General features: G+C 45.9%; 1 protein-coding gene across 1 annotated transcript; it reads left to right on the forward strand.

The window, feature by feature from the left end:
• Positions 1–107334: 107334 nt before the first annotated feature.
• On the forward strand, positions 107335–239379 carry GFRA4 (GDNF family receptor alpha 4). The gene is made up of 8 exons (XM_020812893.3): positions 107335–108254; positions 188304–188570; positions 208389–208469; positions 212751–213096; positions 216414–216523; positions 219963–220097; positions 226657–226814; positions 232432–239379. The coding sequence occupies exons 1-8, from the start codon at positions 108212–108214 to the stop codon at positions 232576–232578; spliced, it is 1287 nt and encodes a 428-aa protein (XP_020668552.1). The 5' UTR covers positions 107335–108211; the 3' UTR covers positions 232579–239379.
• Positions 239380–243793: the final 4414 nt, after the last annotated feature.

The following is a 243793-nucleotide window of genomic DNA, read 5'->3' on the forward strand; positions in this document are numbered from 1 at the left end:
TCACAGCAATTAAGGAAGGCCATAAACAGCCCCTTACATATGAAACCATTCAGTGGAAGTGACAAATGGCTTTTTCTCCCTTATTCCTCAGCCCCCTCCCCTCCACTGGTTCCCAACACAATGGTGTCTCTTTCACTCTTAAGAAATATCTCATCCACACGCTCACGTTCATGCACACCCCCACGGCCGTTCCCACCAAAAAGAACTGGTCATGCAGATCAATGCCTTTTGGGTCCCCTCCTCCCCCCCCAAGTCTGAACGGTCCTGCAGCCTGAATGCACCCTTTTTAATTCTCTTCCTTGCCTCCCCCTTGGAAAGTCTCTCGAGACAGCCGTTAAAGCTAATTGGATGTGTCACAGTCGACCAATGACACGGACTGGGATTGTGAGACCACAATTGAGTTGGCACCCAGCCAGCTGTCAGAGGCAATAGAAAGCATCGCATGGCTGCATCCCCTGCGGCCTCCAGCCCCCACTGGTCCACACGAAGTGCGTGCCCTGCGTTGGTGCTCTCCAACCAGTCCATTGTACATGATTGATGAAGATGGGTTTTGTTGTTTTTTTAGTTGTTGTGTCCAACACTTTGTGGCCCCATGGACCAGAGCACGCCAGGCCCTCCTGTCTTGCACAGCCTCCCAGAGTTAGGTCAAATTCATGTTGGTCGCTTCGATGACCCTGTCCAGCCATCCCGTCCTCTCTCGTCCCCTTCTCTCCTCTTGCCTTCACACTTTCCCAACATCAGGGTCTTTTCCAGGGACTCTTCTCTTCTCATGAGATGGCCAGAGTAATAATAATCTGTTCACGCAACAGAGCGACCAGAACAGTGGGGCTTCCTCAGGCATCTTCCGGAGACCCAGTGCATTTTATAACTTGGTCGGAAATTATTGGGAGTTAGGGAGCCAGAACTGTAGATTAAATAGCCAAGACCAAAGGGAGATGAGGCTGAAACCTTATCTGATCCCTGAAGTCCCTGGTGGGGCAGTTTGGCCATTATTTCCGAGGCCATCTTTCTGCACAGGGTTGTTGTGAGTTTTACATGGAAGCAGGAGAAATATGTGTTACCGCTCAAGGTCCTTAGAAGCACGATAGCGTCTGAAGGGTGCAGGAAGGCACCCCACCTATTTGGGGTGTGTGAAGTATCCTGCCACCCCACTTTACAATGAAGGGAGGGAGGGAGTAAAAGAAGGGAGGGAGGGAGGAAGGAAGGCAGGAAAGGAAGGGAATGGTATGTTAAAAAAAATTGTTTTTAAATACTCTAACACAATCAAAATCTCATTTACTCACTTTTCAGCCAAGAAAGATTTCAGACCACAGCAGGATTTGAACTCTCCGTTTTCCTGCTCTCCAACTCCTTCCCTTGACTACAGTATTAATTCTAATGGCCTCTCTTTACGTCAGTTTCTAGCAGCCACACTGGAAGAGCTTTTCTATGAAACAAGACCCTGCCATAAAAAGATATGAATCACCAAAAAAAAAAAAAAAAAAAAACATAAATAAGGGATGTTTCCCAGACAAAGCCCACCTACGTAAATTAGGCCCAAAGGCTTTTTGACCTTCGGAAACCATGGCGACGGCCTAACCCTTCCCCGGATCAGGGCTCGCCCATTCTTCTGCATCCTAGTCAATGTCATGTCCAGCCTTCTTAATCAACTTATAGGCAGACCATCTGTGGGGGTACAAATTGGATTTGTCTGGATCCCCTTGACCTTTCTTGTGTGGGGACTCAGCAGGACGTTCAATTAATCTCCCAATGGACATGTACTGCCTGCGTGTGTGAGTGCGTGCGTGGCCGTGCACACACACACACACACACACAACACTGTAAGTTACTTTGCATTCTTTGTCTCTGAATATATTTATTTATTTTAAATATTTTAGATGCCCGTCACTCTCCGCAGCCACCTTCAGATCTTTCTGTTTGTCATCCCCGAGAACGGTTAATGGGGCTTTACAGCCTCTAACAGACCATCAATGCACATGACTGCTTGCACGTCCATCCTATTCCACCACCCTCCATCATCTTCAACCCCCTTCTCAACTGTATAAAGGTCTGCCTGCCGAGGTTATGTCCCATGGCCTCCGCAGAAATGGGTTACAGCCTAGAATGGCTTAAGACAAATATAATGGGTTAGTCTGAGTAGTGACACTGGACTGCTTGGTGTTTTGGCTGCATCCATTCCCACCCAAGAACAACACTCTTTGATGGTAGTGACCCAAACATCCTGCCATTAACAGCCCTGTTCAGATCTTGCACTCTCAAGGTCCATGGCTTCTTTTATAGAGGCAATCCATCGAACGTCTGGTGTCCCTCTTTTCCTGCTGCTTTTCCCCTTTTCACTGCATGATCAGCTTTTCCACTGAGTTGAGTCTTGTCTTCTCGTGATACACCTATCTCCTCGAACCATATTCTTCCTCTCTACCATTGTCCTCCATACAGAACAATCTTCTTGTTTAAAACCATAAAGGGATAAAGTTGCTTCTGTGGCTTCCCCAGGATTTGCAGCCCTGAAGCTTCATCTTCATCAGTTTCATGGTAGATTTCCCCCTGCATTCTGTTGACTTTGAGCTACTCAGCCTAGCCAGAGAGGGGAAACTTTACTTTTTGATGATCCTTTTCAGAATATTCCGGCCAGCAATACTCTCAGAGTTGCAATCTCCAAAAGTAACTTTCCCGATTCTCAGGATGTGTCCAACAAAGTTTTGTACGTGTGTGTTTGTTGTTTTGTTTTGTTTTTTGCAAGAATGACACTGGGGGAGATCATGTCACATCCCCTTCCCACTCAAGTACTCAGAAGAAAGACTGCCCTGAAGACACGCTCCTCAGCATCATGATTGGTAGGTTGCTTATTTTCTTATCTCTGAATTGACGGATGGATTTGATTTATATCCCACTTTTCTCCCAGAACTGGGACTCCAAAGTGTCTTAGAACAACATTGCAACAGGTACAAAGGAAAACAGAAAACAATCAGCTTCAGGTAAGTGGGCCACTGCGCTGAAATTCAATTAAAGAGACTGTAATATTAAAAGCACTGTTGAATTAAAAAAAACAATGCATCTTCTTTAAAAACAACGACAATAAACCAGCACTAATCCATTACTCCTAATACCCAGTCAATTTGGCAGAACTTTGCTAAGGAGAAAAATCACCACAGGGAAGCGGTCAGTCATGGGTTGATATGCCACCTTTTGCCACAAATGGAGAGAAAGCAGCTTGTGGAGGATAAAGCAGGAGCATAAATACCATTAAACATTAACACTGCGAATCGGTAGCAGAGGAACGAAAATAAAAACAGCAGGGCCCACATAGGAAACAGCTGCTAAAAAGCCATTAAATGGCTATCAGACGCCAGAGATGTGAATGGAATTAAGGAAAAGCCTGAACTTGAGCAAAATCAGACAAACCTGGGCTCAATGTGCGGGCGGGAGGCCTCCCATCATGCAGAACCAACACCGGATGGTGGACAGAGTTTTCATGTGTGATTTGGAAAGACAGACAGACACGGATCTTAAGATTTCATTGCCATGAAAATGTCCAGGGTGGGAGAAAGGAGTGGGAAAGAGAAGAGTAGAGCGATGGACAGATCCACCTTCTAATCCTTGAGCACGTTTTATTACTGTTTCTCCAACGGCAATCTTTTGAGAGTGCCACAGACCTATGGCAGCTTCCGCCTTCGTTTTCGTTTGCTAAGTTATTCCATAACAATTGAGAAGTAGCTCCAACTGTATTCATGACTGTGTGCGTTGTGAAGGGTGGCTTCAAACTGTGTTTGTTCAAACTTCTTTCTCTTCATCTTCATGCATCAGTTGCTCCTCTCAAATGGGTTAGATTACTTTTAGACTGTTTCCCTGCAGTGAAAATATATATACTTTAAAAATTCACGATCAGCATGCCATTTTTTTGTTTCTTTCTGTAGCATCTGGGAGATGAGGGGGTATAGAATTTATGTAGGGAACCCACCCTGCCTTTCTTTAGTTAGGAAAACAATATTCCAAGTTAAGCAGAGTACATGTGAGGAATTGTTGCTTACCTGGACTACAACTCCCAGAATTACCTAGATACAACTGGGGGATATTTTTGAAGATGAATTCCAAAAAGCAAGGGTCCCAAGGGTTGATCTCTCTAACTTCCTGTTTGTCTCTGTGTTTGTGTGTGTTTATTGTAAACTACAGAATTTAGCCATGAATCCATCCTCCTACTAAAACAAAGGAAATATGTATATTTATATCAAATTTCTCTTGAATATTATATATATGTTATACGTTTCATTAAATAACATTTATTACACTACTATTATAGGATTCTTTGCCAGGGTGTGTCCAGTTTTGCTTTTGATTGCATAGTGCACTTAAATCAAATTGCACATCTTTTCCACTTCACGAATTTCAGAAAAGAGTATTTTTATTTCCATTGTGTTTCGACTTGGATCCATTCTGCCGCTTTTCCTTGTGGCCCTCCATTTTATATTTTATTACTGTTGCTGTAACTTCTCAACTTCTGAAAATCCTGTTCTTTTGTCATTTCAGTTAAATGAGTTTCAGTGCAGGGCTCCCTCATGTGCTCTTCATGTCTCGGGTTTTCTCTTGTGCACTGGCCGGACAAACCTCCTGCAATCTGTTCTGTCTTTCTCTGCCTTATGAAGTATATTCAGGAACATGGCCATAGCAGTTTGTTTCACTTTGAACAGTCCTGGATCCATCTTGTGGAATCATGGGATGTGTAGTTTGGGAAGGTTACCATATTTTTCCATGTATAAGACGTCCCCATGTATAAGACGCCCCCCACTTTTTTAATGCAAAATTAGGAAATCTAAGTGGATTTAGAAAGTGTACGGGGAAAGGGATCAAAGTGTTGCAGGATTGCTTTGATCCCTGCTTTCCCCTCCACTTGTTTTTGTTCTCCCCCCAGCTTACTTCCATGTATAAGACGACCCTCAATTTTTAGTCTAAAGATTTTAGACAAAAGTATAAACTTATACATGGAAAAATACGGTATTTGAATGCTCTCCTATAGCACTGTACTGCTATAGTTCAGGCACACAAACCAAACTCTCAAGCAGAGATTTTCAAGTACACAAAGAAACTACAAATGCAACAATCTGTAGACATTTAAAGTGGGATGAAACCACTATATCTTTGTAGGAGAGATACATTTTTGCTTTCTCTGAGCCAATGGTTCGATGCAGCAATTTCTCCATTATGAGAGCAGAAATTCTTTAAGACCATACATAGAAAGACACTGCTTTTGTTCTGTCGATGTGGCTGTTGCCACAGCTACATATCCATGGTGTCAAGAGGTAACCCACATATTTCATGAGAAGGCCACTGTAGTGCTCTGCTTCACTAGAAGCCAGAAGCTATTGTGCTTTGTATACATCCAACCAAGACAACACAAGATTCTTGAGGAGAAGGGGAGAGTAACGCTAAGACAACTGGAGAGCTGGTTGGAGAGCTCAGTGGTTTATGTCTCTGGCTGCAGAGCCAGAAGTTCAGAGTTTGATTCCTCCACTTGGGCTTCCAGAGAGACGAGCCAGCCTGGGTGGCCTTGGGCCAGCCTGCACAATAATCCCAGGGTGCCCCCAGAAAAAGGGAAAAGCAAAACTACTTCTGAGTTGTCTCTACGTGGAAAACCCTGAAAAAAGGGTTACCATAAATCAAAATTGACTTGACCGCACATTATTATTCAGAAATACCAGACACAGCCCATCAAAATTATAAAAACATTGGAATTATATACAAATTTCAACAAAAACCCCAAGTATTTGTTAAATATTGGCATAGTAGGTATGCTGTTCTTCATATTGCTGGGGGGGGGGTGTTTTGAAACGCTGATGGCGTTATTTCTGAGATCTGCAACTGCTTATATTTCATTTGAATATCTTTACTAAATATTTGTACAGTGTTTAGCAGTGATTCTATCTCTCTCAAACTGTTTGCATATAGTTTCAAGTCATCCATGTATAACAGATGATTGTTTTTTCCTACTTCTTCTGAAATATGGTCAACCAGTCCAGCTTTATTTAAGATTATTCACATGGGGATTAGTGGGAGATGTAACAGCAGTGGTGACAAAGAATCTCCCTAAACTATTCCTCCATTGATGCTAATTTCCTCACCATTGGTCATTAAGACAGGTTTCAATTTTTCCATGTTTTTTGAGGAATTTCTGAATATTTTTTACTAATCCCCCCAAATTTTAGGCAGATGTTAATCCAGCTGTGTGGCAATGAGTCAAAGGGTAGTTTGTCCTGGTTCGTGGTCTGTCAAAGTTGACGAACCATTAATTTCCTCCCTGTGAACCAAGGAACTGGTTCATCTTGTTTTTTAAGACAGATCGAAGGATCTTTTAAAAAAACCCACCCCTGCCCCACCGCACACCCACAGCTTCCTGCGGTGGCCCCCACCGCCATGACTTGTCTTAAGGGAATCCAGGCTGCCCTTTGCAAAGATGGCAGCTGTGGCCTCCCTCCTCTAACAGAAGCCACAGCTGCCATCTTTGCAAAGGGCAGCCAGTGTCCCTCACGGCAGGCCGTGGCTGTGGAGGCCACCACAGTGGGCGGTGATGGATGGTGGCGGCAACAAGCGGCAATGGATGGCAGTGGCACCAAGCAGCAGCAGATGGTGGCTAGGGAGGGGAAGGGGGCAGGGGACAGGCTGTGGGGGTGGGGTGGGAGTGGGGCTGGCTACCTGCCTGCCTATGGGGCTTCTGTTCAGCTGGCCCATAGGCAGAGTGGGAAGGCCATAGGAAGAGAGAGAAGGTTAGCTTTCCCCCTCTTCATATGGGGGACAAATAAAAATGGACAAATATTCATCCCTTCATATTCGTTGAGGTCTCTGGAACTGACAAATTGAAGGGACGAATATTTACTGAATCAACAATTTTTAATGAATATCACATTTTTTTTAGTTCGTCCCCTTGTCCAGTCAAGAATCTTATCACCAACAGTGATGACCATTGAGCAAATGTAAATAACTGATAGAACAGCGAGACAGTTCAGTGGATTTGGTCTCCGACTGCAGAACCAGAGATTGGGAGTAGGGAGAGGGGACATGAGATTGGATAGAGGTTGTCAATCACACACATGTTAACTTCTCTGGTGGAATATGGATGTGCCTCTGAATGATGTCTAAGGTGTTTGCTGTGTAAGAATTTCCGGAGAGAGACTGCCTGGTGGATGGAGTTAAATCCAGCCAGGGTAGCTTCTGTCTCACACAGACCCTTTTTTTGGTTATGTGCAAGCTGATAAGGAAATGAAGGTGGGGGAGCCGGCAAGGCCTAGTTTTTCTCTGTGTGTGTACGACCCAGTGTGCTGTAAATTGTCCATAGATCAAAGATATTGCCTACATCCAGCATTTAATGCTATCAGTAAAAATATAAGGGCAGGCAAAGAGGTAATAGCTCACAAAGAAGAATGAATAATCTGTGTGAAATATTGAGCTTGTAAAAGCGCCATTTCTCCTCCTGACTGGAATGCTGGTATTTCTTGCTGTTTAATTTACATAAATCAATTTTGTTGTGTTTTTTAAAAGAAGTAATAATGACAGATTGGCTTCTGAAGGACGGTTCCCAGACGGCAAAAAGTTGCAAAGCTGAGATCCTTTTCCTGGCCAGGGAAATGTCGCAAATGGGGCCCCGGGACTGAGCCAAAAGCTGGTGGGTGAGGCTTGTGGGCTAAATGCAATGGCAGTCATAGCTCAAGCTGAACCACTGAAACAAATGTTACAGCAGTATGATGATGAAACCCATGACCTCGGGTGATGGTGAGCCTTCCAAGACTGGAGGCCTTCAAGAGAAAACTGGACCACCGTCTGCATTCCTGCCTTGAGCAAGGGAGTTGGACATGAGGGCCTTACAGACTGCTTCCACCACCATTATTCTAGGACTCTATGAAATGGAATGTGTTCTTTAAAAATAGCATCTGGTCCCATCAAATTCTCGAAAGTTCTCCTTTTGTCAGTTCAGCCAAAGAAGATCTGGAATCTGAGGGGTTAATTACAGCTGAGGAAAATGCTGGGCAATCAGAATCACAGACAGCTGAATCACCACCAGATTCTCCTCCCCCAGTAGCCAGAGTGAGGGAGAAGCTTCTTGCAAGGACTCATGACATGAAGATCATAGGCTTGCATGAATGCTTTCCACAGGAACATCAGGTTGACCAGTCCTGAGTGTTAGCAGAATGGAATGGTTTCTAGGAATCAGATGACTGTTGCTGCTATATAATCTGCACCCAAAGGCTTGGAAGCAACAAGTTAATACTCTGGCTTGCATACATGCTCCTGCTTATCTCGGACCTTGCTTTCTTGACCCTTGGCTTTGGGCTCTGACTTCGGACTATGGTTTGTGTTTTTGGCTTTGGCAATTTGTCATCTATTTGTATCTTCTGGACTTCTGATATTGGACTGGCTTGTTGCACTTTTGCCTTCTGGAACCCCTAGGAACGTGACACCTTTCCAGTTCCACCCAATCAAAATCTGTTGCCAGAGCATGGACATTGACAAGTCTTTGGATGTGAGTCCCAAGTCTGTGTCTTTGGTACCCAAGTCCTGACGGCCAAGCCCCAAGTCTGAGTCCCCTCTTGAAAACAAGTTTTTTTCCCCAGAAAAAAGGGAGGGGTGGGTACGTTCCAAGACATAAGTTAATGTCGTCATCATCATCTTAGAATTGCAGAGCAGGAAGGGACCCTATGGGCCATCCAGTCCAGCCCCTGTCAAGGAGACCCAGTTGGGGAATCAAACTCCCAACCTTGAGATCTGCAGCCAGAGAGCTTAAACCATTGGGAAAAAAAAACCAGATTCAAGTCCAGGTTGCACCACCAGTGCAACTGAAGTCTGACTTGACTGCGAGTCATTCAACTCCAGTCCCCATCCCTGCACCGGAGAATCACCAAAATTTTATCACAATGTTATGTTTGCACTGGGATGTGGAAGTTCTGCTTTCATGCAAACTTAGACAAATACTCCCACCTTGTTTGTCCGGTTCTTTTTTAAAAAAACACATTTTCTTAAAAATGCTTGTTTAAGTGGCTGCCTCTGATCCAAGGGCGGTTATTGCTAATTGTTCTGCTTTTACCCGATATACTCCTTCTGCAACAGGAGGTTTCATTGCGTGGCAATAGCTGATGGTCTGGGGCTATGTTGGCAGTATTCTGCATCATTTCTACCCCTTCCCTTGGCCCTCCCCGGCGTCATCATTTGTTTACATTGATTTTGCCATTTTGAGAAAAGGAGATTTTCTTTTTTAAAAAAAAAACAGAAGTAAAAAATGGGCAGTCAGCTCAAACCGCAATGACAAAAAAATGGTTGATCAATTTTATATATTTTGGGGAGTTAAAAAAAAAAGGAGAGAAAAGTGAAGCCTGCACTTTAATTTAGCCTTTCTGCGCTATCAATCGATTTGACAGTGTCTGGTGCTTTTGTATTACCAATTGCCACAGCCCCCGTTTCAAAGTTGCCATTTAATTGTGCCAGGCTCTTAATTTAGACAGGGTTTGGATGCATGAAACACCGGTGCAATTTGTATCCAAAAATAGCAGGCATGTTTTTCTGTTTTGCTAAGCACCTTTTGATTTTAATTGACTTCCCATTTCCTCTATTTAATTTCTTTTTCCTCTGCTTATTTAAACCCAACGGCTGCCAAGGGATAGAGACAAGGTTTTTGGAAATGACGTATGGAGAAAATGTATGCTTGCTTGCAACTCACCTTGAAACCTAAAGTCTCACTCTAAAACCTTGCTTCTTCCTTCCACCTGCTTACATCTCTTCGTCTTAAAAGCTTTCTACAGAATTTGGGACTTCGGACATGAACCATGGGGTCAGAGGTGCTTCCGTCTTGATGTTGCCAGCTCTTGTCTATAACAACGTGACTAGACATGGGGACACATATAAAAACAAATCAGGATATTCAATGAATATCTCTGAGTTGTCAGATATTCGTTGCTTCATATTCTTGGAATCTAGAGACCCTGATAAATAGGAAGCAATGAATATAACTGTTTTATATTCGCCCCTATCTGCTTACGCCCTCGTGGAGCAGCTGTTCCTCAGGGGCATAAGCAAAGAGGGATTTTCTCTTCCAGTTGCTTGCTAAAGTTTGCCAGAAGGAAAACCCACCTATGGGGCTGGGGGGCTGGCTTGGATCGCGCTTTCCCCCTCTTTCTATGCCCCAGTGGTGACATAGGCAGAGGGGGAAAGGGATCAAAGCGACCTTTGCAAAGGCCGTGGGGCTGGAGAATGGCTTTGGTCAAACTTGACAACCCACGAACAACCCCCCATTTTGACACTTCGTCTCCATCTCTAAACATGACTTTCCAGGGTGCAAGCTCAGCCAAAGCTACCTTGCTGCCCGAAGCCAACGAGAGCATGATTATGTCTTCACCTCCTTTCCTATCAAAAACTAGACAGTCTGGAGGTCTAAACATCTCTCAAGCAAGGCTTGGGGGAAAAAACTACACAGTACATAGGTCGGATAACAATTCCCAGAATCCCCTGTTTAGCTTTGGCAAGTCTTTGGGGATTGCAACTTCCCAAATCGCCTCACGCAACCTCATTCAGCAATGCTGAAGCTCTACTACAACGATGGCTAGCTAGAGATGGGCACGAAACGAACCACGAACCCCCAAGACCCAACAGACCTGGCTTGTTCAGGGGTCATTCCTTGACATGGGAACAAACAAACAAACAGATTGCGATATTTGTCAGAAGTCGCTGATTTGTTAAATATTCGTCCCTTCATATTCGTGGGTTCCAGAGACCCCGACAAATACAAAGGGCCAACTAGTTCCCCATTTTTATTCATCCCCCATAGGAAGAGAGGAAGGCTAGCCTTCCTTCTCTTCCTAAGGCTTTCCCATTCTGTCTACCAGCCAAGAGGCACCCACCCACCCCCACAGCCTATCCCCTGCCCTCTTCCTCTCCCTACCTTAGCCAGGCATAGGGTCGCAGTCCAAGAGATCCCAGGAAGCCTCTCACCAGGGGTGAGGCCATCAGGAGCCCATCCACCACACAAGATATCAAGTCCAAAGCCACTCACTACATGGCTGGCTGTGACGAAGCAGAGGTGGGAGCACCAGGCTGGGAGCCGGATTGCAGGACCAGGAGCACAGAGCCGGAACAAGGTGCCAAGATGCAGGAGACCAGCAAAAGCAAGCAGGGACCAAGGCAGGAGCAGGACCACTGCCACTCAAGAACAACAAAGACTTTTCTTGCTGAAGCCCGTTCTGGAAAGGAGAAGCACTCCTTAAATAGGGCTTCCCTCCAGGTTTCCAGGTGAGCCTCATGAGTGGCCCACCAGCTGCTACCCAGAGCCTGCAAACATCCAGCCATTCCTGGGTCAGGCTGGCCCTGATCCTGCAGCTGCCAGGGTGGTGTGGGCCAAATCCTGACACAAACCCATAGGAGATCTCCGTCGCCTCTCTCCAGGGAGCTCAGAATTCTGGCCCTTGCAACTCCCACACGTCCCAAATTAAATGAAACTGGCATGTCTCTGTTCCCGGAGGCGTCTGGGAGCAGTAATTTTTGCACGGGATGATTTCAAGGGCACCAGGTCCAGAAAACGTCAGAGCCTGTGGGTCAGCTGTCCACTTTGCCTGCCAAAGCTAGCAGCCCCTGCCGCTGGAGATCTGGAACGCCCCTCAGACTCTCCTGCCATTCCGTCAAGTCACAACAGACTTGTAGCGACCCTGACAGGCAAGTATGGTATTTAAGGAGTGGCTTCACCCGTTTCCCACACATCCCAGTTGAGTTTCCATGGCCAAGTGGGGAATTGAGTCTCGTTCTCTAGAATCCTGGTCCCTCACGCTCTCCACGACACCACACTGGGTACACATCCACGCCACGCCTGCTGAGCATCAAAATGGCTGCTGCCCTGCTCTTCCTCAGAGCTGTTTCCCTTCAGGCACTCCCTCCCAGAAAACACTAGTTCCTAAGTTTTACAGCATCATCCCACTCTTTTGAGCAGACTTGTGACCAATGGCTAAACGAAGGAATTTTTCAACGGTTTCCGATCTCCTGAGGTGGAGATTTTCTATACCTCGGTTCAATCGCCAGTCCAAAGAGTGACCGCAGCCAAGAAATCGGAAGAAGGCTGAAACTCAGCAATGAAGGAATTAGAAAAGATTGTCAAGTGTAAGGATGCATTACTGGAGACTAAGACAGAGAGCATTGACACCGTGGTATTTCCCATTACTGTCTATGGATAAGAAAGCAGGACAGTGGACACTGGACAGTTGGTGTAATGTCATGTAATCATCTTAGAACTGCAGAGCTGGATTGGGCCCTATAGATGATCCAGTCCAGCCCCTGTCAAGGAGGCCCACTGGGGAATCGAACTCTCAACTTCTTGCTCCCCAGCCAAAGACCTAAACCACTCAGCAGTCCAGCAGTCACGAGTGAAAGTCTACAAGAGGAAATTGATGGACTCAAAATGTGTTGCTGTAAGACAGCTTTATGGACACCACGTACCACCAGAAATAAAGAGAAATAAATGGGTGCTAAATTGCATTAAGCCTAGACCAGGGATCGTAAACATGCGGCCCGGGGGCCATTTGCAGCCCGCCGGATGATAGTTTGTGGCCCGCACCTTGCCTGCCCCCCGAAGCGCCCATGCGTCCTCTGCTGTCAAGAGTCAAAAAAAGCCTCACCTTGCTCACCGGCTCTCTCCCAAGACAGCGCCTCTTGCACCCTCTTATCCAGAACTGCCTTTTTTTGAGGGGGGGGCTTCAGAGGAAGGTTGCCGGACCTCCATGTGTGTGTGTGTTTGAGGGCTCGCGCTCCCCTCCTCGAAGCCCCAGCTGGGTTAAGGGAACTCCTGGGCAGCTTCATCAGGCTCTTGCTCCACTTGGCAGGAAATCTGACGCAGCCCGGCCTCACCCAGACTCTGCCTCCAGCGGCCCCCAGGTAAATTGAGTTTGAGACCCCTGGCCTAGACTCTCTCTAGAAGACCTTTGGTCTAGATGGGTGGGGTATACATCTAATTAAATAAATAAATAATAGAAGCAAAAAATGATTAAGGTTATCATACTTTGGTCAAATCAAGAGAAGATAAAACTCGCTTGGAAAGACGATAATGGTAGGAAAAGTGGAAGGCGTCAGGAAGAGAGGAGGAACAACTATGAAACGGATTGACTCCCTAAACGAAGCCGTGGCTTTGACTTTGCAAGAGCTGCACAGAGCTGTGAATTACAGGATCCTTTGGAAATTGCTCATCCACAGGGCCTGCCTATGTTGGATGCAACCCGAGAGCGCGTAAAAAACAACACTGCATCCTGAAAACGCAACTGCAACACGGCCATTTTCCTTCCTGCTTATTAGGCTGAAGCAAACGCAGACCCACATTTTTCATCCATTTTCAGGCAAATTTTCTCTTTTTTCTCTCTCTTCATCTCCTGCCTCCCTTCGACCCCATCTCGATATGTCTAGTTTCTTTTCCTTGGAAACAAGGCTGAGTATAATTACAGTGCATGTTGAAATGGCGGGGCAACAGAGCACAGCTTTCTCTGTTTGTGCTTTGTCAAATAAAAATGACACAAATTATGATTTCTTCTCCTTCCCGGTTGATAATGCAGGGCGTACTTGCAGATCAGAATGCCGCAGGGTTTTAGGGCACAGACACTCAGCCAGAGGAAAGAAAATGCTTCTGTTTTTGAGTGATATTGCCTCAAGATTAGGGTTGTGTAAAACCCTAAGCAGGGTTGTCTTCAGGAGATAAAGGAGGAAAAAAAATATTTCCACTCAATTTTTCTCTCTCATCTTAGAGAAATCTTGCCCATTTTTAAAAAGGCTTTTGTGGTGATTTCCATAAAAGGCACGTTATGGGAAAATGCAATTACTGGGACTTTTTGGCATGCACTAATAGATGCAGTAGCACTGAATGGGTTGCTTGTATCTTTGCAGGCAATCAGCTTGTCCTTTTCTGCTTGCTGTTACATGCGTTTGCTTAGCATCACAGAGGGAAAGGGCATTACTTTTGTCCTAAACGATTTTGTGTAAAATATTGTTCGAGGCAGCCTAATATTTAAGTTACAACCTTGCAATATGCACACCTAGAAAAGTTAGAAAGAGCTAACTCCAGGAGAGATGCATAGTGTGATCCCCCTTATCCACAAGATTAGGCCCCTCTAATTCATTATCCATGGTTTGAATATATTAAACATATTCAAAGAAAAATCCCCAAAATATATATTTTTAACAATGAAGGTACCAGATCTTGCCGCTAGAGGGAAACAGAGACCATGTCATGGTGTATAGCACTGGCTAGAGAAATATATTTCCATGATGTCATTACCAGAACTGCCCATGAGAGGGGGCCAAAAACGATTTGCTAATAGCAAATTAATGCTGTAATCCATGTTTTTCAGCATCCGTGGGGAGGGGAGAACTTGGAACTGATCCTCAGTGGATAGGTGGGTTTTAGTGTAGTTTGTAATGCCCGTGGGTGAAGCTACTGATGACTTAACAAGTATTAGCTGCTCAGGTTAATCAAGGAATTTTAAATAATCAGCAAGGAACTTCTTTGTCTTTCCACTTTCTAGCTGGCCCAGAGAGACAACTGATCCCCGGACAATAGTTGCAAAGGGTTGCAAAAGGTTGCAAAAGGTTGCAAAGGACTGCAAAATGGTTGCAAAAGATTGCAAAACTGCTAGGAATCATGGGACTTATAGTCAAAACAATCTAGACAGCATGACTGTACACTTACTTTCACCAATACATTGATTCCCGTAAAATGCCTGCCTTACCACATTTTCCGACAGAACCCGCCAGGACGACTTTCTGCCCAGGTGTTCCAATGCATCTATCCCATTGAAATGAATGGTGCAATAAGTCCATGGCACTCTTAGAAAACAGCTGATCATTCTCACAGCTGCTTCACAGGATACCTTTCTAGCAGATTTTTTTTCCCATGGGTGAGACCTCTCTGTCTTCCCTTCGGTCAAATGAAAGATGCATGACCCCAAATTAAAACATGAAATCAGGATCTTCCCAAGTTTATTCCCACTGCATTTTCAAAAAAAAAAAAACTTTTTGTAGAAAAGGCCTGCCTGTTGTTTGAGGAAATAAAACAACCCGTTTCCTTTTTTGGTAGACTTTCTGAAATCTGACAATAATTTCAGTCGGATTTCCTCCCAGAAGACAACATAAATCAGACTGGTGTCAGAAACTTCCCCTCTCCATAGATTGATATAAACATGATAACGAAGCCAATTGAATACCCGGAAACCTTCCCGAGAGGAATACAGAGAATGCATTTGATCCAGCTAATGTTGAAACACACCTACCTCTAAGGAACTGTAACATTATTCAGTGCTTTGCCTCTTTAAGCAAGCTCAGAGGAAAAGACGGTTGAAGAATTGTGCTTAATAAGATAAATGGACCAAGCATCTGCAATGGAGACCAATAATAATATCCATAAATATGTATGAAGGAAGGTTAAAGGTAAAGGTTCCCCTTAACATTTTTAGTCCAGTCGTGTCCGACTCTAGGAGACGGTGCTCATCCCGTTTTCAAGCCGTAGAGCCAGCGCTTGTCCGAAGACAGTTTTCCATTGCCACGTGGCCAGCATTTGCCTGGTTTCGAACTGCTAGGTTGGTGAGGAGATGGGACAAAGTGATGGGAGCTCACTCCGTCACATGGATTTGATCTTATGACTGCTGATCTTCTGCCCCTGCAGCACAGGCTTCTGCAGTTTAGCCCACAGCACCACCATGAATGCCAGGTGTATGGGAAACAGACAAGAAGAACTGGAACTCTTAGTTCAGGAGGGTAAATATGACTTGATAGGGATAACTATCTGTTCTTTTCGAGCATTGCAATGCTGCAGGGATTCAAGAGAAAATTAGACAAGCATCTGTCAGATATACCTTGCTTTGGATTCCTGCTTTTAGCAGGGAGTTAGACCCAATAGCCTTATAAGCCCCTTCCAACTTCATTAGTCTGAGATTCTACGATTCCATTTAAGCATGGTGGGTCCTAGATCAAATCCAGTCTGAACTATCCCCAGAGGCAAAAATGTTGAAACTGGGGGTGTCCTACTTTGGATAAGAAGGCAAGCTTCTCTGGAAAAGACAATCATGCTAGGAAAAGTTGAAGCCAGCAGGAAAAGAGGAAAACCAAATATGAGATGGACATCCTCTCTCCAGGAAGCCACAAGCGTAAGTGTCCAAGAGCCGAACATGGCAACTGAGGACAAGACACTTTGGAGGTGACTCATTCCTTGGGTTGCCGTAAATGGGAGGTGACTTGACAGCATATAACAACTACAACTTGATGTAATCCCATAACTGGGATTGATTCCCAGAAATGAGGAGAGTCACATTTCATGTGCTCGATAGCCAATATCTGGGAGGTCTAAATCATCTGTTCTCACTGACAATACATATATTTTAGCCTGTCTAGCTCCTATCATTATCAAAACCATAGGTGGGAAGCCTAGTATATGTACGCATCATCTTCTAAAGCAGTGCCATCCATGCAGAAACATAGGTATTTTGTTGCTGATCAGAAACCCTGTGGCTTTTGAACAGAGAGGGAGCTGCATTAGACTGGTTCATCAGCAATAAAATGTGAGTGATGAAATGGGCTGAAATCCAGGAAAGCTCACGCTGAAATCAATTTGCTTGTCTCCAAGATGTCACAATACTTCTGCTTTTGATTCGGGCTTTGCTGTAGCTTTTCTGCATCGTAACGAATCCCAAGAGGTTCAAGGGGGCTCAATCAGATCCTGGATCTGATTGGTTCCCATCAAAGGGAGTGATCACACACAAGGAAACAGATCATGCTTTCGAGAGCTTGTGGAACGGTCCAGTGCAGTCTGTTTCCCGGTGATCACACGATGCACAGGAAATGCATCATTCTAGACCTTCTACCGATGTGGACCTTTGCAGTCCAGCTGTAAGGGTTCTCCTTTCTTGGGGCCATGATGGAGCAGCTCCCTAGCAGACGGAAGGGTTCTTTATGGGAGAACGCTCCCATTTGTTTGTTCAGTCGTTTAGTCGTGTCCGACTCTTCGTGACCCCATGGACCAGAGCACGCCAGGCCCTCCTATCCTCCACCGCCTCCTGGAGTTGTGTCAAATTCATGTTGGTTGCTTCGATGACACTGTCCAACCGATGACACTGCTCCCATTGAAGGATCCTTTTTCGTGCGATCAGGTGTGCATCTTCCCCCCTTGTCTGATCGCACCCAAACTGCAAGATAATGAGCTGAATGCTCAGCACAACAACATGCCAGCGTCGGAGCACCAAGTGTGGCGCAGCGGATCCATTAATGGACTAGAAATCAGGAGTCCTGGCTTCGAATCCTTACACAGCCATGGAAATTCATTGCGGGTATAGAACTGGTAAAGCCACTCCTTAAATATCTCATTTACTTTGAAGGTCCTGCTAGGGTCACTGTAAGTTGGTTCCAATGGGAAGACACACGATGAATGAATGCCTAAAGAACCTTCCCAGATGGTCTAATCATGGGTGACTAATTGACCTGGGGGGGAACTTATCTCAAAATGCCAGGCAGGCTTCCCCCCCCCCTCTGCCCCATTATAGGGTCTAATCCCTTTGGTCCAGACTCCAGACTTCATCGGCAAAGAACAGATAGATAAGAGTCTTTGCCAAACCTATTTTTAGTACTAAAAAGTAGATGGAGAATTGAAAACCATTTTTAATGTAATCGCGGCAGTCAATGGGATACAGCGAGTTCTTTGCTACAGCTTTAGCTCCATGGTTTTGCAACGACCGGTCAAGAGAAGATTTGAATAAAATATTTGTCGCTCGACCCCTGTTTGATCCAATCATTCTTTTCCCGTCTAAGGTTCTCCTGGGCAGTGGCTGAGCTTTCCCTGCATGTCTCTCACAGCTTTCTCATGCGTGGGGAACGGTGACCTTTGTGCAACTGTCCGCATTTGCGTTCCTTTGACATGATCAGATGAACCTGCAAAGCCGGGCTTGAAAAAATGCCTTGGGGAAGAATGTGCTCAGATGAACCCCCTTCCTTTCCAGCCCCCACACAGGAAAGTAAACAGTTTTCGAGACAAGAAGCAGGGTTTGCTGGCGAGTTTGCTTGGATTTAGCCTTAATGATTTTGCCTCCCCTGTTTCTTAAGAATTAGAAAGTGGCTCTTTTTTATTAATAGCAGGAAGGAAGGAAGGAAGGAAGGAAGGAAGGAAGGAAGGAAGGAAGGAAGGAAGGAAGGAAGGAAGGAAGGAAGGAAGGAAGGAAAGGAAGGAAAGGAAGGAAAGGAAGGGGTAGGATATGGGACAGAAAACAGTGTATTGTAGAACTACATCTGTGGATAAGAGTAAAAGAGGATGTGTCTCAAATGGAGATTTGGACCCTGAAGCTAAATCCATGACATTCTTTAGTTCTCACATAGCAATAATGCGTCAACTCTCTAGCACAATGGTTCCCAGCTACAGGTGGCATGGATTGGAAAAATGCCAATTTATTTCAATTTGCGATTCGTCAAGGTCTACAAATAATGAATTACAAATTTATGAAATTTTTTTTTGATGAATTGACAAATCAATTTGCTGATTTGGTTTGACTTTAAAACCCAGTAAAATAGGCCCCAGGCACCTAGAGACACCGAAATCACGGGGAAGCTTCCCTTGAAGCTCCTCTACAAGCCCTGCAAGTTTGGTGGCAATGGGGATTCGGACATTCAAATTATATAACCACAAAGTGTGTTCCCCCAGAAAAGTCGCCTTCGGCAGTTGGCTTGAGGAAAACCCAATCTTCATCAAACATGGAGGGATTGTAGGGGAGAATCAAGTGAAGTTTCTTTGTGATTTTAGTGTCTTTAGCGGCCCGTACCTATTTATCTACTCGCATTTTTACATGCTTTCGAACGGCTAGGTTGGCAGGAGCTGGGACAAGCGATGGGAGCTCACTTCATTGCGTGGATTCGATCTTACGGCTCCTGGTCTTCCGACCTTTGCAGCACAGAGGCTTCTGCGGTTTAACCTGCGGTGCCACCACGTCCCGTTTTATATACAGATTGCCTCATTTCCATGGCAGATCATGGAGTGGATCCCCTGCAGATATGCCTTTGATTTTGAGATGAGTAGCCATTCCTGACACTTTAAAATCAATGAGGCATCGCAAGAGGTGCAATATTAGTCTGTTTCTTCATGTATAACTTTAACAAACAAGCAAGCAAGTTTTTTTTAAAAAAATGTTCTGGCACTTTAATGAAAGCCGATTTATTTCCGTAAGAGACATTGTGGGTCACAATTTGCTTTCTGAAACATATGGAGTGAAACACTGAACGATAACTTGTTATATATACATTGTGGGTGTGAAGAGGGATAGAGGCACAGAAATTTCTGAATAAATGCATGTCTTCCTTGGATTCCCTCCCCCCCCCCCCCACGTTGTATAGTTGTGTATAAAGCTCTGGTTAAATATTGTAGAATCATAGAATCGTCGTAGGGTTGGATGGGACCTTGGAGGTCTTCTAGTCCAACCCCCTGCCCAAGGCAGGAGACCTTATATCATCTCCGACCTCATACGATCCTGGATAGATGGCTATCCAATCTTTTCTTGAAAATCTCCAGCGATGGGGCACCCACCACATCGGGACGTCCACCACGTCCCCAAATGTGGGATAAATTGACTTAATAAAGGAAGCCACCACCTTTGCAAGACCTCAGCAGCATTGTTCATGACAGGACCTTGTGGCGATCACTGATTTCAAGGGCTGCTGTAAGTTAGGAGTGGCGTGGTGGCACAAAACGACCATGTGCGTCTGAAGAAGTGGATTCTAGTCCACAGAAGCGTACACTGACATAAATCCGTTAGCCTTTAAAATGCTGCAATCCTATTGTTCTTGATTTTTATCTTTGCTTTATTTTAGTTTATCTTTGCTTTATTTTAGTTGTATGTGAAGTTTTTTTTCTGTGTTTTTGAAGGAGGAGGAGAATGAAAACATGGTCTATTCTTAGCTACAGAAAGACTGTAGCGTTAGTTACAGTAAGAAAGGCACGTAGGTATTCCAAAGGAATCATGATGACTTAGCGTTCTGAGACAAGGGGCCCCGAATAGTACGCAGAAGGGGCCCACTCGGTGATCAGAGAAGCCAATTTGAACCTGCAGACAGGCTGTCATCTAACTGTCGTTGGCAGAAAGACTCGTATTTCAGTTCTTGGCTGCATTCTGGCGATGTGATGGAATGTTCATGAACATTTCTGACAGCAGTGCGACAGCAAGGGAACACGGGCAAAGCAAATTCTGTGAGTGCAGAGAATGGGGACCGTGTTTTATCAAGGGAGTGCTAGTTTGGCAAGAATGGCAGAATCTAAATCTAAGCAAAGGAAGAGGGTTAAAGAGATCCTGAATACTATGTGGCGGGGGGGGTGTAACCTTTGCAGGAGCTCAAGGGATGCTGGTTGATAGCATACCCTAAAGGTCCGACTCTTTGTGGCCCCATGGACAAGAGCATGCCAGGCCCTCCTGTCTTCCACTGCCTCCAAGAATTGGGTCAGATTCATGTTGGTCGCTTCGGTGACCCTGTCCAGCCATCTCGTCCTCCGTCGTCCCCTTCTCCTCTTTCCTTCACACTTTCCCAACATCAGGTTCTTTTCCGGAGAGTCTTCTCTTCTCATGAGATGGCCAAAGTCTTGGAGCCTCAGCTTCAGGATTTGTCCTTCCAGTGAGCACCCAGGGTTGATTTCTGTGTTGTAGTCCTTGTCAAATAATATCCTTCTGGTACTTTCGGAGCGGGATATTAAAGTGAGGGTGTTTGTGTATGTAAGAGAGTCAGGCTATTTTGGGCAGAAAGAAGCCTCTGCTTTCTGAGATGGGATGACATGACCCCATTAAAATGCCTTTTAATGCAAATACAGGGGTAGGGCGGGGTCCACAAGTTACTTGGCTATAATTAAAGGGGGTCATGACTTGAAAAAAGTTGGGAACTTAAGGGATGAAAACCCTCCTGATGGTGTAGGACTGTCATCTGATGGTGTAGGACTGTCATCCCATCAGCTCTAGCCTGTGTGTCTAAAGGAGAGGGACAGCAGGAGATGTTCTCCAGCATTTCCAAGGCTGCTGTTTACCCACCTCTGGTCTAGACCTGGATAGGGTCCGATGCTTTGAGCCCAGGTTCAGGAGGAAAAGCTTGGTAGGAGGCACTTCTACACCGTTGTCTCCTCGGCAGCAACAGGCCAGAAACATCATGTGGGGATACATTGAACGTAACATGTGAATTTGAAATTGCAGGCTTGTCCCATCAAGTTGCCTCCGATTCACGGCAACCCTATGAATGAGCAATCCCCAAAATGTCCTGTCCTCAACTGCCCAGCAGGCTTCTGCTTGTCCTTGAATATGGCTGAATGTTCAAGTTAGCTTAAGAATTAAGAATAACACTATATGGTCATTGCACATGCAACGAAAAATCCAGAGTGCTATCCAGACAGGGCAGCACTCGTTCAGCTTGATCGCAAGGATGATGCACAGAACCCTTCGATTTCTGCAAACGAATTTGCTGTTCACCTAGCCCTTCCGTGTGTGCTGTGGGTGCTTGCTCTACGTTGCAAGGGAAAAGGAGATGAATGTGGAACAGCACAGAGAGCCTTCGTTCAAGACAGCCAAAGCCGGCTTGAGAAGAGGCGAGGAGCTTTGTAGGGCTGCCGGAGTTCACCGCTCTGAGATTAGGCCCAAAATCCTTGTCTTGGACGCTCAGGTTCAGAATGTTGGAGTCTTGACAACCTCGCATGCTGCCTGTAGTTTGTTTGAGTGGGAGGGACCTTTCTGAGCTGGGGTGAACTGTCAATCTACCCAACGCTAACCAATCATTCCTCCTCATGAGGCCAGGACCACCAGCCCTGATCCAGCTGCAGAGTCTTCTGAGTCTTCTTCACATCTGGAGCTCCAGTACAAACATTTCACCTGTTTGAAGACCGCTTGGCGGGTAGACAATGTCTGGAGAATATCTGACATCAACAGCCCTAGAGAAGAATTTTGTGGAGGGCGCGAGGTGGTGGTACGGGGAGAGAGGATACATTTGCTCCCTCCAAAAGGCCCATTCGAGGCTGATGAGTCAGCCTCCACCCTAAGTTCAACAAGGAAGAGAAGAAGCAGCAGCTGCCAAAGGAGGAGGAGGAAGGGGGGGCAGGTGTGACTCAAAATACTGGGAAAACATTCTCCCCAACGAGAGGGAATTAAATGAAATTCTAGCCACTCAGAATATATTATCCCAGCAGCACATCCTCAAAATTGCTCAGTGAATTGGCCGAGTAATTTGCTCTTCACCTACAATGCCGCCTTCTCTCCCCCCCTTCCCAGCCCACCCCCTTCTCAATAGCAATCACGGGAGAGTTTCTTTCTTGCTCTGTTTCGTTCCCCCAAAGAAATATTTGACGAAGCGGGACAAAGGCGGGCTGTCGTCATGCTGTCACGGGTCACCGGTTTGATGCCAGTAATATTCTGACTTTTTTCCCCCTCTTTCACACAGCGCTAAGCGGCTGGAAGGAAAATCGGGCGGGGGTGCGCGGGAGATGATGGAGATATTTTCTCTTCCGTTTTAACTCTTGCTGGAAACATCACGGATCTCGCCAGCTGCCAAGCCAGCTCTGTTCTGGACCCAGGAAAGCAGAATTGCTCAGTGGGTCTCCGAGATTAGGCCCAGAAACCTTGTCTTGGATGCTCAGGTTCAGAACGTTGGAGTCTTGACAACCTCGCATGCTGCCTGTAGTTTAGTTGACTGGGAGGGACCTTTCTGAGCTGTCAATCTACCTAACACTAACCAATCATTCCTTCCCACCTCTGAATTCAAGGAGAACCCCACCTCTCTGCTGAGGGCTTCTTTTCCCTCTCTTGACTCTGTTGATCTGTTCACAACTGCAAGTGAGGAAATGTGTGTGTTTTGGGTTTTTTTCTCTCTCCTATGCATGTCTCAAAGTGAGTTATTGAAACGGTTAGTGCCATTTGATGAAAAAGGGATGGACTATCTGGGGGGAACTTGAAGCTATTCGCCTCTGTGAGTCTCCCTATGTCTACTGCCTAGCAAAGGAATTTTACCAGAAATGCAAAACTCTGTATCCTGGAAAGGAAATCCATGAAGGAAAGAATCCAGGGTGGCTGTTAGGACATGTAGAGAATGGTGTTATCTGCAGCCATAGGAAGCTGCTTGGCAGGATCAGTCTAGCTTAGTCCTGGCAGAGGTCTATGGCAGTGTGAACAAGTGATTTTTGCCATCGGCTGTTATGCATGAGCGTTGAGATGTCTGAGTATAAGACAGGCGTGAAACCTCCCTTCTTCACCCTGGCTTTCCACCATCTGTTTTTAAACTATGCCCAAGCTAGTGCAAAATACAGCTCCTTTTCCATGCCTGCCCTTTGTTTCTCACTCCCCCCCCCACTCTTTCTCTGTCTTCAGTTGTCTTCTCAGCCCCCCCAAAGTCATAAAAGCCTTCTCTCCCCAGCGCTCTTCTTGTTTTTCTCTGTTGAAGTGTTTTGAATTTCTGGTTCTATTCCTCTTAGCGGTGCAGCAAAAGTGCAGGGACTTACAGAAAAGAATTAGCTTCTTAATTTCCTCAATTTGTTTTGCCCCTTTTTCACATCAACGGGCACTTACAGTTTCACTATCTCGCTCTGAGACATTCGTAGACGAAAAAAATTTAAAGTTTCATTACCGACAATTGAAACAGATTAAGCAGCAAACTGACAAGCAGGACTGCTTTGAGCAACAGGCCACCTGCTTCCAACAGGCAAAAGAGAGGGCAAGAAGCTCAGAGCAGGAAGGCGGGGCTTTCTTTGAACTCAGAGGCAGGGAAGGAATGATTGGTGACTGCTGGATCGATTGACAGTCCCCCCCCCCAGCCCAGAAAGGTCCCTTCCTGCCATTCCCCCTAAAGCCAGCATGCGAGGTTGCAAAGAGTCCAACATTATCATCTAAAGATGCCATGCTTTGGACTGTCTCCAGTCTCCTTCTTAAGGACTAGGGGCTTTGAGTCTTCAAGTTTTGGAGGAGACTGCTTGGCTAATAGTTCCACACAGCAGCTGATAGAATGTCCCCTTGTGACTTCTCTTCAATGACATTCCTCCACCACCACCCCACAGCCTTTCAACTTGCCAATCCTGGAGAAAATTTACTGGATGCTCACTGAAAATAAAAATGCCATCCCCAAATTGATTGAGTAAAAGTTATTAAAATGTATGTGCCTGTAAATGAGGAGGATGGAGAAGGGGGTAATTCTGAGGCACTTCTCTTTATACTCTGACATAAATTGTAGGACTCCCAAATCATCTTTTCTGACTGAGAATGGAAGAGAGTGGCAGGAAGACTTGGGGGGGGGGGATCTGCAGAGATGATTGCTAGAGTGCTGATGAGACAGATTTTCACAAAAAAAAAAGAAAGGATTTTGCGAAATTTTAAGTGAGAGAGCATGTTTAATGCCATGAAGCAGGAATGGGGGAATGTGTGGCCCTCTGTATGTGGTTGGGCTCCTGCTCTCATCATCCTTCTCTCATTGGTTGCCCTGGCGATGATGATAGAAGTTGAAAATTCTGAGGAGTAAGCATGACCGCATAATATCAATCAGACTCGGTGGAGAACCTATCAATGTAATAATCACTCAAGTCTATGCTCCAGCTACTGATGAAACTGAAATTTTTTTATATGCAGGCACCCAGGAGGAAATTGATCACAAACCTCAGCAAGACGTGCTTACAACCACAGGTGACTGGAATGCAGAAGGAAGGAACAAAGCAGAACCAGATGTTGTTGGAAAATTTTACTTAGGGGACAGACGTGAGGCAGGAGAACAACTCATAGAAATGAAGTGAAGTCAACAGTCTGCCTCTTGCAAAGGCATGCTTCAAGCAACCAACCAGATGGCTGTACACGTGGACATCACCAAATGGACAATACAGAAAACAAACAGACCATGTAATTGGATAAACATGGAGAAGCTATATTCTTTCTGCCAAAACAAGACTAGGAGCAGATTGTAGTGCTGATCATGAACTGTTAATATCCAACATTTTCATACAGCTGAAAATCAATCCTAAAAGAGACATGATGCCAAAATGTAATTTCAACAACATTCCTGATGAATTGGAAGTCCACATAAAGATTTGCATTTAAATTCAATTGACCGGGAACCAGAAGAACTGTAGATTGAAACCAGAGATATTATTAGAGAAGAATAAAAAATACAATTCCTGTAGTAAAAAAAAAAATTAGATAAGGAGGAGGGGGAACACTTAATATTGTTGAGGATAGATGAGAAGCAAAAGTAAATACGTGACAGAATTAGAGTAAGAACCCAGCAACTGTCACATAGAGATAAAGAGAACTATTACAACAATCACTGCAAAAAAAAAAAAAAAAAAAGATGAGATCAACAAAGGGAAAAAAACAAGATATCTCTTTCAGAAGAGCCAAGAAATCAGAGGGAAGTGTATACCTAGATTATGAATGCCGAAAGAGCAATAGAGAAACACACTATCTGACCAGGAGAAAATACAGAAAGAGAAGGTGGAAACAGTATACTAAAGACCTCTACAGAAGAGATCAAAGGACAACAAACTTCTTTGATGATGAATCTTACGACGAAGAACTTGCAGTAATAGAAAGTGAAGTGAAAACTGGTCTGAAAGCAGTAGGAAGAAATAAATCACCAGAGGTAGATGGAACACTGACAGAACTGTTTGAAGTCACAGAGACTAAATCTGTCATAATCTGAAAAAGAAAAATGAAAAATGAACACTAAATTTCACAAAGGACTCAAGTGCATGCACCCACCAGCCTCCCTTTACGCCTGTGTTTTTGGTGCACTCACATTATGTAAGCACAACCAATGTAAAAATAATCCCCAGTGATTCCCAGTGCCAGCTGAGAATGGGTGCCCAGGAGTTCAAGTCAGTTTTGATGGGGACAGCAGGCTTTCTTCTCCTCTAGTGCTGCTCATTCTGAGCTTTGTCGCCCCCACCTGGACACTAGGAGAATCTCTCTGAGACTTCAGACTTGAGACCTCCCTAGATTTGCATTATACTGAAATTTCACTGACGGTACAACTGGGGGGCGGGGGGGAGAACATTTACCATAATTAAAATCCTACAAGGTAGGCTTCAGCTCAAAATCCTACAAGGTAGGCTTCAGCAGTATGGGGACCGAGAACTCCCAGAAGTACAAGCTGGATTTCGAAGGGGCAGAGGAACTAGAGACCAAATTGGTAACATGCGCTGGATTATGGAGAAAGCCAGAGAGATCCAGAAAAACATCCACTTCTGCTTCATTGACTACGCAAAAGCCTTTGACTGTGTGGACTACAGCAAACTATGACAAGTCCTTAAAGAAATGGGAGTGCCTGACCACTTTATCTATCTCCTGAGAAACCTATATGTGGGACAGGAAGCAACAGTTAGAACTGGATATGGAACAACCGATTGGTTCAAAATTGGGAAAGGAGTACGACAAGGCTGTATATTGTCCCCCGGCTTATTTAATTTATATGCAGAATACATCAGGCGAAAGGCGGAACTGGAGGAATCCCAAGCCGGAATTAAGATTGCCAGGAGAAATATCAACAACCTCCAATATGCAGATGATACCACTCTGATGGCAGAAAGTGAGGACAAATTAAGGAACCTCTTAATGAGGGTGAAAGAGGAGAGTGCAAAAAACGGTCTGAAGTTCAACATTAAAAAAAAAAAACTACGATCATGGCCACTGGTCCCATTACCTCCTGGCAAATAGAAGGGGGAGATATGGAGGCAGTGACAGAGTTTACTTTTTTTGGGCTCCATGATTACTGCAGATGGAGACAGCCGCCACAAAATTAAAAGACACCTGCTTCTTGGGAGGAAAGTGATGACAAACCTAGAAAGCATCTTAGAAAGCAGAGACCTCACCTTGCCAACAAATGTCCGCATATCAAAGCTATGTAGTGATGTATGGAAGTGAGAGCTGGATCATAAAGAAGTCTGACCACTGAAGAATTGATGCCTTTGAATTGTGGTGCTGGAGGAGACTCTTGAGAGTCCCCTGGACTGCAAGGAGAACAAACCTATCAATTCTAAAGGAAATCAATCCTGAGTGCTCACTGGAAGGACAGATCCTGAAGCTGAGGCTCCAAACGTTGGCCATCTCATGAGTAGAGAAGACTCCTTGGAAAAGACACTGATGTTGGGAAAGTGTGAAGGCAAGAGGAGAAGGGGACGACAGAGGAAAACGAGATGGTTGGACAGGGTCACCGAAGCGACCAACATGAATTTGACCAAACCCTGGGAGGCAGTGGAAGACAGGAGGGCCTGGCATGCTCTGCTCCATGGGGTCGCAAAGAGTTGAACACAACCTAGCGACTAAACAACAACAAAGAGATGTTATGAGGAATCATTGATGAGGTTCTCCAATTTTCTGGAGGAGAGGGGGAATGGCAGCCGTAAGTCTAAGCAAAATTTTGTGGCCGGAGCTGGTTGTAACTCGAAATGGTCTTATGTCAGGACGTTCATAAGTCGAGGCATTAAAAAAAACAGGTCTTTAAGGGTTTCAACCCCACTTTCAGACAAAACCAGAGACAAACATTTAAAAAAAAGGATTTGCTGGTCTTACAAAGCTTCGAAGCTTGGTTTTTAAAGGTAACATGTTCTTCTTACTCTTTTTAATGCGCAAAGAGGAATTTATTGATTTTACAGGTTGTGGCATGTGTGTGTTTTTGAAGTCACTTGTTATGTTAGGCTTTTGGTCTCCCCGGCACTGCATTCTCTCCTGATTATGCTGTTTCTGTCTCCGCCATCGACGCGAGGTAAGGCTTGCCTTACATAATTCAGTGACTTTCCCTCCTATGATGTTCGTGGCCCTTTCATCACGGCTGGAAGCAGCCTTTCCTGTTAGTTTTGCTTTCTTCAGCGGCAAAGGCAGGGGTGGAGTTTAGCATTATCCCACTTTTCATTGTTTGAAGCTGGCATTCGGTGGGAGCCTCTTAGTCAGAACCTTTCAATTTAACAGTGAACCAGACAAGTTGAAAAGCACCCCGTCAGAAACTCCCGTCAGAGAAAGGGTGGTTTTGACTAGTTTTAAAAGAATTCTGAGAGAGAAAAAAATAATAATATCCTAACGAGAATTTCATTTCAGAAGTGGCTTTTGAAAAGCAGCTTTGGACATGAGTCCTCATAAGCTCTCCGGTCTTTTGTGACCAAGAGAGAGAAAGGTGGGTGGAACTTTGCTCCACGTGGAACAACGTTAAGCCATTGTATCGTTCATCGTTGTGGTGGTGGTTGCATGCGATCAAGTTTCCTTCAACTTATTTATTTAAAATATTTTTAAGCCCCCTTTCTCCTTAAAAAGAGCCCAAGGTGGTTTACAACAATTAAAAGACAGTATTTAAGTTAGAAACAATGGATAGGCAATACTAAAAGGATGAATTCATATGGTGACCCTATAAACGACTCATCTCCAAAAGGTCCAGTCCTCAACAGTGCTGCTCAGCCCTTGAAAACTCAAGCGTGTGGCTTCCTGTAGGCACTCGGTCCATCTCGTATGTGATTTTCCTCTTCTCCTGCTGCTTTCAATTTTTCCCAGCATGATTGTCTTTTCCACAGAATCCTGCCTTCTCATGAGGTACCCATAACAGGACAGCCTCAGTTTCGCAATTTCTGCCTCCAGAAATAGTTCAGGCTTGATTTGATCCAGGATCCACTTGTTGGTCTTTCTGGCAGTCAAGGGCATCCACAAAGCTCTCCTCCAGCATGACATTTCAAATGAATCCTCCCCACCCCAGTCAGCTTTCTTTACTGTCTAGCTTTCTTACCCATACATGGTGATCAAGAATACAAGGTTGTGGATGGTCTTGGCCTCAGTTTCCAGTGACACTTGGTGATCTTTTCTAAACCCTTCATCGCTGCCCTTCCGAGTCTCAGACTTCTTCTGATTTCTTGGCTGCAGTCTCCGTTTGGATTGATGATTGAACCAAGGTAGACAAAATCTCTAACTATTTCAATTTCTTCATTGTCCACGTTGTGTCGTTATTCTGTAGTCATGATTTCCGTCTTCTTCATGCAGGATTATTCAGTGTGGTTCATTTTGTTAATTATATTACCTGAAAAAGAAACTTTAAGAGTAATAGAAAATGGAAGGGAGCTGTTCCTGTTGAAATGCCTGAAAAGTAACTAGAATATGTTACTAACTCCATCAACAGAACACCTCCTTTTTCTCACTGGTAACATCACTTTTCAAATGCAGTTCCGTTCAGCTCTTGTCTCGTCACCAAAAAATAGGAACTCATTACAGGGAACTCTATTGCTCTTATTTATTTCATTTTATTAGATTTCTAACCCGTTCATCTAGACTCTTTATTTTTTTAGTTCCAGGATGAACCATGCCAGGTTCAGCTTTTTGCTTGAACTGTGACTGAGAAATGTCTGTACGAAGCCTATTTGCAGGATGCGAATTTAACGGGCCTCGGAGAACTAGCTTCCCCTCTCTGCTTTGATGAAATATGGGAAGAGAGACCCGATTAAAATCAGATCTCAGACCGATTCCCTCCGTAGCGACTTCTTTAGATCCTGCCCTACCCCATTTCCCGCCCCCACCACCTCTGAAATTTAGGAGAGGAATAATAGCAATCGGTCATTATGACATTTTAGTGTGTGTTTTATAGGACATCATGAGTCACTGATTCAGGAAAGAGCTTCTCAGCTCATGCTGAAATTGCCTCTTTCGATCAAGCTCGTCAGGTGAATTCTATAGAGGGGTTTTATGTTCTGTAACAGATGTAGGGCGGGTGGCTGCCCTGTATTTATGCCCTATAGAAGGAAGCACAGGTAACAGGAAAGAAAAAGACGGTGGTAAAGGGAAACATTTCTAAATGACACCAGGCGTGGGTCGCCTTCCTCAGATCCCATCTCTTGCCATGCTTTAGATCAGCTTCAGGGTTTATATATAAAACTAATGTTCTCTTTTAAACTGTGCTCCCACCTTGCCTTTCCCTGATCTGAAAGCAGTTGGCTCGGAACATCTCCTCAATGAAGGTTTTTGTAAATATTCTCCAACTATTTTCTGCAAATGTGGACAGTGACTGAGTACAGTTGAGACGTAAATTTGACCCGCAGGGGAATCTGTCATCAGTTTTTGATATTTCTGAGAGCTGATTTTTGGCAGGGCATGAGAACAGACTTCAGAACATAGTTGCATTTTTTAAAAAATGGTCGACCACTCCCACGTTCAGAAATTCTAGCTTAAAGAAGCCATTCTTCTAAGCGTTGGCGGGATAGCAATAATATGGATGGTCTCATAACAGGAGAGGGACGTGGTGGCGCTGCGGGCTAAACCGCAGAAGCCTGTGCTGCAGGGTCAGAAGACCAGCAGTCGTAAGATCGAATCCACGCGACGGAGTGAGCGCCCGTCGCTTGTCCCAGCTCCCGCCAATCTAGCGGTTCGAAAGCATGCAAATGAAAGTAGATTAATAGGGACCACCTCGGTGGGAAGGTAACAGCGTTCCGTGTCTAAGTCGCGCTGGCCATGTGGCCACGGAAGATTGTCTTCGGACAAAAACGCTGGCTCTATGGCTTGGAAACGGGAATGAGCACCGCCCCCTGGGAATTCTAGTTTAAAGAAGCCATTCTTCCAAGCGTTGGCAGGATAGCAATAATATGGATGGTGCCATAACAGACACCTCGCCAAATGCTGCAGTTTGTGCGTGTGTGATTACTTTTGTGCATCCAGAACTTCTCCATAGCTCAGTGGTTTGCCTCTGGCTGAGGAACCAGAGGTTGGGAGTTTGAATCCCGCCTCCCCCCCATTGGGCCTCCTTGTCAGGCTCTAGAATCCATAACTCACAGGGTCCCTTCCAGTTCTGGGGTTCTAAGATTATTTTAACAGGAAAGTAGCCTTCCTATATTATGCCCAGCAACGCAATCAAGATACTGATTCCCACCCCCCAATTCAAGATAAAAGTGACTATAAATGAGGCAAATAAATAAATAAATATTCATGTCTGTTTAAATAACTTTCCCTTTCAATTTACAAGAAAACTCTCCCATTTTGCAAATGGAAGCCCAAAGTGTAAACCTGCCATCTTGCTTTCTTTTGAATCATTTCAGCGCTTCCCAGTCTTGGATCCCAAGACGTTCTTGGACTGCAACTCCCCAAAGCCTTCACTACTAGCTATGCTGGCCAGGATTTTTGGGAGTTGTAGTCCAAGATTATCTGGAGACCCAAGGTTGGGAACCAACTATATTCACATGTGACTGCTTCCAATCCACCAGATGTTTCAGGGAAGGAAATATTGCAGAGCAGGGAGATAATGTAAGAGGAGACCTACCAGGCACTTGGGATCATTTACCAACCCAACAGATTTCAGGTTATGCAATTATCTTTCAGAATCCATTGAATTCATCCATTCCAAAAATAAATAGTTGTCAATGAGTACTTGAATTTGTGTAGGATAGAAGTTGGAGGACTGCACCAGCACTCAGGACACCTGGGTTCAAATCCCTGGTTGATGGTGAAGCTGGCTGGCTAGCCTTGGGCCAGTCATAGAATCACAGAATAGAATAATGGAGCTGGAAGGGGCCCACAAGGCCATCCAGCCCAACCCCCTGCTCAAGGCAGGAATCCAAATCAATGCAGATCTGACAGAGGGTGGTCTTAAGATTCTCTCGAATGCCTCCAGCGTTGGAGCGCTCACCACATCCTGAAGTCATTGGTTCCATTGTCATACAACTCTAACAGTTAAGATGTTTTTCCTGGCATTCGGCTTAAATCTGGCTTCCTGCACTCTGAGATGATGGAGAACAGATCCTGCCTCTCTTCTGTATGGCAGCCTTTGAAATATTTGAAAAGTGCTCTCCTCTCTCCCCTCAGTCTTCTTTTCTCAAGGCTAAATATGCCCAGTTCTTTGGATCAACAACAATTCCAAGGTCCTTCTCACTGGTAGCATTAGTGAGCCAAGTATCGCCTGGTCAACTGTTTTAACCTGACGTATTTCCCAGGGCTGCAGTGAAGATAAAGTGGAGAGTACTGGCACCATGTATGCATTGTTGGGAAGGTGGAATATTAGTGGAACAGAACAATAACAATAAACACATAAATGTCTCACATAAGACAAAATCTCTGGAACATTTACTGGTAGTGTGACTAACCATGGTGAAGTTCACAAATATTCGGTTTTTGTGGCGTAGAATTTTTGCAATTCCACAGACAATGTGACAGTATGTAATGTAATGTAATCTGTCTGTCTGTCTGTCTGTCTGTCTGTCTGTCTGTCTGTCTGTCTGTCTGTCTGTGTAAGCTATTTCTATACCATCCATCTAGTGAGAATCCACTATCTCCCCACATCCCCACTTCAAACCAAAAAAGAACCATTTGGAGAACAAAAAAAATCTCTCTCAAATATTACATAATGCTGGGTTCTTAATATAAGTAATGCATTAAGAAGCCTTGGTCTTGATTAAAACCTTCAGAGGTAACACTGGAACTTTGACAATTTCAGGAGCTGGACCAAATGGCGGTCTACAAGAAGAAATGTGATTCCTACCCCCTCAAAAAAAAATTTCTAAGGGTATCTATTATTTTAATGGACTCCGATAGTGTTGTAGTCGTGTCTTCCGCATACAGGAATTATGGTTGTTGTTGTTGTTTAGTTGTTAAGTTGTGTGTGACTCTTTGTGACCCCATGGACCAGAGCACGCCAGGCCCTCCTGTCCTCCACTGCCTCCCAGAGTTGGGTCAAATTCATGTTGGTCGCTTCAATGACCCTGTCCATCCATCTCATCCTCTGTCATCCCCTTCTCCTCTTGCCTTCACATTTTCCCAACATCAGGGTCTTTTCCAGGGAGTCTTCTCTTTTCATGAGATGGCCAAAGTAATGGAGCCTCAGCTTCAGGACCTGTCCTTCCAGGGAGCACTCAGGGTTGATTTCCTTCAGAATGGATCGGTTTGTTCTTCTTTCAATCTCAAGGTTCCTCCAGCAGCACAATTCAAAAACATCAATTCTATGGCAGTCAGCCTTTTTGAATTATAGTAATATCCCAATATATGGCCTTATCATCCTCCACCACCACCCGAGGAATAATTCCTACAGACACTCTTCCAATTCCACCATACCTCACAGTTATTAGTCCCCCCCAAAACCAAATACCTACCATCTCTAAGCCGAAATGCAACCAAGAATCAAGGGTTATTGATCCGGGACGGCAAATATTAAGTTTGCCAAGTTTGACCTCAGCAAGGTCATCTCTATTTATGTCAAAATTTTTCTTCCGTCCGGTAGGTGTGCGTAATGAGCTTAGCAGTCGCCCTCCACTGGGCACAGAAACTGTGATCCAGAGTGGCAGAATCGCATTGAGCACGACAGCTCAATGGCTGGGGTCTCTGGCTGGGGAGCCAAAGGTTGGGAGTTTGATTCCCCCCACGGGGCGTCCTAGACAGGGGCTGGACTGGATGATCCCCAGGGTGCCTTCCAGCTCAGCGGTTCTAACATTATTATCTAAGTCCACACCATCGTCTCTGGCAGAAGAAAAGGCCAGCCTCTCTGCATTTTGCCAAACACCAACGGTGAAGCTTTCTGCATCCTGTAAGAAAAAGAAGGCTTCTGGGCAACATCCCTCTGCAGAGTCACTGACTGTGGATTTTATAAAAGTTATGCCCCCGGCTTTAATTAAAATGTGCAGAAGGAATAACCTAGCCAACAGGCAACATCTGACTCAGTACAAAATAACACGAAAAAGAAGGAATGAAAGGTGTGTGATCAGCATCGCTTCATTGACCCCTGTCCTCTCTACATCCAGCCTGCGAGGAGTCCTTAACATGGACTCCCATGTTGGACGCTAATTCCTAAAATCCTTGACCCAGCATTGCTGGCTTGGGGATTCTCCGTTTGTAGTCCACAAAATAACTTTTCCAGGTTCTGGACGGATCGGATCGGGTCCCCTCTAAGGTGAATGCCCATGGTTTCTTTTTCCAGTCCTCCTCTCTTCTATAGCAAGGGGCTTCAACTTTTTCCTTGCCATTACCATCCTTAGCTTCTAGTACGTTTCCTGATAGGATTCCAAGGGCTGGTTTGTTTCAACCTTCCCCGCCCAACTTGCCTCGAGACCGGACTGGAAAGGGAACTCCCACCTTCTGGAAAAACCGTTTGGCCATTAGGGATTCATGGCAGAAATTCTCATCCAGGTGCTTCCGAGCGTTCAGAGGGAGTGACAGAAAGGAGGACCTTTTGTTGGGGGGAACATCCAATTGTGCAAGGCGTTGTCCTCCTTACACTAGACAGGAGAGCTGTACCGCTGGAACCTCAAACCCCTGGCCCAAGAAGAAAACCCACAGCTTAAGGATCCTTGGGAGATGCCCATTGAACTCCTGTGTGGAAACCTAAAAGGAAGGAAATCCCACCAACCTCTGAGATGGTCGGTTCCGCTGTCAATATAGCTCTTGACCTCTGAATCCATGACTCTGGACCCTACACTGTAGTTTTCAGACCTTTTACCACGCCTGCTGGTTTCCTTTGGATACATTTCCATTCATTGATATCCTTCTTGACCAGCCCCAAACATTCTATAATATTCAAAGTGAAGAGTGACCAAAGCAGATATGATGACTTCCCTTGATCTGGCCACTATCACTTGGTTGATACAACTAAGTATGGCATTTGCTTTTTTTGCCATCACACTGTTGACGCCTGCAAGCTTGTGTCTGCTGAGACCCCAAGATCCTTTTCACATGTGTTGCTGCTGAGCCAGCCATCACCCATCTTATATTTGCGCCTCTGGTTGCTCTGCCAAAATGTGTAACACACACAGAGAGAGACAACTACACAGACACATTAGAACCTTATTATAAGTCTCTAACTACTGAGAAGGCTGACTGCCGAAGAATTGATGCTTTTGAATTGTGGTGCTGGAGGAGGCTCTTGAGAGTCCCCTGGACTGCAAGGAGAACAAACCTATCCATTCTGAAGGAAATCCACCCTGAGCGCTCCCTGGAAGGACAGATCCTGAAGCTGAGGCTCCAATCCTTTGGCCATCTCACGAGAACAGAAGACTCCCTGGAAAAGACCCTGATGTTGGGAAAGTGTGAAGGCAAGAGGAGAAGGGGACAATGGAGGATGAGATGGCTGGACAGTGTAATCGAAGCAACCAACATGAAATTGACAGAACTCCGGGAGGCAGTGGAAGACAGGAGGGCCTGGCGTGCTCTGGTCCATGGGGTCATAAAGAGTCGGACACAACTTAATGACTAAACAACAACAAACTATTGAGAGCTAGGGAAATCTGCTTCAACCTTACATCTCCTGAAGGTGCTGCGGGATTTTTTTTTCAGCCAGAGCAGAAGCTTTGCGAGGGCTTCTGATCTCAGGGAGCCCTGCTTTGTAAATGTGCTTTGTGTTCCCACTCAGACCTTACCTGGCCATACAGGGAGGTCAAGATTTGAGTGAATGAGGCGGTTTCCGCTCTACGGGTGAAGGCTAGAACCCCTGAACAAGGCTTAGGTCAGGAGGTCATGAACTGAGTTGATTTAAACCTATTAGCACAACCCATTTAGTAGCAAAGAGCTAGTAAAAAAGGACAACACAAATTATACCTCTTTGATGTAAATCATTCTTTAAAAATTATTTATACAAACATTTGTATCCTGTTTTTCTCCTCCAAAGAGGAGTTGCTCAGACCTGTTTGGAAAATGCAAACCCTGAGGTAATAATTAAAACTATCCATCATTAAAATTATCCAACTAAATATCAATGTTCCAACTAATTATCAATCCATCACTAAAATGATCAAGCTGACGGCAGCATCACAGACAGAACACAAAGAGCTAAAACTAACAATCAATGCATTAGATCTAGTAAAGGCACCATCTATAAAATGCTGGTTTAAAGAGGAACACCTTCCATGGCTGGGAGAATATAAGTAAAGAGAAGAGCGACCCAACGTCATGGGGCAGTGAGTTCCACATGCAGCATGCAGCTACTGAGCAAACCCTCTCCTTGCACCCCAAGGGTTTTGGGAATGCTCTCATCACAGCTTTTTCCTGGAGAGATCAATTGTGTCATCATTTAGACTCTTAGGCGACAACTTCTTATTTTTCTTGGGTTTAATTCCCAAAGCCTTTAGTCAGCAATTAGCACTTACTGCTTTTTAACAGAAATGTAAACATAGGTGATACCTTTATAGACCACTAGAAAATTATCATACAATACACGAGCTTTTGTGAATTTAAACACCACTTCATCACATCTCTGATGCAGAGGTGTTTTAATCCACGAAAGTTTGTGCATTGTATGATTTTTTTCGTGGTCTATAAAGGTATCGCCTATTTTTACATTTGTATTTTATTTTGTTTGGACTATATGGCTACTCTTTATTCCAGTGCTTTTCAACGCTGGTTTATCAGTTGGCTTCTGTGGTTCAAGGGTATTTTTGAGATTTCAGACCATGTTACCGATCAAACCATTTCCCCCCCCTATTATTAGTGACGTTTGTTTAAATTGTCTGATTGCATTTTTCGCTTGGCTCGGTCGTGTTGTGATCTTCTCTAAATGAGGATGGTTTTGCAGGAAGAAAACATGCCCCGCCCCAGCTCATTGAACGAACAGATCATAGAAGCCGTTTTGAGCCAAAATAATAGCTAGGAAATGGTATGTAAATAAATAAGGCATGATGTAATCCTCCATGGTTCCCTGAGAAGTAAACCCTTTGGTTTCCAACGAAGACTTACAAAGCAGTTCAACGAAGACAAAATGAAAAGTAAGTCCTTTTAACAGGACTTACATTCAGGTCAGGGTGTATAGGATTTCAGCCTAATCCTATGCATGTTTACTCAGACAGAAATGGGGCTTTCACTTCTTGAAGAGAGAGCCCTGTCGTGCACAGTAGGATTTAATCTTTAGCAAACATACCTGGGCTTGCGTTGGGTGTGTCTTAAATGATTGCAGTAGGATTCTGGATCATTATCACGGTTTTTCAGAGAAGAATGGCTCCAGAGTTGTGGAAGGAGTGGCTGTGCTTCGGATTTTAACCTGAACTTCACTGAAGCTCTCCAAGCTACTGAACCCTCTTCCCCTAAATAGACTCTCCTTTAACAATTGTACCAAACTCTAGAGTAGATTCTGTTTCTCTTCTACTCCCGTTCTTAAACACACCGCACATCCAGCTATATATATACAGGTAAACCCCTGGGAGAGATTTATTTTGGCCTTTTGAATGCCCGTACCTGGCTGGTTTAGTGCTGGCAAAACCCTTTTCCACCCAGGCAGGGACGGAATGAATGCAGGGGCCAAAACTGCTACAGGCTACACGAGGCCTATAGGCTGTGAGCCACAGGTTCCCACCAACCAGTTAAACTCCATGAACTACTTGAGGAGGATGTGGAGGTGAGAGACCATCCCCGTATTTGATGCTACTAAAACTGGAGAGGTCCACTCAGAACGGGCCAGTGCCAAGCTCTTTCAGGCTGTATTTGTTTCTGGAGAATTATCTTCTGTTCTTCCTTGAATTTCAATGGAGTTGGTGACTGTTGTTGATTTCTAACTGGTCTGTAACTGTAATTTCATCTGGTTGTACACATCTGTCATAGCCAGCTTGTGTAGGACACAAATGAACAACACAGGTTCGAAGTCCATTGTACATTATTTTGTTGTTGTTGTTTAGTCACTGGGTTGGTAAATCATAATAAATGCCTGGTAGGTCTCCTCTTACATTATCTCTCTGCTCTGTAATATTTCCTTCCCTGAAACTTCTGGTGGATTGGAAGCAGTCACATGTGAATATAGTTGGTTCCCAACCATGGGTCTCTAGATAATCTTGGACTGTTGTTGTCGTTTAGTCATTAAGTCGTGTCCAACTCTTGTGACCCCATGGACCAGAGCACGCCACGCCCTCCTGTCTTCCACTGCCTCCCGGAGTTGGGTCAAAGTCATGCTGGTTGCTTCAATGACCCTGTTCGACCATCTCATCCTCTGTCATCCCCTTCTCCTCTTGCCCTCACACTTTCCCAACATCAGGGTCTTTTCCAGAGAGCCTTCTCTTCTCACGAGATGACATCTCGTCCTCTGTCATCCCCTTCTCCTCTTGCCTTCACACTTTCCCAACATCAGGGTCTTTTCCAGAGAGCCTTCTCTTCTCACGAGATGGCCAAAGGATTGGAGCCTCAGCTTCAGGATCTGTCCTTCCACTGAGCACTCAGGTTTGATATTCTTTGCATTTCTCCAAAAGTGAAGAAATTCATCTTCCCTTTTGCAACCAGCAAATAAACCAAGAAACACCGAGAAGAAATTTTAGAGCAGAATATGAACACACACACACACACACACACACACACACACACACACACACACACACAGAGACGCACGCACGCACGCACACACGCACGCGCGCACACACACACACACACACACACACACACACGAGTTACCATTTTCAGGAAAAGCATTTAACAATGCAAAATGAGAATACCAGAAAGGAGCTTAGCGAGAGACCCCATTCGAGAGAGAATGCCTTTGGTATGATGCCTTTTGACATTTAAATGTTAATTCATAGCAATTTTGCTTGTGATTAGACTGCACTGTACATTTACGAAAGCAAGATGATTTGTTTGAAATTCAGCCCGCATAGGGCCTTTAGCTCCCAGTCTTAATGCACGCCAGTCCCTGTATTCCTGTAAATAGAGAATGGGCCAAATTTATTCCCGGCACAAAGGTACTGTGAGCTGTGTGTGAAATATATATTATTTTAAAAACACTTTCCATTTACAGTAGAGGTCAAATGTTTAACTAGTTCCCATGGTTGGGCTGAAATAGACCAAGGGTTTTTGGTCTGAGACTGGATGGTGAACATGTGGGTCCCTGGAAGCTGACCGGACTAGACGTAAAAAAGCAGCCACAATGAAAAAGTAGGCTTCTCATGTTTATTGCCGATGTTATAAAATTGGGGTATGTGTGTTAATTTATTTATTTATCACACTTATATAGTGCATCAGCTAATGCTGGACTCTAGTCCGGGCAGTTTAAACTCTAAAGTAATATAGATATAGATATATATATATTAAAAAAAAAAAATCTCAAACAGTATCCTAAGAAATAAACCCCACATGAAACAAAGCAATAGTCACCTAATAAATAAATGGAAAGAACCCAAAGGATGGCAAGTGGGAATTATTAAGGGGGTCAGTCCATAAGAGAGGATGTTCTGAAAGTCTTCGGTAAACAGCCTTGTTCTGAGCATCCCTTAAGGGCTGCGAGGGAGGAGGCCAGGTGCAGCTAACCTGGGAGGATATTCCAAAGAACTGGAGCCACCACTGAGAAGGCCGTGCTTCTAGTAGATGACTTCCTGGTCTCCTTCAGTGCTGTAAACTGAAGGAATATGGCCTGAGAGAATCGGGTGGCGCAGGTAGATGTTTTTAGGTAGCAATGTCCCAAACCGTGGAGGGCTTTATAGGTAAAACCCAACATCTTGAACGGAATGCAAAAATATGGGATGTTGCTCTTTCTGACAGTGATCTATTATCATCAATCCATGTATATTCTCCAAGAGCCACTAGTGATGTTGATAATTAAGTCCACCAGTGTGTGTAGGCCTCCTTCAGTCTTGAGAGATGATGGTAACATGCTCTGTATGGAGGACTTGGAACAGCGTCTAGTGTGGCTGAGAAGGCCAATTCGAGAGTGACTGTCCCTTCCACACCAAAGACAAACACAGTATTGTCCCCTGTCCAGCTCCCTGATTTGGCTGCTTTCGGGACAGCCTCTTGGCCTCGGCCTGCTGGACAAGGGTCTCTTCAAATTAGGAGAGGCCATGATGCACTGCCTGCCTCCAGGCTCAATGCTCAGATGTCAGGGTTTCCCATCTGTTGAGGTCCATTCCTAAGGCCTTCAGATCCCACTTGCAGATCTTGTATCGCAGTTGTGATCTCCCTCTAGCAATGTTATTAATGAAAGACATTCCTGCTCTCTTGCTCTCTCACTCGCTCTCTGTGCATGTAAGCACTGCATCCACACCAGAGTTCTTTGAAGTAGCACAGTTACAAAGGCCACACGCCTGAAATTTTCAGATGAGAGTGGCCGGCATCTAGAACATCTTCGGTACAGCTTTCCAGCTTTCTCAAAATTGGTTTGTTGCCTGTTTTTCTACTTTTTTTTAATTTTTGCTTTGAATTGGTCCTGTTCTGTTTGCAGCTCCCTCTTTGCATTCCCGAGGGATTCTCTCGACCCGTCCCTTTCCAGCAGAGAAAACATGTCCAAGCCAATGTTGTTCAATCCGTCTTTCTTCTGTACGCAGCTTCAGCCGAACGGGCACCTCCCACCAACCTTCTGTTGCAAGCCGCTATCGATTGTCGATGGGAAAAAGGGCTAGGGCGGACCGCAGGCTCAGCTGTGATATTTTGCAAACAAAGGATCTTTTAAAAACCCAGAGAGCCGACTTCATTTGAGCTCCGGTCTGGCTTTGAGTCTCTCAGGACCTCCTTCAGCTGGCAGATGACACTTGCAGGGGGAAAGAGCTGCTCACAAACTAGTGGGTATCTCTCTTTCTGCATCCCAGATCCCTACATGGAGAGGACGTTTTGCCATCTCTACGGTGCTCAGAGAAATGGTTCAGATGTTACATCTGTCTGTAAAGTCCCCAGCCAGTTGCCTGCATCCAGTGGTCTGGAACTCAGTCGTACCCAAGGACAAAATAAACATGGCTCACGTCAGCTGTGAAAGGCGAGCACATGGCCCTGTCACTCTTGCATCCCACATGCTTAGAAGAAGAGATAGGAAATCTTTAGTCGGAGAGGAGCAGAAGCCTGATGCTAGCAGAGGGAAAACACAAAGCATTTTTAGATCACATCTATCTAGTACTGATATGCTATATAGGCAGGATATAAATTGAACAATGAATAAATAAAATATTTATCATAGAATTGTTGTAGGGTTGGAAGAGACCTCAGAGGTCTTCTAGACCAACCCCCTGCCCAAGGCAGGAGACCTCAGACCATCCTGGACAGAGGGCTGTCCAATCTGTTCTTGAACACCTCCAGCAATAGGGAACCCACCCCATCAGGAAGCAAGCTGTTTCACTGCTTGGTGGTTCTCGCCATCGGGAAATCCCTCCTTGTTTCCAGGTTGGATCTCCCTCTGACAAGTTTCCACCCCTTGGTTCTTGTCCTACCCCTCAGGAGCAATGGAGAATAAATCGATGCCCTCTTCCCTGTGGCAACCCTTCAGATCTTGGAAGAGGGCTATCAGGTCTCCCCCTCGGTCTTCTCTTCGTTAAGCTCAACAGATAGTTCTTTGAGTTATCCTTCATAGGATTTAGCCTCCAGTCCCCTTATCATCTTTGTAGCTCTGCACCCCTTCCAGGGCCTTGTCTGTCTGTCTGTCTGTCTGTCTGTCTGTCTGTCTGTCTGTCTGTCTGTCTGTCTGTCTTGTTGGCAAGTCATTGGGTCCGAGTTCCAAGTCTGAGTATGATTCCTCAAAAAAAAAGGGAGTGCTGAGTGGCTTCTGAGTCACGAGTTGTTCACATGGCCAGCACGACTAGACACAGAACGCCGTGACCTTCCCACCGAGATGCTGCCTATTTATCTACTTGAATTTTTACATGCTTTCGAACTGAGTCGAGTCACTGATGTGACTTAAGTCTGACTTAACCCTAAGTTCCACAACTCGAGTCCCCATTCTTGAAAAACACACCATGTGATAAACAGAAAATATTCAGTAAAATACAATAAACCCTGTTGCTGGCTACAGCTCCCGTTAAATAGAAATACACAAATTAAAACCCATTTGAGCATCTCGGGACAATATGCACACAGATAGCTTTATGTATAATTGGGTTTTAACTAAATTCTTAAAAACAGAAAATGATGGTGCCTGGCGAACTTCTGCTGGAACCTGATTCCAGAGGGAAAGGGCCATGAAGGATCAAGAAACTCCAGCTCCTAATGTTGTCTTGCTTTGGGCATTCTTGGTGTTACAATTCTTCGCATCAAATACTGGAAGGAGCATGCGGGACAGGAGGTCCTGAACCATATGGAATGCTCAAAACCTTCTACAAGTCTTCTTGATTTGTTTATTGGTTTATCAAGTGGTGTCCACAACCAGCCTTTCCATTAACACCCACAAGGTAAAGGTAAAGGTTCCCCTTGACATTGAGTCCAGTTGTGTCTGACTCTAGGGACGGTGCTCATCCCTGTTTCCAAGCCGTAGAGCCAGCATTTTGTCTGTAGACAGTTTCCGTGGTCACGTGGCCAGCATGACCAGACACGGAACGCTGTGACCTTCCCACCATGGTGGTCCCTATTTATCTACTTGCATTTTTACATGCTTTCAAAAGGCTAAGTTGGCAGGAGCTGGGACAAGCGACGGGAGCTCACTCCGACACATGGATTTGATCTTATGACAGCTGGTCTTCTGACCTTGCAGCACAGAGGCTTCTGCAGTTTAACCCGTAGTGCCACCATGTCCCTAACACCCACAAAGGTATATTCTTATAAAAGAGCAACACAGTTTCATAAGGAAACCACAGAGTGACGTGCTGAGTCCTTCTAAGCAATTAAAGCAGCAGAAAAAGAAAGAGATTCAAAGAACTAGTGTGTTTTTTTCTTTTCATCAATTGCCTCGTAACCGCAATAGAATGAGCCAATATTTGGGGATTTCAATGGGTGGGTGCCATGATGACTGAAAAGGCCCCATCTTATTTCATCAACACATATCTGAAGGTGATGGACAGTTGTGCAAGACCTCAGCTCGTGGAGTTACCAGGATTCAGGGTTCTGGTTGAGTTCTCAGGGAACGGCCATGTCTCCAGGCAAGGAAACAATTCAAGTTTGACTTTCGCTCACATCAGGCACCTGTCTTTCCTTATCCCCAAGTAGCAGTGGGGCTTGACATCTCAACACAAAGGTGTTTGCAGGTGTGTATTGTGCCTGCTTCACTCTCCCAAAACTTGTTTGACCTGCCTCTGTGACAACAGAAGGACCTTACCTGCCCTGACAAGCAGGCTCCTCTGTGACATCACAAGGATCTACTCGCTACCCAGTCTTTAGTCCTTAAACTCAGAGAGTGAAATTCTCCTGACTTGACAGGTCTACTCAGACGGTGACGGCAGGAAGTGACAGGTTCACATGAGAGGAAGTGGTCCTCAACCCATCCTGTTCCAGATGTTCTCTCAACCACCACTGTCACAGCCCTATAGAGCCCTATAAAATGGAACAATATTATTATTAATATTTTAACAGTGGGGAGAGTTAAGGTGAGACTAGGTTTGTCAAGATTTGGAATTTTGTGTGTATCAAATGTTAACATGATTCAGGGGATGTAGAAATAGCAGTCCTGAAAATGAACGTTCTTTTAAAAATCAGGTTTGAACATCAGTTTACTATTGTCATTGCAAAACAATTAGCAGCTCTCCACTGTACCATAGAACATGTTTTACAAAAGGCAACAAGGCATAAATAAAGGATGCAGGTCTTGTAGCTTGCTCTCTTTGTAATTACAATATTCTGGTTTTCCAGCATTCTGATTTCCAAGACCTGATGCAACAGATGCCTTCTGCTACAGGCCTTTATTTCTCTGGAGTTTTCAAATTTTTAGACAAAACAATGATGTTATTGGCATGGTGGCAGCTTGTCAGGGTCTGAGTTACAAGCTCTGGGAGTTACATTGTTGTTGTTGTTGTTTAGTTGTTAAGTCGTGTCTGACTCTTCATGACCCCATGGACCAGAGCACGCCAGGCCCTCCTGTCTTCCACTGCCTCCCAGAGTTGGGTCAAATTCATGTTGGTCACTTTGATGACACTGTCCAACCATCTCATCCTTTGTCATACCCTTCTCTTCTCACCTTCACACTTTTCCAGCATCAAGGTCTTTTCCAGGGAGTCTTCTCTTCTCATGACCAAAGTATTGGAGCCTCAGCTTCAGCATCTGTCGTTCCAGTGAGCACTCAGGGTTGATTTCCATGTTGTTTGTTGTTGTTTAGTCATTAAGTCATGTCCGACTCTTCCTGACCCCATGGACCAACCAGGGCCTCCTGTCTTCCACTGCCTCCCGGAGTTTGGTCAAATTCATGTGACCCTGTCCAACCATCTCGTCCTCTGTCATCCCCTTCTTCTCTTGCCTTCACTCTTTCCCAACATCAGGGTCTTTTCCAGGAGTTACATTAGGTGCAGAATTAACAGACATTCCTATCTTGGTGTTCCAGGCTCCTGGAAAAATATTGTTTGTAGTTAGAAGGGAAAGGAAAACAATTGAAAGGAATATGAGTATAGGAAGATAAGACACACAAACATGCATGCAAGTAATCATCGCAAGGCGATTGCATGCTACATCACACACACTGAATATCAACAACAATCATGTAGCAGTGCACCAACAAACACCCCTTTCAAAAGCCAGTAACACAATCAACATGGATTTTCCTCCATAGATTCAAACTGGTGTGGCTGGGTGAGCATTTATAATTATTTAGAGTGTGTTCTTAATAGGCTTACAGGCTAAGAACGTCATTTTCTTTAGTATCTTTTTATTTTTAAGGACTTAGATGTTTTAGAGTTGTATTCTATGCCTTTTTCTTTTTAAATGTGCCCTAGGCTTTAAGCTCTTGCATTTTTAGAATGTAAGAAAACATTATTTTTGATATTTTATTGCATTTTTAATGCTCCTCTATTTTTGGATTTAATTTTGACTTGAGCATTTGTCTGCGGCTTAAGCTCAGTCTTTATATATTTTAAGCGTTAATGCCTACAGTTTTTTAAATAGCTGTAAAACTTCCGGACCTTTCCAATGTTTGGGATTTCATTTTTTATGCTTATGAAACATAGAAGCAATGTAGAGAAATAAAGCTTGTAGAATTAGGCAATCTGAGGTTGCCTGGAATCATTGCGAAATGTGACAGTAAAACGACTTATACCTCGATACTCAAATGGACGTTTACTTGATTGGAAATAAATGATTGTCTGGTTTTATTCTGGAATTAACCCTTTTTTGGGATAAATGCCAGCTATGACGAACACAGGCTTCTGACTTTTCCTTCGAGGTCAAGAGAATTCATTAGGGTTCTAATGAATGAATTCAGTCAACAGAATCCCTTACCTGACTGGTTGAATCCTAGAGAAAGTCTGAGAGCTTGGAATGTTAGGTTTGGGTGGTTTTTTTTTTTAAAAAAATATTTGTTTATTGTTAATAAGCCCAAAATTAATGGGTTCCTGTTCATATTAGTAGGGCAAACTTTTAATCTGTTGCAGTGTTATTTTGAACATTGTAAGAGACTGGCAAAACTATAGAGCCCTTTGATTCCCACTTGACATTAAAAGCAAGAGTGTTTGATCACGGTGGCATGGGGCAGAGATGTAGTGGTTGGCCAGCCAGCAATTAAACCTAGAGTTGTAGTGGTTGTGATGCTCATTCGGCCCCCTAAAGGGTCATTGGGCATTCGGCCAGAGAGTTCGACTGGCACTTATCTACCACCTCAGTATCTACCAGGCCTCAGTAAGGATTTTTAATAATTAATTTTTTATTAGAAAAATAAAGATTCATTAAAAATCAGTTTATATTGCAAAAGCATTAGCATTCAAGAACGTATTCAAAGATCATTGCAGTTAAATAAGATAACCATTTCCCATTTTAAATAATAAACTCTAAAAGCTAATCTAGGGTAGGCTAAAGTGGGCAACGGTGGGTTAGCCCCACCTCCTTATTTATTTATTTATTTATTTATTTATTTATTTATTTATTTATTTATTTATTTATTTATTTATTTATATATATCCTGCCCATCTGGTCTCTACGACCACTCTAGGCGGCTTCTTTCTCCTTACTTGCCTCCTTTCTCAATCAAGTCCTTTCCCTCCCATCATCATGGAACAGAAATCCATCACTGGAACAACACACAAACCATTGAACACAATTCACATTACCCATTGTGCGTTTTCTACTTTCCCAAACTTCTCCCTTCTTCATGGCCCATCTGGCTGTTAACCAATTAAACTCAAGAGGTTGTACCACCTCCTATAATTCCCATGAGAGTCCAGACGTTGTTTATGTCTTCTGTAACAAGCATCTCCCAGGACCTCTTCATTTGGCCTTCAAGATATCTGGATCTTGGCTGTAACGGTCTTCAGGAAAACACCCTCATGGCGCTTAGAAAAACACATTTCAAAGTCTCAAATCATCTTCACACAGAACCTAACTGACTCCATTTTACATTTCTCTGACTACATATCCCATGATCATGACAGTGGTGCCCCCCCCCTTCTCATTTTCTTCCTCCCCCTCTTCTCTTCTTCACCATATAATGAGAAGGCATAAAATTACAGTGTGAAGACTCACCAAGATGCCAAACGTTCCAACACCCCAAGACCTCAATACGTTCTGGAGCAAAGTTTGACAGTGAGGCATCAGTAGTGAAAAGTGGAACCGATCAGAACTAATGTGTTCAACTGATTCAATAGATCAGCTTCGGTCTAAGCGATCTCAAAGACAGGACCTTCCTTCATGAGCTTGACAGGCCTTTGGCCTGTGGGTGTCCCTCAGGGCACAATTCAAAGTCCTAGTTTTAACTTATAAAGCCCTAAACAGCTTGACTCTGAGCTATATAAAAGATTGCATCTTTCTCTATGAGCCTGTTTGGGCTTTAAGATCATCAGAAGAGGCCTTTCTGTCCCACCACTTTCACAGGTGCGCTCGGTGGAGACACGGGAGAGGGCCTTCTCTGTGGCTGCCCTCAGAGACTCTGGAACTCCCTCCCACTGGAGGCCTGCCTGGCCCCATCTTTGCTGTCCTTCCACAAGCAGGCAAAGGCCTTTCTCTTCCGGCAAGCTTTTCCTGAATGACCAAGTGTCCAGCAGAGGTCTTAAAGTGAAATGGTTTGCATTTTGTTGCTTCTAAATGAGTTTTAGTAATGCTTTACCTAACATTTTTAATATGCTAATTCATTTAATATTTGAATAATTCATTGCTTTTAGCTTTAATGTTGTGTTTCAATCATGTAAGCCACCTTGAGTCCTTTCTTAGGAGAAAGGCAGATAAAAAATATTTTAAACAAACAAACAAACATCTTTCTTATGCAATGGAGGAAGGTCTGATGGTGAATAAGCAGAAAAATCAAAACTATTTTACACCTTTAAAGAGGTCTCATGAATAAGCTGTTCACTATGTCACCTGTTAAGCGCAGAAGAATAATCTAAAATGCTTTTATTAATTTAATGTGTTGGTCCTTATTGACACCAATCAATTGCTTAAGGTGTGAACATACAGACAGGCTAGGGTTTGTGTGTGTGTATGTGTGTGTGTGTGTGTGTGTGTGTGTGTGTGCGTGTGCGTGTGCGTGTGCGTGTGTGTGTGTGCGTGTGCGTGTGTGTGTTTAAGAGTCCAATTAAACCATTTTGTGATTTGGTGGCTTTTGCAGAATTCTCTGCAGTGCTGTCATATAGATACACAGCACTAATAAAACAGAACAAGCCACTTCTTTCTCCTGACTCCTCCTGATTATTTACTCATCACTTGCTCTTAGGCCTGATTCAAGGCCACTTGAGGGCCAAAGTGGAAAGTGTTAGATTTTAAAATAAGTGCTCAACAAGAATAAATTCTCTGTCTCTCATGGCCCAGCAGCCAACTGCCTCGAGAGGTGGTGAGCGCTCTATCACTGGAGGCATTCAAGAGAAACTTAGAAAATCACCTACCAGATGTCCTTTGATTTGTATTCCTGCCTTGACCAGGGGGCTGGACTGGATGGCCTTATGAGGCCCCTTCCAACTTCACTGTTCTATGATTCTATGATTCCCGTAGAGGGCAAGGATATATCAACTGATCTACCTTAGCCTTTGGTGCAATAAGCCCTTCCTCTCTTGGTGGGTCAGTGTCTTCTTATAATTAGAGTTGGGTAGAGATGTTGGCAAGTCTTTGGTCCCAAGGGGGAAGTGGTGGCGCTGCGGGCTAAACTGCAGAAGCCTTTGTGTGCTGCAGGGTCAGAAGACCAGCCGTCGTAAGATCGAATCCACATGACGGAGTGAGCTCCCGTCGCTTGTCCCAGCTCCCGCCAACCTTGCGGTTCGAAAGCATGTAAAAATGCGAGTAGATAAATAGGTACCACCACGGTGAGAAGGTCATGGCATTCCATGTCTAGTTGTGCTGGCCACGTGACCATGGAAGATTGTCTTCGGACAAACGCTGGCTCTATGGGTTGGAAACAGAGATGAGCACTGCCCCCTAGAGTCGCACACGACTGGACAAATTGTCAAGGGGAAACTTTACCTTTATCTTTTGTTCCAAGTCCATATTAAAAACAAGATTTTATCCCTAGAAAAAAGGGAGGAGTGCATGGGTTCCGAGTTGCAAGTTGAGTGCAAGTCAACCGTGGGGGAGGGGGGACAAAAAAACCCGAGGTCAATGACTTAAACTGAGTTGATAGTGAGTCTACAACTTGGATCCCAATCCCTTGACTTGACCAAATCTCTACATTAATTAATTAATTAATTAATTAATTAATCAATTAATCAATCAATTAATTAATTAATTCATTCATTCATTCATTCATTCATTCATTCATTCATTCAACTGATATGCCTCCCACACAACCCAAAGGTCTCTGGGCGGCTTACAACAATGTCGTGTCACTAGACCCAGATTTGCTGTCGCTTTGCGTGCCAGTTACCAAAAATACTTTCTCCTACAGTTATGTTCCACATCTGTACAGTCCAACGGGGGAGCCCTTCTTATGACCCCACCGTACGCTGTGGATTGCAAGGCATTGACTCGAGATTGGGCCTCCTTATGGAATTCCCGCCCGGGGAAGTCCCAATTTTACTGAGTCTTCAGACTGATCCTTTCACAGTTTGGTTTGGGAAAATACCTTGCAGATCGGCAGCAGGTAACACCATATAGAGAGCCGCTGTGAGCACCCAAAAGACAGGATCAGGGTTCAAGAACACTTTAACAGAGAGCTGGGCTGAAAGAAACAAAATAAAATGTAAACAAGAATCCCTGCAAAGGGCTACAAGGGACGAGATGCAGAAGCATCTAGAACTCTTCATAGACGAGAAGGGTTCGGGTTCGGGTTGGTTTGGGGTTGAGGTTGGGGCTAGGACAAGGAATAGGGGCGTGAAGCAGTTACAAGAACAAAATGCATACAGCTCTGTTCAGCATCAACAGAAGTGCCAAGGCAAGGAAAGTAACAATGACATTCTACTTTGGTCAGACCTTACATGGAGTACTGTATCAATTTGTGGGTATCACTAGAGCCCTGTTCAGGCAATAAGGCTGAAAATACATAGAGCTTAATGGATCGTGAAGAGCTATAGCTGCAGGTCTTCCCTGACGTCGGGAAAGTGTGAAGGCAAGAGGAGAAGGGGACGACAGAGGACGAGATGGTTAGACAGTGTCATCGAAGCAACCAACATGAATTTGACCCAACTCCGTGAGGCAGTGGAAGACAGGAGGGCCTGGCGTGCTGTGGTCCATGGGGTCACGAAGAGCCCTAGGTATGTACAGATGTAACATATAAATAGGTCTTAAGGCGGATGTCAACAGAATGGAATCTGTCCAGAGGAGGGAAACAAGATGGTGGAAGGTCTAGAAACCAAGCCCCATGGAAAACAGCCTAGGGAGTTGTCTAGATCAAATACATGACGCTGGAACAAAATCCTCAAAGCACCGCTTGATTTTAAACACTCCTTGATAGTTTGAGGGCCTCTCACAACTGACATTTCCCCCATCCCTCACCTGAGCCTCATGGTGCAATGGTTAAACCGTGCTCACAACCTGCATTCAATCCTAGCAGATTGAGGTAGCCAGCAAAAGCTTGACACAGCCTTCCATCTTTCTGAAATTGGTAAAATGAGTACTGTACTCACTTCTTGGGTGGGGGCAATGTGCCACTTGCATAATTAAATTATAATTTATTTAAGCACTATGGGGCTGTATAAGAGACACACACTTTTTGTTTCTTTTTGCTTTTAGAGGGTCAGTTTCAGTTTGAGATGAAATAATCTTTTCAATCATATCAAAGTTCTGCTGGATATCAAAGTGCAAGTTGATTAAAGGCTCTGTCCCTCTTCGGTATATGGAAAATAAGCTATTTTTTCACTCCTGGCAAGGCACGTCTTTCTAAACACCCCATCGAAGAAGGACTTCCTGGTGGTAAACGCTCTAGGAGCGTGGAATGGATGGTCTCAGAAGCGTGGAATGGATGGTAGACGGTCTTTTGCTGTACATTTTTCAACAAAGGTTGGATAGCCATCTGTCAGGGATGCTTTAGCTGGTAATTTCACACTCTGGCGTGGGGCGTCTTTACTAGAGAAGACTTTGGGTCCTTTCCAGTTCTCCGACTTTCTGATGAAAAAGATATCTATTTGATCACCCAGACCTTTCAGAGGGAATCCGGCCATGGGTCCACAGTGCTTTAAGATTGTGTGCTACATTGCTGATTAAATTTTGTGATAGATTTATTTGATTACACCCTATTTTTGTGTTGAATCAAATAAATCCATGACACCCCTGTAAGATGAATATCATTTTGGCCATGACTGGTTCCCATCTCTGTGGTTTAAAAAAATAAAATAAAAGTGGAGGGCGCCTGGTTTGTGCTGTATGGGTTTGGATGCTCCATTCTTTATTTTGCAAAACACCCTGAAATCAATTTCAGTGAAGGCCAGAACAAGAATACTGTAAATAAGATAAAAACAAGGCATGTCTGCCTGTGGGTTTGGATGGAACGGTGGGAGGCAGGCGGGCACAGCTCTTCTAAGGGGAATCATAATAGAATTTCCACCAGTTGAGGAGACCCACCTGCTTTCTGCTTGATGCTTCCCGAATGTTTCACGTTAAGAAAAAAGAGACGAGAGTTCAGCTCAGTCGCTGGGTGTATTGCTCTGGAAGTCAATTACATCTCACACACTCGTATGTCATGAGCTCAACCTACATAAGCAATGGAGTATGAGCCTCTCCTGCACAAAGATCTATTTTTGGGAAATGGGATTTTAAATGTAGGATTGCTCCCTGCTTCCTTAATTCAACTCTGTTCTTTGAGACGAGGCAGAAAAGCACAAATCCGAGATAGGGTGGATGACTGCCCATTTGGGGAGGGGGTGTCGGGAGAAGAGAAAGGATGCTAGAATCTGTCAGCAGATAAAGAGGGAAGAAGTCCATGGAAGAGAAACCCGTGGGGATGAAGAACAGTAGAAACCGGCATTGCGGCTTGGAAAGATGAACTTCCCGGACAACAGTTCCCCGGATCCACCAGCCAGCCTGCACAGTGACATTACGGGTGTTGGGGGTGGATGGTATTGGGTGTTATAGTCCAACTTTTCTTAGCTCCGAAAGGTGACGGACAATCATGGGACCTGAGTCTTATGCGCAGCGATACAAATGCTCATTTTCCTAATTCTTACAGCCGAGAAGAGGAAACGTCATCCTCTTATGTGAAACAGTCAAGATGTTTGTCCTTGGCCCCGATGAGTGTTTTCACATCTTCAGGATCCTCTTTTATGCAAACTAGGAGAACCGCTGCCTTGCACGGACTATTGAAAGAAGCATGGGATACCCTGTTTGTATCTTTTTTGGAATACTGTACATGTGCTATAATATTATATTTAAATATCTTGAATACATAGAATATTTGCATCCTGCTTCCTAACACATTGTATTTTTCTCAGTCAGGCTGCCCTTCTCTGCTGCCTTTGTGTCTGTTTTTCACTTCACAGAGGAGAAAAGACCTTTGTTTACACAGAAGCAGTTTGTGCAAAATATATATATATATATGTATATTTGCAAGAGGGAGGGAGGGAGGTATCCACTGTGTCTTTGTTATGCTAGAGGTGGGAAATCTCATGAGAATTAGTGAATTCTTTAGAGGCTGTTCCTTTGTGCTGTGGAAACATAGTGAGATTGCTCCATATCTCTATTCACATAGCAGAATACCGCACCAAAGAAATGTGCAGAATTAGGGCTCGCAAAATGTCCGAAATAGACTTACATCTCACCTTGACCTCCCCTCCCAATGAAATCCCAATCAAAAGGGAGAGAGAGCGCCACACACTTGAACCAACAACACAACAAGGGCTTACCCAGGAGCATAAGGCACCCCCTTCCAAAGCCCTAGTCAGGCGGGACCCTTACCTTCTATATGGTGCAATAAAACCAGCTACCCGTATGGCCTCATGGCACCATGGTTAAACTGCAGTACTGCAATCAAGACTCTGCTCACCACCTGGAGTTCAATCCCAAGAGGCTCGGGTAGGCTCAAGATTAACAACAACAGCCTTCGAACTGCAGAGCTAGAAGGGATCCTATAGATCACTGAGTCCATCCCCTCGCAATGAGGCACCGTGGGGAATCAAACTCCCAGCCTCCTCCGGCTTCACACCCAGAGACCTGAGCCACTGAGCAGTCTAGCAGGTTGACTCAGCCTTGCATTCTGCTAAGGTCCGCACTCTGCATGCCTGGTTACCGGTGAGAGAATTCCCTTAAATTGTTCCTCGGTTTTGTCACTTGCTGAAAGCGTTCTCCTGCTACAAACACAGGTCCTTCCCTCATTTGATGCTCACCTTACTGATCACGCTGGACAGCTCCTAGGCCTGACCGCCCCCGGGGCCTGACCCCCGGGTGCTTTTCCTGCCAGGTCATTACAGAACCTTGCTTGTTTGGCTTACACAGGGATCTCATTTCTCATCATCCTCGGTTGACGATTCTAAAGATTAAAAGGCTACTGCAGAGGGCCTGGATGGACACACCTGCGCCAAGGTTGACCACTGTCCAGCCAGAGAGGTCACTTTGTATGAAACTGCAGGTGACTAGGTCTTCTTTGATTATTGAAAAAAAATGTCCCGGAGCAGACTCCAGACGAAGCTTGTGATGCTGGGATTCTCCATGTATTTATTTATTTATTTATTTATTTATTTATTTATTGGTTGGTTGGTTGGTTGGTTGGTTGGTTGGTTGGTTGGTTGGTTGGTTAATTTTCTTTCTCTCTCCAGTGGTCAGAGCAGCATAAAAGTCTGAGTCATGACTGCACTGATTCCACCTTGATCTTAAAGAGAAATAAATGCTTGTTTTACACCCTGACAAGGTGTGTCAGATGTCAGGTGATAACTGAGCAAGTTTTCAGACTGGGAGATGTCGGGGTGGCTGCTGGATCGTCCATGGGATGACTAGCATTTCTCCAAGCACAGAGTGGGCGCTCTCCAAAAAAGAAGAAGAAGCAGCAAACAGGCAGAAAATCTGGAAGCAAGTGGACGGTCCAAAGAGAACGAGCACCAATTCTTAAAGGAAGCAGAAGAATGTATCAAACCGGTATATTCCTCTCAGTGAGTTAAGCAGCATCGGCTGGAGATGCAGGATGTAACTTTTCACTAGTCTATCATAGGTGGCAATGAGAAATACATCATCATCATCATCGTTGCCATCATTCCTTCCCTATGAGATCCCAAGCCTTTTCTGATAGACTTTGAGGCTAATTTGCACAGCTACAGGGATGATGGTTTTGCACTAATAGCACACCTGAGCTCTACTAGAAAAGCTGCTGCTTTGTTGCATGGACTTTGAAAAAGCAGGAGTCTTGGATGGGTTGGTTGTATCTTACTGATCCATTTGCATCTCCTATTATCCTTTCACTGTGTGCACGCTTCACTTCAGGAATAGAAAAGAGATTAGCAGTTATTCTGCAGAAAACATGGGAACTTTGGTGGGAAAAAGTCTTTGTTACCTCATTCTCACACCTGAGGTGAGAAATGTTAAGGGTGTGGCGCATACACATTCTCATTAGACTCAGTTAAATAAGATCAGTTAGATTTCTCCCCAGCCCTTCTAGAGACAAAGTGCTGAAGCTAAGTGTTTTTCTTTTAATAAGGCCTGGTTGAGTGGTCTAGAACTGTGGTTCCGTTGGCTGAGAGAAGCTGAGAGATGCCACTGGGAAACATAGTTTTCACCGAGGTAGAAACACAGCCCCAGCTAAATGTTGGGTTGGGCAGCTAACGTAGGTGAACCAGCATCCTTTTCAGTTCAGGGAATGAAATTCAATATGGGAAGCGTGAGAGTATTGCATTCTGTCAGGTGGTGAGACTATGGGGAGGGGAGAGTCCTATAGAGGAAAAGAGCAGGATAAAAAAATATATACAGTATTTTAAATAAATAATACATAAAAACAAGGTGGGGAAGGTCAATCATTAATCTGAGTAGCTTCCCCAACTGAACTACAACATTACCACTCTTTTTTTTGTTTTTTTGCAAACTGGACCTTGGGTAGCTTCCAGTTTTGCATCTCCCTCAATCAACAGAGATATACTGTAAATGCAAATGCAGTTTCAGGGACCGGATAGGAAACCTCTGTGGACCCCCTTAGAACTGGAGATTCACCTCCTCCGAGTTCTTCAAGTAGCTCATGCATATTCGATATCAACAATAGAGAGAGACTCATACTGGAGTTTGTTTGTTTTTAAACAACCTCGCATGCTGCCTACAGTTTGTTTGACTGGGAGGGACCTTTCTGTGTCAGTCTGCTCAGCATTAACCAATAGTTCTCTCCTGTGTCTGAATTCAAAGAGAGCCCCGCCTCTTTACTGAGAGCTCTTTTTCATCAGAGAGTCAATTAATATCTATTGGGGTTTGTTTGCTTTTAAGTCTGCTGAAGCAGAGTTGTTAAAAACTGTCGTATTGCTAGTTTGGTCGTTGATATATTCACATTTGCAAATAAAGTAAACATTTTTTATTCTTTATACGGCTAATGTCTCAAAGTAAGTTATTGAGATTGTTAAGTGCCGGTTAATGAGAATAAGGGTGGATTATCTGAGGAACTAGTAGCTATTATATTCTGTGAATCCCTGTACTCTGGAAAGCTGAACCACTGCAATAGACCCATGGAATAAACCCTACTGTGAAGTCAAAAGGGCACCCGAACTGCGTTGTTTCGGGAGCAGCTCTAAGCCTTTTTCCTTGTTGTTGCATCTGAGGGGTCTTACTCTATTCAATTTACTGGATCTGCTGGCTTTCTTTGTTTTCTCGTGAAGGCCTCTGCAGACCAGAAGGGCCGTTTCCAAGACAAGCAAGAGGTTTCTCCATCCTTTGGCTTAGCCAAATAAGGAGGCCTTTCCTGTCAACTTATAGATGACAGCAAACTTTTGCCCCAAAAGGCTTGGGGGCCTTTTTTCCTCTTGCTCCTGCACCACTAGCACTATCATCGGTGTGCCTGTTTGCAGGCAGTTGCCAAAGCCCCGTCTGCTGATGGTTAGGCGCTTATTTACTGAAATCTGTGTACTGCAGAAATCTATTGATGCAATGTTCATGAATTTTGTATTGCACAAATTAATTGTGGTTTCTAATTGTTTTTCGCTAGGTATTGAACCGAAATTATACTCCCAAATTACTGTAGTGGTTTTATGGATTTTTTTTTCATCCTATCCACTGGCGATTTTAAAAATATGGAAGTGGAATGAAGTGAAACATTCCTTGGCCTTACCAAATGGCTCTAGCAACTTAAGGGCACATATCTGCCAGAACAGAAGGGACAATATTCTCCTTAAGCAACTACACAGACTCAGCAGACTGCTCCGAGACGGTTCAGATGTATTAGATTAATACAAAAAGCAGGTCAAGGCACTAAAGATGGGTCAATTGGTCAAACAATGTCCACCTCCAGACTTGCTCTGGTGGGGAGTCTCGAGCATGAAATGCCCATCTTTCCATGTCAGTTTCCAAACTGGATGTATTTCTGTGTGCATCTTTGAAAACCATGCATTCCTTCTAACACTGGCTACGACATTTTCGTCTGCATTGCAAATTGTATACTTCTTTCATGTGTATTTTCCCTGCTGTACGCAAGGTTGTTTCTCTCTCTCTCCAGGTATTACTATGTGAATCCCAAGCTTGTAAACAGGCAGCCAGATTGATGACTGGGATCATATAACTTCCCTCTTCCAGCAGCTCCACTGGTGGCTGATCCATTTCTGGGCTGAATCCAAGGTGTTGGTTCGAACCTATAGGGTCCTGAATGGCTTGGCACCAAGCGATCCCAAGGACTGTCAATCCCTTTATGAGCCTGCTCAGGTGTTAAGGTGATCAGCAGAGGCCTTTCTCTCGGTCCCGCCACCTTCACAGATGTGTTCACTGGGGCCACGGGAGATGGCCTTCTCTACGGCTGCTCCTTTAGACTCTGGAACTCCCTCCCACTGGAGCCCGGGCTGGCCCCATCTTTGCTCTCCTTCCTCAAGGAGACAAAGACCTTTATTTTCAGACAGGTTTTCCCTTAATGGCTGCCTGCCTGACTGGGGTTTTTTAATGGATGATTGTGCCTTTACTGCTCTGAATGTCTTTTTAGTGTTGTTTATGCTTTTAAGTAGGGTAGTTGTTTGATCCTTTTTAGTATTTGTGTACTCACTTTTGTTTTCACACTGTCTTTTAATGCTGTAAGCCAACTAGGATCCTTTTTAAGGAAAAGGTGGGGTAAAAAAAATTTAAATAAATAAAAAATGAATAAACAAAGGTGTGGGTTTCCAACTGGAAGTTGCCTTCAGATCTTCCAAAGGGGTATGTTTGCACAAATTTGTGACTCCTGTGAATTCCTTACCTATTCTGACTATCAACCTGACAGCTAGAGGTGGGAGGAACTCCCCAGGGTTTAGATGACAAACTGAAGACATCTGTTTCGGTTGCAGAAAGACAAACACATCTAACAAAATTCTGTTTGTTTTGATTTGTTTGTTAAGGAAGGAAGGAAGGAAGGAAGGAAGGAAGGAAGGAAGGAAGGAAGGAAGGAAGGAAGGAAGGAAGGAAGGAAGGAAGGAAGGAAGGAAGGAAGGAAGGAAGGAAGGAAGGAAGGAAGGAAGGAAGGAGTGGATGGATGGGTGGATGGGTGGAAGGAAGGAAGGAAGGAAGGAAGGAAGGAAGGAAGGAAGGAAGGAAGGAAGGAAGGAAGGAAGGAGTGGATGGATGGGTGGAAGGAAGGAAGGAAGGAAGGAAGGAAGGAAGGAAGGAAGGAAGGAAGGAAGGAAGGAAGGAAGGAAGGAAGGAAGGAAGGAAGGAGTGGATGGATGGGTGGAAGGAAGGAAGGAAGGAAGGAAGGAAGGAAGGAAGGAAGGAAGGAAGGAAGGAAGGAAGGAAGGAAGGAAGGAAGGAGAGAGAGGAAAGGGAATGGAAGGAAGGAAGGAATAGAAGCCACTTCCTGCTGCCTTTCCCCCAAATCAGCTATTTATTTCAATTTGTTTGAAACATTAGTTTATTACCTCTCTGCTCAGCAAAAGGCCCCAGTCTCGTCTCCTCCTAAAACGAAGCCGCAACCCCTCCACCAAATCTGCCAGGCAAACCCCAGGAGACCACCTTAACCCCAAAAAACTGGGCATTTCTGCACAACAGTAGATTGGGTTGTTCATCCAATCTACCCAAAGTTTTCTTGGCTAAAAAGTAAATAAATAAATACACCTGGATCCTGAATTAACCTTTTCGCTTCAGACATTGTTTGGCACCGCAGTCCCTCCCAGTCGTGGCTTGTTGTTGTCAGTTTCAGAAAGACGAAGGAAGCCTGCAGAAAATAACCACCCCCACCCCCGGCAGGAGTCAAGAAAAAGAAAAGAAGGCCAAAAATATCCATTTAATTTTATAACCTCTCCTAGTCTGGTAGATTGGACCCAGTGTGGCTATAAGTTACTGGTGCCTGAGGAAAGCTACATGACATGCCATCCAACAAATTAAATGTTTCCATGCAATTAAAATGAAGCATTCAGGCTTGGCGTAATAAACTTTAGGCGATTAGTATTCCCGGCACTGCTGCCTTCATTGTGCTTTACAGTGCCATAAATACAGTCGCGCGGCGTGATGGCTCAGCAGGCAACGGGCATGGGAAAGATCTGTTGTAATATTTGTTATTAAAACATTAAAAAGTCCTTTACATCAGCGCATACACTCGAAGTAGAGCAGCATGCATGCGCTCAGCCTCTCTCTCTCTCTCTCTCTTTCCCTCTCTCTCTGTCCATGCTATAGAAATGGACAGGTGGCTCAGACTGTCTTCAGGACAATTCCTCCCCTCCCACCGACGAAGATAAATAAATCCTGACGTTTGTTGCGCAGAATTCGGATTATGTCTCCCAGGTCCGGGTGAAAATTCCGTTTCAGTTTATTTTTTGGTAAGAATTTCCCGGGATTCACAGATTGTTTTCGATTTGGAAGGCAAAGAAAGAGAGATTTAAAGATTCTGAACGTGGCAGAAAAAAAAAGTTGGCAGATTACGTTCAATCGCAATGGGCTCAGGAGCCAAATCAAGATGAACTCAGCCTTCCATCCTTCCAAGGCTGGTACATTGAGTACCTGGGGGGAGAGGGGCGAGCAACGTGTAGCCTGCATAATTAAATTGTAAACCACCCTGAGAGTGCTTTGAGCACTATGTCAGGCATCCTTCAGTCTCGAGGGACTATGGGCATGTGCTCTGTATGGAGGTCTTGGAACAACGTCTAGTGTGGCTGAGGAGGTCAATTCGAGAGTGACCATCCCTTCCACACTGGAGACAAATCCAATCTGTACCCTGTCCAGCTCCCCGGTTTTGCTGCTTTTGTGACTTCCTCTTTACCTCGGCCTGCTGGACAAGGATCTCTTCCAATTGGGAGAGGCCGTGATGCAACACCTGCCTCCAGGTTGAAAGCTCAGATGTCAGGGATTCCCATCTGTTGAGATCCATTCCTAAAGCCTTCAGGAGATCTTTTGGAATCCGACCATCAGCCATTCTCACGACATGCCTAAGCCAACGTAGACGTCACTGTTTCATTAATGTATACATGTTAAAAATTCCAGCTTGATCTAGGAGTATATTTGGAACTTTGTCCTGCCAGGTGATACCAAAAATGAGAGCAAACTATTTCTCTGTAGAAACATTAATGTTTCTTGCATGGCTGACTCCAACGGTGAGCAGTTTTTCACACATGTATTCGGTAATCCTGAAAAATATGCATTGAATGGACAGCCATTGGTAGTAACCCTTCTCTGTTTTCATGTTTTTTCTGCTCCTCTCACTCCTTGATGCTTGAACAGAACATAGCTTTTTTGAACTGTCCTTGACCAGAACCAAGGATCTTGTGATTGGGATTCCCGCTGCACTCCACTCTCTCATCCATTACAGTGGTGCCCCGCTAGACACTTATCCCGGTAGACGACAAAATCGCTTCACAATGAGTATTTTGCCATCGCTATTGCGATCGCAAAACAGTGTTTAGATGGGGAAAATCCGCTTGACGACGATCGGTTCCCAGCTTCGGGAACCGATTTTTCGCTTTACGACGATCAAAACAGCTGATTGTCGGGTTTCAAATGGCCTCCCGCTGTTTCAAAATGGCTCCCCGCTGTGTTTCCTCACTTTGCAGGCACCGGAAAATGGCCGCCCTATGGAGGATCTTCGCTTTACGATGAGGCATTTCACCCATTGGAACGCATTGAGAGGTTTTCAATGCATTTCAATTGGCTTTGTACTTTTGCTTGACGATGATTTTGTTCTGCAGCGATTTTGCTGGAACGGATTATCGTTGTCAAGCGGGGCACCACTGTATCGTGATCAGAAAACATTCCTTGGTCTAAGAATTATCTTTTTTTTTTTAAACTATGGCACACATTAAAGACATGCGATTTTGGGATTTTGGAAAACAAATCCCATAATTCTACTTCCTGGGAGCTCAGCCTGTCAAACCCATGCCTGCAGACCTCCAAATTCTGGCTCACCTGGAGAACAGCCCTAACTAGGAGGATGGTTAAGAGGCCTAGCATAGCTCTAGCTCTGACCTCACATCCTGTTCAGAAAGAAAGATCCCCGTTAGCAATGGGGAGACTTCCCTTCTGCACAGGAAGCAAGGATAAAATTAGGCCTATTTATTTATTTATTTGATTTATACCCCACCCATCTGGCCTATAAGACCACTCTAGGTGGTCTAGTCCTCAAAACCTTCCCAGCTAGGCCTTTTCTCCAGGTGTTTCACATCAATGTGTCTGGAAGTGTGGGTCTGTCAGATGGGACTCCCAGAATGCAGAAAGACGGACTCACAACCTTGTACTGTGGACAAGAAGCTACCGGTTAAGTATGGAAAGACAGAATGGTTTCCAGGAGCCAAAGTTTTCACACAGGGGTGTATTTCATCCCCTTATCTGTTCAGTCTATACACAGATCATATGGAAAACGGCACTAGCTTCAGATGAAGGAAGAGTAAAAAATGATGGAAGAAATATCAATAATTTAGGATATGCAGATGTCACTATCTTACTGGTGGAAAGCAGCAATGACTTGAAATGACTTTTAGGGAAAGGGAAAGAAGAAAGTGCCAAAGCAGGACTGCAGTTGAATGCTAAGACAAAAAAACATGATTGCAGAAGAGCTACACAATTTTAGCACTGACCATGAAGAAACTGATATAGAGATTTCATACATCTTGGTTCAGACATCAACCCGTATGGAAGCTGCAGCTAAGAAATCGGAAGCTGAAACTCAGAAGGGCAACAATAAAGGAGTAAGAAAAGGTCATGAAGTAGAAGGATGTGCCACTGTAGACCAAGATACACACTCCCGTATTCCTGATCACCCTGTATAGAAATGAAAGTTGGACAGTAAAGAAAGCTAACAAGGAAAAAAATGGCTCTGTTTGAAATGTCATGCTGGAGGAGCGCTTTGTGGATGCCCTGGACTGCCAGAAAGACCAACAAGTGGATCCTAGATCAAATCAAGCGTGAATTTCTGGAGGCGAAACTGACGAAGTGGAAGCTGTCTTACTTCGTGAGAAGGCAGGATTCTCTGGAAAAGACACTCATGCTGAGAACATTGGAAGGCAGAAGGAAAAGAGGAAGACCAAATATGAGATTGACTGACTCTCAAAAGGATTTTAGGATTGAGTTTGCAAGATCAGAGCAGAGCGTTTTGGAGATGGCTTATTCATGAATCAGAGGCCATTTGACCGCATTAAATAACATGTCCAAAAAAAAAATCTGGAAAAGGCATGCACCCTTATCAATGCCCTGCTGCTCCTTAGTTTCATGCCTGCCCAGTGACTTTTTTTGTGTCTTCTGATGCCAGGAAGGCAATCCTGCCGAAACGTGGAGGAAAGACACAACACGCATGGGTACAACCCTTCTGTTTTGGCCTTCATGGTTCATTTTGGAATAGTTTTATCTCCTGCCTCCACACCATTCCTGGGCCCCCAGAAGTCTCCCTGCTGTGAAATTTCAAAGGCTGAGTTCAAAATAAGGAGAGGTTGCAAGCACTGATTGATGATGAATCACTGTGGATTAATCATGGAAAGCTTTAATTACAGTGCACCAAATTGAGAAACGCAACTAGATGCAAACCGGTAGCATGGTGTTTCTTAGTCAGGACTAGTTGGAGGGTAGCATCTGACTCCTCTGGTTTGGGTGGAGGCAGAGAGAGTACCAACTAAAATCTGTGTATGGAGAATAAAAGCTTGTCTTTTTAAAAAAAACAAGAAAAGGAAGGAGAGTTTACAAAGGACACCCTGTCTGAATATGAGAAGACACATAAAGTACTTTCACCAAGACATTTCTATTAGATCTTGTTGGTTGTTCCAGACCCGATTGTGCATGAAGGAACTTGGGACGATTAGAATCTGCATTATACTCTGGCCTGTCCCTCATCTTGCCTGGCATTGCAAACTCTGACTGGCAGGATCCGTTCTTCTCTAGATCTATCCAGATCTCTGATTTCTTAGCTCGTAGTTTCCCATAGGGACGTGGTGGCGCTGTGGGCTAAACCGCAGAAGCCTGTGCTGCAGGGTCAGAAGACCAAGCAGTCGTAAGATCGAATCCACGCGACAGAGTGAGCGCCCGTTGCTTGTCCCAGCTCCCGCCAACCTAGCGGTTCGAAAGCATGCAAATGCAAGTAGATAAATAGGGACCATCTCGGTGGGAAGGTAAACAGCGTTCCGTGTCTAAATCACAGTGGCCATGTGACCACGGAAAGATTGTCTTCGGACAAACTCTGGCTCTATGGCTTGAAGAGCGGGATGAGCGCCGCCCCCTAGAGTCGGACACGACTGGACAAAAATTGTCAAGGGGAACCTTTACCTTTACCTTTACCTAGTTTCCCATTCAAAAACTAACCAGGCCAAGCCTTTATGGTTGCCGTCATGTGCTGTCAAAGTCTTATCACTAATAACCTGACTCAGCTCTTGCAAATCTGAGCCGGTGGCTTCCTTTGTGAAGTCAAACCCACCTCCTATTTGGTCTTCCTGTTTTCCTGTGGCTTTCAACTTTTCCCAGCATGACTGTCTTTTCCAGTGTGTCTAGTCTTCGCACGGGGTGTCCAAAGAACAACAACTTCAGCTTGGTCATCTTAGCATCTAGGAATTGATTTAATCTCCATTTATTTGTCATTCCGGAGGTCCACGGTATCCCTGCGGAGCGTGTTGGCATTCCTGTTGACTTTATAATATAGGAGTGAAGCTGCAAAGCCAGCCGTAGCTGTGCTGATCCTCTATATAAGCCAAAAAGGTTTGAACAGTTTCTGGGAGTGTTATTTTTTTTCCATCCTAAAAGCCTCCTCCAGAGTCATGGGAAACCCTCCAGCTTCAGGCACTGGGTGTGAAAGTACACCATCGAGTCCTCACTAGAACTTGCAGGCCTGCAGAGGCATTGTTTATGGTGGAAATAACCCTGGTAAGAATCAGAAAGGGACTAAGAAAGTGTTCAGAGCAGTGTTCTCCTCCAGCCCATAATAACAAGTGCTCTGTGTTTAACTCTTTATGACTGCGGTACAATGATTTTTCCAAATTGTTCAGCCGTTCCAAAAATACATGGGTCAAATTCTTGCTTTTCTCGTCCATGACTGATTGGTGGGATTGGCCATTACAGTGACCCTGTGTAGACATCCTTCAGTCGCGAGAGACGATGGTAACGTGCTCTAAATAGAGGTCTTGGAACAGCGTCTAGTGTGGCTGAGAAGGCCAATTCGAGAGTGAACATCCCTTCCACACTAGAGACAAATACAATATGTCCCCTACCCAGCTCCCTGATTTTGCTGGTTTCGGGACGGCCGCCTCAGCCTGCTGGACGAGGGTCTCTTCAAATTGGGAGAGGCCACGATGCACCGCCTGGCTCCAGGCTGAACGCTCAGATGTCAAGGTTTCCCATCTGTTGAGGTCCATTCCTAAGGCCTTCAGATCCCGCTCGCAGATGTCCTTGTATCGCAGCTGTGGTCTCCCTCTGGAGTGATTTTCCTCCACTCATTCTCCATACAGGAGATCTTTCGGAATCTGACCCTCAGTCATTCTCACAACAACAGTGACCAACATGGCTTCTTTTAAGACTTCTGGAGAGCAATCCTCCTTCTGAAGCTTTCCTCTGTTTGCTGCCCTGTCCAAATTAGATTTAAAGGGAAACGACCATAATTGGGGAGCCCTGAGGTTGCCTTGCCACGTGGGACAGCACCTGGATAGCAGACATAGCATTAGCTTCACAGGTAGTTCGGTCATATTTTGCCTCACCCAAGGGCGATCCTCCGGAATTCTGTCTACATTCTAAAAATCTTGTCTAAGCTTGCATCTGTAGACATAAAGTCATCATCAATCATCATCATGGGCCACCAAGTCAGTGCTGACTTCTGGCGACCCTTTTCAGGGTTTTTTCGGAAGATAATACTCAGAAGTAGTTTTCCCTTCCCTTCCTCTAGGGGGCGCCCTGGGATGGTACAGCTGGCCCAAGGCCACCCAGACTGGCTCTCCTCCCAGGAGTCACAGAGGGGGGAATTGAATTCCCAGCTTCTGGCTCCGCAGCCAGAGACCTAAACCACTGAGCTAACGGGCCAACTTACACAACAATTAGCATATGTGAATTAGCCAGGGTCCTCTTTTCTCTTCCCTTCTGGTGATGCATGACCACCCTTTGGGGTGATGTGCAAATGACCACAGATGGATGGATGGATTTTATTTCATTGCACCAACAATAAAGAACTGCGGGTATACTTGTGCCACTGGGCTGCCATGTAAGCGGCATGAAATCTGATGAAAAATAAGGTCTCAGACAGATTTCTCTCTCCCGTCGGCATTCCTCGAGCAGCAGGCAGTTTGCATTTCAGTGAGAAGTTGGCTTGTGGCTCTCCTTTGAATACCTGCGACTCCCGGCAACCGAGACGGACAGAAGCGCATTCGAAATCCACTCCAAGAGGTCTCATGAACTCAACTCTGAACCGCCCCATGACCTGGTGGCCAGGAAGGCAGGAAAGCCCCCTGTTTCTTAAGACGATAACTCAAGTGTGTTTTTGGTTTTTTAATTTTATTTTTAAAAAGAGTAGGGGTGGGGAGAGAAGAGGGATGGATCAGCCTTCTATTCCAAGGGCACTTGATGTGCAAACACCGTGGTTAGTCCTTAATCGAGGAGACTCACTAAATCCATAGGAACGCTGTAAGTAAGTGGACACTCACACAAGTTCCACTAATCCTCTAATAGGGAGCATCGGTTGGATTTAAACCAAACGGGATAGAAAGAGCATTTTAAGTGTTTAAAATTGTTTTAGAATATGAACAGAAAACACCCAAAAATTACTATTATGGAGGATAAATGGAACAGTAAGACTTCTAATTGAAGGGCTGACATTTATATAAGAACAGCTGGACAGCTCATTGGTTAGGTATCCATCTCGCTCTGGAGCCCAAGCCTGGGAGCTCAGTTCCTCATGGTGCTTCTTTCCTTGACTTGATGATTCATAGGGTCCTTTGCTATTCTGTGATGATGATTGATGATGATGATGATGATACCCTATATTTTTTAGAAAGCTATTCATAACCGTATATTCTTTCCCCCACTTCTGTGGCTAGTATTTTAAGTGCTTTCTGGCAGAGCGTGGATGTGAGTTTGGATCTTCTCAACTGTAGTCTAGGACTCTGTCCACTAGGGAAAACTGTCTTGGGGGGGAGTGGGAAAGAACAGTCTGTTTTAACACTTGCTCATATGGCTAGAGTAGGCAGGTGGCTCTGATGGGAGTCAGACATGAATGCATTCTGGGATTTACTCCAAGCTGTCCGGGAGCTCTCCTGGGGGTGGGGGTGGATCCTTCCCCCCCCCCAACAGGTTCGGCAACTGGGAGAGCTGCTGTAATGTTCCAAATGAAACCCGGAGTGGATTTCTGGGCTCACTGCCATCAAGGCCACCAAAGTCCACTGCGTTTGGCTGAATCCACGTGCACCGACGAACACAAAGCATCCCTTTTTGTCCTCCTGTGCCAAAAAAATGCAGCAGCAAAGAGAGAGGAATTCTGAGCAGGTGAAGGACCAAACAGGAAAGGCTGAAACACTCTTCTTTCTCTCCCCCCCCCCCCACCCTTCACCTTCATGTCCATCCTTTGCAAACTGCCGTTTATTGTCTCCGGCTTAATTTTTGTTATAAGAAAAGCTCAAGGAAATGTCACAAGGGGAAGCAAACCAAGGAAACAACACTTAGCCCTTAAATGGCTCATTTGGCCAGAAGAGAGCTGGACAAACCCCTCCGAACCCCTGTGTGTGTACAAAAGGGAGACAAGGGGCCCGCATGGATCAACAACAGCCAGAAACAGACTCACAACGTAATGAACGAAGCACTTTCCCTTTACAGAGCCCATAAATCTAAGGGAGGATGGGTTTTGTTTTTTGTTTTTTTGGGTTGTTGTTATTAAAAATAAATACCGGCTGCCATAAAACAAAGACGAAATAGAGGTCACCGTGCTTCGGTGAAAGCCATAAAACATAACAACAGTTCGCCTCACAAATCCTCTCACTGCCTGCACTAATGTCCTCCATCATTAACAAATAAAAGAAATGACATTTGCGCGCAAATTGGCAGAAGGGGGGAAAAAAAACACAAACCGCTGCTTACATTAGCGGTAGAGCAGAGACAAAGACACTGGGCATAAAACAAGAGGCCGGGTGGCCGGATGCCATTCCAGCTGGCTGCATGGCAGTGGCCACTTCTTCCGTGCTTTGAATGCCTGGCGTCGCTAAGGGTATCCCTTATGAATGCATGATGCGCCTCTCTGTCCGAGCATCGAGGTGGGCTATGGACGCATGGGCGGTTGGGGAGGCGAATCCGAATGGTGGCCTCTCCCTGCCGGCGACCCCCAGCATCCTCTCCTCTTGGCACTCTTTGAAATGGTGGCCTGCCCCATACCTGGGGATGGTGTCGTCCCCCCCCACCTGTGCTGTTTGCCTTTTTTTAAGGACGGCCACTCCCAGGGGTCCCTAAAACAAGACCAACTGGGAAACCGAGGAACGCTGGATACAAATGGCTTTAAAGAAATAGGGATTTTACTTTCTGGTAAATGTGTTTCGAGAAAAGGAAAGATTACACTCCCTAGACATGAATCATTATATTTCTGGAGAGAAATGGGTCCAAAATAAATATGTAAATTAGTCCCAAGGGCAAAAGGGTATGCTCTATTCCTGTTTTCTTTTTCTTAATTTTTTTAAACCTTATGTTAGTTGTGATTTATTTGTTGCTATGTTATTAAATTATTATTTTTTAAAAAAACGAGACCAACTGGCTTACTATGATATAGGCTTACTCATACGTGCAGAGGCAATGTTAGACTTTTTTTTAAAGGGCTGGGCTCTATTTGTGTGGAGTTTTTTTGGGGGGACTATAACTCCCAGAATTCCCCAGGCAGAATTTTGGGAGTGACAGCTCACTGAAACAGATCTTCAAAATTCTAGATCTCTCTCTCACACACACTGAAAAGAGGGCTTTTGGTTTTCTTACTGCTGAGGTATAGGCTGCCTCCTTCGGACTGATTTAAGAGAGAGAGAAAGCTCTAAGTAGATATCTCTATAGAGCCTGATGGGTGCCCAGACTATGCCTCCCGGCATCCTCTGTGCCTCAGAGGGCCTGGACACAGTGCTCAGTCAACCACCTCCACTATCACAAGACAGACCTGCAGGGGGTCTATAGAGGGCACCTCCTGAAGAACTATGTCTTCCAGGATGCACACCTGCAGTTTCCTTCCTTCCTCCCTCCCTTCCTTCCTTTCATCATCAGCTCCTTCCTTCCTTCCTTCCTTCCTTCCTCCCTCCCTCCCTCCCTCCCTCCCTCCCTTCCTTCCTTCTTTCCTTCCTTCCTCCCTCCCTCCCTCCCTCCCTCCCTCCCTCCCTTCCTTCCTTCCTTCCTTCCTCCCTCCCTCCCTCCCTCCCTCCCTCCCTCCCTCCCTTCCTTCCTTCCTTCCTTCCTTCCTCCCTCCCTCCCTCCCTCCCTCCCTCCCTTCCTTCCTTCCTTCCTTCCTTCCTTCCTTTGAAAAAATTATGGCTGGACGAGGCAAGCAGTGTGGTGGGAATGTGGCAGCCACCAATGGTAAATAATCCAATACCCCCCTTGCACTCTCTCTCTCTCTCTCTCTCTCTCTCTGTGTGTGTGTGTGTGTGTGTGTGTGTGTGTGTGTGTGTGTGTGTGTGTAGGTTTGTGGGTTGCCACTCCCAGAATTCAGCCTGAGGAAACCTTGGAGAATTCTGAGCATTACCATCTGAAAAACACAAAAGAGCATTTCTCTCTGTTATTCTTGCAACTGAAAGAGGATTAAAATGCATCTCTCGTTGTGGAGAAGGCCGATGTCAAGTGGCCTGCTGGCGGCTGCGCCTGCAGTCCAGGTGCTGCTAAATTAAGTAGAAGCTAAGTTCCATTGCTCACATTAGTTCAGGATGAACAGAACCATCAGGAACGCTTGCAATTCCGATTTCCTGGTGATGGTGAATCTGCTCTGGTTTTTGGTCTGAACTTTACAGGAGCCAGACAACATGTAGAACCCTGTCCTTAAAATGGGTTCGGTAGCTTGGGTGCCACACAGGTGACATTGGTTGAGCCCCACACACATCCAATGTGTGTGGGAAGGCGACAGCTTTGCAGTCTGAAGCCGTGCTGCCTTAGGAGGCAAATGATATTGCTTTTCCTTTAACGATGTTTTGCTGCTCCCAAATTTCAGGTTTGTTCCTTTTTCATTGGTGATTGGTCATCATGGGAAGTTCAATTGCAGGTTTTGTTTGCATGTTTATAGCACACACACGGCAGCTGCCCAGAATGTGTCTCAGCTCAAAAAAGATCTCCTTGCCCTGGCTGGACAGGGTCACCACGGTGACCAACATGAATCTGACCCAACTCCGGGAGGCAGTGGAAGACCGGAGGGCCTGGCGTGCTCTGGTCCATGGGGTCATGAAGAGTCGGACACGACTTAATGACTAAACAACCACAAGCTTCCGAGCTGGTTTGCTTGCCCGTATTCAGCGGTGAGGGGGCACAATCAGGGGATTCACTGTCTTCCTTTAGAAACCATCACACCAAACTTTTCAGTTTGGCTTTTGAGCATCCAACCCAAGACTTTGTGCGGGCGCCTGTTGCACTTTCTTGGGCTGACTTCTGCAAAATAATTGTCCTCCATCATGAACAAGCACTTTTGTGAAGCTGAATTGATTTTTTTAAAAAACCCATCTGTTTCATGACCGTGGCAGGTGTCAGAGAGGTTACGGGAAGGAGGCTATAACGCAAGATTCCCTTGTCTTGAATTTTTGGATGGGGTAGGGAAGCCAGAAGGATGATGAGGACATTCTGAAGATGAAACGGGCAAGGAGATTCCCCTGCAGGGACTTGATGAAGGCGATACTGTACAAGCTTGGCTGGGCACTCTGCCCTTGTCTTCCCAGTTGACACACATTCAACTTCCTTCGACTGGAGCCGCTGTTTCCCAGCAAGAGAACCTCACCCATAATTCTTGTAGGGCAGGGAGGGAGGGAGGGCAGCTGAAGCCTTCAGAGTCGTGCCCAAGAAGGCAAGGAAAGCCTTCTGCATAGAGTCATTGGGATCATCAACTGCAGTTTTTAATGTCAAATCTCTACCTTGTAAGACACTGAGCTAGGAAAAGCACTCTTGGCATTAAAGACATTAGCTTTAATGAGCTTAAAGAAATTATTTTTTAAAAAAAAAAATACAGTTCCCACTGCCTCCCGGTGAACATGATTCAAAAATCCAAACAAACCAGTGATTCCCAACCTTGGGTCCCCAGATGTTCTTAGACAAAAACTCCCCGAAGCCAGGATTGGTGGGAGTTGGAGTCCAAGAATATTTGAAAGCCCAAGGTTGGAAACAGGGCAGCATAGGACATGGCTTCCAGACTTTTGACCTCTACTCACAAGGAGGCTTCTCCTGCAGCCAAGCCCTCCACCTCGGGGCTTTGAACCAGGCTTACCTCTTCAGTCTTCCTTGCTTCCAAGGGCTGGTGCTCCTCTCTCCTCCTCCACAGACTCAGTGCCCCAGCCCTCGGCATCTACAGGTTCAGGCCCGTGGTTCCCCAGGGGGTCTGGAATCTGCAGGGCCAAGGCAGGCCCTCCAACCCATCAGACACTGGAGTGTCCTGTTCTTGTCCTCACTGGATGGGTCCTCTGCATGACAGAATACCAACTACCCAACTCAGGATTCTGTGAGTTGCAGCTTAAAAACGGGAATGTCCCCCAAGACCTCAAAACACTGTACACCTTTGCTAAAGGAGCTGTTCCAGGCATTTCCAGAAGCTACATCAGATGGCCTAAAGGGTGTTGTCAGGTCAGGACAGGACATCCCATTCCATGAGATTTCAGAGTCCAAATCTGAGAGCACGGGGTGGGTCCTGGTTATTTATTTATTTATTTAATTTATACCCCGCCTATCTGGTCAGTGAGGACCACTCTAGGCGGCTGACAACAGTACAATGATACAATAAAAATGTAAATAAACAATTCTAATTAATAAAAACACTACAATACATTACACGAAACACAAAACAAAGCAGTAAAGAGGAAAGAGGGAGGTCAAGAGGAATGTGATGGAAAGGCCTGCCCAAACATCCACGTCTTCAATTGCTTCTTAAAGATACCCAGCGAGGGAGCCACACGAATCTCAGGAGGTAGGTTGTTCCAGAGGCGAGGAGCCACCGCTGAGAAGGCCCGATTTCTTGTCTTCTCCTTCCGGGCCTCCCTCGGCGTTAGGCTCCTCAGCCTCACCTCCTGGCTCGCACGAGTGACACGGGTAGATCTTGGTGGGAGTAGGCGTTCCGCCAGGTATCGAGGCCCTAAACCATTTAGGGCTTTGTATGTAAGCATCAACACTTTGAAGTAGATGTGGAACCGGATGGGCAGCCAATGCAATGCGGCCAGAGTGGGTGAGATATGCTGGTATTTTTTCACTCCACTAAGTAATCTGGCCGCCGCATTCTGCACCACCTGTAGTTTCCGCAGCAGCCTCAAAGGTAGCCCCACGTAGAGTGCATTACAGTGGTCTAATCTCGAGATTACGAGCGCATGCACCACGGTGGTGAGCGCCCCCACATCAAGTGGGGGCCACAAGAGAGGGGCAGACAAGGCTCAAGAGGAGATGAAACCAGTCTGGAAACAGGCACCAGGAGAGGGAGCCCAGAATCTGTGATAAAAGCCAGCTGACAAGATGATGGTGGAGATCCTCTTACGCACCTCCGCCTGCGCCACAGGAATGATGAAGGCTTCTTTTTTCGGTGATTTCAGGGTGCACGTGACATGTGCAAAATGCAATGATGTTGTGTGCATCCAGACATCACCCAAGGGAGACTTGAATCATCGGCCATTTACCACTGATGAAGACACCACTCCCATTGAACACACGGCACAGCTCAGCAGGATTTCAGCCATTCTGTCAACCCAGTGCTGGGGGGGAGGAATCGTTTTTGCTGTTCGTGACAACATGCCACTCAGCTTATACCGAAAAAGGTGTCTTTCCATGGGAAGAAAAAGGAGAATGGAGGGGAATAGAAGAACCTTCTTGGGTTTCCTAGACCGTCCCGTACCTTTTCTGGTCTATGTCGACCTTCCTCCACCTGGATGGATATTCTTGAGGTTGCTAATGCCACTTCCTTCCTTCCCACGTCACCTCTTCTGACCATCTCTGGCAAAGACCCTGAGGTGTCTTGATGTTCTCCTTGAGATGTGAGGGGTCAGTTGTAACTCCCTGCCTCTCCAACTCAGTCCACTAGGCCTGCCTAAGAGACACGAGCTGTCTTATTTCCGAAGAGCAAACCACGTGGATGTATTTGCTTCTAATAAGCAGAAACGTGCTTTGCTCATTCTGGCTTTCAGGGGCTGAATCGACAAGTTTATTTATTTATTTATTTATTTATTTATTTATTTACAATATTTTTTAGCCGCACCATTGCCAGTGGCTATGGTTATCTTGGCTGCTACTTCCTCTGCGAACGGGGCTGTCGTCCCCTTATAACAGTGGTTCCCAGCCTTGGGTAAGGTGGGCGTTCTTCAATTGCAACTCCCAAAAGCCTTTGCCACTGGCTGTGATGGCCAAAATTTCTGGGAGTCACAGTCCAAGAACACCTGTCAGCCCAGGGGAGTTTTTTGCCCTTCCGGGACTTATGAGAGGCTCCCCACTGGCCCAGGGAGAAGAGTGTTTGTTCCCAGGCCCTGCCAGAACTTGTGCTACAAGAAGGCTCCGAAGCCCTAATGCAGGTACACAATGGCCAGGTCTGAGTCCATGTACCACGCTCCAAACAGTGGCCTCTCCCCCTCCCTCCCTCCTGGATTTTCCTCTGCTGGCATTGCGCTAATGCGATAGAAATGCAGACACCTTTTGGCTGAGCTGAGAACCCTGGATGCCAGCTGGGGATGCATGGAGTTGCACGGAAAGGCTTTAGCGCCACCTCACATGGAAGAAATCAGACATTCACCTCCACCATCCCTGGCATTTATCTCCTGGAAACCCGGAAAGAAGCATCACCCTTTTTTGGAGTCTTCAGCTGGTGCCCAGAGACCTGGAAACCCCAGTCTTAATGGGTATCGAGTCAGGCTGAACATTGTTCCAGATAGAACTTTTCTCAGTTGGCAGCCTGGCCACCCTGAGAGTCTCACACGAGGCTCTCGGTTGGACATCAGCCAGTGGAGCTGGCTGTTCTCACAATCGTAAATCTACCTAACAAACAGTAAATCCTTTCAGGCCTTCAACCTTCCTGTCTTAAGGAGCAGAGTGAGGAAGCAAATGAAAAAGACTGGGCCTCTTTCAGTTGAAATGTTAATGTCCCCCAAAAGATAAGAAGGGCTCCAGATTTCAAGGAGGGAGGACAGAAATTCCATACATTTCCCCCTTGAGATTCGTGTTTTCCGTAACACATCCTTGCTTCCCCGCACTAACGAGTAATCGTTCAAAAGTTGACAGTCCCTGCTGGTTCATGATACCGATCTGTCCTGCTCATAATGTTTGGCTGTTATTGCAACTCAAGCCGTACCCCACCAAAAAAGACTCTTAGCTGAGAATTCTGTGTGTCTGCGATTTGCCCTCAACCAAACCAGTAGGCAGCTGGTCCAACTGGGAAGGAATATCTCTAAACAAAGATGTGGCAGTTGCATGGAAAAGGGAGACACCCACAGTATGCATCCCTGGGAGGCGGTGCAGGTGCTGACTGCAGGCGAGCCACCTGGCCCCAGCATACGAATATGAGCCAGCCAGGAGGAGAGTTCGTTTCCTCCGGATCAGGTTGGCAGGAAGGTAAGTTTTCTCAGGATCAGGCCAGTGGGAGGGTCAGTTTTCTCAGGATCCACAGAGGCAGGCATGCTGAGGAAGGGGAGGAGAAGTAGAGAGGGTGTCCAGGGACTATCATTCAGCCCTGTGAGACAGCGATTCTGAGCCCAGAAGCTGAGCTGGAACTCGTGCAGTTCTTGACGGGGTTCCTAACTCATCTCTCGGGTGCCACAGGAGGGGCTGCTGCCAGTGGGGTGCACCGTCCCGAGAGTGCAGCCACCCCTGTGGGATGCAGGATGGCCGTGGGCCCTCTTGGACAGCCTTCTGTTTGAAGGAGTTTTAGGGAGTCCTCTCTCTCTCTCTCTCTCAGGTATGGCCACTCAAAACCTGACGTAAAGGTTGGAATTGCCTTGCCCCATGCTGACTCGTGTGTGTGTGTGTGTGTGTGTGTGTGTGTGTGTGTGTGTGTGTGTGTGTGTGTGTGTGTGTGTGTGTGTGTGTGTGTGTGTGTGTGTGTGTGTGTGTGTGTGTGTGTGTGTGTGTGTTGTGAATTTACTCTGGCACTTTGCAGGAATTGTCCTATGCACTGGGCCCTCTCTCTCTCTCTCTCAGGTATGGCCACTCAAAACCTGACGTAAAGGTTGGAATTGCCTTGCCCCATGCTGACTCGTGTGTGTGTGTGTGTGTGTGTGTGTGTGTGTGTGTGTGTGTGTGTGTGTGTGTGTGTGTGTGTGTGTGTGTGTGTGTGTGTGTGTGTGTGTGTGTGTGTGTGTGTGTGTTGTGAATTTACTCTGGCACTTTGCAGGAATTGTCCTATGCACTGGGCCCATTTTGGGTGCAGGGTTCAGCATCCTGAATAGCTCCAGTAACGTGCAAACAAAGAAAACAGAGGGGATCAATGACACCCCCGGGAAATGGAGTTATTCCCTGCCACAGAACATTGTGTTGCACTGGTGATGGCATCTTTTAAGTCCTTGCACCAGGAGGTATTGGGTGTTTCTTTGCACCCATGTACATCCTGCTGAGAACCATAGCAAGCGGGAGAGCATAGAATACTGCCGGCAGAGCTTTAATAGGCCACCGACCAGGGATGGGGGGCTCATGAGTTGTGGCAGGTAGGGAGGCCTGCTGTCTCTGCACATGCGCCAGCCTATCCATTGTGTGGCGCATGCACTGTCTGAGTCCAGGGCAAAGGACTCGAGACTCGGACTCAAAGGCTTGTGAGTCGGGCGTGGAGGCTCTCCGACATCGGTGCCACCGACGTTCGTCAAAGACCACTGGCCAAAGTCCTACGAGGAAGGTGATCTGGGACCTCACCATTGTGCATCATCCACAGTGAACATCAGCTGGGCCGCCAGGGACTCGGCTGCTGGTGCACAGGTCACCTGATCACAGTCTTTCCAACGTGGGTAAAATATATGGCAGGTTTTGTTCAAATTATGCAACCCATTTCTAAGGTTAAATCCATACACAGACACTAGCATATGCACTCTGAGCAAGAAGTGGTCCTCTTCGGTTGCCACACTAAATTATTCCAGGATGCGGTTCCCAATGACTACCCAATAACATCTGTGCATGCAGCACTGTCGGCAAAGATGGGCCAGTTTTACAACCTCTTTCCGAAACACTCCATTGCGAAAGCTTGTAAATACGGAGCTGATTCCAAATCAAGCCAAGAGAAGCTCACCTTTCGCTTGCAATAACCAGACGGAATTTATGCATTCATTCATCTCTCTAAAACTACTGGTGCCTTCTTGACCAGATTCCTGTACATTTTACAAGAATTAAACTGCAGAGTAGAAACAAACTTATCTGTGCCTCGTTCCACTATCCATCCAATGAGACCATCTTGCTTTTTAATCAATGTGCTTTTGAACAGCTTTCAGTTCAGTTGTGTTTAAAGATATGTGGCTCAATTTCAGTGCAGCAGGAGTAGGAAGTGGGGTCAGGCCAGGAGTGACCCCTTTGCAGAGACCAAAACCTGCTCTGAGTGGGGCAGGCTCCTCCCTTTGCTGCTAAGCCCTCTGAAACAAGAAGTCTCGTGAGTCATAGAGTTGATGCTCTACTCCCAGGACACAATGATCCCAACATCAGGCTGCCAAGAAGCAGAGGGAGGCAGAGGGGCTAAGGAGAGAAAGCTGGTGGGTTGCATGCATTGAAGCCTTTCCTGCTATTTAGAGCAACACACAGAGTTTGGGTTTCGCATGTTACCTGCTCAGAGATCAGTCTCCACATCTGGAGATGCAAAGAAGCATAGCAACTCAGCCAGTAAGACAAACAAGCACATAAATGCTAAGTGACACCTTGTTTATTATTAATTTGGACCAATAAATAAAAAAGCGTACATTGTTTTATTTTGTTTCATTCATCACACCTATATCCCTCCCGCCCTCTAGTTGGTGTGGCTGGGACAGACTTTCTTGGGCCGAGGTGACTGTCAATCACTAACAGCATTGACTAATGGTTTCCTTCCCTTCCTCTGATTCAAAGAGAGCCCCGCCTCTCTGCTAAGATCTTTTCCCTTCTTGTTTTGTCTGTGGCGGGTAGCAACCCATTCGCAGTTAGAAGATCCTGTTGTTCAAAGTCAGTCAGCCGCAATTGTTCTCAGTTTGCTAAGATCTGTAAGTCAATGAAACTTTTTATTCTTTCTCTTACAAATGTTCAGAGTGAGTTATTGAGACCGTTAATGTGAAGGAAAAGGGGTGGCCCACTCTGGAGAACTTGAAGCTAATTCGGACCTGCATTTCTGCTGAGCAACTAGAGGAATATAACCAAAGTTCAAAACTCTGCAACAGGAGCAGCTGGAGGGCTCTAGAAGGTTTTCAGCAATGCTGATGCCACACATGAAGCTGTGCAAACCATTTTGTCTCTCCCTCCCTCCCTCCCTCCCCGTACCCTGTGATTTCCAAAAAATACAGTGCTTGCCAAGCTGAGTCCTCCTGCTTAACCTTCTGCTCCTTCCTCTAATGATTTCCCAAACACTTGAGATTTCATGGAGGTTGAGAAGAAAGAGAAGCTGGTGCAATTAGCCGGCGGTCTAGCCAAAGAGCAGCGCACTCCCACAGCTGATTTCGCCCGTCTCCTCCTCCGCCGCCGCCGCGTATCTTACAGGGCATCTGTGGGAAATGAACAGACTCGAGGCAGGATGTGATGTTCAAGTAATTTCGCTGCCGTTGTTGTCCTGACCGATAAAAAAAAAATTAATTGGAGTGTTTACACTTCTGCTCTTCTCGAGAGGATGGACCTGCCCTCGTAAAACCTTGAGAAGGCACGATGGAAATACTTGAAGAGAAGCGAATTCAGGTTGTTAGCTGTGAACCGGTGCAAATGAACAGCAGGGACGAACCACAGAAACCGTCGGGACTTTTAAATCAGCTTGATGCGTCGGGATCTGTGTTTTCTCCACTCAGCCGCATGGCCCCACGACCCCAAAAATGATGGGTGGAATCTGGTATGTTCTTTCTGCTCATGCCAGAGCCCACGGGCTGGGCAGCTGCATGTTTTGCAAGCTTTGGGCAGGGAAGTATCCAGTGTGATCATCTAAGGCAGCGGTCCCCAACTGTTTTGGGACTGTGGACTGCCTGAGCCTCTGAAGAAGGCGGAGGGCCCCCTGGAGGTGTACGCGCTGGTGTGCATGCTCTCTCTCGGGGACATATGCATGAAATGATGGGGGATCATCAGCCCACCAGCACTGGCGTGAACACTCCCCCACCCCTTCACACATGCACAGGGGTGCAACCACAAACCCCTTCACGCGGGCACTCAGGTGCATGCGTGAAGGGGTGGGGAGCGCTCACGGCAGCACTGGCACACGCGCATGTATTCAAAGCAGCTGTGGGGAGGGGAGTGCATGCGGTGGGGCGGAAGGTCTGTCTTCGCGGCCTGGTCCCAGCTCAGGCCATGGACCAGCACATGGACATGGACTGGGGTTCTAACTCTCCCTCTCTCTCTCTCTCTCTCTCACATACACACACACACACACATACACACTGATGATGATGATGATCACTAGGTACATGCATCAGTGCTTGGTTCCAACATGGAGAAATGCCTTTAGCTGGGGGTATGTGGGCAGTCTCTGACTTTGCCATGCTCTATCGAAGATATTGGGACTTGCTCTGTCTGTCTGTCTGTCTGTCTGTCATCTCCTACAAATGAGGGGTTTATAAGAGACAAGAGGCTGTGACTCGGGGAGGCTAGTGCCTCATGTGTGAGACCTATCCACTCAAAGCCCTTCCACAATCATCCTTCCACAGCCTCACACACAAATGCACACTTTTGTTAAATCCTGGCGGGATTACTGTAACACCTCTGGCTGCTGGTGAAAAGTGTCAGGAAACGTCAGTGGTTCCGCACTGCAGCAGCCAGGTTGCTAACTGGGGTTGGACACAGGGATCACACAACACACACACAGAGACACACCCCATTACAGCAGCTCCACTGGAAACTGATTCATTTCTGGACACAATTCAAAGTGTTTGTTCTAATCTGGAAAGCCCTAAACAGCTTGGGTCTAAGCTACCTCAAGGACTTGTAGTGTGAGCCTGCCCGAGCGTTAAGATCATCGGGGGAGAGCTTTCTCTGTCTCCTCACCTTCACAAGTCTGTTTGGTGGGCACACAGGAGAGGGCCTTCTCTGTGGCTGCACCCAGACTGTGGAACTCTCTGCCACCAGAGGCCAGCCTGGCTCCATCTTTACTGTCATTCAGTAAGCAGGCAAAGACCTCTCTTTTCAGGCAGGCTTTCCTTCAGTGACTGGCTGCCTGAGATGGGATTTTTAAATGGATTGTCGTGCCTTACTGCTTGTTTCTGGTGTTGCTTTGTTTACTATATTTTATTGAGGCATTTGTTTGATCTTTTTTCATGTTTGTATGCTTACTGTTTTTAACCTTAAATGCTGCTTTTTAATGATATAAGCCACCTTGGATCCTTTCTGAGAAAGGTGGGATAAAAACATTTTAAATAAAATTTTAAAAAATAATAATACTTCAGAGCTGTTTAGTAAACTATGCCAGGTGAAAGAATAATGAAATAGGGATGGACAGTGGTTTTGGGGGAGAAGTGCTTGGGGGGGGTTAGATGGAAAAATGAGGCAGAGCAGTAATATTTGTTCCTTGCTGAAGAAGATACAGAGCTAGGACCCCCCTATCCACTGATTCACTTATCCGCTGGTTCAAAGTACTAAACCACTCCCCCCCCCCACCGAAATACCTATTTATATGTACTTCCATAGTATATTTACCTCAACTGGCTACTAGAAGGGGCCAGAGACCATGCAATATGTAGTGTTCCATACTTCCACATTTTTCAGTATCTGCGGGAACTTGGAACCGGTCTCCTTCAGATACTACTGTATCCTACTGTATTCACACAATCCCCAGTTGTACCCAAATAGAACAAATGAATGAAACATTTGGGACTGGGCAGTGGGGTCTTCAAAATCTGGGAAGGGTTAGCAGAATTGGTTCTAAACTTCAGGGAAAAGCAAACTAGAGAGATTTTCCCATTCCCTGACCAACTTGCAGCTGGAATAAATTATAAAAGTGAAATTATAAGCTGCAGGAAAAAGCAATTCCTTTGTTCATCTTAAATATATTACCTTTCCCTTCAATTGGCTAACCTTAAAAAAAACCCTGCTTCCCCCCCCCCTCCATGTGCTTGATCAACAACACTCACGTTTTTAATAAACCATGACAGCTGTCCTTTCCCTCGCTCTCTCTCCACTAAAAAGTCCCAGCTGTTTAAGGCTTTCTTTATAAAGAAAATGATCCACCATCATCCTGATGAATTTAGTTACACATTTGGGGTGCCTTTTTCTGCGCCGGCTCTAATCTTCAGTTAATTTAAAACAAAGCATTCGGCTAGAAATTGATAAGAACCCATATAAAATATACTTGAAAGGAGGGAAATAAACCACAGCACAAGAATATCCAGATTAAACTCAGATCTCAAAAGGGAAAATAAGATGATCACATCAGAAAAGGCCTTTTTGTTTGTATGTGTGTGCATCAATGGATAATGGCATTTCCACAGATAATCATTTTTGAACCCAGCATCTGCTGGTTTTAATCAACTTATTATTTACATACCTGCCCATCATGGTCGTATCATTTTTGGGGAGACAAATCAGGTATTTCTGAAGTTTGCCACTGTTGTGAAACAGCCTCATCAGGAGAGGAAAGGGGTTACATGGATGGAGGTGTGTCAGATACAGGATGTCATCAGATAGACAATTGTCCCACAGTTTGGCTTGGGTTGGGACACACTAGTTTCACTTCTTTTCCTGGTGACCACACAACATACAGGCCATCACAAACCGCTTTGTCCGTGACCGGTGCCTACCTGTACCTTTTTTTTAGTGTAAGTAGATCCCTCCATGTAGGATCAAACCAAAGCGGCTGTCTGTCTATCCATTTGCTGAAGCCGCTACCGACCTCGAGAAATGGAAAACTTCCTTTCCGCCAGCCTGCGGAGGAGAAGGGAAAGAGAGTTTTGCATTTCTTTTTAATTGTTGCTAACACGTCAGATTGGGAGGAAAGCAATGACAAATCTAGACAACATCTTAAAAAGCAGAGACCTCACCTTGCCGACAAAGGTCCACATAGTCCAAGCTATGGTTTTTCCAGTATTGATGTATGGAAGTGAGATCTGGACCGTAAAGAAAGCTGACCGCCGAAGAATGGATGCTTCTGAATTGTGGTGCTGGAGGAGACTCTTGAGAGTCCCCCTGGACTGCAAGGAGAACAAACCTATCTGTTCTGAAGGAAATCAACCCTGAGTGCTCCCTGGAAGGACAGATCCTGAAGCTGAGGCTCCAATACTTTGGCCATCTCATGAGAAGAGAAGACTCCCTGGAAAAGACCTTGATGTTAGGAAAGTGTGAAGGCAAGAGGAGAAGGGGACGACAGAGGATGAAATGGCTGGACAGGGTAATCGAAGCGACCAACATGAATCTGACCCAACTCTGGGAGGCAGTGGAAGAAAGAAGGGCCTGGCATGCTCTGGTCCATGGGGTCAAGAAGAGTTGGGCATGACTTTACAACTAAACAACAACAGCACATCAGAACCTTGTCTCCTCTTCCATGTTCTGCCTAAGCCACTAAATCATCGTGAGGAATGAGTAACTTCTTTTCCCTTTAAAGGATAAGCAGATCAGCCAAGATCATGCTAAAGAGTGTCACTTGAGGTGCTGTGTGGCTGATCCTTGCATGCACATGCTTGGATTGGTTCCAATGATATACTGCACCTCAAGGTGACCCTCTTTAGCGTGATCTACACCAATCCAGCCCAGGATTTATTTATTTATTTATAGTATTTTTTTTTAGGCGCACCATTACCAATGGTCTCTGAGTGGCGTACAACAATATTTAAACTTTTAAAAATGTTAAAACCATTAAAAGAGGCAATATTATAATAATACCCTATATTAAAAACAGTCATTAAAACATGAATATTAATAAATCCTGCTGCTCATACAGCCAGCTAAAGGATACTATTTAATTTAAATGCTGGTTGAACAGAAAGGTCTTTTCCTGGCACCGAAAAGCCTAAAGTGCCAGAGCCAGGCGGATCTCTATAGGGAGGGCATTCCAAAGTTGGGGGGGGCAACAACCGAGAAGGCCCTATTTTGGCATGCCATTCCCCTCACCTCTTTCAGGGATGGCACCTTCAGAAGGGCCTCCTGGCCTGATCTTAAGAGGGCGGGGAGGTTCGTATGAAAGAAGGCGGTCTTTTAGGTAACAAGGTCCTAAGCCGTTAAGGATAATTTGGTTGTCTTCTCATTTCCTCAGCCAGACCGTACATACAAGCTCAAGATTTTAGACTCCATTTTCATTCTCATCACCCGCAGGCATCAGCCTTTCAGGTCCGGTCGGGGCTGGGTGGTGACTAGAGATGGGCATAAAACCTGAAAAATGGCATTTCATGACAGTTCATGGTTCGCCACAAACCAGCCAGAGAACCGAACCAGTTTGTGGTTCATTTTTTGGTTTGCGCCCAACTCTGTGTCTGTGTGTGTGTGTGTGTGTGTGTGTGTGTGTGTGTTGGGAGGGGAGCTACCTGCTCCTGTTGTGCCACCGTCACCATCATGCCCCAAAGAACGACACACTAGATAGTTGAGAGCAGAAAAAAGAAGCAGATTGGCAAATTAGTGCAAAATGGCCTTATGTTAGCTAAAATTAATAAGCTAAAAGAATCTAATTAAATTATATTTGTGTAAAAAAAAATCTTCTTTAGATTTACTTTGCAATACTGCAGTAAAGGCTTTACCAGAAGGAAGGTAGTTTCATTTCCTTAATCTTTACCCTTACTTTAAGACTCTTAAATCAGGCAGGGCGATAGAGGTCTTGCAATGGGAAGAGACTTTGGGGGTTGGATCGTTTAGCTGTGGATGCTCCTGTCACTTGGAAACAGCTTTCTTTCCCTGAACTCTCGCCTAATTTGACGCACTTATCACGGGTAAAAGGTTGATGCAAAACCACTGAGTCAAACACCCATTGAATTGCTCCATTATGCTTGAAAATGCCCAGCTTCGTTGATCTTACTGTGTAGTGTCGGCTCTTGGAAGGAATACAGCTGTTGTGCTAGACTTACCAGTAACTTTAGATCATAACATCTGTCCTTGGGTTTAGGTCCCTGTTTTCTTTTTTAAAATCACAGACTTGCTTGCTGTGTTATTGTTATCTCTTGCCTTTCCTTATATCGTGTGGACCAGGTTTGTGATTCTGTGTGCCCCACTCCAGCTTTGTCCTGAAAATAGGTGGCCCCTACCACTCAGAGGAACAGCCCTGCAAATAGGGGACCACGAAAGGCATCTCCCCATACTTCCTGAGAGTGCCTAGAAAAAAAGATTGTTTCTCTCTGTGAGAGAATGAGATGTTTCAGGCACTCCTGCAAACCGTTTGCCCCCACTTCTCGGCCTCTATGGTTGTTGGTGAAGGAAGAGTGTGGGAAATGGTCTCATGCAATGCCAAGTGGTTAGCCATCCTTACTTCCCTGTTCGGTGAAAAGGGGAGGCACAACATCTCCTGTCTGCTTTGGATAATGTCAAGGCAATGCAGTGTAATGGTAATGTGGCAGTTCAGTTCTGAACATTGGTCAGGTGGGCAGTATAAATATCAAATGCATGAATGAATGCATGAATGAATGAGAAACCCAGGTGGCCATAACAGTAACAAGCTGCTTGTCAAGGCGAGTAATGCGAAACAGAGTGAATTATTTGGGGATCAGATAAACAAAATGGTGTTCTATAAGCTGGAAAACCAGGAGAGATACTGATGGGCTGTCCCCTCACCTCTAACAGTCACCCGGTTGCAAAAGATGAGGAAACATTAGCACCTATTTGTGCCTCTGAAAAAGGCCCATAATTCTTCTTTTTTTAATTTTCAGCCCAAACTTACTATGAACACATGAGGCACTTTGTGAAATTCCGACACTGGTTTCTTCTGGATCCGAGATTGAGCACCGACGCTTCCTTCATCTCTCCCTAGAGTCAGTCATCTCTTGTGTTTTGCGTTTGCAATGGTAAGCTGTCTGGGGCAGGGGTTGTGGTCCGTCTGATGTTACACAGAAAAGTATCCTGGCCCTGTGAATAACCTGGATCGGACGCTCCTCTGGGCGCTGCATCTTGGATCCATCAGAGATTTTACAGGTACAGGAAGAGGTCAAGGGATACCACCTGACTGCCCTGCTTATGTGGGTGACGGTAGGAGTCAAGTGTCATCTGTCTTAAGTGGTGGACTTTGGGCAGGATAAAATACAGCTACAAATCTCTCCCGCGCCACAAGGACCTGGGAAATCTGAGAAGGATCACATTCATCTGTGCAGGGGAGACAGGAGAGCACTTTTCAAATGCTTGAAAGGTTGGCCTACAGAGGAGAGGCAGGATCTGTTCTTAATCATCCCAGAGTGCAGGACACGAAATAGTGGGTTCAAGCTACAAGAAGCCAGATTTACATTGAATATCGGGAAAAACTTCTCAACTGTTAGAGCAGTACGACAATGAAACCAGTGACACTGGAGGCATTCAAGATAAAATTGGACAAGCCCTCTGTCGGATCTGCTTTGATCTGGATTCTTGCCTCGAGCAAGGGGTTCAACGAAACGGCCATAGAGGCCCCTTCCAACTCAACTGTTCTGTGGTGATTCTGTGACATTAAGGCATGCACAACAGAAGACCTGAACAGAAGCTTGTAAACAAGAAGCATAGCATCCCTTATTTATTTATTTTTACCATAATCCTCCACGCTTCTCTTTACAAGAGTAGCTGATGCTGCTCCCTTCCCCTCCCCTTCCCTCTCTATTACTTGGAATTACAATGCACTTACAAAAAAAAAGAAGTACAGAAAACCTAAAGAGTAATGGCCAGTTTGCAACCGTGGGATTTATTTGCCTCCAGATGGTTATCTGGCGTAAAATACAGCATCTGCGAGTGATTGGAAAAGGCAGATTTAAGGCTGTGGCGCCTTACGGCAGGCTCCTAATAACGGAAGGCTCCGTAACTCTTTCCTTGCTCAGGATACAGAGAGGCAGCGTGGCGCAGTGGATGGAATCGCAGGAACATAAACCCAAAGGAATGGAGAGCGGAGCGCAATGTGAATGGCTTTCATGGCCAGACCAGACCTCTTGCACATGGAGCCAATCCACAGCGCGAGCATCCTTGACAGATGGCCATCCACCCTCTGGTTGGAAGCCTCCAACCAGAGCCCACCATTTCCCTAGATAGCCCCCCTTCACAGTTGACGCCTCCTAGTTGGCTAAATGTCATTTTAAAATACTGTTTGGCTTGGTTTACAACCTAAGCCTCACTTTCTCTCTAAGACAGTGATTCGTGACCTTGGATAATCCAGATGCTTGTTTGTTTAACTTTTATGCCGCCCATACTACCCAAAAGTCTCTGGGTGGCTTGCAACAATTAAAATACAGTTAAAAAGATAAAACAATTAAAATATACACTCTAAAAATTGCCATCAGGACCCACAGTTGCTATTATTTCAATTAAAAGCCTTCTGGAACAGGAAGGTTTTGACCTGGCGCCGAAATGTCATCAATGTCGGCACCAGACAAATCTCAGTCGGGAGGGCATTCCATAGTCTGGGGGCAGCTGCCGAAAAGGCCCTTTGTCTGCAAGCCGTCCCTCTTACCTCCTTGAGGGACGGCTCTTTCAAAAGGGCCCCCTGGCTAGATCTTAACTGCCCAGTAGGTTCATATGGAAGGAGGTGGTCCTTCAAGTATCCAGGGCCCAAGCCGTTTAGGGCTTTATAGGTCAAAACAAGCACTTTGAATTGGGCCCGGGCAGCAATCAGTAATTTAAACAGAATTGGCTTGATGTGTCCCCTAGCGGCCCCACCACAGCATCAGCCGCGCAGCTCGATTCTGGACCAGTTGCAGTTCCCAGACCGTCTTCAAAGACAGCCCCATGTAGAGCGCATTGCAGTAATCTATACGAGATGTTACCAGTGCTCGTGTAACTGTCATGAGACTCCGCTTGTCCAGGTAGGGCCGTAGCTGGTATAATTTCCGCAGCTGAAGGAAGGCGCCTCTGGCCACCAAGTCCACCTGAGCTTCCAGAGTTAGACCGGGGTCCAGGAGCACCCCCAAGCTGTGGACCCTGTCCCTTAGGGGGAGTGTAACCCCCTTCAGGGCAGGGAAATGGCCCTCCAGCCTGTCCGGCAAAGCACCCACTAACAGCACTTCCATCTTGTCTGGACTGAGTTTCAATTTATTATCCCTCATCCAGTCCGTTATCAGGTCCTGACACAAGTTCAGCACAGAACCTGGACTACAACTCCCAGAAATCATGGCTAGCATAGCTAGTGGCATATCATCAGAAGGCAAGATTCTCTGGAAAAGACAGTCATGCTAGGAAACGTTGAAAGCAGCAGGAAAAGAGGAAGACCCAATGCAAGATGGATTGACTCTCAAAAGGAAGTCACAGGCATGAGTTTACAAGAGCTGAGCAAAGGCAGTGGAGGACACGGGACCTTTTGGAGATCATTCATTGGGTCACTGTAAGTCAAAAGCAACTTTACAGCACATAATAACAACAACAGCATTCAAATCGACTTACAGATTGATCTCCAGAAAGGAGCATCTTTTCTGTTGAGTTTTAGCAAATCGGGGGGGGGGGGGGCAATTAAAATCCCTTCCAAAGCTATGCTAGGAAACATCTTGAGAACATGGAGGGCCACTGCCAGCCAGCGACATCAGACCCACTTTCCCAAACTTAATGGTCATGTTGCCTGGAGATGATGGGATTTGTGGTGGGTGCCATTTAGGACAGACGAGATCTGATGGATTATGGATCTGACTTGTGGAAGGCATCCTCCTCTTTCCACAAACACAAGAGACTCTGAACAACCTTTCTCGGGTTTCCAGAGCTGCGCTGTCCGCAGGAAGGCTCCAGCTGGTGGAATCAACACATGGCAGAAACCGTGTGTGCTTAATTGAGACAGAGCCAGGTTGAGTTCTTGAGAGATTGCAGAGGACGTGTGCCAGGATTTCTGGCTCTCTTAAAGAGTCAGGTGTGTGATTTAGAGGGTTTTAACAGGCACACACCCCAATTCCAAAGACAGAGAACGCATGGATAAGCAGGAGAACTTGAATCAGAATCAGCATTCTGATATCCCACTGTTCCCCTGAAGGACGATAGATGTTCTGTGCCATCATAGCTTACACCATTAGGTCCACTCTTTGCTGCCGGGCTCTCTCGTTTCAAATCACAAGCAACAGCTAGACTAGAAAGCTTGCGCACATACAAAAGAAACCGCTTGGCAGAGAAGAATCCCAGATTAGCTTTTTTTTCCCTAGAGTTGCTTGCCAGCTTTTGAACGGACTCGTGTAAGTACACTTTCAGCGGCAATTTGTCCCTGCAACAATGATGTTTATCTTCAAGCCGTGGAGAGCTTCACCGGGTGATTTCCACAGTTCAGGCGGCCCTGGAAGAGACACGAGCAAGTCAGGCTGTGTTGCTGTTGTTTTCGTGGCCTGCGTTGGCACTCCGTGGCTCCCGGTGGGGCTCACGGCTCAGAAAGCAGAACGATTTCACCCCAAACTCAGAAAATGAGGGCATGGCTTCCAAGCTGTCCCTCCTTCCTCTTTCCAGGTGCTTCCTCCAACCTGGAAGGTGGAGCGAAAGGTCCCTAGATGTACCCTCCATGTCCCCATGCCCTTCTAGCCATGCCTCTTGAGATCTGGGCATTCCATGGCATGGAGGAACTGTGTGTGCAACTGTGCAACTGGGGTGTGCCTGCAGTTTGGGGTGCTCAACAGAAGGGTCTCCCAAACTCGTTTTCCACCCCTCCCCACACCATTTTTAGCCACTGCTGACAAACCGAGCCACCCCAAAATTGGTAGTAAAGCCCCTGTGGAAAAACATTCAGAAATCATCTTCTCCAGAAACAAGACTCTTGTCGAATCGGACCAGAGGTCCTTCTTATACTCCATCTCCGAGAACCCTGAGCATTGCTTTGGCTCGCTAGGAGGAGCCGATCGAGACCAGGAGCCCCAATTTTGAGAATCACAGAATCGTAGAATAATTGAGTTGGAAGGAGACAATACGATCATCAAGTCCAGCCCCCTGCTCAGTACAGGAATCCAAACTGAAGCAGTTTTGACAGAGGGTGGTCCAATTTTCTCTTGAAGGCCTCCAGGGTTGGAGGGCTCACCACCTCCCCCTGAGGTCGTGGCTTCCACTGTTGTACTGCTCTAACACTTAGGAAAATTTTAATGGTATTCAACTGAAAGCTGGCTTCCTGTCCCTTGACCCCCTACTGTTGCGTGTCCTGCACCCTGGGATGATCGAGGACAGATCCTGTCTTTCCTCTGCATGACAGCCTTTCCGGTCTTTGAAAAGTACTATCCTATCACCCCTCAGTCTTCTTTTCTCAAGGCTAAACCTGCCCAGTTCTTTCAGCCTTTCCTCATAGGGCTTGGTTTCTAGTCCCCTGACCACCCTTGTAGCCCTTCTCTGAACTTTTTTTGGCCTCCTTCTTAAAGCGCGGCATCTAGAACTGGACACAGGACTCAAGAAGAGGCCTAACCAGTACTGAATAGAGAGCAACAGGTGCATTCCAGGATTTGGAGACTATGCTTCTCTTAATGCAGACTAAAACAGCAGTTGCCTAGCAATCTAGATCAGCATTCTAGATCTGTCACCTGGGGTGGGGTTGGCTACATCAGTTGCCTATAGGAAGCTGCCACACTGGCCATGCAATAAAGGGAATTCTGGGATTTAAAGGTTACAAAATGAATGTTTCCAATGGAAGGAAACATGAATTTCCAACGCCTCTTGGCTCAGAGCAGAGTTTGTGGCATGTGGCCATGCCTTCCTCATATTCAAGGTGAAATGTTGCTGCAGCCCGGAGTGATTTGTGGCTCCACTTAGCAGTTATGAAACCTCGCTCAACCCTGACATTCTGACTCTAGTTGTGGAAGAGAACCATACACTCTGCGGGGTGGTCTTTGGGAGGATCGGCAAAACACAATCAGATTTCCGATCATCTGTTCAGCGGGCACATAGGCAGAGAGGGAAGGCTAGGCTAGCCTTCCCTCTCTGCCTGTGGGAACAAATTAAAATAACCATGTATACTCATCTCTTCGTATTCGTCAGGGTTTCCAAAACTGACGAATATTGAAGCAACAAATATTGAACAAATCAGCAATTTCTTCCAAATCTCACGATTCTTTTTTTAAAATGTGTCCCCATGTCTAAGGGGTGAGTGTTCCAACACTGGTGCCATTTAAGACAAATTTTGACAACCACCTGGCCTCCCCTCCCCTCCCCCACCATACAGAAAGGGGGAGAGCTACTGTAAAATGTAGGGTTTGGGGTTTTATGTTTGGTGCAGGCAACGCTAGCCTTGCCAGCAACTTCCATCCCCACCTCCCCTCTTCTTTAGAAGCTAGAAGCATGGCTCTTTAAATGTCATGGGGATGGGGAGGGGAGGGGGAGAATATTGCCCGGGATGCCATAAGTCTGCCTAGGAGCAGAAGAAAAATCTGTTCTGTCAGAACTTCATTTCTATTCCATCTCTCCCCGTGTTATCATCTACATCTTTGCTGACTTTAGCTGGAATTCCCCCCTTCCTTTCAGCCTAAATCAAATTTCCTTCTTCAACAGAAGAGCTGGTTTGGTGACTCAAGGTTGTGCCTCGGAGAGCACCCACAACAAATTGGATCCTTTTTTTTCACTGCCGTGCTGGAACGCTGCTTCTTCTTCTTTTTAAGTGTCCAGGAACGAGGCACGAGAAGGCAAGGGGGTTACATGAGGGCCCTCTGTTTCAAGTGGAAACATAAGAAGCCGCCTTATGTGGGATAATCCTAGGTAGCTCTGTTTTCCCAACTCTAACTGGCAGCCGGAGAAGCAGGGCGCAGCTAGAAGTTTGATTTTTTTTTTTTTCGAAATTCCTCTCGAGGTACAGAAGTGCAGGGATTCACGAAGCAGAATAGCTTCAAACTCCCCGGAATCGACCACCCCTTTTTCTCATTAAGTGGCACTTATCGTCTCAGTAACCCAAATGGCGGCATTAGCAGGAGACAGAATTTTTTAAAAAATTATCTTTACTTACGGTTGTGAACAGATTAAACAGCAAACTGAACCACCGCGACTGCTCTGAGCAACAGACTCACAAGGAGGAAGGAGCTCTGAGCAGAGAGGCAGAGCTCTCTTTGAATTTTGAGACAGGAAGGCACTAATAGTTAGGGCAAGATAGATTGACGGTCAACCCAGACCAGAAAGGTGCCTTGGAGGCAGACCTACGAAAGGCGGCCCATAAGCTTGCAAAAACTGCAACAGATTTTTGCCCTGAAATACCTGGAACCGCCTGCTATTCCCTGGTGGTCTTGCATCTGAGTAGCAGCCAGGCCTGACCCTGCTCCGGTGAGATCAGAGCGCCCACGGTTGGTGGTCTTAAAACACACAGCTAATGTAATCATCAGGTTACTTTTTTATTCCTCACCTCAGAGCCCATGACCCCAAGGTGTTCTGTGTAGCCTTCTCCCTCCCCCATACCATCCTCACAACAGGTCAGGATAAAAGAGAGCTACAGGTCCATGATAACGTTCCTTAAGAGAGTTTGGTGGTTCCATGAAGACTCCAGATTAGGCCTCTCAGGTTGTGATCCAACACTCCAACCCTTGCACCACACACGGTCCCGTCTTGTGGCGCCAGACCAACGTGAAACCTTCTACTGAATCTCACCAGACTGCCCTTTGTCCCCTTCAAAATATTCAGACTTTTACCCCAACGGGGCAAACTGCCTGCCTCAAATGTCAGCTCGGGGGGCAAACCAAGCGGCGCCAACAAAATTCAGTGCAACAAATTTTGTTAATTTTTAAAAAAATGTTGTGTTGTGTTCTATTGCACTGTGTGGCACTGGCATCAGATGTCAAACTAATTTGATTCTTTCTTTATCCATATCAGAGTGATGCACAATTTATAATTATGAAATAGAGGTATAAATAAAACAAATCAAAATGTTAAGTTAATTAGACTAATTTAGACCTGAAACAGGCTACTTCCATAGCATTGTCTCAGCCATTTGCTTGATATTCTTTTGTATACTTGGTGGGGCATCAAGGGTAGCTGCTGGTCTGTGGAATGCCCTGCTCAGGAAAAGCATGCCAGGAGGCCCCTGCCCTCCTGCCGTTCAGGCAACATATAAAAACCTTGCTGCTCAGAGAAGTATTTGCAGAAATTGTTCCTTTGTAACTGTTATTTTTCTGCTTTACTTGGTGGTGGTTTTTTTTTTTACATTTGTGGTTATCGGTGGCCACCATCTTCTGCTTTTTGTGAGTTGCTTTCTTATATTATTCTGAGATGTTTGCGTGCAGGGTGTGTGTGTGATGGTTGTTTTCATGGTTTTTTAAATTAGATTTATACCGTGCCCATCTAGACCAAAGATCTACTCTGGGCGGCATTACAAATTTAAAAACAGTTGTTGTTATTTAGTCGTTAAGTCCTGTCTGACGCTTCATGACCCCATGGACCAGAGCACGCCAGGCCCTCCTGTCTTCCACTGCCCCCCCAGAGTTTGGTCAAATTCATGTTGGTCGCTTTGATGACCCTGTCCAACCATCTCGTCCTCTGTCGTCCCCTTCTCCTCTTGCCTTCACACTTTCCCAACATCAGGGTCTTTTCCAGGGAGTCTTCTCTTCTCATGAGATGGCAAAAGTATTGGAGCCTCAGCTTCAGGATCTGTCCTTCCAGTGAGCACTCAGGGTTGATTTCCTTCAGAATGCATAGGTTTGTTCTCCTTGCAGTCCAGGAGACTCTCAATAAATATGCAATTTTTAAAAAATCTTTCTGATGGAAACCGTCCAGAGGAGTGCTATGGCACTCCACGGTGTGGTACAATCAATCAATCAGTCCCCACCCCCTACATTCCCTCTTCCTGGCTTTTACTCCTGTAGTTGATCAGAGTTTCCAGGCAGGAGCCTTATCTAGAAAAGCTTCCCTTGAGATGACAGGAGTTTAACCTCTTGAACTGCCTGCCTGCAAAGCCCACGCTCAGTTCCCCCCCCCCCGAGCGACTGCTTCCAAGCGACGCACAGGGCAGGCGTTGATCCGCACTGACACGTCTCTCCCCAGGCATGGCTGTGGGTGACGGTGGCAGTGGCTGTCCCAGCCAGCCGGCCGCCCTCCTTTCCTCTGCTGCCCACTGTAATCCCCTTCTCATGGTGTTGTTCATGCATAAAAGCCTGGATTTTAAGTAAGAACCCTGCGCAGCCTCTAATAGATGTGAACAGAACTGCAGACGCAGCCACCGTTCAATCTCCAACTCGCTTTATGGGTTGGACCAGAAAGTCAATAAAATTATTTTTCAAAGCAACAGCCATTGCTACGGTTTGCTAACTTCTGCCCAGTCCTTTTCTTCTTCATTTCACACACACACACCCCAAAGTGGCCAGGGCATCATCATTTCTGCGCTTTGCCTTTGCTCGGACGCCCATCGCAGCCAGTGTGATCTACTCACAGGGGGTGAGAGCCGGAGCCAGGCTGATTAAAGCCATTCTCTAATTGCTGTAATCGCTTGCCCATTAGATCTGATCCCTCCTTTATCGGCATTCATAACTGCTAATTAGAGAGGCAATGGAGAGGGTACATTTCTCAGGAGATAATATTAATAATCTTAGAACTTCACAGCTGGAAGGGACCCTATGTGGATCAGGGAGTCCAGCCCCCGTCAAGGAGGCCCAACAGGGGAATCAAACTCCCAGCCTCTGGCTCCGCGGTCAAAGACCTAGACCCTTGAGCTACCCAGCAGTTCAAAGTTGCTTTTTGGACTACAATCCCAGAAACCCCCAGAGAACATGGCTAGTGGGGATGCAGTGAATTGTAGTGTGAAAGAAATACTGTTTCCATGCTCTAAATCCAACAATTTCACCCCATCTCCCTTCCCACCATTCCTTGAGTATTTTAGACTTAATTCCACATCCTAGGTATTTTGAATGATAGCTCCTTCCTTCCTTCCTTCCTTCCTTCCTTCCTTCCTTCCTTCCTTCCTTCCTTCCTTCCTTCCTTCCTTCCTTCCTTCCTTCCTTCCTTCCTTCCTTCCATCATCAGTTCCTTCCTCCCTCCCTCTCTCCCTCCTTCCTTCTATCCATCATCAGTTCCTTCCTTCCTTCCTTCCTTCCTTCCTTCCTTCCTTCCTTCCTTCCTTCCTTCCTTCCTTCCTTCCTTCCTTCCTTCCTTCCTTCCTTCCTTCCTTCCTTCCTTCCTTCCTTCCTTCCATCCATCATCAGTTCCTTCCTCCCTCCCTCTCTCCCTCCTTCCTTCTATCCATCATCAGTTCCTTCCTTCCTTCCTTCCTTCCTTCCTTCCTTCCTTCCTTCCTTCCTTCCTTCCTTCCTTCCTTCCTTCCTTCCTTCTATCCATCATCAGTTCCTCCCTCCCTCCCTCCCTCCCTCCCTCCCTCCCTCCCTTCCTCCCTTCCTTCCTTCCTTCCTTCCTTTCTTCCTTCCTTCCTTCCTTCCTTCCTTCCATCCTTCCTTCCTTCCTTCCTTCCTTCTATCCATCATCAGTTCCTTCCTTCCTTCCTTCCTTCCTTCCTTCCTTCCTTCCTCCCTCTCTCCCTCCTTCCTTCCTTCCTTCTATCCACCATCAGTTCCTTCCTTCCTTCCTTCCTTCCTTCCTTCCTTCCTTCCTTCCTTCCTTCCTTCCTTCCTTCCTTCCTTCCTTCCTTCCTTCCTTCCTTCCTTGACTAGAATTCCCCACACACCCAAGCCGGCTGACATGTTGCCTGGGAGATATGAGGATTTTTCTTTCCCTAGCTTTCATTGAACCCCCATCTTCAGGAGCAGTTGACCTCTGGATACAGAGTACCTGTGAGACACCATAGGCGTCGGCCACCCCCTTGACACTTTGCCTAAGAGGGTGCCGGGAGCCTCCTCTGACTAGCTGCTCGCGAGAGAGCCTCGAGTGTTATCCAGCACTGCAGTCCTTCTTATGACTGGGGAAGGGGGAGGCCGGCCAGCTTGTGCCGGTTGGGGGCCGGGGTGGGGGGCTAGAGAGAAACCAAGACACCCTGGAGTCATCCCTGCCTTTTTCACAAAGCAGTCTCGGGCCCACCTGCGGTGTTCCAAATTCTTCATCTCATTTTGCCCAGAGGGAGACGGTGCTTCTGACCGTAATATTATCCCGTTGTTCCCCCTGCTGATTTCCAAAAGGTTCGGGCCCCAGGAGAGCTGTCTCCCTCCATGGGGTGGTGGATATGTGTTTGTGGATTCTCTTTTGATTTCGTTCAGCTGGCTCTTAATTAAGTTATCCCTTGACAGCATCTCACTCCCTTCTCCCCCCCCCCCCAACCTCCATCCCACCAGCTTCTTTTCTGAACAAAACTACCAGGGCAAGCTGCCAAGTCCGTTCTGTTTTCTCCATTAATACCATTATTGACTTCTCCATCCACATCACGCCACCCCTCTCCAAATGATGAGGAAAGGACACAGTCCTCCTCTCTGGTCCAAAGCTTGACTGGGCAGAGCCATCTCCTGCAAAGCAGACAGAGGCAGAGATGGGGAAACACTACCTCTTGGGGACTACATCACCCATATTCCCCAACCAACAAGGCCAAGGGCCATGAGGCCTGGGGGATTCTGGGAGTTGTGGTCCAAACACAAAAAGACCTTTGTGGACACAATGTCTTGCAAATAAGTGGGTACTGAATCACATCAAGCTTGAGATCTCCCTGAGAAAGAAAAATGAGGAAACTGAGACTCTGGTTTTCGCATTCCAGTTTTTGCAGCCTGTTGATATATATGGATGCCTTGGAGAGGTGAAGGCTATCACATAGCTGCTGGACCCTTGCTCTTCCTGGCGCCTCAAAGCTGCCAGAAAGCAACTAGTATGTATATGGTACACTTACAGTCATGTACACCATGTATTTTATTTGTTTCTTTAATTTGTATACGTACCGCCCCCTTAGCGCAAAGCACTATTCTGCACAGTTTACAACATAATAAAAAAGAACCCAAATGAAGACCAATCATTTGATCAATAAACCCATCAAATAAAGTTAACAGTAAGACAAAGAGGTAGGGTGGTAAATCATGTCAAGCTTGAGCAATCCCTAGGAGCAAAAATGAAGAAACTGAGGCTATTGTTGTTTGGAAACAACATGAGAAGACAACACTTCTGGGAAAAGACAGTAATGCAGGGAAAAGTGGAAGGCAGAAGAAATGCAAAATTGATATCAAACTGGGGGGAGTTTGCAGAGTAGCCCAGATGTGTAAGAAGAACCATAAAAGTACAGAGACTGTTCTGCCTCTCCCCGCAGGAAGCCAGTCAAGGGCATCGCTTTCCAGTAGGTTCAGGACAAACAGAATCGAAAATGCATGACTATTTGTATTTGGGGCTCATCTTTCTTGCTCTCACACATTTGGATCTGGCTTTTCAGCATTCCGAGCAGAGATGCTACCAGCTGTGCAGAGAGATCCCCAGGAAACTTTGGCAAGACTTGCAGAAGAGCTGTCAGCGGGATCTGCGGCCACCCTCGCTCATCAGCAAATGTCAAGCTCACTGATCTTAGGTGCCGAGGCGCATCATCCACATTCCACGGCGGGTTGAAATTTGACAGGATCTGGGTGAATTCCCTGCAGATCCCATCGGGCCAGCTGTGCAGGAGACGCGCAACAGACAGAGCATCGGAATCGCATAACAAGTGGAGAAAAGCCCAAGAGTGTGAATACAAAAATCTCAGGCTCCTAATTTTGTTGTGATTTTTTTGAAGCTCAGCTGCGTTCTTGACCCATCCTTGACGCATATCAGATTGTAAGACATCCTTCTCACAGAATGTGCACAATTCCCTCCGATACTGTTCATTTTTCTGAAAATAAGCATTTTTGCAGGCATCCTCATTGACTGAACCATATTTCTCCTTCTGTTTCCATTCTGTACATTTTTAACTGTTCCCATTTTTCAATCCATGCACTGTTTGCCTGCATTTTATTTCTGTGCAATGTACCATAAGCCTTGCAAAAGTGCAGCTCTTGGAGGCTGGGTAAATTTGATCTTGCAGGAAGTTCCCAGAGGTGCAAAGTGGATACTTTGGTCAAAAATTGGAACCAATTTTGTTTTTCCCCCTCATTTCTGCCAAAGGTTGGCCTTTAACAGATGGCTTGGCGAGACGGAATCATGCAGAGACTGAAGTTGTGACATCATGGGCAAATACTTTGGGATTTGCTCTGCTTATAAAACAGGTGAATTCAAAATATTTTTTAACTTATTGCATGATGCAGTGTCTGATTCGAATCAGTGCAGCCCTTTTTGCTTCCAAAGCAGTTTTTCCCCCCTGCTGATGACAGAAAAAAAAAACTGTTCTACTTTTTCACACCCAAATTATTCAAATGGGCTTTTCCCCATGTGGCTAGTTGTGGTACATTGTTGTAAAGACAGGGAGGCATGTCTGTAGATGGTTGTCAGTGATGTAGGCTGTTAGGGTGTGATGTTCGGCCTATATTTCTTTCACATTGTGTCTATGGCCATGGTCAACGAAAAGGTTGAGAACGTCTGCCTAGACCATTCTATTTATTACATTATCACTGGGCCGTTGTTATTAATATTTACATCCTCATCTGTTCCCTGTCAGATCAACAGAGGTGGGACCAAAGGAAGGAAGGAAGGAGGGAAGGAAGGAAAGAAGGCGAGAGATAGGGGGAAGTAAAAAAAAAATAGGAAAAGAGAGAAGGAAGGAAGGAAGGAAGGAAGGAAGGAAGGAAGGAAGGAAGGAAGGAAGGAAGGAAGGAAGGAAGGAAGGAAGGAAGGAAGGAAGGAAGGAAGGAAGGAAGGAAGGAAGGAAGGAAGGAAGGAAGGAAGGAAGTGGGGCTGGTATGCAAATTGCATCACATCCAGTATAAACAATGAGCTCCCAAATCAATCCACAACCCTTGTAAACAATGACTACAATTTCAACCACAGGAACACGAATCAAATCGTAGCAAAGCTGAATTGGAGCAAATTGCAGGTAGTCGCATCCTGAATCATGCCATTGAAAACTGGCCACTGAGATTGATGGAAACTAATTTTTTTGCCCAGACAATTCCCTCTGTTATGCATATTATATATACAGTATATCAGTTTATATATAAAGCCATGTCCTTGCTATGCCCAACCATTAAGGCTCCTAAAACTGATGACGCATGAGGAGTAAATTCGTTCTGGGATTTAATGTGATTTTTACAGGAGCTAATCAAGGTACTGAATACCATCCCCAAAATAGGTTCTTCTGAGCCTTGCCTAGCTCTTTTTGAAATTCAAAATAAAACCTGGAATGGATTCAGCTCCCACCCACCCACACCATCAGTCCTCAGCCTCCATTGAGCCCAGCCGCATCCACCTGGAAGTTGGGAGAAGAATCGGATTAGGAAAAGCAACGAGCGCCCTGTAGTCTGAGGGACGGGAGGGTTACTTCACCCCCTGCCCTCAGCAGCCTCTTTATCTCTCAGATGCTCGCCACGCACATGCCGTTTTGAGCGACGCTTTTTGAAAAAAAAATCCATTTTATAGGTTCCGCTAACTAGCATTTAAAAGCAATAATTGCTAGGTATTAAATCTTGGGGGATTCAGCATTTTACATCCTGGTTTGTACTAAAAAAAAAAAAATTCCAAGCCGAGTGACATTCATAATTGCAGGAATGATGTTTTTTTCCTTTCTTTTATTTCTTTCCTTTAAAAAATAAATAAACCTAATCAGATTAATGAAGATGGTTTCTTTCACTGGCTTGTATTCATGCATTTCAGAGAACTGATGCTCACCATCCACCGCCATAGTTCCTTTTCCCAGGGACGCTTCCCCCCTCCCCGAGAAGAGTTATATTTTATGCTGCCAATGTGTTAAAAAAAAACACCAAACAGGTGCACACACACAGATGATGGTAGGTGTGCTACTGATGTGAAATTTCCATTCTCAGCCATTAGCTCAATTGTCTCCACATGCAGAAGAGATGAGCCAGACCTGCTGGCATTCTCTACTGCTTCTTTTAATTTTTATTTTTTATTCTGAATTCCAGCATGCGCTCCTGTGGGAGGACGACAAAAACGAATCATGTAGAAACCACCCCGGTTGGCCTGTGTTGCTCTGATGTGCTGTGCACACAATCGGTCTACACCAGAGGTGGGCAACAAGGCGACATTCCTACGTTCCTGGTTTACTCGTCCTTTGACCTCGTTGGGTTTGCTACCCTGATCATGGAAACCACCAGTTACAAACAACACAGTTGCCTGTAATTAGGTTTGCCTATAACGAGTTACTTTATATGAGAGTAACAGTAGTCACAAAGTTATTCTCTAATTGCCATGAGTAACCCCAAGTTAACTTTAAAGTTACTTTTAAAGGGCATTTCAGAGGAAGCTTGACACATTCTTTTTTTCCCCCAGATTTGATGCCATTCTCTTACCAATCCTCCCATGGCAAGGAAAATAGCCTTTAGTTCTGTCATTTGTAGTTTTATACATATTTCCAGGGTGCAATATCAGAATTGGCCACTACAGGGAACCAGAGAGTATCTCCCTGCATTTTTCCAGCCCATTGGTAATGACAACACAAGACCACAAAGGATTTTCTTTCATCCAGTCAGTGCGGTAAAAGTAATGGCAAGCCGCTTTCTGGAATTCAACGCCTCTTTTCCTGCTCCTTTCCATTTTTCCTATTGTTATTCTCTTTTCCAGTGAGTCTTATGGTCTCAGGATATGTCCAAAACAGCGATAGCCTCAGTTGACTTACTATTGTTTGTAGTGTATGGTCTGACTTGGTTTGATTTAGAAACCGTTTTTTGGTCTTCCTTGCAGTACACGGGAGCACCAAGAGTTTTCTTCAATGCCATATTTGAAATGATTTTTACCTTGTCCACTCATTTCATTGTCCAGCATCCACTTCTGTACACAATCATTGAGATTATCACAGTACAGATGATCTTGGTCTCTAGCAACACATCCTTACACTTGTGGACCTTATGGAGGATACATCTTGCTTTTCCTTTTCTTTGATGTTCTCTTCTGTTTCTTTGAAATCATTACTGTAACGGTCCTCATTGTATCGATGTGACAACTATGGAAAAGTTGACTTTGCAATTCTGACTCGATTCTTTTCACTTTTCACTTTTTCTCCTTGTCTGGTTATTAATTCTTTTAAGAGTGTACTCAGTGATCCATCAAGGTTTTTCTTTTCTTTTGGCTACAGGGTTAGTTGTTTTGCATTGTTCCTTGACAATATTTCTGGTTTTGATCCACCACTTGTCAATTGAGTTAGTACAGTAAATGTATCCTGCAACAAATCAATGAAGTGAACTACTGTGTGGCCCATCTAATTCAACTTCTTCTCTGGATCTGAATCAAACTGTAAATTTACTTCACTTTGACCAAAAACGAAATCAAGCTATCACATTTATATTTGAACTTTGAATGTGATAAACACTGAGATAGATAGATAGATAGATAGATAGATAGATAGATAGATAGATAGATAGATAGATAGATAGATAGATAGATAGATAGATAGATAGATAGATAGATAGATAGATAGATAGATAGATAGATAGATAGATAGATAGATAGATAGATAGATAGATAGATAGATAGATAGATAGATAGATAGATAGATAGATAGATAGATAGATGGGTGGTTTTAAGGCAGAATTCCTGTGGGAGGTGGGTCTCTCTGTGTCTAAAGTTTCCGGTAAGGTCAAATTGTTGATACTTTTGTTTTTAAAGGGAGAAGAAAAGGCTAAGCGTTTCTGCCTTTTTTTCCCAATAACACGGAACAAGTGTAACCAGCAGTGATTCCTATTGAAATCAATAGCTGCTAAAGCAATCTGTGGAAACACAAGAGAAAATGCCAGCCGCATGCTTACACGGGCATCCAATTTAGTTTACAAGCATGAAGACAGCCTTGAGGCCAGGGCAAAGAGCAAGCAGCAAGTTCTGGAGGACTCTTTAAAGAAAAAGAAACCTGTATTCAAAGTGCAAGGAGCAGCTACAGCTTGAACAGACTCTTTAATGTGAGCTAAGTATATTACTGAAACATTTTTACAGGAAACTCGGACAAAGGTTGGCACAAGGGGTTCAGTACATGCTTCTGCAACCAGATGTGCAAATTAAGCCAATCTTTATATAGCTGGCTGGATAGCTCAGTGGTTTGGGTATCTGGCTGAAGAGCCAGAGGTTGGCAGTTCGATTCCCCCATGGGGCCTTCTGTGAGTAGAGCCAGCCTGGGTGACCTTGGGCCAGCTGCACAGTCCCAGGATTTATCCCCCAGAAGATGGGAATGGGAAGCCACTTCTGAATATTCCATATACAGCAAATCCTGGAAAGATTGACACACAGTCATTATCATTATTCAGAAACAACAGACACAGTCAAAATTATAAAAACATTGGCCGGTATTATATAAGGTAAAGGTAAAGGTTCCCCGTGACAATTTTTGTCCAGTCGTGTTCAACTCTAGGAGGCGGTGCTCATCCTTGTTTCCAAGCCATAGAAGACAATCTTCCGTGGTCACATGGCCAGTGCGACTTAGACACGGAACGCTGTTACCTTCCCACCGAGGTGGTCCCTATTTATCTACTTGCATTTGCATGCTTTCGAACCGCTAGGTTGGCGGGAGCTGGGACAAGCGACGGGTGCTCATTCCGTTGCGTGGATTCGATCTTACAACTGCTTGGTCTTCTGACCCTGCAGCACAGGCTTCTGCGGTTTAGCCCACAGCGCCACCACGTCCCCTGGTATTATATAACATATACAAATTTTAACCAAAAACCTAAGTGTCTGTTAAACTGTATTCTCAAAGGCTTTGATGGCTGGGATCCGATGGTTGTTGCAGGTTTTTCAGGCTGTTTGGCCATGTTCACAACAAAAAAACATGCTGGTCCCCATAATCACCTGATCTCCTGAAAAGGACAAAAAGCTGATCCCACAGCTATAAATACTCAACTATCCCACAAACTGCACCAGAGCACAGACAGAGTTCTGACTCCTGTCCTCCGAAGTTGCCGGCCACAGAGTTGAGCAAAATGTTAGGAAGAAAAACCTTCAGCACAGCCAAACAGCCCAAAAAACATACAGCAACTATCTGTTAAACATTGGCACAGTATGTATGGTGTTCCTAATAATGCTGGTTTTTGGAGCTCTGATTTCTGAGATCTGCAACTGCTTATAGTGCTGTGTAAAATTTCTTGATATTATTCCCAAAGCCCCGATGACTATGGGGACCACTGAAGTGTATTTCCTCCTTCTCAAATTTTATCTGGTAGAGGCAGATTTTCAGTCCCTCTTCCTCATAATGTATTAAAACATTAATATTGGTATATTAGGTTAGATTTATATCCTGAAAAAAAAAATCTATTTTTAATGTATTTTATTTACCCTATTGCAAATATGGTGGGGAGGGGGTCACAGGTTATTTGGCTATTATAAAAGGGGGTCCTGGCTCAACAAAAGATAGGAAACACTGCTCCAGTTTCCTCCACTGGATCTCATTAAAGCAGTTCCCCTGTGGTGGTTCGACGCTTGTATAAATCTCATTGATTCAAGGGATTGCTTTAGTCAAGGGAACTGCTTCGATTCAACACAGTATAATTATTCCTACCCATGATATTCACCAGGTTGACCTCACGGTGCTTTCTCCCCTCTCTTCTTCTCTGTTTCTCAGTCTGAACTGAGAAAGGTTGTTCTTGGGTAAAGTCGGGATGAGATAATCTATACGAGTTCACCGGAAGAATAACTGGACCAAAGTTTTCTCATTAACCAGCACTTAAAGTCTCAATAACTTAGTCTGAGACATCTGTAGGAGCAAGAATAAAAATGTTTCATTACTTATAGTTACGAACAAATCAACAGCAAACAAACAACCAGATTGACTTCCAACAGATGAAAGAGAGGGAAAGGGCACAGAGCAGAAGGGCGGGGCTGTCTCTGAACTGAAAGGCAGGGAAGGAATGATTAGTTAGTGCTGGATAGATTGACAGTCACTCCCGTCCACACCTACCACAGGCAGCATGCGAGATTATAAAAAATGGCAACAGTTCTCTTAGCTCGCAATGTCACATCAACTGTTTTGGGAAAGTGACTTTTTGGACGACAGCTCCCAGAAAGCTTAGAAAAACATGCCAGCAAGCAGCCATGCCAGCTGGGTAGGGCAAAGTGTTCTGGGAGCTGTAGTTGGGGAAAAAAATCATTATTTTCCACTCTCTCCTCTTGCAAGCTGATTGTGGTTTCCTTATTGTCCTTCCAATGCTCTTAACAGGATTAGTTATGAGGATTCCCATGGAAATAAAGGTTTGCTGCCTCTCCAGGTAAATATATATATATATATATATATATTTATATATTTATTTTATATATATATATTTTATATATATATAGGAATGTATATATATAGGAATATGTACTGTATATATTCCTATATATATAGTATATATATATAGGAATACAGTACATATATTTCCAACCTTGCATGCTTTATGAAAATATACCTCTTGCACTTGTGAAGCTTTTCACAAAGGATTGGCTGGCAGCAAACAAACAAGCACACATTTTAAAGCACTAAAGAGCATATTTTATCTACTTATTCTTCCTTGAATCCCTTGCCTGACTTTCAACTGTTTGGGACTAATAGCTTTCAAATGTTTGAATATAAAACGATAACACATCCAACAATAAACACGGCATTATGAGGAATGCAAGAGAAACAAAAGAAAAGAACAGAAACGCAGAGCAACGAGATAGGATTCATTCCAAAGCCAACTCAGCCCAACATACGATGAAATCAAAGCCCCTGTTTTGTTTTCTTAACAAAAGATCCAATTTATTTTGAGTCCGGCAAGGACTCAAAGAAGAAGAAACAGGGCATGGGAGCCTATCTCTCCATCAAGCTCCGATATGGAGAGTGGCCCATAAAAACAAATTCGTTTATGAGATTCTCTTTATTCCAAAAGTGTACACTCCAGTTGTGTCTTGCTTTGGGACTGTGAATGATCCATCATCTGATTTTTTTTTCTTTTCTTTTTCCTCTTATGATCCTATCCCGTTGAGGAAGAGCACACTTGATGTCCACATTGGAGGGTTCAGTGAGACAACTTATTTAACTTATTTACGAGAGAGAGAGAGAGAGAGAGAGAGATGCTCCATTCAAAGGATGAATGGTCTCTGTCGTGGCATGTGATTTCCTTTACCTATGTATCTTGCATTTACTGTGCTTTGTAATGGGTCACTGGAAGTTGAGCCCAAAACTTGATTTTAAAATTGGATTGCTAAGACACACACACATCCTAGTGTGGAAGGAGGAACAAACACTGGCTCTGTGGTTTGGAGACGGGGATGAGCCCTGCACCCTAGAGTCGGACATGACTGGACTAAATGTCAAGGGGAACCTTTACCTTTACCTTAATATCTAGTATTTTATTTATTATTTATATGACTCTGACAATCCACCCGAATGTTTGATTCTATGATCAGAGCATGGCTGAAATTCAGTAGCAAACTGCAACAAGAGTTGGTTCCAAACTTCACAGCATGTGATATACACACCATTACCTTGGCCTAACTTGGTGCTGCCACCATATCTGTGTCCCCAGATAGGAGATGGTTTGGGCTTCATGGGAACTCGGCACCTCCTTCGCCCTGGTCTTTCTCCGACTCTTGTTGTCTCTTCTTCTGGTTGAACTTGGCCAACGGAGTAGGTCTGCGCCAGTTGGTTCTTCTGCCAGCAGGGGGTGCTGCCAGCAGATGGACAAAAGGATGCCAACACAAAGAAGTCTCTGCCTTTAAAAAACAACAACACAACAGCTGGCATATTTTTGCAGGGTTGCACAAGTTTGTGTCTAGCTTGCTTAGCTCGTTTGCTCGATCTGGAACGGAGCCATCTGGTTGCATGCCATAAAAATGGAATATTGCCCCACTGTGCTTTGCGGCTTTCTGTTGTGGAATTGCGAGAAAGGGCAGGCGCCATCCTTTGTGAGGGCTGTTCCCACTTTTCATTTTTCATCAGACTGCTATTTCTCCCCTCAAAAAAAGAATATTGACATATTTGTGTATTTACCTGTTTGAGCTGATTAGAACCTCAGGTTCCAGACCAGATGCAGAGTTCCTTGAGCATGCAAAGCGTCTGCAGAGTCAGTCAACGGCAAGAAATGATATTTTGCCTTCTGATTAGCCATTAATTGTTATTTGCTTTTATATCCTGCCTCTCTAGCAATGAGCTCAGCATGGTTTATGCTACCAACCTCCTGACCTCTTTATCTTCACACCAATCCTGTGAGGATAAATTGAGAGAGATTAACTGGTCCAAAATCATATATAGTTTTATAGCTAAGTGGGGACTGGGACGCGAACACTTTAGCTGTTATACTACAATCAGTTTGGTAGTGCTGGAAAGTATACAGAAATAATAATAACCCTGTGCTGTCAAGTCAATTTTGACATATAGAGACCCTTTCCAGGGTTTTCCAGGTAGAGAATACACAGAAGTTGTTGTTACCCTTTCCTTTCCACTGGGGGCGCTGTGGGGCGGCACAGCTGGCCCAAGGCTACCCAGGCTGGCTCTTCTCCCAGGAGGCCCCATGGGGGAATCGAACTCCCAACCTCTGGCTCCACAGCCAGAGACCTGAACCACTGGACATTATTATTACATGGAAAGCATCTCAAATAAGAATTGGAGGCCAGAAAGAGTTGTTAGAGACTTGTAATTAGAGCTGAAAGCACGTTAATGTGACAGAAGGGTGATTGAGGCAGTCTTTCCATGTTTGTGAGGTGTTGCTCCAAAGGAATCCTGTGATTAAGTCCTAAAAAAAAAGGTAAAGGTAAAGGTTCCCCTTGACAATTTGTCCAGACGTGTCTGACTCTAGAAGGCAGTGCTCATCCCTGTTTCCAAGCTGTAGAGCCAGCATTTGTCTATAGACAGTTTCCGTGGTCACATGGCCAGCACGACTAGACACGGAACACTGTGACCTTCCCACCGAGGTGGTACCTATTTATCTACTCGCGTTTTTGCATGCTTTCATACTGCTAAGTTGGCAGGAGCTGGGACAAAGCGACAGGAGCTCCCTCCATCACATGGATTCGATCTTATGACTGCTGGTCTTCCGACCCTGCAGCACAGAGGCTTCTGCGGTTTAACCCGCAATACCACCACATCCCTTAAGTCCTAAAAGCTTAACGATGTAAAGGAATGACCAGATAGGCGGGATATAAATAAATAAATAAATAAATAAATAAATAAATAAATAAATAAATAAATAAATAAATAAATAAATAAATAATAAACTATTCTGCATAACCCCTGAAGAGACAAAAATCTTCTGCTGTGACACTCAGAGGCTCAACTCAGTGAAGAAATTCACCCTTCCAATCACAGGCTGTGTTTAACATTGATTTTTTTTATTGCCTGAAATCAGTTTTTTTTTTTAAAAAAAAAAAACACTGGTGAAAATGGACTCATGTTTGGCCCATTTGTGGCATTCTGAAGTCCAGGGTCTCACTAACCACTCACAAAACTATGGCCCCACTTGCTTAACTACTCCGATCTTTAGGCCTGAAGGGTTGGCAGATTCCAGCCGGATGAAACATTATGCAAAAGAGCTTGAGTGCCCAAAGCGTAGGTAAAGGTAAAGGTTCCCCTTGACAATTTGTCCAGTCGTGTCCAACTCTAGGGCGCGGTGCTCAGCTCCATTTCCAACCCATAGAGCCAACATTTGTCTGAGGACAATCTTTTGTGGTCATGTGGCCATCACGATTAGACATAGAACGTCATTACCTTCCCATCGTGGTGATGCCTATTTATCTACTTGCATTTTTGCATTTTTGCATGCTTTTGAACTGCTAGGTTGGCAGGAGCTGAGACAAGTGACGGGGGCTCACTCCGTTGTGTGGATTCGATCTTACGACTGCAGGTCTTCTGACCTTGCAGCACAGAGGCTTCTGCAGTTTAACCCGCAGCGCCACCACGTCCCAGGCATACTGGAGGACAAAAAGCAAGATTTGGCTTTTTGATGCGCTCCCGGGGTGTGATGAAACATAGACACCCTGGGGGGCACTGTTGAGCTGCATCAAAATATAGAGCTCTGTCTGCTACGTCTTTTCCAACTTTCTCCAGAGGCTCCACAGATGTCAAAAAAGCCTCCCTCCAAAAATGGCTGCCACACCTTAAAAATAAAATGTGTGTGAGTTCTAAAAGTGTCCGTGGCATAATCTTCAGGGCTTTTGCTATGATAATGAAGTCAAACACTTGCATCAGTAAACGAAATTCACAGATGGAGTTGGAAGGCAAATGGAGAGAGCAGGAGGGACTCCGCCAAATCAAAATTCAGCAACAAAGGTTAGCATAATACGTCCGTATTATGCTAACCTTTGAAATGTCTGCCCAAGCCTCCGCCAGTTTTACAAATACAGCTAGAAGATGGTCTGTAATTGACTGTTACTTGAGTATGAGTTGAAGGAGGTGAAACACCACGTCACCGTCTCCTGGAATTGTAGAGTGAGAAGGGTCCCTAGAGGTCATCAAGCCTAACCCTGCTCATGGTTGAAGAAAACTCACACGCTGCCTTCCACGCTTGTAGGTTTGACTTGTAGGAGAAAGAACAAGGAAAGGGAGGAAGTGAATTCGAAGAGTGAGAGAGGAAAAGGAGATTCTGGGAAGAACCACCTGTACGGTCATGAGAAATGGCCAGAGAGAGAAAAACACACCGGGAATATTTCCATCCCACCCACCTCGGGTTCAGAGGTTTTATCACATGAACTGGCCATCTTTCCAATGAGGAATGTGAAATCCCACCGTCCAAGAGAAATAAACGGGAGCCCTCTCTTTTCTCTTCCCAGCAAATTCTCTTTGGTGAGATTTCTCTCTCTCTCTCTAGAGAAACCATATGGGAATCCTTAGGAGATCACAGTTGTTAGTCTTTTTTTTTTCTGGGAGGGAAAACAAAATGCCAAACTCTGCAGGATTATTACAAGTCCTGCACAGGAAGTCCCCTTTGCTACACAGGATTCACTTAGGGAGGGCCAATGAACCACCGACCTGTGCAGGACGATGACAAATCCAGTGCAGAATGCGATCTTTCAGGATTCACTACAGAAACACCCTGCGGCGAAGGATTCTGTAGTTTTCTGTACAGACCAAAATAAGGAGAGTTCAGTGACGTTGGTCTGAGTCTTCCTCGGGGACATGGTGGCTGGAGGTTCCAATGACGGTTGTGACTTCCTTTGGGTCATCAGCTGTCAATCTCTCATTCCTTCTGAACCTCCTTCTTTGGTTACAGCCACTGGGACCATCCCCCTCCCTTCACTCTTTTAACCCCCAAAACACCAAGCTCTAGTGATTTTTCGAGCTTCATGAAGCATACAGATGGTGACTGAGAGCTTCTGGAATTGCCTCCTAGCTGATCCAGAAACACATAGCTGTCTGCCCCCCCTGTGCAACATCATTTGCACTTTTCCCTGGAAGTAAGCACAACTCACATCCAGACAGGGTCGAGCCGAGCAATGCATTTGCCCTCCCAGCTTCTTCTGATGTCAGTGCCGTGAATCCGTTCTGGGTTGTGGTCCGAACTTTGCAGAAGCTCCCCAAGGTCTTGCTGAACGCTGACCCCAAAATAGATTCAGCACTTTGGAGAGCACCCTGTGACGTTCTAATTAAAAGATGGAGGGGGTTCATTGCCCCACTCATTCCAATGGCTGTAGCCCCCAAAAGCTAGATTCCCACCTTCTGACCATGCATTTGCTTCTAGCTTTGGGCTTTGCTTGTTTGATCTGGCCCATGACCCAGCAGCTCACTGGGCTTTTGGCCGGCCTCTCCTTGGCAGCATCGCACCTCAGCTGCAGCCCGCCCTAGTGCTAACTGCTCCTCAGCCGGGCCCACAGCTGGCGGGGGGGGCGTCTAGCAAAAACCCGTCTGCCAACTCAGCTGGCTGCCTTCACTGCAGGGGAGACCCGGGGAGGGGGCGGAAGGTCTGTGGCCTTTTCCTCGTCTAATAGACCAACTCCCGAGCAACCTGCCGTGGGTGAACAAACAGAATTGCTCCTCAATGGGATTCCAGCTGTGCGGGCCAAGGGTTCAAATTACAGGGTTCAGGGCAGGGCGCTCAGCTTCTCATGACAGCCTGCTTAGTGACTCTGCAAAAGGCAATGAGCGAGGAAGGATCTGTGCCCAATTGAGAGGGATTCGGCAGAACGCACCGCCGTGGAAGGAACAGACTGCTTCCTGCTCCTAATTCAAGCAACTATTCACCGGAAAAAAAACCCCATGCTGGGGTTTTGGCCACTACTTCAAACAGCCAGAGAGACCAGAAGAGAGGAGGGAGGCAGGGAGGGGGGAGACCCCTGGGTTGAGCATCACAAGCCGGTCTCCCTAGGAAGGGAGTCTCGCTATCAGAAACTGGAAGGGCAGGATTACAAGCTGGGAAACGCTCTCCTCTCTCTGAGAGGGTATTGTTATAGCTTACAAATGTTCTATGGATTCCAGAATCTCATCAGGGACTGGAGGAGTGTGTGTGTGTGTGTGTGTGTGTGTGTGTGTGTGTGTGTGTGTGTGTGTGTGTGTGTGTGTGTGTGTGTGTGTGTGTGTGTGTGTGTGTGTGTGTGTGTGTGTGTGTGTGTGTTTAAGTAACTTTCCCACACCTGGGTAGAACACCCACCATGGAGAAGGAAGAATCTCCAAAGGATGTGCACACTCTGGAAGTTGGTGAGCAGTTTTCTTCATCCTCAGTGTCGCTCTTGAAATGCAGATTTGAGAGACAACTGCATTTTTAAAAAAAACATAGGACAGGGGTGGGAAGCATGAACGATACACCTGAAGCCTTGAGGAATGCAATTTAAGGATAGAATGGAAGTTATCATCGAGCTGGCATTAATTCTTGGCAGCTATTATTTTCAAAATCCAGCAATATCCATCAGAGAAGATGGAGACACATTCAAATCAGCGTAATATAAATGCAAATGCCAGTTAAGTGGACTTTTGCATTGCCATTTATTTGAGGAAAGGGACATGGTGGTGCTGTGGGTTAAACCGCAGAAGCCTCTGTGCTGCAGGGTCAGAAGACCAGCCGTCGTAAGATCGAATCCACGCAATGGAGGGAGCTCCCATCGCTTGTCCCAGCTCCTGCCAACCTAGCAGTTTGAAAGCATGTAAAAATGTGAGTAGATAAATAGGTACCACCACAGTGGGAAGGGCATGGTGTTCCGTGTCTAGTTGCGCTGGCCACGTGACCACGTAAACTGTCTACAGACAAATGCTGGCTCTACGGCTTGGAAATGGGGATGAGCACCGCACCCTCGAGTCGGACACAACTGGACTCAATGTGAAGGGGAACCTTTACCATATTTGAGGAAAGGGGCTCTTTGCGTCACCTTCTCTCTCTCTCTCTCTCTCTCTCTCTCTCTCTCTCTCTCTCTCTCTCCTTTTTGCATTTGACTGAAAAGTGGACTGGCAGGTGTGGACAGCTAGGAGGGGAAGAAAAGGGAAGAGCACAGCCCTGCTAGCATCTCTGTGTTGAACTAAATGGCTAGGAAAGGCATCCGGGGCCATTCCCCAGTCTCTCACGCTCTTCTTTGCAACCAGCCACTGTGCAGAACTGATGAAAATTCAGGTCTGGTGAAGCTGGCCCTCCCTCCCCCTCCAGCAAGCAATAGGGCTCTTGAACTTTTCTGCCATGCTCCGTGCTGCTGATTATTCCATCTTCTATTGTTCCTGAACAAACGCCGGTCCTACGCTTGAACCAAACAGAGGCGGAAAGGTCTGTGGTGTTGGGGAGGGCGAGTGGGAGGGGGAGAGGGAGGGTCTGCTGGCAAAGCCACTGGTCCCTTTGGAAAGCTGGGCTGCTTCTGTCCCTTTAAGAATGCTCCAGCTGTTCCCTGGGAGGCAGAGAGAAGCAGCGTTTAGGAAAAGAGGCACAGAGAGAGACAGAGAGCTACTAGAGACTGGAAGGAGAAAGAAGCCAGTTGCAAGGCTCCTGAAAATATCCTGGCCTTTTTCAGCTCCAAAGCACGCCAAGCCAGGAAGGACTGTGGACACCTCAGAGGTTGACTCCTCTTGACCCGGCAGGAGGCACCTGTTCTCCTCTTTTCATCTTCAGCATCGCTCAGAGCCGCTGTCCTTTCCTTGAAGAAGTTTGCAAAGAAGCAAGGAGGGGAGGACCTTCTTGCAAGAGACTCGGTCTGGAAGTTAGCAAGGGATGAAGCGCTTCACAATTCCGGCTGGTCCTTCTTGAAAAAACAACAAAACCTTCCTGGATCTCCAGCAGTCAAGGCGGCTGGCAGCGATGTTTCCCGGTCAGGAACAAGGCTGGATACCAGAAAGTATTTGGGAATCCTTAAGTGTTTGGGATTGAAGGCAGAGGGGCTGTGAAATCATCTTTTTTTTCCCCTGAACCTTTGGAAGAGTGGGGAATAGGGCCCCGGAATATAACCCCATGATGAAGGGGATCTGGTATATTTTCACCCTGATCCTGACAGGTGAGTGGAAAGCGAGAGCCAGACTTCCTTGGGAGGGATTGTTTCCAGCCATAGATGTCTGGTGCCTCCGTGTGATGGGTGTACGGTTTGTGCTTCATTGATGCATGCTCAGCTGTGGGTCAGGTTCCCAGATTTTCCAAGAGGCAACTTCCTTTTGCGTTTGCCTGGCATAGATCCCGCTGACAAGGGGTGGACCCAGCAGGAAACCTTGTAAGTTTGAACTCTGTTTGGCAGGTCTGAGGTCTGGAAGAGTGGCTTGGCAAGGAGCTATTTGTAAGAGGGTCCTCTTTAATTCTGAATTCATAAAACTCTCCCCGCTTTCTGCTGCTGCTGCTTCTGGATGAACTGAATCCCTCACCCCCACACTATCCGGTGAATCCTGGCTTGAAGTTTGGGTTCAAAGACACTCTCTCTTCACTGTTCAGTCACCCCAATTGTATAGGGAGGTGTTTTTTAAAGGTACTGAGTGGTAGTGAATCAGTGTCAAGTGGTCTTAAGGATTCACCCCCTAGCTATTCCCTCTTTGGGTGAGAGACGTCATACCTGGGTTTGGGGAGAAAGGTCTTTTTTCATATCAACACGAGAAGCCTATGATCCACCATGAAGTTGGCATGCTGGTCTCCCCGAGCTTGACGCATTTCCTGGCAGCAGATAATTGCTATTCGAAAGCAAAGAGCAATGGTCTGGTTGTGTGTTTGCCCTATTTTTCCCAGGGGTGAGTGGGTCACACCATTGGACTGGATGGTGGCATCTCAGATACTAAAAATGCACATGGGGGGAGACAGATGCTCTCCAAATCAGTTCTTCTCCGTATTGAATGCTGCCCGTCGTTTCCTTGGAAGTCAATCCCCTCCAGTTTCAACCCAGCTGGCTCCCAAGTTAGCTGGCTTCAGATCATCACAACCCTTAGCCTGTGTTCCTAGACAAGTTGTCCAGTGTCTTGCCGAGGACTTTTGAACGGGTGCAAGCAAGAATGGGCACACTGTCTCTCGTCCTCCCTTCCTCCTCACCACTGCACAAAGATGGGCAGGCTTGCTAGAAGTTCCAGGGAAAGAATGTGTTCTAGTGACTTAATTGCACATAATTATTTATGTCGTTGACTGAAGTCAGGGCTGGGGTTGCTTTGAAACAGATGCTCTGTCCCCCTCCGCCTCTGAACTCATTCGGATTGCTTGTGCCGAACTCTGCGCGCCGCTTGCCCTTATCGCTCCCCTTCGTTGCCACACAGAGGGACTTCACGTAGGGAAATACAAACCACCTTAGCCAGTGGGGTGGGTTGGCTTGTTCGTAGCCCATTCCGGTTCCCCTAACGGGGTGCCCCCTGATGCAGTCGAGTGTGGCATGAGGCTTTTTGGAAAGGACTTGTGCGCTGGTGTGCGTGCAGGTGCGCCATGCAGTGTAGTCTCCACAGTTGTGTTGAGATGCGGTGAACGGTCTGGGAGCACCAGCAGTGGCGGAAGCTGAAGAGGGGGGGTGGAGGGCTCCGACCTCCCCACCACTGTCAGCCCCATAACCTATTGTGAGTGTTAAACCCCATTAAATATTACACTTCCAGGCTGGAGGAAGCGCAGTGGATGCTGTGAGTAGCCCGACACACGCCTACATTTGCCAGCAAGATTGCCATTTGGGCTGGTAGCCGGCTGGGCAAGGGACCAGGCAGCCTTCATGAAGATGCAAGGGCTAGAAGGGTTCTATAAGAGAAAAAAAATGGGAATACGGCTAGAATCCAAACGAAGCAGGGGTCGTTTTTCTCTGAGATTCCACAGAGCCTGGTGCTCTACCATCTCACTGTAATATACTGTCTTTTTCATTTTAAAAAATAATAATTATCCACATTTCCATCCTGAGCTTCTCACACAGAGAGTGAGACCTCTGGGGGAGGCATGCGTGGGGTTCCCCCTGCTTTGGCTCTGTGACAGCCCTGGGTGAATCTGGAGGAAAATCATTTGCCCAAGGCGACTCAGGGAGTTTCGCCGCCGGTGCAGGATCTGAACTCGGGTCTCACCAAACCCAAGACCGTTATTCACTACATCAGGTTGGAGGTTTTCTCACGTAGACCCACAGGAACTGAGGCACATTTTTCCGGCATGCAAACTAAGGGCCTTGGAAGTCCCCTCAAGGTGGTGCCTTCCAGATGCGGGGCCCATGGCTGGGGCTGGTTGTGGATCATGGGAGTTGTAGTGCAATGTTTTGGGTTGGAGTCGTGGTGAGGCTTCAGCCCTCCAAATAGCCTCGTTGGTGGGCTGAAGGACCACTTCACATTATGTAGCCCATCAGTTGCATCCCGTCACTGTTTTGGATCATGTCCATGGACATCAGCAAAGGGAAGGCCTGGGTGAAGTGTGTATCCGGACCCCAGGATCCGTCAGTGTGAAGGATCAAAATCTGCAGGGAAATGCCGTTTTTCTGCTCCGGGAAGCTCTCCGCCCTGGTGATTGTGCAGTGAAGTGAGATATAAGGTCTCCCAATTCCCCACCCCAGAAAAATGAAATCAGAAATAGCCTTCCAGCAACTTCTGGTTTTGAATGTTCCGACTTATTGCTCCGTTTCAGGACCTCGGGGGGGGGCAGACACTCTGGGGGCATCAAAGTGCCCTCAGGTCCATCTCCTAAGAAAGCAGAAACCCCAAGATTGTTTCTGTGGGCATCTCCTCGGGTTCAGCCAGATGCCTCCTCCGTGCCCATGTCTGAGTTTCATCCCTGAGGCCAGGGAGTACGTCATGTCAGGGGCAAGACTCGGGAGCTTGGAAAAGTTATGGGTTCAGGATACCGTTCCCAGATGCCCACTCAGACCGTGCCATCAGCGTTGCCGCAGGCCATGCCGTCTGGAAATTTGGGGAGTGGAAGTTGGAAAAAGGTGATTTCCTCGAACTCTGGCAAAATGACAAGGTCCAGCCCCTCTCCTCGGGCTTACGTTCATGTCACCCAACTCTGAATGCCTGAAATAAGACGAACGGCATCAAGACACACAAGGTTGCTGGAACATGAAGGGGGAACATGAGCTGTAGTCATGGGGGGGGGTTGTCTCCTTGGTAACATATCATTGTGGTCTACAATGATCCACCATAAGAACTGCTGGATAGCTCAGCGGTGTAGGCGTCTGGCTGTGGAGCCAGAGGTCGGCAGTTCGATTCCCCCACTGGGTCTCCTCGACAGGGGGCTGGTTCCCCAAGGTCCTTTCCACACCTCTGCAGTTCTAGATTGTTGTTGCTGTTAAATATGCTAAAAGAGAGACAGGCATGGCTGTCGGGCATTCTGGTTAAGAGAATCGTGCAGTGATAGTCTGCAAAAGTAACTTTTCCAAACTCTGGCTCTATAACAGATAAGCAAGTGTGTGTGTGTGTGTGTGTGTGTGTGTGTGTGTGTGTGTGTGTGTGTGTGTGTGTGTCTGTGTCTGTGTCTGTGTCTGTGTCTGTGTGTGTCTGTGTCTGTGTAAAATGCCAGCACTGGTATATATGGATATATATATAAGGCAGAGGATAAATGGTGATATGGCAGGGCTCTCCGTTCTGGCACTCACTATGAATTTCTAGATTCAAAATTCTCTCGTTCTATGTCGATGTCTTTTGCAGTTTGCGTAGGTTGGTAGACACACACACACACACACACACACACACACACACACACACACACACACACACACACACACACACACACACACACACACACACACACACCCCTCCAGCTCTGAAATGTACCCCAGGTTGCGACCCCAACGCTCCTTCTCTGCTTTTCCTGTATTGCCTTTTGTGGGTTCCCCTGATACCAGAGCATCATCTAACTGTGAGGCCATTAAAAACAAACACTAGCGTTCATCTTCCCGTATCATCAAGAAGGAGGGAGCCTGAGATGGGTTGCATTTGTTTATTTCTTCGCTTCTTTAGGGTGTTGTTTTCAAAGAAGAAGGACATACAGTTGACTCTGTTGCCGCTTTCCATTCTGCACGGGCTGAAAAGAGAGCCCCCCCCCTCCGATGGGCAAGTGAAGCTTTCTAATCACGGTGGCACATGGCACGCAGAGGCCAGTGCTGGCATTTTTCCTGACAGCTGGTTTTTTCTCCACTTGGGGCTCCTGCAGTACCTGTTGGGCGATGCTTTTGCAAACGTTATAATCTTCCTTTGTTGAGTTGCTCCTTCCCCCAAAGTGGGAACACGAAGGTGACAGACAAAACAGAAGGCAGACAAAAGATCCAAGAACTAAGGAGAGCCCTACGGGAGAGATTTTTTGACGGCTGCCTTTCAGTTTGTACTAACCAGATAAGGACCTGCTGAACTTTACTACAACACAGAAGGAACTTGCAGGCACATAATCTCCTTTCTTCCCCCCCCCTCAAAAAATGGGGGACTGTTTTGTAAAGCGAAAAGCAGGCACAGAAATACAAGAGAAGTATGCATCCCTGGGAGAAGAGACACAAAATTTATTTTCTCTTCCCTTTTCTGTGTGTGCATGCGTGTGTGTATGTGGGTCCAGAAACTTAGTACATTAAGAAAAATGCTTGTGAAACTGCATTTTATTCTAAGCAGAGTATATACAAAAATGCATTTATTACGAAAGTGCAAGAAGGCATATGCATTTTCATGCAGACTGTTTTTTGTGGATTCTTCGGCTTGCTTATTCATTTACAAAACTGAGGTGAGCTCCAGCCAAAACCTAGATTGATAGCCCCACCAAATTCCAGTCTGGAAAAATCACAGATCTAGGTTGTGCTACAGGTATTTTTATTCTATTATTTATGAGCTGCGCTGGTATTCTTACAAAAAAGCCCAGAGCAACATATGTGGTCCTTCTTCCAATTTGCATCTGCACAACAACCCTAAAAGGTAGCTTATGCTGGGGGGGGGATTGACTGGTTTAATTCCTCCAACAACCTTCAGGTCCCAGTCGGAATTTGGACTCGAAATTTCCCAGTCCGAGTCTGACTCTCTAACCAGACAGTCTCTGTAGCTAGAATCCTCTTGAGCACTTAAGCAAATGGCGTAATCTTTGGGAGGCCATGAGTTAAGAAATGTCTGCAAAAATTCTCTGTTGCAAACTGAGTCATGAGACTCAACGTGTCATGGATGATGCCTATGGAGATTTCTCAATTTATGGCAATTTGCATCTAAGAGTTACACCCTTTGCATAGCTGCGCAAAAAGGATTTCAGCCCATGTCTTCTGCACCAAATAGTTTCCAAACGTGTTTGTTTCGATGAATCTTTGTGCACAGGGCAGTTCCCGTTGCTCCACCCAGGAAGCCCTGTGTCTTGCAAAGGATCCTGGGAATCATTCAAGGTCCCGTGTTGGAGTCGTGATGACTGTTTTGGGCCAGACATATTCCACAGTGTTTCCAGGGAGCCAAAAGTGAGCCATCTCTCCTTATTTTTAAAAGGAAACCAAGGTCTAGCATGACGCAGTCTTACCTATATCATTTGAGTCAATGTCTCCAACTTGACCTGGGTTTGCTTTGCCAAAATGACCTTAAAATTAGGTGAGTTCAGAGTTGATTTTCCCCAGGGCTCAAAAGACTCCAGATTTTTGACAGTGCAATGTTTTGCTCCCATGGCAGACATGATGAAAAGAACACAGGGATTTTGCATTTTTAACAGTTCTGTGGAATAAAAAATTCCAACAGGTGTTTCCTTGTTGATTTAGAAGTGCCACTCTCTTCACTCATAGGCACATAGGCAGGATCAGGGCTGCACATAAGGCTGTGGTCAGACAGGAAATCTGGAAAAGGTCACTGGATTGAGTGCGATCTACTTTAAAGCAACTCTTCTGTGCACACAGGAGATGTTACTCACAGGTCCACCCAAGTTTCCTGGGCGTAAACCAGGAAACTGGCACAAACCAGTTTGTGATGACTCACAGTTCGTCACTATTCATGAACCACGAACTTTCCAACAGAGCGAATTGTTTTGTGGTTTGTGTAATTCAGGAATTCCAGGAGTGGTGGAACAACCCACACGCATGTTAGAGACACCACCTCTGCCAGGAGTCTTCAGCTGACTCTGTTCCTCACCTCCTTGGTGAAGATTGGACTTGGTATGCCCAAGCTATAGCCCCCACACAAAGCAAGTACCCCTAGAAAGTACTCTTTAGCAGCCAGCACAAAGCGTACAAATAACTAGCAGTGATAACAGTTCAGTGTTTCATTTATTCTTGGCAGACGCATTTCCCAAAGTGTCCTGAAATGAACAACAAAACAGCCTGATTTGTGTGTTTTTTGTTTGTTTGTTTTCCTGTATAGTTGATTTCATGCCGAACTACACTTGACCGAAAAGGCCTAGATTAGGCATGGGGCATGCTTGTTCATGATTTCCTATCTATCTATCTATCTATCTATCTATCTATCTATCTATCTATCTATCTATCTATCTATCTATCTATCTATCTATCTATCTATCTATCTATCTATCTATCTATCTATCTATCTATCTATCTATCTATCTATTCCTCCATCCATCCATCCATCCATCCATCCATCCATCCATCCATCCATCCATCCATCCATCCATCCATCCATCCATCCATCCATCTGTTGACTAACCCATCCATCCATCCATCCATCCATCCATCCATCCATCCATCCATCCATCCATCCATCCATCCATCCATCCATCCATCCATCCATCCATCCATCCATCCATCCATCCATCCATCCATCTGTTGACTAACCCATCCATCCATCCATCCATCCATCCATCCATCCATCCATCCATCCATCCATCCATCCATCCATCCATCCATCCATCTCAAAGCAATATTCTGGGTCTACACAGAGCAATAAACAACATAAATACTGTACAACATGTATATCAAAACAATAATCTATTTTTTTAACCTTACCAACCAATATTTGGACTGAAGCGAAACTGGAGGTGAGGCATTCAACCTGGGCCGATGTGAAAGGCCTCCCTGAAAAATAGTGTTTTAAATTGCTTGCTAAATGATTATCAGGAAGGGGCCAAGCGTAGTTCCTCTGGGAGTGGATGCCATCACCTCGATGCCACTGCTGAGAAGGATCTTCTCCAGGTGGAACATGATGGAACTAGACCTCACCCTAAGTGGTACAAGATGCCACCGACATCCTCCTGATCACACTCTTAAGTTGATCCATCCAGGTTCTGCCCCCAGACTGCCACAATTCAAGGGGCATCAAAGTCTGGAAAGGGGGTCTTTCTGACGAGTGTTAGGCAGATATAAATGGCCATGCCTCCCAGTCCTTGTCATTTTCTGTGGGGAGATCTCCGCCAGTTCTCCCGTCCCTTGAAGGAGGAAACGAGACGCTTCTCCCTCCAAGGTCGTGCCACGGCACCTTCCCCCCCTGCAGAGAAGGAGAACATTTAAAGGAAGGGAAAGTGGGCGCTGGGATACTGTGGCCACGGTGTGTCCTTGTGGCCAAGAAGGAGGGCCAGCATGGCTTCGGTGGGTAGGACCTGCCCCCAAGAAGCTGGAGAAGATGGTTCCACTGGGCACATTTGGGGCAGTCTCATCCTTCCCCTCAGAAAAAGGAGGGAGAGAACCCACAGGAGCACTGCTTCCTCACACTACAACTTGTGTATTTGATTTGTTTGTTTGCTTAAAATATTTTGATCCTGCATTTCTCCTTAAAAAAGGACCCGAGGCAGATTGCATCATTGAAAGACAAGGTTTAAAGCGAGAAACAATGTGTACAAATATTAAAAAGGAACAAATACCACTCTGAGAAATGATAAACACGAGCAATGCTAAGAACAGTCAAATGCATAACGCTCCATCTAAAAATCACACACAGGTAGCTGGTTACTGAGGGAAGGCTTGCCTGAAGAGAAAGGTCTTTTTGCCAGCTTGGGGAAGGCCAGCCAAGATGGGGCCAGGCTGGCCTCCAGTGGGGGGGAGTTCCAGAGTCTAAAGGAGCAGCCACAGAGAAGGCCCTCTCCTGTCTCCCCACTGAACGCATCTGTGAGGATGATGGGACCGAGATGGAGGCCCCTCCTGATGATCTTAACACTCAAGCAGGGTCATCAAGGGAGATGCGGTCCTTGAGATCGCTTGGGCCAAAGCCATTTAAGGCTTTATATGTTAGAAACAGCCCCAAAGGATTTCTGTCTGATTATGATTATCCTGTTCTGCTTTTCTTCATGGACTGAAAAAATTATGTTCTGTCAGCCCCCCCACCCAGCTGTACTCCTGATTTTCCAAACCCCTTAGAAAAACAGCTTCTTTCCTGCTCTGTGGTTTCTCTCTCCCTGGGCTATCGTTTGTTACATACCATAGCCCTGTAATTGTATAATTCATCTTTCCAAAGGCCTTCTGGGACTCAGGTTGTATGAGGGATGCTATAAAAACAGTTGTATTTTTATCTCTGATTTACGGAGACCAACTGGCGAAAAAGTCTGGCGTCGAACTAGTACCTGTGCAGTTTCAGTGCTTCCATATCCTTTTACCCCTCTGTTGTGCATGCCCGTGTACGTTAGAAACATGGATGCTTTGAAGTCTGTTTATTGATGTTGGAAGTAGAATACTGGTGGTTCGGTGTTTCTCCTCCATGTCCGGCTCTCCATTTCATCGTTCACATTCCATCACTCCCTGCAGAATCCTCTTGGCAAGAGGAGACCCTAAATTGCATTGGCACACACAATTGTCAAGATTTATGTCACAAAGACACACATACACACACACACCCGTGGGTCTTCCTTCTTTGGTCTCTGCCCTTTGCCAAGAAGGAAAGCCAAAAGCATATTTCAGTCCTAGAGTCGTCCAAAATCTTGGGAACAGAACAGTCAGCTGGCAGTACCGTTTCTCATGGTTAATGCCCAATATATTCTGGCTCTCTGTGTACTAAACAGATCTCTGCATACATTTCTAGATTTGATCCTCTGCTTACATTAAACAGAAGTCAGCTGTCAGCTGGTCTTGCCAGCAAAAGACATGACAGATTGGTCCTAATTAGACTTGGAAGCACATCTGTATCAGAGAGAGGTAACAGGTAGTTTTTTGGGGGTTTGCAAAATCAGCCTTCAGAAGAATACCCCACTTAAATCTGGTCCAAGACCAATCACCAGACAAAGCAAGCTAGTTCACAAGTTCAAGGAAGGAAGCTCCTGGTGTGACATTCAGTGGTTTTCATTAGTTAAGGATTTTTCTGTTTTAATCATGTGCTAGCTATAACGTATGATACAACACTTTATCATATATTCTGCCCTGATTCTGGGTGCAGCTACGTGGCCAAATTATACCAGCCTGGATCAGTCTAAATCACTTTGAAGTGTGGTACAGTGGACCCTTGACTTACAGACGGCTTGACTTACAGACTTTTTGAGTTACAGACTTCTCTGGCCGCAAAATTTAGGTTTGAGTTGCAGTCTGAGATTTGACTTACAGACCAGAAAAAAACCAAAATGGAACAAAAACGGCCTGTTACGGGATTAATCAGTTTTCAAAGCACTGTAGGTCAATGGAGACTTGACTTACAGACTTTTTGACTTGAGAACCGCCTTCCAATACGGATTAAGTTCTCAAGTCAAGACCCCACTGTATGTGATGTGGGCTGATACTTGCATCCACGTGCTAGTATTGACCACTCCGTACCTCAAGAAACCCTGCTTAGCATGATCTAGACCAATCTTCTTTCCCTCTTTCAAGGGAAAGAGAAAAGATTAAGCAAAATAAAAACACCCTCCTGTCCTTTCCTTCTGCTTTCCCTAAGGCACTTCATGATCTGGAAAAACTGAAAACTTCCTTCCTCTTCCATTTCAGATGAGAGGGGAAATGAAGTTTTCCATTTCTTTTTGGTTGTTGCTAGATGACACAGCACATCAGCACTGCATTGAAAGGGCTTTTAAAAAGGATCCTTTCCAAGCATCGCTGATGCATTAGCAGCAATTAAAAAGAAATGGAAAACTTCCTCTCCCTTCCACAAGGGAGCAGGAAGGAAGCTTTCAATTTCTCATGGTAGTTGAGTGGCCTCAGCAAAGGGAGAGCCAGCCAGCCCACCCAGCATTGGTCCAATCCCAGCAATCACACTCTCTGGAACAGAACCAAAATGGGGAGACCCTACACACACACACACACACACACACACACACACACACACACACACACACACACACACACACACACACACACACACACACACACTCAACCCTGTGCAGGTGGGCATCTATCAAGGATGGGCTGGTACACCGTGGCACACATGTCATGGGGCATTGAGAAAAGGAGCCAGCCAGCCCATCCCACCCTGGACCAAAATATGGGACAAAGGTCCATCTGATCACACCCACTCCTTCCTGCAAATTTCAGCGTCAGAGACAAACCTTCTTCAAGTAGTTACCTTATCCAGCAGCAATAGCATGGACAGATCAGAGTGGTCAGCCCCCTCCCATGTTGCTTTGCTCATGCAAGCAATAAGAAGTCTGAAGAGCAGAGACACCAGTTCATCTGCAGGGACTCCTGGGAAGCAAGAACGTAGGAAAGTCTGGGCTCTTACTCCTGTGAAATAAGCAAGGATCTTTTTTCCCTTCAGTGTCCATGATGGTCATGGAGGACAGCAATAAGGGAAAAGATTGTCCTTTTCAGGAGCTCACCCAATCTCCTGAAAAGGACAAAAGCTGATCCCACAGCTATAAATACTCAACTATCCCACAAACTGCACCAGAGCACAGAGTTCTGACTCCTGTCTTCTGAAGATGCCGGCCACAGAGACTGGCAAAATGTTAGGAAGAAAAACCTCCAGAACAAAACCAAACAGCCCGGAAAACCCACAACAACTATCGAAAAAGTTGGGCTTGATTCTCCCCTTCTCGGTCTACATTGACCACACCAAATATGATAACAACTGAATACAACTGGCTGCCTTTTAGGATTTACCTGTATTTGTCTAGCCAATTGTATTACACTCCAGTGTAATACAAACAACTGTTTACACATTCAGAGCAGCAGTAATAAGAATGGTCACCTATCCACAACAAATATGAAGTCGTGTAACCAATTTTGGGGGACGTGTAACAGTCTGGCTATTTATTGGGAGCTCCTCTAAATTCTTCATCATTTGGTGGGTGCTTTTCTGGATCATGGCCAGCTCTGCCACATCCTCTTTCAGATGCGGCGCCCAAACAATGAGCCTCTTTGAGTGGGGGTGGACTGGATGATCTAGAGGGTCCCTTCCAGCCCTACACTTCTAAGATGATGATTATTAACTGCCGGGTAGCTCAGGGCTTAAGGCACCTGGCTGCAGAGTCAGAAGCTGGGACTTTGATTCCTTACGGTGCCTCCTTGACAGGGGCTGCACTCAATAATTCATAGGGTCCCTTCCAGCTCTGGACTCCTAAGATGATGATGATGATGTCTCAGAAAAATCTCCCCCTTTTTTATTTTAACTCTGAATAAACTGTCATTTTCAGGAAACCTGACCACCTGCTCACTGCTTAACCTTCACTTAGGATGATGTAAAAGCAATGGTTCCACTACAGATTTTCTGAGGATTCAGTTGGGAGGAGTAACTGGGTTTATTTTTTTAACCCCCCACTGTACTTTCGGCTTCCTGTTCTCAAAGAGATGGCTCCGTTATTCTTCCTCAGCCTGTCTACAAGAAAGCGTTGTGGCCCCTTAAAGTCTACCCAGTTTGTTTCAAGGATTACAACAGGCTTCCTGTGTGAACGAGCGTGGGTTGTAATCCCCCAAAAGCTCACACTAAATCCACAGCCGCTCGCAGGCGTATAAGTTGGTGAGTCTTTAAGGCGCCATGGCCACAAGAATTGGGGGATGATTGTTGTTTTTAGTTCTTCTCGAACTTGTCATGGCTCCAGAAAAAAAAAAAAGGATCTCTCCTCTCCTGGCACAATGGCTAACTTTCCTCGGAAGTATTTGGACAGCGACTCTATTTTAAAAAAAAAAAAACCTTTTCAAAACTGCGAGTAAACCATATTGACCAGAGCCTTTCTAACCACATGGTTCTCGATGGGCCAAAAGAACTCTGAAAAAGCTATTTATTTTAATTATTCCTAGAATGCATTAGTCACCCTATAGCTAATAGCTCTCGGGATGACGTACAATGAAAACCGCAAATGAAATCCAAAATCCATATAAATCAATTGGGGTGGGGGGAGAAACAGTGTAATAAAACGATCTGCTAAAAGCAGCAGAAACTGAAATAGGCATCACAGGAAGATCTAAAAATATAACTGAGATAAAATGACTTTAAAAACACAGCCTAGCAGTAGAAATGTGCAGGAGATTAAAAGGCCAGAGAGAATTAACGAGGTCCCTGGGACCTTTAATTGTTGTTCTGTGTGTATTTGCGGGGTCTCCAGGCACTCGTTGAACTAGCAGGGGATCCTTGTGCTTTCCTGGGCCTCTAGGAAAAGTGAATATTTGTATTCTGCAGAATCGGCTGCTTTATTTGCAACCTCACATGTTATCCGTAGTTTGTGTTAGTGGGAGGAACTTTTCTGGGCTGGGGTGAGGATTTGTCTATCCAGCACTCACCAAATATTCCTTCCAGATTCTGAATTCAAAGACCGCCTTGCCCCTCTGCTGAGTGTTCTTTTCCCTCGCTTTCCTCGGTCGGTGGCTGTCGTTTGTTTGCTGTTGATCTCTTTGGTTGGTTGCTAAGTGTGTGTGCAGTAAAGAGCAGCACATACATACACTAGTCTGTAACTTCAAGTAAGGGTAACTAAAGAAACGCTTTTTAGAATTTTTGTTCTACAAATGTCTATAAGTGAGTCATTGAGACTTCTCCGTTCATGAGAAAAGGGGTGGATTATATGGGGAACTTGTTGCTATTCTCCTCTGTGGATTTCTAAACTTCTACTGTGAATCAAAAAGAGAATATTTACTAGAAATTATGAATTCTGCAATAGTTACACCAGCATAACTTTATAACATGGTGATGAAGTGAAATTCCAGCCACTATCTTAGCGCCTGGTACACAAGCGCCCTTTTCCCATGACATCCTGTGGTCTCAGAGTTTGACCCTGGATTCTCAGGCCATGAAAGGTTGGTGGCCTTGCAACCCTAGTGATGCTGGAGTAGACCTTCCAACAGATGTGACATGTCCTGCAAGCCGTACTTGATGGCATTTCTTCCATCCGACAAACCCAAGTACATAAGCCTGTTTCATGGGCTTCCCTGGACTCAGGTGGGAATCTTTGAGCAAACTGACTCTTTGGAAAGTTAGAGCTGCGTGAGTTAATACCTAGGGACATGGTGGCACTGCGGGTTAAACCACAGAAGCCTCTGTGCTGCGGGGTCAGAAGACCAGCCGTCGTAAGATCGAATCCACGCGACGGAGGGAGCTCCCGTCGCTTGTCCCAGCTCCTGCCAACCTAGCAGTTTGAAATCATGTAAAAATGTGAGTAGATAAATAGGTACCACCTCCGTGGGAAGGTCACGGCGTTCCGTGTCTAGTCGCCCTGGCCACGTGACCACGGAAACCGTCTACGGACAAACGCTGGCTCTACGGCTTGGAGATGGGGATGAGCAACGCGCCCTAGAGTTGGACACGACTGGACTAAATGTCAAGGCGAACCTTTACCTTAAGTTAATACCAGCACCTTGAGTTTTACAGAGAAGCAAACTGGGACCTAGGCTAAGAACACAACGATGCTGGAAGCTGATTTTCAATACCTCCGTTGTGTGTAGCGCACCCTTCCTGCCATCCTGAATGGTGTTCATTTATTTATTTATTTTTTCCAGGGTTTCTGGCAGAACGTTTTGCCCACCTGGGTTCCCCTGGTAGTTCCTGATGACCTCCCACCCAAGGATTAATCAGCACCAATCTTGCTTAGCTTTTGAACTCAGAAGAGGCCAGTATCTTCAGGACGATTTGGTGCTTCATATATAATCTTAGAACTGCAGAGCTGGAAACGGACCCTCTGGATCATCGAGTCCAGCCCCTCTCAAGGAGGCCCAGTGCTGGACTCGAACTCCCAACCTCTGGCTCCTCAGACTAAATCACTGAGCTATCCAGCACTTAAACTGGGCTATCCGGTTTATTTCTAAGCACAGAACTTTACAGAAACCACCCTGATTCTTCTTAAGTTAAATTTGAAATTGAGTTGAAGTGTAAATAAACTTGTCCTTTCTCTGGATTTGGTGATTTTTTTTTCTCCTTCAAAAAACAGTTTCTGGTTGCTCCATTTGACCCAGGAAAAATGCTTAGCTAACGAGGCTGCAATTCCCCAGATCCCACCCCATCATCCTCCAGATGCCTTTTTTAAGCACTGGCATGACATCAGCCTCTTTCCAAACTTTCTACATTGAATTGAGAACAGGTTGTTCTCTTTCTCCGTAGCAGAGCCGCAGTTCCACATTTGAATTCTTTTGATACCCTGTAAAATATGTATTTTGTGAAGGTCTAAAACTCCACTTCTTGTCCCCTTTACTTAACTCTATTTTTCAGTCCCTCTTTCTTAAAACATGAACTGAAAATGATCAATGCAGGTGAAGACAGTCGCCCCGCATCTTCCATGGTGAAGGGAGATGAAAAAGAATGATTTGAGCTTCTCTTTAGTTTCCTTGAAGATTCCTTTAGCTTTCTTGTCAACCCGCAGTCCAGCTCCTTCCCAGCTGTTTTTTCCTGCTTCGGCTGTGTTTAAATAATGTTTATAGTTGGTCTTAATGTTTATGAGCAATATGCTCCTCAAGGCTAGCGGGGAGGAAATCTATGTCTGCCTCTCTTCTTACCCTTTTGCATTTCATCTGTTCAACATTGTCTTTCTGTTTGCTCTTATTGGGGAAGGATTTCCATTTCTGAAGGAAGCTCTTGGTTCCGTTAGCTTCCTTGACACGCCACACTGGCCTTTTGGATTTGGTTCCCAGATGTTCTTGGGCTAAAACTCCCAGAGGCCTTTACCATAAGCTGTGCTGGCCAGGATTACTGGAGTTGTAGTTCAAGAACATCTGGAGACCCAAGTTTGGGAAACACGGGTCAAGACCTATGGTTCTGAACCTGGTAAAGGTTAAAAGGTTCCCGTTGACATTTAGTCCAGTCGTGTCCAACTCTAGGTGGTGGTGCTCATCCCCGTCTCCAAGCCGTAGAGCCAGCGTTTTGTCCGTAGACAGTTTCCGTGGTCATGTGGCCAGCGCAACTAGACATGGAACACTGTGACCTTCCTACTGAGGTGGTACCTATTTATCTACTCGTATTTTTACGTGCTTTCAAACAGCTAGGTTGGCAGGAGCTGGGACAAAGTGACGGGAGCTCCCTCCCTCGCGTGGATTCGATCTTACGACGCCTGGTCTTCTGACCTTGCAGCACAGAGGCTTCTGCGGTTTAACCCACAGCGCCTCCACGTCCCTACTCTGAACCTGAGGTCCCCAGATATTCCTGGGTGAAAACTCCCAGAAGCCCTCACCCTTAGCTGTGCTGGCCAGGATATCTCAGAGCTCAGGTACCCTGATCAGATTTTCAGGCTAGGCTTTGAAATGTACCCTAATTCAGCCCAGAGCTTGTCCAATTTGATCTGTGCTCCGGATCTAATCAGTTTAGATGGGACTTTTATTGGAAGACCAAAACTGCTATAACTAGAAAAGATTCTCAAGTATAAGGATGGGTCCCTGGAGACCAAGACCAAGATCATCCACACTCTTGTCTTTCCAGTCACCATGTATGGGTGTGAAAGCTTGAAAGGGGGGGGATGATTTATTTGAAATGTGGTGCTGGAGGAGAGCACCCTGCAGCCACTCAGGACTGCCAGAAAGATAAACAAGGGGGTCCTAGATCAAATCAAGCCTGAACTATCATTGGTGGCAAAAATGCTGAAAGTCCCACTTTGGGGACATCACGAGAAGCCAGGATTCTTTGGAAATGACAAGAATGCTAGGCAAGGTGGAAGGCAGCAGGAAAGGAGAAAAACTAAATTTGAGGTGGATTAACTCCTTAAAGGAAACCACAGGCTTGAGTCTACAAGAGCTGAGCAGGGCTGTTGAAGACGGGACATTTTGGAGATGACTGTGACAAACCCAGACCTACTGGGATCTGTCACACAGTACACTAAGCTGCCACCAACCATTCCCTGTAAGAAGTCACACAGACCAGGGATGGATTTTTAACCAATAAAAGGAATAAGGTTTATTTAAATACACACAGGGAAAAATAAACAATCAGGTGAATAGGATAAAGTAACGTGGCTTATTCTCACTCATACAAGCATACAGTTTGGTTCACCCAGAACCCTTAACTTTAAGCACAGACCCTGAACCTATCAGTTCTGGCTAACCAACAGACACCTGAACCTATCAGGTTGGTACTCTGACACACAGAAGTACCCTGTCTGACACACAGACTCCCACAACAGCTTCTTCTTCCCAGCTGCTGCTTCGTCACCTCCCAGTGTCTCACAGTGTCTCATACAGGCATCACATATTTATACAGTACAGCCCCTCCTCCTGATGTCCCGCCTTCCACTCCCCATAGGATGGAACTTTCCCTCCAAACCCATGACAGACAGGTAACATCAGTGCTGTATGTAACACCTCCCCTCTTTAAAAGTTGTTTTGTAGGGGGAAAGCTAAGGTGCTTTTCACCAAAAAAACAACCTGTATAAAATACACAAAAACAGTTATACATACCATATTATACTTACTCATACTTACACTCCAAGTTAACCATAGCAAATATGCATTTAAACATTTTACCATATACAGTACATCAATTTACCTTTATTAATACAAACCAAATTCAAAACCAGGTACATTTTACTTTTTATCAGCATGATATACACATAGTCCATGTTCTTTCGCCGTCTTCATTCTTCAGGTCTTCTTGATAAGGCGTCAGCAACACAGTTCACTGACCCTCTGACCACCTTCACTTCAAAGTCATAGTCCTGTAGGTTTAAAGCCCACCTCATAAGTTTGCTATTGTGGGTTTTCATTGTCTTTAACCATTGCAATGGTGAATGGTCAGTACACAGAATAAAATGTCTTCCCCAGATGTAAGGCTTGGCCTTCTGGATCGCGTAGACTATGGCCAAACACTCCTTCTCCACGGTTGCCAAATGTCTCTCACCTTTTTGAAGTTTCCTACTCAGGTAGGACACTGGATGCTGGTCACCATTCTCATCCTCCTGGCACAGAACTGCTCCTACCCCGCTGTTAGACGCGTCGGTGTAGATGATGAACTCCCGGTCGAAGTCTGGAGCGCGCAGCACAGGATAGTTGATTAACGCCTCCTTCAACCTCTGGAACGCCGCCTCACAGTCGCTGGTCCACGGGATGCGGTCATCAGCCGTCTTCCTCGTCAGATCGGTCAGCGGAGCCGCAATCTCGCTAAACCTCGGGATGAACTTTCTGTAGTAGCCCACCAACCCAAGAAATGATTTGACTTTTTTCTTGGTGTTGGGTCTAGGCCAATCACGAACAGCTTCTATTTTGGCCTCCAGGGGTTTTATCATTCCTCCCCCTACCATGTGACCCAAGTATTTTATTTCTGGGCTACCCAGCTGACACTTGCTGGCCTTTACTGTTAGCCCTGCTGCACTTAACCTCTGCAGCACTAACTCCAGGTGTATCAGGTGATCTTCCCAGGTATTACTGAAGATCCCTATGTCGTCAATGTAGGCCACTGTAAAGTCACTGAGCCCTGCCAAGGTCTGGTCCATCAGCCTTTGGAATGTGGCTGGTGCATTTCTGAGACCAAAGCTCAGGACTCGAAACTCATAGAGACCAAAAGGGCTGCAAAAGGCAGTCTTTTCTTGATCCCTGGGATCAATTCTTAATTGCCAATATCCCTTTACCAGGTCCAATGATGAGATGAACCGACAACCCCCTATGGTTTCAATCAGGTTGTCTAGCCTGGGCATTGGGTAGGCATCAGGAGTGGTTACACGGTTTAATTTCCTGTAATCGACACAAAACCTAATGCTCCCATCAGGCTTGTCCACAAGGACTATCGGAGAGGACCAAGGACTAGAAGAGGGGACGATTATGTTCTCCCTCAGCATTTCGTCCAGCTCCTTCCGCACCTTGTCCCTATAGGGTCCCGTTACTCGGTATGGGGATACTGCCTGCGGGGGTGCATCCCCTGTGTGGATCCGATGCATCACTCCCTTCACTATCCCCGGCTTGTTGGAAAACACCTGTTGATATTTACTAAGCAGCATTTTTAGTTCTTGCTGCTGGTCTTGGGTGAGTGCAGGACTGATCTTTACCTCCTCTGGGTTGTATTTTACTTCCCCTCTACCCTCCCAGAAGGGTAACTCAGCTTCCTCGCTCTCAGCTGCTTTTATCGCGAATAAAACCCTCTGTTCCCCTCTGTAGTAGGGTTTTAGGGCATTCACATGAACCACCCTCCTTGCTTGGTTCTCCTCCTGCTCTATTAGGTAGTTCAGGTCTGACATCTTGGAAATGACCCTATATGGTCCTGCCCATTTGAGCTGCAGTTTATTCTCTCTGCAGGGCCTAAGCCAAAGCACTTCCTCCCCTGGGTCAAAGTGCCTCTCTCTAGCTTTGTGGTCATACCATGTTTTCTGTCTGACCTTCTGAGCTTGCAGGTTTTCTGCTGCCAGCTCTAGATTTCTCCTTAGGTCATTCATCAAGGTGTCTATGTAAGTCACAACGTCTTGTGGGTCATCCTGGGTGATCTGCTCCCAATTTTGCTTGATCAAATCAAGGGGCCCTTTCACCCTTCTTCCAAATAAAAGTTCAAATGGACTGAACCCGGTACTGGCTTGTGGCACTGACCGATAAGCAAACAAAAGGGATTGCAGCTTCTGGTCCCAATTGTTTGGATTCTCTGCCAAGTAAGCCCTAATCATGCGCATTAGAGTCCCATTGAACTTCTCAGTTAACCCATTACTTTCCGGATGATAGGCAGTGGTTTCCTTGTGCTTAATTCCACAGATTTGCCATAAGCGTTTCATGAGCTTTGATGTGAACGATGCGCCCAAATCTGTGATTATCTCTGAGGCAAATCCCATCCTGGACATATACCCCACCAAAGCATCGGCCACTGTGTTAGTTTCAATGTTAGTCAAGGGTATGGCTTCAGGATACCTTGTGGCATGGTCCACAATGGTTAGAATGAACCTGTTCCCCCTCTTTGTGGCCTTGGGCAAAGGTCCCACAATATCCACCCCTATGCATTTGAACGGAGTGTCAATCACAGGCAAAGGGCACAACTTTGCTTTGGTCCTGTCGCGGTTATTCCCCTGCCTTTGACACACATCACATTGTTTACAGAACTCCCTGATCTGCTTCCCTATGTCAGGCCAGTAGAAATTCTGCGTGATTCTCTGCTGTGTTTTGTTCACCCCTAAGTGTGCAGCAAACATGTCAGAGTGCCCCCTTTGTAAGATCATGGGGCGATACTTTTCAGGTACCACCAGCTGACTTCTGATCCCATCTCCCCCTTTTGAGATATTCCTCAGGGTTTCTCTATATAAAATCCCCTTTTTCTCTATAAATCTCACTGGGGCTTCAGGTGTTAGCTGGGCGTCAGTCACCTGTTCAAAACACTTTTGGAGAGTGGCGTCTGCCTTTTGCTCCTGTCCAAATCTGCTGTCTGTGGTTAAGGTTTCCACCACAGCTTCTGAACTCCCCTCTGCTTCCGTCTCTGGCTCATCATTACCCCCCTGAACTGTCCCCGTGGTGGCTTGTGAGCGTGTAATCACTAGCACCCGTTTCACATGTTCAGCCAGGTCATTTCCCACGAGCACGGCTGCTGGCAGAGTCGATGAAATCGCTATCCGCCAATCTCCCCTCCAGCCTTGAAAGTTGACAGGTACCTCTGCTACTGGCAGAGAGATTACCTGCCCCTCAATACCTGCCACCTTCATGCTCTCATTTGGGATTATAAACTCCCGAGGAATAATATCTGGATGGCACAGGGTTACCTGGGAACAAGTGTCCCGCAGCCCCCTATACTGACGGTCAAGTATTCCTACGTCCACCCCGGCTGTCTCAAACAACTGAGAATCTGTTTTTATCAGCAAGCAGCGTTTTACCTCCACAAGAGGACCATTTTCCTCAGCCTGATCAGCAGAGGTAGCTGTTCCAGACTGAGTAGTCATGGCAACCGGCTCCCTCAGTGACACTGAGCCTTGCTCTTTCTGGACACAGAACACAGCTTTTGGCTTGGTCCCACTAGAATTCTGAGGCACCATTCCTTTTAGCTGCTTTAATTTCTCACACTCTGAGATTAGATGACCCTTTCCCTGACAGAAATAACATTTTCTGGTGTATTTTGATTCCCTCTCATCTTGTTTTGGTTTTCCCTCCAAAATCTGAGGTCTTAGTTTCATGTCTGAGGGCTTCCCTTCACCATGGGCCCCTCCCCCTTGCTGGCTTTTCCCTGGTCCCTGAGAGTACTTGCTGTAGGTTTCTTTGGGTTTACCCACAGATTTCCCCTCACCCAAGGGCTTTCTTATTTGGGAAATAAAATCTGCGATCTCTGCGGCTGCTGCCACAGATTTCGGTTTCCTTTCCCTCACCTGGAATTTCAATTCCCCCTGCAGGACTGAATAGAACTGTTCCAGCGCTATCAAATCTTTAAGCTGCTCATAGGTCTCTGTCCCTTCCTGCGATAGCCATTTCTCAAGCAGCCTCACCAATTGGGCCCCCACTTGGGTAAAAGTCTGTTCTGGCTTTTTTGTAAGGGACCTGAACCTTTGTCTCAGCTGCTCTGCATTTATCCCATGTCTGGCAAACACCAGTTTTTTAAACTCTGCAAAATCTTTCATCAGTTCCTCAGGCATCTCGGCATAAACCTCAGCCAGGCTACCACTGATTAAAGACCGCATGATGGTCATCTTCTCAGTTTCCCTCACTGAGAAGTCCACGAATGCTCTTTCCACTAAGGAAAAGAACACCTCAGGACAATCTCCCTTGTGGTACACAGGGAATTTCTTCAGGTCAGCCTTAGACAATTGGCCTCCCTCAGAATCCCTATTGTTATTATTGTTCTGGTTCATCAGTTCCAATCTCTTTAATTCAAACGCCATTCTCTCTCTCTCCAATCTTTCCTGCCTCTCCCTTTCCTCCATTTCAAATTGCCTCATCCTCAGTTCATGCTGTTGGACTAGGATCAATTTTCTGAGTTCTGGGTTCTGCTCTCCTGTGCTGTCACCCTGCACTGAGCCAAATTCATCCTCAGAACCTTGGTCAATCTGGGGGTCTTTCACTTCACTCATGTCTGCTATCTGGCTTCGAGTCAAGGGCATAATCCCCCCTCAGAACAGGCTGCTTTAAAAAGTCAAGCCTCAAAATAAAACGACCACTTTTTTCCTTCTTGCCTCAGAACCAGCTTGCCCTAGAGACTGCTGCTGTTCTTCAGCACTAAAGTTGCAACAGTATCGAGTCAGAGCCTACCCCCCTCTGCTGGGCCTCTCAGCTGGCAAGCTAGCTCACTGTTGCTAAGCAGTTTTGCCTCAGCTTTTTCCCGCCAAAACTAGGCTGCCTCAGAGCACCTTAATCTAAGTCTCCCCAGTTGGCACGTTCTTCTACTAGCGCACCTCCCCGTGAGGTACACCTAGAAGATTACCTACGCGCCTCAGACTGTCCCTGACTAGACCCCCCTTGCTCTGGGCACACTTGCCAAGGCTTTGCTGGACCACTGGACAACTGGACCAGTCGTATCCCACACGCTGGACACCACTCAATGTGACAAACCCAGACCTACTGGGATCTGTCACACAGTACACTAAGCTGCCACCAACCATTCCCTGTAAGAAGTCACACAGACCAGGGATGGATTTTTAACCAATAAAAGGAATAAGGTTTATTTAAATACACACAGGGAAAAATAAACAATCAGGTGAATAGGATAAAGTAACGTGGCTTATTCTCACTCATACAAGCATACAGTTTGGTTCACCCAGAACCCTTAACTTTAAGCACAGACCCTGAACCTATCAGTTCTGGCTAACCAACAGACACCTGAACCTATCAGGTTGGTACTCTGACACACAGAAGTACCCTGTCTGACACACAGACTCCCACAACAGCTTCTTCTTCCCAGCTGCTGCTTCGTCACCTCCCAGTGTCTCACAGTGTCTCATACAGGCATCACATATTTATACAGTACAGCCCCTCCTCCTGATGTCCCGCCTTCCACTCCCCATAGGATGGAACTTTCCCTCCAAACCCATGACAGACAGGTAACATCAGTGCTGTATGTAACAATGACCATAAATTGGAAGTGACTTGATAGCAGACAACACATCATAAGAACAACGAGGGCTGATTGTTAAATCATAGTCCTTGGCATCTGTTAATGACATTGATTCTTACCATATTAATCTTTTGCAAGTTGCACCCTGGAATCGAAAGAGGATCAGGTCAAGTCTTGGAGCAGATGGGGCCCAGAGGGAGAGGGTGGTCACGATGGACAGTGGTGACCAGAGCAAACAGATGGACCAAGAAGAAGAAAGAGAAGGAGGAAAGAAGAAGAAGAAGATGATGATGATGATGATGATGAAGAAGAAGAAGAAGAAGAAGAAGAAGAAGAAGAAGAAGAAGAAGAAGAAGAAGAAGAAGAAGAAGAAGAAGAAGAAGAAGAAGAAGAAGAAGAAGAAGAAGAAGAAGAAGAAGAAGAAGAAGAAGAAGATTCTGCCTAAACATTAGGTAGACTCTTTGGATGGTCCAAGATGTTTAGCAATGTCACGGGTTGCCTAAGAAGGCAAGCTGACTCCCTTTCATTGGTACACATTCATCTGTTGGGGATCATCAGCTGTGGATTCCCTGGCGTGGCAAAGTGAGAGGGTTCCTTCCAGCTTTACCCTTCTGTGACTGTTTACTGCCTTCCCAACCACAGGAAGGCCCTCTTCTGCTTCCAAAAGCCTCATCCGCCTCTATATTGCCACCCAAGCGGGGCAAGAAAGCAGCAGTGGACTAGCTGACGGAGTGGAGCCAGGTGCGACTTATGAGGAAGAAAGCTCTCGTTTATCCTGAGTTTCCAGAACCATGCTTCACTTTGTTAAGTGTGTAAGTGTTTCTATAGAGTACCCTTGAGAAGGCTACCATGACCCAGGAATTGCCTAGGCAACCGTGATGCTCCTCACCGCCTGTCTTCCTCCATCAACCGGGAAGACCTTTGCTTGTTATCAAGGCCTAAGCTAGAAGAGACAGCTCTTGTGCGAGGAGCTGTTGTATGTGTTGCGTTTTGGAGGCAATGAGAGGTGTGGAGGGTCTGATCCAGAGAAAGACTGTGACGCTCGGATTGTGGGGAGTTGGAACAGTACGCCTCTTATTCAGGGATGTTGGCAAGTCTTTGGGTGTGAGATCCAAGTCCCAAATCTCTATTAAAAACAAGTTTTTCCCCCAGAAAAAAAAAGGGAAGGGTGGGTGGGTTGTGAGTTGACTCCAAGTCATTGAAAAAGAAAACCCAAGTTAAGTCCAAGTTCAGTCACTGGTGTGACTTAAATCCGACTCCTGCAACTCGAGTCCCCATGCTGATTTGGTGTGGCTCAGCCTCTGATTGTCCTGATGTGTAAGCTGGATTGTGAACAAGAAGCTCCCTTAAGGACAGAATAAGGAGAGACAGAATGGCTCCCTATCGGCAAAGGTGTCAGGCGTTTGGTTGGAAGCGATGGATGAGAAGGAAACTCTTTCTGAACCAGCTAAGCTGATGGCGGGAGCAGACGCAATGGGGAAATCTGAGTAAATGGGCTGCAATATCCCAGTGGTACTCTGCAATGACAAAAGCAGAGCTTCTGAATCAAGCAGGTTCATGAGTCACAGTGCTGGTGCTCCACTCCCTTTCTTTGTTCCAAGTAGGACAAGGGACCCAGATCATTGCATCTCTTTCCCCAAACACCGCCTCTCACTTCTGGGCTTTTGGAGCATGCGCGCTACATACATACAATGACTCTTTTTTCCCCTGAGCCAGAAAGCTATTGCTGGCTGAGGACGAATGGAGACAAGTCATAGAATCATAGGATAATGGAGTTGGAAGGGGCTTATAAAGCCATCTAGTCCAACCCCCTGCTCAAGGAAGAAATACAAATCAAAGGATATCTGCCAGGTGGTTGTCTAAATTTGTCTTGAAGGCCTCCAGCGTTGGAGGGCTCACCACCTCTCGAGGTCATGGGTTCCATTGATGCACCCCTCTAATAGTTAGGAAGTTTTTTTTTCTGATATTCAGCCTAAATCTGACTTTCTATAGCTTGAGCCCACGGTTGCCTGTCCTGCACTCTGGGATGATCGAGAACAGATCCTGCCTAAGTGACAGCCTTACAAGTATTTGAAAAGCAATATCACCGTTCCCTTCAGTCTCCTTTTCTCAAGGCTAAACCTTCTCCGGTGCTTCTCACCCTGAGATCTGTCTCCCTGCTTGGAGAGCTGAGAAAGAAAAGCAAATTCACCAAGATGGGCCCTGAGAACTGGCCACCCTGGTAGGGGAAGAAGCAGGACTTAGGTCCTGGGTTGAGGAGGACTTCCCAGTGAGTAGCTGGTCCAGTGAGGCAGAAGAAGTACTGCTCCACCTTAGGCTCCGGATCCTCCCAGCCAGCATCATCTTCCTTCAACTCCTTACCGAAGTTGAACGTCAAGGGGGCCCTCTTGCAATCCCCTCCTGCTCTACGTAGGTGTGAATGTTTGTCTCTCTTGGGGCAAACACGTGTGTATTAGGACCCATTTTTGGGGAATGGAACAATACGCTTCCTGTTCAGTCTTCCATCCTTGCCTCCACCCACCATTGGCTGTTACGCCTGCCACCCACCAATCACAGCGGGGCACAATGCGATGGACTGGCTCTCTTTTTCATCTTCCCATCACCCTGGAGATGGCTATGAAGCCGCTCATCAATGAGGCCTCACTGTCTGTTCAATGTTGTACCTGCATTAAATTATGATATGACAGAACAGTTGAGCTTTCTTTGAAGGATTTGATGGCCCCGGCTTGGCAGGCATCTTTATTTTATGTTCTCTCCCGTCATACCCTCATCTCACTTTGCTTTTTAATTTTCTTTCTGAACCTCCACTTGAGATACTCTAAGCCTAGAGGGAAACCTTTTTTTTCCCCTTCTCTGGTAGGAGAATACGGTGGGTCTCTTGGAAAATCCCATGTACTTCCCTCCCCCTTTTAAAGATGAGCGAGACAGCGTAAGACTTTCCATGCAACTGAAGCTTTAAAGCAGTGGTTCCCAACCTTGGGTCCCCAGATGTTCTCGGACTACAACTCCCAGATGCCTTCGCCACTAGCTCTGCTGGCCAAGATTTCTGCGAGTGGTAGTCCAAGAACATCTGGAGACCCAAGATTGGGAACCACTGCTTTAAACAGAAGATGAAGGATACAAACAGAGGATGCAAAAAAAGATATGACAGTGACCCCATTCCCAGAAATGACACTTTCCCCCCAAAGATAAATGATCTTTTTTAAAAAAAATGTAGCATGAGTTTTCTACAAGTTTCACATTGACTTGCCTTTGTGCGATGATTGGCCATCAGGAAGTAAGTAAGGGCTTCCCTAGCAAGCTGATGGTCTGAAATGGCAGTTTGAAGGACTGTGTCTTCAGAGGGAAAACACCTTATCATCTACTTGTGAAACCAGCCTCCAGAGACAGGAAATTGCATGCTAAATGTCACACGCAATTTCCAAGTTCTGCTAACGTCTTGTCTAGTGTGGCCCTGAGACAAAGCAGGCATCCCGTTCGGTAAATCTTCCCAAAATGAGAAAGAAGAGAGGCGAGACCAAGATGCAGACCAACAGATACTACTACCGCACTCCACAGGGCATGTTGGGTAAACAGGCAGGGAGACAGAAAGTCCTACCACTCTAGTGTTGCAGTTAAATAATTTTAATCTCTGTATCCATCATTTTGCTTGCGTCAAAAATGTGGCACACCAGCATCCTTGCAGCTGCTTCCGACCACCACTCATTCTGACGCGCGAGACCCTGGACGGTCATTTCGGAACGCCTGTCCTCATACACCACTGACAAAATCATTTGTCTTTAGCATCTACTGCCCATTAATCCACTCCAGCATCTGGTCCTTGGTGTCATATTTGAATTCTTGGCAAACCTGCTTTTTTTAAAAAAAATGCATAGCCAAGTTGTTGAGATATCTTTCTATTAATCATGTGATGAGTATTCATGAAACCCCTTGCTCGCGGCGAGGCCCCGAGTTTCTCCGTGACTGTTCTCCGTGCAAAGACTTCAAATGGCACCAGCGAGGTTTCCCAGCTTCCAGTGAAAACGAGGAACCCCCCCCCTTAATTTATCCTCTTTTTCAGAGGGAAGGGTTTTCTGTGCAGAGAATTGCCAAATTCTAGTGGTTTGGGTTTTGTTTGTTTTTTTGGAGAATCCTATATAGGAGAGGCACCACTCCGCGCTAGAAGGCTAACAGTCCTGCACAGCTTAGTCTTTCTTCTGCCCGTTTCCAAAGGAATCCTGCAACGGAGCGATCATCATCTCCCAAAGTCATTTGTCCCATTCATAGAGTCATGGAACAATTGAGTTGGGAGGGGCTTGTAAAGCCATCGAGTCCAACCCCCTGCTCAAGGCAGGAAATGGAAATCGAAGCAGATCGGACGGAGGGTGGTCCTATTTTCTCTCGAAGAAGAGAGACCACTCCCCACCCCCCGGAGGTCATGGGTTCCGTTGTTGTACTGCTTGAACCATTAGAAAGGGTTTTTTTTTCCCCTGATATTCCATCTAAATTTGGCTTCCTGGAATTTGAGCCTATTATTACATATCCAGCATACCAGGATTATGGAGAACAGATCCTGCCCCTCCTTATGGGCAAACAAAGTCACCACTATAGGAAAAGGTCCATTAATGTCAGAAAATCCACAAGACAAACTCAGTGATCCATAAATTCTCTTCCAGCTGTGCAGTTCTACGATGACTATGATCACAACATCCTATTTACATTTGTGAAAAGAAGACATCCCATAAGAACTGCAGGACTCAGTTTTCACCTTGTGGGTGACACTTCCCTGTAAAACTCAATTGGATAAACACACCTTTTCTGCCTTCCTGGCTATGTCGCTTGGGTGTCTTGCTGATAGGTGAGCAGTTTGTAACTCTTTATTTGATTTATTTTTTAAAAAGATAAATGAGAAGGGATCTTCAGTCCATCTGTTGGCCACTTTCAAGTTGTTTTATGTGGAACGCCGCCTAAGCTTTGCACAAAGAGATATAGCTGCCTCTACATTCACCCAGGCTCCCTATTTTAATCTATAATTTAATAACAAAAGAAAAGGAGAGAGAAATATTTCCATTTATTAAATTCTTGGGATGTTGTCCATGCGACTTTTTTTCTGCTTCTTTTGTAATTCTTTTATTCAGAGAAACAAGCAGCTTAAAATATGCACATAATCAATCTCGTCCTTTCTCTATTTCTTCTGCTTCCTTTAGTTCTTCTCTCCAAGATGTGTTTTTTTTAATTTACATACTTAATGCAAAAGCAGCTTACCTTTCTTTCAAAAAAGAAAAAAAAGAGAGATTTATTGTTGGCAGGAACATCAAGCAGAGACACACACGTGCAGCCTATTTACCCAGACCGTGTCCGAACCATTAATTTTATGGGGGTGGTTTTAGTATGAAAAACCTATGGGCGCTCCGTGGGACCCATTCTGAATCATAGGCAGTGCGAGATTGGAGTAGAGGGGGTGCCCCTCAGAAATGTATGCCTGAACGTGTCCCCATTTAGTTCACCAGGCACTCCATCCTTTTCAGTCTTAGCTCACAGCTCAGTTGTGGACCAGTTGTGTCTTTGTGTGCTACTAGGCTTCAAGACGGACATTGCTGTACATCCTCTCTTGACCCATTTCCGGATCTGTCTGTCTGTGTGCCTATATGTGCCATGTGTGATCCCAACCCAACCCAGTGTGGTTTTTTTTTTAAAAAAAGGAGGACATGCAATGGACTCCAATATCAGGAAGGCAGGGCAGTTGAAACCTCTCTGTGTTTTGCTCCGAACATTACAGGAGCTATCTGAGGGGAAGGATTCTGTCCCTCGAAACAGCTCCCAAACTTTGGATAGCTCCATTTAATGTTCAGACTAAAACCTGGAATGGATTGGCTATCTGTTCCACCAGGCTTGGTTCCACACACATACACACACACACACACACACACACACACACACACACACACACACACACACACACACACACCATTTTTTTTACTCTAAATTTCCATTGTTCCATTTCTTTGTTTTTTTAAATTTTGAAAAATCTTGGTGTTGGGGATGCTACAGAGTCTTCTCTTGCAGGATCTAAGTCAGAGAAGTTGCAATACTGGTTTTAGATCTTCCTTTCCTTCTATGAGGACTTCCCCTTAGGTCTTGGGACCCATAGTGACGACTGCCGAGCAAAGGCGAATAACCGATAGAACTGCCTTTCTCCTCAGCAGGTTTAGGTCTCTGGCTGCAGAGCGAGAGGTTGGGAGTTCAATTCCTCCCTGCGCCTCCTTGACATGAGCTGGACTTGATGATCCGGAGTGTCCCCTCCAGCCCTGCAGTTCTATGATGATGATGATGATGAACCACACGTCGGGAGATGGTTCCACAGCACCCTCCCGCTCACAAAGAGAGGAAAGCAATCTTATGCCAAGTCAAACCATGGATCAACCCGATTGAATGTTATCTCCTCCAATAAACATCTGCTCTCCAGGATCCGCAGCAAGGAGAGAAACTAGAAATTTTGGCTTAGGACATCACGCATATCTAACGTGTACTCTTTCACCCAACTTTGACCCTTCCCCACATGCAGAGAGAAGAACATTAGCCTCTTCTTCAGAATCAGGGGTTGTAGGTGTTGCAGAATTTCTGTTACTCTCTGAACAAGCCATCAGAGGTCCCCTGCCATGGCTCTGTGCTCACCATGACGCATGATGACCTCTTGGTACACCCACATCTGTATTTCCTCCTTCCCCTCCCCTCCCCAAGATCCCAGCTCATTATGATGCCATATCCTTGTGGAAAGTGCCTGGAAACAACCTGACCTCAATTCTGGAAGCCTAGACACTTTCCCTACACACTTACACACACATACACACACACACACACAGAGAGAGAGAGAGAGAGAGAGAGAGAGAGAGCTTGTCACAATGACAGACATTTTACAAGCAGCGAGCAAGGCCTCCGCAGCAAAATCAAAACACTTCCTAGCATCGCTTTCTTGCTGAGTGTCTTGAAAATCTCCGAGAGGCTTTCAAGCATTGTTGTAACTCCCCCCCCCAGCTGCCTCATTTTCTCCCCCCTTTTTATTCTCAACACAGACTAAGTATCTGTGTTCCTTAAACAGAGAGTCTAGAGGGATTGGCGCTAACAAGCAGATGCAGAGACTCTGTCCCATAGTGGTAGTTTCAGGGAACAGAATCCGCCCTGAATCTCAGACAGAGCAAAACCCCAAAACCTCGGCTGCCTCTCCAGCTGGGACGCGTTGTTTTGGGGTGCCCGAAACACACTCTCAAGGCACCCCGGGGTGTTTTCCTCTGACAGAAAGAGGCCCCTTCCTCATTCATTGCTTCCCTTAACGTTTCAAAAGTATGGGATTGTCTTATGTGCAATCTGGTGAGGAGGGCCCATCCCTGAATGCACCGTGTTTGGAGCCGAACTTTGGGAGAAAGGAAGCCGGCAGGAGATCACGCTGCAACACCACCAACGTTGCAGTGTGATCTGGAGGGCCTCCGGCTAGGCTGGCCCAGAGGCTGCCATGGGTCAAGAATGCACAGCCAGATTGGTGGTTGGTGTGTGAGCAGATTTGATCCATCACTCCCGTTTTGGCTTGCCTGTAGACACAGGAGCTTTGTGTTCGTATCCTGGGGTTAGGAATATGGAGCTCAGAACCACAGGTGCCGTGACGGTCCATTTCCGCCCCCCAGAACCAGCCTGGTCCACTCACCAGGCTTCTCACAGCTCACGTGCCCGACGGCGGCAATATGGTGTCAAGTGTGGAGTAGTCCCGCCCCACCTCTCCCAACTAACCGCTCCGGTCCCCCCACACTTCCACGGCTGGTGTGATTTCGCCGCTGTTGGGGGAACCAGGTTGATTTGGGGGGGCGGGTGGGAAGGGAGCGATGTGGACCTGGTGGTGCTGAGTTTCCTGTTTCTATCCCCCGGATAGGAAGCTCCCATGCCTACTTCACGGGTGACCCATCGTGTCTCGGATCAGGTTCGAGGTTTTGATGCTCACATACAGTTGGGAGCACGCTATTTGTCGGAGCATCTCTCCCCCAACGTCATTTGCCTGACCCACCAGATCCTCCCAGGCCTGGATCCTCCACGTTGCCACTCCGAAGGAGGCACGGAAGTCTCATAGGAGGAGCCGGTGGCACCGACTCAATTGAGCCCCCGCTGCTGGGGATGAAGCCAGTACATGGACCCACTCCCCGGCTAAGGTTCGGAAGGCATCTTGAAATCCTGCTCTTCAGGGAGGCCTTCCATAAAGACCCAGCTGGATGGTGTCCCTCTGGTTTCACTCTCATAGAGAAAGTGTCTTTGTACTATTGCTCTTTGGTGGTTTTATGACCTTTATATATTTTTTTACATGTTTCTGTAATCTGTCTGTTATTCTCCTCATTGTGAACCCAGAATAATGCATTACACTAAGGGGATGGCATCTAAAGAAAGAGAGAGAGAAGGAAGGAAGGAAGGAAGGAAGGAAGGAAGGAAGGAAGGAAGGAAGGAAGGAAGGAAGGAAGGAAGGAAGGAAGGAAGGAAGGAAGGAAGGAAGGAAGGAAGGAAGGAAGGAAGGAAGGAAGGATCTCATGATGAATGGAAGGAAGGAAGGAAGGAAGGAAGGAAGGAAGGAAGGAAGGAAGGAAGGAAGGAAGGAAGGAAGGAAGGAAGGATCTCATGATGAATGGAAGGAAGGAAGGAAGGAAGGAAGGAAGGAAGGAAGGAAGGAAGGAAGGAAGGAAGGAAGGAAGGAAGGAAGGAAGGAAGGAAGGAAGGAAGGAAGGAAGGAAGGAAGGAAGGAAGGAAGGAAGGAAGGAAGGAAAATGGTCTCATTTTCCCATCCCTAGCAGCAGCTGAAAACTTATTTACTCATAATGATGATGAGGAGGAGGAGGAGGAGGAGAACTGCAGAGCTGGAAGGCACCCTGGGGATCATCCAGTCCAGCCCCTGTCAAGGAGGCCCCGTGGGGGAATCAAACTCCCAACCTCGGGCTCCGCAGCCAGATGCTTCATCTCTTGCTTCCCATCTATTTCCCGTTCAGCTGGCTCTCCCGCCCCTGCAGCTGCCAGGAATGGAGGCCCTTTTTGTAAGTCACTGCATCTCTCCTGTTATGCTAAACTGTTTAGTCCTGGTGTTAGATCTGAGCTCGGTTGTTTCGAGGCGTGTGGAAGCAAACAGAGAACTGGTGCAATCAGCAGGTTTGCAGAGCAATTAGATTTGCTTCCCCCCCCCCCCCCGCCACCCTTCTCCCTTCCAATAACAGCAGCACTTCAAGGCACATCTCAATTAACGGAGTCAGGTTTTATTTGAGATGGTTCCTGGCCAGAAATCCCCTTGCAGAGTCTTCCCTTCATCCTCCTCTCCTCTCCTCCCCTCCCCCCCCACCTCTGTCTCCAACAAATACTGCATATTTGCTAAACGGAGGGGAAGTTTTCTTTGGCACCGGATGCAAGTCTCATGATGAGATGCACAGAATGAGGCCAGGGCTTGGGAGACGTGAGATGGAAGCCTACCAGATTTTTTAAACAAGCCCCACTCCGAGAGGCACACACAATGACCTCTCAACAAGGTTGAGCTTGGCAGTTCTGTAGTGCAAGATGCAGTTGCCTGTGACAGATTCCTTGATGGGTTAACAAGAGCATAACAGCATAGCATCCTAAAATCATGGAGTTGGAAGGGGCCTCTAAGGCCATCCACTCCAACCTCTTGATCAAGGTAGGAATCCAAATCAAGGCAGAACTTACACAGGGTTGTCCAATTTTCCATTGAATGCCTCCAGCGTTGGAGGGCTCACCACCTCCCAAGGTCATCGGTTCCATTGTCATACTGCTCTAACTATTAAGAGGTTTTCCCTGATATTCAGCCTAAGTCTTGGTTCCATTGTTGTACTGTTCAAACAGTTAAGAAGTTTTTTCCTGAAATTCAACCTAAATCTGGCTTCCTGTAACTTGAACCCATTGTTGCCTATCCTGCGCTCTGGGGTGATCGAGAACAGATCCTGCCCCTCCTCTATGTGACAGCCTTTCAAGTCTTTGAAAAGTGCTCTCCTATCACCCCTCAGTCTTCTTTTCTCAGGGTAAAAAATCCCCAGTTCTTTCAGCCTTTCCTCCAAGGTCTTGGTTTCCAGCCCCCTGATCCTCCTTGTCACCCTCCTCTGAACTTGTTCCAGATTGTTGGCATCCTTCTTAAAGTGTGCTGTCTAGAAGTGGCCACGGGACTCAAGAGGAGGCCTAACCAATGCTAAATACATGGGAACTAGTACTTCACGGGAGACTCTACTTCTGTTAAAGCATCCTAAAATCCTGTTTGCCTTTTCTGCAGCCACATCACGCAGTTGGCTCATGTTCAGCTTGCGATGGACAACAAACATCATATTCCAAATGTAGCGCACATGTGCAGTGCACATTAACCAACTTACATTTTGGTGCAATGAGCAATGTCTTCTATCTGCTTTCAAAAGTCACATTGAAAGGATATTCCAAGATATTTTGACACATTTTTCAAGTTTTAGGCCATTCTCTTGTGTTGGGATTGTCTTATTGCACTGTTGATTTTAGTCGAAGTGGCCCAGCAGGGTTTGGGGTGGGGTTTTTTTCCTGATTTTTAAAAAAACTTCTACCACTTTATTGCTTTTTCTTGTTGTATTTTAATTGCTGATGGTGTGTTTGGTTTTCGTTCCCTGCATTATGTGATTTCATGTTGGAAATCTGCAGGAGGCCCCTCAAGGTACGGAAGAGAGAAATCTCAAATTTTTTCCTCTCACCCTTGACCAAAAATTATTTTATTTATTTATTTTATTTATTTATTGGACTTATATACCGCCCCATAGCGCTACAAGCACTCTCCGGGCGGTTTACAATTTTAATTATAAAGGCTACACATTGCCCCCCCAGCAAGCTGGGTACTCATTTTACCGACCTCGGAAGGATGGAAGGCTGAGTCAACCTTGAGCCGGCTACCTGGGATTTGAACCCCAGGTCGTGAGCACAGTTTTAGCTGCAGTACAGCGTTTTAACCAGGCAACCTTCTTAAAAACTTGTCCATCCTTGTCAAATGATCTGTTTTTTATATGAGAGCAAAAGGACCAGCTCTTTTTAACATTAGTAGCCCTGTCATCAAAGACAGTTGCCTTCTGCACCAATCCACAGTTTTAGTAAGCACATTTCCTAACATAAATCACTTTTAAAACGATTTTCACAAACTCACGGATATTGGTCTCCTTTGCCCTGAGCATGTCATACGGCAGTGCGCTTTGAAAAAGTAGTAACTGGAAAATATGGTTGAAAGTTTTCCGAGTCCATACAGTATCTCAAAGGATAATGCAGCTTCCCTTTACGTATTGGTTCAAAAATGTGAAAATAAGTCGGCTTGGCTTAAAATGTGAATGAAAGGGACTTTTGACCTGGTTTTGGAGGAGCAGCTGCTAAAGATTTCTGAGAAATGGAAAAGCTGAGGGGTCTGATTGGAGCTTCTGTTCCCTGGATTTCAGAAGGTGAAACCTGGGAATGGGGTTGGGTGAGTTGCTTTGCTATGTCCTTTTTCTACCATAAAAGGGAGTGATCCTTGTGGAAAAACAGGAAAGTTCTATGCTTGTGTGTGTGTGCGTGCGTGCATGTGCATGCTTATGTACAAAATTTTTGGACATGTATTTTTCTATGTATAAGATGCCCCCATGTATAAGACACCACCCACTTTTCTAATCCAAAATTAAGAAATCTAATTCGGGTTTAGCAAGTGTAGGGGGAAAGGGATCAAAGTGCTGCAGGATCGCTTTGATCCCTGCTTTCCCCTCCACTTGTTTTTGTTCTCTCCTCAGCTTACTTCCGTCTATAGGATGACCCTCAATTTTTAGTCTAAAGATTATAGACAAAAGTATAGTCTTATACACAGAAAAATATGGTAAATCTCACAAGTCATAAGGCTGGTGCTCCATTACCTGCCTTCGTCCAACTGGGATGATGGTCCTAATTTCTATGTACCCGTCAGCTCACTCTCTCACCCTTCCCCTCCTCTTGCCTCTGTCTTTTTCTCTGTCTGGACAAGCACAACCCACATAAAAAGTTTTGCGGGGTTTTGCATTACTGGTTAAATTCCTCTAGTGCAGGGATTCACAGAGCAGAGTAGCTAAAAGTTCCCCAGATTAGTTCACTCCTTTTTTTTCTCGTGGCAGTCTCAGTAACTCACTCTTAGACATCAATAGGAGAAAGAAAAAATGTTTTGATGGTTGTTGTAGGTTTTCCGGGCTGTTTGGCCGTGTTCTTAAGGTTTTTCTTCCTAACGTTTCGCCCGTCTCTGTGGCCGGCATCTTCAGAGGAGAGGAGTAGGAACTCTGTCTGTGCTCTGGAAAAGGTTTCGTTATTTACAATGGAACAGACAAAACAGCAAAACTGTCCAACGTGACTGTTTTGCAACAAAATACTTCAACAGACTTACTGCTTCCAACCGACTAAAGAGAGGGGGGGAAGAACAAAGCAAAGAAGTGGGGCTCTCTTCGAACTCAGAGGCAGGAGGGAATGATTGACCAGTGCCAGACAGATTGACACTCATCCCAGCCCAGAAAGGTCCCTCTCGTCCACACCTTCTAAAGGCAGCATGCGGGGTTGCTAAGAGCTCCAACAGAAAGAGTTCCTCTTTGAGCCAGGGGTGGGAATTGTTGGGTGGAGATATGGATGCCCGCGTTTTAATGCCACCTTACTCAGGAGCGACGTGACATCCTCCAAGATCAAATCTTCTGAGATGTATCTCCTGTGTTGAAGATCTGGCACCCCCTGAGATCTGGCGAGGCCCACTTGGCTGAGCCCGCAGCCAAAGATAAATTTGAGCCGGTGGCTCCGTGTTGGGGGTGTGTGTGTTTCACACAGCAATCCTAAACACCAGCCAACAATGGTGTTTCTTCCAGAGCAGAGGAAAGGATCTCCCGCCACCCCTTCTTCCAGGCCAGGAGGTGGCTGGCAGCAAGCCGAGGGTCATATTTTAAAGGAGGTTTCACCCATAACTGCCTGGGTTATTTACAGCTCTCTCCGTGGTCGCCTAGCAACGGCAAAGGGTTTTATTCTGGGTGACCAGACAGAAAGTTCTTCTGGCCCTTGAGCAAAGATGGAGAAAAGGTGATTCCGGCATCTGCTGCTCCTTATATAGGGCGACAGAAACCACACTTACGAAAATTTCATCTTCTATGTTATTGTGCTCATTATTCAAGAACGTGGAGCCTTGACCTCTACCGGACACATCGAGTCCAATCCTGGTTCAGTTGGCCAAAGCCTTGTGGTCTTTTTTTACACAAGCAATAACACAAACGGCATAACTTTTGAAGGCAAATTGCTGCCAATTGATTAGGGGAGAGAAAGTCCCTTGGCATGCAATAGATAATGTCGATGCTGACTTGAGTTGCAGAGACTCGCGGTCAAAATGTTGCATTGTTTGAATTGTGCTTGTGGGTGTCACGAAGAGGACTTTGCTCATATTAATACAATCACAGAATAGTAGCAAGAATAACAATGCAAACATTGAAAGGTGGTGATGGTTGTTTTGACTTATGCACTTCCTCGTAGTGCTAGAACACTCTCTGGGTAGTTTGCAATATTATTAATCAAACCACAACTAGCCCCCCACCCCTCCAAGTGAGCTGGATATTCATTTTATCGACCTGGGAAGGATGGGAGGCTGAGTCAACCTTGAGCCGGCTACCTGAGCCCACTGGGATTGAACTCAGGTTGTGAGCAGAGTCTTCAGTGCAGTACTGCAGTTCAACCGCTGCACGACAACAATCCTGTTGTGTTGAAAAGCACGGCCACTGGATGGTAACAATAATGTGAATGAGGAACACTGAACCATCGTCATCCTCAACAAGACCGGCCTAGCCAAGACATGTTGCTCCCGAGTTTGTTTTCTTTGTTTCTCTGAGGGCAACAGCACTTAATCCTGCATCGTTCAAAGCTGTGAGGCTGAGATGAGGGTTGCAATCTCAGTGACAAGACCTCATTTTGCAAAGAACAGTGGATGAGTCTGTTGGGGGGAGTACGGCAAGAAAAAGAGGGAGAAGAAAAGACATTTGGGGTGGGTTGCCCTGCACGGATCATCGGGTGACCCTTAGAGATGGGCACAGACCAAAATACCAGCAGGCTGTGATGGTTCGTGGTGGAACCCTAGAAAAGCAAACTGCTTAATGATTCATTTTTCTAGTGCAGGCTAACCACTCGGCCCCAGCCCTCCTCTCTCGAGGAAGATGCATTGCAATTCTGTTTAAACGATAAAACCCTGTATAATGTTGCATCTATAAGTACACAAAAGCCCATGCAATTTCATGCAAAAACAGTATGCTCTTCCTTTGCATTGTGTACGTCCAACGCCATCTAAAAGGTGGAGGTGACCCCTTAGCTTTCTCAGTGTCAGGCCACGGGTTCAAATCCTCCTGTAACCCAGCCAGGCCTTTCCGTCATCTGGATTTATTGATGCGCAGCTGATGAAAGAGTCCCAAAGCCCAGGCGGACAGCAACGCTCCTTCTTCACCTCCTCAGGGAGAGGCAGGAATCAGTGACCCCTCAGGGTAAATCCCGCCACCACCGCCACCCTTCCTGGCCAGGGACATACCTCTATCAAGGCGACGCAGCTTAAAATAATTACATTCCACCTTCGTGGGGAGCTGCATTAATCTTTCCCAAAATGGGGGGCCCTCCCAAAGCTATACCTATTCGGTGATTAAGAGAATGGTTCATTCTTCTGAGTTACGAGCTTGGCATTTTTCACCACCATGAAATTAATTTAAGACGGGGAAGTGGGGGGTTGGTGGAAAGTGGGGGGGGGGAGAAGAGAGACAGAAAAGAGAAAGCATTAATAAATTTTTTTTAAAAATCAGCAGGTTTTACTGGACCTTTTCATTAACTATCTCATTCATGCATAACATCCAAGGGGGCCCCCGCGTTCCTGTGGAAGATTTTGGCATGCTTGTGAAGAATTAGTGGTATAAATTTAACTGTTTTCTTTATCCAAGAAACGGTTTAGGGAGGGAAAAGAGGGGACCCAGATAGAGATGAGAAGTAATTCTAACAGAACCCAGAAAGTCTGGACACTGTCCATTGACAGTGGCCCCAATCGCTGCTTTAGAGAGGGTGTTCCTCTTTTCTGTCAAGAGACAGCTCTTGTTTTCAAATATGTGGTTTATTTGAAGACGTTCGCTGCCGAAGAACTCTCGAGGGACAACCGTGCGTTTGAAGGACTGCTCAATCTAAAGCCAAGAAAAATAAGGAAAGAGAGCAGACGGACCCCTTGAAGCTGCTCATCCACAGGGAGCGCTCATGGCCAACAGACCAAGCCGGACCCCAGATCACTTGGTCACCCTCTTGTCCCATAGGGGCAGAGATTAGAGATTGGTGTGAGCCAAACCACGGACCAGAAAAAGAAATAGAAAAAAACTGGGCTGGTTCATGGTTCCGTTCACCATCCGGTTCAAGGGTCCTGAATGGATAAGCCCCCTAAGATCTGGACCCATAGGGAAATTTAGTAATCTAGGGTAGCAACGTTTCCTCTTTCTGTCTTTTTAACCATAAAGACCAGCAAAGCTCCCATCAGCAGCAGCCTCCACGCACATGTCATTTGGTTTTTTCCATAAATGCCCTTGACTGGGGTTGCTGTGGGAGAAACAAAATGGTGGCCTCAGTCTCCTGCCAGCCAACAGGTTTTAGAATGGCGGCCTTTACAGAGCCTAGGACCCTCTTAATAAGACCCCAGGACCTGCTTCAGGATGCAGTGCTTACCCTGAGTTTAGACAAGCAAATCTACACTCAGGGCTTCTTTTGTGACTCTGAACTCTATTCTCAGCAAAGAGTAGAACTAACAAGTTAAAATAACAAAAACTTGGAATTGGTTCCGTTACCTGTAAAAAGTTACCTCTTTTCCTTTTGTAATGAGGGTACAGTGGTGCCCCACACAGCGACGTTAATCCGTTCCAGGATGAATGTTGCTATCCGGATTCGCATTAAACACTGTTTAATGCATTCCTATTGGGAAAAAACTCACCGCTAAGCGGGAATCCTCCATAGGCCGCCATTTTTGCCGCCTCGGTAAGCGAGGAATCAGCGCAAAAACGCTGTGGGCGGCCATTTTGTTGATCCGGCGGCTATTTTGGAACTGCTGATCAGCTGTTTTCCAAACATCGCAATGCGAAGATTGGTAAGCGAAATGCTTACCAATCATTGCAATGCGATGTTTTGCCACCTAAAACATTGCAATGCGATCGCATTAGCGATTGCAAAAAAACGCGTCGCTATGCGGATTCATCGTTAAACGGTGCGCTCGTTAAGTGAGGCACCACTGTATGTGAAAGAATTGCATTTGCAAAACAATCTAGCAACTAGAAGCAGCTTTATCTGCTCTGGTGTCACAAACTAATACATTCTAGTAATTTTTTCATAGAATCATAGAATCAAAGGATAATGGAGTTGGAAGGGGCCTAACAAGGCCATCAAGTCCAACCCCTGCTCAAGGCAGGAATACAATCAAAGCATACCTGCTAGGTGATTATCTAAGTTTTTCTTGAATGCCTCCCATTTCGGAGCACTCACCAACTCTTTAGGTCACTGGTTCCACTGTCGTACTGCTGTATACTCACTGCTTTACCTTGTAGCCAAGCGTCATTTCTTCAGTGTTGTCACACGAAAAGATATACCAAAATATTTATGAAATGTGAGGGGGTATACTCACTTCTGTGATATACTGTATATGCCATTTTCTCTGTCATTCCTGTGGATTTTAGCATTCATGTGAACAAGTGACATAATAGCAGCTTAACTCATTAAGCATTAACAAAGATGGATTAGATTGTCAGGATCACTTACAGTTCATGGGACGTGTTAAGCCTTCCTTACTAACCTCCTGATCTCTGGTTTTCATTACTGTACCTGGATCCTCCTCCTATGGGACATGTGCCATAATATCAGCGGGCCTAAGAACATAAAGAATGCATTTCGGTCCCTACTGAGAAACTTGACTCATTTGGGATTTGGACTGTTTTTAAAAGCAACTTCCTCTCTCATTTTAGAATTTAATCTCTACTTAGGCCATCCAAGCGTTCCTTATAAATAAATGCTTCAATGGTGGGAGGCTTTGGGAGGTGTCACGTGATGGAAGTTCACAAAATTATGAATAATCCTGAGGAATGATCACGTTATTCACTCTCTCAGTGTGCTAGAATGTTGTATCCCCTGATGAATTCATGGTAAATGAACAAAAGGAAGCATTCTATATATGAAACACAATTCGTTTCCCAGACTGTATATGACAAAGATGTGGCAAAGGTTGATGGCAGGTAGCTTGGATAACAGTTAGGCAGTCTTTATTTAACAGTGATGGATGGATGGATGGATGGATGGATGGATGGATGGATGGATGGATGGGTGGGTGGGTGGGTGGGTGGGTGGATGGGTTAGTCAATGGATGGATGGATGGATGGATGGATGGATGGATGGATGGATGGATGGATGGATGGATGGATGGATGGACGGGTTAGTCAATGGATGGAGGGATGGAAGGATGGAGGGTTAGTCAATGGATGAATGGATAGATGGATGGATGGAGGGAGGGAGGGAGGGATAAAATGTGTGCCACACCCTCATTTCATGTGATCCTGAGCTGAGCCACAATAATCAAAGAAGAAAGCTTATAGAAAAGAGAGAAGTCTTCAGTGCCTGCCAAAACTCGATGCACTGCAAAAGAGCCAAGCAAAGGGGAGAGAATTCTGTAACTAGGGTGCCATAATCAAGAAGGCCCTGCAATGGATTGGGGATATTTAAACCCCCTGTTGGCCTCAAAGTCCAAATTATTTGGGTGCGGCTTTTCTTTAGACAACCAGTTTCTTTCAGGCTTTGGGCACTGACACACCTCAGCTTGGGTCCATCGTTGTGGGCAGTCAGGGCAGATCTCGAAGGACCAGCATGGCACGGTCCCTGACAGTCCCATCCCTAATGTTCTAATGGCTGCATTCTGCTCGGACTGTCACATAGGCATGGACAGCAAGAGTCTAACCACCAGAATGTAATACATTTTTATGAAGGCAGGGCAGCGTTATTGATGGCAGGTAACTATACTTCAAGGCTCTGCAAATATCTGATTGCAAGGTGCTAGAGAGATGAAAAAGCTTGGGTAGCAGGCTTCCTCTCAGCCAGCTTCTGAAGATCCCTCAGGCATTTGGCTGGCTGCCCCTGGAAGCAAGCTAGAGGCTGAACTCCAGTAATGCATTGCAGTTTGAGTCCATGGCATCCTTCAGTCTCGAAAGACTATGGTATCGTGCTCTGTATCGAGGACTTGGAACAGCATCTAGTGTGGCTGAGGAGGCCAATTCTAGAGTGACCGTCCCTTCCACACTGAGGACAAATACAATCTGTCCCCTGTCCAGCTCCCTGATTTTGCTGCTTTCATAACTGCCTCTTTGCCTCAGCCTGCTGGACAAGGGTCTCTTCAAATTGGGAGAGGCCATGATGCACCGCCTGCCTCCAGGCTGAATGCTCAGATGTCAGGGTTTCCCATCTGTTGAGATCCATTCCTAAGGCCTTCAGATCCCGCTTGCAGATGTCCTTGTATCGCAGCCATGGTCTCCCTCTGGGGCAATTTCCCAGCGCTAATTCTCCATATAGGAGATCTTTTGGGATCTATCCATCAACCATTCTCACAACATGCCCAAGCCAACGTAGACGTCGCTGTTTCAGTAATGTATACATGCTGAATATTCCAGCTCGTTCTAGGACTCTATGAAACTTATGGAAGAGTTGACTTTCCAAATCCCCAATGATTCAATGGGCCAAGTCTAGCTGCAACTTACTGCTGAATTTCAGTCATTTATTCATATTTAGAATGGAAAGAGTTGGTCAGTTTTTAAAAACGAATGTGGAAGGAACTGAAATGCAGTGTCAACTCCCTTGCCCTGGGGTTTTGAGTACTTCAAAATCAGGGACTGAATCCCTGCTAGAGATGGGTGTGTCCCAGTTTGTCCCAGTTCATCCCAGTTCATAAAGGCGGTGGCACGGGTGCTGCTGCTTCCTCTCCCCTGCCTTCTCCAACTCAATCAGCCCCTCTCCAAGCCCAGCATGCCAGCTTCCTGCCCCTCCTCAACTGATCTTCCAGTCCTGGCAACAGCCCAGGCTTCTCTGGCCCCACCCCCTTGGCTGATCTGCCACTCAGACAAAAAGGCGGGGCATAGAAGTCTGCGCTCTTGCTCATGACCGGGAGATTAGCCAAGGAAGTGGGAAAACCAAGGGAGCTTCAGAAAAAGAGCAGCCCTATTATTGGTCCAGACTGGACATAAAGCAGGATCCGGTGGGTTCACAATCTCCTGTATGTTGCTTGATAACTGGCTCATCCCGGTTCATAAAGGCAGCAGCACTGATGCTGATGCTCTCCTTCCTCTGCCTCCTCAGCCAATCAAGCCGCTCCCCAGGCTTGGTTCCCTTGCTTTTCCCACCTCCTCAGCTGATCTCCCAGTCACAAGCAAGAGCACAGACTTCTCTGCCCCGCCTTTTTTGTCTGAGTGGCAGGTCAGCCAGGTGGGCGGGGCCAGAGAAGCCTGAGCTGTTGCCAGGACCGGCAGATCAGTTGAAAATCATGGAGGCTGGGTCTGGCTAGATGCTGGTTGAGCTAGAGGAGGCTGGGGAAGGGGAGGAGCAGCAGCTGCCGCCTTTACAACCTGGAACAAACTGGGACAAATGAGTTCCTACCCATCTCTATTCCTTATCGCCCATTTTATATCTATTCTGATCTGGGCCCTTGTTCCATATGACCATCCGTTCATAGCCTCCCCTACTCCCATCCTTCCTGCTGCTAATATGCAACTTTTCAGTTGGGAAAAGGAAATTTGTGATCCTCCGGCCCCCAGGGGGCTTTCTCTCGTGAAAGCTAACAGAGAGCCTGACCCCAAATTTGCAGAAATGTTGTCCTCTAAGACAAGTAGGGAGCTGGGTGAGGAATTTCCCTAAAAGGGGCCTTTGTAGGCCATGAGGTCAAAAGATTTTGAAACTCTTTGATCCAGCGTTTTTCTCTTCCTGTGTTGCAGAGCAAAAATGTATAAAGCCACTGAGCTCAGCAACACTTCCTGCCTTGTGCCACTGGGGAGATCCCTGCTCTTGCAAAGGTTTTGGACTATCACTGACATTTTCTCAGGCATTTTCCTAAAATTATATGTCCAAATCCCAGTCTCATCAAATCACCCCAGGAACTGGTTCATTACAATATAGAGCATTAGCACATGTTATAATTACCGTGGGAAAGGAATGACAAGCTCTTGGTTAAAATTAATGATGGGCAAATTCTGGAAATGGGAAGGTTTCGACTGAAACATTTCCCATGGCTTCGGTAATTTGAGACATTGTGCAGCAGAAGTCCTGTGGCATCTCAAGACCTATCAACGTTGGTATTGGATCCGTTTCCATGGACATAGCTAAGATGTCTCTGATAAAATGGGCACCATGATTGGAAGTATGTGCATTAGTTTTAAAGAACTGATAAAAATGATCGCCATCTGGTGGCCTCTAGCTGTCATTACAGGAGCAACACAGATGAAAAGGTATCAATGTTAATCTGGGCAAGTTTGAAAGGAGAAGAAAAGGGCAGACTATAACCAACTTGGCTGTTGATGAATAAACAAACCCTTCACAGGCAAGCTGTGGATTTCTGTGAGTGGGACAGCTACTGACAGGTGATGCCATGGGCCCCAGTAATTAAAAAATCCCCATGCCTCATTCCTGAATGCCTGGTGACAACAAAGTGACAAATGACAAACTGGCTGCTACCCTAATTAAAAGGTTGCCAATACACTGAGTGGTCTGTAGAACCAAAGCTTGGCAGTAATTTGCTTTCTGAACTGTAAGCCCCCAAATCCCTAGCCAGCTCTGAGAGTTAAGATCCAAAAGGGTAATGTTACCCTAGCATTCCCCCATTTTTACCCTGTTCTATGTAGCGATGGGCACAAACCGGTTCATCCCAGATCGTAAAGGTGGCAGCACGGGGGCTGCTGCTCCCTTCCCTGCCTCCTCAGCTGATCAAGCCACTCCCCAGGCCCAGCTCACTTGTTCTTTTCCCACATCCTCAGCTGATCTCCCAGTCACAGGCAAGAGCCCAGCCTTCTCTGCCCCGCCTTTTTGTCTGAGTGGCAGATCAGCCAAGAGGGCGGGGCCAGAGAAGCCTGAGCTCTTGCCTGGACCGGCAGATCAGTTGAGGAGGGGCAGGAAGCTGGCATGCTGGACCTGGTGAGTGGCTGATTGAGCCCAGAGGAGGGAGGGGGGTCGGCAGCACCTGTGCTGCAATGTTGACGAACTGGGACAAACCGGTTTGTGGCCACCTTTAGTAACTCCCCACCATTGTCACCATGTAAGCCAGTGCTGGGGCTAGGGTCGCCAGAGGAAAATAGGACAGTGACGGGAGGCCACTACTGGAATCTCCAGCATCTGCTCCCTCAGGCACTTGCTTCACCCTGCCTAATGGTAGGGCTGGCCCTCCTGTATTGCCCCGTTAAAATTTTCAGCTACAGATGGGCACAGACTGGTTCGTCCCAGTTTGTAAAGACAACAGCACGGGTACTGCTCCTTCCCTTCCCGCCTCCTCTGGTTCAATCAGCCACTCGCCCAGGCCCAGATCGCTTGCTTTCCCCACCTCCTTGACTAACCTCCCAGTCAGGAGCAAGATCACAGCCTTTTGTGCCCCGCCCTTTTCTCTGATTGGGAGATCAGCCAAGAGGGGTGGGGCCAGAGAAGCCTGAGCTCTTGCTGGGACCGGCAGATCAGTTGAGGAGGGGCAGGAAGCTGGCACGCCGAGCCTGACGAGTGGCTGATTGAGACCAGAGGAGGTGAAGGAGGCGATCAGCAGCACCTGTGTTGCCACCTTGATGAACTTGGACGAACTGGGACAAATCGGTTCGTGCCCATCTCTTCTTACGTCCTATTATCGATTTCAAAGACTGATAACATTTCTATCCCTGGGTCTAGTTCCCCGTTCATTTGAGGATCTGCTTTTTTTAAAAAATGTCGCCAACTCCGAAGAAAGTTTCTCAATCCTCTCTTTACCTGGAACCCCCACCCCCACCCTCTTCCTTTTCCCACTGGGATAAAAGATTCTTCTACATAATAATTTACTGAAAATGGAAATTGCGCACATCTCCCCCTCAGGGCGCGCATGGATGAGCATCTGTGAGCTCAGCTGGTGACTTTGATTTTATTAGCCATTCAGTCTTGATGCTCAATGGAAAATGCAGGAGGGACAAGAAATCAAAAGCCCCCGGGCGGAGCAGCAGGAGGAGGAGGAGGAGGAGGGAGAAGAGAAAAAGAACCTCATTTCCCTGGCAGCAAAAAGATCGTTTTTAATCAGGTCTCCATCCACCTGCTTTGGAGAAGAAACAGGATCCTTATTAAAGGCCGATGAGGGAGATGGGGAGCCTAAGTGGAGGCAGCTTGGAATGGTCGGGGGAGATAAATTTGGATTGTTCCAGACTGAGAGCTGGAGGCTTTGTCATCAGAAGAAAGGCAGAAGCAGCAAGGAGAGGAGGAAATTAAACTTTGTGGGGCCTTGACAACAAGCGGAGGTGAGGAAAGCTACTGGCAGAAGGAGCGTTTGAATAGCAAACGAAGTCTAATTGGCTCTCTTAGGTCCCCCTTCGCTTGAAATCTTTCTTTTCCTTTCATGGATTTCTCCGCTAAAGAGTCCTCCTATCCCACTGCATAGTCTGTTTCTGTAGCAGACCTTTGCCTTTTTGGTTAAATTCCTCTTGCTGAACTGTAGGGATTCACCAAGCAGAATAATTTCAAGTCCCCTGTAGTAGACCACCCCTTTTTCTCATTCACTGGCACTCTCACAGTCTCAATAATTCCCTCTGAGACATTAATAGGAGAAAGGATAAAAGGTTTCGTTGCTTACAATGAAACAGATCTAACAGCAAACTGGCAAACAGGGCAGCTTTTCAACAACAGATTTCAACAGAACTTAGAGAGGGAAAAAGACCCAGAGCAGAGAGACGGGGCTTTCTTTGAATTCAGAAGCGGGTGGGAACAATAGATTACTGGTGGATCGATGGACCAGAAAGGTTCCCTCCCAGCCAAAGCTGCTAAAGCCAGCTTGAGGGGTTGCAAACAATCCAGCAGTTTCTCAGTAAGACATGAAGACAATTAACTTTTTCTATTATTTGCCACTGGCATGGTTAAGGGAGAAAATGAGATCTGCACCAGAGAGAGAGAGAGAGAAGCCCACCAATCAGACCCTCAAAAGGAAAGCTGCAAACTTTTAGACAGTGAACCTCTATGTACGTTGCGACTGCAAAATTTGCTTTTTTCAAAAGAGTGATTTAATTGGCCCTGGGATCAACTCTAGCTATTCCCCTTCAATCTGAACCTACATTTTCCACCATACAGTGCCTCAAGGTCTCCAACATAGCTACCTCAGATCCTCCTGAGCATTGTCACACGATGGGAAATGTAGTAGAGCACCAGTTGAGATTGCTGAAGATTATCTATGTCCTGGTTGAATCCTCTAACAATGAAGAGACTGCAAGGAAGAAATTAGAATACTTGGAGGGGCAGTAAGGAAGAAACTGGAAAAGTCTTTCCGTGTAAAGAATAGGTTGATGGAAATTAGGATATAGGCTGGAAAACAACAGAATGAAACTTAACATGGATACATGCAACATTCTGCACCTAGAGGGAAGAAAAATGAATGCAGAGTTACAAGATGGGGGATACTTGGCTCAGTAATCGTCATTTAGTCGTTTAGTCGTGTCTGACTCTTCATGACCCCATGGACCAGAGCACGCCAGGCCCTCCTATCTTCTACTGCCTCCCGGAGTTGAGTCAAATTCATGTTGGTTGCTTCGCAGACACTGTCCAGCCATCTCATCCTCGGTCGTCTCCTTCTCCTCTTGCCATCACACTTTCCCAACATCAGGGTCTTTTCCAGGGAGTCTTTTCTTCTCATTAGATGGCCAAAGTACTGGAGCCTCAGCTTCAGGATCTGTCCTTCCAGTGAGCACTCAGGGTTGATGTCCTTCAGAATGGATAGGTTTGTTCTCTTTGCAGTCCAGGGGACTCTCAAGAGTCTCCTCCAGCACCACAATTCAAAGGCATCAATTCTTCGGTGGTCTGCTTTCTTTATGGTCCAGCTCTCACTTCCATACATCACGACAGGAAAAACCATAGCTTTGACTATTCGGACTTTTGTTGGCAAGGTAGGTGATGTCTCTGTTTTTTAAGATGCTGTCAAGATTTGTCATTGCTTTCCTCCCAAGAAGCAGGCGTCTTTTAATTTCGTGGCTGCTGTCTCCATCTGCAGTGATCATGGAGCCCAGGAAAATAAAATCTGTCACTGCTCAGTAATACTATGAAGGAATTTGGGATTGTAGAATATGAGCCAACCGTGCGATGTGGCTGAAAAAAGGGCAAATGAAATTTTAGGATGCATTAACAGACGTATAGTCTCCAAATCCTGCAAATTACGTGTTCCTCCCTATTCAGCACTGGTTAGGCGTCATCTAGAGTCCTGCCTCCAGTGCTGGACACACCACACTTGAAGAAGGAAGCCAACAAATTGGAGCAAGTTCAGAGGAGGGCAACAAGGGTGATCAGGGGACTAGAAACCAAGCCCTAAAGGCTGAAAGAACTTGGCATGTTCAGCCTCAACAAAAAATGATTGAGGGGAAGTAGGACAGCCCTTTTCAAATACCTGAAAGGCTGTCCTCAAGAGGAGGGGTAAGGTCTGTTCTCAGTCCGCCTGGAGAGCAGTACACAGAATGATGGACTCAAGCTACAGGAAGCCAGATTTCGGTTGAAAATCAGGAAAAACTTCCCAACTGTTAGAGCAGTACAAAAATGGAATTAATTACTTCAGGAGGTGGTGAGTGATCCAATGCTGTTTGGAGAATGTTCAAGAGAAAATTGGACAACCCTCTGTCCGATCTGCTTTGATTTGGATTCCTGCCTTGAGCAGGGGGTTGGACTCGATGGCCTTAGAGGCCCCCTTTCCAACGCTATGATTCTTTGGTTCTATGATTCTGTATGAAAGTTGGAGAAGAAAGAAAACTGTCAGGAATAAAATGGATGCATTCAAAGAGGAAGTGTTAGAGAACTGCTTTGCAATTTTCCACCAGAAAAATGAGACGGATTGGTACAGTCAAGTAAGCCATGGCCTTATGTTTCCAAGACCAGCGGTGGCCTGTTAATGACAGGAGTTTTCGGACGTCACTGATTCATAGAGTTGCCATGAGTTGAAAGCAACTTGATGGCACAGATCAACCATCAACCTGCCAGTCAACCTTCTGGTGATGGGGTCTCTCCATACTTAGCTAGACTAGTCCTCGGACAGCAGACATGGAGTCTGCCAAGAGGGTTGTATCTCAAGCCCTTTCAGCCGGCAAAACTGTACCCAAGTTTGTGCTCCTCTGGCATAGTCTCGGGGAGCCCAGAATCTCTTCCATACCATGGTGAGGCAGCCGAGGAAGGATTTGTGGAGGTTGACAAACTGTGAGGATTTACATATTATCTTTTGAGTGCTACAGCTCAGAATCCCCACCTGACCTGGCTAGTTCTCCACCTTCCCCAACCTGGGATCCCCAAGGGATGTGGATTCCAATTCCCATAATCCTTCAAACAGGTAACAGAGATGACACGTGTTAATGATGAATATAAGGGAAGCTTCAAGTGAAACAGTATGAAAGCAATGTGTATCTCCTTTGCAGGTTCATCTCCATGCTCTGCTGTCTCTAAACCTCCATGGTTGTTTGCACTGCCAGAGCGCGAATAATGAGTTTGCTTTCCGCTGTTTCAACAAAGACATGTACGTTGAGAATGTACAATAAGAACCGTGGACAAGTAGAACAAAACAGCCTTCACAGAATCCTACGAATGAATTCTGAGGATTATCTAGCCAAGATGTCTGTCTTTGCCCTTTGAGCTGATGACACCCATTGGTTATGGGAGTTGTCATTTAAAACAGTGCTTCCCAACTTTGGGTAACCCAGCTGTGCTTGGACCACATTTCCCAGAAACCCTAGCCAGCACAGCTGATGGTGACAATTTCTGGGAACTGTAGTCCAGGAACATCTGGATTATCCAACGGTGGGAACCACTGGTCTAAAACATCTGGAATACACAGATGCGGCAGCGACTGGATTATATCAAAGGCTATCATTGCTTCTTGTCATAACTTGGAAAAGTTACTTTTCTGGACTATAGAATGTAGAGTTTTCCAGTCTGCAGGACTGTGAGGTCTGGTTGAGAAAGTAAATTCCCAAAGTTCTACTTCTGGTGGCCCCACCTGCTGATAGCTTTGGCTTTAAAAGATTAAAGTAGACACATATTAGGAACCAACCCGCCCAGTTGATTTTAGATCCTGTGAAGACTTCTCCATTCTCTTCGATTCTCTTTAGTTTATGAAAAAAAAGAGGATGATCTGAATTGTCCTCCCTGTTTAAAAAGGAGAATATAAACTCATCATTCACCCACTGAAAGCATAAACAAAGTGGGTACTTCGTAGAGTTCAGGGTGGAAGTGAACCTCGTAACAAAGTGCAAATACACAGCAATTAATACTGTTTCACCTGAAGCTCTGTCTGCACCAATTAATCTCCACATAATCATTTCTAATCACTGCTCATTTGCACAGCCTGCTTCTAAGGCCTGGTATAATCTCAGCTGCTAAATAAACCCTTCCCCACAAAAGAGACGCCAGCCTTCCTCGCCTGGCATAATATCCTGCATGGCTTTAAGTCTGATGAACAGTGAAAGAACCCAACAGAGAGAGATCAGGGAGGGTGATGTTGCCCATTATCCTCGGTGAGAAGCACCTGGGCAGCATCCTCAGGGCAGGCAGATACAGGTGACCTACTCATGGCCTTTCCCTCTGAGATCACATGAATGCTACATAGGTTACGAAAAGCACCCATTTTTCAAGGGTCCTAAGATAGCCCCAATGGCCAGAAACACAGATAAGAAAGCGCTAGAGTCTAGCGGCTAGACCAACTCAAGACTGAACACACTCTAGAAGTGAAAATTTTTAAATTGAGGTGGTCATGCTTTGGGCACGTCATGCCAAGATAAGACCCACTGGAATGACTGCTGGGAAAAGCAGGAAGCCGTAGGAAAGGAGGAAGGCATGACATGAGATGGATTTACTGAGATAAGGAAAGCACAGCCTCGAGTTCCCAAGGCTTCAGCAAGCCTCTTGAGGATAGGAGCTCTCGGAGAGAGAGAGGTCATTAATCCACAGGACCTCCAAAAAATCAGAAGCAACTTGGCATCATCTAACAATGGAATTGTATAAATTGGGATATGCAATTGTGCACCACCCATTGTATTTTGCCTTCCTCTGTGGCACAAAGCAAGCTTCTTTATACAGTACTGAATCAGACCCGTAGTTCCCCCTAATCACCAGCTCAGATTGGCATCTACATCTCTCTCCAGGGTTTCAGGCAGAATCTTTCCCCAGCCTTCACCTTGAGATCATGAGTATCCCCTGTTGGTCTCCCATCCAAATCCAGACCAGGCCTGACCCTGCTTAGCTTCCGAGCTTTCTAGTTGCTCTCATGGGCCATCCTGCTACGTAGTCTTCTTTCTTGGTGATGGCGGTATGGCCACCTTGCCTGAATTTATTACACCTTTTCAGCCCTGGCCTTGCCCCATGTGCCACCTGGCAAGCGAAACATAGTCTGACCGCTTGGGTCACTGGGTCTTAGGAGAGGCAACCGGAGCCTCAGAGAATGGCTCAGCTTCCCTGAATCCTTCCCTGTGGAAAGACACACATCTCGCGGTGAGCCATGCTAGAAAAGGAAGAAAACTCATTTTTGTGCAGGAGACGACCGACTTGTTCTCATTCCCCTGGCACCATTTTGCCACCTAACCCATCCACCAAGTGTGTGCGCTTTCTCTCTTGAGTTTTGGGTTGCCGTACTCCCTGTTCGTTCAGGTTTTGAAAAGCTTCTGGGGCCATTCTGCCTCGCCTCTGTGACATCACAAAGACCATTGGTGACATCACAAAGACTGTTACCTGCCTCGCCTCTGTGACATCACAAAGACCATTGGTGACATCACAAAGACTGTTACCTGCCTCGCCTCTGTGACATCACAAAGACCATTGGTGACATCACAAAGACTGTTACCTGCCTCACCTCTGTGACATCACAAAGACCATTGGTGACATCACAAAGACTGTTACCTGCCTCGCCTCTGTGACATCACAAAGACCATTGGTGACATCACAAAGACTGTTACCTGCCTCGCCTCTGTGACATCACAAAGACCATTGGTGACATCACAAAGACTGTTACCTGCCTTGCCTCTGTGACATAACAAAGGCCTGCTCCCCCCCCCCAAGTCTTAGGCTTCAGCCCTGGAATTCCACTACAGGCAAGGCTGCTGAATGAGCAGGAGTCACACGGCTGTGTGCCCGTAGATGGATTTGCCTCTTTCCTGTGTTTTGACGCTCCTGGTTGGGGAAAAAAAGTTTTTGGAAGAGACTGAAAGGTCAAGGGCCAAAGAGTCATTGGCTCAGAAATTGAAAAGTTGGTGGGAAGTGGTCACATGTTCAGTTAATCGTTCTTAAGCTTGTGGGGGGAGGAACCCTAATAAATTACATTTTGATTGAAAAGCTGCCATTTCAATTGATTTAAAAACTTTTTTACTTTGAAAGCCTTAGCAGAATGTAGGAGAGAAGATTTTGTTCTTTGGAGAGATGGAAATAGCTGGGAGAATGTTTGAAAATCCATTTTTCCTCCCTGAACGAAGGGGAGGGGGGAAACCGCATCGAGGTTTTGTGTCGTTTCGGCAGGATTTTGGAGTTTCGGTGGGTTTTTGGATGGGTTTTTTATTTCAATGCTTTCCTCTTCTCCCTCCCTTATCATCTCATCTCCTTACTCTGCCCCTTTCCCTGGCCTGTTTAAAGACGCTTCACTAAGCTGGGCAACGCAGATCTTGGGAGCGGAGGAAAAGCACATTTTTTATTCTGCAGTTCATGGGGGATCCTGTCTCCAGGCAACAGCTTTCTGAATTCTGAGGGTTATCAGTCCAAGGTGTCTCCTCTTTGGCCCTGTTAGTTATGGGAGCTGGAATCCAGAGGATTCGAAATACAGTGGTGCCTCGCTTAGCGATCGCTCCGTTGAGCGATGAAATCGCTTAGTAATGGGGTTTTGGCCATCGCCAGAGCGATCACTTAGTGATGGCCCCTATGGGGAAAAATCGCTTTGCAATGATCGTGGGGAAGCGATCATGGCAAAGTGACCCTTTTCGCACAGCTGATTGGCAGCTCCAAAATGGCCACTGGAAAAACAAAATGGCCGCCCGCTGTTTTGCCTCGCTTTAGAGGCACCAAAAATGGCCACCCCTATGGAGGATCTTCGCATAAGGTCAGTTTTTAAGCCCATAGGAACGCATTAAACCCATTTTAATGCGTTTCTATGGGCTTTTTAAAATCGCTTAGCAATTAAATCGCTTAGCAACATTTTTCCTGGAACGGATTAACATCGCTAAGCGAGGCACCACCATACAGGAATAGTAACTTTTTGGAGTAAATATCTCTGATTTTTATGGACCAACACTTGTTATGCAAGATTCTGAACATTGCTTTTAAAAAACTAGTTAGTTAGTTAGTTAGTTAGTTAGTTAGTTAGTTAGTTAGTTAGTTAGTTAGTTAGTTAGTTAGTTAGTTAGTTAGTTAGTTAGTTAGTTAGTTAGTTAGTTAGTTAGTGTACCACCTTGAGAGGATATTGTCCCTAAAAGTGTCTTAACCATCAGGTTATAAACAAACAAACAAAATCTGCATTTACAGAACTCATTGCCACAAGACATATATTCTTCCCAAATCTTCTCCAAGAGTTCCCTTTGTTTCGGTATCTCCAGTTTCTTCCAGTTCTTTGCATAGAGAATTCTGGCTGCTGTGACTATCTGTATAACTAGGTAGTTCTTTGTTTTATCTATGTTGTCAGGTATAATGTTCAGTAAAAAGTAATTCTGGATTTAATGGAATTATTACAGAGCAATATTTTTGTAACAGAGTATGCAGAGCTATCCAGTCCTGTTTCACTTCTCTACAAGTCCACCACATGTGGTAGAAACCTTCCCTCTTGTGCTTTACACTTCTAACAAACATTTGACACTTCTATATAAATCCTTGATAATTTTTTGGAGTCATATACCACCTATAAAACATCTTATATATGTTCTCCTTAAAATGTACCATTTTGTGAGCTTTATATTATTTTTCCATATTTGTTGCAACCAATGATCAATGTTAATATGATGCCCTATATTTTGTGCCCACTTGATCATACATTCTTTTACAACCTCATATTGAGAGACCTTATTTTACGTCCTGGGAATATCTGGTTGTTCACAGAGCTTAGAACAGTCACATGTTAGACCACAGCTCCCAGATTCTACCAGCCAGCAAGGACATGATTGACCACAGGCAAGGTCAGGCAAGGGGAATCTGGGATTGTAGTCCGAAAATTGTGGTTGTTCTACGTTCTGTCATGAGAACTGGGCTGGAGGAACAGAGGAACCATGGTTTTTATAGAACGTTGGTGCCCTTTTTTTAAACATTCACTGACACTCAAATGGATCATTAGAAGAGCTTTTCTGATGTATGTTGTTGTTTAGTGGTTGTGTCCAACACTTCGTGACCCCACGGACCAGAGCATACCAGGCCCTCCTGTCTTCCATTGCCTCCCGGAGTTGGGTCACATTCACATTGGGAGCTTCGGTGACCCTGTCCAGCCATCTCGTCCTCTGTCGTCCCCTTCTCCTCTTGCCTTCACACTTTCCCAACATCAGGGTCTTTTCCAGGGAGTCTTCTCTTCTCATGAGATGGCCAAAGGATTGGAGCCTCAGCTTCAGGATCTGTCCTTCCAGTGAACAGACACAACAGAAAGACACTAATGGTGTTTTAATAAAATTGCTTAGAATGGTATAGTAGGGAATGGGTTAGAGAATGAGCTATATCTGAAATAGCTTGGATCTGTCCTTCCAGTGAGCGCTCAGGGTTGATTTCCTTCAGAATGGATAGGTTTGTTCTCCTTGCAGTCCAGGGGACTCTCAAGAGCCTCCTCCAGCACCACAATTCAAAAGCATCAATTCTTCGGCAGTCAGCCTTCTTCATGGTCCAGCTCTCACTTCCATACATCACTACTGGAAAAACTGTAGCTTCATAATGTATACATAAACTAAAGTCCTGGCATTCATTGCTTCTGAGTTTAAACATCTGTTTGCTATTTTATATATAAATAAATATACATATATACAGGTGTGTGTCTATATATATAGACACACACACACACACACACACATGGAAGAGAGAGATGCTCTCATTGGGATAACTTCTGCCTCAACGGTTGAGCATTTTATTAGCAGGGAAGTGTGTGTGTGTGTGTGTGTGTGTGTGTGTGTGTGTGTGTGTGTGTGTGTGTGTGTGTGTGTAAAACACTCTCTGTCTCTCCAGTATATGTACATATACACATACTAGAGAGACAGAGAGTGTTTTACACACATACACAAACACACACAAACACATACACTTCCCTGCTAATAAAATGCTCAACCGTTGAGGTTGAAGTTATCCTAATGAAAGCATCTCTCTCTTCCATTTGCTTCTGATGATGATTCATCCACAGCTCTCTGCAAACAAACATCAATGAGATCGGAAGTGCCATTTTCCGTATTTACACAGCAGATAGAAGGGAGCACAATTAGCTCCTGACGGTCCTCCAGTTGCCAGTTTCTGTGACCTAGTCCAGGATCCGGGCTCACTCTTGCCTTCTTCACACACTCTCCCCTTCTGCGTCGCTTTGGCCGGATTTCTCAGGAAGTCCCGAGGACAAAAGAATGTCATGTCGTTTTCTGAGCAACCTTTTGATGACAGGTTATGTGAAGAGGGGAAAAGTGGAGGAGAGGGGGGGGAGTTAATTTATTGACTAAGGGAGGAAAAGGTCGTGTGCACCTAAAGACCAGCAGTGGTGACCCAGCATGTAGGTAAAAACCGAGAGCAGGGCTGGAAGTTGGAAAAGGATAGATAAGTCATTCTCCAGGTAGGTTTTTCTTAAAAAGCCTTTAGAGATTCAGTCAGTCGCAGATCCTTGTTATCTGAAAGACACTTTATTCTTAGCATGAGGCCAGCGCGGCGCAACTGGGGTGCTCTGGCGCCTCTGAGGAGGACGTCCCTTTTCAGAGCATGGCTGGAACGAAGAAAGGGTGGGGTGGCTTGTCAGAACAATGCGGCATTGATCATGCAAACCTTCATCCTGGCATCAACCCCATCGGCCTGATATCTCGGGAAGGTCATCCGAACCGGAGGCAGAAACCTAACGGGGATCGGGTGTAGAGTGGCAAGCTTACGCCAACGGGCAGGGTCTACAATAGATAGAATTGTAGAATTGTAGAATAATGGAGTTGGAAGACCGCTGAGTCCAACCCCCTCCTCAAGGCAGGAATCCAAGTCACAGCAGATCTGACAGCAGGCTGTCCCGTTTTCTCTTGAATATCTCCAGTGCTGGAACACTCACCATCTTCCAAGGTCATGGGCCCCATAGTCGTACTGCTCTAACAGTTAAGAAGCCATTCCTGCTCTTCAGCCTACATCTGGCTTCCTGTAGCTTGAGCCTATTATACTGTGTTTCCCTGAAATGGGTCTTATATTAATTCTTGCTCCAAAAATGCAGTAGGGCTTATTTTCAGAGGATGTTTTTTTTTTATTTCATGGACAACAATCTACATTTATTCAAAGACAGTCCTGTCATCTTCTTCTGGTTGCTGCACCAGGGTGGAGGGTAAAGTTTCCCTTCTCTGGGGCTTATTTTTTTGGGGTTATATTACGAGCACCCTGAAAAATCATACTAGGGCTTATTTTCAGGTTAGGTCTTATTTTGGGTGGAAACAGGATAATGTGCCCTGCCCTCTTGGATGATCAAAAACTGATCCTGCCTCTCCTATGAAATAGAGGTAAAACAAATTAAAATATTGAGATAATTAAACTATTTTTTACTAGAAGGGGACTAATTAGATAGTGTTACCTCAGCCATTTGCTAGATCACCCTTTTTCTCACACGTGGGTCGTACGTCAATGGAACAAAAATGCTGCATTGATTTAATTTCTCTACAGTCAGAGAAAATTTGTCCCATATCCAAGTGGCCCCATTTTACTCAATTATTCTTTAATCTTCCTACTTCACATCCAAACCAATTAAGTGACTTCCAGATGCTCCAGGTAGAATCCTGTCCCGCCAGGAACGCTCTTTGGCATTCATCCATTTGGCAAGGTGTGTCGTTTTTCTTCTCTGTAGGATTAGCCTCACCTCTTCTGGTTTAATATTTAGAGCTTGAGAGGCGTGTAGAATTTTTCCCCCTCGATTTTCGCCCTCGTCTCAGGGGTTAATGTCCATGGTGCCAAATTACCTTATTTCATTCCGTATTTACTAGCACCCCTTGACGTACTTCTGGAGAAGCAATGCTGGCCAAATAATAGACTTTTCCAATGGGGGGGGGTAGGTTTCAGGCAGTCAATAATCAACAGAGAGGCCATCTGGTCACATTCAAATGAAATGCATTGTCATTTGGTTTAAATTATTATTATTTTGTTTTAAGAAAACTCACCCCTTTTCTGATTTTGCATCTGAATGTATAAATTAGAACACGTAATATTTTTTTGACTCACCCGTGTCCTCTTGGCCTCCTTTTTGTCCATGTGTTAGAGGTTACCTTTTGCCAAATTCGTCAGTATGGCCCCCTTGCCGATACCTATTAGACAAACTATGTCCTTCATCCGTTCCACAGTCTTTATGCCCTACAGAACGTCCTGGCTACCATAAGTTCTCTTGTGAGGTTTGGCCAGGATTCCAAGAACTCTGTGCTGCTCTCTCTCTCTCTCTCACACACACACACACACACGCACACACATCATCATCATCATCATCACCACCACCATCATCATCACCATCATCATGATGTACCCACTTGTCTGCTAGACCATCTGCACTTTCCTCTCTGCCTCTTCCCGACATTTCAGATACCTCTGAGAGACAGGAAGCCAGATTTGCAGCACGAACAGCCAGTTTTTGAGGGGGGAACGTGCTGGATCGTGAAAGGCAGGGGTAGGGCAGAAGAGTATCCTTTGTGCTTAAAAGCAACGTGTGCTGCTCATCTACCACCCCATAGCACTTAAGCCCCCTCTCTGGGTATTTTACAGTTTAATGATGCAGGCTACATCATTGCCCCTCCCCACCCCAGCGCGATGGGTACTCAGTTGAGTGACCTCAGAAGGATGGAAGGCTGTGTCAACCTCAAGCCAGCAACCTGAGCCCACCGGGATCAACCTCAGGTGGTGTGCAGAGTCTCGACTGCAGGACTGCGGTTCGACCACTGCACCATGAGGGTCCAGAAATACTCCGTTGGCTCAGCAACCTATTTGCCGATTCTGGTGTGATGGTGTTAGAGCATAGTTAAGCTGTATTTGTCACCCCCATCCCACCCCCGGACTCCCCTGCTCCCCCCCCCAAAAGGGGCAGGCAATATATCAAGACCAATGGATGTTGAATTCTGGAGGGCCATACTGTTTCACCCTTTTGAGCATCCCGGGGAGAAATGAACAAAACAGAAGGGTGCATTATTTTGGGCGTGTGGCTTTTTGAAATCCCTTTTCTGGAATCCCTCCAAAACCTTAATTCTTCTTTTGCAGCTGTTTGACTAGATTTGCACTGTTCTTCTCTCCAAATGAGGAGAGCAGGTGTAAGCTAGTTTTCAATCTGTGATCCTCCCCATATATATATATAAATAAATATATATAATATTTTCAGACAGATGTTTGAATTTGCGGATTTTAAAATATAATTGGGGTTTTTTTTTCCATAAAAATTGTCGTAACTCTCCCTGGCTCTTTAGGGTTGGGCAGGATTGATATGAAAATTACATTAACAGAATAAACCAAATGTACAAGTCATGTTATCCTGCAAGATGATAAAGAGAAGAGAGGGGTTCATTTATCAGTTCTTCAGGAGAAAACCTTTGGGAGATTTATTTCACTATTACTTTCCCTTGTAAAGTGGTTTAGGGAAGACAGTCTTCCTTGTGAAAGTATCCTTTGTTTGAAGTGTTGCAGAGTTTTGAGCGTTGGTTAAATTCCTCTAACTGTGCCGCAGAATTGCGGGGAGTCAAAGAGCAGAATAACTTCAAAGTTCTCCAGAGTAGACCACCCCTTTTTCTCCTCAATTGACACTCGCAGTCTCAATAACTCACTCTGGGACATGATTAGGAGAAAGAAGATTTCATTACTTACAACTGAATGAAGCAAACAGCAAACGGACAAAAGTGACTTCAACAAACTTTAGAGAGGGGGAAAAACAGAGCAGAGAGGCGGGTCTTCCTCTGAATCAGAAGGAATGATTGGCCAGCACCAGACAAATTGATAGACACTCCAGAGTCGGACACAACTACACAACTCAACAACAACAACCAGCCCAGAAAGGTCCCTTCCAGCAAAATTTGCTCAAGGCGTGCAAACATGCAAAAAAAAAAAATCCAAGATGAATTACTATCCAATCCATGTTTGTTTATTTCATTTATTTAAAATATTTTTACCCTGCCTTTCTCATGATTCAGAGGTAAAAATCTGATTTTAAGGTTGTTGTTTAGTCATTTAGTCATGTCCAAGTCTTCGTGTAAATAACCACAAAAAAGAGAGAGGGAAACCAAGGGCTTTGTAGTCATCCACCCATCATCCACACTTAATGGCTCTTAAACAGCAGCAATAGCAGATAGAACAATAGCAACAATAGCGAATTATCTCTTGTGAGATAAGCTGTGTTTCTATTTCAATTGCAACAATGATGTTAAAGTTTGCAACTACAGTATATATGTTCAAGTTAATCCCAGTCTGGAAGTAATGAGTTACAAATAACAATAGTTACCATCACAGGTTGTTTTGTGGTGTGAAATCCAGGATTTGTGGGTTCAAAATGTTGGCATAAAATGGGAGAGATGGGGATAAAAAGTGGGGGAAAGAGGAGCTGCGGAGATTGTTGCTCAATTTGCCTCAACAGGGAGGGGGTTTTACATTAGCAAAGAACTTCCCTTTCTACCTCGCTGCACAGTCGAGTCTACTGTTGAGAGAGAGGCTCCTGCAGTAACTCGACCTTTACTTATTTTATTTATTTAAAATATTTTTACCCTGCCTTTTCCCTTAGAAAAGGACCCGAGGCGGTTTACATCACTGAAAGAGAACATTAAAGCTAATACCTGTGAGTATAAAAATACTAAAAAGGGTCAGACAAGTGTCATATGGAAAAAACATAAGCAACACCGTCATGCACCTTTCCAGACATGGTGGCTGTAGCAGGAGGCCACATCACCCCCCCCCCCAATTTCAGATCCAGAGTTGAGGAGCAAGAGGGAAAGGATGGGAAAGGCAAAAGACAGTTTAGAGGTTGGGTTCAAAGGGTTTCTTGCAAAAGAAACAGAAATAAGCGTGGGTTCGTTTGTTTCGAGGTTGGCTTGTTTTGATCTAAAAATCCTACTTGCTGTACTGGCGGATGAGTCAAGCAAAGGCTGAGAAAGGAGAGAGGATGATGGCCAATTCCAGGTGGTGCAAAGGAAGGTGAGGTCCCTGCATTGCTCTTTTAAGAAAGCACCAAGTAGGAGAATATACATTGCCCTTTTAAGGTTCCTCCCTCACTCCCTTCCCTGTGGCTGCTTTAGGAAAGCCCTGTGCTCACTCCTTGCGCTTTCTGCCTGGCAGCTGGAGAGAAAAAAAGAGAGACAAATAAAACTGAATGCCCAGCTGATCTGACTGCTTCTGGTGTGTCCAGATGTCCTTCCGTCCTGCCAATGAGAGGCTTCCCAACCTCAGGGGCAAAGTGCATTTGTAACATTTGCTCCAACTTGGCTGTGCTCTTTGCATTTCCTCATTCCCAAGAATGGGTTCTTCCCGGACGTCTGGAACAGAAAAGCAAGGCACTGCCCGTCCCTTGTGTAAGAAGGACCAAGTGTTAGGTATTCAATTTGCTTTCTTATTCTTTCACCAAAATTTTGAGACCCAGGAGTAAGTTTGTACTTCCTGCTGAGCCATTGGGTTGAAGATACAGTGTATGCTTCTGTTCATCATATCATTTTATTTCATTTATTCCTTGCATCTCTCCCCTGCTTCCTGCTCTCCCCACCCCAAAAAAGGGCCCCAAAGAGGTTTATAATAAAAATTGGATGAAACATGTGGAAAATAGTAAAACAGAATAATGAAACGAGAACAAATAAAATAAAGCGACAGCACAAGGCATGAAAACAACCAGCTCCGGTAAAACAGTGAGCTCATAAAACTCTTATGGAAAAGAGAAGGTCTTAATCAGCACCTTAAATGCATGGGAAAGGATAACTAACCAAGCCGCTTGGTCACACATTAGAGAAAGCCTTTGGATTATGACTATGAGGAAGGACAGGGAGTGGGCCATTGTTTTTGTGGCTCGTTCTACATCTGTGAAAAGACGGTCAGCAAAAGAGGTAAACCCGCCTTCCTCAACCACATGCCCTTCAGAGTGGGACTCTGAATCCCATCACACAAGCAGACGTAGCCACTGCGGTTGATGGGACATCTAGTCAAGCACATCTGCATGGGTGCCGGATTCAGGAAGGCAGGGAAAGCCCTTGTCCATGCTTTGGGGAGAAAATATTGATGGATGTTCATCCTCTGGTGGATTTTTTAAGATGTGAAAATATGAGGGTGGGAGAAAGGCTGGTTGGAGTAGCTACAGAACACACAGAGGTGATGCATGAGTATGGCTCTATTCCCATCCACAACCTTAGGGAACCTGGCTTTTTCTGTGCACTGCAGAGTTTTCCAGTTCTCGGCCACGTAGGCGCAGGACTTCTGGGGACTCTGAGGAAAAGAGCGGGCAAGGGCAGGCTTCCGCTTTTCCCCTCAGGCTCTCTGACACAAATCCTCCCCTCCTGAGAGTGCTTTGGAAAGAAGAAAGAAAAGCCCAGGCTGAATGATCTCAGCATCCCTGCTCCCTGTACCGATCCTGTGAATCATGGTCTCCCGGAAGGCTTTGTCTCTCCGGCTGTGAGACTCTGATAACATCTGGATACCAACAGAGATGTAGAAGAAGCACAGTGTGGGGAAAAAGATGAAGCCCCTTTACCTGTCCTTATGGAGGAAGGCTGATCTTCTGTTAGGAGATTGGAGGACAATCCTCCATTTCAAAACATCCTCTGTTTCAGGGGTGGACAACGAGAGGCCCTCCAGATGATACAGGACTACAACTCCCAGCAGGCCTACTCAAGAGAGCCAGTGGTAAGGTATGTGTGCAACTGCTTCCAACAACATCTGGAAGCAGGATCCCCAGGTTAGAACTAGAAGAGCAGACCCAGCCTTAGTCTCGCGTAAAGATAAAGGAAGCCTAAGAAGGAAGGGGCCCTAACATTACTGCCCATGAACAGGAAGACTCTGCAGGCAAGAAAAGAGATGGTTCCCTGGTTACGATCAAGAGATATTGTATTTGTTTATGTGATATTAAATAGCTTGGTGGTTTGGGCATCTGGCTGCAGACGCCGAGGTTGAGAGTTCGATTCCCACTGTGCCTCCTTGACAGAGGCTGGACTTGATGATCTAGAGAGTCCCTTCCAGCCCTCCAGTTCTACAATTAGAACTGGATACCAGGCACAGTCAATCAACACTGTAAAAATATTGACTGGTATTATATAACAGATATGAGTTACTTTTAACCCCAAACCATTAAATATCGGTGCAGTATGTATGCTGTCCCTCATATTGACATTTGATACTGATACTGTGGTTTCTGAGATCTGAAACTGCTTATAACATTGTGTAAAATTTCTTGATATTGTTCCCAAAGCCCCAATGACTACAGGGACCACTAAAGCATGTTTCATCCACAAGTGAGATGTTCCGATTGCTAGATCTCTGTATTTTGTTAATTTTTTCCAACTCTTTATCTTCAACTCTGGCATCCCCTAGAATTGCAACATCCATGATCCAGACCTTTCTTCATTCTATTACTGCTATAACTGGTGTATTACATTCAAGCTGTCTATCAGTTTGGATCTGGAAATCCCATAGAATCTTCACATTGTCATTTTCTGACACCTTCTCTACCTGGTGTTCCCACAAGTTTTTGGAAGCTGGTCCTCGTGTGACCAGATAGGCGGGATATAAATAAAATAAATTAAAAAAAATAAAAATAAGATAATTTTTTTGCATGACTAGTGCACTAATTTTGCCACTCTGTCATATCTAATTTTATAATCTGTTTGTGCAATCTTTGGACATTTGCAGATGAGGTGGGACACAGTCACAGTTTCATCTTTTTCTTGGCAGAGTCAACATTTGCTGTTTGCACTAATTCCTTGACCTTAGTTTTCATCACATTGCTTTGTAGTAGACATGGGGGTGAATATAAAAACGAATCAGGACATTCAATGAGCATGTGGAAATATTTTCTAGATCGGCATCATCCTTTGACTTCTTTTTTCTAGTGAACTGTCCTCTTTCTTTTTTCATTTCCTTTTTTTCCCACCCAATGTCGAGCTGCCTTCCTAGGCACGAGATGAAGAAGTCCCCCAGAGCAGACCAAAATTCCCCCCACATAAACATTTCTGCACATGGTCAGACCTCTTCTCCCCCCCCCCCCCCATGAAGGATTTAGGAGAAATCGGTAAGCTATGCATGTTAGAATATTTAAAAAGAAAAGGGCAAAAGGGACAAAATTCGTTTCCTGGAATGTATATGGCATGGAAAGGTTGATGGCAAGTAGCTTGGATAACAATTAGGCAGTCTTTATTTAACAGGGATGGATGGATGGATGGATGGATGGATGGATGGATGGATGGATGGATGGATGGATGGATGGATGGATGGATGGATGGATGGATGGATGGATGGATGGATGGATGGATGGATGGGTTAGTCAATGGATGGATGGATGGATGGATGGATGGATGGATGGATGGATGGATGGATGGATGGATGGATGGATGGATGGATGGATGGATGGATGGATGGATGGGTTAGTCAATGGATGGATGGATGGATGGATGGATGGATGGATGGATGGATGGATGGATGGATGGATGGATGGATGGATGGATGGATGGATGGATGGATGGATTGATGGATGGATGGATGGATGGGTTAGTCAATGGATGGATGGATGGATGGATGGATGGATGGATGGATGGATGGATGGATGGATGGATGGATGGATGGATGGATGGATGGATGGATGGGTTAGTCAATGGATGGATGGATGGATGGATGGATGGATGGATGGATGGATGGATGGATGGATGGATGGATGGATGGATGGATGGATGGATGGATGGATGGATGGATGGATGGATGGATGGATGGAGAAAGAGAGAGATCTATTAGGCAAAAGAGCAGGCTCAGAAACTCTTACCCCCAGAAACCCCTAGCCAGCATAGGCATGGGAATTCTTGAAACTGCAGTCCAAAGAAATAACATTCTCAAAGACTTAAAGGGGATTTTCTCAGCTCCCTTTGGTTAAGGCATCCGCCTGGGTTGAGACGTCTGCTTAATTTTCTCAGCAATAATCATAGCCAGCCTTGTGTAGGAAAACACTGGTTCAGATTAGCAGAAAAGGTCCAGGAAACTGTTTATCGGAGGAGCTATCCTGCCTTGAATTGAATGAGATGGGCTGTTTGGTCTCTCCTTGTGCTGTGGCTTCACCCAGGTCCTTGCCAGTCTTAAAGAGTGTGATTAAACATGAAACTTTCGGGGAAATGGCCAATTGGAGTAACAAGAAATGGAGAACATGCCCCTGAGAAGCTCCATTAACCTCGATTGATTATGTGATAGAAAATGTAATTTCCCTTTAAGGCTCAGTCGATCGAAAGGCTGACAACATGCTGATGCGCGATGGGGTTTTTAATAGTGCACATGTTCCCGGCAAAACTTCATAATCCATTTGCCTCCTCTTCGATGGTCTCTTACAAATCATGTGCTCACCCCTTCTATCTAATTTTTAAATTTTATTTTATGCGCTCTTGTCTGCAACCCAGTGACCGTTTGAGATGTTCGCCTCTAAATGAATTACCGTCAAATGCAGTGTTATTAATAACCAGGCATGCTCCCAATCAAAGCTGAAGGTGGTAATTAAATATCAATATTTTTTCCAGTGCCTGTGTTTTGTTTACATAACAGGCCCTCTCTGATTGAATGGCGGGACTGTGAATGGATCAGATTAACCTACATTTGGGTTTTTTGTTTTTGGTTTTATGAGGTTCTTTCCCCAGGGCATCTCCGCACTCTATATTTAATCGTCATTCCTTGGAAAAATGTATTTCTGTGGCAGTGGGTACTAAGCTTCATACGGGGAGAGAATGCTCTGTAACTTCAACAAATTATGGTTCTCTCTCTCTCTCTCTCTCTCTCTCTCTCTCTCTCTCTCTCTCTCTCTCTCTCTCTCTCTGTGTGTGTGTGTGTGTGTGTGTGTGTGTGTGTTTATGGGCTTTGTAAAGAGTTAACAGGTCTCAGGATGTGAGCCAATGCAACTGCTGTGCTCCACTAGGTCTCCGGGCAGGAAGATAGACCTCTGAGCAAAGGATGGCTGAAGGAACATCTGGTTCCTGGACACCCATTTCTGCCCATTCCCAGCTGGCACCCGGGCTCCTGATAAATGTGTTATTTGCCAACTTACGGCCATCTTCATGGGGTTCTGAAGGGATATGAGGTCCTTAAGGAATAGTTCTGCCATTGCTCTCCCTCTCATCCCAACTGCCCGTGTGTTTCCATGGCTGAGCAAGGATTTGAACCCGGGCAGAGCTATAACTAGGGTGGAGCGACTATGGCTTTGCCCCAGGCTACCACAATTTAGAGGGCAGCAAAATGTGGAGGGGAAACTATTGGTATGGGAAATAATTGGCAACACCTCCTGGCCCTATGCCTTTCCTCCTCCCCCCTCTGCCAAACCCTAAGCATTATTTTATGGGGGTGTAGCCTATGCGTCTCCTCCTTTTTCATGGGGATCTGTTGACCTTGCCCCATGGAGGAGTGAGTGGGACACCGTGGCTCATGTTTCAGGCACCAACATTTCTGTATTCTCAAAGGCTTTCACGGCTGGGATCCAATGGTGGTTGTGGGTTTTCCGGGCTGTTTGGCCATCTTCTTAAGGTTTTTCTTCCTAATGTTTCGCCTGTCTCTGTAGCCGGCCTCTTCAGAGGACAGGAGTCAGAACTCTGTCTGGGTTCTGGTGAAAAAGACAAAAAGCTGATCCCACAGCTACAAATACTCAACTATCCCACACACTACACTAGAACACAGACAGAGTTCTAACTCCTGTCCTCTGAAGATGCTGCCCACAGAGATGGGTGAAACATTAGGAAGAAAAACCTTCAGAACACATCCAAACAACCCAGAAAACCCACAACCACCATCATCATTTCTATTTATATGTCTGAACCCAGGTCTCCCGAGTTCTTGTCTGACACTCAACCCACTGCATCATGCTGGCTGCCATACTGGTGCAGTAGGATCCCCTTATCTGCAGCATCAGTATCTACTGATTCATTTATCCAGTCTGAAAATATTTAAAATATGACAAGAAAAACACCAGAAATATCTATTTCTAACCATGAAGTTACCAGAACTGGCCACTAGAAGGAGCCAGGGATAACACTATCTCTATCATTCACTATTAAATTCGCGTTGGCTATAATCCACATTTTTTCAGCATCCACAGGGAACTTGGAATAGATCCATCGCAGGTAAGGGGGTGCTACTATACGACACTGCTATAAGCACACGTTAGAGGCAGATCCTAAAGGACGGGTGAGCAGATGTAGTGATTTTAAGGCAATGTCTACTGCCATTTTTTTAAAAAAAGACATGATCAGAAATATTTTAGTGCTGCGGGGAAACAAATCTATTTTGTCGTTCCCAAAGGACAGAGGCTGCACAAGGAACTGTGGAGACACACACCTCCTGCAGGATTCCAGAGAATCAATTCTTCATCTGGTGTGTGGATTATTATTTTTTAGAATTCCCTGGGTGTTCAAGAGGCATAGGAGGCCCCTTTACCCATTGTGGTGCACTGGGTCGTATGGTGTCCTCAGGAGAGCTACTGTACCTTTGAATCCCTGACTGGCTATGGAAGAGGGAAGAGGGTGGATCAGGTAAAACCATTCTTTACATACCTCACTTACCTTGAAAGCCATATTAGGAGCCCCATAAGACAGTTAGGGACATGGTGGCGCTGCGGGTTAAACCGCAGAAGCCTCTGTGCTGCAAGGTCAAAAGACCAGCCGTCGTAAGATCGAATCCACGCAACGGAGAGAGAGCTCCCGTCGCTTGTCCCAGCTCCTGCCAACCTAGCAGTTCAAAAGCATGTAAAAAAGCAAGTCGATAAATAGGGACCACCTCGGTGGGAAGGTAATGGTGTTCCATGTCTAGTCGCATTGGTCACGTGACCATGGAAACTGTCTTCGGACAAACGCTGGCTCTATGGCTTGGAGATGGGGATGAGCACCGCGCCCTGGAGTTGGACACGAGTGGACTAAATATCAAGGGGAACCTTTACCTTTTAAGGCATTTCTGACTTGACAGTGCCTAACGTACACATGAAAAGCACCTTGAATAGCAGGACCACAACGGCTTGAGATTATTTTTGTGAGGGTTTTCCAGCAATTTTTCTGGTCAAAAGCAGGAGCTCAATGGTGGAGCCTCACCTCAACATGAAGAAGGTCCTAAGTTAGTTTGTTAGTTATTTTTCTACATTGTTTTAATGTGTTTTAATTTTTGTAAGCCGCCCCGAGTAGACGTTGTCTAGAGGGGCGGGGTAGAAATTGAATGAATGAATGAATGAATGAATGAATAAATGAATAAATAAATAAATAAATAAATAAATAAATAAATAAATAAATAAATAAATAAATAAATAAATAAATAAAATAAAATAAAATAAAATAAAATAAGTTAAGTCTCCACCGTTTGTGACTCCCTTGTGACAGCCCCCCTTTATCCAGGTCAACCATCCATTTTGCTTTGATCATTGATGAACTAAATGTCCGACTCAGGACAAAGGAGTAGCCGGTGCTTCTGTTTCCTTCCAGAAGCGAGTGCCCTGCCAGAGCACTTCTGGGATGGGTCCGTTGAAAGCCGTTCCTTCCTGATGCGCTGAACATGGGTCAGGAACCGCCTGGGGGACGAGCCATGAACTCAGCAAGCCAGAGATGAAATGTTTAGGACCCAGCTTGAACAAGTCCCTGGGGGGTGGCTGCCGGGGAGCTCTTAATGAGGGCCGTTCACACTGGAGTGGGCACAGAAAGATAGCAGCCGATGCCAAAAGCAAATGTACTCAGCGTGCCGTCGCCTTAATGTTCTTGGCTCCTCTTCTGGAGAGTCGTGCTCGCTTCGAGTCGGGGACACAGGCAACTCGCTGCAAGTCATGAAGTGCAACCCAAACTTCCACAGCTTGGAAATCAGAGCATTTGACTCGGATCGGCTTGGTCATCATCTCTACGAAGACAGAACTTAAAAAGAAACATTCGGCACTGGTTAGGCCTCAACTTGGGTCCTGTGTCCAGTTCTGGACACCACACTTGAAGAAGGATGCCAACAAACTGGATCCAGTTCAGAGGAGGGCAACAAAAAAGTTCAGGGTGCTGGAAACCAAGCCCCCGTGAGGAAAAGACTGAAAGAAGTGGGCCTGTTTAGCCTTGAGAAAAGAAGATGGAGGGGAAAGAGGATAATACTCTTTAAACACTTTAAAGGTAGTCACAGAGAGGAGGGCCAGGATCTCTTCTCAGTCATCCCAGAGTGGCAGGAGACGTAACTGTGCGCTCAAGCAACAGGAAGCCAGATTTAGGCTGAATATCAGGAAAAACTTCCTAACTGTTAGAGCAGTAAGTCAATGGAACCAGTGACCTCAGGAGGTAGTGAGTGCTCCAACGCTGGAGGCAGTCAAGAGACAATTAGACAGCCCTCTGTCAGAGCTGCTTTGATTTGGATCCCTGCCTTGATCAGGGCGTTGGAGTCAATGACCTTCTAAGGCCCCTTCCAACATCATTATTCTACGATTCTATGATCTGCCTCCTGGAGAACGGAATTTGGATATATTTCTTGTTCGGAGAAGAATTCCACATTCACTCGCCAGTGGTCAAGTTGGCTGAAGGATTCTGGGAACTGTAGTCTAGAAAAGTAATTTGTCCAAGATTTGGGGGGGGGGAACGGTTTGGAGGTGGCATGCTTAAAACCATGTTGTGCTTCTAGGTTTCTTCTTCTTTAGACACAACTCTCTGTGATTTTATTTCCTAAGCACAACCGATGTGTTTGGCATTCACCATTCTACCGTTTTTTGGGGGGGGGGGGGGTTTAATTGTATGTTTACATTTTGGACATAGCCCTGAGCATGCAACGTGACAGCTTTCTATCACATCCCGGCTTCTGTGTCTTTTCTCCCCTCTATCTGACCCATGTTTGGTACCCATGGAGAGGTGGTTCCTCTGTGCCGTTGAGTCAGGACCAACGTAAAGCAACCCTAACAGGGTTTTCCGAGGGAAGTGAGATATTTAATGAGTGGTTTCACCAGTTCCACGTACCCCCAGTGAGTTTCCGTGGCTGAGCACAGATTCCACCCCCAGGTCTCTGATGTCCCAGTCTGTCACTCTGTCCACTGTACCACACTTAGCATTGCAATGAACACATTATTATTTAATTAGATTTCTACCCCGCCTATCTAGACGTATAAAGCAATGAAAGACAGGCAAAAACCAACAAAAGCTGAAACAAGTTGGGCAATGGCTACATCCAAATGCTTTTCTGCACTGAATTTCACCAACACATGCATGCATGTGCACCAGGAGCATCCTCTAGTCTCACTCAAGGGGGGCAGAGCAGGGCATGTTCAGGGCATTTCCAAGCTTCTCTACTTAGATCACAGACTGCTGGTAACATACATAAAGCCATACCATGGAAACGATGTGTATGCGTGGGTTCCTGCATGTGCATGCATGGGTATACAGGCGGGCACGTTGCGTGTTGTTGCAATGTTTTTCCAGGGCGTAGCTGCATGTCTGCATGTCCCCTTCCACTGACATGCTCATCCGAGCTGGTTCTATTATTAAGCAGACTAAGCAGCAGGCACTGGGAGTCATGAAAGGTCAGCCAGTTTGGTTCATTAAAAACCCAGTTTTCCATTGGTTTGCTCTCCCCCTCAGCAATGCCTGGTGCAGTGTTTTGCTTGGCTATGCAGGATCAGAGCTGGGTTACCAGGTCCACCCCCAGCTGGCTCTGCAATTATTTTAGCAGCGCTGCTAGAACGGAGAGAGGTCTGGGAATGATCCCCACCCACCCCTGGCTTTGTGACCAAAATAACTTGGCCAGCTTTGGACTGCGTGGGCCTTGACAAGAGAGGTTGCTGCTCAGGCTCAGACGCCAAAATGCCTTGGAGCAGCCTCAAGGGTGGTTTAATGGACGCCTTCATTGCCACTTTACCTCATTTCCTAATCTACTTCTGGTTAACTAGCACTTGGTGATTGCTTTTAAATCTCTAAATGGTTTTTGACCTTGGAGAAGCCACTGAAAAGGAAAACACCTCTCTGTTGTATCTCAACCTTTTAAAAATTCCCTTTTAAAAAGGGAGCTTGAAGGACGAGTCTTTGAACTCTTCCAAGGAGATGTTCAAGATCACAGTTCCAGCAGGCCTGGAAAAGAGAGAGTAATCTGTGATCATTTCGGTCCACATGCAGCTGTGGAAGTGGTGAATGCAGTCTCTTCGAGGCAGTGAAATTCCTCCATCTTTTTGTGTGAATCAGACATGGGGACAAATAAAAATATGAATCACAATATTCGCTGATTGGTGTAATATTCATCACTTTGTATTTGCCAGTTTCAGAGGCCCTGATGCATACGGTGTGATGAATATTTACCCTTTTTATTCGCCCCTTCGTTGGGCCTGGGCTCAAAGAGCAAGCTAGGCTGCCGGAATGCCTTTTCCGGCAGCCTAGTCTGGTCTCTCTTCCTATGGAGAGAGCCTGCTCTCTCTGCCCCCAAAGCCCGCCCCCTGCTTTCTTCCCACAACCCTCATTGCCTCCCTACTTTGTCCCATAGCTCTCACCAGTGCTACCGCTGGAAAAGAAGCTAAGCCGCTGGAAAGGAAACTGCTGTTCCAGTGGGCTAGCCTGATCTTTCTGACTCTGCAGATGCCAATCAGCTGATTGGCGCCCACAGAGGCAGAAAGAGGCTGCGGGCATGGTTCTGCCCAGGAGACCTGCTCTCTATGCCTATGGGCCCGGCCAGAAGAGCAGGCTAGTCGGCCAGAACCATGCAGGCTGGTTAGTAGCCTGATCTCTCTGTGTTGCTGACACTGACTAGTTGACCCATGCCCACAGAGGCAGAAAGAGCAGGCTTTCCAGCCTGGACCGTGGCTTCTGTTCCAGCACCACCGCCACCACCATTGACAGGACAAGGCAAGGAGGTAAAGGGGGGCACTGGGAATGGGTGGGGGGCAAGGGTCTCAGCTTTCTTTTTCTTTCTTTTTTTAAAAAAGACAGCCACAGGATGTCTAAAACCCCAACGAAGCAACGATCCAATTTGTGGTTCACAAGAAATCCCTGTGGAAATTCGTGGGTCATCAATCGTGACGAATCACGAACCACGAGGAACAGCCATTTTGGCTGTTCATCCCCATCTCTAGCGTGAATTTCCCTGGAGCTCTCCAAGGTACTGAATGCTGTCTCCAAAATAGGTGTCTCACTTTGGATAGCTTCAGTTTGGACTGAAACTTGGAATGAACTCTGAGAACCTACATTGCTCCTTGAGGAACACTTGGTCCCCTAGTGACGTCTGAGGTCCTTTTCTCATCTTAGAACTGCAGAGCTGGAAGGGGCCCTACAGATCATGGAGTCCCGCCCTTGTCAAGAAGACCCAGTGGGCGAATTGCACTCCCAACCTCTGGCTCTGCAGCCAGGTAACTAAGCCACGGAGGGGAGAGAGGATAGCACTTTTCCAATACTTGAAAGGCTGTCATAGAGAGGAGGGGCAGGATCTGTTCTCGATCATCCCAGAGTGCAGGACACATCATAATGGGCTCGAGATACAGGAAGCCAGATTTAGGATGAAGATCAGGAAAAACCTCTCAACTGTTAGAGAAGTACATGACCTCAGGAGGTGGTGAGAGCTCCAACACTGTATGCATTCAGGAGGAAATTGGACAATTTTCTCCTGTCAGATCTGCTTTGACTCGGACTTCTGCATTGATCAGGGGGGTTGGACTCGATGACCTTAGTGGCCCCTTCCGACTCCATTATTCTACAATTCTATGGTTCCATCCAGTCTACAAAGAGAACTGAATCCCATCCTTTCCCACAATTAATCCTTTAAAAGGGGCCCTGCTCTACCTTTTACCAGAATGACAGGTTTCTGGCTGCTGGTTTCTTCTGTGTTAGGAAAGACTCTGTACCTCCCGCAGTCATCTCATGTTTCAAAATCCATTTTAGGAATGTCGGAAGCTGCCCTATAGCTCTTTCGGGGGTTGGTCCACTTCCTCCACCCACTGATCACCAGTCCCTGTGGATGTACACAGCAGAAACACTCTTATTTCATTTCAGTTTCTTGGGGTGTGGGGTGGGTCTCTTTGCTAATTTACTCCTTTCATATACTGCAAAAGTAATTGGTCCCCCCCCCCAATTACTTTTTCCAGCACTGCTGGTCCAAAAAGCTGTGAGAACCTAGGAGCGGTGGTGGTGAGGCGAGGAGAAAGAGAGAGAGAGAGAGAGCCAAGAGCGAGGTGGGTGCAGGAAAGCAAGGAAAAATTTCATGAAAAAGGGAAACACAAAAAGAAAGAAAGAAAGAAAGAAAGAAAGAAAGAAAGAAAGAAAGAAGGAAGGAAGGAAGGAAGGAAGGAAGGAAGGAAGGAAGGAAAGAAAGAAAGAAAGAAAGAAAGAAAGAAAGAAAGAAAGAAAGAAAGAAAGAAAGAAAGAAAGAAAGAAAGAAAGAAAGAAAGAAAGAAAGAAAGAAAGAAAGAAAGATAGAAAGAAAGAAAGAAAGAAAGAAAGAAAGAAAGAAAGAAAGAAAGAAAGAAAGAAAGAAAGAAAGAAAGAAAGAAAGAAAGAATCACAAAGTGTCCATGTTCCCATCTTTGGTTTAAACGAACCCTTTGTGTTTAAGAAGCTCTCTTTCCGGAACTGATCAAAGAACTCAAAGCGAAAGCAAAAGCTCTCTTTTTTTTTGTTTTGGTCTTTTTTTTCTTTCTTTTTTTTTAATCAAAAGTCTCACCCCTAGCAGCCACCCTCCGTAAGGGCCCTGCACCTCTTTGCAGCTACGTAGAAAAGCGGTTGTGAGCCGCTGGTGAGACACGGAAATGGTGGATGGCATTTTCACAACAGTTCTTCAAAATCCACTCTCCTTCTTTCCAAATAACCTCCAGTAAAAGTGATGTGATACTCTCTAAGGACCTTCCCTTCAACAGATGGTCTACCTGCAACCTTTTGGCATCCAAACTAAAACGCTGGAAAACCGGTGTTTCTCCTAACCTTCCATTCTAGATCTCTGCCTGCAGAGCCAGAGGTTGGGAGTTTGATCCCCCCACTGGGCCTCCTTGATGGGGACTGGATTCCATGACCTCTTCCAGCTCTGCAGGTCTAAGATCATTATCATCCTACTCACTCAGTCGCTTATCAGATGTGATAAATATAATAACAGAATGCCTGTAAAGATATAAACATCCTTCTTTGCTTTAAAAAAAAGCAAAGATTTTTTTTTTTGGAACTTTTTTTTTGTTGTTTCTCACCTAATGGGACCCAGATTCTTCAACAGAGTAGTTTGTAGGAAGAGATGAAAGGCTGAGAAGCAGGGCTGGACGTGGATTCCCCACCCACCCACCCCGCATTTGTTTTGGAGACCAAGGGATCACTTTGGAATAGATTCCAATCCAGCCTGGGGTCACTTGTGTCTCAGATCTGCTTGGAGCGGGATTCCTGCCTCTTGCAGGGGGTTGGACTCGATGGTCTTATGAGGTCTTTCCAACTCCATGATTCTATGATTTTATCCTGGAAGGGTACAGACAGGGAAAGGATGCCGGCTTGCCGTGCGCCAGCTGTCTTCCCAATGAGCAAGCCTGCTTCATCCAAGGCGTGAGGCACAGCAGCATCAGAGAGAGGGCTTCAGTAAACCCGGGCTGCTCAGTAGCTCCCCTTCCTTTCGCCCTGTCCTGCCTCCCTTTTCTCTTTTCCTTTTCATGACACCAATAATACAAAGGTGGCTCGTTGGAAACACCTCCACTCAAGTTGCCCAAAGCGCTTAATTCCAACATAAAGATAAAGCAGGAATGTTCGGGTTGGTAAACATCGGCCTGCTGCTCCCTCTGCCGAAGCCAAGATCTTGGCTGGAGGGCCTGGTGGCCTTTGTTGCCTTTGCCAATCATCTCCCAACCTCTGAGCCTCCTTTCTTCCCCCTCCCTTCCCCGCCTTTATAGGCTGCCTGATTCCTACAGGCATCTCCACTGAGCTCTTTCCAAAACTCAGATGTCATAACTGAGCAATTCCTGCTGCATGAACAGGTGGGAGAGGGGGCTTTGGCTCGTGTTGGTCCCCCCCATCCCTTCCTCGTGGCGATCCTCTTACTTCCTCGCTTATTTCTAGGCCACTTTTTGGGGCTGGGGAGAGCACTCGTGGTGGCTTAAAAGGGACCCAGGGCAGTGAGCCAAGATCATCACACAAATTACGGTCATCAGACAGCAGTTTCATCAGACATCCTTCCCTTAGGCATCCCTTTGAGGAACAGGTGGTCACGGTGGAGGACGCGGCGATATATAAGAAATTTGCTCTAACAAAGGTGGTTTGGCTGGATTTTGATGCTGTTCCTGGAGAAAACAAGGGAAACGGATGCATGTTACCCATGGAAATTAATACATTTCCAGCAAGGCTGTGCTTTGGCATCCCTTCTCCTCAGTTCTATCTCTGACTGAATAAGGGAGCCCTGATTAGGACCTGAGCCATCGGATGCCTTTGGGGGAACACACGTATCTAATCTGTGTCCGTGTCTGTATTTGCGTTTGAGTGTTTCTAAACCTCCGGGAGGTAAAAAGAGCCATTCCCTTGAACAGGAACAATGAAAAGCCTGGGAGGTGGGACAGAAGTAGCACAATATCACCAGTTTCCATAATAACGGTGTGCCGTGGAGTCATTTCTGATTTATGGCAACCCCTTTTCGGGGGGTTTTCCATTGGCCCGTTTCCAGCCCGGAAATCACACCCACACAAAGATAAAGGAAGCCGCTATGATGGACTTCGGAAGTGACACAACACCACAAACCAAAAACTGAATGGGGGACGAAGCAGACCCATACAAAAATACAACCACTCATCCACAGACACACGCACAACTTCTCTCCTACTAGCGCAACAAGCAGTCATTAAAACAGGGTGGTAACTAAGTTGAAAATGCCAAGAAGGAAAAAGGAAAATTCAGGAACTCAAGGACTAGCCTTTCTATGCTTTGTTGTTGTTGTTTAGTCGTTAAGCCGTGTCCGACTCTTCGTGACCCCATGGACCAGAGCACGCCAGGCCCTCCGGTCTTCCACTGCCTCCCGGAGTTGTGTCAGGTTCATGTTGGTTGCTTCGCAGACACTGTCCAACCATCTCGTCCTCTGTTGTCCCCTTCTCCTCTTGCCTTTGCACTTTCCCAACATTAAGGTCTTTTCCAAGGAGTCTTCTCTTCTCATGAGATGGCCAAAGTACTGGAGCCTCAGCTTCAGGATCTGTCCTTCCAGTGAGCACCCAGGGTTGATTTCCTTCAAAATGGATAGGCTTGATCTCCTTGCAGTCCAGGGGACTCTCAAGATCCTCCTCCAGCACCACAGTTCAAAAGCATCAATTCTTCGGCGGTCAGTCTTCTTTAGGGTCCAGCTCTCACTTCCATACATTGCTACTGGAAAAACCACAGCTTTGACTATGTTGGCAAGGTGATGTCTCTGCTTTTTTTTTTTAAAGCAGAGCTATCTATGCTACACTAACCCAAATTCTCTCAGCTTAGACCTGCAGAGCTGGAAGGGACCCTTTGGATCATCCAGTCCAGCCACTGTCAAGGAAGCACAGTGGGGGAATCGAACTCCCAACTTCTGGCTCCACAGCCAGATGCTTCAACCCCTGAGCTTGCACTACAGCAACATCTCTTGCTGCAGAGTGTGTGTGTGCAAGGCAACATTCAGAGGCCCACCCCATAATGTGCAGAAGCCTTGCTCTTTATTCAGGGGCGAAGCTGTCAGCCTCCATCTCTTGGGGGGGGGAGCTCATTGCCTTCCTTAGAAATAATTGATACTTTCAATTTTCTTTCCCCCCACCTCCCACTTTAAATCAAGCCCTGTGCTCTTCTTGAACGGTAACTCTATTAACCTCACAAAATCCTGGATTTCACCCAAGAGATCCAGGAGTGGGTGGACTGCCCCACTGTGTTCTAAGAACAAGCTTGTCACCGCAACGATGCACAGCTTCAGTCTTGCCAGGCTTTTGTTAAAGAAGCCAGCGGTTGTGGCATGTACGGGTTTGGGAAAGGCACCAAGAAATCCTCCCCATCTTTCTAAAAGGTAGGCAAAAAAAAAACTTATTACTCCCGTGGGAGGCATATAGCCATTTATTTGACCTTTGACACAGGTGTGCAAGGTAGGGCAGGTTTTATTTTGGGTCCTTTTAAGGAGAAAGGTGGGGTAAGAATATTTTAAATACATCAAATAAATAAATGTATTCTTTTCCTGTTACAAACCTCTGTGAGGCACCGGCGAGAAGCAGACGAGAAGCTGGGGATAAAAAAGATGTTTGTGCCCATCTATTTGAGAGATTTGGCCAAACACTAACTCTGGGGCATGTTCAAGATGCAGGGTTAGCTCACATGGATTGTTAGTTGCAGACCTTTAGGGGAACTCAATGCTGTAGTTCCCAGGGATGTTGGCAAGTCTTTGGGCCTGAGTCCAAGTCTTTGGTATGAAGTTCCAAGTCTGAGTCTTTGGTACCAAGTCTCAAGTCCCAAGTCTGAGTCTTTGGTACCAAGTCTCAAGTCCCAAGTCTGAGTCTTTACCAAGCCCCAAGTCTGAGTCTTTGGTACCAAGTCCCAAGTCCCTAGTCTGAGTTTTTTATACCAAGTCTCAAGTCCCAAGTCTGAGTCTTTGGTACCAAGTCCCAAGTCCCAAGTCTGAGTCTTTGGTACCAAGTCCCAAGTCCCTAGTCGGAGTCTTTGATACGAAGTCCCAAGTCCCTGGTCTGAGTCTTTGATACCAAGTACCAAGTCTGAGTCTTTGGTACCAAGTACCAAGTCCCTAGTCTGAGTCTTTGATACCAAGTCCCAAGTCCCTAGTCTGAGTCTTTGATACCAAGTACCAAGTCTGAGTTTTTGATACCAAGTCTCAAGTCCCAAGTCTGAGTCTTTGGTACCAAGTCCCAAGTCTGAGTCTTTGGTACCAAGTCCCAAGTCCCAAGTCTGAGTCTTTGGTACCAAGTCCCAAGTCCCAAGTCTGAGTCTTTGATACCAAGTCCCAAGTCCCAAGTCTGAGTCTTTGGTACCAAGTCCCAAGTCTGAGTCTTTGGTACCAAGTCCCAAGTCCCAAGTCTGAGTCTTTGGTACCAAGTCCCAAGTCCCAAGTCTGAGTCTTTGGTACCAAGTCCCAAGTCCCAAGTCTGAGTCTTTGGTACCAAGTCCCAAGTCCCTAGTCTGAGTCTTTGATACCAAGTACCAAGTCTGAGTCTTTGGTACCAAGTCCGAAGTCCCAAGTCTGAGTCTTTGGTACCAAGTCCGAAGTCCCAAGTCTGAGTCTTTGGTCCCAAGTCCCAAGTCTGAGTCTTGGTACCAAGTCCCAAGTCTGAGTCTTTGGTACCAAGTCCCAAGTCCCAAGTCTGAGTCTTTGGTACCAAGTCCCAAGTCCCAAGTCTGAGTCTTTGGTACCAAGTCCCAAGTCTGAGTCTTTGGTACCAAGTCTGAAGTCCCAAGTCTGAGTCTTTGGTCCCAAGTCTGAAGTCCCAAGTCTGAGTCTTTGGTACCGAGTCCCAAGTTCAAGTCCTTATTAGAAATAAGAGAAAAGGGAGGATGGGTGGCTTCCCTGTCATGAGTCAGGTCCAAGTCAAGTTACCGGTGCAACTTAAGTCTGTGTCCCGCAACTCAAGTCCCCACCCCTGGTTGTTCCCAAATCATAGCAAATGCCGTATCAGTAATGCTCAGTGTTCAGGCCCAGGATCTGCTTTTAGTCCAAAGAAGAGAATAGGCTTCCTAATTTTTTTAATGTTTGCACAGTGGTTGTGTTCAACTCACTGAGTCATCCAACCAGAGTGTGATCTCAACAAGACTCACACAAAAATCCTACCAGCTAGGTGGACCTTATCTCTCCATCACTGAGGGTAAGGCTTAAAGCCACTAGAGCACTCAAGGTATGAACATAGGACATGGACACTGATGGACATGGACACTACGTTAGAGTAGCAATTTTCAAAAAGTTAGCTGTGTGAGTATCGTCCTTGTGTACACATCGTGGCAAAACACTCCTGCCTGTTTCAGGGGCCCAACTTTCTATTCTGTGTTGATCATAGAGATCAAAAGTAACCAAGGGCAAATAACTGGGAGACCCAGGTTCTAATTCCCACTCATCATAGAAACTCATGGGAAGGAGCCCATTGGTAAAAACCACTCTTTAAAGATCTCACGTACCTTGAAAACCCTGTTGGGGTGGCCATAAGTTGGATGCCACTGGATGGCACAGAACAACAGCAGAATTACTCGTACGTAACTTCTTCTTCTCTCTCTCTCTCTCTCTCTCTCTCTCTCTCTCTCTCTCTCTTTGCAATATATGGCTCATAAACAGAGGATTCATTCTTCATAATTTATCAGATGAGTTATTTGTCTAGTCAGTATTTCCCCACCCTCCACACGACGTACGGCTTGTCTCGGTTCAAGCGGTGACAAAATCTGTGATTGCTGGAGGGAGAGCTTTGTCTCTGCCGGAGGTGTAGTTTATTTTTATTTCCGCTCATTCCGGGGTGTGGCGTTAAATGTTGTTGTGCCTCTGGGGAAGCTCATTTCCACAATCAGAGCCTCAGGTCAGAAGGCGTTCAATTAGGCTGTCGATTAACTTTAAACAGGAAAGCAGACGAAACAGCTCTAAAGCAGAAGTGCCATCAGGGAATTTGAGACCTTTTTATTACAGGATTTCTTTAGACTTCCTGCAGAGAAACAATTTTTGGTGAAGTGGTTTTCTAAAAGGAAGTTTGGATGTGAGTCCCAGTGAGGCCTGTGCTCCTTTGGGACAAACAAGGATGAACTTTAAAAGATGGAGGAGCAATCTCTTAAGGAAGAACCTTAAATTGGTTGTTCTGGTTTTTTCGGGCTCTTTGGCCGTGTTCTGAAGGTTGTTCTTCCTGACGTTTCGCCAGTCTCTGTGGCCATGGGCATCTTCAGTCTTGTGGCCGGCCTTAAGTTGCCTTATAAATGTAACTTAAGAGGGGTAATGTTACTCCTGTGGTGTAACTGTAATTTTTAAAGTTACTTTTATAATTCTGCCTTACTAGATCGGCAGAAATAAAAGATGGCATTGGTGCTACTCTGCTCCCTGACATAAGCGGTAGAGTGGTGATGAGGAAGTTAAGGGGAGAGGGCACTTGGCAGTACAAGTCCAGGTAAGTTGAACCTCTTTGTTAAAAGGAATGATTAAAAGAACTGAACAGTTCATTTTAATTACTTCTAAGAAACAGAAAAGAGTTGCTGTTCTAAAAATGGCAGCTACCGTGTTTCCCTGAAAATAAGACAGGGTCTTATATTAAATTTTCCTGCACATTAGAGCTTATTTTCAGGGGATGATTTTTTTTTCCCATGTACAACCATCTGCATTGATTCAGATACAGTCCTGTCCTCTTCTTCTGGTTGCTGCCCAAGGGTGGAGGACGAGGGTTTCACTTCACTGGGGCTTATTCTTGGGGTAGGGTTTATATGATGAGCATCCTGAAAAATCCTACTAGGGCTTATTTTCAGGTTAGGTCTTATTTTCCGGGAAACAGGGTATATAGTAACTACTTTGGGGGTCTTGGAACTCTAACTGATTGCTTTTAAAAGTAACTTTTCAGGCTTTGTTCTCTCATTTCACTGGCGTTATGCGAGAGTCATGCAGCTGTTTATTCCTCTTTCTCCCCTATAGCCCTCTCACTCACAAAAACACAAGTAGGTTCTAAATCCTACATCTCAAGGCTGAGAACCCAGTACGGAAAGCCTGAGACACATTCCTCTGTAATCCCTCCTATAAAGTCTCTGTTGAGGAAGGCAGGATAACCTCGTTTGTCTTTAGGGCAGCTTCACTCCGGCGTTGAGATCCAGCTGTTCCTATGCTGGGAAAAACATCCCCCGGCCTCCCCTTCCTCGTGGTTCCCGTGGGCGGACAGGAGCCGGCTGGATGGCTCTTTCTTTCACAATGCCTCTCGGAGATTTTGAAGCGTGGGGCGGCTGCCACCGCCACCGCCTTGTCCTTGTGAAAGAGACTGGCTGGAATCCTATGGCTTGATTGCCAAGCGCTTGGCGAGCAGGAGCTGAAGATCTGAACAGGAGTCGCTGAGAAGCATTAAAAGGCAGAAAGAGGAGGGATGGGGGATGTCCCGAGAAGGTGATCTAATGCAAAAAGAAGGAACTGGTGGCTCATAGGTTATAATGCACTCCAAATCCCATTAGCCCCAACCAACACAGGGGTGGGTGGGAGTAACAGCCTGAAGACCATTGGAGGTTCACCTACTGCCCGCTCTAAGTTGAGTGTGAACACTGGTTTCCCCCTAGCATTCCCACAATCCCCCCACATGTTTTCAGTTTCCAAAGCAAGAACAAATATAGTAATAATTAGGGTGTAATTCAGAGGCACGAAGGACCAGGTGTTTCTTGACTACAATGCCTATCATCACCATCTAGCCAATTGGAAAAGACAGTAGATAAGGTAGTCCAATCACCTCTGAATGTTCTCTGGAACATTTCCTGTTATAATTAATTAATCTCTGCCAAGTGTTGTGCTCCCATGCTTAAGAGAAGAGGATGTAGCTTCAGAAAAAGCCATAGTCGTTAGCGTGCAGGCACATGGTCCGCAGGTTGATGAGCCCAGCCTTAATCCTGAAAGTCTTCTGATGAGGCTGGAAAAGACTCCTGTGAGGAATCTAGAAGAACCTGATATGAAGTGGCTTCTTAGGATCAGGCAGTGGGATCTGCAAAAGATGCACTGGAAGCTAGCCTGGGGTTAGGAGGCGCGCTGTGATCTAAAACCAGAGATGACCACAGTTACTGGGGGGTTACAGTTTACAGAATCCTTCAGGCAGCCTGACCATTTATAGAACTTCTGGGTTTTTTTTTTTTTAAAAAAAAACTTCTCCATGCTGTTTCCATGTTCTTTTCATGCACGGAATACGGTTTGATATGCAGGCGTCCTGCCATAATTGCTGGCTGGATTAGAGCAAGCTTCGTTTAGTGCCTTGATCGGTTTCTAACACTGCAATATTTCCAGGATAAAGGCTCACTTACCCTTGGCTGGTAAGCACTTCTCTACATGGAAATGTCTTCTGTTTCCCATTGTCTTTGACTTATTCATAACAGCTCGGTGAGTTAGGTCTCTGGCTATGGAGCCACAGTGCATGCCAGAAGAGCCAGCCTGTGTGGCCTTGGGCAAGCTGCACAGTCCCAGGGCACCCTCCACACATACAAACAAAAGGAATAGTATAAACTACTTCTGAGTTACTCTCTATCTAGAAAACCCTGGAAAGGCTTGCTGTAAGTTGGAATTCACTTGACGGCCCACGAGTATTATTATTTACTATTGGCTTTCTCCATACAATAGGCTTGTTGGCTGCAGACAATGACTCGCCCAAAGCCATCTGTTGTGTGTCTCATCTGGGTCAGGACCAAAACCCAAATGAACCCTGGTTCTCACCGCTTTAAGTGAAGCTGTGACCCTCCCATGGGCAGAGCCCTTGAGTACAGCTGATCCACAGATCTTTTGTGCACCCTCAAGGGAAACCTAGTTTTGAAATGTTACCCTCACTCTTCTTTTCTCTTGTTCTTCTCTAGATGTGGTCAGCTCCGCCCGGGACTGCTTGCAAGCCGGGGAGTCCTGCACCAATGACCCAAGCTGCAGTTCCAAATTCCGGACTCTCCGACAATGCATTGCCGGCAATGGGGCCAACAAGCTGGGTCCGGATGCCAAGAGCCAGTGCCGGAATACCGTGACGGCCCTTCTGTCTAGTCAACTCTATGGTTGCAAGTGTAAACGGGGCATGAAGAAGGAGAAGCACTGCCTCAGCGTCTACTGGAGCATCCACCATACCTTGATGGAAGGTCAGTCCATGGGGCTTGGGATAGATCAGCATTTCATTTCCGTTTTATTCTTCTTAAGAATTTAACCAACATTTGTAAACAGCTTCATAGAGGGAATTCAAAGAACTTGTGAATAAAATACCTTGAGTCTGGGCAAAATCAAAACAGGCATATTTATTCCTCTTGTTCTCGAGAACCTTGAGTCCTCCAGATGATCGGTCATTAAAAGGGGAAATTCAAAATGTGCATTATGGTAACCTCCTCTAAGTTTGCTAATCAGCGTGTTTTGTTTTGTGACCGGCTTCATTTGGAAGTTTGAATTCTCAAAATGTTGTCTAAGGCTGAAGTTGGACAGCTGGAAAAGTGCGTGACCAATCGTACTGGAAAGAATCCATTTGCGGGGAGCAATCTCCCTTAAAGAGAACCTTCCGTTTGACCAGGGGGTCACTCCAGCGTAGCCAAGAAAAGTAAGAGCCCTACAGTTGGACCAAAATGGTCCACCTTTTGGGCATGGATCAGAGTCAGGCTAGAAGGAAATTCCATGCAAGTTGTGTGATGAACAGGAAAGAGATGGCACCAGACCACTCCACAAGAGGTCCAAAACACCATCTATTTCCCTGTGTGACCACACCCGAGATCTCATTTCTAGAACCCTTGCATGATCTCAGCTCTCAGGGTGGGCTAGCTGTAAAAAAAAGACCAGGTTCGAGCCCCCCCGTGTGCTCAACCATGTCACTGCTGAAGTAATTAACCCATGTTGCAAGCCTTATTTTGAGAGGTTTCTAATCTTGAACAATGAGAACTTTCAGTTTTGCTTACATTTGTCTGAGATGAAACCAGACCTTGAGAAGAACATGTTAAATTTAGCACGCTGATGCTGAAATCGTTACTCTTGCATTAGAAAGAGAACCAGAAGAATGCGCAAACTGAGGCATCTAATCTTTTAACCCAGCCTTTGCATATTTAACATGATAGTATCTATTTTAGCATCAACACGTTAAATCTTATTTTAGACACACACACACACACACATAGAGAGAGGAGAGACACTGTATGGTCTCTCCATGCAGGGAATAGCTGTACCTACTGGATTTGTCTGATCCTGACGGAAATTAATTTCATTTCCAATGTGTGTGTGTTTTTCTCTGAAGACTTTTTCAGAACTTACCAGTTGCATGTTTTTAAGAGGGGAAGTCATTGTTTTTTTTTAAAAAAAACCACACAAATCTAGAAAAAAAGCAAAACAAAATGGACAGAATACCATGTTGGAGAAAGGGTCGCTATGAGTGAGAATTGACTGAGCTGCATTCAGTTATTATTATTGAAGTTATTGTTATGTGCTGTCAAGTTGTGAATGAATGATCTCCACCGTCTGCTGTTCTAAACTGCTCTTGCAGTCTCAAGAGCCCGTGGTTCGCTTCAGGGAATCGGTCCGCACACACCAAAAGAGCTGTCCGTAAATTTTCTATAAGGTACAGTGGGGTCTCGACTTACGAACGGCTTGACATACAAACGTTTCGACTTACAAACCGCTCTCATAGGAATATATGGACTCGACTTACGAACTTAGATTTGAGTTACGAACTCTTTTTTTTTCCTTTTTTAAAAGCTAAGTCATTTTAGGTTAAAAGGAAAAAAGGAAAAAAATATCCCCCTCTAGTGGCAGAAGGCGGAATAGCAGCTTCCCATTAGTTTCTATGGACGAAAAGAGCAGATATGGATTAAATGGTTTTCAATGCATTCCTATGGGAAATGCAGATTCGACTTAAGAACTTTTCGACCTGAGAACTGCCTTCCAATACGGATTAAGTTTGTAAGTCGAGACCCCACTGTACTGTATTTTCCATGTATAAGACTATACTTTTATCTAAAATCTAGAATAAAATTGGGGGGTCGTCTTATACACGGAACTAAGCTGAGGAGAGAACAAAAACAACTGGAGGGGAAAGCAGGGATCAAAGCAATTCTGCAGCGCTTTTATGCCTTTCCCCCTACACTTGCTAAGCCCCATTTAGATTTTGTATTCGCGAAGACTTTCACGGCTAGGATCTAATGGTTGTTGTGGGATTTTCGAGCTCTTTGGCCATGTCCTGAAGGTTGTTCTTCCTAATGTTTCACCAGTCTCTGTGGCCGACATCTTCAGAGGACAGCACTCTGTGCTCTGGTGTAGTTGCTGCAGCAGAATCCTTGCAATGACCATAAAAACATAGGAACAAAAAAGAGGAAAGTGTGAAGCTCAACAAAACTTGGCTCCCAGCTCTCAAAAATACAGTGTGCAAAAGGTCAACGAACTCTACCCAGCCACAAGGACAGGGGATCACTACACACAAAAGACCAGCTAATGACACCCATCAACCACAGTGACAGATAATCTCTTCTCCTTAGCACAACAATACACCCACAACAAGACACACTAATCACCCATCTACAGAAAAAGACAAAAGCCAATCTCACAGCCACAAATACTGCACTCCCAAGCCAACTACACCAGAGCACAGAGTGCTGTCCTCTGAAGATGCCGGCCACAGAGACTGGCGAAACATTAGGAAAAACAACCTTCAGAACACGGCCAAAGAGCCCGAAAAACCCACAACAACCCATTTAGATTTCTTAATTTTGGATTATACATGGGGGTGTCTTATACACGGAAAAATATGGTATTTTGTCACAATAGCCCAAAACCCTATTGAGGTTTACCAGGAGCATAAGAACACTTGTGAAAGAGCACCTGAGCTGTCCGTCACATGACCAGTCACACCGTGACTTGGGAGATTGACCTGACCTGTAGGGAATATGAAGGACCACCTGGAAAATGGCTCCCCTCACAAGTGTGATTGCCCTGAGGCAACTAAGTAAGCAGTAAGACGATGGCCAGTGTTTCAGTGCCTAAATATAGATTGCTGCTTTGTTCTCTTTTGGATAAACTTTCAAAGATGAAGGTCCTATAAGAAGTATGAATGGATGGCAACATGTATCCCCGTGGGGGGGGGGACAGTGGGACCCATGACCTCAAGAGGAAGCGGTGAGCGCTCCAACACTGCAGGCATTCAAGAGAAACTTACTTAGACCACCACCTGGCCGATGTCCTTTGACTTGGATTCCTGAATCGAACAGCGGGTTGGACAGGATGGCCTTAGAGGCCCCTCCCAACTTCACGGTTCTATGATGGACGTCTCTAGCCATGAGCTCTGCTTCTCAAGCCCTGCCTCAGGAGGTGACCCTTCGAAACCTCACTTTGCTTCAAATCTGCTTTGCTTTCAGGGGCCTGATGGAGACTGTCTTTTTTTTTCCTTATGGATATGAATGGCCTTTGAACGGGTTTCTGAGCTCTGTTAAGTTGAATGGAATTTAAGGGAGCCGTAAGTCCTCCTTTGCCAAGGATGCTGGAGGGGTCAACGGTTGAGGTCTCTGGCTGCAGAGTTTGATTTCCACATTGGGAGTTTGATTTCCACATTGTGACTTCTTGACAGGGGCTGGACCTGATGATCTATAGGGTCATACAAAAAAAACTGATGATCCATAGAGATGAAGATGATAGTTCTTTAGTTCCCAGAGGGTATGCTTCCATTTGAAGGCATTCCCCGTTTAAAGGCTTTTCCAGACTGGCCAATTTAAAGATAAAGAACTCAAAAGAGAGAGGGAGGGAGAGGGAGAAACGCAGAAATGGTGTATCATCAGGCCTGGGGATAGGAGACTTATCCTGATCGGACACACATCTTGCCTGGTTCCAGCCCACCCCACCTCCCCCATGGGAAAATGCATTGTATTTCTCTTTGGATTGTAGTCATTCTTTCCAAACTTGCATCAATCCATATATATGCACGAAATCCAGGCATGCCTATATATATATAGGCATGCCTGGATTTCGTGCATCTCATTTCTGTCCTCTTTTCCATCAAGGTGGCCATGGCTACCCTAACTGATTTTGCTGCTGGCTGAAATTTTAATTTGCTGTTTGGGTCTCCTTTTTGAAAACTGTCACTCTTCGCTTTCTTTTAAAAGTCAGCCCGGACAGGGAAAAGAAAAAGAAAAATTAAAAGCCTCAAACAAACACACATCAATCGGGAGGCATCTTGGAAGATGAGAGAGGAGAAAATGATGGTATGGCAGGCATCTCGGGAAGTCCCCCAAACCATTTCCACTGCTAGTCACTCCAAAAAGGTCATTCTGCCTTCACTACTGCTCACCATTCTCAAATTTTCCAGCGTGTTTGTTTGCTTGTTTGTTTACATTACATTTTATACTGCCCATCTAATGAAAATCCAGAGGCTCACAGGGAGCCAATGCAAGTAAGCAAAGATCAGGGAGATAATATCATATTTCAGAACCCCTGAAACGAACCATCAAACATCGTCACATTGTACAAGAACAAAGGCGACAGGGGCGACTGCAATAACTACCGTGGCATCTCTCTTCTCAGCGTTGTAGGGAAGCTGCTGGCCCGTGTTGTGCTGAAGAGGCTCCAGGTGCTTGCAGACAGAGTTTATCCAGAATCACAGTGTGGATTTCAAGCTAATCGATCCACCACCGATGTGGTATTCTCCCTCAGACAGTTGTAGGAAAATTTATGGAACAACGATAGCCACTCTTTGTGGCCTTCATAGATCTCACAAAGGCCTTTGATTTGGTTAACAGGGACGGCCTTTTTAAAATACTTCCCAAGATTGGATGTCCACCTCGTCTCCTTAACATCATCAGATCTTTCCATGAGGGAATGAAGGGCACTGTAGTTTTTGACGGCTCAACATCAGATCCCTTTGACATCCAAAGCGGAGTGAAACAGGGCTGTGTCCTCGCACCAACCCTTTTGGGGATCTTTTTTGCTGTCATGCTGAAGCATGCCTTTGGAACTGCAACCGAGGGTGTCTATCTACGGACTAGATCAGATGGAAAGCTCTTTAATCTCTCTAGATTGAGAGGGAAGACCAAAGTCCAAGTGAAATGCATGCGGGACTTCCTGTTCGCCGATGATGCACCCATTGTTGCCCACTCTGCCGAAGACCTCCACCAACTCATGAATCACTTTAACAAGGCCTGCCAAGACTTTGGACTAACAATCAGCCTGAAGAAAACACAAGTCATGGGCCAGGGCGTGGACTCACCTCCTTCTATTACCATCTCCACGCAAGATTTGGAGGTTGTTCATGACTTTGTGTACCTTGGCTCAACGATCTCTGACAGTCTCTCCCTAGATGTCGAGCTGGATAAACGCATTGGGAAAGCAGCTACCACGTTCTCTAGACTCACAAAAAGAGTATAGCTTAATCAGAAGCTGACGGCATATACCAAGATCCAGGTCTATAGAGCCTATATCCTGAGTACACTCCTGTCCTGCAGTGAGTCCTGGACTCTTTGTGCATGGCAGGAGAGGAAGCTGAACACGATCCATATGCGTTGTCTCCGACGCATTTTTGGTATCACCTGGTAGGACAAAGTTCCAAATACAATAGTCCTAGAATGAGCTGGAATTTTTAGCATGTATACATTACTGAAACAGGGACATCTATGTCGGCTTGGACATGTTGTGAGAATGGCTGATGGCCGGATTCCAAAGGATCTCCTGTACGGAGAATTAGTGCAGGGAAATCGCCCCAGAGGGAGACTACAGCTGCAATACAAGATGATCTGCAAGCAGGATCTGAAGGCCTGCAGCAATTTACATACCGCCTTCAAGGGCAGCCCACGCAGAGAGCATTGCAGTAATCAGTGTTTGAGATTACCAGTTCATGTGCTAGTATAGCCAGGGATTTTCCTGTTCAGATAGGGATACAATTGTGCAAATTGTCAAAGCTGGAAAAAAGCCTGGCCTGGCCATAGCATAAATTTGCTTCTCTGTAGAAAAGGCACAGAAGCACCCTCAAGTTCTCCTGGTCCTTTAGGGAAAGTGTGAGCCTATCCAGACCAGGCAGAATACCACCTAACTTATCAGAATTCCCACCTAACAGCAAGATGTCCATCTCATCAGGATTCAGCCTCAGCCTGCCAGCCCTCATCCAGTCCAAAACTGAGGCCAGGAAACACTGCAGAGTTTGCACAGCTACCCTCCCTGAAGATGAGAAGGAGCTGCATGTCATCAGCATATTGATGATGACACACTCCAGATTTCCAGGTAACCTCCCCCTGCAGCTTCAAGGAGATGTCTCAAAGCATTGAGAAGATGATAGACCCCTGTGGGACCCCATAACATAAAACCCACGGGGTCAAGACAAGCATCGCCAAGTTGGATATCACCAATGCAAAGCTCACCCTCCAGTTTCTAGACTCAATCCAGTGGTGTTGAACTGTGGCCCTCCAGATGTTCTTGGACCAACTCCCAGAAGCCTTCACCACCACCTCTGCTGGCCAGGATTTCTGGGAGTTGAAGGCCAAGAACATCTGGAGGGCCACAGTTCGACACCACTGCGCCTATCAAGACAGACACCATAGTTGACGGTATCAAAAGCAGCTGGAAAACTAAGAAGGCTACATTCTCCTGTTCGGCCTCCCTTAACAGGTCATCAAGCAGAATGCCAAAAACTCTGGCATGGCCTAAACCATGAGTGGAATGTCTTCTTCTTAGGAGCTCAAAGGATGGTGGCCTCCTTCTCTGAACAACCAGCCTCTGTGGCTTAAACTCTAACATCAGCTGGTGTCAAAAGTCACCACTTCATTCTGCCTAATGGTAGGGCCATCAGTGGTCCTGCTAGGGACACGGTCGTTGGCTGGCTGCGACTCTCGCTTTGCAGTGGCCCATCTTCTGTTCCAAGGCATATCTCGGCTGGCGTGCTCTCCAGTCCACATCCAGGTGAAAGGATCTCTTCTAGCGGATTTTTGAAACACATGGAAACCCAAAGGGGACTTTATATTAGATAAAGAAAATGCCGATCTAGGGATGTGCGGTTTTGAATCATAGAACTTCAGAAAACGATATGCATGGTTAAGATTTCAATTTTTTTTTAAAAAAAAACTTTTTTATTAGTTGTGTAATAAACTTTATGATAATGATTAGCCCTTAAGGAAGAAGTGATTCTAAGAAGAACTGAAAAAGTGCATCATAGAGTGAAGAAAATGTAGACCCTCGTGAAGCCCCATTTCCCATTCCCCTCCCCCCCTTCTCCCCCTTCTTTGTATTTTTTTTTCTTCCTTGCTTGCTCAGTATGTCTTTATTGTTTTTGGAACTTAGTAAAACTAAATTTAAAAAAAGAAAGAAAGAATCTCAAGGAAGGAGAACAGGAGCCTTGAATCTCCCTGTAACCATGCAAGCAAATTCGGCAACAGGCTTACAAATCCGTGCTCACCACCTTCCCCAATACAGTTAAATATTTTTTTTCCATTCCAATTACAGTAATTATTTCTAAATTTGCATCCATACCTCTCAATTAGCACGTGTGCATTTAACACAAATCTTACCCCCTTTCCATGTGCGTGTGTGTGTGTCTGCATGTGATGCATTTCCTTTCTTTGGCAAAGCATAAGCAGCCACCTGACGCAGCTGACGTGTAGGAAGAATTGAACACCCCACCTGTGACAGACGGAGCAAAAACCACGAACGGCAATTCATGCTTTGCCAAGGCCATGGGGTTTATGATCAAGGAGAGCCTTTCTCCATTCGAGTGAAAATATTTTAAAGATATGAAGAATTAAAAAAAAAATTACTTAGAAACCAGCCCTCATACTATGGCTTTTAAGGGAGACTTTTTCACCACCGATCTTCTCTGTGTTTGAAGTGTCAGATAACAAATTAAGCAAGTGCATGCTCTAATTAAGCGCATGCTATTAAACAAGAGGCTGCTGTTGACAGTCATCAGACACATTATTTCCCTTGGCTACCTCCCACATCTCCATGATGTTTCATTTCCCTGTCACATCAAAACAGAGCGCAGGGGGTGGGAAGCCCACTTCTTCTCTCCTTCTCAAGGGGAGGAAATCACAGTCCTCATGACAGCCGAGGCCGCCCCGCCCCTACGTGCCTCGTGTCCAGACGTACGGAACCGTACGCTGTACAAAACGAGCAAACAATGTGATTTGCACACTGCAGCGTTCCAATGGCTTGATTTATTCTTGGGCACATGGGGTGCCATCCAGACCTCGCCGCCAATGCAAAGCTTGGAAAAGTCTCCGGTTTAGGCTGCCTTTGCCACCCTTCGCTCGCCATCATGGCTAGGCAGCTGATCCGTGGTTGCTCTCTGCGGGGAGAGAACCTGCAGAGGGGTTTTGGTCGGCACGCTGGGCTCCATTTCTTACAAAACAGATGATGAAGTGGCCAGTCTGCGTCTGGGCTGTTCCACAACAGATGGGGCCCACTCAAATAGGATCAGCCGTAGAAAACAACAATAACAGGAATCCTCCCACACAGAAAGCTAGGAGGAAAGCCTTGGCGACACCCTTTCATCCCTGACATGCTAGTTTTCTACATGCAAAGATTTGTCTACAGCCAAGATAGAAATCAGTGACTTCTCCTTAAGCCCTCCAAAAGTGTCGGCTGCCTGAACCGAAGGGCTTGATTTCTTAAGGGGAAGGGCTTAAATTTGCAATCCTTCAACCTCCACTTCCTTCCGAGTACCATCAAACTTGCAAACAAGGCCCGTGTTTCTCTCCCAATGACGAATCAGGCCATCTTGGTGACCATATCTTTCCCTTCAGAGTGGACACTCCTCCGTTTGACAGATTCCTCTTTTGAAAAGTCTCCTCCATTTGAAGAACTATCCAGTTTCATTTACAGATTAAGAATCACGAGAAGCAGGGAGCTCCGAGACCTTGGAGCGGCCCCTTATCCACAGCTTGCGCCAGGCACTTCCTCACTCGCTACTCTATTGCATTCAAGTTCTGTCCAAGTTCTAAAAAAATCCTTTCTAATCCTGCATCTGTACTTACATCATCTTAGAACTGCAAGGCTGGAGGGGCCCTTGAGATCATCAAGTCCAGCCCCTGTCAAGGAGGTGCAGCGGAGAACCGAACTCTGCCGGAAGCCTGAATTAGCAAATGCAAATTATGCAAATCAATGTCCTCTTTTAATATGTCTCTCTCTCTTAGCAAATGAAAATGATGCAAATCAATGTCCTCTTTTAATATCTCTCTCTCTTAACAAATGCAAATTATGCAAATCAATGTCATCTTTTAATCTCTCTCTCTCTCTCTCTCTCTCTCTCTCTCTCTCTCTCTCTCTCTCTCTCTCTCTCTCTCTCTCTGGTGATGGGTCTGGGCTAGATATAAATTTTGGAAACCTCTCTTCAGAATAGCCAGTCCAAGAACTGTGTGGCTGCTTCTAAAACCCCTTCCCTATTTCAGAAGGCTGCTGGAGCACTCTTATTTATTTTTTACCCCCATGTACAGGGAGAGGGTGGGGGTACTGGCACATCAAGCCGCCTTCAGTGAAAAACAAATTTTCCTTTCCCAGGTTGTTCTGTGATGGGTAAGGAAGCCTGCAAAGCCATCAATATCTGTAGTTCTTTTGGTTTACATGGCCTTTTTAGATTTAGAGACGTGCAGGGTGGAAATCAAAGATCTTTTAAGGAATGCATATAGATTGCCAGTGCTTAGAAAAGTTACCTTTTTAAAATTGCATCACTTAGAACTCCCCAACCGGTCTCAGAAGTGGTGATTTGTGGATCCGTGTTTTTAATATGATCCTACGTAGCGAAGGATATGAAGAGGAACGAAGGGTGTCAATGTCAACGAATGCATGTTGAAATCACAAGTGGTGTGTTTTAATGTCACCTCCCCTTCTCATCCTAAACTGTGGGGTGAAGGGGACCCCCCTCTTCCGTAGGCTTCCACATAAGGTGTTTTTTTTCAACACAACATCCCCCCCACTGGTTGTGTTTGAAGCCTTGTGGTGTTGGGGGGGAACCCCGCTGTCAGTCAAACAACAAAGAAGCCCCTCTTGGTTTCCAAATGATGTGCTCAGTGACCTTCAGCGCTCGTACTGGGCCGCGCATCTTGTGGTTGCTGGTTGGCATGGCAACCCCTCAAAGCCCTTTGGAGCTCTGTGTGGGCCTTTCCACACACCCTCGTATGCAACAGCATAAAAGAGGGGCGAAAGGAGGTGGAGAAGGAGGCAATGAAACCTCGCACCACGGCTTCTTGGGCGATCCCGGGGCCACCCATGGCGCCAAATGCCCATCGGAGGAACGGCTGAGGGTTTGAGGGTCCCCCACCACCCTGGCCACAGTGGCCACGCAACCCTTTTCTCGGGCTGGTGTGCAATCTCTCTGTTCCACGTCTTCTGGTTCTTGGTTGGGGATCCAGCTCTTTGTTTCTTTTGGCCTCACCAGACCCAGGGAGGAGATGGTTTTGACTCAGGAATTCTGGAAATCGTAGTCCAAAAAACGGATCTGTACACCACGAGCATCCACAGGCTTCAGGGCCAGAGATGCTTGATAGCCCCATCTTTGGTTCTGCAGAAGGGTGGGAGGTCCAGGAAGGGAGAAAGGACAGTATCTGGAAGTCTGTGTCTGTGCTTCTGTCCCCTCTCTCCCGTGATCAGAATAATGTGCTGTCGTTCTTAAGGGAAGATCAGCCCATCCAGGACATTATTTTTACAGATGTGCTTCCTTCTCCAGGTGGACTGCAAGCCGATCACAGTATACAACCTCCCCGTGTTGTGGTTTTCATCCCCGGGATGACCAGGGAGGGCACACCCTTGTACAAAAATTGTAATAATGGGAACCTAAGCGTGATAATTAGAGCATTACGGCCCTAGACACTATTTTATTCCTTCGCGCCACTAATTTTTGGCAAGTACCGAGTTTTTAAAAGGACCTCGTAAAAGCAACTCGGGGAGCCATAACTCTTGCCTTGTCAGAGCCGTGAGTGTTTTATGCGCCGTGGAAATTAAACCGGGAGTAAAACAAGAGCACCCAAGCATGGGCCGGAAAATAGATGGATTAATAAAACGCCATTGGGGGCTGACAGCAAAGGTAGGAAGGCTGGGAAGGGGGGAGAAAAAAGTGGGGATGAATTATGAGGGTTGGGGGAAGGAGAGGAAGGAAAGAAAGTGAGTTCAGACAGGGAGAAGCGCAAAGCAATGGCCAGGGTTGCAAAGACAGAGCCGTCTTTTGACACTCGTGCGTATTTCAGCATAAAAAAAGGTTGGACTAATACATTCTGCAGGTCAAACTCAATGTTAGTCATTAGAATACCTAGCATTCATCAGAATCACTTTTGACAGGTGCGCCGCCCCAGCGAGGTGGGACAAAGGGTCAAGAATCAACCCAGGGCCCTCCTCCTGGGTGGGCGGGGCTTTAGGGTGATGTAGGAGGTTGTTGAGGCCACCGTGGGCCTATAGGAGGGGTTCATAGACGCTGGGGTTCATAGACCAGAGCACGGCCTCAGGATTGGCCCCCGAAGTGACGTGTCTTGACCCTTTGTCCCGCCTCGCAGGGGCGATGCAGCTGTCAAAGTGACGAATGCTAGGTATTCTAACTACTAATGTTGATGGGAATGTGTGTTCCCAATACCAACAGGTTTTCCTCCAGCGATGGGGTTTCTGTTGCAAAGTTTCAGATTTCTGGTAAAAAAAAAAATCCCTTTCATTACACAGCGAAAATATAGCTTTCCAGAGGAGAATAGATTCAAGTTCCCCAGATAATCCACCCCTTTCTCCTTGACTGGCATTTAATGTCTCAATAACTCACTCTGAAACATTTGTAGGAGAGAAAGTAAATGTGTTTCCTTACTCACAGTTGTGAACAGTTCAACAGCAAACAAACAAGCTGATTGACCGCAGCTCCTCTTAGAACCCAGTCTTTCTGCAATAACTTTGTTCAAATGAAGCTGAAGCACATGTAATTTCACCGCTTGTCTTCTTTCCCTCTTTCTCTCATTATTTTACGCCAGGAACTTGAACCTAACGTCTACCTACTTCTTTCTTGCAATTGCCTTTTTTGGAAGCATTTAATATGGAAAGCATAAATGCTACTCAGCACTCCTGTTTCCGACAGGTATATCAATGTGACAGCGGTGAAACATTAAGAGAAAACCAATGTGGTCTAATGCAGTGGTTGTCAATCTTGGTCCCCAGATGTTCTTGGACTGCAACTCCCAGAAACCCTGTCCAGTAGAGCTGGTGGTGAAGGGCTCCTGGGAAACGTAGTCCAAGAACAGTGGGGCTATCCATGGTTGGGAACTACTGGTCTAATGGATTGTGTGTCAGACTAGGACTCGGGATGGCTGGAGCCAAATTTCCACTTAGTGGATGTAACTGGGATGTAACAAGGGATGTAACAAGGGTTGGTGGCCCCTTGAACCTTCTTGAACAGTGTACCTCTACAACCCTATTAGGGTCCCCACAAATTGGAAGTGACTTGATGGCATATTCAGAGGCAGAAAAAAATAGATATTGGGGAAATGGCTCTTTGGGACCCTAACTGGCTACAGGGATTCTGGAATCCAAGAAAAAGCAACTTTCCCATGTTCTAACAGTGAACGACAGACAATCAAAGCGTTCCCGTGCAAGTCCCAGAAAATTTACCGTATTGTCCCGTGTATAAGATGTCCCCGTGTATAAGACGCCAACCACTTTTCTAATCCAAAATTAAGAAAAATAAGTGGGGCTTAGCAAGTGTAGGGGGAAAGGGATCAAAGCGCTGCGTGATCGCTTTGATCCCTGCTTGTTTTTGTTCTCTGCTCAGCTTACTTCCGTGTATAAGACGACTGTCAATTTTTAGTCTAAAGATTTTAGACAAAAGTATAGTCTTATACACGGAAAAATACGGTACTTTGTGGAACACTGGTTGGATCCAGAGCAAAATATCATGGACGTTGATACGTCTTCAGGACCAAGGACCAAGTCTGAGTATGAGTTGTGGTGCTCCAGTTCAAGTCTCTGATTCTTCAGCCCTGCCCCAGACCCCCAGGCTTGGGGCTCGGGACTCAAACTGCGCTTGGGCTGGCCAGCTGATAGGCCAGCTTATGCGTGGAGACCGTGGACCAGTTTGCATCCCCAGAGCCAGCTTGCTCTCTCTGCGCATGTGCCGGCCCATCAGCTGGCCAGTGCATGCATGGGTGGAGGCAGAAGCCTGACTCCTGGAAGGGAAGCCGGGGCTGCCACCTTTGAAGATGGCAGAGATGGAAGGGTCTGAGTTGCAAGTCAGCCCCCCCCCCGAGAAACCCCAAAGTCGAGTCCAGGTCAAGTTCGCCGGTGTGACTTGATTTGGACTCGAGAAGAAGTCCCGAGTCCCCATTGCTGCAAAATATGGTCAAAAAAAAAATCGGTAAAGGGCGGTGTTGAGAATCCGATAACCGCAGATTCTGCTTCAGAGCCCATGCCATCTATCAAACGTGGCTGTGCAACCTTATGGCCTAGTTTTCAATACCGAGATGTCCTTTCTCTGCCTTCCAGTCCATTCCTCTTCCAATTGCTTTCCTTGTCAAAATGAAATCCTGGAGGCAGCTACGGTTGGCCTCTCGCGGTTCCTTCCAATCTTTCTCTCGCATTTGAACTGGGCCTCCAAGAGGTGTTTCTCTCCGCAATTGCTGGTTCTCCCCGGTGTACAGTTGATGGATGGGGTCTTGGAGAAGGAGAGCTGGGGAGAGCCTGCCTCCTTTCCAAAGCCTCGTCTCTCACACGCACGCACGCACCCTCAAGAGGCCATAAAAGCTTCCGAGAAGCCATTTATACAATCAATTATCAAAGCCCGTGCCCTGGGAATTTGTGGAGCGTATTATTTACTCAACACTGAACAAAGCAAAGATTGCATTCCAGACCCCTGAATATTTGCAAAGTGTCAGTGAAATTGTCTGAGGACAAGAAGCAGCCGAGTGGTTACACTGTCAGTCTTCCTGATCTGAAGAGGAGGACTTGGGAATAGAAACAGGATTGTCTGGGCAGATCTTCTTTGATGGGCATAAAAATGAGTATCCCACACACTCCTGGGAGTGACCCCATTTCTTCTCCATTCTGGACCAGGGGGTGCCTTTGTCAAAACCCTCAAAAGTCTCAGAATGGCCTGGGACATCTGAAGATAAGCTTCCAATGGTCCAGCAGAGATCAGCATACACTTCTCCCTTCAACAACCCTAGGGTTACGAACACTGAATCCCCTTTCTCCTACTAATGCGTCAGAGTGAGGAATTGAGACTGTAAGTGCCAGTTGATGAGAAAAGGGGGCTGGACAAAACAGGGATGTCAATCCCTGCCCTTCTGCTATACAGCAAGAGGAATTTAACCAGAAATTTGGGTGACCTTGTGCCAGCTGCACAGTCTCAGGATTTCTCCCCCAGAAGAAGGGAATGGGAATTTACTTCTGCATATTCTGTACCTAGAAAACCCCGTAAAGAGTTGCCATGAGTCAGATTTATGATTATTAATTTTTATTATTATTACTATTAAGCCTGATGCCAGTCAGTTTCAATGGAGGACCTTTTCTTGCGGGTAGCGAGTGGAGGGAATCCGAATGTGGGGGGCCCTCGAACAGGATTGGGATGCCGGAATGCCTTCTTCGGCAAACCCTCGTCCTGCGTCCGTGCGAATCACTGCGATTCTCCCTATAAACGTCTAACCCTCCCGGGAAGACGGGGATGTTTTGTTTTTGATATTTTAAAACTTACTAAACTGTTTGCCTCAATAATGCTCAGTGAGATGAGTCGGTACGCTGGAGCATTTTACGGTTCTTGGAGCAGATGAAAGGGGGAACAAGTGATTGAATATAATTAGCTTGATGTCTTCTGCAGGGAGTTTTTCTTGCCAGCCTGTATGTCATTATCGCGACACTCCGCTACAAAGGCCGACCGACAATGGGAAGAGATGGGGGGGGGGGAATAGAGGAAACACAAAGGTACACAGCCACAAAAGGACGTAAGTGTGCGTAAGAAAGCAAACTGGTGTTGGAGGAGGTGGCGGCGGCTGGTGAACAAGCAGCATCCTAGGAATGTCCACAGTCAGGTTCAGAAAGCTGCCAACGGTCAGCATCTGTATCTGAGCAACCGTAACAGCAGGCACTCTGAATATGCCCAGAAGAGGGGTTGCCTCCATTCCCACCCCACATCTGCCAGGTTGAGACAGAGATGAACCTACAGACAGGGTTCACTGCCAGCACTATATATGTATTCGTGTAGAGATGGATGGATAGAAGAATGAAGAGACGAATTCTTTTCTGCTCCATTATTGTTGCTATGTGCCCTCAGGTAAAGGTAAAGGTTCCCCTTGACATCTAGTCCAGCCGTGCCTGACTCTAGAGTGTGGTGCTCATCCCCAAGCCATGGAGCAAGCGTTTTGTCCGAAGACAATCTTCCGTGGCCACATGGCCAGCGTGACTAGACACGGAACACCATTACCTTCCCATCAAGGTGGTCCCTATTTATCTACTCGCGTTTTTACAGCTAGGTTGGCAGGAGCAGGGACAAGCGACAGGAGTTCCCTCCGTGGCGTGGATTCGATCTTATGACGGCTGGTCTTCTGACCTTGCAGCACAGAGGCTTCTGCGGTTTAACCCGCAACGCCACCACATCCCTCAAGTCACTTCTAAATTCTAACCTAGCTGGTTTTTTTGAGGAACGATGGATTATTGCCACCCACCAGAGAGTCTCCATGGCTGAGCAGAGATCTGAAGCCTGCTTCAAAAGAGGTTGGGAAACCTTTTAAAAGACACCTTTAAAAACCAGTCCGTACAATGGCTCTCTCATGGTGGAAGGGAGTTCCACAGGCAACACGTGGCTACACAGAAAGCCATGTCCTACGTCCTTATCCGTTTGTTCTCTCAAGGTGGTGGCACGCACATCGTCCTAAATGAGAAGGACTTGAGGGGAAACCTGTCCCATTTTCCATTTGGCCGACCTGAGTAAGGGTCTTAAATCCCTCCGTGCTAAGCTTAGTTGGGCCCGGTTTCTGAAAAGAGCCACCGTGGGGTCAATGGGAAAGACTCCGTCCCGTCCACAGAAGTTCTTTTAGAAAGGGAAGGGGCCAAAAGTGAGAAGCTGGCAGGCATCGTGTCACCTCACGATGGTGGGTAAATCCTGGCCAAGCCGGACGATCCCAAATCCGCCTCTTGGCTTCCAGAAGTTGCTTCCAAACTTCACAAAGCTCTTCTGTGGAACAGGGGGGAGTCCCTTTAGGGCTCTGAACCAAACAGTCATCCCCATTTCCCTCCCATGGGGTACAGAACTCACCTTGAATGTGTCCGTGTGTGAAGACGAAGCTTGGAAGTTAGGGGTGTGAGAATGGCTACTTCAATTCAGCTCCATTTGACTAGGGAATCCCAGCAGAACCATCCCTGTGAAGTGCCTTGGATTCAATTTGGTGGCGAATATTTTAAAGTATTTGCATTTGTCTGAATAGTGAAAAATGATGAAAACAAGGGAAACAAAGGGGATGAACTGAAACACAGGGGTGAAACTCAGTATTGTCAATACTGCCCAGCTGTTCCCCAATTTCAGTCTCGTCCCCTCTTGCAAACGTCTCTCTCAAGGTGGTTCATATACTTTCCCAGTAGAGTGGAAGATGCTGCCAGATAATTCATGCCGATTATCAAATTGTCCGCTGAATCAACACAAATGAAACCAAAGTGTGTCTGACAGCACGGGCCAAGCAACACCTCGAAAGAATTTTTGAGCCCCAAGACTTTGATGTCTAAGTACCCCAAAAGAAATTAAGAGGCTGTCCACACTGACATATAGATATGACATATGGATCGCTAACGGCACAGTTTGGATCAGTGGGGAAAAGACCTTATCTGCAAGTGTTTCTACCTAGAGCAAGCCTTTCTTCCTCTTTACAAGTTGTCACACACCTTTCTGTGTCACATTTCCAGGGGATACAACAGGCGAAAGTCCAATAAGTCAGTCCAAAGTCAGAAGTCCAGAGATACAAAACAAAGGCCAAATTGCCAAAGCCAAAACACAAACTGTAGTCAGAAGTCAGAGTCCAAAGCCAAGGGTCAAGAGAGCAAGGTCTGAGATAAGCAGGAGTGTGGATGCGAGCCAGAGAATTATTGCTTCCACAGCCTTCCAAGCCTCTGGGTACAGATTATATAGCAGCAACAGTCATCTAAATTCCTAGAAAATATTCCATCCTGCTAATACTCCTGCTAATATGGAGCTTCGTGGCGCAGTGGTTAAAACCGCTGTACTGCAGCCAAAACTGTGCTCACGACCTGGGGTTCGAATCCCAGGTAGCCAGCTCAAGGTTGACTCAGTCTTCTATCCTTCCGAGGTCGGTAAAATTAATACCCAGCTTGCTGGGGGGAGGGGCAATATGTAGCCTGCATAATTAACTTGTAAACCGCCCAGAGAGTGCTTGAAGCACTATGGGGCGGTATATAAGCAGCACACTTCGTTTTGCTAAATACTCAGGGCTAGTCGACCTGATGTTCCTGTGGAAAGCATTCATACGAGCCTCAGACCTTTGTGTCATGAGTCCCTGACAAAGCTTGTCCCTCACTCTGGCTACTGGGGGAGGAGAATCTGGTGATGATTCAGCTGTCTGTGCTTCTAATTGCCCAACATTTTCCTCGGCTGTAATTAACCCCTCAGATTCCAGATCTTCTTTGGCTGAACTCATGACATTCTGGCCCAACAGTAAGGCATGCATTCTTTTTGGCATGCTTCTTGTTTAGCCAGGAGAGAGCAGGTTCCAGCTGTGTCTGCCGTTGTGGCTCCAGATTCTGAGGGGTGAGAGATAAATAGGAGGGAGAACAAGAGATGAGAAGCAGGGAAAAGGGAAGAAAGAAAACAGAATAGTATCAACAGAGGGAGAGAGGAGCAATGTAAAAAAAATGATTTCACTTCCCCTGACCATCCACAGAGGATCAGGGGAAGTGTTTAATTGATAGCTGATTGGGCTACAAGGGATTGTTGGCTCTTTGGATGGGAGGAGCATGCCAGATGGCTCATCGCTCCTCCCCTCAACCTCAACAGACCCTTTGTAGCTCAATTCAGCCCACACCAAAATGGTCAGTCCGGATAGGCCCTAAGAAAGCAATCAAGCCAAGGCAGGAGGGACCTGCAGAAAAGTTTTCAACAGGCAGTCCCTTGAGAGGCAGAATTGATTGAAATCAGCACTAGAAGTCATTATTTAAAGTAGGCCGCCTTCGTTTACAACCATTGATTTTAATCCTTTTTTTTCCTTAGGAGCATCACTTACTCCCCAGAGAAAGCCGCATAGTGATTTGTTGATATAACCGTTAAAAACATGTTGATTTACAGCCCATGCAGAGTTTCTCTGTGGTGTTACTATATCTTTTCTTCTATCTGTAGCAGGATACGGTAGCAATATGCATTTGTTTGAGCAATTATGGATTTTTCCCTTCTTCCCCAGATTTTTTTTTTCTATAAACTGCACATTTTTACTGCTTTAGAAAACAGAGGATGGTAAATTGCTTATTGTTCAAAATAGCTCTGCCTCTGGTTTTGTGAGGGGAAGAAGATGAAACAGAAGTCAGGGAAAACACTCACACAGAGAAAAAAATGCATATATAAAAGAGACGGCTCGGAAATCAATTTTTTAAAGCCCCTTTTAAAACGTGCCCAAGGAACTCAACCAGATCTTGTCCCATCCCTCTGCCCACCAAGACTGGTATGCCAGCTTTAACTAAGCCCTGGAGACAGAAGTAACGTGAGCAGAGTTCTCCACCTTCCAGTAACCGCCATGCTAGACTACTTTAGCCCATTCTGCCTGGGCCTGCCTTTGAAGACTGTCCAGAAACTTCAGTTGGTCTAAAACACACAGCCAGATGGTTTTATTATGACTGGTGCGGTGGGCCATGTCTACCCAGTTTTAAGTCAACTTCGCTGGCTTCTTCTCCTTTTGGGAGCAAAGGAAAATTTTAAGTCTTCTGTGGCTTGACCTTGGGGTATCAGAAGAGCCCCTTGCACATGTATGAACCTATTCAATTGTTAAAATAATTTTCTGACATCCTTCTTTATGTCCGTCTGCCACCTGAGGCTCAGGCAGGGAATGAGTGAAGTGTGGCATTTTCTGGGGTGGCATCCCGTTTAAGAGAGGCTCCATCCATACACAGTCACTTGTCAGTGAGTGGAATGTTTACTAACTTTCCTAGCGTGACATTATTTGCTTCTTGCTGAATCTCTTGGGTGATCTCTCACATGCTGAGGCCGGCCACCATCATCCCGTACTGGTTCTAACCGACAAAGCAAAAATGCAATGGACCCGATACATCCAAAGGTATCAGAAATAAGAATGAAAGACTCAGGTCTCGGGAGGTAGAAAAATGTAAGTGATCTTTATTCTGACTATAAAATTCTCAATGTGTTTGGGCACATGGCCTGTTCTTACGCCCAACTCCTGAAGAAGGCCATGTGCCAAAATGGGTTGAACATTTTAAAATCAGATCATTTACATTTTTCTACCTCCTGAGATGTAGTCTCTCATTTTTGATTTCTAACCTACAAAGCCCTAAACAGCTCGGGTCCAAGCGATCTCAAATACCGCGTCTCCCTTAATGAGTCTGCCTGGGTGTGAAGATCATCAGGGGAGACCATCATCTCGGTCCTGCTACCCTCACAGGTGTGTTTGGTGGGTACACAGAAGAAGGTCTTCTCTGTGGTTGCTCCCAGAGACTTTGGAACTCCCTCCCACTGGAGGCCCGCCTGGCGCCGTCTTGGCTGTCCTACCCCAAGCAGGCAAATAAGACCTTTCTCTTGAAATAAGCTTTCCCTTGAGAACTTGCTGCCTGAGTCAGATTTTTTTGAATGAATTGTTGTGTCTTGCTGCTTTCAGTATGTTTGGGGTACTGCTTTTGTTTACTGTGTTGTAGTGTGGTATCTGACCCCTTTTTAATGTCATAAGCTGCCCTGATATTTGTTTGTTTGTTTTCAAATTGAATGAGATGTAACACATAGCAATAACAACAATCATGATAGCTGTGTGTGTTTCTGGAGTAAGCCCTGTTTCTATTTTCCGTAGGCATGAGCGTCATGGAGACATCCCCTTATGAACCATTTGTGAGGGGCTTTGATTACGTCCGGTTAGCCTCCATCACTGCAGGTATGTGCCAATATTATTCTTGTCCTGCTTCCTCCCCACCTCCTGGACAAACTATACATTATAGATAGATCATCATTAGAAGGGAGAATTCCTTAAGTGCTGGAAACATCTAGTTATCTCCCACAGCTTGAAAATGAGCCTCCATTATGCTGTAATTGGTCTCTGAGTTGTTTTTAAAAATGGACTTTTGTTTACAAGTCTGATTCCTTGGACACAAAACTACATCACAATTACGCCTCTGAATACTGCAAGATTTCAGCTTCTAGCTATATGTCATTCGTAATGCATAATTGGGCTCTTTGAGTGATTGCACAAATGGACTTCAGGTTTCTTGAAAGAATTTTGCCGTCAGTGAAAAGCAAAGCAAATCCCCTTTCCATTTTCCTGGATGGTTTTCTTTCTGGGCGTGTTGACAAAGCATAACAACAATATATTTCTGTTATCCTTGTTTAAGGGCATATTTCTCAAGAGATCACCTTGCTTGTCTGTTGTTGAGTGTTGCTCCTTTTCACCAGCAAATCTCTTCTGGAAACAAGGGATGGGTTTCATTTCCTCCAAGATGAAACAATCTATTATTTTTCTACGTTCACCCAAAGTAGGAATAATATTATCCTTTACAGTGACCATGTTCCCGCTCTCCTGCCTTTCAAATAATGATGCTCACCTGATGATCAGAGAACCAGAAATCCAGGCTGCAGAACAATGTGAAGCGGACTCTCCCACAAGGTCCATTTGACATCTCCAAGCGCTGGAGAAGAGTGATAAGGGCACAGGGCCGACTCTACCATCAGACAGAAAGAGGCAGTGGCCTCAGCAGTAGAAGACAGCTGACTTTTAGAGGGGAGACAGAAAGTGATTCCAGATACCTGAGTGGGGGTTGACTAAAGCCTTCCCAAAATCTGGTATCAAGAATTCCTGCAGACCTCTGGGAGCTGCACGCCATGAATTCTAAAAATCCCATACCTAGTGGTTTTAAAATCTGGGGCCCACTTTTCCCCCACACCTGACTAGTATTCACTGTCCCCTTTTAAAGTCGGTTTGCACATGTTGTACACCTAATATTTATTTTCACCCACAAGGAAATCCATATCGTCCATCCCTCATGTGTTTAAATCTTAATGTTTCTTTAATGGTTTTTTCGATGCGATATTTAGATAGCGTTCTTTAAATGTCTTATTGGTGAGCCAACTTGGGTTTCCTACGTGGAGAAATGCAACATATAAATATTTAAATAAACAATTTTTGAAAAATAGTATTTTGCAAATATTTGCACTGTTGTCCCTCTGTAACATCCGGGCATTCCACTTCTTGGTCTCGGGTTATGGCCCTGACATCCCAGGGAGTGGAAAGCTGCTGATTTGGCATCTCTAGAAAAGGTGCTCTCAAGATGCCGTGCAGGCATGTCCATTATTAAAATGCCCAACACATTGGGGCCTTTTAATATTTTAAGGCCTTCTTCGGGAGGGGCCAAAGAAAGCCAGCATGTTGTCGAGAATTTGTATCAGAGCCTTTTTTTTTTCCTCAGGAATTTCTGTAGATGAGTTTCCCTTGACATCTTGCCCTCCAGAAGGCCTTGAAGTGTTAAAATATTAACAGGCCAAAACACGTTGGGCATTTTAATGACAAACACCCTTTCTGTATATCTTGAGATGTGTCTCTTCCAACATGGATTTCAGTTGAATGCTTCCCAGTTTTGGCATGCCTTCGCTCGTCGGTGACCTCCTCTCCTCTCCAATTAATGGATCACATCTGGATCGCCCTTCCGTTGACCATTCTACGTACAGAAAGTGCCCACATGCAACACACCTACCCCACCAGGTCACTCCACTCAGTGGGATCCCACAATCACTCGAATTGGCCCTGACACTCAAGGTTGGGGGTTTATCCTGGTGACCACCTATGCCCAGGATGATGGCATTTAAAATGCCGTTGCTTTTTATTAGGCTTGCCTTCTGCCCAAACACGCGTTCCCAAGCAAAGATTGAAACATTTTAAAGACTGCTCTTGATTATCACTTAACAATTGGTGAAACTAAACAGAGCTCAACTTCGCATTACACTGCGTTTCATGTGAGCTTCCAAACATCCAGCCTCCCTCTTCAAGATACCAATTAACACTCCATGTATAGCCCACTCTTAAAGTCCAACCTCCTTTCTTGGAATACAATTTAACTCTCCTCCTTTCTTCTTCTTCTTCCCAATTGGCTCTCCCCCTGCATTCTTCCAGCCAATCGTCTTATTTCTGTTGTTCCTAGGTAAACTTGGCGAGGGTTCCATCACAGTCCTCCAGTTTTTGGACCTGAAATCTCAAGCAATTCTGGCAATCCTAGATTTTGGGTCCATATTGATGACTTCAGGACATGCCTTTCAAACATGCTCAAAAACATTGTATTTCACCATCTTGCATGCACCAGAGCAGCTGCTATTAGTGCGTGTTAGCCTCTAGACCAGTGGTCCCCAACCTTGGGCCTCCAGATGTTCTTGGACTTTAACTCCCAGAAATCCTGGCCAGCAGAGGTAGTGGTGAAGGCTTCTGGGAGCTGTAGTCCAAGAACATCTGGAGGCCCAATGTTGGGGACCACTGCAGACTATTGTGCACAGAGAGAGAGAGAGAGAGAAAGAGAGAGAGAGAGAGAGGCACCCGCACACAGGCACAGTCTTAGATTTATGGTATACTGATGACCTATCAAGCTTAGGCTTCCATGCATAGGAGTCATAGGAGAAAGCAGTGGAACCGTGTGCCGGATTTTGGATCTACCCCGCCCGTTTTCGAACTTTGCTCTCACTAGGCATGTTTCCCTGACAAATGTGGCTATCATCCCTTTTCCCTTTGGAACCCCGAGACATTTCACCTAAGAGAAAATCCTCACATTCAGGTATCACACTTTCCTTTGGGAAAATCCAGTGGCATCTGAGGAATTAATGGGTGATGCCCCTTCGGAGAGTCTTCTTTTAATACTTCGGATTTCTCCAGGAATGACTCAAATATTTCGCTTGAGAAAGATCCCACTCTGAATAGGGCTTCCGGCCCCATTGCACTGACAGCACGGTATCTCTGCCCTCATCTCCTTGAAACCTCTTTGGAAAACAGACCGCTGTGACTGAGAGTGGCTGAACTGTCAATGAACAGACACTCGTATCTGAGTTTCTGACACCCCCCACAAACAACGGGTGAATCTGAGCCGTTTCATGAAATGGAGGCTTCTTGTGGTGAGGAAGGAAGGTGGTCAGCCCGGCGTCTGAAAGGCTGAAAAGTTGTTGGTATTTGTGTGTGTGTTTTAAGTAATTTGTTTTTTTCCTGGCTCATTTTGGTTTTTTTCTTTTAAAAGCATGATTGTTGTTCAAAGCAAAGTTTTAAAAAAGTTGCTCATGTTGTCGATTTGCCCGTTGATGCTGTCAGTTTAAAAAAGAACATCATAAGTTTGACACGGTTAGATGCACAAGAATTCCCGTCAAAATGCCACTAAGCTCGCTCTTTAAAAGGAACTATAATGTAATTAGAGTTACTGGTTGTTCTATTGATGAAATAATTCCAAGCCCTCTTGTCACATTGCTTTAATTCAGATTTCCTCTAAATCTGTGAAGCTAGAGCCTTACATCTAGCCTTTGACCATGGGCCTGAACCCAGTTTGGGGGTGGGGGAGAAGAAAGCTTCCTATTGACATTGAGGACATAGATTCCTGCCCCCCCCAAAAAAAAATGTGGCAAGAGGTGCCTCCCTTATCCAGACTCACAAGCCACCCCAATGATGGAGCTAGCAAGACAGATCCAGCTTCCCTTATTCAGACTATGATATGCACAAGTTTAAAGCAACAACGGTAGATGCAGGCTTACAGCATTCCTTCAACTACGGTGGACTGAATCCGTGGTGTAGTTAGTTATGTGGTCCAAGAGTCCAAACGTCTATCATTTTAAAATCCCGAAAATGTCTTTTTAAAATAACGTTTGACAGCTGCTAGAAAACATTATTCAAGGACCCTAAAGAGTAACTTTGCAACTACCATTGGTTTTCAAAAAGTAACTTCATTGCACTCTTGTTACTGAAAAGCATAACTAGTTACATGTAACTAATTACTTTTAACTAATTGGTTCCCAGCTCCAATGACAGGGAACAGTGTCAGCTCTTGACTAGCTAGTTCTTATTACAAGTGACAATATTACTCCTAAGTTTTTGCTTCAATGGGGATGGGACCTTCCAGTGCTAAACTGAACCCCCTTTATGAATTGAGCCGTACAGTTGTGCTAAGCCGGACTGGTGTTTTTTTTTCCCACTCCTGCGCAGGTTCCGAAAACGAGGTGACTCAGGTGAACCGGTGCCTGGACGCCGCCAAGGCCTGCAACGTGGACGAAATGTGCCAGCGCCTGCGGACCGAGTACGTCTCCTCCTGCATCCGGCGGGTGGCCCGAGCGGACACCTGCAACCGCTCCAAATGCCACAAGGCCGTGCGGAAGTTCTTTGACCGCGTCCCCCCGGAGTACACCCACGAGCTGCTCTTCTGCCCCTGTGAGGACACAGCCTGTGCCGAGCGGCGGAGGCAGACCATCGTGCCCGCCTGCTCCTACGAAGCCAAGGAGAAACCGAACTGCTTGGCTCCTCTGGATTCCTGCCGGGGCAACTACGTCTGCAGGTATGGGGCATTTGCCTCCAAAACCCATTTCCCCCCTTGTAAAGAATGCAAAAGAGAGAGAGAGTAATTCTGATGAAGATGAGGGGGGGGGAGAGAAAGAAACACAGCCAAATAGTCCATGAGCAAAATCCAAAATAAGGGGTGGGTGATCTCTATATTTAACCACTCCAGGTATCATAAATTTTGCAGAGTTTTGATTTCTTGGTCAGATTTCTCTAGCTGTGCAGCTCAAGCACAAGGATTCACAGGGCAGAACAGCTTCAAATTCCCCCAAGATTAGTCCATCCCTTTTCTCACTCACTGGCACTTACAGTCTCAATAGCTCACTTTGAGACCATGGTAGGAGAAAGAATAAAAACATTTTATTTACTCACAGTTGCGAATAGATCAAACAGCAAAGTGACAACAGGCTGGCTTCTTTCAGAGAGATTTGTTTCCATAGAACTTGGGAAAGTTACCTTTTTTGAACAACTCTCAGAATTCTTCCCCCCCCCCCCCATTGATTGTGCTGAAATTAGCATTTTATAACATGAAAGTGCAACTTGGAGAATTTTCAGCTTACCAAAAATATCTGGAACCCCAGAGAGAAAGAGAGGGGAATCGGGCACTTATAAATCCACTGGGAAGGCTCACCCCAAACTTTTCAGGTGAGGGGTTTCTCTGCCAGCATGAATGCCATGAACTGCCCGCCTACGTAATCTTGAAATCTCCTGTAAATAAAAATGCGCAGATAGCTAAGTGCATTTGGGACAGCAAAACACTAGGCAGTAGAGCTCAGTTCTCAGGTTCTATAGGTCTGATAATTGACAAAATGTGCAGTTGGATTTCCATGTCGATTTGGAAATGGTGACAGAATGCATTGTTTAGCATGATTTAAAAACACATTCTGAAGGCCAACCTAGACAAGACTCCATCTTTACAGTCGGATGGTAAGAAACGTTATCCTTCTTGAGACACTTTCCTTCAAAGCTGCCATGTCAAGGCCATCGACTTTCAGATGAAGTCCATAGCTTGCCTGCCCCTGGACCGACCCCAAAACTCAAGCAAGCGAAGTGACCGCATTCAGGCGACAGGAAAAAACAAGCACATCACCCCCTCTTGAGAAACCGCCGTTCTGAACGAAGCTGGCCTCTCGTACGGCTTGACTCTGAACGTGTGGGAATCCTTGTTTCTCGTGGGGTCTCTTTCATCACAGCAGAGGGAAAAGGGAGGAGAGGACTTCAGGATTAACGAATGCAATCTTAATCGGCCTCTTTTGCACTTTGAAAAATCATTCCCTTTCCTTCTTGAGGACTGTCCTGTGAGCTCTGCCCTCAGCACAGAAATCTCTCCGTTTCCATTAAAACTGGGCACATTTCTGCAATGCCGAAGTGGGAAAGTAGCAGGAATGTGGACTCACTGTCAATTGGACTTAAGTCGCAGGGGCGATTCAATTTGGGTCCCCCCCCATGACTCAGATTTGGCTTGTGACTCGGAACCCATCCACCCCACCCTTTTTTTCTGGGGAGAAAACCCTTCTTTTTAATAGAGACCCAGACTTCGCACCCAGGACTCATAGACTTGGGACCAAAGATTTGGGTCTGGGAGGTGGAGCCAAAGATTTGCAAACGTCCCTGGGAAGTAGATCAAGCCCTGGGATGTTGGAGGGAGTGTTTTTTTTTTTTTTCTGATCTGACCTCTCCCCTCCAAATGCATGCCCTAAAAAGCACCGTGGGAGGGGTTGAGATCCAGAAAGCAGCATCTCCTTCCCCCGGAGCTGCCCCCCTGCCCGCCCGCCCTTACCCTTCCACAGCTGCTTAGAAACAAAATTTAAAGAAATGGGGAATCAGCCCATAGATCTCCCCGGCGTCACATCCATCTTGGCTTTAAATGAACTCCGGGCTCTTTGCCCTTGGAGGGCTGTCATGCCATGATTTGCAGGCGAGGAGAGTCCGGAGGACGAGAAGGCAGGATTGAAGGAGATCAAGGAAGGGAAGCTGCCTTTGCCGGGCTCTCCCCTGCCAAACCCACCCGCTGGGAGGCACTGGTTGTTACTGGGATCACAGCAGCCATGGGGGAGAAATGTAACCCTTTCCTCCCCAGAAGTTGTCCTAAAGGTTTGAACTCCTTCTCCTGAAAGGAACTCCGCCCTTCATGGGATCTGGGGAGAGCAGAGGCCATCCTCTTTGAATGTAAAGGCTGGGTGCCAAACTCAGCTTTGACAACCTTTTAGGTGAGTGAGGAGCAGCCGGCCCCAGACAATGCAAGACAATATTTTATTTGCTTATTATTATTATTATTATTATTATTATTATTATTATTATTATTATTATTATTATTATTATTATTATTATTATTATTATTTGTATGCCACCTTTCTCCCAATAAGGAGACCCAAGGCGGCTCACAATATTAAAGCGAATAGAATTGAAAACATGTTAAGTTAAACATTTAAAAAAATATTAAACGATGTGCTCGTTGAAACACAATTGAATATTAAAAAGCAAGTCAACCTTAGAAACTATTGTAACTCTAAAAAGGCACTCAGGGATTCGGTCGTGATGGCTAAAAGCTGGCCTGAAAAGATGGGTCTTCAGCTGTCGGCGGAAGGACAAATGGAAGGGGGCCAGCCAGATCTTCATTCCATAACCCAGGAGCCACCACAGAGAAGGCTCTGTCTCGTGTCCCCATCATCCATGCCTGCGCTTCTGATGATGATCCTAAATGCCTCCAAGAGGAGATATGGCCCTTCAGGGAGCCTGTATAGGGCTCGCTAGGTAATGACCAGCACTTTGAACTGGGCCCAGAAAGGGACTGGGAGCCAGTGCAGTTCTTGTCACTGGGGTGTGATGTGCTCCTCCCATAACTGGCCCCAGTCCGTCGTCTGGATGCTTCCTTTTGAACCAGCTGAAATCTCCAAACCGCCTTCAAGGGCAGCCCCACAGAGAGCCTGTAACAGTAATCCAACGGGGATGTAACTAAGGCATGTCTCACTGTGGCCACACCGGACATCTGATTTGCTTGCATCCTTCTCCCATTCAGGGAAAGAAAGAACGATGAGGCACGCAGAGAGTTTGCTGGGCTTCTGCAGATTGGGGGGGGGGGGGGGGAGAAAGCAGCCTTATGGCTTATGACTAAGCTATTCTTTGGGTGCCCATTAGAAGTTTGCTCCAACTTTTCCACTCAAAACACTCACTGCGGGGGGGAAAAAACACTTGTCTTCAACCAGGATGCTAATTCTCCACCCCTTGACCCTTTTTGCAAACCAAACACCCCTGTTTAACACTCTTTTAAGGCAATCCTTCTTTGACACCATCCCATCACTTCGTCTCTTTCAGATCCCGGTACGCTGAATTCCAGTTTAACTGCCAGCCCTCCGCCCAGTCCGCCACGGGATGCCAGAGGGAAAACTATGCTGCCTGTTTACTGGCCTATACTGGAATAATAGGTATGCGGCTCAAATTCATTTAAGGACAATGGTTGATTTGTTTATTTGGTTGTAGCTCCGATGGGGGGGGGGATAACAGCAGCCGCAGGGGAAAATAGTGTCCCCCCAAGTGCCACTGGTGTTTTCTTGTGCATAGGCAAGAGGGAGGGAAGAAAACAGACATGACAGACACGGATCTCCCAGAGGTAGAGAAAAACAGTTCAGCTGGCTGGATACACACCATCCTGCCATGCCTGGTTATGCCTATAATCCTGTGAGTGGATCTATAAGATGTAATTGTGCTCAGTAGGGGATAGGGCCTGTGCATCTATGTTGTGTGCTACACACCCCTCCCCAGATGAGGTTTCTGTCCTGGATAAAACCGAGGAACAGCACAGCAAGATCCTTAGCTGTGTTGCACAGTATGATAGGTGCAGCTATAAAACTATGTGCCCTTGGATGCATGCTTTTGATGTTATTTAGTCATCCAGTCATGTCCGATTCTTCGTGACCCCATGGACCAGAGCATGCCAGGCCCTCCTGTCTTCCACTGCCTCACGGAGTTGGGTCAAAGTCATGTTGGTCGCTTTGGTGACCCTGTCCAACCACCTCGTCCTCTGTCATCCCCTTCTCTTGCCTTCACACTTTCCCAACATCAGGGTCTTTTCCAGGGAGTCTTCTCTTCTCACGAGATGACATCTCGTCCTCTGTCACCCCCTTCTCCTCTTGCCCTCACTCTTTCCCAGTGATGCATGCTTACATAGGGAAAAAATATTTGACTGCTGTTACTCCTTGGGTTTTTTTTAACTCTACCACTGACCCTCCAGTCTCAAGCGTGCAGCCCAAAAATTCAATTCCACGTCCCAAATGGTTTTCAGACTTGAGTGCAGAAGCAATTACACAGAATCAGATCAAAGATCTAATTCTCAAAGCTCAACATTCACAAAAAAAGGCATGGATCTGGCAAAAGCCGACAGCAGCGGCCTGTTCCAGAGTGCAGCGGCTTCTCGCACCGGCTTATAGCTTCTCCGACTTTGCAGAGAGACAGCGTCCGGCGCATTGGGACTGGCGCACTGCAGACATGCATGGGGTGGGCGGTTGACCCTTGGGCATCCCAAAGGGGCTAGAGGCTTGCCTGGAGCCAAGGAGGAGTTCCTTGTTTTGGACCACAATTCCCAGAATCCCTTAGTCTGCATTGCCAGTGCCTGTCCTACAATGTTAAGGTCCAAGATTTCTCCGCGTGTCTGTTCCTGATTCTTCCATCACTGTTCAGGAACCCAACTAATTGTTTTAGAGCAGATGGGAGGGGACAGAGCCTGCCAGGAAGAAGGAGTGGCAGCCAGATGGGGAAGTACACTATGTGTGTTGCTGCTGTGGAGAAGAAGGCAGGGGCTCCATTATACTTTGATATGTACTCATGGAAAGCTTATGCATGCTTTTATGCCAGATGTGTCAACTACCCATCAGTCTGGTTGCCCTGGCAAATGAGAAAGATCAGTAGGAGTCTGAACATTTTTGGTAAATTGTCAGCATGGTAGTCATATGGGGGAAGGGATTCTCTCTCCCCCTTCTCTTTCCAGGTTACCTGTAAGGCACAAATTATTATTGCAGAGTTGTTGAATTTTTGTTAAAAACCTCTCTGCACAGCAGAAGTATGGGGACTTACAGAACAGAATTAGCTTCAAGTCTCGCCAGAGTAGAACATTACTTTTTTTGTCTCATCGACTGGCACTTACAATTCTCAATAACTCACTCTGAGGAAAATGGTAAGAGAAAGAATAAAAAGGTTCCAGTTACTCACAATTGAATAGATCAAAAACCAGCATACTGTAGAAGAATGACTTCTTGCAGCCACAGGGCTCAACAAACTATACCACCTGCTTCCAGCAGAATCATACGGACTACATTCTAACAGCACTCTAACTGCACTAACCTGCATTAACTGCCAGCAGATTAAAAAGAGAGGGAAAGATACTTAAGAAGAGAGGTGTGACTTTCTTTGAAATCAAACACAGGGAAGAACAATTGGTTACTGCTCGGTTGATTGATGATCACCCTGGGCAAGAAAGGTCCCTCCCAGCCAAACCTAACTAAAGCAATGGCTCCCACCTTGGGTGCCCAGATGTTCTTGGACTACGACTCCCAGAAGCCATCACCACGAGCCATCCTGGACAGGATTTGTGGGAGTCGTAGTCCAAGAACTACTAGGTTGGGACCCAGTGTACTAAAGGCAGCATACAAGGTTGAAATAACTCAAACGGTAATCCTACCTCTTCGTCCAGATGGGAGTTGGTGCAGCAAAAAAAAAAAAAGCACAAAGTGATCAGAAATCACTTTCATCTTTTAAAAATGCTTCTCTCTAGCCTTAAACAGTGTGTTTGGGGGATTGGGGGTAAAACCTGGAGAAATTGGTTCAGGAGGAGAGAAGGGGGCTTTTTTTTTTAAAGCAGAAAAATTATTTTTCATTTAAAAAAAAAGGTATGTGGCTATGGGTGATGGGAACTGTAGTCAAATATTAGTCCAGAGCACCCCATTTGGCAAAGTTGAAAAGAGGGAACTGAATGGGGAAAGGATTGTCTGCTTCAAGGGGCCCCCTAGCTACCCCCTTGAATGCGTGCGTGTGTGTTTGTACACTCAGCAGTCAAGGATCCAGGCTTCTGTGGGAGTTTACAGCTGAGAAGTAATGTGTTATGAGCCGTGACATTGCTTGTGACAAATCATGCTTGGGATGCGTGTGTAACTTCCTTGAGAAATATGTGAATCTCTACAAATGCATCACTTTGCATAACGAGTAACATGGACTCTTTCCTTCAAAACAACACTTCCTGAGCAATTTCAGGGTATAAGGAGCCATGGTTTGTATTTTAGAGTGATTTTTAAAAAATCTTTTGAAACATTTGTCTAAAAGCTATACTTTGGGAATACTGTATGTTACTGGCTGGAATCCTACTGGTGTTCACGTAAAGTCTGCGTAGCTTATTACAGGAAATAATTGCTCATTCAAGACGTTTCGGGCACATCTCAGAGACACAGTCAAGAGCAGTAGTTCCTAACTTTGGGTCCCCAGATGTTCTTGAGAAGCCTTCATCCTGCTGGACAGGATTTCTGGGACTTGTAGTTCAGGAACATCTGGGGACCCATGGCTGGGCAGAGTTATCAGTCCTGAGTCTGTGGTGTACCATCACCAGAGTCCTTCAACAGTGTCAAGGTGGTTGTCAGAAAGATATACGGGCGAAACGTTAGGAAGAACAACCTTCAGAACACGGCCAGAGAGCCCGAAAAACCCACAACAACCATCAGATCCTGGCCGTGAAAGCCTTCGAGAATATTTTGCAGTAATGTTTGTAAACTCTTCTCTTGGAGCAATTGTTGTGTTCAATCTCCTTTTTTCTCTCTCCACTCCACCTGTCAAAAGATGTTTGTTTTCTCTCCTGTCCCTCCTCCCCGATTCCCTTTGCAGGTAGTCCCATCACCCCAAACTACATCGACAACTCGACCTCAAACATCGCCCCCTGGTGTACGTGCAATGCCAGTGGCAACAGGCAGGATGAGTGTGAGAGCTTTCTTCACCTCTTCACGGCCAACCTCTGCCTCCGTGAGTACCGGGTGGCTTCCACAAGATTTAAGGAAGCTGGGTATGTTTTGTTTGGAGAGGAGAAGATAGAGAAGGGATACAAATAGCCACCATCAACTCTTTGAGTGGCTCAAATACGGGAAACGAAACAATGGCCCAGGACTAGAAACAGTCAACGCACAATATCCGGTCCTAAAGAGAAAGGATGCCAGAGGGATGCCACAGGACCCTTCCACTCAAGATTTGACAGCAAAAAATTTCATCAGCCACAGAGCAGAAAATGCCAGACATTCAAGCAGGATTGAGAAAAGGAGGGTACACTAGAGATCATATACATTAGCTGATAGGCTGAACTATAGAATTTCAGAAGCAAACTAATTTGCCTATTGTAAACTATAATGAGGAGAGGATCGTGGAGAGTGGCCAATCATTCTACAAAACCTGTGTGTGCCACAACTTTAGCTTGTCCAGATATATAATCTATATTCTGGACAAAGACTCCTGTTTTTTCCCTGTGGGTAGGGGGTAATCTATCTATCTATCTATCTATCTATCTATCTATCTATCTATCTATCTATCTATCTATCTATCTATCTATCTATCTATCTATCTATCTATCTATCTATCTATCTATCTATCTATCTATCTATCTATCTATCTGTCTATCTGTCTCTCTGTCTCTCTGTCTAATCTAATCTAATCTAATCTAATCTAATCTAATCTAATTTGTATCTTAACATTAAACAGTCAGGACAGAATATAGAGAAAGAGAATGGTTTCCTCTTTGCAAAGGTTTCAGACAAGTCTATTAAATATGTGTGCAAAGCATGTCATATAGATGGACTAAATTCAGATGGAGTGAAAATTGCTGGAAGAAATACCATATCACTTGAAAGTGCAGCTATTAAGAAGCTAGGGAAAAAAGACCTTATGTGCAAAGAGGTGTTGCTGGACACCACAGTCAAGATCCTTCAGCATACTGTGGTATTCCCAGTTACTATGTATGGATGTTAAGGCTAGACAATGAAGAAAGCTGAAAAGAAAAGAAAAATCAATTCATTTGAAGTGAGAAAAGCTTTATAGATAAAGCTGTCCTCCAAAACCATCTTTCACAGGCTGTCAGGAAGAAAAGTTAAGTGGATTATAGATCAGATCAAACCTCACTGGCGAGGCTATCATACTTCGGACATGTCATGAAAAGACAGGACTTTCTGGAAAAGAAAATGATGCTAGGAAAAGTTGAAAAGGCCTTGGAAAAAGAGGAAGGCCTAACACAAAATGGATCAACTCCATAAAAGAAGCCACGGTCTTGAGTTTGCAAGACCTGATGGTAAACTCTCTTCCATTGGAGGAGCTTGAGCAAGGGGTCCCATGGCTGTTTTTCAGGGTGGGGTGGATTAGGGTTAGGGGTGAGACCAACCCCCTGCAGTGACAGGAGTTTGGTCCAGATCAGTCGTTCCCAACGGGGGCCCATATGGCCTCCCAGAGGGCCCTGGAATGTTTGAAAGGGGGCACAGATTCCCCCCCCCCGTTCATGTTGTATCTTGTTTGCACACAGCCCGAGATTTTCCTTGTTCGGTTGGAGGGCCAGAACCTGAGAAGAGCTGCTAAAAGGGTTGTAGCAAAAGAAAAAAAAGGTTAAGAATGGCTTGTCTAGATGACCCTTGGTATCCCCTCCAGCTTTTGTTGTTGTTTAGTCGTGTCCGACTCTTAGTGACCCCACAGACCAGAGCACGCCAGGCCCTCCTGTCTTCCACTGCCTCCCGGAGTTGGGTCAAAGTCATGTTGGTTGCTTCGATGACCCTGTCCAGCCATCTCATCCTCTGCCATCCCCTTCTCCTCCTGCTTTCACACTTTCCCAACATCAGGGTCTTTCCCAGGGAGTCTTCTCTTCTCATGAGATGGCCAAAGTATTGGAACCTCAGCTTCAGGATCTGTCCTTGCCAGGAGCACTCAGGGTTGATTTCCTTCAGAATGGATAGGTTTGTTCTCTTTGCAGTCCAGGAGACTCTCAAGACTCCACTCCAGCACCTAACAATTCAAAAGCATCCATTCTTCGGCAGTCAGCCTTCTTTATGGTCCAGCTCTCACTTCCATACATCGCTACTGGAGACAAATAGCCAAGCCTTTCTGAATGGCAGAGTTAAGAAAGAAACCTCTCTGACAGCCCAGGAGCGATGAGGCAGGTTGCTTGTGTCAAGACCGATCAGCCTCCCAAGAAGGATGTGAGGCTGTCAGAGCTCACGGTGAGCTGACAAGCGGGGGACCTTGAAGCAGGCTGGATGTTGATGGCTGCCATGTGGGAAGAGAGCCACCCCTTGGTACCAGAACCGGCTGATGAAGGATGACCTTCAGACCTCCTGAATGTGGGTTTGTTGGCATGAAAGCCACATTGATCAAGTCCTTGCTCCCTTTCGGCCTCCTCTTTCCACAGGAGAAATATCTCCCCAGGTTTGCCTTGAAGCGAGTGGAGGAAATCCATTCCATGGAGACGGCCACGCTCCCCTTGGGAAGGACGGCTCTCCGTTTCGCCTCTCCTCTTATGCCAGCCCGGAAATGGAGCCTCTGTGTGGCTCCTTCCCTTTTGCACAAAAGGATGATTTGAAAGCTTTCAAACCAAAGCTTAAGCCAATGTCAAATTTTGCCTTTGCCAATTATCTGTGAATGTTTCTGGAATGGTCATCCTTCATAGTTCAGTTCCATGGTGCTTGAATTTCTTTGGGGCCATGGGTTTGAGGGTGGGATGATCCCATTTGTGGGGGGGGGGGACATCCTTACTCCCTGTCATGAGCAGACCTTCAAAAGTTAGTTTTCAAACAAATACATTATAATTCCAAGCCCCTCATGAAAGTTAGTTACAGTTCTTACAGTTCTTGAAAATTAATTCTTTACTTTGCCCCTTTTCAAAAGTAACTAAATGGTTCCCTTTGATTACTTTTACAAACTTTTGCAAACACATCTGAATGCTTGAAGCCACTGGTCTGTAGGGAAATGTATTTATTTTATTTATTTATCCGATTTATATCCCGCCCATCTGGTATATTCTACCATTCTGGGTGGCAGTCTCCCCTCATCTGCCTCAGCATCTTGAACAGAACGCGAGGCAACATACTGAGACAATACTTGAACCCTGTGATACTCCTCCCCCACCATTTGCCAGGCCATTCCCCCATAACTCTAAAAACTTCTAAAACATTGGGTAAATAGATGAATTGTCATTAGTTGCATTACAATAAATTCTTTCTCTCAACATCAGAGGCGTTACCCTAACGACAGCACCTACGTAGAATTAATGGCACATGACTTCATTACTTCCACGTCAAGCCCTGATTCTCAAGAAGATTATGGTGGAGACATAATTTGAGCGGGAGAGGATTCCTAAATGGGGCGTGTGGGTTTCTTAACAAAAGTAACTAAAAGTAATTATTTAGTTGCTTTTGAAAAACGGAATGTAACTAATTACTTTTGAATAACTGTAAGAATAACGACAATAATAGAACAAAGAAATGCCTTGAGGATTGAGCCTTCAAATCATGGAGGTGCCAGAGTCGAAGATAAAGAATTGAGGGGGGGAAATCATCAAACTATGGAAAGAGAACTTGCTTGTGGATGAAACACAAAGTTCAGTGGTCCCCAATGTTGTAGGAGTTTATACGTAAAATATCAAAATCATATCTCTGAAAAAACACCCTCAGAGCTGCAGAACACAGCAATATTACAGACAGCATACGTATTGCACCAACATTTAACGGGTTTTTTTTTAAAATAAAACTGGTATCTGTTATATAATACCCATCAAGGACTGGGTCTTCTCTTTTCTAATGATGATGATGATGTGTCGTCAAGTCAACTCTGACTTATGGCGACCCCTAAGCCTTTAAAAATGTGGGAATGGGGGACGCCACAGAGAGGCGACGGTGCTTCCAGATGTGGCAAAATTATCCCTTGCAACCCACAGAGGACTTTGAAAGCAAAAGACAACACCGACCATCTTCCCTGTATGTGGAATACACTATTATTATTATGAATGTTGTTGTTGTTGTTAATGATGATGATGATGATGATGATGATGATGATGATGATGATAGTAATAATGTGCCATCAAGTAAATTCTGAGTTATGGTGACCCTTTTCAGGATTTTCTAGGTAATGAATACTCAGAAGTAGTTTTTACCCTTCCCTTCCACTAGGGGCACTCTGGGACTGCTGTGCAGCTGGCCCAAGGCTACCCAGGCTGGCTCTTCTCCCAGGAGGCACCATGGGGGGATTCGAACTCTCAACTTCTGCCTCTGCAGCCAGAGACCTAAACCGCTTAGCTGTATGAAAAGGGAGATGCCCTTCATGGCTTCCCATACGATATATAAATACCATTAAAAGCGTTGAGACACAAGTCATGGTAGGGCTTGAGAAAGTTACCTGTTCTGGATGTTGGGTGGTCCACAAAACATCACGTTCCCAGGGTGTCGATGGCTTATTCCGGGAGAAGGAGAGGTATAATTTCCTCCTTTCTCGCTTCCTCTTCTACCCAGAGAGCCGATGCTTGTCTGGTGGTTTTAAAGTGGAGTTGCTTGGAGCCTAAAAGCAGACAGAGGCGAACTTTGAGTGAGCAAAAAGGTTGTAAGGCAGGAGGTGTTATCTCCCCCATGGGGCGACAATATGGGTGTCACATTGTGAAGCCTGTGAAATGTTGGTGAAGTTGCAAGGAAAAGTTTCGGGACTCGGAGCTGTTGCTATCCATCAGATTTGTACCTCTGGCCCTGGAGCAGAGAGGTGGATCATTTTTCCCCCCCAGTAAGCGTCCAAGGCTCCATAAATCCTCGCTCTCCGTTCTCCACAAGGCTGGTGAATTATTCACATCCCTGGATGGCGGGCCAGCCAGACAGCTTGCCAGGAAGCTCAGCACCAGCTCTTCCATCACCAAGGGCCATCTTCAGTCCTTCCTCTGAAGGCCACCTCTATCTGTAGGGACAGTGGAACCGACTACCTAAGGACATAACATAAGAACAGAAGAAGGGCCCTGTGCTGGATCAGGCCAAGGTCCCCTCTAGTCCAGCTTTTTGGATCTCACCATGGCCCCACCAGATGCCTCTGGGAGCCCACGAGACCACTAGATATAACTGTCTCCTGATACCCCACCCCTGCATCTGGCATTTTGCAGTACCTCCCATTTAAGCCCAGAGATTATACATCCCCATCATGGCTTGTCACCTGCAATGGCCTTTTCCTCCAGGAATCTGTCTAATCCCCTTTTCAAGGCCTCTAGGCCAGATGCCATTGCCACATCCTGTGACAAGGAGTTCCACGGACTAACAACACGCTGGGTCAATAAATCTTTTACCTTTGGTCTGTTCTCCCTCTCCCAACACTCCATTGGAGGGGTGTCCCCTGGTTCTAGGTCTTGCGTGAGAGGGAACAGAGCTTCCCTCTATCCACTTGATCCGTCTCCTGCATCATTTTAGACGTCTCCATCATGTCCCCCATCGGGTGCCTTGTCTCTAGACTCAAGAGCCTCAAAGACTCTCTTTTGTTGCTGGGGGGGGGAGTTCATCAGAGGTTGGACGGCCACCCATCAGAGATGCTTTAGCTGTGAACTCACATGGGTGCAGGGGTGGACTAGATGACCTTGAGGTGCACTTCCAATTCTGCGGTTCTACCATTTGAGGATTCTAATTGGATGGCAGACACAGCAGGCCTCTCCCTCGCTCTGTTGTACTGTGTTGCAGTCCTTTTTTTAAAAAAAAATGATAGCTACATTTATTGTGCACAGGATGAAAATCAGCATAGGGGGCATGTCCTTTCTTGGTCATTTTGTAAAAGGCCTCTCTAGAAGAAAAAGAAGAAGAAGAGTTATAGAGGAGAAAGCAACTGAGTGTGTCTATGTGTCAGGGTCTGTCCAAGGTGATTTGCTGTTTGAAGTGGAACAGACAGTTCCTCTACACCACAATCGAGAAGCGCAGCACTAAAAGCCAGCCAAGTGCCTTTGAAATACGTTGCACATGATGCCACAAGGACTTCTCCTGAACCCCGACAATAAAATAATAAAAATAACCACAATAAGAAAGCTAAGAAATGACAATATGGTCCTTTTTTCACATCATCACCCTCTCTGCTGCCTGTAGCAGCTACGACGCTCTGTCTTATAGTTCAATATTTAAAACATGATGCAAAAAAAAAAATGATCTGTGGGCTTTTTGTGGCTCCTAAGAAAATATTTTTGGACCCTATTTTAGGTGTGTGTGTGTGTGTGTGTGTGTGTGTGTGAGGGAGAGAGAGAGAGAGAGAGAGAGAGTTGGACGGCTATCTAGAACTGGCAATTTTGCTGTAAAATGGATCCAAGCTGTCCCACCTCTTTCATTTCACAGGAACAGCCATCGGTCTGTAATGATGCTTTTAAGCACCCATGGCAGGTCCTCAGGGTGGAAAGATTAGCTCCCGGACCCTCCCGAGGACGGCCTCCTTGATCTAGAAACCTTTGCAGGATTCCTTCGCCTGTGGTCTGAAGTCATCAACTCAAAGGATGGAACGGGAGGAGTCCGCCTCGGAGAAAGGCTCTCACCGTCTTCTTGTTCTTTTTTTCCAGAGAACGCCATCCAAGCCTTTGGCAACGGGACATATCTGAGCGCCGCCCTGGGCCCTTCCACCCCTCCGACGACGCAGATGCGCAAGCAGGAACGCAACACCCACAAAGCAGCCACCACCTTGAGAGAGAACCTCTTCGAACAGCTACAGCCCACCAAGGTAAGTAAGGATCCCCAGAACAACTGTCGGGTGAATTGGGCCGTCCACCTGTCGTCTGGGGCTCTTGATTGTTGTGGTGGTTGTTTAGTCATTAATTTATTTTATTTATTTATTTATTTATTCTATTTATACCCCACCTGTCTGGTTATTGTGGCCACTCTAGGCGGCTTACAACATAAAATACATAACAAATATAAAAGAAAATTATTATACAATTAAAGAATTTAGCAAAATGGAGAGCATACAAAATAAATCAAATAGAGAGAAAAGGGGAGAGGATCAGGAATTAACTGGGGGGAAGTCGCATCCGACTCTTCGTGACCCCATGGACCAGAGCACGCCAAGCCCTCCTATCTTCCACTGCCTCCCAGAGTTGTGTCAAATTCATGTTGGTTGCTTCGATGACACTGTCCAGCCATCTCGTCCTCCATCATCCCTTTCTCCTCTTGTCATCACACTTTACCAACATCAGGGTCTTTTCCAGGGAGTCTCCTCTTCTCATGAGATGGCCAAAGTCTTGGAGCCTCAGCTTCAGGATCTGTCCTTCCAGGGAGCACTCAGGGTTGATTTCCTTCAGAATGGATAGGTTTGTTCTCCTTGCAGTCCAGGGGACTCTCAAGAGCCTCCTCTAGCACTACAATTCAAAAGCATCAATTCTTCAGTGGCCAGCCTTCTTTATGCTCCAGCTCTCACTTCCATACATTGCTACTGGAAAAACCATAGCTTTGGCTATGCGAGCTCTTGATTAGTCTTTGGCTTTCTGAAAGAAAGGTCCTCCTGCCTGACCACAGTGGCATTCTGTTCTCAATCATCAACAATGGACTGAACATCAGGAAAAGCTCTCTAACTGAGTAGTACAGGGATGGAACTAATTACCCTGGAGGAGTTCAAGAGAAATTTAGCCAACCACCTGGCAGGTATCCTTTGAACTGTGATAAGCAAAGCTACCAGGTTTTATGTAGCACTGAAAACACAACCCTGCAAAACTAGTATGTTCTGGGAAAGGAAGGGGCAGGAAAATATTCAGCCCTCCCTGTCTAAAACAGAAGTAGTCACTTCCAGTGCCTGAGGAAATTGCATGTTTGGACCCATCTGATATGAAAAGCACGGAGGACAGGCTTGGTTTTTTTTCCAGAACCACATAAGGCACTTTCAGGTTTGTGGAGCCCCTTCAGAGACCAGAACGTGGGCTGGGCCTCACGCCCCTTCCCCCAAATCACAACCCTCCTCAGCTTGGCTCCTCGTAGTGCTGAATATCTGGAGGTAGAACCCGCTGGGCCTGCCCAGAGTCCTTCATTGTCTCCCTGATAACCAGAGGTCTCCATCATGTGGGAGAAGCCGCAGAAGGAAGTGCAGCTTGTTTCCCCATCAGATAGATTGTCAGCGACAACCAAAGGTGGGGGGGGAGAGAGATAGGGAGTGAATTGCTTATATACCACCCCATAATGCTTCAAGCTTTCTCCTGGCAGTTTACAAGTTAATCATGCAGGCTACACATGGCCCCTTGGGCACTCATTTTACCAGCCTCAGAAGGAGGGAAGGCTGAGTGAACCTTGAGCCGGTTACCTGGGGTCGAATTTCAAGTTGTGAGCAGAGTTTTGGCTGCAGGACAGCAGTTGAACCCCTGCGCCACGGGGCTCTTACAGGAGAACACAACGGGGTCAACGTGGAGCTGGCACATGGGTAGAATGAGAGCAAAATGATCAGCAACACAGGCTTGCTCCGTAGTATTCACATCTTAGCTTGTCATGTTGTGGTTGTTACATGCCACCAAGTTGCCTCTGGCTTTTGGAGGCCCTATGAACCAGCAACCTCCAAAAGGTCCTGTCCTCAACAGCCCTGCTTAGGAACTCGATCCATCTCGTATTTGGTCTTCCTCGTTTCCTGCTACCTTCCCCCTTTCTCAGCATTATTTTTCTCCCTACAGAGAGTCTTCTCATAAGGTGCCCAAAGTAGGACAGCCACCATTTCCACATTTTCACCTCCAAAGAGAGTTCAGGCTTGATTTGATCCAGGACCCCCCCCCCCCTTTTCGTCTTCCTGGCAGTCCAGAATGGCTGCAGGGTGCTCTTCTCTGGTGCCACATCCTGCCACGAGGCTCTCATTTACACCAGAGTAGGGGCTTCATTTTTAAGCTCCCTGGGGAGCAGGTCAATGATCAACCCCAGAATGACCTCCACTCTGCAAAGCTCTGGTGAACCGGTTCTTACAACGGCCCTGACAAAATCATTCACACCAACGAGAACATAGTAATAGTTCTCGTAGATTCTAACTTATGGCAACCCTCCTAAGATGTCCGAAGTAGGCCATGCTCAGAATTGGCTTCCCATTCCCTCCTTCTGGTGGTGCTCTGGGACCACCATGCAGCTGGCCACGTGACAACGGAAACTGTCTTTGGACAAGCGCTGGCTCTACGGCTTGAAATATGGGGATGAGCACCATCCTCTAGAGTCGGACACGACTGGACTAAAAATGTCAAGGGGAACCTTTACCTTTACCTAAACATCCCACTATGCCTGCTTGGGTACCTGCAAGGCAGAGAGGGTGGATCAAAGATGTCATCCACACCTGGACCTGTCATTTTCCTTTTGCAACTCCCCATCCCGGGATTCTGGCTTCCCTTCCCCTGCACTGAAATGCAGGATTTCCCCATCTGGTTGCAGGAAAACAGGAACAGACGAGACTGCAGAAGAGAAGCAGAAAAGGTTGCACAGGGATGGGGACTCAAGTCACGGGACCCTCCATGGAGTCGGACTTAAGTTGCACCAGTAACTCAACTCTGGGTTCCCCCCCCCCCAATGATTGGGACTCAGCTCACCATTCGGAACCCACCCACTCCTTCCCTTTTTTCTGGGGGGGGGGAGAATGCTTGTTTTTCATAGAGGGACTTGGCACCAAAGGCTCAGACTTGGGCCCAAAGGCTTGGCAAGACCCCTGGGGAAATGCTTCCCCCACCACACACCCTCGGCTGCTTCTGCCCTGCCAATATGGCCGCTGCCTCCACCTTGTGCAGCTCGGAGGTCAACGCAGGACGGGAGATGGCGGGGGTCTCAGCTCCATCGCGCTTGAGTTTGCCAGGCTTCCAAATCTCCTCTTTCCAAATCTGGTCCACCTCTGACCGTCAGCCTTTTCTTCTTCTGTGGAGAAATATAGGCATGCATGGGGTCTCGTCCCCCCCTCCCAGCACCCGCCAGTGGGTCTCTTGCGGTTGTGCTAATTTTTTTCCCCAGACCCATTCCGTTGTTTCTTGACCATTTCAAAATAGGCATAGTTTTCATGCTCTTTGTTTGTTTGGTGTTGTTTTCCAGTGTGCTCACTTGCTTGTTTTTGTTGCTTTGAAACCATGTTGCGAGCTTATAAAAGCAGGCGTTTCCATGTTTCTACAAATTGTACCAAGTTCTGCTTGCATATTAGGATTTCTCCTTTCAACCTTCAAAGGGGAGCCCATCCCGTCCTGGGTCACCCACCCCAAACTCCAGTATTTGCTTTCTTGCTTTCTGGAAAGCTGTTATTTGTCTGTGGCAGAGGCAGATCTGATAAGATGGCTTGGCTGGGAAGCTTCCTTTGGCTGCCGGGGTTGCGTCCGTGCTTGGAGCTGAACTTTACGAGCTGCATTGAACTCCTTCTGGGGCCCAGCAGCGGTGGGATAAGAGAAGCGCTAAGCCGATTAAGGCAGTGGTGGCAGGGGGGTTTCAAAGGAGACACATCTGAAAACCCTCTCCCAATGTGGAGATAGGGACTGGTGAGGTGGAGCAGTCTGTCTCTGTGTGTGTGTGTGTGTGTGTGTGTGTGTGTGTGTGTGTGTGTGTGTGTGTGTGTGTGTGTGTGTGTGTGTGTGTGTGTGAGAGAGAGAGAGAGAGAGAGAGAGAGAGAGAGGGAGGGAGGGAGGGAGGGAGGGAGGGAGAGAGAGAGAGAGAGCTTTTGCATAGAGCTTTTGCATTAAACCAGGCTGAAAGAGTGAACACGTCAGGTTTCAAATCCACACCTCCAAGCAAAGAAGTCCACAGGCATTGGCCACAAACCAAATTGTGGGCATTCCAGATGTTCAGGATTTTGCTAACTTGGCCGTCTCTCCCTGAGTGCTGGATGGTGGGATGGTGATGGGCGCGATACCCCAACACAACCCTGTCGGACAATAAGTTGGGGGAGCTGAACTGTGCTAAGGAGCGGGGGGCCAGCCCTGTGGTCCTTGAGCCTCCTCGTTGTGCAAGACCCGGAAGCCACACTTCAGGGCATGGAAAGGAGAACTTCCCTGTGGGCCGGCAGCTCGCTTTCGGGAATGACCCGCAACAGCAGCTCACTGCCTCACGGGTGCGGCAGCTACTGGCCTGCAGGATGCCAGCCTTGGCAGGAACGGGGATCCTGGTGCCTCCACCTTTTTCTGCCAGCATTTATTAATAATGCAAATGTAAGAATTAACAAGTAGGGACGTGGTGGCGCTGGGGGTTAAACCGCAGAAGCCTCTGGGCTGCAAGGTCAGAAGACCAGCCGTCATAAGATCGAATCCATGCAACAGAGTAAGCCCCCGTCGCTCATCCCAGCTCCTGCCAACCTAGCAGTTCAAAAGCATGTAAAAATGTGAGTAGATAAATAGGTACCACCTCGGTGGGAAGGTCAAAGCATTCTGTGTCTAGTCGCACTGGCCACATGATCATGGAAACTGTCTATGGACAAACGCTGGCTCTACGGCTTGGAGACGGGGATGAGCACAGCACCCTACAGTCGGACACAACTGGACTAAATGTCAAGGGGAACCTTTACCTTTACCTAAGAATTAACAAACTACTAGAGGGTGACAGAGATCGTGCAATTATAGTGTTCACTATAATCCACGTTTTTCAGCATCCACGGGGAGGAGGGGCTTAAAACCAATCCTCCATGCATGCGGTTGCCCTACATGTTAGTCTTAATCTGCCGTGGGATTGTGCTTTATCCGTTGGAAATCCTAACTGGGGTTAATATGAGATTATTTCAAAGCCAACAACTCATTCAGTACCTTTTATTACCAAGGCAGGTGTTCTGTCTTCCGACTCCCAACAGCCCAACTCAGAAGGGCCAAAGGTAAGGAATTAAGTGAGCAGCCGTCAAAAAATCTGAAGGGCCAAAGGTTCCCCATCCCTGCCCTGCTATCAAATGGCGTTCATCAGTCCCTTCCCATGAGTCACGACGGGATACAAAGCACAGGTTCGTGTTGTGTTCTGGGAGCATAGCTCTCAGAATTCTCCAGGCCGCAGGGTTGGTAGCAATTCTGAGGGTCATAGTCCCAAAAAATAACACATTTGCTCTCCTTCATAAATTATCAAGCTGGTTGAATAGTTCAGTGAGTTGGGTATCTGGCAGTGGAGCCCGAGGTTGGGAGTTCAGTTCCCCACTGGGCCTCCTACAAGTCAAGCCAACCTACACACATTCCCAGGGCGCGTGCACACACACAGAGTCACACACAGACACACAGACACACGAAGAAGGGAGTGGTAAATTACTTCAGGGAAAACCCTGGGGGAAAAAGGGGTTGCTAAAAGTCAGAATTGACGGTACATGATGATGATGATGATGATGATGATGATGATGAATTACTATCTCAACTAGTCCCAACTCTTTCCCTTGTTTTATCTTCTAGGCAGCTGCAGAGGAGAAGCTTCTACGAGATGCCACTCACTTAGCCTCTGATGCCTCCAGCTGCCCACGGGCACCACCGACCCTCCATGGCTGGTTGGTCGTGTGGTGTTTGGCATCCACCAGTACGTTCCTCCCAGTGTCCATGTGAGTTGGAAGGCGCCCACGCTCAGCAGCCGTGTGATTGAACTGCTCTTTGTTGTCGTTTTCAATATGTGGAACACAGGGGTCAACGGTCGCACCAGCCTCCATCTCCTTCCTCATCCCCTTTATACAGAGAAGAGAAAAGTGGAAGGGAAACTCATCATCTTCCCAGTGAGCAACCTTGTGCTTATCCATGGGAGGAACTACAGATCAGCCCCTTCAAGGAACCCTGTGGTCCACTGGGGGCCCACGCTAAGGCCACGGTTGGGACCGACTCAATTCGCTTCATTCTTTTTTCCCCTTTTTTTATTGGCAAGTCAACAAAAGTTGCCAGCTTTGGTGTGATGAAGCCGTCTTATGGGCAGCCCTGCTGGACGAAATCTGCCCCCCCCCCCCGTCTCGAAGAACCTGCCAGCAATGGTGTGGAAGCGGATGCCGAGTCAGTAACAGGAATGCTTCATCATGTCAATACACCCACTTTCTTTACAGGTTGAGCGATCTGGTCTTGAGATTGAGCGTTAGGACAGAACCATCTTGATGTTCCACATGGCAAAAATGACAAGATTAAGTGTTATCTGGGGGGTGGGGTGGGGAAGGTTCTTGTCGTCATGGCCGTTTGCTGAGAAATTGGAACCGTGGATTGCCTTTGGGTTTTGCTTTGAAAATATATGCTTGTTCCAAGCTTCATGAGGAATGTTGGAAGGAGCAGGACTGAGTTTCTGGATTCAAGGAAGAGAAGCTGCCCATTATTCACGGGTCAAAGGACTTAAAGATTGAGTGGAGCACCTCCAGGGACAAACCCTGCCACATCTGGTACTGTATAAGAGAGCAGTTGTATATTTACCTCCAAATCTCCCGCGTCATTGGTGTGTGTGTCTTCAGGTGGGGCTGCCCCTTCCAGAGACTTCTATACAAGGCAGACCTGTTTTGCTGGCTCACTCCCCCAAAAATGATTTTTAAGAGATGGTTTCCATTGACCACAGAAATCTGGTCACCTTAATCTGCTTGGCCAGAAAAGAGACTCTAAAGCAGAAATCTTAAGTGCCAATCTCAAACATATCTAGTCTTCAAGATTTGGGGAGTTCCATAGGTGTGTGTGGGGGGGGGGGAAAGTCACATTTCATACATGCAAATACCAAGGGTCCACAGCCTCAGATCATGTCCTCACCCCACCTTCCACCATCCAAACATCCTATGAAATGTGTTAGAGGTCCCACGAATGTTAGCGGTTGCTAAGAATTGGTTTGAGTTAAAGCCAGAACACAACATGATGGCCATCGCTCAGCATCACTCTTGGTACAGTTGAGCCCAACAAAATCAAGGCGCTAAATCCAATCGCTAGACCCAACGTGGCTTAAGACTAAGTCTCATTGGCCAGCACCCTAAGGAGGATTCTAACAACACAAAGTGTAGTAGCCTAAATCACATTGGCAAATTGCCACGCATTAATGAGTGACTGGCGAATCCTTGTCGGTCAACTCTTATTGATTCCAAGAGCCTATCCTGGTCGGAAATAGCAACAGGATTTCACCCAGGGAGGGGACGTGGTGGCGCTGTGGGCTAAACCGCAGAAGCCTGTGCTGCAGGGTCAGAAGACCAAGCAGTCGTAAGATTGAATCCACGCGACGGAGTGAGCGCCCGTTGCTTGTCCCAGCTCCCGCCAACCTAGCGGTTCGAAAGCATGTAAAAATGCAAGTAGATCAATAGGGACCATCTCGGTGGGAAGGTAAACAGCTTTCCGTGTCTAAATCACACTGGCCATGTGACCACGGAAAGATTGTCTTCGGACAAACGCTGGCTCTATGGCTTGAAGAGCGGGATGAGCGCCGCCCCCTAGAGTCGGACACGACTGGACAAAAATTGTCAAGGGGAACCTTTACCTTTACCTTTTCACCCAGGGAACCTAAATATATTTACAGTAAGTTTATGTTAGGTTGCAGCTGCTCTTCTTCTCATAGGATAGTCATTTGATCCACTCACCTCGTGTCTTCATTCTAAACCAGTTGAGGGGTCTAGTACTGGAATCCTAGACAAGGGGTTATTTCCCCTTCTCTTCACTCTCCCAATGTCTCGTGTGCATGATGTACTCTGCATGGACAGCACAACTTGCTGGATGGGGTACATGTGCGCCGAACCTTGGAAAACCCTAGAAATGCTGGTAAGATCACACTGGGGATACATCAATGCGATCTCATTCTGCAACCACGTCACAGAACAGCATGAAAAGTATTGCCCTGTAAGCAAGAAATGTTACACTGACCCTGACTGGCCGCTGTGATCTAATACATATGGTCCTTTCCACCAGCCCCGCATGTGTCTCAGAGCTTGTGAGCCTTGTCTTGCTGGACGACAACCATCAGAAGGGTTGGCCGGCTAGAGGATTCCAAGATAACAATTCCAACTTCTGACGTTTCTAGACCAACTCAACCAAAGCTAGCCTGCTGTCCCAGTTGGGAATATCACACAGTGTGAGCGATGGACCCCATAATACTCATGAGGTGCATCCCTGCATCCTTTGCCACATTTGCAAGGAAACATGGGAGTACGTCGCTCAGATTGCATGCTGCCACATCGGCACCCATAGAAATAGCATATATGAGTTTCATGGGTCTCTTTGATTTATGGTTTCAGGAGAAGGAGCTGCGTAATTCTCCAGGCAAAGGCAAAACAAAAAGAAGAAGAAGATGATGACAAAAATGTAGCACCTTAAAGATTATCTGCTCTATTTTAATGTGAGCTTTTGTGGTGAAGTCCACTTCCTCAGGCTAGGTTTCCAAAGGTTATACTGTAATCACATGCCTGAGGAAGTGGACTTGTCCACAAAAGCTCACATTAAAATAGAGCAGAGAGTCTTTAATGTGCCACAACATTTTTGTTTTCTTTATTTTTAATTTTTCTTTTGACTTGGTTTCTGGCAGTTCACGCCCAGAGGATTCTGCTTCATTTGCAGGACTGCCTACGGATGGCACAGTCTTATTATCCAAGCAGAAAGCGAGCAATGAAACGGAGAGTCACTCAGAGTTGGTGTTTTTCAGTCAACCTCCTTACACATGGCAGGTGTTCTGCTGATGCTTCATGCATTTCCCGCTTCAGGATTAAGAGGAATCCGGAGATGGTATCTCCGGTTTTTCTTAGCATTCATTCACTCAATCAGTGAAGATTCAAGTTGGGGAAAAAATGTAAAAAATAACAAAACCCTAGGAAATTATTGATTTGAACACTGAACTCTGAAAATATGGAACTCTGGCTTGTGATTCTGGTTTTAAAATGAGTAAAGCTGGCAAATATGATTATTTCGGGAGCGATGGGAATAATTTTTATTCACCGGATGGTTATTATCACTGGTAGCAGGAACTGTCTTCTGAATGGATAAAAGTGGGGGAAAGGATCCATTTGTGCGTGTTTTAAATTATCCCTAAAGCACCTATAAATGGGAGTACTTTTAATTGCATGTTATTGATGAGATTGGCAGATCATGTTTCAGAAATGCCATGTGGTGCCAAGTTACGTCTTCTCTGTTGGCATTCCCTCCCCAGATCCTGTGGCTTGGCATAGCGAGTCACACAACCAGAGTCGGCCCGTTGGATCAATGGAACACAGGGAGGAGTCCCTCCCCCCCCCGGTTCCCATCAAGTCAATGGCCCTAGTCCAGTTTCAATTTGTTATGCTAAGAAAGAGAATATCAAGATAATGAGAGAGAAAGACACAGAGAGAGAGAGAATGGGAGAAATCTTAGAAATCACCAAAAAAGCCTGAATAGAATATGGCGGATAATAGGGACTGGTGAATTTTGACATAAACTTATTATCTTCAAGATTACATTCCATTAAAACTAGAACTGTACGAATAATAACAAAAAGCCAGAGGCAAATCAATTGCGGGGTGTGTTTGTGGACAAAGTAAGGACCGACTGGTGTGAGTAAGAAGGCGCATCAAGTCAAGGGTGCATCAACCAATAGTGTCTTTCATCCAGGGACGTCCATCTGCCAACTGGTTCACGTGCGCATAAGAGGCAGCACATCCTTCCTGAGGTAACAGTGAACATCGCCATTTCCACTAACAAAGTGCTGCCGTTTCATGCCACTCCAAATTTGCCATGGAAGGCGGCCAGTGCCTTCTCACTCCCGGTAGGGCCGGCCCATAGCTGAGCAAACCACCATTGGCTTTATCTTCTGTGCTTGCCACGATATTACATCCTGTTGTTTCTAGCCAAGGATGCAAACGTCCAAATCTGTGATGGCGCAGGCTTCCATGCGGAGGGCGCAGCTCCTCAGAGACAATGACCACAATCCTCAATATTTATCTTCTCCCCGAAAACTCGAGGTGGGCTTCAGAACCTACCTCTTTCTTGCCCATCTGTCCGAGCAAAAGACTGACACATGCCAATTTCGCTTCTCCCTCGGGAGTATCCTCCTTCTTCGAATTCTTCTTCTTTTTAATACACCACCTCAGCCCGTTTTTGTAGACAGTGGGAGCAGCTGGAGATGGCGTCTGGTCTTTGCAGCCTGGTCTCCTGCCGTTTCTCCCAGCAGGTTTTTCTTTCTGTTTATCCCACACACCGTTCGGAGAGGGATGCTCGCTCGCTGTCTCTGTGGCAGTTCCAGCAGTAAAGCGCCAGGGTTGCAAACACATCACAGGCAACCGGATCAAAGACACCTTTGCAACAGCTGGACTGGCGCTGTCAAGCTGTCTACTCCCACCAGCTCCGAACGGAGTTGACGGCCACTTTCACGGCAGGGGCTGGGAGAAGGGTTCTCCTCTCCCAGAGGTCATCCAGGAGAGTAGATCAGCAGGAGGGCCGGCAAACCTTCGCCGCCGTCTTCTGTTTCCTCTGAAGGTAACTCAGGCAGGGAGAAGCAATTCCTCCGGTTGCCGTTTCTAAGCACCAAACTGTGGCTGAAATCCTGTGGCTTGGTCTAGTGAGACACAACTAGAGCAGGGCCCCTTGAATCCATGGAACGTCTGGAGGAGCTGACTCCCCAAAGGCACGCTGATTCAATGCGCTTACTCCAGTGGCCACTTACGATGCTAAGCAACAGGATTTCAGCTTATCTCTTACAGAAGACTCATTGGCAGAAATAGGGTTATGTCCCGTCTGGTCCTGAGAGTAGGTGTTTTCCACACCTCCTGTAGTTTGCCAAGGAGCGGTATTTGCTTTGTGATTGGTCATCGGTACTTAAGCACAGGCTTTAGGGGGCAGGTATGATTACTCCGGCACATAAGTGTGCTAGAATCCCATCTCTGGGACACCCTCAGATTTCAGCTGTCCTCTGAAGATGCCCATGGCCACAGAGACTGGCGAAACGTTAGGAAGAACAACCTTCAGAACACGGCCAAAGAGCCCGAAAAACCCACAACAACCATTACTCTCCTGATTTTCTTAGCACCGTGAACAGGCTCATCAAGGGAGACACGGTCCTTGAGATAGCTTGGAACCAAGCCATTTAGGGCTTTATAGAACGCTATTTATTTTATTTTATTTTATTTTATTTTATTTTATTTTATTTCTGCTATGGGCTGGGGCATTTTTTCATCCCCCAGGATCTCAGGACAACAAGCTGCTCTCTGGAGATTCCCAAGCGGCCCCCTCCTCCAGCATGGATAATCCCCCACCTCCCTCCAGCCCTTCGTTGTCCTTGCCCAGCTATCACGGTTTATTCTATGTCCTTTCGCCCTTTGAAGTGTTTCCTTTCTGCCTAGATTTAGGAAACGTTTTTTCTTCTTCATGGACTTTTTCCAGGCCCTCTGGAGGTATTCCTCCCACCCTCTCAAATTCCCAAATCCATCAAAAGTGAGTGTCTGGGCATTTTTCTGGTTCCCCCCCCCCAAATTTTTTTTTTTTAAAAAAAAACTTTTTAGTGGGTGACGGAAGCCCTGCAGGTGCCCGGAGCAAAACGTTTGACACCCACATCCGCCAGAGGCTCGCCCACCCAAGTCGACAGCATGATCCCTCCTCTGGTCTCCCCTGGGCCAGGCATTCCTCATGCCACCTCTCCAAAGCAAAGTCAACTTCAGAAGGACGTCTCTTATTCTCTGGCTGCGAATAATAGCTACGGACCGCTTCCTCTCTTGATGCTGAGGAGACGCTCTGCTTCTGCATCTCACAATTGTTCTCCTGAATTTCCGCTACTCTTTGATTTACGCTGCATTTCGAGTCTTTGAAGGTTCCCTTCTTCCTTTGCTTGAATTTGTTTCCACTCTGAGATGTGGGCGCCTGCTCCGGTTCTTCTTCTGTCCGTGGGGAACCAAGGCTAAGGGAAGGAAGAGGAAGCTTTTCCTCAAAGCCAGCGATTCTGTCTGTACAAGCTTCTCACAAAGACACACCCGCAGACCTAACTCTGAGATGAATTAATTCTGATGAATTCTCTGATTAATTCTCCGGAAGGTTGGTGCTTTTTGGGGGCGGGTGGGGAGGAAATGGGTATTTGGAGAAATTGGCAAAGGGTTTCGGCCTTCTTGGGGTTGCCTACATCGATGGCATCTCTCTGCATATAACTTTGGAAAAGCCCAAACACACACACGCACACACAAACACACCCAAGTTTATACACAGAGCAGGTGGTCTTTTTTTTTTTCATTTTGCAATAAGACAAAATACAAAACCTGTGTAACTCCCATGGGAGGGGGCTACTCAATGATTGTATGTTCAGGGGTTTATAGGGGGGTTGGTTGGTTACCTTTTGGGATCTAATCTGTACTTTCTGTATGTATCAGTATTCCAAAAATACACACACACACACACACACACACACACACACACACACACAAAGGTACCTGAAATAAAGCAAATGTGCATTTTTTTCCTGAATGTATAGATGTTTTATTTATTTATTTATTTATTTATTTATTTGTTTATTTGTTTATTTGTTTATTTATTTATTTAAATTATTTATTTATTTATTTAAGTTACTTTTATGCCGCCTCTCTCACCATAGAGGACCCAAGGTGGGTCACAACAGGTCAATTAAGAATTTTTAAAACACCATATAAACATCACAAGTTAAAAATGAACAACCATGCATACATTAGGACGAAAACAATCAAGTATAAGAAGAATTTAAAAACATTTGAAACCTGTAAGTTAAAAAAAACCAGCATTCCTGAGATAACGTGCTGCTTAAAGGCCTGCCTGAAGAAGAAGGTCCTTTATTGGGTGATGGAAGGACAAAGAGGGAGGGGACCAACCTGGCTTCTCGGGGCCGGACCGTCCAGAGCTTGGGAGCAGCCACCAAGAAGGCCCTGTCTCTTCTCCTCACCAAGAGGGACCTGCCTGATTCTTTTAGGTTTCCCTTGAACATGATCGTATTGGAGAAGATGACATGATAGTGTTGCTAGCAGGTTTCTCTCTCACCCACTGTTGTAGGAAACAGTACAGTGGTGCCTCGCTAGACGATGATAATCCGTTCCACTGAAATCACTGTTTAGCGAAATCATTGTCTAGCGAAAAGCATTTCCCCATTGGAATGCATTGAAACCTGTTTAATGCGTTCCAATGGGGAAGAATCATTGTCGTCTAGCAAAGATCGGCCATAGGAAAGCCACTTTGCAAACCGCCGATCAGCTGTTGAAATCGCTATCTTGTGAAGCTTAGGTCCCGAAAACACCTGTTTGCGAGCACAGAGGGAGCTGTCAAAATCATCGTCTAGCAAAAATCGGTTTGTAAAGCAGGGACCAAACATTATCCAGCGAAATTCCTGCATAGGAATCATTGTTTTGCGAATCACTATAGCGATCGCAAAAAGCCAATGTCTAGCGAAAAAGCTGTCATGCGGGGTAACTGTCTAGCGAGGCACCACTGTAAACTAAAATTGTCAAAGAGAAAGAAAATGCTTATAAAAGGAGGCTCCAGGCTAGAGTCAGGCTCTCCGTCCTGAAATATAGACTGGAGTGAAGGGAGATCTTTTCTGGTATGGGTTTTTTTAAAAGAGATTGCTGGAGCTGAGACCTTTGAACACCTAAGGGATGATGTTGACCAGCCAAAGACGGAAGGGCTCTCCACCAGACCGATACTGAGGCTTCATATTGCCTGTGTATGAAAGGAGTTGATGTTTCACTGGCATAAACCACTGTTTCCCAACCTTGGGTCTCCAGATGTTCTTGAACTACAACTCCCAGAAAACCTGGCCAGTGGTGGAGACTTCTGGGAGCCTTTGTCCAAGAACACCAGGGAAGTCAAGGTTGGAAATGTTGGGGTTATATTTTACAAAGAGCATTTCTGCTCAGTAAAGTTACAAGAGAGAAAGACAGGCAGGTGAGAGGCATGAGTTGATTGAACTTGGGAAATCTGAGGGTCTCCGAGTAAGATCAGTATAAAAGAAGCAGTAGCAGTAAAAGGCAGCAGGAGGCAGGAAGGAAGGAAGGAAGGAAGGAAGGAAGGAAGGAAGGAAGGAAGGAAGGAAGGAAGGAAGGAAGGAAGGAAGGAAGGAAGGAAGGAAGGAAGGAAGGAAGGAAGGAAGGAAGGAAGGAAGGAAGGAAGGAAGGAAGGAAGGAAGGAAGGAAGGAAGCAAGCAAGCAAGCAAGCAAGCAAGCAAGCAAGCAAGCAAGCAAGCAAGCAAGCAAGCAAGCAAGCAAGCAAGCAAGCAAGCAAGCAAGCAAGCAGCATAAGAATAAGAATAAGAATAAGAATAAGAATGAAGCAACAGAATGAAGATATACTGCCAGATGTGAAAGGACTCAGCATGAATATTTCCTCCTGGCTGGGAGGAAACAGAAAAGAAACTGTAAATAGGATTAATAAGCTCTGAAATTACAGAGGCTACACGCAACTGATTTAAAAGCAACTAGAACAAGTAATAAGCAATGAAAAGCCGTTATACTTTTTGGACTATGTAAATCTTGGGAAAAGAAATATTTAATTCACATGAATTAAATGTGAATCGTGCTTTTGCAAAATAAGTAACTTTATTGATAACTTTATTCAAGGTAAGTCTCTCTGCTGTGCCATTCTGCACATAAATATATATATACAAAGGGGACTACAAACCCCATCAGGAAACGAAGGGTAAAATGGAACCCCATGGCCAATGAGGTCCAGAGGTGCAATGTGGTCCAGCTGTGAAGTCCATCAGGAAGGAAGATTCTAGTCTTCAGCCATATATGGGTGTTGGGGGAACGATCCACCAGGAGCCAGGATAGGGAGACGGGGCCCATCATTAACACACAGACGGTCTTGCAATAGGGTCAGCTGAGTGAGGGGTACCACCGGGTGGTTCACATGCTTTGTCCTGCATTTTTCCCAAAACCTGTGAGCTGAGCAGTGCCTTTCTATAGTTTTCTTCCACAACCATGCCACAGGGCCAGCTTCAACATTTGGGAATAGCTTTCTCCACACAGGCCACCTTTTAAAGCGTTGAACTCCTGCTCACATTATCCATAGCTTGAAGAAGCCAGCAGAGGAGGGCAACCAGGATGAGCAGGATGACACCTATGGAGGAAAGACTGAAAGAACTGGGCATGTTTAGCCTGGAGAAAAGACGAACGAGAGGAGAGAGGAGAACACTTTTCAAAGACTTGAAAGGCTGTCAGACAAAGGAGGGGCAGAATCTGTTCTTGATCATCCCAGAATGCAGGGCATGTAATCATAGTCTCAAGTTATAGGAAGCCGGACTTTGGCAGAATATCAGGGGGAAAACTTCTTAACTGTTAGAGTAGTATGACATTGAAGTCCAAGAACATCTGGAGGCCCAAGGTTGGGGAACCACTGTTCTATCAGACCTGCTTTGACTTGGATTCCTGCCTTGAGCGAGCGGTTGGACTCGATGGCCTCAAGGGCCCCATTCCAACTCAACGATTCTATGATTCTATATTTCTATGGAGATGATGGGAAATGTCATCCAAGATTACCAGAGAGCCCCTGGTTAGGGAAGGCTGTTTCATAGAGAGCTCGGGTCTTTCTGACATCTTGTAAAGCAGAGTCAATGTGCAAAAAAAAGTACATGCTTCCCCTTTATGCACAAAAGCTCCCTGTTCTTATGGGACATCTTGCGCATCCGTTCGAAACTGACTCGTGGTGACCTTAAAACAGAGCTTCTAAGGTAAGTGAAATATTTAGTGAGTGGTTTTACAAGTGACATTCCCTTTCAGTGAGTTTCCATGGCCAAACGGGGATTCAAACCCAGGTTCCCTGAGTCATAATCTATTACTCTATTCACTACACCACACTGGGTGTCACTGTTCTTCTTAGATGATGATGATGTGCCATCCAATCAATTCTGACTTATGGTAGGTCTTTCCAGAGTTTTCCAGGTAGAGAATATTCAGAAGAGCTTTACTATTCCCTTATTTCAGTGGTGCCCTCAAACTGTGCAGCTTGCCCAAGGCCACCCAGGCTGGTTCTACTCATAGCAGGCCTGGCAGAGAATCGAACTCCCGACCTCTGGCTCCACAGCCAGAGACCTAACCCACTGAGCTATCCAGCCAGCTGTTCTTCTTACAGGGCTATAGAACTGAGCCCTCTTATTGACATAGCATTTGCATTTTCTTTTTCAAAACAGAGTATGTGTATTCACTTTCGTTTTGGAATGGGGAGCGGGGGGAACGCTCAACACTTAGTTTGGTCAGACTTCAGAAAGCAGTTGGAGAGGATACAATTGAAAAAGTGGAGCAAAGACGGCCCATCCTTCTTGTGCCCCAGATAAAACAGGACAAGGGCTGACAGATGGCAGAGAAAGTTCCCAGGCTGAATCCATGCTGAGGAATCATTGCAAACAATCTCTCCAAAAATATACAAAAATAGGACAAAAGGGTTTCACAGAGGCAGCATACCTGTTGCTGGTTTTTGTGGTGATTTATTAGGAACAGCTGAAGGCCTTCTTAATGGTCTTATCATGACCCATTTTCTCTTCTGAACAGTGTGTTGGCCTTTCATAACTTCCACACCAGCCAACAAACAGCACCGATGCCGTTTTACACAATGTCTGCATTACACAATAATGCCAGTTTCATCCCACCTTAAATATTGCGGGACCCTCCTATGGAATCCTTTGATCTGAGTTCTTCAAAGGGTATTTGGTGAGAATGCCAGAATTCTATAGCAGACAATGCTGAGATAATAACAATCTTGCATGCATTAACAGTGGGTATCAGTGGTGCAGGAGGAGGCTCTTGAGAGTCCCCTGGACTGCAGGGAGAACAAACCTATCTGTTCTGAAGGAAATCAACCCTGAGTGCTCCCTGGAAGGACAGGTCCTGAAGCTGAGGCTTCAAGACTTTGGCCATCTCAT

Source organism: Pogona vitticeps, chromosome 5 (assembly GCF_051106095.1).
Source record: "Pogona vitticeps strain Pit_001003342236 chromosome 5, PviZW2.1, whole genome shotgun sequence".
NCBI lineage: Eukaryota > Metazoa > Chordata > Lepidosauria > Squamata > Agamidae > Pogona > Pogona vitticeps.

Excerpts from the sequence above, each read along its gene's own strand:
- GFRA4 (XM_020812893.3), top strand. The coding sequence starts at position 108,212 with ATGATGAAGGGGATCTGGTATATTTTCACCCTGATCCTGACAG. Across the intron at positions 188,571-208,388 it reads CCACCATACCTTGATGGAAG|GCATGAGCGTCATGGAGACA; the intron begins GTCAGTCCATGG and ends TATTTTCCGTAG. Across the intron at positions 216,524-219,962 it reads GGCCTATACTGGAATAATAG|GTAGTCCCATCACCCCAAAC; the intron begins GTATGCGGCTCA and ends TTCCCTTTGCAG.